Raw genomic sequence first — 288358 nt, 5'->3', positions numbered from 1 at the left:
TATACATGCTCTATATAATTCAGTTTGGGAGATAATATCCATATCTGTTATTAATTCTTTGACCTTTAGTGATTTGCAATTTTCAAGGTGACTATATCTTTTCATAATATAGAGTAATAGCAAATTTAGTGAATATCATTTTTAAAATTAATGTTTACTTTTTAGAGCAGTTTATGTTCACAGCAAAATTGAGAGGAAGGTAGAGATTTTCCAAATACTCCATGGACCCCCACATGTGCACAGCCTCCCCCATTATCAATATCCTCCACCAAAGTTCATTAGAGTTATTGATCAGCCTACATGAACACATCACCCAAAGTCCATAGTTTACATTAGGTTTTGCTCTTGGTGTTGTATGTACATTCTCTGGACTTGGAGAAATGTATAATGACATGTTTCTACCTTTGTAAGTATCCTAGACACAACCGTTTTATGGCCCTAAAAATCCTCTGTACTGTGCCTTTTCATCTCTCTCTCCCCACTAACCCCTGGCAACCACTGATCTTTTTGCTGTCTCCATAGTTTGCTTTTTCCAGACTAGTCTGGAATTCCACTGTATTGGAATAGTACAGTGGATAACTATTTGAATACAAAAAAATTAAAATTCCATGGTAATTGCAGTAGTCATTTAAGATGTTCTTTGTCGTTTTGTTTTCTTTTCTTTTTATTGTTTTACTTTATGTTCTAGGATACATGTGCACAATGTGCAGGTTTGTTACATATGTATACATGTGCCATGTTGGTGTGCTGCACCCATGAACTCGTCATTTACATTAGGTATAGCTCTTAATGCTATCCCTCCCCCCTACCCCCTCCCCACAACAGGCCCCAGTGTGTGATGTTCCCCTTCCTGTGTCCAGGTGTTCTCATTGTTCAATTTCCACCGATGAGTGAGAATATGCGGTGTTTGGTTTTCTGTTCTTGCGATAGTTTGCTGAGAATGATGGTTTCCAGCTGCATCCATGTTCCTACAAATGTCCTTTTGTTTCCTTTTCATTTTGTTCAGCATCGTAGAATATGATGATATATGCTTTCCATACTGAGAAAGCATGATTTCTATAGACACTTGCCACATAATAGGGTTGACAAAAATGACATCGTGCAGCACTACAGACCATCCTGCTCTATGAGGTGGGTCCAGATAGACTTTCTATGATTGAAAAGGGACAATCTTAAGAGTTTGTACTTTATAAAACTTTCGTGCCTTGCAATTGAAGATAAGATGAGGCAGTGAATACTACAGGTAGATAAATATGTTCCTCACTGATTATCTTCCTTTGAGATATGAGTTTGAAAAGAGTCTATATTATTACGACATGGCTTGCCTATAACTAGATTCTCTGTCATGAGAAATGCCCAGAGAGTCACAGTGTTTGCTTTACATGAAGTGTGAAAGAAGTTTTTTCTTCCACTGGAGAGAGTGACAACTGTTGGCACATTCTAATAGCTTGAGTGAGTTGATAGTTCTGTTCATATATATTTTTCACATCAGATAGTACTCCCTGGCAACTTGCCACCACCTCTTCAGTGTTTCTTCTTAAGCTTCTCTCTGAATAAGTGGTATGCTTCTGAGTGAGTGGATAAGCTCATAAGGGAATGATCTTTCCAGTGGTTCTTTTCCATAGGAGTGAAACGGCAGGCAAATTTGAGCCTTGTCTGTGGCATACATAGGGCAGAGAAAATAGCCAGAACTAAGTAAACTTAACCAGCATTTTCCCCAGAAGAGTATTAGCAATAGTGAGTACAGTGATCTCCCTTGAGATCTTCTCCACTGGCAACTGAAAAGTCTTTGCAAGAATCTTTGTCCCTGGTCTGTTTCCTATGTTTTGCCATAAAATATAGTACAGTGCTCATGGACCTAGCTTCCTTGTGATAGGATGTTTTATTCTAAACTGAACAGTTTTAAGTGAAGAACTGGAGAAGCTTTGTTGTGTCACAACAAAATAAGTCCACTTATCTTCCCTTTTCCACAGGGGATACATTTCAAAACCCCCAGCAAATGCCTGAAACTGTGGATAGTACCAAGCCCTATATACACAATGTCTTTTCCTATACATACATGTCTATACAAAGCTTGATTTATAAATTAGGCACAGTATGAACTTAACAATAGATAATAAAATAGAACAATCATAACAATGTACTATAAAAAGTTTTGTGAATATGGTTCCTTAAAATATTTTCTTGCACTGTACTCACCCTTATTCTGTTGATGATATGTGGTGATACAGTGCTTCTGTAATGAGATGGCATAGGCATCATGATGTAGTGTTAGGCTACTATTGACCTTCAGGAGAAGGATTATCTGCTTTGGGTGATCCTGGATTATTGAGTCTTGATGATACCGGTGGTTGGTTGTCAGGAGAAGACCATGCCAATGACTAATGGGTAGATAGCATATACAATGTAGATACACTAGACAAAATGATGATTCATACCCTGGCTGGGATGAATTGAGATGGCTGAAGATTTTACGCCACTTAGAACAGCATGCAACTTAAAACTTACTATTTCCAAACTTTTCATTTAATATTTATGGATCATGAATGACTGTGGGTAACTAAAACCACAGAAAGCAAAACCACAGATGTGATACCATGAAATACATATTTGGTCTTCAACTCTGTTAAAATAAAAACTTTGGCTGAATTAAATTTAAAGGAATTTAATTGAGCAATGAACAATTAGTGAACTGGGCAGCCCCCAGAATCATGGCAGATTCACAGAGACTCCAGCACAGTCACATGGTAGAAGATTTATAGGCAAAAAAAGAGGAAATGATGTCCAGAAATCGGAAGTGAGGTACAGAACAGCTGGATTGGTTACAGGTTGGTGTTTGCCTTGTTTGAACACAGTTTGAACACTCAGCAGTGTATGAATGGTTGAGGTATGGCTGCTGGGATTGGCCAAGACTCAGTTATTTTTACAGGTGCATACTCCTATTAGGTTTTTAATATTGTCTACTTATTAAGCTAGGTTCCAGTTCATCCACATGGACACAAATACAGAAGTAAGGAGTCCTTCTCAGGTCATATTTAGTTGGCTTTAACAATTCCATTTCATGGCATACAACTCCTAAAATCTAGAATCTCCAAAGTGATGTCTTTGTATGCTAATGATTGATCGATGGCTAAGCAGCTTCAGGATGGGGGCTGGTCACCTGAAAGATTTTTGTTGTTGTTGTTGTTGAATCTTTTACTGATCTGGATTTTCCATTCTTGCTATGGCTGCCTCTTGTAACACAATTAGGAGAAGGAAAGTGGGGGAAAATAAAGTAGGGAAAGAAACATACAGTGGTTTGGGTGGAACACATTTTTACAAGAATTGAGTCAGATATACTCCAGAAATGACGAAGAGAAAGTCGGTCTGAATCATAGAAAAAGGGCAGAACTTCAAAGAACCAGTCCCTCAACCCTACTCACTTTTTTATCCTGAGCATGTACAACTAACAACTACAAAATCAGAAGTAGAATTGCTGAGCAGAGTGTGTATATGTGTGTTTGGAGAAGATGGGGAAGAAAAGGTAGGGAAAACCAAAATAGAAGATACTATGCTTGTGTAAGACTTTCTGTATAAGCCCAAGTACAAATATAGTTTGAAAATTGAAGATATTAAAGTGATTGGAAGACAGAGAAGAAAAACAAAGACAGTAAGTAGAAATTTAAGGCAGAATAACAAACATGATGCTCCGTCACACCCCCTATCCACCCACTACCATGCTTCAATCACCCAAATGGTAAGGAACCACCAAAAACTTCAACTGCCCTACCCATTTTCCAGCCTCTAACATCTGTTTATCATTGACCCCGTTTTACATTTTCCTGGCACTGGCTGTTAAATTTAATGCCCTTGCCAAACCTTTCCCCGTCCCAGTGACAAAGTGTTCTCTCATGATCACTTGTCCCTCACTCCAAGGACAAAGTAGAGAATAGCTGGTTTAAAATGGAGGAAAGGTACAAGGACTTCCCAGGGCCCCTCTAGTGAAAAGGGAAAAGCAATCATTACTTAACGCCAAATACTATTTGGGACCCTGAATGAAGACTGTTAAAACAGCAGGTCCCCACCTTAACTAAGGTCTTCCTATCCAATTGACACCAGCCAGTTACCATTTCCCCTCTTCGACCCATAGCTTTAACTGGCTGGCCAGCAACTCAAAGTGACAGACCAGATAGGTCTCTTATTCCAGAGTTCCCAAAAACTATCAAAACAGCAGGCCTGCTAAAGCCTGGCCTATATGGATTTTAAAAGCAGCAAGTTTTCTCATTAAATTATACATTTTTGCCAGGTTTTCAACAATCTCTCTCTCTTTTTAATCTCTATTCTTCATTCATCCCAAGCCTATAACTTCAGATCATCATCCCTTAGCTGTCACCAACACTGCTCTTCTGTGGCCCTCACTGAATCATAATTTGCTGAACTGTACCATGAAGCTTATAATCAGTCCTTAATGGGATTTTGGTGCCTATAACCCAAAAGCACTCTACATGCATCACTTCTTTTCTTTTTCTCCTTCCTTCTCTGAGGCGTCTCTGTGATATTTAAATCTCTGGCTAAGTTCTATCTGATTCCCTGAAAACTTTTCCAATGATGAGATGTAGGAAAACTGTTTCCCTCCTGGGAAAGGTCAGATTGCCGGGAGAGGGAGGATGTAAATGCCTGAGACCTGAGGGAAAAGGAGGAAATTGGTTCCTTTCCAACATCCGTTTTCTTGGTTTCTCTAGATTTCAAGGAGAGTCAAAGATAAAATGAGTATTTTAATTAAGTTTCAGAAAAAAAGGGTACATGACTTTGATGAGAAAGCATAAAATTAAGAGGCTTTTCTGGAAATCCAAGAAAAACAAATAACCATTAATATGTTCAATGATAATTTTCTGGATCTTCTTCTTGTGTCAAAAGTTATATATTTTCTCCTCAAAAGCAGCTGCTCCAAGAACTAACTAGCCCTCTTTATCTCCCTCTAGCTGGGACAGACTGATTCCCCTCCACCCCGACCTCTCTTCTTTCAGTAACACTGCGTAGGTGTTAATGGCCTGGGCTCTCACCAGTGAACAGAATTGTCCTTTAAGCCAGCAACCCACAGGCAGTGGCACCCAAAGCCTCGCCCCCAGTCCGCAGGGCACAAGCCACAGAGCTGGCATTGTTTCCAGTGTCTCCAGAAGAAGGAGCCAAAAGCTGATCCTCAGCACAATCAAAGCCCAATATGGAGACAGAATAACTGCTTCTAGGCAGAGAGTAGGCAAGCTGAGGGCAAAAAAAGGGGAGTTTTGCAGCCACCCCATCTTTAGAAACAAGGGGAAAACTAGACCCTTTTCCACTATTATGGTCTACAAGGTACTCTACTGCTCCAAGGGGATCTGAAAGTACAAAAGGATCTAAACAAATAAGGAGAACTTTTCCCAGGCTGGAGATAAGAATGACAAACAGAAAGATGGGTGAATGTAATAATGTGTAGGAAGATGATGCTGGGAACCTCCGTTCTTCACGTGGCTGCCAGCCCCATAGAGGACAACACAGTAAGAACAAGGACAACCACTCCAGACTGGTATAGCTGGGGAATCTTCAGGCCTTTTCCTAGTCCCATGTCAAATGTCAGATCCCATTCCAGGTATGATACATGAGAGGGAAGACGAGTGCAAACTTAGCTGTGTGGATCAGTGCTGGCCCCAGACACAGGGACTTCACGAGTTCCAAATAAGACTCAAAGTTCCCAGGGAGTAACAGGGCCGACATGCCAAAAAGAGAGACCCCTGCACTCAAAGCAATACCAGTGCCGCTGTGGCAGATGGACATCGCCATGGGAAGAGACCAACTGTAGATAGTGATGTGGGGAGATACAGGACGGTTTGAACCCGTAATGTTCTTATTCCAGAACCACTCCATCCCTTCTTTGGCTGTGGTTCCCAAAGGAATAGCATTTCTGATGCAGAGCTGAGGGCTAAAGTGGGCTGGGAGGCAATGACGACCAACATGTCTCAGCAAGAGTGCACCCATCTTGGGTTTCGGTCTGGACGGAAGTCTGGTCGCCGGAAAGATGAAGGCATGATTAGAGGATTGGAACTTCTAGCCGCCTAGGAGGCGAGGGGAGCTGAAGATTAAGCTCATCACCAACGGCCAGTGATTCAGTCAGCCATTCCTGTGTAATGAAGCCTCCATAAAAACCCAAGAGGATAGGGTTCAGGGAGCTTCCAGATACCTGAATACATGGAGGCTTCTGGAGGGTGGTGCTCCCTTGGAGGGTATGAGACTCTCCACCCCTTCCCAAAACCCGGCCCTGTGCAACTCTTTATCTGTATTTTTGGTAATGTTCTTTGTAATAGCCAGGAAACACAAGGTTTGTTGTTTTTTTTGTTTTTTTGTTTTTTTTGGTTTTTTTTTGCTTCCCTAAGCTCTGTGAGCTGCTCAAGCAAATTAATGAAACCCAAGGAGGAGTCATGGAAACCATAACTTGAAGTTAGGCATTCTGGAGGCCCAGAATTGTGACTGGTGAGGGGAGGGGGCAGCCTTGGGGACTGCACCCTCAACTTGTGAGGAATTGATTTAGAGGACCCCCAGCTGGTGTCTGCTACAGGATTGATTGATTGCTTGTTGGTGCAGAAAAGTCTTCCCCTCATTTGGTCACAGAAGTCTTCTGTGTTTGTTATTGTTGTTGTACTTTGAGAGCAGAGAAAAATACATTGTGGTCATTTTTTTTTTCACACATAAGATGGGTAAGGGGGTTACAGTGCACATTGTTCTAACTGCTCTTAGTCCGTTAGTCCAGAAATCATGCTACGTTTGACACTGTTAGCTTATGATACATATTTTGTTAATGATGCCAGTGAGACTGACAGGGTTCATTTAGGATTATAATTGTACACAGCAGATCCTTTTAAGGACCACATTTGGATAATTCCCATTCTTCCTTGCATTTTATAGATGCAAAGGAGGGGCAGTAAGAGTTCTTAATGCATTAATTTCCTACCAATAGTATAATTAACATTCTAGGATAATATCTAGGTATGGCCCCAAGGGAATACTTTGTAATAAAGCATCAGTCTTATGCCTTTTTAAAACACAAAGTCTAAAGCATGCAGAAAAGCATGCATGGTTTTTAAAAATAAAGGTAGAGTTTTGCTCTGTTGCCCAGCCTGTTCTTGAACTTCAGGGCTCCTCAAGCGATCCTTCAGCCTTAGCCTACCAGGTCATTTTATGCCTTCAGTATTCTATGTGTTTCTATTGTTGATTTAAAAGGTATTTTACTTTTTTCTTTAACAGTGGATGGGAGTTTTGAAGACTCTGTAATCAGGTAGGATTTACAGATTTTAAATATTTATCTGTTAACCAAGGGATTACAGGGAAAAGAAACGAATATCTGCTGATTGTTGCACCCTGCTGTGCACTCAAAATAGCACATCATATTATGTGCCTAACTCATCCCATATAGTCATCACAACAGCTTTGCAAAGTGTCTGTGCAATTACAACCTACTTTTTACTAATCAGGCAACTGTGGTTTAGAGAGGTTGATTCATTGGCTCCGATCCTATAATTAACAATTAGCTGACTCATAGAACAAGAGTAGAGACCTGATAGAGACCTGTGCAGCACTGGGATCAAGGTACAGGTCCAAATCAGATTAATTCAAAAAGTCACATTTAGTTATATATTAACTCTGATTTATACTTTTCCTTAGAAGTCAGATTAGTCCAATAATTTGTCCTATATATTTTTGGCAGTTTCAGTGCTAACCAGCAACTTGTTTTTACCATCAAAGATTTTAGGGCAGATCTCATTTAGCTAGGCCACAGAACCATAGGTTTTACATAAGCAAGACCAGGCAAGTTTTAGAAACTTATTGTAAGAATTATTTTATTTTAAGTGAAAGATATGTACATATCCATGTTATGTTACATATCCATAGTTACATATCTGTGTCATGTTAATTATATTTATTGTTTATTTAGAATCTATGTCTAGGTGATTTCTCTACTTAGACTTCCAAGTTTAGTTTTCCCATTAGTTTACTCTGCCTAGTTCCATGAAACTTTTTTCCCTGGAGACTTTTTTCTTCTTCCACTAGTTTCTATAATCTTCTCTTGAGGTTTTTTTTTTTTTTTTTTTTTTTTTTTTGAGACGGAGTCTCTCTCTGTCCCTCAGGTTGGAGTGCAGTGGCGTGATCTTGGCTCACTGCAAACTCCGCCTCCTGGGTTCACGCCATTCTCCTGCCTCAGCCTCCTGAGGTAGCTGGGACTACAGGCGCCCGCCACCGCGCCCGACTACTTTTTTGTATTTTTAGTAGAGACGGGGTTTCACCGTGGTCTCGATCTCCTGACCTTGTGATCCGCCCACCTCGGCCTCCCGAAGTGCTGGGATTACAGGCGTGAGCCACTGCACCCGGCCTTCTCTTGAGTTTTTAACTTCTTCACTTTTCTAGGGGTGTCTTTCGTTCTATTATTTTTTCCATTTCTGCCAGCTAACTGTTCCTTTTTTTTTCTGCTGACAGAATCAAAAGCACATAGAATTTCAGAATTTTAAGGAATCTTAGTGGCTAATCAAAATACCCTCTAGTACTTAAAACTATGTTTAACATTCTAGTCAAGTGGTTATTCAGATGGAGAACCTGAAACTTAAGGAGGTTAAAGTGACTTATTTGGATATAGGAAGTGGCAGAAATGAGATTTGAACTCCTTTGAAAGCCCAGTCCTCTCCCTTCTTCATCATCCTGTCAGTGTGCATTTTAATAATAGAACGGGAAGGTGGGAATAGTGAACACAGTGGACGAGGAAAAGAATGGAATCAACTGATGAACCAATGGAAGAGGATAGGAATGAAAGGAGTAGGGGAAGGCCTAGTTTGAGGAGAACACTGAGTTAGGCAGGAATGAGGATTTTAGAAAAGAGGTCAGAATATTGGGGTTTATGACAAGTTTGATAGATTTTAGAAAGAAAAGGCACAGGATGTTGGGAGTTATCTAGAAAGGCGTATTAAAATAAAAGGTTCAAGGGAATCGCAAATGAGTGGCTGCTTTTTTGGTTGTTTAATTGGAGCAGCTGACAAACTTCAGAGTTTCTATTGAATGATGGTAAAAGAATTTGAGTCACTGGGAGGAGTCGGTATAGCAGATAGGCTTGTGGTATCATCTACCTTCATTGCAACTTACACAGGAGTGGCTCAGAGCCCCTCAAGTACTAGGGGACTAGAGTTTACAGAACTTGACAGATCTATGGCCCAGGGCAAGGTGTCCCCTCACCTCTATTTCTTTTTCCAATCTACTGACTTTTTCCCATGTCCATGCAGACTAGGGCAGAGGTAGGATTGGCTGTCAAATCAGTCATGGAGCTTTAGTTGGGTAACTGAATCTGTCATCTGCTGGGGACAGATGACAGACTCCATTTAGCTTGTTTTCCAGGAGCAAGGAAATAGCTCCTACTCTTGGTTATTCGACCCTATCGTTTTAGGAATTTGTATTTCCGTTGGCTGAAGATTTAAAGGTTGGAGACTGCCATAGAACCTTGCCTAAGAGGAATCTAAAAGGAAGGAAGATATTTAGATAGTACTTAATAATATTTGGGGACACAGAGCTGTACAACTACCAGGACTGTATTTTTTCAGCAGTCTCTCTCCTTAGGTATCTGAGTGCCTATAAAGGTTGTTAAGGGCTTGCTAGTTTATGTGAACCTGAATAGGACGGACCTATTCAGGGACAGGACCTATACTAGGATTTTATAATTTTTAGTGTTTCAATATTTCTGGGAAGAATATTTTTAATAACAACATAGACATTTTCCTCTGACTTTCATATATTTAACTTTCAAGTATTTCAAATGTTTCAAGGGAATCCTTGTAGTGTTTTAGGGTAAAGGTAAGCACTGAGGTCTTTTTTTTTTTTTTTTTTTTGAGACGGAGTCTCGCTCTGTTGCCCACGCTGGAGTGCAGTGGCGCGATCTCGGCTCACTGCAAGCTCCGCCTCCCGGGTTCACGCCATTCTCCTGCCTCAGCCTCTGGAGTAGCTGGGACTACAGTCCCCGGCCACTACGCCCGGCCTTTTTTTTTTTTTTTTTTTTTTTTTTTGTAATTTTAGATCCCCTGACCTCGTGATTCACCAGTCTCGGCCTCCTAAAGTGCTGGGATTACAGGCATGAGCCACCATACCCGGCCTGCACTGAGGCCTTCTTAAGTGATTTCCATGCTGAAGAACCCAGGCTGCCATTTTTGAGTGATGCAGATTACTCTTTGAACCAGGCGTAAATGAAGGAGAGGAGACACTATTTTTCTACCTTGTTTTAAGTTATCAGGTTTGTTCCAGTTTAGGTATTAAAAATTATGTCAACAATTAATTGGATTTTCAGCTCAGCCTCTAGGACATACAATTTGTGAAGACAAATTATTCTCCGACTATGCCAGTGTATTGGCTGCCATGATTTGTTACGGAACTGCGCGTGGGTCTTTATTGACTATTTCATAGATTGGGAATTGTGGAGATAGAAATAAGTAACTAAAATCTACAACAGAGGCCAAATTTTAATTTTCTTAAGCAATATTAATATAGAGATAGCTGGCCTCTCACCAGATTTGTTTCCCTTTCTGTTTTTTTGGAGGTCACATGCAGGTATGGACCTGTAAATTACTTTTTTAAAGAAATGAACACCCTCATTTTTGTTGTATATATTTGCTCTAAAGGCTTTCCGGCAAACAGGCGACCGATGATTTACAGCCTACATCAGATAAGGAAGACCGTGATTGTGTTATCAAGGTAAAGTGCTCACATGTGAAATTAATTTTCTCAGTATGAATCTAGTTTTTTATATAATTTACTCTTAAAATTTAGCAGTGGTCAACCTGTCATTGTTTTATGTTTGTAATGGAAAGTTGGTCAGAGAAAAGTATTTTAAAGAAATATGAATAATTGAATTTGTAAAAACTGCACTTTGGTAAATAATACATTGTTAAATACTAAGAGGGTGTGTGGGTGAGAAAAGGAATGTGCTGGAAAATGATTACATTGTGACAGAAAAATTATATTTGGCTAAGCTTTCTCACAATACAGGAAATTTGAAATGCTGTCAGGGTTTGTTTGGATAAGTATTCTTTCTGTGACTTTTAAATTCATACTAACATGACTTTTATAATACTTATGCCTAAATAAATTCTTATAGTAATCATGGACTCTCCCTGGTTCCTTTTAGTTCCAAAAGTGTATAGCAGATAGCATATAGTTTCTTTTTTTTTTTTTTTTTTTGGACAGTTAATATTTTGGTATCATATACTTCTTAGGATAGCACTCTTTCCCTATTTCTAGCCTTGGTTCTGTAATTAGACTAATATTAGAAACTGTGAAAATTTAGTTGAGTATTGTGGTACGTGCCTGCAATCCCAGCTACTTGGGAGGTTTAGGTGGGAGGATTTTTTGACCAAGGAATTCAAGACCAGACTGGCCAACATGGCAACACTGTTTCTCGCATATAAAAAAAAATTGTGGAAATTTAGAAATGTAAATTTTCTTTCTCAAAATGTATATTATAAAGGGATTCCATTGTATTTTTAAGTCGTTTAGGGTTAAGAACATACTTAAAACTCCTCAAATTGAAGAATTTGGACTAATGGACTAGATCACGCTTTGACCAAAATAACAACCAGTTCTAGAAGCAGAGACTCAATAACCATAGGGTAAGTCTTTAATTTCAGAATTTTTTTGCATCATACTTGTTACAGATTTACACTCAAAATATTTGTATCACATTTTAAAACTCCAAATTTAAGAAGTCTCTGTATTTAGTTATTTAAATAATCATTTTAAAGCCCCTGCATTAGTATAAGCTACTGGAGGTTAGGAAGCACACCTGTTTATATCCTGGAGTAGCTAGAGTAAAGTCTTGCCTGTAAGAAGCATTTTAGTATTTTGGAATGTGAAGACATGAACAGACAAAAGGATTTCTATATAATGGAATGTTACAATTAACCTGAGATACATACCTAATGAAATCTATGGCATTTCTAAAGTATGGCTTAAATGTATAGTCCCTTTTAATGTTTAGGGTATATAAATTCAGATGAGTTATATTGGGAATATATGTCATAAATAAGAAAGAAATATGCCATCAAATAGGAAAGAGGGTTACAGTGTATTTTGCAGTATCTCCCGACTATAAACTTAGGTTAGGATTTTAGATTTAAAAGTTTTTAACTTTTTTAACCCCAACGCATGTTCTACTAAATATATCTTTTCAAGTCATAGATTACACTTTAGAATTATGATTACTAATTATTTCTCCAAGTGGAAAGTTTATGGAACATTTCTTTTTCCCTTTCTCTTTCCCTGTCTATAGTAATAATGGTCCATCTTTCAGGTAGTTGTAGATGACCATGTTTAAATAATTGAATGTATTGTTTTATGGTATAAAATTAAGGTCTTAGAGAAATATTTACAGCAAACTGATTGTAGAGTATTATTAGGGATATATTATGAACAAAAGTCTCTGTTACATATCTGTATTTCCCCATGTACCTTAGCATACTTGATGATTTTCCTTTGGGTCCTGCTTGACAATGATTGATGTATAGAAAAACTTTTAAATCATCAACCGGGATAATCATAGCTTCTTTTTTTTTATACTAGATCCTCTCTTCAACTTTTATTTATTTATTTACAGCCAGAGTTTTGCTCTGTCACCCAGGGCTGGAGTGCGGTGGCGCAATCTTGGCTCACTGCAAGCTCCACCTCCCGGGTTCACACCATTCTCCTGCCTCAGCCTCCCAAGTAGCTGGGACTATAGGCGCCCACCACTGCGCCCAGCTAATTTTTTGTATTTTTAGTAGAGACAGTTGTAGAACTAGTGAATTACACTGTTTTGATTTTGTTTGTTTTCATATATCTCTTCCCCTACTCAAATATTAAGGAGAGTCTGTCTTCTGTATATGTTTTCAGCTTCTCCCAGGATATTGCCTATGATTCAGTAGACACAGTGAATGTGTGTTGTCTTACTGGTTGACTGAGTGAGTGAGTGGGTGAATAAATACAATGTTTTCCGAAGCTTTTTGGTTTGTTTTTCATAGGAGGAAACAACTAAACCAGCAAGTGCAAGAGGACAAAATGATATTGATGTTATTGAAAGTGTTCCACAAGAGCAAACCAGTAACGTCAAATACACATTTTGTTCACAAAGATGATAGAAGTGGTAAGTTAGTGAATATCTCTGAGAATTTTCCTGTGCTTAAATGCTGTTATTAAAAACCATTAAAGGGGCCGGGCGCGGTGGCTCAAGCCTGTAATCCCAGCACTTTGGGAGGCCGAGACGGGCGGATCACGAGGTCAGGAGATCGAGACCATCCTGGCTAACCCGGTGAAACCCCGTCTCTACTAAAAAATACAAAAAACTAGCCGGGCGAGGTGGCGGGCGCCTGTAATCCCAGCTACTCGGGAGGCTGAGGCAGGAGAATGGTGTAAACCCGGGAGGCGGAGCTTGCAGTGAGCTGAGATCCGGCCACTGCATTCCAGCCTGGGCGACAGAGCGAGACTCCGTCTCAAAAAAAAAAAATAAATAAATAAATAAATAAAAATAAATTAAAAAAATAAAAAAATAAAAAAAATAAAAACCATTAAAGTAGGTAGACCCAAATATCATATTTATTTCTTTTAAATAATTTTCCTTTCTTCATTCTAACACCTTCTTCTTTCTGAAACTACTATACTTCAACCCTCTGAAAGTCTTTTTGTTATTACTTTTATTTTATTGAAATTTTCATTAGGGAGACAGACTTGTATATGTATTTATTATGAAATGCACATAAATCTTTTCATGAATGTATCTGTGAATAACATTTTATAGATACAACACCACATTGAGATCAGAAGAGGGAGACATAGAATCACTGTTGTATTCTGAGGTATCGTCTGTCGTCATTCTTGTTATTTTAAAATACAAGCATTCAGTGATGTTAAAACATAAAAGATGATGCCTTGGCTTTACTTTCTCACCTCTATATATGCCTAAAGGAATTGTTTTCTTACGTTTTCAGCCCATAATTTAGAAAGTAATAACCACCCTTAATATCAAACTTCCACTTAAAGTTGAAGGAGAAGTGAAGAAGCATGGAAGTAACAACATGGGATTATCAGAAAACTTGACTGATGCTGCTGGCAATGGTAGTGATGGACTAATTCCACAAAGAAAGAGTGAAAAACCTGAAAATCAGCCATTTCCTAGGACAGAGAATGAGACGTATCAAAGGTAAGCCTATGGCAACATTTAACAGGAGATTACTTATGTGCTATAAAACTAATCTTAATTTGGGCTAATATTCATGATGAGCAAATTTCATACTTTTACTGGGATATTCAGTCTTGCCTGGTAATCAGAAAAATGCAAATCAGCAAACAATGAGTTATCACTTTTTCTAATCATTGATAATTTATTTGAAAAATAATAACCAGTATTGGCAAATGTGACAGAAAAGGCATTTTCTTTTCTTTTTTTGTGAACTTTTATTTTCTTTTGCCATGTCATTTCATGCCTCATCTGACTTCAGGGTTACATGTGCAGTGTTGTTAGATACGTAAACTGTATCGTGGGGATTTGGGGTACAGATGATTTCATCAGCCAGATAATAGGCATAATACCTGATAGGTAGTTTTTTGGTACTCTCCCTCTCCCACCCTCCACCCTCAAATATGCCCCAGTGTTTGCTGTTCTCCACTTTGTGTCCATGTGTTCTCATTATTTAGCCCCCACTAATGAGTGAGAATATGCAGTATTTGAATTTCTGTTCCTGTGATAGTTTCCTTAAAATAAGGGCCTCCAGCTCCATCCATGTTGCTTCAAAGGATATGTTCTCATTGAAAAAGACATTTTCATAGACTGTTGGTACATATATTTTGAACGTTAATTTAGTAGCATGTATCACAATTTCAGATGTGTCATTCCTTTAACCTAACAACTTCACTTCTAGGGCTAGACCCTACAGGAACATGACTTGTGTACACGCACAAACATGTTACTACCTATACTACATAACACTCAAGGCTAATACACAGAAACACACACATATATATAACATATTAAGGATATATAGTATATGTATGTTAAGAATATTTGTATAGATATGTTACATATATACTTATGTATAAGGACATTTATTATAGCATTATTACATCAAAAATTTGGCAAGTCTAAATCCTTATCAATAGCAAATAGCCCAGTTTTCATACCCAGAAAATAATGTAGTATGCAACCATCTTTTAAAAACGAGGTTAGATCTAGAGTGTACTGATTATTTCACAATTTACATGTATTTAAAGCATTTAGTTTGATGACAAATCTGAAGACAACTTTGTTAGAATTCTCGTAATATCTGCTGTGTTGCAAATGGAAGCTACATGCCGCATAGACGCTGAACCTTGTTAACAACAGGGTTGTTAGTTATTAAAGTTTGGTTTTTTGTTCTCAGTGCCTGAGTCCTGAAATATTGGACCCTGAATCTGAATATTCCCAAGGGATTACACATGAGGATCTATATTCCATAGAAACATTTTAGTGTATTGGGTAAAACTTGTTAAAATACATCATAAGATTTTTGATCTACTAAACCAGGAGTTGACCAGCTTTTTCCTTAAAGAGCCAGTTAGTAAATATTTTAGGCTCTTTGGACTATATTTATTTTTTTGAGGCAGGGTCTCACTCTGTTGGCCAGGCTGGAGTCCAGTGGCATGATCATGGCTCACTGCGGCCTCAACTTTCTGGGCTCCAGGGATCTTCCCACCTCGGCCTCTCTACTATCTGGGACCACAAGTGTGCACCATCACAGCCAGCTAATTGACTTTATGGACTACAAAGTGAATAAGCGTGACGGTGTTCCAAGAAACTGTACTTATAAAAACAGGAAGCAGGCTGGATTTGGCCAAAATTGCTAAATTGCTGACCCTTGTGCTGAAAGGAAGATTGCTGCTAATGCAGTGAATCCTCTCTGTAAAAGTACCCTGCATGCATGCCAATAGTCTTCCTTTGAAAAGAGAATATATTTCAGTATGCACCTCACCATATTTTTCAATAGTGACTTCATATGATTTAAAAAAATTTTTTTGGTAAAATAAGATTATTTTCTGGATTTGTCCCCTTTTATTCCTGTTAATAAAACTCAGTATTTTACTGTGACCAATTACTTTGTACATTTGATGAGTATCAACTGTCCTAGAACTGGCTATTTATCAAGCAAGAAATACTCCCCTTGAAACTTTTAGTATTCCTTGGTTTTTATGTATAGGCATGAGCAAAATGATAATCAATTTATGTAATCTAGAACTGTTTTAGTGCTATAATTTTATGAATTTATTATTTAATGGATTTCAGTCTGGCATTTCTAAATGCCATATATGTATAGTTTTAAAAACCTTGAAAATATGTAATTGTTTAAAATTATTATATATTTTTTAAACCTTAAAAATATTTAATAAAATATTTAATTGTTATATAAAACTTGAAAACCACAGCTAAACAAGAAGAAAATTAGATAACCCACACTCGTGATGTCCTTGAAAGAACTGTCTACACTCACGGACTCAATTTTTTTTCCATTCATTTTTGATCTCATACCAGTAGTCTTCAACACCAACACTCCTCCAAAGTTGTTTTTCTCAAGGTTATCACTAACCTTCTCTCTAATAAATCTAGGCATTTTTTTCTTACACCTTATTTTATTTAACCTGTCAGCAATATTTATTTTATTTAACCTGTCAGCAACCTAATGGAGGACACTCTCCTCCATGACAGCGTCTTTACTCGGCCCTCATCTGGCTTTTCCACCTGCCTTTCTAGTCCATCCATTATGGTCTGTTTTGCTTGCTCCTCCTCATCTTTCAGTTTTTGCACATTGTCGTTTCCCAGGGCTCTGTCTTTGATCTTCTTTCTCATGACTTTTTCTACTGTGTATATGCTAGTGATTTCCAAATGTATGTCTCCGGCTCAGATTTTTCTCCTTAATTCCAGACCTCCTGTCAACCTGCCTTCTTGACATCTCTCTTTGGTTAGCTGTTGGGTATCACACACCTGTCAGGTCCAAAACTGGACTACTGACGTCTGTCCTCATATCTACTCCTCTTGTAGTCTTTCCTACTTGGGTGAATGGCAACTCTTCCAGTTGCTCTCCCAAAAACCTCAGCATCATTCTTGACTCATCTCTCTTTCTCTCTCTGACACCTCACATCTAATCTAGTTGCAAATCTTGTCAGGTCTACCTGAACAGGTCTAGCTTTATAATAAGCTACATTCTTTATGTTAATCAGTTTTCAGTTAGGGAGAAAAGTCCAAAGTTGTGATTACTAACTCTTCTTTTACTGGTAATCATGACAGTTGTAATTACAGTAAAATGAATCAAAGTAATTGGAAACTTTACTGGTATTTTATTAAAAAAATAAAAATTAGGGTGGTAAATTTAATAGACTTAAAATTTTTTTCCAGGGGATTATGAACCTTCAGTATTTGAAATGAAAAGACAGAGTTGGAATTTTTTGCTTCCTGTAGTAAGAGCTATGCTGGTCAGGCAGGCACTATCTATTCTGATGGAGCAGCTGCTGAACTTACATAGGGTTTCGAGAGGACTGGACTTGAAGGATTGGCTGATTCCCAGAGCCAAGTGGGTTGGCATCATCTGGAGCAACATGGTTATCTGAGTGAGATCGCTGGGGATTGGTTAGCACTTCCTGGCCTGTGGATTGATTTTGTGTCTGATTGGTGTCTTTCAGAAGCAAACTGCACACACTGATGCTGGTTGGTGAGCGAGGCCAGTGGTGATTGATTGATTGACTAGATTTAGAACTAGCTCTGGGTGGCTGCTTGTTACTATGACTACAGGACAGTTCTTTCCTAAGTTTCCTAAGTTTCTTCTTTCCTAAGTTTCAGGAAACTTGGACCAGAAATTTTCTGGTCACATTTCTCATGGGTTTCTAAAAGTTGCCCTTTGGCCCAGTGCAGTGGCTCACTTCTGTAATCCCAGCACTTTGGGAGGCTAAGGCGGGCCGATCACTTGAGGTTGAAAGTTCGAGACAGTCTGACTAACATGGAGAAACCCTGTCTCTACTAAAAAAATACAAAATTAGCTGGGTGTGGTGGCTCATACCTGTAATTCCAGCTACTTGGGAGGCTGAGGCAGGATAATAGCTTGAACCCAGGAGGCAGAGGTTGCAGCAGGCTGAGATCGTGCCATTGCACTCCAGCCCGGGCAACAAGAGTGAAACTCCATCTAAAAAAAAAAAAAAAAAGTTGCCTTTCATCAGCTATATTCAAAATGAAAACAGTTTCATATTCCAGAACTGTAGACTTAATTTTAAAGTTTTAGTCAAGATGAATTGTTTAATTCATCTTTAGAGATCTCTCAGGAAGATTTATTTTATACTTAGTCTCAACCAGAGTAGTTCTCTACATAAATTATTTTTTAAAAATAATTGTAAGTTTTGTTTCTTTTTTTGGTATTCTTAGAGGCTTCTGCTCCAGTACTAACATAATCTTCAGTGGAAGACTTTAGTCTCTTTGTCGATTTTTGTATGTATATGGTAGTAGTATTCTGTCTGTTTTCTTTCCTTTTTTTGTTCACTTTCTGTTCCCTGCAATAATAGTGATATTCTTATGTGTGCTTACAATTACAATTTTCTGCTGGCAAATCCAGCTTTTTATATTAGGACTAAATATTAGGCTGAAAGTAAAGAAAAATTACCAGAACATTTTATTTTCAAACAAAATCATAACTAATAAAAAAATTGCTGTTTTGTACTGCATCTATCTATCTATCTATCTATCTATCTATCTATCTATCTATCTATCTATCATGACATTTAGATATTTTAAATTAAGGATTCCTCTCAATATGGTTTGCCTTTGTGTCTCCACCTAAATCTGATCTTGAATTTTAATCCCTGGGTGTTGAGGGAGGAACCTGATGAGAGGTGATTGTGTCACGGGGGCAGTTTCCCTGATGTGTTCTCATGATAGTGAGTTCTCATGAGATCTGATGGTTTTATGAGGGACTGATACCCCTTCACTTCTCTCTCTCCTCCTACCTCATGAAGAAGATGCCTCCTTCCCCTTCACTTTCTGCCATGATTGTAAGTATTCTGAGGCTTCTCTAGCCAGGCTGAACTGTGAGTCAATGAAACCTCTTTCCTTTATAAATTACCCAGTCTCCAGTATTTACTTCTAGCAGTGTGAAAACAGATTAATACAGTGAATTGGTTCCGGTATAGCGGAGTACTGCTATAAAGATAACCTGAAAACATGGAAGCAACTTTGGAACTGGGTAATGGGCAGAGGTTGGAATAGTCTGGAGGGCTCAGAAGAAAACAGGAAGATGTAGGAAAGTTTGGAATTTCCTACAGACTTGTTGAATGGTTTTGACCAAAATGCTAATATTGATACGGACAATGAAGTCCAGGCTGAGGTGGTCTTAGATGGGGATGAGGAACTTGTTGGAAACTGGAATAAAGGTTATTCTTGCTATGCTTTAGTAAAGAGACTAGCGGCATTTTGCTGCTGCCCTAGAGATGTGTGGAACTTTGAACTTGAGAGAGATTTAGGGTATCTGGTTGAAAAAGTTTCTAAACAGCAAAGCATTCAAGGTGCGACCCATTGATTCTGAAAGTATTCAGTTTTATGTGTTCACAAAGAGATGGTTTGAAATTGGAACTTTTGTTTAAAAGGGCAGCAGATTGGGAGGCCTAGGCGGGCGGATCACGAGATCAGGAGATCAAGACCATCCTGGCTAACACGATGAAATCCCATCTCTACTAAAAATACAAAAAATCAGCCGGGCGTGGTGGCGGGCGCCTGTAGTCCCAGCTACTCAGGAGGCTGAGGCAGGGGAATGGGGTGAACCTGGGAGGTGGAGTTTGCAGTGAGCTGAGATCGTGCCACTGCACTCCAGCCTGGGCGACAGAGCGAGACTCCTTCTCAAAAAAAAAAAAAAAAAAAAGGTAGCAGAGCATAAATTTGGAAAATTTGCAGCCTGACCATAGGGTAGAAAAGAAAGTCCCATTTTCTGGGGAGGAATGCAAGCTGGATTCAGAAATTTACATAAGTAATGAGTAGCCAAATGTTAATTGCCAAGACAATGGGGAAAATATCTCCAGGGCATGTCAGAGATCTTCATGGCAGCCTGTTCCATCACAGGTCCAGAGGCCTAGGAAGAAAAAGTGGTTTCATGGGCTGGGTCCAGGGCCCTACTGCTGCATGCAGTGTCGGGACTTGGTGTCTGCATCCCAGCCACTCCAGCTCCAGCTATGGCTCAAAGGGGCCAAGGTACAGCTCAGGCTGTTGCTTCAGAGGGTGCAAGCCCCAGGCCTTGGTAGTTTCCACATGGTGTTGGGCTTGTGGGTGCACAGAAGTCAAGAATTGAGGTTTGTGAACCTCCACCTAGCTTTCAGAGGATGTATGGAAATGCCTGGATGTCTAGACAGAAGTCTGCTGCAAAGGCAGAGCCCTCATGGAGAACCTCTGCTGGGGCAGTGCAGAAGGGAAATGTGGGGTTGGAGCTCCCACACAGAGTCCCCACTGGGGCACTGTCTAGTGGAGCTGTGAGAAGAGGGCCACTGTCCTCTGGGCCCCAGAATGATAGATCCACCAACAGCTTGCAGTGTACACCTGGAAAACCCACAGACACTCGACACCAGGTCACGAGGGAGCTGCCCAAGGCCATGGGAACCCACCCCTTGCATCAGCATGCCCTGGGTGAGAGACATGGAGTCAAAGAATATTTTGAAGCTTTGACATTTAATTACTTTGCTGTATTTCAGACTTGCATGAGGCCTATAGCCCCCTTGCTTTGGCCAATTTCTTGCATTTGGTAATGGGAGCATTTATTCAATGCCTGTACCCCCATTATATCTTGGAAGTAACTAACTTGTTTTTGATTTTACAGGCTCATAGATGAAAGGGACTTGCCTTGTCTCAGATGAGACTTTGGACTTGGACTTTTGGGTTAATACTGGAATGAGTTAGCACTTTGGGAAGTCATGGTTGGTTTTGAAATGTGGGGACTTGAGATTTGGGAGGGTCCATGGGTGGAATGATATGGTTAGGCTTTGACTTTGTGTCTCCACCAAACCTCATCTCAAATTGTAAGGTGTTGAGGGAGCAACCTGGTTGGAGGTGATTGGATCGTAGGGTTGGTTCCCCCATTCTGTTCTCATGATAGTGAGTTCTTACATGAGATTTGATGGTTTTATAAGGGGCTCTTCCCCCTTCACTTCTCTCTCTCCTGCCACCTTGTGAAGAAGGTCCCTGCTTCCCCTTCAGCTTCTGCCATGATTGTAAGTTTCCTGAGTCCTCCCCAGTCATGCAGAACTGTTAGTCAATTAAACCTCTTTTCTTTATAAATTACCCAGTCTTGGATATTTCTTTATAGCCATGTGAAAACAGACTAATACACTCCCCCTCAAGACATTTTCCTGATTTCATCTTTCATGTTATATGTGCCTCATGCCATTTTCAGAACTCCATTTGAAGGCCGGGCGCGGTGGCTCAAGCCTGTAATCCCAGCACTTTGGGAGGCCGAGGCGGGCAGATCACAAGGTCAGGAGATCGAGACCACAGTGAAACCCCGTCTCTACTAAAAATACAAAAAATTAGCCGGGCACGGTGGCGGGCGCCTGTAGTCCCAGCTACTCAGGAGGCTGAGGCAGGAGAATGGCGGGAACCCGGGAGGCGGAGCTTGCAGTGAGCTGAGATCGTGCCACTGCACTCCAGCCTGGGCAACAGCATGAGACTCCGTCTCAAAAAAAAAAAACAAACAAACAAACAAAAAGAACTCCATTTGAAGACAAGCATTATTATATTTAACAACAGAATCAGAAATATAGCAGAAATCTAAATATGACTTTCATGTAATACAGCCATTGCTTGCATGCAGTGGACTCCAGTTTTTTAGTGTAGCATTCAAGTGTAGTGTGGCGTTCATCTCTTATTCTTAGCTTCCAAGTATTTTACACTTTTCCTTTCAAGTTTCTAGGAAACACCTAGACTTCATGTGCCTAATCTTTGTGCTCACATTCTATTCTTTAACTGTAATGGTTTTCTCTCACTGGATTTCCCTTGGAGCTCCTCTTATATTTTGCCTCTTCTCTAAAGCATTCCTTGTGCTAAAATATAACTTTTTATATGTCAACTCTGTCATAACACATTGTATCATAATTGTATATTACCTTGGTTTTGAAGCACCGAATGCACATTTCCTTTTATGCTGCTTGTGCTTCATACCTGTTTTTTAAATTAATAAATTGAGATGGGGAAGAGTTATAGTTTTACAAAAATTTGGATTTTTGTTAATTGTCATTACAGTTATTAAAAAACATTGGCTTTTTATAGAGTTTTAAAAGTAGTGGTTTTGCCTTGCATATGAAGAAAGTAAAGAAACATAAAAATAAAAAATGGACCTCAAAATAATCTGTGATTACACCCATGTTAGAGACGGCAGGCCAATTTACTAGCTAATGGTCTGCTACAAGTAAATGATGATAGCAATTTAAGTGAAATAGGTGAGGATGAAGAAAGGTAAAATATATAAGTCCTTTCTAAGAAATCTCTGAGAAAGAATGTTAACAATGATTACTTTTTCTGGAAATAGAATAGTGTAGTCTGCCAAAACTGGAGAAGACTCAACTGTGTCGATGCTGTTGAAAGATTGATTATGATAAAGATTAGTGACTTTGACTAGGAGCGGTTTCAATAAATAGTAGCCATAGAATGCTGACTGTAGTGGATGAACTTAGACTAACTCTTGAGAAAAACTTTGCTGGGAAAGGCAATAAAGAAATGAGTAATAACTGAAGAAAAATGTGAGATACTAGGAAGTTTTCTCTCTTTTTATATTTTAAAATGGAAGTTTATAGAGTATGTTTGTTTGCTTTGGAGAATGATTCATAAGAGAAAAACATGTTTATGAAATGTAATTTTGTTTGCATGTCTAAACATTGGCTTGAATTATTATCTTTTAAACATTTTTAGCTAACTAATTGTCCTTAGAACTTCTATTCATGTATAGTTTTATGTTTAGAGTTTTTTCCTTCAGAACTTGTTCAGAAATGTAACATATTAGTGTGACTGAACATGCAGATGATTACTTAAAATTAAACTATCATACACAGATTTTTAAAAATAATTTAATAATAAACATGCACACACTTAGGCCACACTGAATAGAATTAAAATATTTCTTCATAATTGTACATATTGCACTACCTTTGACGGTAGCATCATGAATAACCATGATTTGCTAAGGTACTTACTCTAAAATGTCAGGTGTATCAACTTTATAGTTGTTTATATTTTGGGGAGAAGGAAACAATTTTGTTCATGTACTTTAGAAAAGCAAACCATGGACAATTTCTCACAGATTATTACTTCAGAATTATAAAGTTCTAAAGTGTCAAAACCATGTTTCCCTGGGCCAACAGTGTCATCAGCATGCATTGTGCGCTCAGTGAGTATTTGTTGAATCCATGAATAAACAGTTGAATAGATGAATGAATGAATGCCTGTTGGTGGATTTCTTTTAAAAACTAATTTTTTAGTTTTTTGAAAGTAGGTTTTCAAACTTGTCTCTGCAAAAACTATTTTTATTTCAAAAATGCAAGATTCAGAAATTATTAGTTTAATTACAGCCAGAAATAAAATGATAATGTGGATTCATCTGCTATCATATCTCTTAAAAACACTTGAAAATAAATACTACCTTCACGGCATATTGCGAAACACATATTTTGGAGGCAGAATTCTTGGGTTTGAATTCTGTGTATACTATTGACCAGCTGCACGGAATGGGGAAAGTTGTATGGCCTTTCTGTGCCTAGTTTCTCTCTTTATAGAATCCCTAATATGTTACCTACTTCACAGAATTGTTATGATGATTAAAATGAACTGGACACATGCACAGTGCTTAGAACAATGCATAGTGCCTGCATAGGAAGTCCTGAAAAAGCTAATGCCATCATTAAGAAAGGGTTACCCTCATATGAGAACATAAATAACATTTTCCAAATAAATTTTAGTGTCAGTTTTTATTGAAAAGGGCAATAATGAGATATATTTAAGGGTATATTTCTTTCTATCACATAATGCAATTAACATGTTTTTCCTTTTGCCTTGATGTCAGAAAGCTTGATCTAAATTCAGTTGTTTGTAATGATATTATTATTACTATATTTTCTTTCTCCCTTAGTGTTACTCTTTGTTTATATGTGAAATTATTTTGTATGTTTATATGTGAAATTATTATGTTTTACATTGCCTGTAAAAAAAAAAAAGAGCTGAACACTGAGTGAATAGAAGAAATAACCTATAAATGCAGAGATTGTATATAACTAAATTATATACAGAGATTGTATATAATTTTAGATATTATTTGTATTTTATGTATTTACTGTTTGTCTGAAAGGAAATTTTTTAGGCCTCCAATGACAACATCTGATAAAAAGAACAAGGTATTGTAAAAAGTAAATTATCTGAAGCATTATTGTTAAAAAAAAAAAACCCTACATTATAAAAGGTAATGTGAAAAAACAGAATCTTTTGTTATAAAGACATTTACTTAGAAAAAGGTGATTAAGAAACAGTAGCCATTGATAACAGTACCTTTTTTAAAAACCTGTTTTAAGAAGTTCCTGTGGTTTTGCTCATATAAAAGATGAATAAACACCACTTCTGTACATCTAATACATGCTGTAAATATTTTGAGGACCTTTTGAAGTAGAATTATTTATCTTACAGGTTAAAAGCCAAATATATTCTGTGAATGACCTCGACAACTTAATTTGGCTATCTGAAACATCCTCCGAGGATTGTGAGTTGCTTTACTCTAATTATGAGACTTTTATGTTGCTCATGAGCACTTGGAATGTATTGTAACGGGAGGACCATTGCATAAATATAAGGCCTTTTCGTGTATCCTACAGCAATGTGTGCACAGATTGCTTAGCATTGCACCACAGAGCACTGATGTGTGACAGTGTTGGTCATCTCAGAAATATGCTCATTGTTAAAAGAGACTGAGAAATAATGTATATTGTACACCAAGGAACTATGATAACTCCACTGTACTTTTCTCAGTGTGAAGGGCAGTCCTAAGCCCTCTTACTAACTCTGCTTCTCTGCTATGCCTTCTTTTTTTTTTTTTTTTTTTTTTGAGCCAGAGTCTCGCTCTGTCGCCCAGGCTGGAGTGCAGTGGCCGGATCTCAGCTCACTGCAAGCTCCGCCTCCCGGGTTTACGCCATTCTCCTGCCTCAGCCTCCCGAGTAGCTGGGACTACAGGCGCCCACCACCTCGCCCGGCTAGTTTTTTTTGTATTTTTTAGTAGAGACGGGGTTTCACCGTGTTAGCCAGGATGGTCTCGATCTCCTGACCTCGTGATTCGCCCGTCTCGGCCTCCCAAAGTGCTGGGATTACAGGCTTGAGCCACCGCGCCCGGCCTCTGCTATGCCTTCTTCCCAGATCAGGTAACCATTCTCTCCCACCCGGAATACTGCAATAATGTTAGAACTGTTTTTCCTGCTACCCCACTTCCTGAGACCATGGTCTACTAGGAAACTACAGTTATGTATTTTTAAAAATTCAGATCTGATCATATCGCTCCCTTGCTTGTAACTCAGCTTACCACTTGCCGTTGCTATAAGGTTAAAGATCTGAATTCTCTAGCTTTATCTTGCGTCATTCCAATCATTCCAACCTTTTTTTCCTGTGTCCTAGTCACTGTCTTAGATGTTTATTCATGCAGTCAATAGCTTTTGTGAGGTATAACTGATATGTGATAGACTGCATGTATAGAAAATGTACAATTTGGTAAGTCTTGGCATATGTATGCATATGTGAAACCATCACCATAATCAAGAGAGGTAACATATCCATCATCCATAGAATCTCTTCCTGTTCCTTTGTGTTCCCTTATTAAGAAACTGTCGGCTGGCGGGGGCAGTGGCTTATGCCTGTAATCCCAGCACTTTGGGAGGCCGAGACAGGCAGATCACAAGGTCAGGAGCTCGAGAAAAGCCTGGCCAACATAGTGAAACTTAGTCTCTATTAAAAATACAAAAAATTAGCCGGGCGTGGTGGCGGGCACCTGTAATCCTAGCTACTCGGGAGGCTAAGGCAGGAGAATGGCTTGAACCTGGGAGGTGGAGGTTGCAGAGAGCTGAGATTGCACCACTGCACACCAGCCAGGGCAACAGTGTGAGACTCCATCTCAAAAAAAAAAAAAAAAAAAAAAAGAAAAGAAAAGAAAAAGAAACTGCTGGCCGGGCAGAGTGGCTCACGCCTGTAATCCCAGCACTTTGGGAGGCTGAGGTGGGTGGATCACGAGGTCAAGAGATCGAGACCATCCAGGCCAACATGGTGAAACCCGGTCTCTACTAAAAATACAAAAATTAGCTGGATGTGGTGGCGTGCACCTGTAGTCCCAGCTACTCGGGAGGCTGAGGCAGGAGAATCACTTGAACCTGGGAGGTAGAGTTTGCAGTGAGCCAAGATTGCACCACTGCGCTCCAGCATGGCAATAACAGTGAGAGTCTGTCTCAAAAAAAAAGAAAAAAGAAAAAAGAAACTGCCAAATGTTTTCCAAAATATTTGTACTATTTTCCATTCCCATTAGCAGTAAGACAGGTCTCATTGTTCTATATCATCACAAGCTCTTAGTATTGCTGTTTTTTAGTTTTTATTTTTAGCCATCTTGATGGGTATGTACTGTGCGTGTCATTATGGTGTTGACATGCATTACCCTAAGGACTAACAAAGTTGAGCATTGTCCCGTGTGCTTATTTGTTTATTTGCCACCTGTATTACATCTTCTTTAGTGAACTGTCTTTTCTAATCTTGGTAGCTTACAAACATTTAAAAGTTAGATAGTTTATGTTATTTGTTGAGTTTTAAGAGTTTTTTGACCGGGCCTGGTGGCTCACGCCTGTAATCCCAGCACTTTAGGAGGCTGAGGCAGAAGGATCATCTGAGGTCAGGAGTTCAAGACTAGCCTGGCCAACATGGTGAAACCCCGTCTACATAAACACAAAAATTAGCTGGGCATGATGATGGGCGCCTGTAATCCCAGCTGCTTGAGAGACTGCGGCAGAAGAATCGCTTGAACCCAGGAGACGGAGGTTGCAGTGAGCCGAGATCATGCCATTGCACTCCAGCCTGGGTGACAGAGCGAGACTCCGTCTAAAAACAAAGAGTTCTTTATAGATTCTGGATATTATTCCTTTATTAACCATGCCTTTTGCAGGGATTTTTCCCCAGTCTTTGGGTTGACTTTTTTGTTTTTTTAATAGCATATTTTAAACACAGAAGATTTTAATTTTGGTGAAGTCCGGTTTACCTGTTTATTTATGGATTTTGGTTTTTGTCTCGTATCTAAAATATCTTTGCCCAGCACAAGATCTCAAAAATTTTCTCCTCTGCTTTCTTGTATAATATTTATTTATTATTTATTTATTTATTTATTTATTTATTTTGAGAAGGGGTCTTGCAGAATTTTTTTTTGAGAAGGGGTCTTGTAGAAGCGGCCTGTAGGATTTTTATAGTTTTAAAATGATCCACATTGCATTCATTTTTACATATGGAGTGAAGTGTGGATGCAAGTTCGTTTTATGGATGTGGATATCTACTTGTTCCAGCAGCATATGTTGAAAAAGTTGTCCTTTCATTGTCCTACATTGCCATTGTGCCTTTGTGAAAAATAAGTTGACTCTGTGTGTGTGTGGGTCTATTTCTGGACTGTTTGCTGTGTTCCATCGTTCTACAGATTCTCCTTGAGTTACCCTGATAAACTGATCTTAAGTTGAAAATCTACTTAGTACCCAAATAAACCCATCATACAGTTGAAAAATTGTAAGTAGAACCATCTTAATATGGGGTCTTTCTGTAACTGGCTTTCTTTATGTAGGTCTAGCATTCCTAATCCAAAAACCCAAAATCAGAAATGCTCCAAAATCCAAAACTTTGTGGGTACCTACATGATGTCACAAGTGGAAAATTTCACACTAGACCTCATATACACAAACTGTCATTTGCAAATTTACTAAAAGTACTCCATAAAATTGCCTTCAAGCTCTGTATATAAGGTGTGTGTAACATGTATGTATTTTGTGTTTAGACTTGGGTTCCATCCCCAAGACATCTCATTATATATATGCAAATACTCAAAAACTCAAAACACTTGGGTCCCAAGCACTTTGAGAGATACTCCACCTACAACAGTATCACGCTGTTTTGATTTCTGTAAATCTATACTAAATCTTGAAATCAGCCCTTCAGTTTTCTTCTTTTTTAAGGTTTGCTTTGACAATTCTGGATCTTTTGAAATTTCCACATGAATTTTAGAATTAGATTGTTAATGTTTTTAAAAGCCTGCTGTGGGCCAGGCGCGGTGGCTCTCGCCTGTAATCCCAGCACTTTGGGAGACCGAGGCGGGTGGATCACGAGGTCAGGAGATGGAGACCATCCTGGCTAACACAGTGAAACCCCGTCTCTACCAAAAATACAAAAAATTAGCCGGGTGTGGTGGCGGGTGCCTGTAGTCCCGGTTACTGGGGAGGCTGAGGCAGGAGAATGGCATGAACCTGGGAGGCGGAGCTTGCAGTGAGCCGAGACCGCGCCACTGCACTCCTGCCTGGGCGACGGAGCAAGACTCCATGTCAAAAAAAAAAAAAAAGCCTGCTGTGTTGGGAATTACACCAAGATTGTGTTCAATCTGTAGATTAATTGGGGGAGGATTGACACTTTAACAATAATGTGTCTTTCCACTCCTGTAAAGTAGTTTCTCTCCATGTATATAGGTCAAATTTAATTTTCTTAGCAATATTTTGTAGGTTTTTTGTATGTGTTTACATATATACATACATACATACATACATATATATATATATATTTTTTTTCTTTTTCTTTTTTTTTTTTGAGACAGAGACTCACTTTGTTACCCAGGCTGGGGTGCAGTGGTGTGATCGTGGCTCACTGCAGCCTCCACCTCCCAGGTTCAGATGATTCTCTGGCCCCAGCTATCCAAGTAGCTGGTATCACAGGCATGAGCCACCATGCCTGACCAATTTTTGTATTTTTAGTGGAGATGGGGTTTTCACCATGTCAGCCAGGCTGGTCTTGAACTTCTGACCTCAAGTGATCCACCTGCCTCAGCCACCCAAAGTGCTGGGATTACATGTGTGAGCCACTGCATCCCCCTCTTGGTTTTTCCATATTTTTTCAGATTCATCTGTATCTCAATTTTTTTGGTGAAGTTGTACATGATATTTCTAAAATTCCAGTTGTTGCTTATTGCTAGTATATAGGAATATAATTGGCTTTTGTATATTGATTTTTGTATCCTCCAATCTTGCTAAACTCACTTATTAGTTCTAGTGGCTTTTTTGGTAGATTTGATCAGATTTTCTGTGTACATCAAAGGTTATCCAAACTTTTCATTCTCAAACTATTGTCTTACTAAAGACAGGAAATCTTTTTTAGACTTGTCACAAAATAGTCTCCGTTGCAGCTAATCAACTTGCCATTGTAGTATGAGAGCAGCCAGGGAGGATACATACATTAATGAACACAGCTGTCTTCCAATAAAACTTTATTTACAAAAACAAGAAGCTGGCCCACCGGTTGGTGTTTACCCACCCCTATTATGTGATCATGGTTGTGAATAAAGACAGTTTTACTTCTTCCTTCCTACCTGGATGCCTTTTCTTTTTCTTGTCTGACTTCACTAGCTGAAATCTTCAGCACAAGGTTTATTTACTAAAGTTGTGAAAACAGACATTCCTGTGTTGCTCCTGATATGGGGAAAGCATTCAGTTTTTCATCATGACACATTTTTCATCATGACACATTACTTGTATATTAATCGTAGATGCTTTATATCATGCTGATGAAGTTCATTTGTATTCTTAGGTTGCTGAGGGTGTTTGTTTGTTTGTTTGTTTGTTTTTTAGACGGAGTCTCACTCTGTCGCCCAGGCTGGAGTGCAGTGGTGAGATTTTGACTCACTGCAAGCTCTGCCTCCCGGGTTCATGCCATTCTCCTGCCTCAGCCTCCCGAGTAGCTGGGACTACAGGTGCCCACCACCACGCCCAGCTAATTTTTTTTTTGTATTTTTAGTAGAGTCGGGGTTTTACCGTGTTAGCCAAGATGGTCTTGATCTCCTGACCTTGTGATCCACCTCCCTTGGCCTCCCACAGTGCTGGGATTACAGGCGTGAACCACCGCGCCCAGCCGAGGTTTTTTTTAAATCAAGAATTAATGTTAAATTTTATCAAATGCCTTTATCTACTCAAATTATCATATAGTTCTTCTCTGATATTTTAATGTTAAACCTTGCATTTTAGGAGAAACCCCATTTATGATGTAATCGCCTTTTAAAATGTCATTGGAGCCAGATACAGTGGCTCACGCCTGTAGTCCCAGCACTTTCAGAGGTCAAAGCAGGAGGATTGCTTGAAGCAGGTGTTTGAGACCAGCCTGGGCAACAAAGCAAGATCCTATTTCTATTTACAACAATAATTATATATATGATTTATATATACATATAAATTGAGTTATATGTATATATAAAATTTGTATATATATAAATTAAATACAACTAGAAATATTTAAAAGTATTTTTAGTGTAGTTTTAAGTTCACAGCAAAATTGAGAGTCAGGTACAGAGATTGACCATGACTCTCTGCCCCCAGACATGTATAGCCTCCCTCGTTATCAGTGTGCCTCACCATAGTGGTACACTTGATACTACTGATGAATCAAAAATGACATGTCATAATCACCGAAAGTTCATAGTTTATATTAGTGTTCATTCTTGGTGTTGTACATTCCATGGGTTTGGACAAAAACCTGTATTCATCATCATAGTATTTTACAAAATATTTTCACTGCTTTGAAATTCCTTTTGTTTCCTATCTGTCCTTTTCTGCCCTCCCGTACCCCAGGCAACCACTGATCTTTTTACTATAGTCATAGTTTTGCCTTTTCTAGAGTGTCATATAGTTGGAATCATACAGTATGTACGCTTCAGATTGGCACCTTCCACTTGGTAGTATGCATTTATGGTTCCTTCATATCTTCTTATGACTTGATAGCTCATTTCTTTTTAACATCGAATACTAGTTTATTATATGACTGTACCAGAGGTTGTTCATTTGCCTATTGCAGCATATCTTAGTTGCCTCAGAAATTGGTTAAATTTTTATGTCAACATTCATGATGGAGTTTTCTTTTTTGTAATATCATTATTTGGTTCAGGGTAATGCTAGCTTGATAGAATGAGTTGTGTTGTATTTCTCCTCTTTATTTTGCAGGCGAGAGGTCGTGTAAAATTATGTTACATCTTCCTAAAATGTTTGGTAACATTCACCAGCATAGCTAGGGCTGGGAGTTTTCTTTGTGGGAAGGTTTTACCTACAACTTTTTTATTCTGTAGATATAAGGTGATTGGATTATCAATTTCCTGATTGAGCTTTGGTTAATTTTGTGTTTCAAGGGCTGTGTCCGTTTAAATTGTCATGTTTAGTTACGTAAGCTAACACTATTATCTTGCTATTCTTTTAGTATCTGTGAATCCAGAAAAATGTCACATTACTTATTTCTGAAGTTAGTAATTTGTATCTTCTCTCTTTTGTGATTAGCCTGGCTGGATGGAGGTTTATCACTTTCATTCCCTTCCTCAGAGTGTTTGACTTTATTGATTTTCCTATTGCTTTTCTGTTTTATTGGTTTCATCTTTGAGGTCATGGTTTGTTTGGTCTGCTGTCACAAAATACCATAGACTGTGTAGCTTATAAACAACAGAAGCTAACTTCTCACACCTGGAGGCTGAAAAGTCCAAGATCAAGGTGCTGAAAGATTTGATGTCTACTGAGGGACCAATTCCTGGTTTTTAGGTTCCGTGTTTTCCCCTGTGTGCTTCATGTGGCAGAATAGGTGAATGAGCTCTCTGGTGTCTCAAATGTAAGGGCACTAATCCCATTCATGAGGGCTTAGATTCCATGAGCTAATTGCCCCCACAAAGCCTCAGTTTCTAGTAATATCACCTCTGTGATAAAGTTTCAGCATATGAGTTTTGAGAGGACACATGTTCACACCATAGCAGATGTTTATTATATCATTTCCTTTGCTTCCTTTGGGTTTAATTTGCTCTTTTCTTCTTAGTTTCTTCTTTTTTACTTTCTTAAGATAGAAGCCAAGGTCATTGATTTGAGAGTCTTCCAATATAGACATTCAGTACTGAAACTTTTTATTTAACTACTGTTGTAGCTACAGCCCACAAATTCTGACATGTTGTATTTTTATTTTATTTCAGTTCAAAATAGTTACTAATATTTCTTTGCATCAGCTCTTTGGCCTAGCGTTATTTAGATGTGAGTTACTTTGTTTCCAAATTTATGAGAATTTTGATGAGATATTTGGTTACTGATTTCTAATTTGATGCTCTGTGGTCGGGCACCACACTTTGTATTAACTTAAATCCTTTTGACTTAATTCTTTTATGAAGATTTATTGTGTGGCCTAGAATATGATCTGTTTTGCTCAGTGTTCCATAGGCCCTTGAGAAGCATAGTGTTCTTCAAGTCTACTCTAGTCTTACTGATTTTCTGCCTCCTTGTTCTGTCACATATTGAGTAAGTGATATTGAAATCTCAGACTACACCTGTGAATTTGTCAATTTCTTCTATCAGTTTTTGCCTCATGGATTTTGAAACTGTTATGTTACTAGGTACATAAACATTTAGGATTATGTGTTCTTGATTAATTGAACCATTTATCATTATGAAATAATTTTGTTGATAACTAGTAATATTTTTGCTCTGAAATCTACTTTGGTATTAATATAACCATTTCTGCTAGGCTTTATTTGTTAACTGTTAGCATGGTATATATTTTTCCATTCTTTTAACTAATTTACATCTTTACATTTAAAGTATTTCTGGGTTTTGTTGTTGTTGTTGTTGTTGTTGTTGTTTTCTTTGTTTTCTGAGACGGAGTCTTGCTTTGTCACCCAGGCTAGAGTGCAGTGGCGGGATCTCAGCCCACTGCAAGCTCTGCCTCCTGAGTTCACGCCATTCTCCTGCCTCAGCCTCCCAAGTAGCTGGGACTACAGGCACCTGGAACCATGACCAGCTAATTTTTTGTATTTTCAGTAGAGACAGCGTTTCACGTGTTAGCCAGGATGGTCTCAATCTCATGACCTCATGATCCGGCCCGCCTCAGCCTCCCAAAGTGCTTGGATTACAGGCATGAGCCACCAAGCCTGGCCTACATTTAAAGTATTTCTTATAGGTATCAGGGAGTAGGATCTTGCTTTTTTATACAGTTTGACAATCTGCCTTTTAATTTAGGTTATTAGGCTGGTTTCATTTATAATGTGATTACTGGTATAGTTAAGTTTATCGGTTATCATGCTATTTGGTTTCCATTAGTCCCAGCTGTTCTTTGTTTTCTTTTCTTCTTTTTCTGCTTTCTTTTCAATTAGCAATGTAATTTTTTTTTTGAGATGGAGTCTCATTCTGCCACCCAGGCTGCAGTGCAATATCACAATCTCTGCTCACTGTAACCTCTGCCTCCTGGGTTCAAGCGATTCTCCTGCCTCAGCCTCCCAAGTAGCTGGGACTACAGGCGCCTGTCATCACACCTGGCTAATTTTTTGTATTTTTATTACAGGCAGGTTTTTGCCACATTGGCCAGGCTGGTCTTGAACTCCTGACCTCAGGTGATCTGCCCTCTTCGGCCTCTGAAAGTGCTGGGATTACAAGCGTGAGCCACTGCACCTGGCCAGTCATGTAATTTTTATGATTGTTTTCTCTCTCTCTTTTTGCTTATTAGCTATAAGTCTGTTTTTACTATCTTTGTGATTTCATTATAATTTATACTATATGATTTTATCTTATCACAGTCTACTTTCAGGCAGTATTATACCATCTCATATATGGCATAAGAAAATTAGAATAGTATAATTTCATTTCCTCTTTCCCAGCCAGATCCTTCCTGGATTTGTGGGATTATAGTTTTCATTAAGTTTAGAAAGTTTCTGGCTATTTGCTCTTTACGTTTTGTCTGTCTCTCTCCCTTTCTCTTTGGGGACCTGTATGTTACTGCTTAAAGTTTTCTCGTAGTTCTCCGATGTCTCAAATTTATGAATCTTCTCTTTTGTGATGTCTACTCTGTATTTATTTCCATCCAGTATAGTTTTCATTTCTGACATTTTAATTTGAATCTCTACACATACAGTTTGCTTTCAAAAAGTATCTTCCATGCCTCTGCTTGAGATTTATTTTGGGACACAGTTGAGTTACTTACACATAGCTTGATATTTCTGGTCTTGCTTTATGGTTTGGTCTAATTTTCCACTTCTGAGGCAGGGTGTTTCTAATAACTCTACTCATTGCCCCATAAAGCCCGAGTTTTTCCAGTTTTGCTCATAGGAATGGACACTCTTCCTTACACATTGTGAGCAACAGGCACTATTTTTCACTGTTTCTAATTTTTAAAAGATTTTTTCCCCTGGTCTCAGGTAGTTTCCTAGCACACATGTACTGTTCATTACTCTGTTATTGGTTTTTTGAGACTCTCAGCTTCATCATTCCAACTCAGGGAATCTGGTGGACTCTACCTCAGTTTTTTTCTCCCTGTGTCATGGCCTTGGGATCAGTGATCCTTCTGTCTCAGCCTCCCGAGCAGCTGGGACCATGGGTGTGCACCACCGCACCCAGCTAATTTTTGTATTTTTAGTAGATACGGGGTTTCCCCATGTTGGCCAGGGTAGTCTCGAACTCTTGACCTCAGGTGATCTGCCTGCCTCGGCCTCCCAAAGTGTACCTGAACTCCACTTTCTTGAAAATCATTGTAAAATGTATTTTGTTTTTTTTTGTTTTTGATTGTTTCAGACAAGAAGGGAAATCAGTACCTGTTTCTCTATCGTGACCAGAAGCAGATTGCAGCAGAGCTTCAGCACTTACCACAGACTGACTAGAATGCTTTTCTACCCCCTTTACTTAACTGCTTCCTTCTCATCCGTTATTTCTCAGTGTAGCCATCCCTTCATCAAAGAAATCTTCCCTGAGCCCAGTATACATCACATTGTATGTGACCATAGAACTGTTTTCTTCCAGTATCTGTCTGAATTTGTAAGTTTCACTTTCATTGTCTTTGTTCTTCACTACACTGAAAGCTGAGCAAGAGCAGAGCTATTGTCTGTTGTATCTGCAAAGCTCAGTAGACCACATGTTAGGAACTTAGTCCATATTTGTTAGGTGTATGGATGGGTGACTGTTAAAATGTGCAGTCCTTTATATGCAAAAAGTACTCATATTTTATTTCCACCTTGTTTTCTCCCTCATGTAGATTCTGTTAGCCTATCGAAAATGTAAGATGCAGTTCTTTTATGAGAACACTTATTAGAACTTAGGAATAATCACTGTGAACAACTTATGGTAAACATTAAACAAATGGAAAATATGGTTGTGTACTATAAAAGGAGCTACCTGAAGCAAAAGAAACACGATTACAGTTAGAGCGTGAAAAAGGTCAATGGGAACAAGAACGCTACAGTTTGAGGTATGACATTTGAGTTTTCAATAAATATTTTAACTGTCTACTTTATACTAAAGATGTATGTAAGAATTTTTGCAATTGCAGACTTTCCGGGCTTAATAGGGAAGAAAATGTCTTGGACTTGTGAAATATGAAATTCTTGGAAATAATGTAACAAATTTTTAACTGTGAATTCTTATAATAATTGCATATTTTGAATCATGATTTTAATGGCTATATGGAAGTCTACTATATAGGAACCTCAATATTTAACAAATTGAATTTGGGTTTTAAATTAGTTTGTATTAGAATTAATGCTGTGAGGAACATCTTTTATTATTGTTATTTTTAGACACAGGGTTTTGCTCTGTCACTGAGGCTGGAGTGCAGTAGCGTGATCATAGCTCACTGCAACTTTGAACTTTTGGGCTCAAGGGATTCTCCGGCCTCAACCTCCTAAGTAGCTGGCACTACAGGCACATGCCCCCATGCCCTACTAACTTTTTAAGTTTTTCATTGAGACAAGGTCTCACTATCTTGTCTGGGATGATCTCCAAGTCATGGCTTCAAACAATCCTCCTGCTTTGGCCTATCAAAACATTGGTATTACAGGCGTGAGCCATGACATACAGCCCAGAACATCTTTTATCTAAGTCATTTTCTACATTTCTAATTATATATTTTGAAAAAAGTCTTTAATACAGAATATTTTGGTTAAAATATCAGAACTTTTTTACAAAAGGCCTTTGATTAATATTTCTAAATTGTCCTCAAGAATATATTATTTTACAGTTCAACCAAAGCATGAAATGGCCATGTGTCTCAACCCAGAATACTTTTTAAAAACGTTATACAGTTTTATTCTTCTTTTTACTCTCTAATTTTTTTATTTCAGTAACCTTTAGGAGTACAGGTGGTTTTTGGTTACATGGATGAATTGTATGGTGAAGTCTGGGATTTTAGTGTACCCATCACCCAAGTAGTTTACATTGTAGCTGTGGGGAAAAGAAAGAGAGATCAGCCTGTTACTGTGTCTATATAGAAAGAAGTAGACATAAGAGACTCCATTTTGTTCTGTATTTGAGATGCTGTTAATCTGTGACCCTACCCCCAACCTTGTCCTTGCAAGAGACATGTGCTGTGGTGACTCAAGGTTTAATGGATTTTAGGCTGTGCAGGATGTGTCTTTGTTAAACAAGTGCCTGAAGGCAGCTTGCTGGTTAAAAATCCTGCCCATCCCTGGGCAATGGAACATCTCGGTGTAAGACCCGATCGTATGCCTTGTTTACTGAGCAAGGAGAAAACCCCAATTAGGAATAAGGTGGGACTTGCTGGAGCAATGCTGCTAAAAGGTTTATGGAGATGTTTGCATATGCATCTCAAGGCACAGCATTTTCCTTTAAACTTATTCATGTCACAGAGATCTTTGTCCATATGTCTTACTGCTAATTTTCTCCCTTCGATGATCCTATTGTCCTGCCACTCCCTTATCTTTAAGATGGTAAAGATAATTATCAATAAATACTAAGGGAACTCAGAGACCGGTGCCGGCGTGGGTCCTCTGTAAGCTGAGCGCCGGTCCCCTGGGCCCACTTTTTCTTTCTCTATACTTTGTCTCTATGTCTCATTTCTTTTCTCAAGTCTCTCGTGCCACCTAACGAGAAACACCCACAGGTGTGGAGGGGCAGGCCACCCCTTCAGTAGCCCAATAGGTAGCTTTTGTCTCTCACTCCCTTATGCTTTTCTCCCTTCTGAGTCTCCAATGTCATTATACCACTGTCTGCTTTCACATATGCATAGCATAGCTCCCACTTGTGAGAACATGCGGTATTTGCTGTTCTATTCCTGAGTTACTTCACTTAGAAGAATGGCCTCCAGCTCCATCAGGTTGCTGCAAAAGACATTATTTCATTTTTTTTAGTGGCTAATATTCTGTGATATACGCATATATATATATTCCTCTCATCGGCTGATGGACACAGGTTGATTCCACATCTTTGCATATTGTGAATTGTCCCACAATAAACATATGCATGCAGGTGTCTTTTGGATATAATGATTTCTTTTCCTTTGAGTAGATACCCAGAAGTGGGAATGCTGAATTGAAGAGTAGGATCTACTTTTAGTTCTTTGAAAAACCTCCATACTGTTTTCCCTAGAGGTTGTACTAATTTGCATTCTCACCACCACTGTGTAAGTGTTTCCTTTTTACCACATCCACATCAACATCTATTGCTTGTGATTTTTAATAATGGCCATTCTGGCTGCAGTGCGGTGATATCTCATTGTTGTTTTCTTTTGCATTTTCCTGATGATTAGTGATATTGAGCATATTTTTATGTACTTGCTGACCATTTGTACATCTTCTTTTGAGAATTGTCTATTCACGTCATTTGCCCACTTTTTAATGAATTATTTGTATTTTCTCTCTTATTTGTTTGAGTTTTTTTTTTTTTTTTTTTTTTTTGAGACGGAGTCTCGCTCTGTCACCCAGGCTGGAGTGCAGTGGCCGGATCTCAGCTCACTGCAAGCTCCGCCTCCCGGGTTTAGACCATTCTCCTGCCTCAGCCTCCCGAGTAGCTGGGACTACAGGCGCCCGCCACCTCGCCCGGCTAGCTTTTTGTATTTTTTTAGTAGAGACGGTGTTTCACCGTGTTAGCCAGGATGGTCTTGATCTCCTGACCTCGTGATCCGCCCGTCTCGGCCTCCCAAAGTGCTGGGATTACAGGCTTGAGCCACCGCGCCCAGCCAATTTGTTTGAGTTTTTTGTAGATTCTAGATATTAGTCCTTTGTCTAATTTGTGATTTGCAAATATTTCCCCATATAGGTTGTTAGTGTACTCAGATGATTATTTCTTTTGCTGTGCAGAAGCTTTGCAGTTTAATTAAAAGTTTAATAGTTAATTAGTTAAGTTATTTGTCACATTTGCTTTTGGGTTCTTCATCATAAATTTTTTCCATAGGCCAACGTTTTCAGGTCTGAGACTTAGGCCTTTAGTCCGTCTTGAATTAATTTTTATTTTATATATGGTGAGAGATAGGGATCTAGTTTCATTCTTCTACATTTGGCTATCCTGTTTTCCCAGCACCATTTATTGAATAAGGTGTCGTTTCTCCAGTTTATGTTTTTCTATACTTTGCCAAAGAATATTTGGTTGTAAATGCCTTTATTTGTGGGTTGTCTATTCTGTTCCATTGATGTATTTATCTACTCTTATACCACTACCATGCTGTTTTTGTTACTGTGGCCTTATAGTATAATTTGACATCAGGTAATTTGATGCCTCCAGACTTTTTGTTGTTGTTGTTTTTTGTGTTTTTTTGTTTGTTTTGTTATTTTTTGTTTTTGCTTAGTATGTCTTTTGCTATTCAGACTCTTTTGTGGTTTTACATGAATTTCAGCATTTTTTTTTTCTAATTCTGTAAAGAATGTCATTGGTATTATGACAGGAAATGCATTGAGTCTGTAGGCTGCTTTGGGCATGAGGCTCATTTTCACAATATCAATTCTTATAGTCCATGATCATAGGATGTATTTCCCTTTGTGTCATCTATGATTTCCTTCAGCAGTGTTTTCTAGTTATCCTTATATAGATCATTCGCCTCCTCCATTAAGTACATTTCTAAGTATTTTACACTTTTGCAGCCATTGTAAAAGGGATTGGGTTCTTGATTTGACTCTCAGCTTGGTCATAGTTGGTGTATATGGGTGCTACTGATTTGGATTCATTGATTTTGCAACCTCAGACTTCATTGCATTCATTTATCAAATCTAGGAGTGTTTTGTAGGCATCTTTACGGCTTTCTAGGTATAAGATCATATCATTGGCAGAGATAGTTTGACTTTCTCTTTTCCAATTTGGAAGTCCTTTTCTTCTTTCTCTTGCCCAATTGCTCTGCCTAGGATTTCCAAGTTTTATTTTTTATTTTATTTTATTATTATTATTTTTTTGATATGGAGCCTAGCTCTGTCACCCAGGCTAGAGTGCAGTGGTGTGATCGTGGCTCACTGCACCTCCGCCTTCTGGGTTCAAGCAATTCTCCTGCCTCAGCCTCCCTAGCAGCTGGGAGCACAGCTGCGTGCCACCATGCCTGGCTAATTTTTTGTATTTTTTTTAGTAGAGATGGGGTTTCACCATGTTAGCCAGGATGGTCTCGATCTCTTGACCTTGTGATCCACCCGCCTCGGCCTCCCGAAGTGCTGGGATTACAGGCATGAGCCACCGCACCCAGCCGGGACTTCCCAGCTTTATTAATACCCATGAAATAAAAAATAAAATGGAAAGTAATGATTAGTTTATTTCACATATCTCTCTTATACAGATAAAATTAATTCAGAGTTCTATGTTGAAAATACGTGTTATTCTTTATTGTTTAAATATGAGATCCTGTCTTGTTCCAAAAGGAATTTTTAAATTGTTTATAAAATACATAGGAATCAAGAAGATAAGTGGAAAGTGTTACCAAAAAATAAACATAAAAAGTATTTGTTGTAATCCCAGCACTTTGGGAGGCCGAGACGGGCGGATCACGAGGTCAGGAGATCGAAACCATCCTGGCTAACACGGTGAAACCCCGTCTCTATTAAGAAATACAAAAAAAAAAACTAGCCGGGCGAGGTGGCGGGCGCCTGTAGTCCCAGCTACTCGGGAGGCTGAGGCCGGAGAATGGCGTGAACCCGGGAGCCGGAGCTTGCAGTGAGCTGAGATCCGGCCACTGCACTCCAGCCTGGGCGACAGAGCGAGACTCCGTCTCAAAAAAAAAAAAAAAAAAAAAAAAAAAAGTATTTGTTAACATAGGGGTCCCTAACCCCCAGGCCACGGACCATTACCAGTCCATGGCCTGTTAGGAACCAGGCCATACAGCAGGAGGTGAGTGGCAAATGAGCAAGCAAAGCTTCATCTGTATTTACAGCCGCTCCCCATCACTCACATTACCACCTGACCTCTGCCTCCTGTTAGGTCAGCAGCACCATTAGATTCTCATAGGAGCATGAACCAAATCCTGCTGTCAGCTGCGCACACTGGGGATCTAGGCTGTGCTCTCCTTATGAGAATCTAATGCCTAATGATATGTCACTGTCTCCCATCACCCCCAGATGGGAATGTTTAGTTGAAGGAAAACAAGCTCAGGACTTTCACTGATTCTGCATCATGAGAGCTATGTAATTAATTATTTCATTATATATTGCAGTGTAATAACAATATAAGTAAAGTGCACAATACACGTAATGTGCTTGAATCATCCCTAAACCATCCCCCTCTCCCCCAGGTCCATGGAAAAACTGTTTCCCACAAAATCAGTCCCTGGTGCCAAAAAGATTGGGGACAGCTGGATTAACAGATATTAGACCCCATTGCCTTGTATTGGACTATAGTAATCTGCAGATATATATTGTGTGAATGACATCCAATGGTGCCATTTTTTTTCTTTTTTTTTTTTGAGATGGAGTCTTGTTCTGTCACCCAGGCTGCTGGAGTGTGGTGGCATGATCTCGGCCCACTGCAACCTCCACCTCCCAGGCAATTCACCTGTCTCAGCCTCCCGAGTAACTGGGACTACAGATGCCTGCCACCAGGCCCGGCTATTTTTGTATTTTTGGTAAAGATGGGGTTTCACCTTGTTGGTCAGACTGGTCTCAAACTCCTGACCTGGGGTGATCTACCTGCCTTGGCTTCCCAAAGTGCTGGGATTACAGGTGTGAACCACCGCGCCTGGCCCGATGGTACCATCTTGCACTGTAAATCATTTTAGGGATACCTGCAGTATTTCATGAAAATTAAAATTTATTTCTAGTGAATTTACAAAGTTGTTTATAAGTAGTATGTTCTTTTTAATTAGTTAATTTGAAATGATCTGTCCTAATTGAGTTCTTATGACTGTGTGAAAAAGGTAATTTTCTTTTTTTTTTTTGAGACAGAGTCTCTGTCACCCAGGCTGGATCTCTGCTCACTGCAAGCTCTGCCTGCTGGGTTGACGCCATTCTCTTGCCTCAGCCTCCCGAGTAGCTGGGACCACAGGTGCCCACCACCACACCCAGCTAATTTTTTTGTATTTTTAATAGAGACGGGGTTTCACCGTGTTAGCCAGGATGGTCTCGATCTCCTGACCTTGTGATCCGCCTGCCTCGGCCTCCCAAAGTGCTGAGATTACAGGCATGAGCCACCACGCCCTGCCAAAAAGAGGTAATTTTCAACGTGTAACTATTCTAAATACTTTCTAATATTCTTTTTTTTTTTTTTTTTTTTTTTTTTTGAGGTGGAGTCTCGCTCTGTCGCCCAGGCTGGAGTGCAGTGGCCGGATCTCGGCTCACTGCAAGCTCCGCCTCCCGGGTTTACGCCATTCTCCTGCCTCAGCCTCCTGAGTAGCTGGGACTACAGGCGCCCGCCACCTCGCCCGGCTAGTTTTTTGTATTTTTTAGTAGATACGGGGTTTCACTGTGTTAGCCAGGATGGTCTCGATCTCCTGACCTCGTGATCCGCCCGTCTCGGCCTCCCAAAGTGCTGGGATTACAGGCTTGAGCCACCGCGCCCGGCCTCTAATATTCTTTTCCATAATATTTATCAGAATTGCTAGTAACAGAAACTCACAAATTAGCAGGATGTTTTTTCTTCACTGCCTTTCAAGTATATCTATCCCTTGGAAGAGACTGAAGTGAGAAATTAAAAACATGAGAACTAGGAAGGAAAAATAGTCAAGAACATAGAAATTTTATTTGAATAATTAACACTATGTAGGAAGAGCCAGATAACAAAATAAACTTTTTATTTTCTAACAAAATAAATTTTAATATGTTTTACTGTAGCATGACCTTAAAGGAAGGAGAAAAGGGAAGAAATGCTGATACGTTGCCTAGAAAAGATAGTGAACAGTTAAAAAGAAAAGAAAAGGAATGTGGGAAAGAAGTTGAAACGAAACAACAACTCAAACAGACTCTGACATCACTGGTCACAGAATTGAGGGCATTAAGAAAGAATTTGGATTACGTAAATTAATTTTTGGTGAAAACTTTATATTTCTAACTTTATATTTCATCAATATTACTTATAATATTCCTTTGATGTGTATAATTTAGTTTCAAAACATACCAAGACTTTAATCTTAAAAAGGAAGTATGACATTTATTGTAAACCTTGGCATCTCTGCCTGTGATGTTCAGTCTTAGATGCTCAAACTGTCTCTGTGTTTTCTGAATGAAGGAATGGAGGATAAATTGAGTTTAATCACTGACATAAATATTTATGCATTTTTATGTTAAAATACGGGCTGTATAGCTTTGAGACTATAACAAAGCTAGTTAAATGTTTTGAAAGAAATTTTATTACACAATACTGTATTTTTCTGTAGGTAAGAACTGTTTTTCCTCTTTGAGAAATTTAGCTGTCATGTATGCAATTAAAATTTGAGTGATTCTTGAGGGATAAAAGTCCTTGTGTTTTAATAGGCTACCTTTTTAAAAAAACAGTTTTACAGAAGAGGTTCTGCTCTTTTAGACTTTCTTTTCCAATGCTATTAGACCAAAAATGTAGTGTATGTCTAGGTTGTGCAGGAGCGAAGCGATACCCACAAGCAACTTTCTGAAGAGCAGAACGCCAGAATATTACAAGATGAGATTCTGACCAGTAAGCAAAAGAAGGTCAAAGGGGCTCAAAGAAAATGAATTCTGAGGTATTTTCTTTAGTCATTTTCAAATTTATTTTTGCATGTGTATATTTGAAAAACCAACTCTATGTACGTTGGGAAGTATAAAGAATTTTTAAATTATATATATATACACACACATTATATATATATACACACATATATTGTGTGTGTGTGTAGAGATATATATAGAATATACACGTGTGTGTTTGTGTGCATGTTTGTGTGTCTGTAGGATAAAGCCATATTCTTAATTCAGCTCCATTAGTCTGCAGTAGTTGAGTAGTGACATTCACAATAGCGTCAAAGAAAAAACATTTGATATCTGATATTTTTTATAAGAATTGATGATCTTTCCATAATCTCAAAACTTTTGCTACTAACAACAGATGTTCTAGTTTTCGGACATTGTTTTATCTTCTCAAAATATTAATGGAGAAGTCAGTTTATTATTTTCACTGATAGGTAAGGAGGAAATGTATAGCCAGTTTAGAGGCCATATTGTGGATGTCATTCTTCTTTCTTTTGAAGAGGTTAAAAGTTTTCTCCAAGTAGTATCTAATTTCAATGCAAAGGGCTTTGAAAACAATGATATAGCATAATATACATTTAATGATAATTTATTGATAAATGTTTTGTTCCTGGAAAAATAGTTCAGTGTATTTCCCCCTATTTCACACTTACTACTGTTTAAACATTATAAAGAGGAAATAAAAGTTATTGCAATAGGAAATAATCTCATGATTTTTAAAGAAGATCTCTATAAATTTTACCATTGGTATTTTTAAATAAGAGGCTTCTTTTGTATTTATATGTTTACACCACAGATATAACCGCAATTTGATGGAGAAGCACTAGAAGTAGAATCAGAAGACCAAGGGAAAATGCTGCATGTTGCATATATTTTGACCTCTCCTTTTCAGAATTGTGACCTTAAGTGAATTCAGTGATGTATGTAAAAGTGCAATGCTTAGATGTAAAAGTGTAAAATGTAGAAATGCATACAATGCTTAGATTTAACATTTATGAATAAATGTAATCTTTATAACTTACAATAAAATTGTTAGAAAAGTAGAATATTTATAAAACATTCTCAGGAAAAAGGAACTTAAAGAACTTTGAGACATTTCTTCTGTCTAAATAAATGCAGAGCTAAGCATCTTACAATGGAGTGGTGTATAGGTTAGATATCAGATTTTAAAATTTAAAAATTTTAAAAATGTAGTCAAGTCTATTAATCTCATATTTTATGCCACTGGGTTTTTTGTAATTCAGAGAAAGGCTTTGTCAATTCTGAGATCCTTAAAAATCCTCTAGTGGTTTATTTTTTACTTTTATTGATTCATTGTCTTCAAATAGATATTTTTAACGTTTGGGAATTTATACTCAGGTTTGAAATTTTGATTTAACATTTTTTCCAGTTAAATATCCACTTATGGGAATCCTTTCATTGTACAATACAGGTTATTCTTTAATTTCAGAAGAAACTGTGATATGTCATTCTATTGAGTGCTAAGTTTCCTTTGTTTACTTAGATTTCTCAAGGCCATAAGAAAGAAAAAGACCTGTTGCATAAAAATAGTATGTTGCAGGAAGAAATTGCCATGCTAAGACTGGAACTAGACCAATACAACATCAGAAGCAGCTGAAAGAAAAAAATGTTTGAAGGATGTTGAAAGTGTGAAATAAAAGAATGATAACCTTCAAAATATGATAAAACTGAATGAGGAAACATTAACAAAAATAGTATTTCAGTACAGTGGACAACTTAGCATTTTGACAGCTGAGAATAAAATTCTCAGTTCTCGACTTGAGAATATAAAACACAACGAGGAAAGACTGGAAATGGAAATTCAGTCATATGGATGCTGCCGTACATGATTGTGATCAAAGTCAGACAGCATAAGCAAACCTAGAACTTGCTTTCCAGAGAACAGGACGTGATTGGGTTCATTTACAGGAGAAAATGAATTCTGATATGTCTAACCTGAAAAATAACAGTGAGATTCTTTCTGAAAAACTCTGTAATGCTGACAGTAAAATTAACAGCCTAAAAATTAAGTTTCATCATGCAAGAGAAACACTCAGAGAAAAGACGTTGGTTTTAGAATGTTTCCAAAGAGACCTAGGCCAAGCACAGTGTCAAAAGAAAGAAACTGAACAAATGTATAAAAATGAACAAAGCAAAGTAAATAAATACGCCAAAGAAGCAGAAATCTATAGAGGACAGATGTGCTCAACTACAAAGTGAAAATAGGTTGCTCGGACAGCAACTGGATGATCCCACAAGAAAGCTGACAGTCAAGAAAAGACAATCAGTACTATCCAAGACCAAATTCATGCTGTTGTAAAAAAAATCCAGCTGGGAGTGAAAAGCAGAGTCTTCTGCTAGAAGAGAAAAACAAGGAATTAATCAATGCATGTAATAATTTGAAAGAAAGAATATATCAATGTGAAAAAGAGAAAGAAAAAAGGTAAGTATCAAGAAAGGTATTTTTCAAACTGAAAGAAAATGTAAAGTAATATTTGGTTATGCTAGATGTTATATATAGTTGAATATAAAAGTATGTAGAATAGCCCGGGCTCAGTGGCTCATGCCTGTAATCCCAGCACTCTGGGAGGTGGAGGCAGGCAGATCACCTGAGGTCGGGAGTTCAAGACCAGCCTGACCAACATGGAGAAACCCCGTCTCAACTGAAAATAAAAAATTAGCTGGGTGCGGTGGCAGGCACCTCTAATCCCACCTACTGGGGGGGCTGAGGCAGGAGAATCACTTGAACCTTGGAGGCGGAGGTTGCATTGAGCTGGGATCGCACCATTACACTCCAGTTTGGGCAGCAAAACTCCGTCTCAAAAGAAAAAAAGAAAAGTGTGTACAAATACACTTAGAATATAAGTGTATTTGCTGTGTTAGCCTAGAAACATATCAGCAAAAAGAAAGAACTGAAATATGCTTTACTTTGAGTAAAGAAATTATATCACTTTGGAAATGTTAAGAGGTTAAGTTACAAGTTTTTAGTAGATATAGACTAATATTTATGATGTAGACACACTGCTAAAATAATTTTAATATTTGTATGTGGCCACATTTTAAGACCATGATGATGCAGATAAACAGAAATGCCTTGTATCTGAAATGAGTCTTTTGAAATTAAGATTCAATTAGGTGGGTTACTTTGTTAATTCAAGATTTCCCAGGTGAACTGAAGTATATACTGTTGTACCTCATAATACTTTTCATTCAGGGGTTTTTATGTATTTAAGTTGGTATAATTTTATTTTTATTCATATAAATTTGACTTTAATCTGAGACTGTTGCAATATCCCAGTATTATTATGACATCTCAATTGTTTAGAAGCATTTACTTTTTATTAAATCATAATTTGGGACAAATGTGAATTTCCAGCAAAACCCTATTTGATTTAATCTTACCACTGGTATTTATAATTTGAATGTTCTTAAAAATAATTTGCCCATAATTTTTATTTCAAGGTTCAATGGCTATCATTTGGATATAACTTTGTCCCACACAAAGATAATTGTGGCTATCTGCGATTGCTTTGTTTGACATTGGGTCCCCATTTTCAATCTAAGGGGAGGTGGCAGGATTCACATACAGTGAGAATGCAGCGAGTAGGGAAGAGATTTATAGGAGCTGAGGTCAGGGAGGGAGGTGGAGGCCAGGTGACTACCTAGAGCCTGGAAGGCCAGTGGAATTTTACTTGTATTCTGAGATTGAAATCTATTGGAATGATCTGAGCAGGCCATTGAGGATGTCAGTAGTGAGGTTTCTTTGAGCTTCTAATAAGGAGGAGGAAAAACGTTTTACAATGTTGCATTTTCTACTTCCAGCCCCACTCTCATACTGATTTCTTTTTGAGACTTAAGTAGGAAGTTAAGCATTGCAAATGTATCAGGAATGAGTGAATAGTGAACTGAATCTAAGCAGAACACTTAACTTGGCAGGAAATAACACCTTCTGTGTCCTTAACTGAATAGTAATAAAGAAGCATGCATACACATAGGAAAAGAAGGTAAATTCATGTATGTGGTGCTATTTTTCAGAGTACAAGTTAAATCTTATTACCATGATTTACTAATAAGGTAACGTAAAATCAGTAACAAAAATATCTGAACAGGTAGTTACCAGACAACTTCAACAAGAACTGACTGATACTCTAAAAATACAACCTATGTCAGAGCCTTCTCTAGAGGCTACACCACATTGCCATATTAATTTAGAAGAGACACAGGATTCATAGAAGGAATTAGGTAAAATCAGAAGTCAGGTATGTATGAAATATAACATGTCAATTGTTAATCTATAGGTGGGGGAATAATATCTAATGTTTTAGGATACTAATTGTATTGGATAGTTTTCTTTTTTATTTTTATTGTAATTAATTTTACTATCTTTATCGTGCACTTATTTCTTTTTTTTTTTTTTTTTTTTTTGAGACGGAGTCTCACGCTGTTGTCCAGGCTGGAGTGCAGTGGCGCGATCTCGGCTCACTGCAAGCTCCGCCTCCCGGGTTCCCGCCATTCTCCTGCCTCAGCCTCCTGAGTAGCTGGGACTACAGGCGCCCGCCACCGCGCCCGGCTAATTTTTTGTATTTTTAGTAGAGACGGGGTTTCACTGTGGTCTCGATCTCCTGACCTTGTGATCTGCCTGCCTCGGCCTCCCAAAGTGCTGGGATTACAGGCTTGAGCCACCGCGCCCGGCCGCGTGCACTTATTTCTTAACCTCTGATTTTCGTTCTGTCATGTTTTTCTCATAAGTATATACATTTTAAAAATAATATTTACCCTTAGGAAAGTTGGGAATTATACGTCATTCCTCACAGAAGTTGAGAGAGTTTTTTTCTTGAAACCATTATTTTTTAGCTGTTTCTCTACTGTCATAGTAAGGCAAGCCAGATTAAAATCAGAGAATGTTTAATATAATGTTCCAAAGAAGTGTCTTACTGCTTGTCGTTACTTTCATGAATGGGTACAGAATCTGTGTCTGTTTATTGCATGAATTTCAGGATAACTTGTACAGAGAGGCCATTAAACTCTTCTTCAAAATGCAAATGTTTTAGATTAATTTACAAAGTACTTGAAATGTTAGGCATTTCCTTCATTTTCGTTTCATTTTAAGTATATTGTAAAAGCACAGAAATACTCAGATCATGTAGAGTATATACATCCAAAGTAGAGAATTAAGAAATGTATCTAGTAGATCCTGCCATTGGATTTTTAAAAACAACTGTGTTGACATATAATTTGCATACCATACAGTTCACCCATTGAAAATATACAAGTCTCTTAGTATATTCATGGAGTTGTGTAGTCATCAGCAACATCAATTTGAGAACATCTTGACAACCCTGAAAGGAAACCCTGCATCATTTAGCCATCATCCACCAGTTTGCCCTTCCTCAGCTCTAGGGAACCACCAGTCTACTTTGTTTCTATAGGGTTGCCCATTCTGGACATTTCATATCAATTGAATCACAAAACATGTGGTGGTCTTTTGTGACTGGCTTCTTTCATTTAGCATAACTTTTTTTTTTTTTGAGACAGGAGTCTTGCTCTGTTGCCCAGGCTGGAGGGCAGTGGCGTGATCTCGGCTCACTGCAAGCTCTGCCTTCCGGGTTCATGCCATTCTCCTGCCTCAGCCTCCCAAGTAGCTGGGATTACAGGCGCCCACCACCACGCCCGGCTAATTTTTTTGCATTTTTAGTAGAGACGGGGTTTCACCGTGTTAGCCAGGATGGTCTTGATTTCCTGACTTCATGATCCGCCTGCCTCGGCCTCCGAAAGTGCTGGCATTACCGGCATGAGCCACCATGCCTGGCCTCACTTAGCATAACATTTTTAAGGTTCATCCGCATTGTAACATGTATCAGTACTCAACTTCCTCTAATTGCTGAGTAACATTCCACTCTGTGGATATACCAGTCATTTTATTTACCCATTCATCAGTTATGGACCTTTTGGTTGTTTCCGTGTTTTGGCTATTAATCATACTGCTATGAACTTTTATGTACAAGTTTTTATGTTTGCATATGTTTTCCTTTCTCATGGGTGTCTACTTACAAGTGGAATTGCTGGTGTATACTTACAAGTGGAATTTGAGGAGCTGCCAGTCTGTTTTCCAAAGTGGCTGCACCATTTTACATTTCCATCAGAATTGTATGGGGATTCTAGTTTCTCTATATCTTTACCAACATTTTTCACATTTTTGATTGAAGGTTCCATGCTAGTGGTGTGAAGTGATACCTCATTCCTTTTTTTTTTTTTTTTTGAGATGGAGTCTCGCTCTGGCACCCAGGCTGGAGTGCAGTGGCACGCTCTCGGCTCACTGCAGCCTCCCCCACACCAGGTTCAAGCCATTCTCCTGCCTCAGCCTCCTGAGTGGCTGGAATTACAGGTTCCAGCCACCACACCCGACTAATTTTTTGTATCTTTATAGAGACGGGGTTTCACCGTGTTAGCCAGGGTGGTCTTGATCTCCTGACTTTGTGATCTGCCCGCCTCGGCCTCCCAAAGTGCTGGAATTGCAGGCATGAGCCACCGCACCCGGCAAAGCAATACCTCATTCTTGTTTTGATTTGCATTTCCCTAATTACTAATGATGTTAAGAATCTTTTTATGTGTTTATGAGCCACTTGCGTATCTTTGGAAAAATGTCTATTTAAATGCTATGCCCATTTTTAAATTGCCTTCCCTTTTTTCCTGAATTTTAAGAGTTTTTCATATATCGTAGCTGTAAGACCCTTAACAGATACGATTTTCAAATATTTTCTTTCACTCAATGGCTTTTATTTTTACTTTCTTGATGATGTCTGTTCAAGTGCAGACATTTTAAATTTTGATAAAGACTTTTTAGTTTAGCTCATATTTAGCAGGTCTATTTTGAGTTAAGTTTAGATATGGCATATGTTAGGAGTCCATCTTTATTCTTTTGCATGTGGATAGCCAGTCGTCCCATTACCATTTGTTGAAAAGGCTATTATTTTTAACAAATTAATAATTTCATTTAATTGTTTTTTTACCCTTGTTGAAAATCAACTGACCATAAATATGTGGGTTTATTTTGGGATTCTCAATTTTAATATGTCGATCTATGTCTGTCATTATGCCAGTACCGAATCTAATTTTAGGAGAATTGTTTTTCAGTCATGTTGCTTATTATTCCAATTGTCCTAAGTAAGAATAGAAATTCGAGTAGTAGGATGCCTTTCATTTCACTGTTTGCTTCCTGAAGGAACATGGGGCTGGCTTATATTAATACCTTGCTGACTTCTGTGACACAATGGGAAGTCAGGCTTACAAAGAGCATATTCATTTCTTTTTCTCTATTCAAACCGTTTTTCTCTCAGTCCCTACCTCTTCACTCCCATTTTCATCAAATCTTGATTACAGGATCTGCTGACTCAGTCTACTATTTACTGAATTATATTTACTAATTCATAATAAGTCATAGAATCGTGTAGATTTTTGCCGTGTAGAAAGGAGAAGATTAAGTCTGGGCTGTTGCCATCCTCATTGAAAATTGAGCTAATTCATCATCTTACAGCTTACAAATAGATCCTCTTTTGACCTGGTGCTTGGTTCTTTGTATAACACTGCAGCTGATCCTGTTCTTGGCACAGATCCTACATTCTCAGAAATTACAGTGTTCTCTATTTACCTGCTTTTACTTAACAGAAGTGTCTAGCTGTGCTTTATAGCTCAATACATAATCAAATTAGTAGTTCAACCCATTCAAATAAAAATTTTCAGGAATGCAGCACCTAAAAATCAGGGGACGTGCAGGCATTTATCAGAGACAAATAGTCAAATTAGTTATATGAATTTCAAAATTTCAGAGCCAATTTGTATGATATGGAGCAGCATTTTGGTGCAATGTAAGGATGAGATGGTCTTACCTTCTCCATACAAATAAGCTTGAAGGGAAATTGTATTTAATTTTTTAACATGTAAAGGACACTACATTTGTTTTACTACTGAGAAGATTAAAACTGATTCCCTAGTATTCTTTTTATTTTCTCATTGAGGAAATTAAAATGAAGATCAAATACTAGATTGATTAGTAATTACTCAGTGCTGCTTATCACTTTTAGAATTTTAGTTAATTGAAATCAGGTAAAATGTCTGATTTAGGTTATTATATCAAATACTTACGTTTTTTTTTTCAACTTTTATACTTCAAATTATATATCCTTCCTTCCTCATCTTCCTTATCCCATCACTTGAGGGGCAAATGCTAAAGAGCCTCATTTGCTTAGTTGTGAGAATTTGTAACTGAGGGGAACTTTTTCTAAACATCCTCCTCAGTAGTTCATACGTCTGTCTCCTAGTTGTCTGTTTTTCTCGTTAGCATTGTTTCTCATTAGCGTTGTTTCTCATTAATAAATTAACCTCAACATTTAGTAGATCCTACTTTAAAAGAGACTAATTACTACTGTGTAAGCTATTATATTTCTTATTGTCTTTTTATTTAAGTCCATTTTCCTGTTTATTTTGCCCTTACAAACTACCCAAAGGTGAGTGGCTTAAAACAGCAGCATGTATTTAGTTCACCAACCTGTGGTTTGGAAAATCTTTGTCCAGGACAACCTTCTCTGCTCCTCTCAGTTTCACTTGGAGTAAATCAAATGTTGGGGGACTGGAATCATCCGAAGGTCTGGTCACTGACATGTCTGGTTGTTGACAGTGGCTGTTGATTGTAACTTTAGTTGGGGCAGGCAGCCCAAATACTTGCACTGGAACTTCTGTGTGCTTTTTGTGACCTGAGCTTCCTCACAACGTGGGGCCTGGGTTCTAAGGGCAAGCAGTCTGAGGTTGAGAGCCTCTTCTAACCTAATGTTGGAGGCCACAAGGTATAAGTTGTACCACATTCTTTTCATTAGAAGCAAGTCACTAAGTGTGGCCCATAGTCTATTTATAAGATGAATTGTTTATTTATTTATTTATTTATTTTATTTTATTTTTTTTTGAGGCGGAGTCTTGCTCTGTCGCCCGGGCTGGAGTGCAGTGGCGCGATCTCGGCTCACTGCAAGCTCCGCCTCCCGGGTTCCCGCCATTCTCCTGCCTCAGCCTCCCGAGTAGCTGGGACTACAGGCGCCGCCACCACGCCCGGCTAATTTTTTTGTATTTTTAGTGGAGACGGGGTTTCATTGTGTTAGCCAGGATGGTCTCGATCTCCTGACCTCGTGATCCGCCCGTCTCGGCCTCCCAAAGTGCTGGGATTACAGGCTTGAGCCACCGCGCCCGGCCTATTTGTTTATTTTTTATTGTTTGATAGTGTCTCACTGTGTTGCCCACGCTGGCCTTGTACTCCTGGGCTCAAGGGGTCCTCCTGCCTCAGCCTCGTCAATAGCTGGGACTACAGGTGTATTACATCATACCCAATTTCCTTTTTACTTTTTGTGGACGTGTATAATTGTACATATTTACGGGATTCACAGTGATATTTTGATAAGTGTAGCCAGTGTATAATGGTCAAATCAGGCTAATTAGCAAAGCCATCACCTCAAGTATTTACTATTTCATTGTGCTTTGAACATTGAAAATCCTCTCCTCTAGCTTTTTAAAAATACACTATAAAATCATAATCATAGTGACCCTATAATGCCACAGAACACTAGAGTTCATTCTTACTATATAACTATAATTTTGTATCCATTAACCAACCTCTCCCCATCCTCCACTCACCCTATCTTTCCCACCCTCTAATACCCACAGTTCTACTGTCTACATCCATGACCTCAAATTTTTTATTTTAGTTCCCACGAGTGAGAACATGCAGTACTTACGGTTTCGGGCCTTATTTCACTTAACATAACGTCCTGCAGGCTCATTAATGTTGTTGTAAATGACATGATTTTATTTTTTGACTAAATAGTATTCCATTGTGTATGTATATCCTATTTTCTTTATTCATCAACCACAATCATCTGTTGATAAACATTAAGGTTAATTCCACATCTTAGTTATTGTAAATAGTGCTGCAATAAACATGGGGGCACTGGTGTCCTTTGATATATTGATTTTCTTTCTTTTGGATAAGTACTCAATAATAGGATTGCTGGATCATACCACAGTTCTATTTTTAGTTTTTACAGAAGCCTCCGCACTGTTTTTCATAACTAGTTTACTATTTCCTACACCAGTGCATAAGAGTTCCCTTTTTCTCCCCAACCTCACCAGCATTTTTTACTTTTTGTCTTCCTGATAGCAGCCATTCTAACTGTGGTGAGATGATATTGAGTGCTTTTTCATATATTGGCCATTTGTATGTCTTCCTTTGAGAAATATCTACTCAGAGCCTTTACCTACTTATTAGTTGGACTACTAACTTTTTCACTGTTAAGGTGTTTGCTTTCCCATATATTCTAGATTTAGACCTTTGTCAGGTGAATAGCTTACAAATATTTTCTCTCATTCTATGGATTTTCTTCACGCCATTGGTTGTTTTTCTTGCTGTAATGAAACTTTTAATATAGTCTCACTTATTTATTTTTGATCTTTGTTTTTATTTTTTACCTTTTTTTTTTTTTTAATGTCTTAGCCATAAAATAATTGCCTAGACCAATGTCTTAAAGTATTTTCCCTATATTTTCTTCTAGTAGTTTCATAATTTGGGGTCTTATTTATTTTTTTGGTTATACTTTCAGTTCTAGGGTACATGTGCACAACGTGCAGGTTTGTTACATATGTATACATGTGCCATGTTGGTGTGCTGCACCGATTAACTTGTCATTTACATTAGGTATATGTCCTAATGCTATCTCTCCCCCCAACCCCCTCCCCACAATAGAACCCGGTGTGTGATGCTCCCCTTCCTGTGGGGGAGGTCTTATGTTTAAGTCTTTAATGCATTTCGAGTTGAATTTATGGTGAAAGATAAGGATCTGCTTTCATTCTTCGTCCTACTGATATCCAACTTCCCCAGCCCAATTTGTTGAAGAGAATGTTCTTTCCCAATGTTTTGTTGTTGACACCTTTGACACCTTTGTCAACAATCATGTGCCTGTAAATACGTAGATTTATTTCTGGGTTCTCTATTCTGTTCCATTGGTCTATCTGTTTTTATACCAATCCATGTTTTGGTCACTGTACTTTGTAATTTTTGTTGTTGTTGTTGAGAGGGAGTCTGGCTCTGTCACCCAGGCTGGAGGGCAGTGGCGCGATCTCGGCTCACAGCAAGCTCCGCCTCCTGGGTTCACGCCATTCTCCTGCCTCAGCCTCCCCAGTAGCTGGGACTCAGGTGCCCACCACCACGCCCTGCTAATTTTTTGTATTTTGATAGAGACAGGGTTTCACCGTGTTAGCCAGGATGGCCTCGATCTCCTGACCTCATGATCTGTGCGCCTCAGCCTCCCAAAGGGCTGGGATTACAGGCCTGAGCCACTGCCCCTGGCCCCTTGTAATGCATTTTGAAGTCAGGTAGAAGTGATGTCTCCAGCTTTACTCTTTTTCCTCATGATTAGGTGGACTAGTCTGGCTTTCTTTTTTTTTTTTTTTTTTGCTTCCATGTGAATTTTAGGATTGTTTTTCTATTTTTTTGGCAAGTTTTTTTGTTTGTTTTGTTTTGTTTTGGAGACAGAGTCTCTGTCGCCCAGGCTGAGTGCAGTGGCGCCATCTCGGCTCCCTGCAAACTCTGCCTCCCAGGTTCACGCCATTCTCCTGCCTCAGCCTCCCGAGTAGCTGGGACTACAGGCGCCCGCCACCACGCCCGGCTAATTTATTTTTGTATTTTTAATAGAGACGGGGTTTTACCGTGTTAGCCAGGATGGCCTCAATGTCCTGACCTCATGATCCGCCAGCCCCGGCCTCCCAAAGTGCTGACATTACAGGCGTGAGCCACTGCGCCCACCTTTTTTGGCGAGTTTTAAAAAGCATTTTATTTATTCGTTTTCTTTCTTTTATTTTAGATTGAGGGGATACATGTGCAGATGTTTTTACAAAGGTATATTGCATAATGCTGAGGTTTGGGTTATGATTGACCCTGTCACCCAGGTAGTGAGTATTTACTACTCAATAGGTCATTTTTGATGCTTGTTCGCCTCCCATCCTTCCCCTTCTTGTAGTCTTCAGTGTCTGCTGTTGTCATCTTTCTGTCCATGTGTACCCAGTGGTTAGCTCCCAGTTCTAAGTGAGAGAGAACATGTAGTATTTGGTTTTCTGTTCTTGCATTAGTTTGCTTAGCATAATGGCTCCCAGCTGCATCCATGTTGCTGCAAAGTACATGATTTTGTTCTTTTTATGGCTATATAGTGTTACATGGTGTGAATGTACCATGTTTCCTTTATCCAGTCCACCTTTAATGGGCTCCTGGTTGATTCCATGTCTTTGCTATTGTGAATTGTGTGGCGATAAACATACAAGTGCATGTGTCTTTTTGGTAGAATGATTTATATTCCTTTGGGTATATACCCAATATTGGGATTTCTGGGTAGAATAGTAGTTCTGTTTCCAGTTGTATGGGAAATCACCAAACTTCTTTTCACAATGGCTGAACTAATTTACATTCCCACCAGCAGTGTGTAAGTGTTCCCGTTTCTGTACAACCTCACCAGCATCTGTTATTAAGTATTTTTGACTAATAGCCATTCCAACTGGTGTGGGTTAGTCTCTCTTTGTGGTTTTGATTTGCATTTCTCTAATGATCAGTGATAAGGATCTTTCTTAAAAATGTGCTTACTGGATGCATGTATGTCTTCTTTGGGGAATATCTGTTCATGTCCTTGGCCCACTGTTTTATGGGGTTGTTTTTTCTTGTAAATTTGTTTGTTCCTCATAGATGCTGGATATTAGTCCTTTGTCAGATGCTTAGTTTGCAAAAATCTCCCATTCTGTAGGTTGTCTTTTTACTCTGTTGATAGTTTCTTTTGATGTACAGAAGCTCTTTAAAGTCCCATTTGTCAATTTTAGCTTTGTGTTTTGTTTTTTGAGACAGGGTCTTACTTTGTCGCTCAGGCTAGACTGCAGTGGTGCAAACACAGCTCACTGCAGCCTCAACCTCTTGGGCTCAAGCGATCCTCCTGCCTCAGCCCTCCATGTAGCTGGGACAGCATGTGTGTGCCAGCATGCCTAGCTAATTTTTGTATTTTTTGTAGAGACAGGGTTTTGCCATGTTGTCCAGGTGTTCTCAAACTCCTGGATTAGGGAGGGATCCCTCTGCATCAATATTTTGGAATAGTTTCAGCAGGATTGAGAACAGCTTTGGTTCTGATTCAGCTGTGAATCCATCTGGTCCAGGCCTTATTTTGGTTAGTAGGTTTTTTTATTATTGCTTCAATTTCAGAACTTGTTACTGGTCTGTTCATGATTTCACTGTTTTCCTGGTTCAGTCTTGAACATTTTTGTGTTTCCAGGAATTTATCTGTTTCCTGTAGAAGTTCTAATTTGTGTGCATGGAGGTGCATGGAGGTGTTCATAATAGTCTCTGAGGATGTGTTTTATTTCTGTTGGATGGGTTGTAATGTCATCTGTGGCGTTTCTGATTGTGCTTATTTAAATATTCTCACTTTTTGGTTAATCCGATTAGAAGTCTATCAATCTTTTTTAATCTTTCAAGGAATCAATTTTTGTTTATCCTTTGTGTGGGTTTTGGGGTTTCAGTGTCATTCAGTTCTGCTATGATTTTAGTTAATTCTTTTCTTCTGCTAGCTTTGGGATTATTGTCTTATTTTTTGGTTCCTCCAAATGTAATGTCAGATTGTTAATTTCAGATCATTCTAACTTATTGGCATTTGCATTTAACACTGTAAACTTTCCTGTTGGCACTTCTTTTGCAGTATCCCAGAGGTTTTGATATGTTGTGCATCTGTTTTTGTTTATTTTGAAGATTTTTTGTTTCTTATTTAATTTCATTGTTTACCCAAAAGTCATTCAGGAACAAGTTTTTTAACTTCCATGTAATTCTGTGGTTTTGAGATATCTTGGTATTGATATGTTTTTATTGCAGTGTGATACAAGAATGTGTTTGGTATGATTTTATTTTTTAATTTATGGAGACTTGCTTAATGGCCAAGCATGTGGTTGACCTTAGAGTATGTTCCATGTGCACATGAGAAGAAAGTATGTTCTGTGATTTGGGGATAGAGTGTTCTATAGATGTCTGTTAGGCCTAATTGATCAGGAGTCAAACTTAAATCCAGAATTTCTTTGTAGGTTTTGTCTCAGTGGTTTGTCTAATGCTGTCAGTGAGGTGTGGAAGTCCCCTATTATTATGTGGCTCTCTAAATTTTTTCATAGGTCTGGAAGTACTTGTTTTATGAATCTGGGCGCTCCAATGTTGGGTGTGTTTATATTCAGGATAATGAAGTCTTCCTGTTGAATTGAGCCTTTTATCATTATGTAATGCTTGTCTTTGTGTTTTTTTACTGTTGTTGATTGAAGTCTGTTTTATCTGATACAAGAATAGTGGCTTGGCGCAGTGGCTCAGGTCTGTAATCCCAGCACTTTGGGATGCCAAGGCGGGTGGATCATGAGGTCAGGAGTTTGAGACCATCCTGGATAATATGGTGAAACCCCATCTCTACTAAAAATACAAAAATTAGCTACTTGGGAGGCTGAGGCAGGAGAATCACTTGAACCTGGTGGCGGAGCTCGCAGTGAGCTGAGATCACACCACTGCGCTCCAGCCTGGGTGACAGAGCAAGACTGCATCCCAAAAAAAAAAAAAAAAAAAAAAAGAATGGCAACCTTTACTCTTTTTTGCATTTTATTTGCATGATAGATCCTTCTTCATTCCTTTACACTGAGCCTTTGCATGGTATTATATGTGAGATGGGTTTTGAAGACAGCCGATGGTTGGTTTTCGTTTTTGTGTTCAACTTACCACCCTGACTTTTGAGTGGAGCATGTAGACCATTTAATTTGAGGTTAGTACTGGTATATGAGATTTTGATCCTGTCATGATATTGTTAGCTGGTTGCTCTGTGTTCTCCATTGTGTAATTGCTCTGTAGGATCTGTGGGCTATGTACTTAAATCTGTTTTTGTGATAGCAGCTATTGCTTCCTCCTTTATGTGTTTGTAACTCCCTTAAGAATTTTGTTTGTTTGTTTGTTTGTTTTTGTGACAGAGTCTCGCTCTGTCGCCCAGGCTGGAGTGCAGTGTTGCGATCTGGGCTCACTGCAAGCTCCACCTCCCGGGTTCATGCCATTCTCCTGCCTCAGCCTCCCAAGTAGCTGGGACTACAGGCACCTGCCACCATGCCCGGCTAATTTTTTTGTATTTTTAGTAGAGACAGGGTTTCACTGTGTTAGCCAGGATGGTCTTGATCTCCTGACCTCGTGATCCACCCGCCTTGGCCTCCCAAAGTGCTGGGATTACAGGTGTGAGCCACTGTGCCCAGCCTCCCTTAAGAATTTTTTGTAACACTTCTAGCAGTAATGAATTATCTTAGAATCTGCTTTTCTGAAAAAGTTTCGTTTTTCTACTTTACTGATGAAACTTGGATTGGCAGCATATGAAATTCTTGGTTGAAGTGACTTTTTTTATTTTAGGATGCTGAAAATAGGTTCTCACTTTGTTCTGATGTGTAAGAACATCAGATTTTTTGTTGAAAAATCCACTGTTAACCTGATGAAGTTCCCATTGTATGTCATCTGACCCTTTCTCTAGCTGCCTTTAAGACTTTTCTTTCTGCTGGGCGTGGTGGCAGACGCCTGTAATTCAAGCACTTTAGGAGGCCAAGGTGGGCAGATGACCTGAGGTCAAGAGTTCATGACCAGCCTGGCCAGCGTGGCAAAATCCCGTCTCTACTAAAAATACAAAAATTAGCTGAGTGTGGTAGCAGGTACCTGTAATCCCAGCTACTCGGGAGGCTGAGGTGGGGGAATTGCTTGAACCTGGGAGGCGGAGGTTGCAGTGAGCCGAGTTGCGCCACTGTCCTCCAGCCTGGGTGATAGAGCAAGACTCTGTCTCAAAAAGCTAAAAAATAAAAATAAGAACTTTTTCTTTCACTGTACTCTTGGAAAGTCTGATTGTCTTATACATGTGATCATCATGTATAGTGTTTTGTCTCCAAAGCTTTATTTAAAGAGTGATTATTTACTTGATATTTTGGTTTCTCTCTGAGGTTGAGGCATTTTTTACTGCATCTACTTCGCCATCTTGTCCCCACTAAAAACATCATAGATATTTTAACAGAGATCGCATTGAATCTATAGATCGCTTTGGGTAGTATGGTCACTTAACAGTATTTATTCTCCCAATCCATGAGCATGGCGTATTTTTCCATTTGTGTGTCCTTTTCACTTTCTTTCATCGTGTTTTGTAGTTTTTCTTGTAGAAGTTTTTCTCTTTCGATTAATTTGTTCCTAGATATTTTATTATTTTTTTAGCTGTCATAAACAGGATTTCTTTCTTGATATCTTTTTCAGCTAGTTCGTTATGGGTATATAGAAATATTTCAAATGCTCTTGGCTTTATTTTTATATGTTGATTTTGTATTCTGCAACTTTGCTGAATTCATCAGTTCTAAGAGGTTTTTTTTTGGTGGAGTGGTTAGGTTTTTCAGTATATAAGATGGCGTCATGTGAAAAGAGGGATAATTTGACTCCCTCTCTTTTAATTTGGATGCCCTTTCTTTCTTTTTCTCACCAGTTGCTCTGGCTAGGAGTTCTAATGCTGTGTTGAATAAGAGTGGTCAAAGTGGGTAACTTTGTCTTGTGCTGGTTCTTAGAGGAAAGACTTTCAGCTTTCCTCATTCAGTGTAATGTTAGCTGTGAATTTGCCATATATTGCCTTTATTGTGTGTGCTGAGGGATGTTTCTACTATGCCTAGTTTGTTGAGAGTTGTTATAATGAAGAATGTTGAATTGTATCAAATGATTTTTCTGTTGTCTATTGAGAAAATTGTATGGTTTTTAATCTTCCTTCTGTTGATGTGACACATCCCATTTATTTACTTGTATATGCTGAAACATCTTTGCATCACTGGGATAAATCCCATTTGATCATGGTGTATTATCTTTTTGTGGTGGTGTTGGATTGCTTTTGCTAGTATCTTGAGGTTGTTTGCATCTCTGTTCTTCAGGGATATTGGTCTGTAGTTTTACTTTTGTGTTGTTGTGTACTTTTGGTTTGGGGGTCGTGCTTACCTTGTAGAATAACCTAGGAAGAAATTGGAATAATTTGAGAAAATTGGTGTTAGCTTTTCTTTAAAAGTTTGATATAATTCAGCATTAATGTTATAAAGTTTTGGACCTTTATTGGGAAAGCTTTTGTTGCTGATTTAATATTATTACTTGTTATTTGTCTGCTCAAGTTTTCATTTATCTTCGTTCATTCTTAGTAAGTTATACAGTTCCCGGGATTTATCCATTTTCTCCAGGTGTTCCAATTTGTTGGCATATAGTTATTCATAATCGTCTTTCATGACCCCTTGTATTTCCCTGTTATCAATTTTAATATCTCCTTTCTTGTTTCTGATTTTGTTTCCTTGGTTTTTTTCTCTTTTTTTCTTGTGTAATATTAGCAGTTTATCAACTTTGTTTATCTTTTCTAAAACCAACTTGTTACCAAAATCCTTTGTATTTTTATTTTAGGCTCTACTTCATTGAGTTCTCTTCCTTTATCATTTTTTTTCCTTCTACTAAGTTTGCATTTGATTTGTTCTGGCTTTTTTTTTATTCCTTTGGGTGCATTTTTAGGGTGTTTATTTGAAGTCTAATTTTAGATGTGTTAGTTACTGTAAACTTCCGTTAACAGCTTTTGCATTTTTTCACAGGTTTTGATGTGTTGTTGTTTCCATTTGCATTTGTTTCAAAAAATTGATTTTTTTCTTAATTTATTCATTGACTCTGGTCATTCAGGAGTATGTTAGTCTGATATGGATTCCCTTGTATCTGACTTGGTGTTTTCCTCTTGCTTTTTTTAGAATTCTTTCTTTGTCTTTGACTTTTGACATTTGACTGTGATGTGACTAGAAGACCCTTTTAAATTGAATTTATTTGGGCTCTTTTGAATATCTTTATCTAGATGTTTATATTTCTCACAAGACATGGAAATTTTTCGGCTATTATTTCATTAAATGGATTTTCTATGCTTTTCCCCATCTTTTGTCCTTCTGAACCCCAGCATTCAAAAAAAATTTTGCCTCATCGTGTCCCTTACGTCATGTAAGCTTTCTTCATCCCTTTTTTTTTTTTGAGACAGAGTCTTGCTCTGTTGTGCAATCTTGGCTCACTGCAACCTCCGCCTCCCGGATTCAAGGGATTCTCTTGCCTCAGCCTCCCGAGTTGCTGGGAATACAGGCACGTGCCACCACACCTGGCTATTTTTTGTATTTTTACTAGAGACAGGGTTTCACCATATTGGTCATGATGGTCTTGATCTCTTGACCTAGTGATCCACCTGCCTCAGCCTCCCAAAGTGCTGGGATTACAGGTGTGAGCCACTGCACCCAGCCTCTTCATTCTTTTTCGATTTTTGTTTTTCTGGCTTGGTATAAAGATCTGTCTTCAGGTTCAGAAATTCTGTCTTCTGATTGATCTACTCTACTGCTGAGCTTCTCAGGCATTTATTTTATTTATTGAATTCTCAGTTCCTGGATTTCTGTTTGCTTCTTTTTAATGCTATCTATGTCTCTGTTCAATTTCTTATTTAGATCATGAATTGTTTTCCTGATTCCTTTGTATTATCTATGTGTGTTATTTTGTGTCTCACTATGTTTCCTTAAGATCATTACTTTGAATTCATTTGTAGGCATTTTGTAGACTTCCTTTTCTTTGGGATCTGTTACTGAAGAATTACTGTGTTCCTTTGGAGTTGTCATATTTCAGTGCTTCTCTTCCTGTTTTTCATGTTTCTTGTGTTTTTAAGTTTGTATCTGTGCAGCCGTGGAAATAGTCACTTTTTCCATGTTCGGGGCTGGCTTTCATAGGGAAAGACACTTTTTTTGTAGCTGAATCTATATTGTTGGTTGAGTATGGTGTTTTGGTATTGAGTATGGTAGTGGTGACTGTATGGTGGGCACATTGGTGTAGTCTCTGTTTGCTTATGCTTTGAAAAAAGCTGTAATCAATGTCAGCAGTTTCCGTAAGTTCCTCAGTGGCTCAGGCTGCTACTTGGGGGAGGCTGTGGTGAGGCCTCGATGGGCATGGGGAGTTCAGCAGTCTGGTCCTCAGGCATTTTGGTGGCATGCATGGGTACTAGTACTGGCAGTACCAGGCCAGGCATGCCAGTCCTTGGTAGCAGTGGGTTGCCTTGGTGGGTTGGTCCTGGGGCCTCCAGGTAGTGGGTGCTGGGATAGGAGGTGGCAGTGGCATGACAGTCCTAAGGACCCTGGGTGGAACTTGTGTTACCTACAATGACAATAGCAGTGAGGGGCCAGATCCTGGGTAGCATGAACGAGCACTGGTAATGGTGACAGCAGTGTGGCTGGGCGTTTTCCTGGGCCCCTGTGTGGCACATTGGGGTGGGTTTCTACAGCCATGGGTGGGGCAAGTTTGTTTATGGGTTCACGGAGTGCACATGCAGGAGCCTTTGTCAGTGGCTGGTGGGGGAGCCCTGTCCTCAGGCTCTGGAGGCATGTGTGGGTGCCAGTGGGGCAATGGAATTGTTCTCAGGCCCATGGACAGTGTGTATGGACACTTACAGAAATAGGGATGCCAATCCTCAGGCCCCCAGAATACAGGCACTTGTGGTGATAGTGGCCGATGGAGCAGGCCTGTCTTCAGGCCCCAGAATGCACGTAGGCCTGGGGGGGATGGGCTCATCCTTCAGGCCCTGGACGGCATATGTAGGCAGTGGCAGCAATAGTGGCAGTGGCAAGCAAGGTGACCTTGTCTTCAGGCTCCCATATGGCTCACACAGGCACTGCCCCTGGTGGGTTGGGCAGGCTGGCTTTCAGGATTTAGGATGGTGCACATGTGACAGTCAGTCCTCAGGCCTCCTGAAGGTATGCACGGGTGTGCAGCAGTGCTGCCCCTGGAGGGGACAGGGTTACTGTTGGTGGCAGTGGCCTCAGTCAGGTGGCTCTCAGGCTCTGGGAGCACACACTTACGATTCCTTTGTCCTAGAGTAGCTTTTCTGGTGTAGGGTGCTGCAAGGTTAGGGTTTTGGGGACCCAGCCACATCAGCTGTTGTGGGTCCAGCTGGTGCATGATGCCACAAGTCCTCTCTGTGAATACTGTGAAATGTCACCGGGGCTCCACTGAATGTGGAGATGCAGCAGCTGTTGGGTCTCTGGGCAGGATGTAGTCTGGTTGGCGGGGGGTGGGTTGGGCTCTTAAACAGATGCTGATTTAGGTGCTGCAGCTTGAGTCTCAGGGTGAGTGGGACAGGCTTCCAGTAACAGTCTCTTTGAAGCCCTTTCAGCGTTCATTCTTACTCTTCTCTAGGTCCTTTCAGCTTCTATCTAGCTCCTGGCCCAACGGTATCCTGCCGTGTTTTAGTAGTATCTTTTAATGGCAGTAACCCATAGTTAGTGTCAGTATCTGTATGTTACCTATTGCCGTGTAATACATCACCTCAAAATTCAGTGTCTCCAGACAGCATCTATTTTGTTCACTATTTGCAGTTTTAGGAAAGGCTCAGTGGGGCCAGCTCACTTTCTCTGGTATCAGATGAGGTGACTTCAAACTCTCCAGTTTGAAGAATCATTGAAAATATTAAAGTCCTGTTGATTTGCCTGTGTGGCAGTTGAAGCTGGCTTTTGGCTGGGAAGTGAAGCTGGGGCAGTCAGCTGGAACACCTACATGAGGATTCATCATGTGGCTCAGTCTTCCTCACAATATGGTGGCTGGATTCTAAGAACAAGCTTCCCTGGAGAGAAAGTCAGGTGAAAGCTTTATTATAATACATTTTCTTATCCAGCGTTAGAAGTCACACCCAGTTCTGCCATATGATGTTCACTAGAAACCAGTTACCAATGCCAGCTTGTATTCAGGAGAGGGAATTTCATGGGAGACATGTCCAACAATTAGTAGTGGTGCGACTCCACTTACCTTTTTTAAATAAAATATTCATTCCATCTAAAGGAAAAATTATTCTTTCCAACTCAGTAGCATTGAAATTTTAGCAAGATCTTTTGTTATCATTGTTTAGTATGGCGCCCTTACTTTGTGTAAAGTAACAGAGGATTATTATAAGATCGTGCTATTGAATTCAGACATTTTTGTTCAGAAAAATTGTATGGATCATCATGCTGCTGAACTTTTATACTAGGAGATATAATTGCTGCTTAACCCCAAGAATCATTACTTCTTGAAATGTAATTCAAATTAGCATAAAACATTTATAGTTCAGAAAAAGGCGTATAACATTGGAATCCACATTTACAGGATTTACAAATTAGAGTCTTATTTTCAAAGTTTTATTTTGGGAGCCATGTATTGACTGAGACCTAAATCATTCAATATGATTTCCCTGAAACCTCTTTGGAAATTATGGAGAATGACAATGTAGGGGAAAGAGTAAAAGTCTTTGTAGTAAGGGGTGACATAGAGGCATTATAATAGAAAAAGAAGTGTAAATGTTGTATGGCACAAATGATGACAGTAAAGAATATATTTTTGTGACTCCTAGTGGTTTTAACTTTCTTTTTGATTTTGTGAATAACTCGGGTCCAAATATGATGAATCTACTACAGTATATATAACATTTTATTGCAGCTGAATTTCTTTCAAAAGTGGTTATTGGTTTTGTGTTAGACCATTCTCGGCCTTCCTCCTTCATTACCAAACTATTTTATTTCACTCACGCAGGATGATCTTCCAGAAGCATGGAAAACCACATCTTCAAAATGTCTACATCTGGATACAGAGAATGAAGTTCTTCAACAGACGTTAAACAATATAGAAGAAATAATGAAGACAATACAGAATATGAAAACAATGCAGAAGAAATATGAAAACAATAAAGGAGAATTGTGAAACACTACAGAAGAACAATAGGCAGTTAGCACAGGTAGTATTAAACCTCAAAAGTTATATGGAAAGAAATATGTTAGAACAGGGTAAAGCTGAACAATATAAATGAGAGACAAAAGAAAGAGCAAGACAGGAGATTGTAGAAAAGTTAAGTTAATCTCTTCTTGCAGGTTGTTGTGTTTACCTGTAATATGCTTTCATTCATTTCACTGCAGATTATATTTTGGATATACACATTGTATGTGTTTTCCCTACTTACCTTTATAGCAATTTGTTTGGTAGATTTTAAGAAGGATGGTAGTAGCTGTTTCTTCCTTTAAATAATTTTAGTTCCCATCATTATTATAACTAAGTTGATCTGCCATAATAATGATTCTTACTAGAGGATCCTTTGATTACTAAGACCAATTGGCATAAAACAAGATGAAGAGAGAAATAAAACATTTGTGATTTAGAAATTAAACCATATTCTTGGATTGTTCTTAAGTTATATTGTTCAAATTTTTAAATTTAAAATTCATTATATTATGCTTTGGAATATCACATTATATAAGTACTACCATAAGAATGACTCAGTTTTTTTTTACAATTCAGATTAAGTTGTGAATTCAGTTGTTGATACTCATGATAAATGTACTAAACTTTAGCTTCTTTTTTTTTTTTTTTTTTTTTTTGAGACGGAGTCTCGCTCTGTCGCCCAGACTGGAATGCAGTGGCGCGATCTCGGCTCACTGCAAGCTCCACCTCCCGGGTTCACGCCATTCTCCTGCCTCAGCCTCCGGAGTAGCTGGGACTACAGGCGCCCGCCACCACGCCCGGCTAATTTCTTTTTGTATTTTTAGTAGAGACGGGGTTTCACCGTGTTAGCCAGGATGGTCTCGATCTCCTGACCTCGTGATCCGCCTGTCTCGGCCTCCCAAAGTGCTGGGATTACAGGCTTGAGCCACCGCGCCTGGCCACTTTAGCTTCTTTTTAAAAAATACCTAAAATCACTCTCTGAACCACTGACTGAAAACTAAATGAAGCAAATACACAATAATTATTCAAGTGATAATTACTATTAAAATGTCTCTTTTAAATGCTCATTTTAGACAAAAGCAGCATCTCAAGAAGAGTTAGAGCAGTTAAGAGAAGACAGTGTTACTTCACTAAAAAGTCAGATGAAACTCAGAGTTAAAGATCTGGAAGCCAAACTCTCCAAAATGAAAACTTCACAAGCAGACTTTAATAACAGTGAATTGGTAAACTATAAGCAGCTGTATCTGGAAGAATTAAAAATTAGTGGATCCGTTCAGGCGCAGTGGCTCACATCTGTAGTCCTAGCACTTTGGGAGGCCGAGGCAGGCAGATTATGAGGTCAGGCATTTGAGACCAGTCTGGCCAACGTAGTGAAACCCCATCTGTACTAAAAATACAAAAAAATTAGCTAGGCGTGGTGGCGGGCACCTGTAATCCTAGCTACCTGGGAGGTTGAGGCCAGAGAATTGCCTGAAGCCAGGAGGCAGAGGTTGCTGTGAGCCAAGATCGCTGCAGTCCAATCCAGGCAACAGTGCGAGACTCCGTCTCAAAAAAAAAAAAAAAAGTTAGAGGATCCTTGTCAGGTGAACTAAATAAGTCAAGACACAGAATCACTGAAAATAAATGAAGCTCATTAATTTGCCTTCAAAACATAACTTTTTGTGAGACAGGTTTCTGAGATTCGTGGGAAGTCAAAGCTAACTAGATTCGACAATTTTCAAAAGTGATGTTAGTAGATGAACTTACCTTTAAAATGTTAGTCCGGGACAGTTCATGTGCCTCCCCTGTTTTGAGGTTTTATCTGGCATTTTTTCCTTAATATTTCTCATGTAGTTAACCTGATCTATTAGGTTTTCAGCTAAGTATTTTTTATCTTTATAATTTAGACAGTGATAGTATCATAAAATTGTTAGTCATCATTCCCCTAAATAGAAATATCAACAAATGTAATTATTTTCTGAAAGATGACAAAGCAAGAGTCAAGTAGTACTACTATTCTGGGCACATTCTGGCACTCAGTAAATTTCCTTTCCTTGGTTGTGATCTATCTTGGGTATTATCATTAGAGGGTGCCTTGAGACAACAAATACTGTATAGTTTTTCCACTCCACATAAAGGCATACTTCTGAAATAGGGAATGATTAACATTAGGCAGAAGGGAAGTATAATCCACAAAGTGGTGAAAAATAACACCTTGGTCAGCCTGAGGGGGTGTGTGGAAGACAGAAAGGGCAGGCCCCACCTCTGATGTCTGGGCCACAGTGTTAGGAGCTAATTGCCTTTGGAGCTGCTTTAGTTGTCTTTGATCTCAGCTATCTCATTCTCCCCCAGGAGTTGTTGCTCTGTGATATGGTTTGGCTGTGTCCCCACCAAAATCTCTACAGTTCCTGTAATCCCCATGTGTCGTGGGAGGGACCCAGTGGGAGGTAACTGAATCATGGGAGCGGTTCCCCTGCCCCAGCTGTTCTCCTGATAGTGAGTGAATTCCCCTGAGATCTGATGGTTTTGTAAGGGGCTTTTCCCACTTTTCTCGGCACTTCTCTCTCCTGCTGCCCTGTGAATCAGTGACTTCCACCATGATTGTAAGTTTCCTGAGGCCTCCCGAGCCATGCAGAACTGTGAGTCAATTAAACTTCTTTTCTTTATAAATTACCCAGTCTTGGGTATTTCTTTTTTCTCCGTATTGAAAACGGAGTAATACACTCTGAATAATTCCTCAGTGGCAAACCCTTAATTTTTCCCAGACAATGGGTTAAATGTAAAAGGCTGGTGAAAATGATTGCTCAGCAATGTCTTTGAGGGATAGTTTTCTAAAATCTCACTGGTTTACTAAATACAAGTATTTCTAGCTTTTTTGAACTTTTTTTATCGTATAATTTAAGAAGTACAACGTGATGTTTTGATATGTTTATATGCACAGTGACATGGTTATTATAGTCAAGAAAATGAACATATTCATCACTTCACATAGTTGCCCTTTAAATGCAAGCATTTTTAATGGCATCCCTAAGAAGCTCATAGGTAGAGCCATTCCAGAAAGCAGGAAGTGTTATCTGTTAAGCCATACATTATTGAAAGCCTTTTCCCTCCTCTCCCTATTTTGAATTACTTGTTTGCTATAAATCCCCCTAGAAATATTCGTACTTCTTCAGAACAATTTAAAAACTATAATTGCATACAGTAGGCATGCTCTAACACATTTTTGGAGTTAAAACATGACTTATGGTATATTCCACTTACTCTTATGGCAACTTTTAAAATGCTGCAAGTCATTTAGGAAAAAAATGAAATACTAAGCATTTGTCTTTTGCAATCTTCACAGAACTAATGACATGCTAGCAAACGTCAGCACCCTACTTCCTGTGGAGAAAGAGCAGACCAGATCTTTAGTCACTGTTCATATTAGGAGGCCAGTCTTAGAGTCACTGTGTGCCGGAAATCTTAATGATAGTTTGGGTCTCAACAAAAACCATATTCCAAGAGAAAACTTAAGGATCTCTGCCTCAAGCTCACAACACAGAGAACTGTTTGTTGAAGGTCAGTTATATTATCTTTTATCCTTTGGCTTTCAGATTTCTGATATAATTCTTGCATTTTATTTGGAGAGCTGTTTGTCTTATGCATGAAAGTAGAGGTCATAATTATCTGTGTTAATAGAAAGAGGAAACAAATTTTTTTTTCTTTTTTTTTTTTTGAGATGAAGCCGTGCTCTGTCGCCCAGGCTGGAGTGCAGTGGCGCAATCTCGGCTCAGTGCAACCTCCACCTCTAGGGTTCAAACGATTCTCATGCCTCAGCCTCCTTAGTAGCTGGGGTTACAGGCACCCACCACCACACCCGGCTAATTTTTTTGTATTTTTAGAAAAGGCAGGGTTTCACCGTGTTAGCCAGGATGGTTTCAAACTCCTGACCTCATGATCCGCCCACCTTGGCCTCCCAAAGTGCTGGGATTACAAGCATGAGCCACAGCACACGGCCAAAACCAGAGATTTTACAGTTATATTTAAGTCCCTGGAACTCTCATTTGCCAGAGATACCCATTTAACTTTATTCAGTAATTGTAACTGAACTGACACATTTTAATTTGTGTTGAAAACTCCATTTAAGTTACATTTTAGAAATGGAATGTTATTGCCTAACAGCTAAAGGTATACTTTGGGATGCTTACTTTGTAGTTGATTTTAGTTTGGGGTTAATAACACCTTTAAAGTTTTCCTGCACCATCTCAACTTTTCTACCTCAAAAATGTGAATGAATGGTATCCAAAATTTAACCACATGCAATGTTCATTATTTAAAGGAATCCAAGATAATATTTTTATGAATTACATGAACCTGTATTACTAAAAAAGATTAATTTCTATTTTTTTAAGTTAAGCTTTGTGTCTTTTTTACAAGTGTATCCTTAATTGCTATTGTATTTACATTTTACTTCCAATTATGTGGTCAATGTTAGAATAAGTGTGATGTGGTGCTGAGAAGAATATATTCTGTTGATTTGGGGTGGAGAGTTCTGTAGGTGTCTATTAGGTACACTTGGTCCAGAGCTAGTTCAAGTCCTGAATATCCTTGCTAATTTTCTGTCTCACTGATCTGTTAATAGTGACATTGGGGTGTTAAAGTCTCCCACTATTATTGTGTGGGAATCTAAGTCTCTTTGTAGGTCTCTAAGAACTTGCTTTATGAATCTGGGTGCTCCTGTATTGGGTGCATATATATTTAGCTCTTCCTGTTGCATTGATCCCTTTACCATTATGTAACGCCTTTCTTTGTCTTTTTTGATCTTTGCTGGTTTAAAGTCTGTTTTATCAGAGACTAAGATTGCAACCCCTGCTTTTTTTTTGCTTTCCATTTGCTTGGTAAATATTCCTCCATCCCTTTATTTTGAACCTATGTGCGTCTTTGCACGTGAGATGGGTCTCCTGAATATGGCACACCAATGGGTCTTGACTCTTTATCCAATTTGCCAGTCTGTGTCTTTTAATTGGGGCATTTAGCCCATTTACATTTAAGTTAATATTGTTATGTGTGAATTTGATCCTGTCATTATGATGCCAGCTGGTTATTTTGCCTGTTAATTGATGCAGTTTCTTCATAGCATTGATGGTCTTTACAATTTGGCATGTTTTTGCAGTGGCTTGTACCAGTTGTTCCTATCCATGTTTAGTGCTTCCTTCAGGAGCTCTTGTAAGGCAGGCCTGGTGGTGACAAAATCTCTCAGCATTTGCTTGTCTGCAAAGGATTTTATTTCTCCTTCGTTTATGAAGCTTAGTCTGGCTGGATATAAAATCCGGGTTGAAAATTCTTTTCTTTAAGAATGTTGAATATTGGCCCCCACTCTTCTCTGGCTTAGAGGATTTCTGCAGAGAGATCCTCAGTTAGTCTGATGGGCTTCCCTTTGTGGGTAACCCAGCCTTTCTCTCTGGCTGCCCTTAACATTTTTTCCTTCATTTCAACCTTGGTGAATCCGACGGTTATGTGTCTTGGGGTTGCTCTTCTCGAGGAGTACCTTTGTGGTCTCTGTATTACCTGAATTTGAATGTTGGCCTGTCCTGTTAGATTGGGGAAGTTCTCCTGGATAATATCCTAAAGAGTGATTTCCAACTTGGTTCCATTCTCCCTGTCACTTTCAGGTACACCAGCCAAACTTAGGTTTGATCTTTTCACATAGTCCCATATTTCTTGGAGGCTTTTTTTCATTCCTTTTCATTCTTTTTTCTCTAATCTTGTCTTCACACTTTATTTCATTAAGTTGATCTTCAATCTCTGATATCCTTTCTTCTGCTTGATTGATTTGGCTATTGATACTTGTGTATGCTTCACGAAGTTCTTGTGCTGTGTTATTCAGCTCCATCAGGTCATTTATGTTCTTCTCTAAACTGGTTATTCTAGTTAGCAATTTCTCTAACCTTTTTCCAAGGTTCTTAGCTTCCTTGCATTAGGTTAGAACATGCTCCTTCAGCTCAAAGGAGTGTGTTATTACCCACCTTGTGAAGCCTACTTCTGTCAATTCATCAAACTCGTTCTCCGTCTGGTTTTGTTCCCTTGCTGGTCAGGAGTTCTGATCCTTTGGAGGAGAAGAGGTGTTCCAGTTTTTGGAATTTTCAGCCTTTTTGCACTGGTTTTTCTCATCTTCATGGATTTATCTACCTTTGGTCTTTGATGCTGGTGACCTTTGAATGGGGTTTTTGTGTAGATGTTCTTTTTGTTGATGTTGATGCTATTTCTTTCTGTTTGTTGGTTTTCCTTCTAACAGTCAGGCCCCTCTGCTGCAGGTCTGCTGGAGTTTGCTGGAGGTCCACTCCAGACCCTGTTTGCCTGGGTATCACCAGTGGAGGCTGCAGAACAGCAAAGGTTGCTACCTGTTGCTTCCTCTGGAAGCTTCATCCCAGAGGAGCACCCACCAGATGCCAGCTAGAGCTTTCCTGTATGAGGTGTCTGTCGACCCCTGTTGTGAGATGTCTTCCTATTTGGCCATCTTCAGAAGCATTTTTTACAGTACAACTTTATGGCATTAAGCACATTCACAATGTTGTCACATTCACTGTCATATTCTGATTTTTTCCTGTCTTTTTAAAAATTTCATTTTATTTTAAATTTCAGGATATGTGTGCAGGACATGCAGGTTTGTTATGTAGGTAAACGTGTGCCATGGTTGGTTTGCTACACTTATCAGCTTATCACCTAGGTATTAAGCTCCACATGAATTAGCTATTAATTTTTATGCTCTCCCTCCCCCTGCTCCCCTGATAGGTCCCAGTGTATAGTGTTCTCCTCCCTGTGTCCATGTATTCTTATTGTTCAGCTCCCACTTATAAGTGAGAACATGTGGTATTTGGTTATCTGTTCCTGTGTTAGTTTGCTGAGAATAATGACTTCCAGCTCTATCCATGTCCCTGCAGAGGACATGATCTCACTCCTTATAATGGCTGCATAGTATTCCATGGTGTATATGTACATTTTCTTAACCAGTTAATCATTGGTGGGCACTTAGGTTGATTCTGTGTCGTTGCAATTGTGAATAGTGCTGCAGTGAACATACACGTGCATGTATCTTTATAATAGAATGATTTATATTCCTTTGGGTATATACCCAGTAATGGGATTGTTGGGTCAAATGATATTTCTGGTTCTGGGTCTTTGAGGAATTGCCACACTGTCTTTCATAATGGTTGAACTAATTTACATTCCCACCAACAGTGTAAAAGTGTTCCTATTTCTCCACAGCCTCACCAGCATCTGTTGTTTATTGACTTTTTAATACTCACCATTCTGACTGGCTTGAGATGGTATCTCATTGTGGTTTTGATCTGCGTTTTTCTAATGATCAGTGATATTGAGCTTTTTTCATATGGTTGTTGGCTGTATGAATATCTTCTTTTGAAAAATGTCCATTCATTTCCTTTGCCCACTTTTTAACAAGGTTGTTTGTCAATTTGTTTACATTTCCTTGTGGATGCTGGATATTAGACCTTTGTCTCAGATGGATAGATTGCAAAAGTTTTCTCCCATTCGGTAGATTGTCTCTTCACATTGATGATAGTTTCTTTTCCTGTTCAGAAGTATTTTAGTTTAATTAGATCCCATTTGTCAATTTTTGTTTTTGTTGCAATTGCTTTTGATGTTTTCATCATGAAATCTTTGTCCATGTCTATGTCCTGAATGGTCTTGCCTAGATTTCTTCTAGGGTTTTTATAGTTTGGGGTTTTACATTTAAGTCTTTAATCCATCTTGAGTTAATTTTTCTATAAGGTGTAAGGAATGGGGTCCAGTTTTTCTGCATCGGGCTAGCCAGTTTTCCCAGAACAATTTATGAAATAGGGAATCCTTTTCCTATTGCTGGTTTTTGGAAGATTTGTGGAAGATCAGAGGGTTGCAAATGTGCAGTCTTATTTCTGAGTTCTCCATTCTGTTTCATTGGTCTATGTGTCCTTTTTTGTACTAGTACCATGTTGTTTTGATTACTGTAGCTTGGTAGTATAGTTTGAAGTCAGGTAGCATGACGCCTACAGCTTGTTTTTTTTGTTTTGTTTTGTTTTGTTTTTGTTTTTTGTTTTATTAGGATCGTGTTGGCTATATTGGCTTTTTTTGGTTCCATATGAATTTTAAAGTGGTTTTTTCCAATTCTGTGAAGAATGTCAATGGTAGTTTAATGGGAATAGCATTGAATCTATAAATTACTTTGCTCAGTATGGCCATGTTCAGGATATTGATGCTTCCTATCCATAAGCATGAAATATTTTTCCATTTGTTTGTGTCCTCTTTGATTTCCTTGAGTAGCGGTTCGTAGTTCTCCTTGAAGAAGTCCTTTACTTCCTTGTTAGTTGTATTCCTAGGTATTTTATTCTCTTTGTAGAAATTGTGAATGGGAGTTCATTCATGATCTGACTCTCTGCTTCTCTATTGTTGGTGAATGCATATGCTTGTGATATTTGCACATTGATTTTGTATCCTGAGACTTTGCTGAAGTTGCTTTTCAGCTTACGAAGTTTTTGGACTGAGACAATGGCATTTTCTAGATATAGGATTATGTCATCTGCAGACAGAGACAATTTGACTTCCTGTCTTTCTATTCAAATACTATTTCTTTCTTTCTTTTGCATTTATTGCTTTGTACTGCCCTGACCAGAATTTCCAATACTATGTTGAATAGGAATGGTGAGAGAGGGCATCCTTTCCTTGTGCTGGTGTTCAAGGGGAATGCTTTCAGCTTTTGCCCATTCAGTGTGCTATTGGTTGTGGGTTTATAATAAATGGCTTTTATTATTTTGAAGTATGCTCCATCAATACCTAGTTTATTGAGAGTTTTTAACGTAAATGTTGAATTTTATTGAAGGTCTTTTCTGTATCTATTGAGATAATAATATGGGTTTTGTCTTTAGTTCTGTTTATGTGATGAATTATGTTTATGTGTATTCATTTGCATATGTTGAACCAGCCTTGCATCCCAGGGATGAAGCTGACTTGATTGTGGTGGATAAGCTTTTTGATGTGCTGCTGGATTCGGTTTGCCAGTATTTTATTGAGAATTTTGGCATTGCTGTTTATCAGGGGTATTTGCCTGAAGTTTTCTTTTTTTGTTGTATCTCTGCCAAGTTTTGGTATCAGGATGATACTGCCTCATAGAATGAGTTAAGGAGGAGTCTCTCCTTTTCAATTTTTTAGAATAGTTTCAATAGAAATGGTACCAGCTCTTTTTTGTGCCTGTAGTAGAATTCAGCTGTTAATCCGTTTGGTTCTGAGCTTCTTTTTGTTGGTAGGCTACTTATTTCCACCTCAGTTTCAGAACTTGCTATTGGTCTATTCAGGAGTTTTATTTCATTCTGGTTTAGTTTTGGGACAGTGTTATGTCTCTAGGAATTTATCCATTTCTTCTAAATTTTCTAGTTGATTTGCATAGATGTGTTTATAGTATTCTCTGACCTTTGCTTGTTTTCTTCTCGGCTCAGTGGTGACATCCCCTTTATCTTTTTTATTGTACTTATTTGATTCTTCTCTCTTTTCTTCTTTATTAATCTGGCTAGTGGTCTGTTTTATTAATTTTTTCAAAACACCAGCTCCTGGATTCAATACATTTTTTAAGGATTTTTTGTTTCCCTGTCTCTTCCAGTTCTGCTCTGATCTTGGTTATTTCTTGTCTTCTACTAGCTTTGGGGTATGTTTGCTCTTAGTTCTCTAGTTCTTTTAATTGTGATGCTGGGGTGTCGATTTGAGAACTTTCTGCCTTTCTGATGTGGGCATTTAGTTCTATAAATTTCCCTCTTAACACTGTTTTAGCTGTGTCCCAAAGATTCTGATATGCTGTCTCTTTGTTCTCATTGATTTCAAAGAACTTCTTGATTTCTGCCTTCATTTCATTATTTCCCCTGGAGTCATTCAGGAGCAGGTTGTTTGATTTACATGTAGTTGTGTAGTTTTGAGTGAGTTTCTTATGTGAGTTCTAATTTGATTGTGCTACAGTCTCAGAGACGTTATAATTTCAGCTCTTTTGAATTTGCTAAGGAGTGTTCTAGTTTCAATTATATTATCAATTTCACAATAAGTGCCAAGTGGTGCCGAGAAGAATGTATATTCTGTTGCCCTTGGGTGGAGAGTTCTGTAGATATCCATCAGGTTCACTTGCTCCAGAGCTAAGTTAAAGTCTTGAATATTCTTGTTAATTTTCTGTCTTGATGATCTAATATTGACATTGAGGTATTAAAGTCTCCCACTATTATTGTGTGAGAGTCTAAGTCTCCTTGTAGGCCTCTCATATGAATCTGGATTCTCCTGTATTGGGTACATATATATTTAAGATAGTTAGCTCTTCTTGTTGAATTGATCCCTTAACCATTATGTAATGCCCTTCTTTGTCTTTTTTGATCTTGTTGGTTTAAAGTCTGTTACGTGAGAAACTAGGATTGCAACCTCTGCTTTTCTATTTTTTTTATTTGCTTTGTAAATTTTTCTCCATTTCGTTGTTTTGAGCCTATGTGTGTCTTTGCATGAGATATATCTCTTGTGTACAGCACACTGATGTGTCTTAACACTTCATCTAGGTTGCCATTCTGTGTCTTTTAACTGGGGCATTTAGCCCATTTGCACTTAAAGTTAATATTGTTATGTGTGAATTTGATTCTGTCATCATGATGCTAGCTGGTAATTTTGCAGACTTGTTAATGTTATTGCTTCATAGTGTCATTGGTCCCTGTGCTTCAGTGTGTTTTTACAGTGGCTGCTACTGGTTTTTCCTTTCCATATTTAGTGCTTCCTTCAGGAGCTCTTGCAAGGCAGACCTGGTGGTGACAAATTCCCTCAGCATTTGCTTGTATGAAAAATATTTTTTTTATCCTTCACTTATGAAGCTTAGTTTGGTCAGATATGAAATTCTGGGTTGGAGATTTTTTTCTTTAAGAATGTTAAATATATTGGTCTCCAATCTTTTTTTTTTTTTTTTGAGACGGAGTCTTGCTCTGTAGCCCGGGCTGGAGTGCAGTGGCCGGATCTCAGCTCACTGCAAGCTCCGCCTCCCGGGTTTGCGCCATTCTCCTGCCTCAGCCTCCTGAGTAGCTGGGACTACAGGCGCCCGCCACCTCGCCCGGCTAGTTTTTTGTATTTTTAGTAGAGACGGGGTTTCACCGTGTTAGCCAGGATGGTCTCGATCTCCTGACCTCGTGATCCGCCCGTCTCGGCCTCCCAAAGTGCTGGGATTACAGGCTTGAGCCACCGCGCCCGGCCGGTCTCCAATCTTTTTTTTTTTTTTTTTGAGATGGAGTCTTGCTCTGTTGCCAGTCTGGAGTACAGTGGCGTGATCTCAGCTCACTGCAACCTCTGCCTTCTGGGTTCAAGCGATTCTCCTGCCTCAGCCTCCCGAGTAGCTGGGACTACAGGTGTTCACCACCATGCCCAGCTAACTTTTTGTATCTTAGTAGAGACAGGGTTTCACCATGTTGGCCAGGATGGTCTCAATCTCCTGACCTCATGATCCACCCACCTCGGCCTCCCAAAGTGCTGGGATTACAGGCTTGAGCAATTGTGCCTCGCCGGCCTCTAATCCCTTCTGGCTTGTAGGTTTCTGCTGAGAGATCTGCTGTTAGTCTGATGGGCTCCCCTTTGTAGTTGACCTGGCCTTTCTCTCTGGCTGCTCTTAACATTTTTTTCTTTATTTCAACCTGGAAGAATCTGATGATTATGTGTTTTGGGATTGATCTTCTCATGGAGTATCTTACTGGGGTTCTCTGGATTTCCTAAATTTAAATGTTGGCCTCGCTTGCTTGGGGAAATTCTCCTGGATGGTATCCTGAAGTATGTTTTCCAACTTGGTTCCGTTCTCCCTGTCTCTTTCAGGTATCCCAATCAGTTGTAGGTTTGGTCTTTTTACATAATCCCATAGTCCTCAGAGGTCTTGTTTGTTCCTTATCATTCTTTTTTCTCTAATCTTCTCTGCCTGTCCTATTTCAGCAAAATGGTCTTCAGGCTCTCAAATTCTTTCCTCTGCTTGGTCTATTCTATTCTATTATTGATACTTGTGTTGCATTGTGAAGTTCTCACGTTGTGTTTTTCAGCTCCATCAGGTTGTTTACGTTCCTCTCCAAACTGGTTATTCTGGTTAGCAGCTCCTGTAATGTTTTATCGTGGTTCTTAGCGTTTTTGCATTAGGTTAGAATATGCTCTTTTAGCTCAGTGAAGTTCATTATTAACCACTTTCGGAAGCCTACTTCTGTCAATTCATCCATCTCAACCTCTACCCAGTTCTGTGCCCTTGTTGGAGTGGTGGTGTAATCATTTGGAGGAAAAGAGGCATTCTGGCTTTTTGAGTTTTTAACTTTTTTTTTTTTTTTTTTTTTTTTTGAGACGGAGTCTCGCTCTGTCACCCAGGCTGGAGTGCAGTGGCCGGATCTCAGCTCACTGCAAGCTCCGCCTCCCGGGTTCACGCCATTCTCCTGCCTCAGCCTCCCGAGTAGCTGGGACTATAGGCGCCTGCCACCTCACCCGGCTAAGTTTTTGTATTTTTAGTAGAGACGGGGTTTCACTGTGTTACCCAGGATGGTCTCGATCTCCTGACCTCGTGATCCGCCCGTCTCGGCCTCCCAAAGTGCTGGGATTACAGGCTTGAGCCACCGCGCCCGGCCGAGTTTTTAACATTTTTTTGTTGATTCTTTTTCATCTTCATGAGTTTATCTAGCTTTGATCTTTGTGGCTGCTGACCTTCAGTTGGAGTTTTTTGGGGGACTTTTGTGTTGATGCTGTTGTTGTTGTTGTTTTTGTTTTTCTTTTAATAGTCAGGCCCCTCTTCCAAAGGGCTGCTGTGATTTGCTGGGGGTCCACTCCAGACGCTGTTCACCTGGGTCCCTCCCACACCTGGAGGTGTCACTAGTGGAGGCTGCAGAACAGCAAAGATAACTACCTGCCCCTTCCTCTGGGATCTCTGTCCCAGCGGTGCACCTACCTGATGCCAGTGGGAATGCTGTTGTGTAAGGTGTCTGACAACCCCTGCTGGGGGTCTCACCTAGTCAAGAGGCATGGGACCAGGGACCTGCTTAAGGAAGCACTCTGGCTGCCCCTTGTTGGAAGAGCTGCACTACACTGGGGAGAATCCCACTCATCTGTACTGCCCAGATTCCTCAGAGCCAGCAGGCGGAAATACGAAATCTGCTGATCCATGGAGACCATGGCTGCCCCTCCCCGCAAGGCTCAGTACCAGGGAGGTCAGAGTTCTGTCCCTAAACCCCTGGCTGGAGCTGCTAAAATTCTGTAGGGAGGCCCCACTGTGTAAGGAGGGATGGATCAGAATCTGGCCTAAAGAGGTAGTCTGGCCACAATCTGCCACAGCTGCTGTGCTGCATTGTGGGAATTCCTCCTGGGTCCAAACTACCCCATCTCCCAGCACCAGCAGGGGAAAATGGCAGACTGGAGCTGCAGTGATGGCTGTCACCCCTCCTCTGAGGGAGCTCAGTCATCTTCAGTAGCAGGCAGCTGCCGTGATAATGGCCACCCCTTCACCAGGACACTTGGTCGTTTCTAGCAGTCTCCAGCTGAGTGGCCTCTGAGAATCTGCACAGCTCTGTGTTTGGAACCCAAGGCCCCAGTGATGTGGGCTCACAGGAGGTATCTCCTGGTCCACAGGTTATACAGATCTGTGGAAAAAGCGTAGTTTCCCTGGCAGGGTATCATGATCACTAACCGTCTCCCTTGGCTGTGGGTGGAAGATCCCATTGCCCCATGTGGCTCCCAGGTGAGCCGTTGCACCACCTTGCTTTTTCTCACTCTCCATGGGCCATGCCAACTACCTAGTCAGTCCGAGTGAGAGAGCCTGGATACCTCAGTTGCTGGTGCAGGATTCACTTGCTGTTTTCATTCTTCCTGGGAGCCTCCAACTGCAGCTGTTTCTAGTCAGCCATCTTGGCCCCTCCCACTATATTCTGATTCTTAAGAATTAAGCCTGGATCACAACCTAGAGTCACAATTTGCCATAATTTGTCACAATTTGACAGCCTCTCTATCCTTTCACCACTTATTTTGCCAAAGCAACTTGTCATTCCAGGGTGCCTTCTACTGGGTTTGTTCATGTTCATCCATCTGCCTATTTTTGGTGGTGAAGAGGCATATGAAATCACTCCAGCAGGCGACTGCCATGCATGAGTGAAATGCAGCTGAGGATTACCCATGGACGTGCATGAGAGAATGAGAATACATCATGAATCCTCAAGATGAATGGTAAAAACATGCACCTAGAACAGAGTGTTGCAGCAGGGAGTATGTTAAACCCAAAACCAAGGGTGTATGGTTCAAAACTAAACCCTGCTAGGTCTGGGTCTCTATCACTCCACTCCTGTGTTTGACACCGCAAAAGTCAATTTAGTATCCCCCTGTCACTGAGCCACCTCAGGAGGACACAGAGTAAGATGTTAACCTCCACCGTAATGGTTCTCAAAGGGCGTAGTGGCGTTTCCTGAGTTAGGAAAAGTAGGGGAGTGATATTTTGCCCCAGACAAATGGAGTTTCTTACACACACACTCCTCTCCTGTTCTCTGCAGTGTGAAAGCCTCAGCCTATGGGAGGGATTGTGAAATGAAGTTTTTAAGCCCTAGACCATAGATGTCATCAGCTCTGACAAGATGAGAGTTTTCTGCATTTGAATGAAGCAATAGAATGGGATGCGTTTGAACAGATTTGCTGAAGCAAATCAATTTGGGAGCCTAGGCTAGGAGTTTTCTCTTACTTGGTGAGCTAGGCCCCATTCTACAGAAAATCTTTCAGAAGAGAAGCATAATTTGGTATTTTGGGCAAATGGTCACAGTGGCAAGGTTATGTGAGGAAGAGATGAGACTTGTTCTGGAAGTACCTTCTCACATACCTCTGGGTCTTTCCCTCATGACTTTGGCCTGAGAGGGGGACAGGGAAGGGGTGATGGTGGGAGAACCTCTGCTTTGGTCATTTGGGGATATACACCCTTCCTCCATGAGAAAGCTTAATTTATTCTTTTTTTTTTTGAGACGGAGTCTCGCTCTGCCACCCAGGCTGGAGTGCAGTGGCCGGATCTCAGCTCACTGCAAGCTCCGCCTCCCAGGTTCACGCCATTCTCCTGCCTCAGCCTCCCGAGTAGCTGGGATTACAGGTGCCCGCCACCTCACCCAGCTACTTTTTTTTTTGTATTTTTAGTAGAGACAGGGTTTCACCGTGTTAGCCAGGATGGTCTCGATCTCCTGACCTCGTGATCTGCCCGTCTCGGCCTCCCAAAGTTCTGGGATTACAGGCCTGAGCCACTGCACGTGACCAAGAAAGCTTAATTTATTCTAAGAAAATTATGTGACTTCTAAGGCACCAGTACTTTTGTTCTACTTTAGCATAGATGCACCATGCATTTCACTCACGCATGGCAGCAGCCTGCTGGAGTGATTTCATCTGCCTCTTCACCACCAAAAATTGGCAGATAGGCAAACATGAACAAACCCAATAGAAGGCACCCTGGAATGACAAGTTGTTTTGGCAAAATAAGTGGTGAAGGGATAGAGAGGCTGTCAAATTGTGTATATTCAATTATTATTCTGTTTTTAAACATTTTTAGGGTTGCCAATTATTTTGTCTTACACTTATTGCTGCAAGAAGTATCTTGGTTTATGTATTTTTGTGTGGTAATGTTTTTAATTATTTATTTTTGATTTTATAAAATTGTGGTGAAATACACATAAAATGCACTGTCTTCAATTACAATGTTATGCCACCATCACCACCATCTGCATTCCTCTTTTCACCTTGTAAAGCCAAAAAATTGTAAGCATTGAATAATAACGCCCCATTCTTCCAACTCTTTCCTCCTTGCCCCCACCCACTCCCTGGCAACCACTATTTTTCTTTCTGTCTCTATCATTTTGACGTCTCTAAAAATTTCACAGCATTTTTCCTGTGGTTTAAAAAAATAAAAAAGACCAAAAAATCCCATAAATTTTACCATGTGTTAAAAAATGATTCTATGACCCTTTTAAAACGTGGCAAGGAAGACTTTATTCAGAGCCATTCTGATAGGTACAGGGATCACTGTATGTGAGTCTTACAATGGGGAAGAGAGATGGGGCTCTCTCCAAATTCAGCATGGGCAGTTGGAAATTGATAGCTGCCATTAAGGAATGGGGGGTGGGTACAGTGGATGGAGAATGACAAAGAGTAAACATCGGTAGTGAAGGGGAGGCAAACTGTTGGACCCTGTTACACCAGATAAATGAATCATGCTTGTCCCCAAAATAGGGCCCAGTTGGTGAAGTAAAGTAGGTCCATCATGGTGATATGAATTGTGCTTGTGTGTAATTCAGGAACCTAAGGAAAGCTCTGAGGCCCTAGACCATGCATGTGGTCTTGGGCCAAAAGCAATGTTAGCTTTCTATCTAGCTGTGGGGTCACTAAGAATAGGCTAAGAACTGTATGGCCACATAAGCCAAAAAATACCCCATCTCTCTTGTTCTTAGAAGCTCAGAGAGGTAGTGACCAAATAGGACTTGAAATAAAAGAACTACCACGTCCCATAGGCTTTTGGCTTTCTTATTTGACGTGAAACAGCCAGTCAATTCTCTTTGCTCTCCTAGGGCAGGAGGAGGATTTCTCTCAAATGGCAAAGGATGAAATGGCCTTCACATCTGAAGTCAAATAAACAGCTACATCTTTTACACGACTGAGAAAACAACACTCAGTGAGATCTCAGTGTTTTGAAGTCACTGATCTCAAGAAACGGTATAGCATAATTGGTTAGTCTAAAGTGCTTCACCCATACATGACACACAAGCAAAGATAAAATGGCAAATAAATATATATATACATACATAAATGCATATATTTTTGTGTATGAAGAAATAGGTACCATATATGAATATACACAACACATAAATGAATAAAATTAAAATAGAATTATTTATATATATAGTGTTATAGAGTGGTCTGCCAGTTGGTGGTGGTATTTCTCCATACAAGAGAAATAAAAACATATTTTTTCATAAATATATATTTAAAAATAAACATAGATATTACCTATAATGACAGATATATACATAATAAATGTATATGTGTATATAAAATATATGTATAAGATACATATAGTGCAGAGAAATACACAGACACACTGAAACGCACACAGATGCACTTACATCTAAACTAGATGCCATAAGGTTGTCTCATCACCTATTGGCAATAAAAGAAGCCACAAAGACACAGGAGTCTTTCCATGCAGGTTTCATGTGACCCTACACTAATGGCACACACCAGGCCAGAGACTTAAACCAGATCCAGCCCAAGCAGCATCACTCAACAGTGGGAAAACTGTCCGCTTCTAGACAACCTCTTGATCAGGATAGGTGCCCTTCTTTGGGACATCTGAGGTGGGTGCATCCAGTGGTGTCCCAGTATGACACTTCACTCTGTGAAGGAAAAGCTTTTCACAGAGAGTTGGAAAGGCTAGATCGAGACCCGAGGATGTGCTGGGATGAGATGATATCAGGCCAGAGCAACCCCAGGCCAGGGTTGAACTGAAATGCGAGACACTGGGAGCTTTTCAGAGCCAGGAAAATGGCCGCAGAAGCCAAAGGCTTGAGTAATTCTATTCTGGCTGTTCCCAGCTGATTCTAGAGAACCCTACAGGGCAGTACTAAAGAATCTCTGAATCAGAGACACCTGAAAAGCCAGGTGTCTGAGGCCTCCTCCACAAGTTTCAGAAGCAAGAAATACAGATGTCTGGCTTGACAAACACTTCTGGATGCTAAAGTAGCTGTTAGAAAAAGAAAACTAGGTTAGAGGCAGACTGTTGGACCCTGCCACCCCAGGTGAATGAATGATGCCTGTGCTCAAACTAGAGTAGGTGAGATGAGTCCATCACGGCACGTAAGAACTGCGCATGCACAAGCCAGAAAGCTACAGAGGGCCTGGAGTTTCTGAGCCAGGCATGCAGCCCTGGTTCAGAAGCGCTGGTCAGTGTCCGACCAACCTTTAGGTCCTCAAGGGTATTCTGAGAAGTGTATGGCCATATAAGCCAAAAAACTTCTGCATCTTTTCTGTTCTTTTTTTTTTCAACAAACCAGTGTTTATTGAGCACCTACTATGTGCCAGGCACCATTCTAGACCCCCCAGAAGAGAAAAAGACAAAACACAAGATAGAAACAGCAAACATAAATTCTGAGGGAGAGGAAAGGAGCAGTTGAGTAAGACAACTAAGGGGAACTGAGAAGCCTGGGGTGATGGGGGGCCTTTGCCTTAGGCCTCTTCTTCAGCCTCCTTACTGAAATCCTCCTTCTCTTCTGTGGTAGCGTCCTGGTACTGCTGATACTCAGTGATGAGGTCGTTCATGTTGCTGTCAGCCTCAGTGAACTCCATCTCGTCCATGCCCTCGCCTGTGTACCAGTGGAGGAAGGCCTTCTGGTGGAACATGGCAGTGAACTGCTCCAAGATGCGCTTGAAGAGCTCCTGGATGCCAGTGCTGTTACTGATGAAGGTGACAGCCATCTTGAGGCCATGAGGTGGCTGTCACAGACAGCTGTCTTGATGTTGTTGGGGATCCATTCCACAAAGTAGCTGCTGTTCTTGTTCTGCATGTTGAGCATCTGCTCATCGACCTCCTTCATGGACATCCGACCACGGGAGACAGCAGCCATGGTGAGGTATCGGCCGTGGCGGGAGTCACAGGCAGCCATCATGTTTTTGGCATCGAAGACCTGCTGGGTGAGTTTGGGCACTGTGAGAGCTTGCTACTACTGGCTTCCATGGCTGGTGAAAGGGGCAAAGGCAGGCATAAAGAAATCGAGACATGGGAAGGGAACCATATTGACTGCCAACTTGTGGAGGTCAGCACTGAGCTGGCCAGGGAAGTGGAGGCAGGCAGTGACACCTCTCATGGTGGCTGAGACGAGGTAGTTCAGATCCCAGTCGGTTGGCGTGGTCAGCTTCAGAGTGTGGAAGCAGATATCCTAGAGGGCCTCGTTGTCAATGCAATAGGTCTCATCGGTGTTCTCTACCAACTGATGAATGGAGAATTGTAGGGCTCGACCGCAGTGTCATATACCTTGTAGGAAGGTACCACACTGAAGGTGTTCATGAAGCAGTCAGGATACTCTCCTTGGATCTTGCTGATAAGGAGAGTGCCGATTCCAGAGCCTGTGTCCCAGCCAAGTGAGTGGGTCAGCTGGAAGCCCTGCAGGCAGTCACAGCTCTCCGCCTCCTTCCATACCACATCCAGGAACGAATAAACCAGCTTGGTTCCCTGTGTGTAGTGGCCTTTGGCCCAGTTGTTGCCTGCCCCAGACAGATCAAAAAGAAAGTTGTCTGGTCTAAAGATCTGGCCAAAATGACCTGAGTAAACAGGTTCTAGATCCCAGGTTCTAGATCCACCAGGATGGCACGAGGAACATATTTGCCACCTGTGGCTTCATTGTAGTACACGGAGATGCGGTCCAGCTGCAGGTCGCTGTCCCTGTGGTAGGTGCTGGTGGGTCGATGCCATGTTCATCACTGATCACCTCCCAGAACTTGGCACCGATCTGGTTGCCACAGTGACTGGCTTGGATGTGCACAATTTCCCTCATGGTTAAAATTTAATTTTTTTGCTCGCCACAAGGTGTGTATGGAGCAAGAAAATATGTAATTTTTTTCTCTGCTAGTCGCAGGCTGAAAGGATGGAATGCGCCCCAGAGGCTGGAGCAGTGAGGTGCGAGCACCGTGGCAGGAAGGCTCTGAGAGCTTTTCTGTTCTTAAAATCTCAGAGAGACGGTGTCCAAATAGGACTTGAATGGAAGACTGCCTAATATTGCCAGGTTCCATAGACATTTGGTTCCTTCGTTTGCCCTGAAACAGTCAGCCAACTTTCTCTGCTCCCTCCTATAGGAGAAGTGAACTTTTTCTAAATGCCAAGGGAAGAGATGGCCCTGACATGTGAAGTCCAATGTGTAGCCGCATCTTCCCACTTAGACCAGAAAAAGCCTCAGTAGGATCTCGGGGTTTTGGAATCAGTAGTCTCAGGAAACAATGTAACACAATCGATCAATCTGGAATATTTAAGCATACAGGGCACAGGTAAAACCATAACTGGAAATTAATATATACATACACATAAATGCATACATTTTAAATGAAATAGGAAACATTTACAAATATATCATCAACATATAAATAAATAGAAATCAAAATACAAATATTTATACATACAACATTGTAGCACTGTCTGCCAGTTTGTGGTGGTGCCTTTGCATGCAAGCAAGAAAAAATTCATATAGATTATAAATAATAAAATATAGATCTTATATGTAATAACACAAAAATATACATTTATGCATACATACATAAATACATATTTGTATAAATATGCATGTAATAAACATAATGCAAACACACACACAGACACACACACACACACACAGTTGCGCTTATAGTTATACTAAAGGCCATAGGGCTAGCTTTTCACCTACTGGCAGGGAAGGGAACCAAAAAGGCAACAGTAATCTTTCCCTGCAATTTCTATGTGACCCTACACCTACAGCAAGCACTAAGCCAGAGAATTTTAATCAGAGCAGCCCAAATTCTGTCACCTTCCACTGGGAGAGTTGTTTACTTTCACAGATGTGTCGATCAGGGTAGGTGCTTTTCCTTAGAACACCTAAGGTAAGTGTATAAAATGATGTCCCTGTATATCTGGGTAGAGAAAGGTCTTTCTGCAAAGAGGAAGAAAGGCTAGATCTGAGCCTTCAGGATACCCTGGGGTCAGTGTGAGTATTGGTGAGATAAGATGGTACTGGGCTGGAAAAACAGGTAGGCTAGGGTAGGACCAGCTCCTCTAATACCCTCCAATATGTCCCATGAGGTGAGACAAGATAGTATCTCCTGTGAATGGTCCCAGAATAATGGGATAGCTAAATATCCACCTCCAATTTTTTTCTCCCTTTGAAAAAATAACATGGTTACTGGAAAACACTGTGTGTATCACTGTGCAGTTTGGGGAAAGGAGCAACTTGGTCAAAGTGAAATCATTCCTCGTACACTTATGTGTGGCTATTGGTCTGTAGTTCGAGAAGACATCTCAGATTCACTCCCAAGTTCTGGGATATTTACAAAGGTATCCTAGTCTGTGGAAAATTGTTAGTTGAATTTTTATGGAAGCAAGGAGAGTGAGATAGTTTCTATTCTAACAACTTGCTGACATCACCGTCTCTGGTAACAAATATCTTTAAAGCAGCATATTGAAACACGTTATTACATACTGTACAGCTTGGTAAACACTTAAATTTACTGAATACAGTTAACAACACATCTTTTAAGTAGCATTCTTAGATTTATCTTTCAACATATAAACACCTCACTACGTATATTACATACGTTAGATCCACTCATTAAAATAAAAGCTTTTTGCCATAGAATGTTTCTTACCCAAAATGCAATGTTAAGAAACATCTTTAAAAAAATATGCTTGGCTGGCCATGGTAGGGTGGCTCCCACCCGTAATCCTAACACTTTGGGAGACTGAGGTGGGGCAGATCACCTCAGGTCAGAAATTTCAGACCAGCCTGGCCAACATGGTGAAACCCCATCTCTATTAAAAATACAAAAATTAGCGGGGTGTAGTGGCAGTCACCTATAGTCCCATCTATAGGAGGCTGAGGCAGGAGAATTGCTTGAATCCAGGAGGCAGAGGCTTCAGCTAGCCATGATCGCACACTGCACTCCCACCTGGGTGACAGAGTGAGACTCTGTCTCAAAAAAAAAAAAAAAAAAAAAAAATGCTTAAACGCTTTACACATATATGATAGCTTATTAAACACTTAAATTCCCTGAATTAATCCAGTTAACAACATATATTTTAAGTGACATTATCAGTTTTATCTTCTGAACACGTGCCTGCAAACCTAGTGAGTAGGTGTATGTAGTGAAATATTCGATGTACTCTCTAATATAACACTCTTCACAAGAAAGATTTTTAAATGTATAATTTTAAAAATCTATAAATAAGCATGTTTAAGGACTTCGTTACATACTTTACAATTTGGTAAACACTTGCATTTAATTAATACTTACATTCATTGAATTAACACTATTATCAACTAATCAGTAACATTTTTAGAATCATCTTTTAAGCATATGCTTATAAACATTTTACAGTGAGCCACATTCACTCACTGATGTAACAATTTTCAGAACAAAGCTTTTAAAATGCGTGGAAAGAGGCCGGGCACCGTGGCTCACACCTGTAATCCCAGCACTTCGGGAGGCTGAGGCAGGAAGATCACCTGAGGTCAGGAGTTCGAGACTAGCCTGGCCAATATGGTGAAACCCCGTCTCTACTAAAAGTACAAAGAAGATTAGCTGGGCCTGATGGCACCTACCTGTAGTCCCAGCTACTCAGGAGGCTGAGGCAGGAGAATCGCTTGAACCTGGAGGGCAGAGGAACTTGCAGTGAGCCAAGATTGCACCATTGCACTCCTGCCTGGGTGGCGGAGCGAGACTCCATCTCTCTCTCTCTCTCTCTCTCTCTCTATATATATATATATATATATATATAAATGTGTGGTAAGAAAAATCTTTAAAGAACCATGTTTAAACACTTTATTACATACATTCCAGTTTTGTAATACTTGCTTGCATTCACTGAATTAACATAGTCACCAACTCATTTTATCAATAACATACTTAGGTCATCTTTTAGGCGTGTGTCTACTAACTATTCCCTGCATAGTATTACATCCACTCACTGAAATAACACTCTTCATTATAAAGCTCTTAAAATGAATAACAAAAGCATCTTTTAAAACATGTTTAAACATATTATTGCATGCTTTATCATGTGGTAAGCACTTACATTCAATGAGTTAACATAGTTACCAACTCATCTAATAAATAGCATTATTAGAATTATCTTTAATGTAAGTGTCTACAACCTCACACTACATATCCACTTACTAAAAGAACACTCTTCACAACAAAGATTTTAAGATGTATAGTAAGGAACTTCTTTAAAGAAACATATTTAAACATTTTATTATATATTTGCAATTGGGTAAACACTTGAAATCACTAAATTAATACATTTACAAATTCATTTTATCAACAACATCTTAGAAATATCTTTTAAGGGCCGGGTGCGGTGGCTCACACCTGTAATCCCAGCACTTTGGGAGGCCAAGGCAGGTGGATCATGAGGTCGGGAGATCGAGACCAACCTGGCTAACACGGTGAAACCCCGTCTCTATTAAAAAATACGAAAAAATTAGCCAGGCGTGGTGGCGGGCGCCTGTAGTCCCAGCTACTCGGGAGGCTGAGGCAGGAGAATGGCATGAACCCGGGAGGCGGAGCTTGCAGTGAGCCGAGATCACGCCACTGCACTCCAGCCTGGGTGACAGAGCAAGACTCCATCTCAATTAAAAAAAAAAAAAAGAAATATATTTTAAGTGTGTGTCTTACAAGTACCTTACTACATGTTACTTATATAACACCCTTCACAGTAAAGCTTTCAAAATTCATAAGGACAGTGACATCACCAAAAAGGCTGAGTAGAAGCAAGCTGGTTTCTACTTCCTGACTGACAGAAAACCTTAAACAAATTCAAAGATTATCATCAGCAATATCACAGAACTCAAATATGCAAATAAGATAGTTACTGAAGTAATGGAGAAGTGAAAAAATCCATGCAGATATAAAAGAGTAAGACTTTTATATTCCTGACATCCTAGCACACATCTGCCGGACACCAAGTGTGCAGAAAATTTTTCGCCTATTAAAGCTTACTAGACCAAAAAAAAAAAAAAAAAAAAAAGGTGAAGAAAAAGAAGATTCAGGAAGACAACAGCTTTCCCGCCATCTTGGGATTCCAGACAGAAGACACCCACAAGAAGTATAGCCAGTGCCTTAAGGGAGGAAAAACTCCTGAGGACACCCAGAAACAAACAGATAGGTAACAGGTATCCCCAGCCTGGGAAATGTAGCTATTTAGCCAAAGGAGATGCCAAATCACAGTGGCTGTTCGGTAACACCATGCTGTAGGAGCTATGTTTCATAGGTTCTCAGATCACAAATCCCTAGCTAGCCTTGCCAAGCTTCCCTGGTATTCCCTTTAGGACCTCCCTCATCTGGCACAAGAGGTGCTCTGAATGGTTGCCAGAGCTGAGGCAAACCTGGGATTAAGGTGCCATCTAGTGCCAAAAAGGAGGTAGTGACACAGCAAAAAGGATATTCAAGGTAAATTGCAAACTCTCTCTAACAAACACACCCAATACAAAATAAAACAAGCCAGATAGAGAAGATTTGAATGAATAATCCTTTAATGCAGACACATAGATGTACATTCATAAGAGAAAACAGCAGACAAAAAAACCATAATCTTCCCAAGTGGACAAAGCAAGAAGCCACTGGCCAACACTAACTAAACAGTGATAGTTAGTCTCTCTGATCAAGAATCCAAAATAGTAATTTTTTTTTTGAGATGAAGTCTTGCTCTTGTCACCCAGGTTAGAGTGCAATGGCATGATCTCGGCTCACTGCAACCTCTGCCTCCTGGGTTCAAGTGATTCTCCTCCCTCAGCCTCCCAAGTACCTGGGTTTACAGGCACCTGCCACCACACCCAGCTAACTTTTGTATTTTTTTAGTAGGGACGGGGTTTCACCATGTTAGCAAGGCTGGTCTCGAACTCCTGACCTCATGATATGCCCACCTCAGCCTCCCAAAGTGCTGGGATTATGGCGTGAGCCACTGCGCCCAGCTCCAAAAATAATATTTTTAAGGAAACTCAGTGATACACAAAATAATACAGAAAAGCAATTCAGAAATGTATCAGAGAAATTTGAGGAAAAGATTGAAATTATTTTTTAAAAACATCAAAGGGAAATCCTAAGACTAAGAAGTATATCGGCTGAACAAAAATTCATGAGAGGCTCTCAATGGCAGATAAATCAAGCAGAGAAAGAAATCAGTGAGCTTAAAGACAAGCTGATGGAAAATACACAGTCAGATGAGATAAAAGAAAAGAATGAAAAGTAGTAAAGAATGCCTATAAGATATAGATAATCACATCGAAATAGTAAATCTAAGAATTACTGATATTCAAGAGGAAGCTGAGCAAAAGCAAGGAATAGAAAGTTTATTCAAAGAGGCAGGGTGCAGTGGCTCATGCCTGTAATCCCAGCATTTTGGGAGGCTGAGACAGGTGGATCACTGAAGGTCAGGAGTTCAAGACCAGCCTGACTAACGTGGTGAAACCTTGTCTCTACTAAAATTACAAAAATTAACCAGGTGTAGTGGTGTGCAGCTGTAATCCCAGCCACTTAGGAGGCTGAGGCAAAATAATTGCTTGAACTTGGGAGTCAGAGGTTGCAGTGAGCTGAGATCATTCCTCTGCACTCCAACCTGGGTGACAGAGTGAGACTCCTTCTCAAAAAAGAAAAAGAGGAAAAAAATGAAAGTCTGTTCAAAGAAATAATAACAGAAAACTTTCCAAAATTTGGGAAAGATATAAATCTCCAAGTATAAGAAGGTCAGAGATCACCAGACAGAGTAAAGCCAAATAAGATTACACTAGGACATAGGATAATAAAACCCTCAAAGGCCTAAGACAAATAAAATACTAAAAGCAGCAAGGGAAAATAAGTGAATAATATAAAAGAGCTCCAAATGACTGGCAACAGACTTCTAAATGGCAACTGTCCAACCCAGGAGAGAGTGGGAGTATATGTAAAGTACTGAAAGACTAAAATTGTCAACTGCGAATACTGTACCCAGCAAAGCTATCCTTCAAACACGAAGGGGAGATAGTCTTTCTCAGACAAACAAAAGTTAAGAGAATGCATCCCATCAGACCCCTCTGACAAGAAATGCCAAAGAAACTTCTTCAGTCTGAAAGAGAAAAACACAAATGTGCAAAAAAGAAAACATCTAAAGTTACAAAAACCAGTGGTAATAATAAGCCCACAGACAAACTCAAAATTTTGTAATTGTAACTGTAGTATGCAGTCCACTTATCATTTTAGTATGATGACTAAAAGACAAATCTATCAAAAACAAAAGTATCTACAGAACCTGTTAAGAGAGAAGAAATACAAAGATACGTAAAGTGACATAACAAAATTCAAAATGTGGGGAAGTGTAGAGCTTTCTTAGTTTTTTTGTTTATATTATTTTGTGATTAAAGTCATCACTTTAAGATATTTTTGTAATCTTCATAATCACAAAACAAAATGTTCTAATAAATACACTGAAAATAAAAAGCAACAAATTAAAACACAGTACCATAGAAAGTTAACCACAAAGAAGAGACAGTGAGAAAGAGAGGAGTTACAAAACAACAAAGATACAAGTCACAAAATGACAATAGTACTTATTTATCAGTACTTATTTATCAAAAGAATGAACTCATTTCTTCAATTGAAAGACACTGAGTGGATGAATGAATAAAGAAACAAGATTCATATACACACTGCCTACAATGAACCCATTTCATCAGTAAAGACACGTAGAAACTGAAAATGACAGGATGAGAAAAAATTCCATGCGAATGGAAACCAAAAAAGAGCAGGAGTGGCAATACTTATATCATATAAAATAGACCACAAGTAAATGTAAAAAGATAAAGAAGGTCACTATGTAATGATAAAGGGGTCAATTTCGAACACCCCAGTGGAGAAGCTGAGGTCAACATCATATTTTAAGTATTTAAGGTGGATACAAAACTATTTCAGCAATACAGACAATTAAGTGTGTTGTTGTGGACGATGATGCTGTTGGTAAAACAAGTCTCCTGATATCCTACACAACAAACAAATTTCCATCGGAACATGTGCTGACTGTTTTTGACAATTATGCAGTCAGTTATGATTGGTGGAGACCCATATACTCTTGGGCTTTTTGATACTGCAGAGCAAGAGCATTATGACAGATTACTACTACTGAGTTATCCACAGACAGATGTATATCTAGTCTGTTTTTCAGTGGTCTCTCCACCTTCATTTGAAAATGCGAAAGAAAAGTGGGTGCCTGAGATAACTCGCCACTGTCCAAAGACTCCTTTTTTGCTTGTTGGGATCCAAATTGGCCTCAGAGATGACCCCCCTACTATTGAGAAACTTTCCAAGAACAAACAGAAGCCTATCACTCCAGAGACTGCTGAAAAGTTGGTCCGTGACCTGAAGGCTGTAAGGTATGTGGAGTGTTCCGCACTCACACAGAAAGGCCTAAAGAATGTGTTTGACGAAGCAATATTGGCTGCCCTGGAGCCTCCAGAACCAAAGAAGAGCCGCAGGTGTGTGCTGCTATGAACATCTCTCCAGAGCCCTTTCTGCCCAGCTGGTGCTGGCATCATACTAAAAGCAGTGTTTAAATCAAACTAAAGATTAAAAATTAAAGTTCATTTTTGCAATAATGGCAAATGCCCTGCACCTACCCACATACACTCACGTGAGATAAGGCCATAGGTATGGCCCCTTCCCCCTCCCAGGACTAGGTGACTTTGAGTAATTGTGTATTGTCAGAAAAGTGATTAGTACTAGTTTTTGTTTTGTAGCTTGAAAAAATAATTTTTTGTTTGTTTAAAAGCAAGGTATACAGACTAACGAATTGTTGAAGCTGCTCCCTGGTTCCACTCTGGAGAGTAATCTGGGACATCTTAGTGTTTTGAGTTTTTTTTTTTTTCTCCTCTTTTTTTCGAGGATTGTGTGTGGGGTTTGTTTTTAGTCTTGTTTTTTTAAATTCATTAACCAGTGGATAGCCCTTAAGGGGAGGAGGATGGATTGATTCCACCTTCCACTTCCTAGATCTAGTTTAGAAAACATGTTCCTCATCTGGTGCTCTTAGGAAGGAGTAGAGTAAATGCCTCATTTAGTAACATGTGGCTTTTTGAAAGCTGCCTTTTCTCCCCACCCTGGAGTAGATCCAGTATTGGATGAAACTCATGAAAGTGGGTGGAGCTTGTCTTGCCCCTTCTCTTTTCTAGGACACACTATATGTGATTGTGACTTTCAAGGACATTTGTTTGCCATTTGCTGATTTTTTGGGGAAGTTAATTTCTAACTTCTCTCACTGATAAATGAAGAAAAGTATTGCACCTTTGAAATACACCAAATGAATTGAGTTTGTAATTTAAGAAAATTTTTTCCCTGTCTAAAAAATGGAGTCAATCTAGCAAGAAAATATAACAATTATAAATATATACTCAAAACAAGAGCACCCGAGTACATAAAGCAAACATTAATAGATCTAAACAGAGAGAAAACTGCAATATATTAATAGTAGGGTACTTCAACACTCTGAGGAAAGAACAGCTCATTCTGACAGTAAATCAACAACCACCACAAAATTGGAGTTAAGCTACACACTTGACCAAATGAGCCTGACATTTATAGAACATGTCAGTCAGTAGCTTCAGAGTACATATAATTCTCATCAACATGTGAAACATTCTCCAGGCCTATATGTTAGGCTACAAAATAATCCTCAACAAATGCAAAAAAAGTCAAAATTATATCTTTTTTTTTAACCACAAAAGAAAAAATCTTGACAACAATAACGAGGAACCTTGGAAACTACACAAACACATGGAAATTAAAGAACATGCTTCTGAATATTCAGTGGTTCAGTAAAGAAGAAGAAAATTTTAAAATGTTTGGAAACAAAAATAGAAATGCAATATACAAAAAAACTGAAGAATACAACAAAAGCAGTGATGAGAGGGAAGTTTATTGCAGTAAGTGCTTACATTTAAAAAAAACAGAAAAGTTTTATATAAACAACATAACAATATACTAAAGTAACTAGAAAAGCAAAAACAAACTAAATCCAAATTTGGTAGAAGCAAAGAAATAATAAAGATGAGAGGAAAAATCAGTAAAATTGAGACTAAGAAGGTATACAAATGACCAAACAAACAAAACGTTGAGGATTTGAACAGATACAAGAGACAAATCTTTAGCTAGACTAAAAAAGGATAGAAGACCCAAAGAAATAAAATCAGAAATGAAAAAGGAGACATAACAACTGATATCACAAAAATGCAAATAATTATTAAAAACTATTCTGAACAACTGTATAGCCACAAACTGGAAGACCTGGAAGAAGTGCGTAAATTCCTGCACACAAACAACCTACCAAGACTGATCCATGAAGAAATAGAAAATATGAAAAAAACCAGTCAGAGTAATGAGATTTAAGGCATTATAACAAGTCCCCCATCAGCAAAAAGCCAAGGATCTGGCTTCAATGATGAATTCTACCAAACGCTTAAAAAGGAACTGATACCGGCCGGGCGCGGTGGCTCAAGCCTGTAATCCCAGCACTTTGGGAGGCCGAGACGGGCGGATCACGAGGTCAGGAGATTGAGACCATCCTGGCTAACCCGGTGAAACCCCGTCTCTAGTAAAAAACACAAAAAAATAGCCGGGCGAGGTGGCGGGTGCCTGTAGTCCCAGCTACTCGGGAGGCTGAGGCAGGAGAATGGCGTAAACCCGGGAGGCGGAGCTTGCAGTGAGCCGAGATCCGGCCACTGCACTCCAGTCTCGGCGACAGAGCAAGACTCCGTCTCCAAAAAAAAAAAAAAAAAAAAAGGAACTGATACCAATTCTATTCAAATTCTTTAAAAAAAAAAAAATTAAAAAGAGGCCGGGCACGGTGGCTTACGCCTGTAATCCTGGCACTTTGGGAGGCCGAGGCAGGTGGATCATGAGGTCAGGAGATCAAGACCATCCTGGCTAACACAGTGAAATCCTGTCTCTACTAAAAAAAAAAAAAAAAATACAAAAAATTAGCCAGGAGTGGTGGCCTGTAGTCCCAGCTACTTGGGAGTCTGAGGCAGGAGAATGGCATGAACCCAGGGGCTGGAGCTTGCAGTGAGCTGAGATCACACCACTGCACTCCAGCCTGAGCAACAGAGCAAGACTCTGTCTCAAAAAAAAAAAAAAAAAAAAAAAAAAAAATTAAAAAGGAGGGAATACTTCCAAACACATTCTGTGAGATAGCATTTGCCTGATACTAAACCCAGATAAGGATATAACAATAGCAAACTACAGGCAGGACAATATCTTCAACGAACATAGACAAAAATGTGCTCAACAAAATACTAGAAAATCCTCACTCAATCCATATTGAAAAGATCATTCACCATGATTAAATAGGATTCATCCCAGGATGCAAGCATGATTCAACATACATGAATCAATAAAATCTCATATATCACATTAACAGAACCAAAACCAAAACCATATTATTATTTCAATTGATGTTTAAAAAGCATTCGACTTCATAGTAAAATAAATAGAGTGTACAGTAAATACAGTATAATTAAAATCCAACTTTATAGTAAAACATTCAACAAACTGTGTAGAGAAGAAATGTACTTCAATGAAATAAAAGACTAAATATGACAAACCCACATCTAACTGCAAACTGGAAAGAATTGGAACTGTTTTCTCTAAGTTTTGGAACAAAACAAGGATACCCACTTTCACCACTTTTATTCAATATAATATTAGAAGTCCTATCAGACCAATCAAGCAAAAGAAAGAGAAATAAAGGGCATGTAAATTGGAAAGCAAGAAGTCAAATTATCCTCGTTCTCAAACAACATGATCTTGTATTTAGAAAACCCTAAATATTCTACAAAAAAATTGGTTAGAACTGACAAATGAATCAGTAAAGTTAGGGATACAAAATCAACATATAAAAATCGGTAGCATTTATGTATGCAACAATGAATACTCTTAAAAAGAAATAGGCTGGAGGTGGTGGCTCACGCCTATCATCCCAGCACTTTGGGAAGTCGAGGCGGGCAGATGGTTTTTAAAAATATTTTAAAGGAGTATCTTTAAACACTTTATTACATATATTATGGTCTGCTTGCCACTTACACTCACTGAATTCACATTGTTAGCATCAGTTTTAAGAAAATTATTAGAATCATTTTAAATGTATCTACAAACACTTCATACATAATATGCATAACTGACATAACCCTCTTCACAACAAAGAAGTAACATATATAAGAAAAAGTTTTTATTAAGGAAGTATGTTTAAACACATACATACTTTAGACATTGGTAAACACTTTTATTGATTGAATTAATACTATTTATTAATGCAACTCATAAGTAACATTCTTAAAATTATCTTTTAAACATAGGTGTAGTCACACTTCATATATTACATTGATTCATTGAAGTAACACTTTTTTTTTTTTTTTTTTTTTTTTTGAGACGGAGTCTCGCTGTGTCTCCCAGGCTGGAGTGCAGTGGCGTGATCTCGGCTCACTGCAAGCTCCGCCTCCCGGGTTCACGCCATTCTCCCGCCTCAGCCTCCCAAGTAGCTGAGACTACAGGCGCCCGCCACCACGCCCGGCTAGTTTTTTGTATTTTTAGTAGAGACGGGGTTTCACCATGTTAGCCAGGATAGTCTCGATCTCCTGACCTCGTGATCCACCCGCCTCGGCCTCCCAAAGTGCTGGGATTACAGGCTTGAGCCACCGCGCCCGGCCTCGAAGTAACACTTTTTTATTATTATTATACTTTAAGTTCTGGGATACATGTGCAGAACGTGCAGGTTTGTTACATAGATATACACGTGCCATGGTGGTTTGCTGCACCCATCAACCTGTCATCTACATTAGGTGTTTCTCCTAATGCTATCCCTCGCCTTGGCCCCCACCCATCGACAGCCCTGGTGTGTGGTGTTCCCCTCCCTGGGTCTATGTGTTCTCATTGTTCAACTCCCACTTATGAGTGAGAGCATGCAGTGTTTGGTTTTCTGTTCTTGTGTTAGTTTGCTGAAAATGGTGGTTACAAAGCCTGTAAGCCTCATGCTACAAAATATCTTTGAAGTAAGTATGTTTTGGATATCACTACAGATATTATAACTTGGTAACCATTTACAATGAGTGAATTAACACTGTTAACAATACAGCTAATAAGTAATATTGTTAGATTTATTAAATGTGTCTATAAAATCTTTACTTTACACATACATGTATTCACTAATATACTGCTACTTGCAGGGAAGCCTTACATAGTAAGATACGTCTTTCAAACAAATAACTTCAAACCCTTTATTACATACATCAGAGTATAGGGTCAAACTGAAATAATCAAAAAGTTCAGAGTCTAGTTAAAAGAGAACTTATTCAAGTATAAAGATTAAGGATCAGCCAAGCATGGTACCTCATGCGTATAATCCCAGCACTTTGAAAGGCCACGGTGAGTGGATTTCCTGAGCTCAGGAGTTCAAGACCAGTCTGGGCAACATAGCAAGACCCTGTCTCAACAGAGAATACAATAATTATCCTGGCATAGTGGCTCAGGCCTGTGGCCAGAGACATTTGGAAGACTGAGGTGGGAGGATCACTTAAGCCTGGGAGGCAGGTCATACCACTGCACTCCAGCCTGTGTGACAGAGTAAGACGTTGTCTCAAAAAAAGGATTAAAGATGGTCACCCAGGAGCATAGATTCAAGTTGCCCTTAATTTACATTCTGATTAGTAGTCCTTACAACTGGATTTTTTTTAAAGAAGTGGCAGGTGGCCAGGCGCGGTGAATCACACATGTAATCCCAGCACTTTGGGAGGCTAGGTGGGCAGATCATAAAGTCAAGAGATTGAGACCATTCTAGCCAACATGGTGAAACCCCATCTTTACTAAAAATACAAAAATTAGCTGGGCGTGATGGCGCATGCCTATAGTCCCAGCTACTTGTGAGGCTGAGGCAGGAGAATAGCTTGAACCCAGGAGACTGAGGTTGCAGTGAGCAGAGATTGTACCACTGCACTCCAGCCTGGCGACACAGTGAGACTCCGTCTCCGAAAGAAAGAAAGAAAGAAAGAGAGACAGAGAGACAGAAAGAAAGAGAGAGAGAGAGAGAGAGAGAGAGAGACAGAAAGAAAGAAAGAAAGAAAGAAAGAAAGAAAGAAAGAAAGAAAGAAAGAAAGAAAGAAAGAAAGAAAGAAAGAAAGAAAGAAAGAGAAAGAGAAAGGAAGGAAGGAAGGAAGGAAGGAAGAAAGAAAGAAAGGAAAAGAAGTGGCAGGCTTGGTGTGGTGGTTCATGCCTATAACCCCACTATATTGAGAGGCCAAGGTGAAAGGACTGCTTGAGACCAGGAGTTCATAACCAGTCTTAGCAACATAGTGAGACCCCATCTCTACAAAAATAATGATTAGGGCTAGAATCTCAAAACAGGTGTTCTACAATTTGCTTCTGAAACATAATTTTGCTCTCCCAAGTTCTCCGTTTCTACCAAAGATAAATTTTAGTAGTACCAAGTTATTTGTAAAATAAGTTTTATAGTCTTACTATACTTGCCTTATTATTTGCATAAAGTACAGCAAGAATAGTGATCCGCCATAAAGGTTCTCGTAAGTTGGCTTTGCTGGTACTTTTTCATAAGGAATATCAGATTAGACTTTTAAAAGCCTCTTGGGGCTAGAAGGCCAAGCCAAGGATTCACCATCGGACTGTGCCTGCAATGCCTGTATGAATTGGGTAAACTCTTCTCAATGTCCCGAAGTATTCTGAGGTTCATGGACCTGTCAGAAGGTGGCATTTTTACTTACCATAAGGTCACAAACTTTGTAAGGAAACTGTACAGACAAAGTATTGGGCCAGTCTTTCCAAGGGCCCTTTTATCAGTTTGGTAAAACCAACCTCCACTCCTTAAAGCAATCTAGTCATATCTGAAAATATGCCTTTCCAGTCCAAGCTTTGGTAAAATTATCAGTGTCTCCAATGTGTCCTCTTATAAAAGAAAACATTATTGATGAACTTAGGCAAATAACTATGTCGTTATAAATTAAAAATACTTAGATAGTTTCCAAATTCTGGAAAAACCAGATAAATATAAATGTTTCAATTTTGCTCACAAAAATATGCTTTATTCAATTTTCATAAGCTATAAATAGCCCCCAAAAAATTGACTGTAGAAAACAAAACATCTTATTTACCAAAAACATACTCAAGTCATGTATACTAAGAGGCATTTGAGTTACTTTCTATTTTTCTGATAAGATGTTTAGTTTAAGCACCTACTTTTTCTTTAAGCCAATTAATTAGAGTTCTTTCATATATTTTGGTGGTAAAATATAACATACACATGACACATATAGACATACAGACTCACAGACAGGAGATTTTATAGCTTTATTAGGTTTCTCATTTTCCCGTTTTCAAATGATTTCTCTCCCCAATTTAAACTGCCAAGCCCTAAACAATTGTTAGCTAGGCAATCCTAAATTTGCACTTCTAATAGGATGGTTCCTTAAGTGAAAATTTACATCCCAAAGGCACACAATAAATCTAAGCAGTGTTATTCGTGAGACAAGAAGAACACAGGTAAAGGCTCTGTCAAAACAAGATTGACAGGGAAAGTATCTTAAACATAGGTAAGGCTTGCTGTGTAAATATTAAGCAAATGTCTTTTCTATCTTAAAAGTTTCTAGTGGTTTGAATGCAGGAGAAAGATGCCTTTACAAATAGAAATTTTCTTTATAGATGTAAATTTATTTTACAAAGAGTTTCAAAATAACTAGGTAAACTCCAGCAGTCATGTTTTGGAGACCAATATGGTTAGAGAGATGGTCTTTTCAACTTAACCTGTTTCTTGATTAGATTGTTGACTTCAGGGTGGATCCCCTTAATGAATAAGGCAACAAAAGCGTGCCCTATGCCTTGACTCAGGATATATGACTCTGAAAAAGCAGCTAGCCTACTTTACTTGTGAAATTATCTTTTATAAACACTGTAACCAGCTTTTTTTTTTTAAAGGTGACTTTTCTAGTAACTCATCAAAACCAATAAACCTTACCTAATGTTGTGACTTAACCAAGGAAGGTTGAACTAGAAATCTCCAAAGAGGTGAAAAGCAATCCTCTCAAGATCCACAATCAAACCAGAGGCAGCTAGAAGAAAGAAAAGTCTCACTAGCTACAAATGCAATGACCTGTATTTCTGTCCAGCTGTGTTTTCTAGGATCTCAGTTTCCCAGCTGAGTGTTTACACCTGAAGACCAAAAAGACTGGCGTGTCCCATAGATGGAAAGAGAGGAAATCACAAGATGTCCACAGAAGAAAGGAGAATCAACAAATGGGTACCCCCTGTGAAAGGAAAATATCTTGGGCCCCTTCAAACTGGGAACTCTTCAGGACAAATCGGCCTCCCATTCTATTCAAAGTCATCCTTCTGCTCACAGAGGTAGATGCATATTCTGATTAGCTCCTTTGGAAAGACTTATCAGAAACTCAAAAGAATGCAACCATTTGTCTGTCACCTACCTGTGACCTGGAAGCCCCCAGCATTGGGGGTTCCTTGCTTTGAACCCTCCCTACCTTTGGGAGGGAACTAATATACTTCTTACATACATTGATGTCCCATGTCTCCCTAAAATGTATAAAACCAAGCTTTGCCCTGACCACCTTGGGCACATGTTGTTAAGACTTCGAGACTATGTCATGGGCTCATCCTCAACCTTAGCAAAATAAACTTTCTAAAATAACTGAGACATGTCTCAGATTTTCAGGGTTCACATTTTGGTAGCCACGGGGGGATTGTGAATGGAGATGCCCCTGACTTTTGACAAATCTCCTATTGGTGCTTGGTACCAGCATGAGCTAACATTATGGCTCAAACCAAAAAGACAGTTTGCTGAAGTCTGAGAGCACCCCCTCCAGAGAAGCCCTGATCTCCCAAAATTTGGTCAGGATCTGAAGTGTATTTTGCTGTACAACTCCTCTTTTCCTTGGAGGTTTACTTGCTTCCAACACAAGTAAGGCAAGTTTTTCCTGCTTCCATAATGATGAAAGGCAGGTAACTCCTTTGTGGAGTTTGAGCTCACTTCCAACAGGGAAGATGAGTTTGTTTTTTCTGCTTCTAGGATGGTAGAGAGTAGTCTTCAGCCTGAGACCCATCCCTAGGTAAGTAACTGAATTGGGGTTTGTCTTGGCCAAAGTTAAGATAACAACCAGCTAGTCTTAATTTCTCCTTACGATTAGAGCACTCAGTGATCAATTGTTGGGTTTCTTTGTTGTTTGTTCCCTTCTGAAGTTGTTTAAGGATCCTAATTCTAGTTCAGAGATGCGTTCTAAAGGGTCATCTATTGCTTTTTCTCCCAAATTTAATCTTAATTTGGTTTTTCTGTGTGACTTTGCATGAGGAACTGAATTGTTGTTGCCATATGTTAATGAAACTGAGTTTTCTCAGCTGTGAAAAGGAAGGGCATTTTTGCCCCTCCCAGCCAAAAGGCACCCCTGGGCCTCATGGGAGTGTCTGAGGGGTTGATCCCCCATGACATGCAGTGGCCCTGCAGGGAAATCCCTCCAAAAACTTAATTTTAAAAATGACTCATCCAGGAAACACATATGAGGGCTGACCACTTGGCATTTTGAGCCCTCTCTGAGGTCACAGACCTTTGGAGAGAGAAACTGAGGCACATAAAAGGGTGGAAACAACTCAGTGGTGACACAGTGTAGAGTCCTGCCCACAAGCAGCACATGTCAATCCACCACACAGAAACCTTGACCACAGCTCAGTTCCTCCTTTTAAGAAAAAAAGCAGGCCGGGCGCGGTGGCTCAAGCCTGTAATCCCAGCACTTTGGGAGGCCGAGATGGGCGGATCACGAGGTCAGGAGATCGAGACCATCCTGGCTAACACGGTGAAACCCCGTCTCTACTAAAAAATACAAAAAACTAGCCGGGCAAGGTGGCGGGCGCCTGTAGTCCCAGCTACTCGGGAGGCTGAGGCAGGAGAATGGTCTAAACCCGGGAGGTGGAGCTTGCAGTGAGCTGAGATCCGGCCACTGCACCCCAGCCTGGGCGACAGAGCAAGACTCTGTCTCAAAAAAAAAAAAAAAAAGCAAGAAACAAGTGAGGAAAAAACAAGGAGAAGGACCTCCTTTTGAGCACTCTGTAGATTTAATGGCACCTCTGCTTGCCAAAGTTTATGGAAATAATATGGTCTTTGTGCACATTTACATTAAGGAAAAATAGCCCTAAAGTAGACCTGCAAACTAGAGCGTTCGTAAGTTCCCCTTTTCTCTATTTCTTCTTTTCTGCCGCTCTAAATCTGCTGTTATTTTTCTATTAAGATAAAAACCACTGTTTAGATCCAACAAGTTTTTTATTTTTTTGCAAGCCGGTAAATTTGTATTTATCTCATGGCTAAAAGTTCTGAAGTAAAAGCTATAGGATTTTTGTGTGTGTGTTTGTATATATTTTAAAGGACTTTATAATTCCTATAATCCAACCTTTTTCTCTTTGTATTTTATAAAGTAAATGTTGCTATTTGACTTTCACCTGAGTTGCTTCCTTTAATATGCATATTTAAGGCTATTTAGCTGACAATTGCCCAGGGTTGTAAAACAGGTTATCAAGAATCTAAAAGTCTAATATAGGAAAAAAAGGTTTTTATGAATCTATAAAAACATTAACATACCTAACCTATGTATTTATGTGTTGTGTACACAATGTTTCACTACTAAAAATATATAAAAGAGTTCTAATTGGCTTACAAAAAATAAAAGCACTTAAATCAGATACTAAGAAAGAAAACGTTATACAAGTTCATATAACTTAATTAAAATATTTAATAAATAAGCTAGCTGTAAAATTATTGGTAAAGTAATATTAGAAATGTCTTGGCCGGGCACGGTGGCTCAAGCCTGTAATCCCAGCACTTTGGGAGGCTGAGACCGGCGGATCACTAGGTCAGGAGATCGAGACTATCCTGGCTAACATGGTGAAACCCCGTCTCTACTAAAAAATACAAAAAACTAGCCGGGCGAGGTGGCGGGCACCTGTGGTCCCAGCTACTCTGGAGGCTGAGGCAGAAGAATGGTGTAAACCCGAGAGGCGGAGCTTGCAGTGAGCTGAGATCCAGCCACTGCACTCCAGCCTTGGCGACAGAGCCAGACTCCGTCTCAAAAAAAAAAAAAAAAAAGAAATGTCTTAAGAATTGCCAGCATACATTTTTGTTTGCATTTATTAATCAAGCAGTTTCATACTTATCCCAGCGAAATACTGTAAGGTGTCAAAAATGTGGCATAGGGGTTACAAAACTATAAACCTGGCCCAAAAGAGAATGATCTTTGCTTGTGTAATGTCTTTTTCTTTTTTTTTTTTGAGATGGAGTCTCACTCTGTTGCCCAGGCTGGAGTGCAGTGGTGTGATCTTGGCTCACTGCAACTTCTGCCTCCTGGGTTCAAGCAATTCTGCCTCAGCCTCCCAAGTAGCTGGGACTACAGGTGCCCACCACCACACCTGGCTAATTTTTTGTATTTTTAGTAGAGATGGGTTTTCACTGTGTTAACCAGGATGATCTTGATTGGTTGTGTAATTTTTAATAAATAAGACATCAGTATAGGTTTAATGAATATAGCTGCATCTTAAATTTAGTAAGATTACCATAACTTCCAATCTTGTGGCTTTAGGCAATCTAGTCCACAGGCAACAAGGAGGTTTGTTTTGGGAAAGGACTGTTACCATCTTTGTTTCAAAGCTATAAACTAAGTTCCTCCCAAAGTTAGTTCAGCCGATGCCCAAGAATGAACAAGGAAAGCTTGAAGGTTAAGAGCAAGATAGAGTCAGTTAGGTCAAATCTTTTTTCACTGTCTCAGTTATAATTTTGCAATGGTGGTTTCATAACTTTGAATCATGACCATCACAGTTTTCATAAATAATCTACATAAACAATTAAAATTAAGTAATTATGTAAATGTAATGGGATAAATACTTGTAGCCAAACCAGTCATAATTTGGAATATAAAGCTATACTGAATTAAATAACAGATATTTCATTATTTGGGTATTTCTCAATAAATATATACTGTAGGAAAACATTGTTGCAAAAAAAAAAAAAGTGTGTCTTTTAAAAAAAATGTGAACAAGTTTTGTCTCATTCAAAGCTTATTTAAAGGTTATGTATAAAACAAAAGGAACCAAAAAAAAAAAAAGAAATATAAAGAAAGTTATAAAAATAAAGAACTATTTTGTGGTAAGAAAGCTTTAAGAGAAATAATTTTATATGAAAAACAATCTTGTATGGTAAATTTAGTCCTAAAATAAAATGACTGGTTGTTTAAGAAGGAGGAATGTTCAGACAAACCAGAAAGTCCAAGCATGTCATGAACAGTTGGTGCAAGTCACAGTAAGAGGATTTATGTTTAAAAAAAAAAACTTTGGCGCCAGGCGTGGTGGCTCACTCCTGTAATCCCAGCACTTTGGGAGGCCGAGGCAGGTGGATCACAAGGTCAGGAGACCAAGACCATCCTGGCTAACACACTGAAACCCCGTCTCTACTAAAAATACAAAAACAAAATTAGCCAGGTGTGGTGGTGGGCACCTGTAGTCCCAGCTACTCGGGAGGCTGAGGCAGGAGAATGGCATGAACCCAGGAGGCAGAGCTTGCAGTGAGCCGAGATCGAGTCACTGCACTCCAGCTTGGGTGACAGAGTGAGACTCCGTCTCAAAAAAAAATAAAAAAAGAACTTTGATATGATCGAATTGTCATATTTAAGTTTTGGTTTCCTTAGAAAAAGAATTGAGAGAAAAATATTTTTTAATAAAGGTTATTACATCTATGTATCTTCCTGTATGTGCTTTTAAAGTCCTTGTGACATTAAGTTACAGGGCTTTGATTCCTAGGTCTAAAAGGGACATCAAGTCCTGCTAAATCTTAAACATTGACACCAATCAAAGCCTCATTTCAGGCCGCATAGAAGATGCCAATAAAAAGAAACTGCATTCCTGAGACACAGGGCAATAAATTAAAGCTATTGAACTCCTTGAGGCCCAGGGACTATTACAGAAGAGGTGGGCATATAAGACTGTAAGGGTCAATTTTAAAAGATAAAAAAGTTCAGTTTCTCTATAAATTAATTATTAATTTCAAAGACACACTGATACAAGACCAGCATATGGGCCCCTGTGTGGGATTAACAAGGTTTTTTTGAAGCACTAACCAACTCCTTAATAAACATTACAAAAGGCTTATGGGGCCGGGCATGGTGGCTCATGCCTGTAATCCCAGCACTTTGGGAGGACAAGGAGAGTGGATCATGAGGTCAGGAGTTTGAGACCAGCCTGACCAACATGGTAAAAACCTGTCTCCACTAGAAATAAAAAAATAAGCCAGGCATAGTGGCATGCTTCTATAATCCCAGCTACTCAGGAGGCTGAGGCAGGAGAATCGCTTGAACGTGGGAAGTGGAGGTTGCAGTGAGCCATGATCACGCCACTGCACTACAGCCTGGGCAACAGAGCGAGACTCTGTCTCAAAATAATAATAATAATAATAATAATAATAGTAATTTTAAAAGGCTTATGGAAGCTATATCTTATGGTCAAGAATAAATTTTTTTTTGAGATGGAGTCTCACTCTGTTGCCCAGGCTGGAGTGCAGTGGTGTGATCTTGGCTCACTGCAAGCTCTGCCTCCTGGGTTCACACCATTCTCCTGCCTCAGCCTCCCAAGCAGCTGGGACTACAGGTGCCCGTGACCATGCCCAGGTAATTTTTTGCATTCTTAGTAGAGATGAGGTTTCACTGTGTTAGCCAGGATGGTCTCGATCTCCTGACCTTGTGATCCACCTGCCTCACCCTCCCAAAGTGCTGGGATTACAGACGTAACCCATTGTGCTCGGTCAAGATTAAAATTTTATAGATTGTTTACAAAATTTTGAAAAACAAATTTAACTGGCTTGTAGCTATTATTATTAAGGCTTATTTGGAAAATTAAGTCTCCTCTCTCAAAGAATAAAGGTTTTCACCTTTAAAAAAAAAACTTTGAGTTATCACTTTGGTTAAATAAATGACTTATTTTACAAAGACCTGTGGTCCTGTCTTGTGATATCAAGTGTTTAAAACCTTTGATATTTGACAAAATTTCCAACATCAACTTATAAATTATGTCTTTTTCTGACCTAATTAGTCCTTTAACATATTGGGTTCCCTAAAGTCCAAAAAATAGCATAGTTTGATTTATTTGGTACAAAAATTATACAGGAAGCATTGTCAAATATGAAATGGTGTTGGGTTTTCTTTGGGCTTTATTTGTATAAATATGTTATTGGTATCTGTCCCAAAATTATGGGAAACTCCTATAATTCTGATATAACTTAGAGTACATTATCAGTAATTATAATAATTGTTATGTTAAAATTATTGGGTGCCACAGGGGTAACAAATTTCCTCATCAATTGTGTCTTTGACTATGGCTGCCCTAATACTTTTGTCATCTGTAGACAATTGTTGTCTTGTTTTGGTCCTCTTTAGAAGATGGTTTTATAATCAAATATAAAACTCTTAACAGGTGCTCTTCAATGCAAGTTTCTGATAACTTTGGAGACTGTAACATCAGAATAGAGGAAAAACTTTCAGGACTCATGGAGTGCTAAAATGTTCATGAATATCAAGCAGAACAGGAATTAACTGCATGGACTGAACTAATCTTCTTGACTTCTTGCTTAAGATATTTGCTGACCCTTTGTTTTGTTTTTCAGTGTCTTGAAACTTTTCAGCTATTGACATCTTTTAACAATTCAGTATACTCCTATGAACAAAATTTGGAGCATATTTCTTTCTCTCTACCTGATTTCTCTAGAATTTGGAAATGATTTGTGAGTATTTTTAACTTATGGCAATATAGTTATTTGCATAAGTATAGTAAGAATCTGTTTCATTTTAACAGGACACAATTGGAGAAACTGGTTATTTTACCAAGGCTTTTACTGGAATGGTGTGCTTTCCTTTAAGGAATCAAACTTGACTTATGGAGCCAATAAAGCCCCTGGAAAAACTGGCCTCATATTGAGAGGTGACAATGTGCTAGCAGCCCTCACTCTCAGTGCCTCCTCGGCCTCGGAGTCCACTCTGGCGGTGCTTGAGGAGCCCTTCAGCCTGCCACGGCACTGTGGGAGCCCCTCTCTGGGCTGGCTGAGGCCAGAGCCGCCTCCCTCTGCTTGCCGGGAGGTGTGGAAGGAGAGGCGTGGGTGGGAACAGGGACTGCACTCATGGGCCGGTGTGAGTTCCAGCGGGCACGGGCGTGGGCGCGGGCTCAGCGGGCCCTGCACACAGAGTGGCTGGCCAGCACCGCTGACCCAGGGCAGTGAGGGGCTTAGCACCCAAGCCAGCAGCTGCGGAGGTTGGGCCGGGTCCCCCAGCAGTGCCAGCCTACCAGCACCGCACTCAAATTCTTCCTGGGCCTTAGCTGCTTCCCCGTGGGGCAGAGCTTGGGACCTGCAGCCCGCCATGTCTGAGCTCCTCCCCCTGCAGTGGGCTCCTGCGCATCCTGAACCTCCCCCACGGGCGCTGCCCCATGCTCCATGGCACCCGGTCCCATCGACAGCCAAAGGGCTGAGGAGTGCAGGCGTGGCTTGGGACTCGCGGGCAGCTCCGCCTGCAGCCCTGTTGCAGGATCCACTGGGTGAAGCCAGCTGGGCTCCTGAACTGGATGGGGACTTGGAAAACTTTTATGTCTAGCCAGGAGATCATATGTGCACCAATCAGCACTCTGTGTCTAGCTCAGGGTTTGTAGATACACCAGTCAGTACTCTGTATCTAGCTAACCTAGTGGAGACTTGGAGGACTAGCACTCTGTGACTCTGTGTCTAGCTCAAGGACTGTAAACGCACCAATCAGCACTCTGTGTCCAGCTCAGGGTTTGTAAATACACCGATCAGTACTCTGTGTCTAGCTCAAGGTTTGTAAATACACCAATTGGTACTCTGTATCTAGCTAACTCTGTATCTAACTAACTAGCACTGTGTGACTCTGTGTCTAGCTCAAGGATTGTAAGCCCACCAATCAGCACTCTGTCAAAACGGACCAATCAGCTCTCTGTAAAGTGGACCAATCAACTCTCTGTAAAATGGACCAATCAGCAGGATGTGGGTGGGACCAGATAAGGGGAAAAAAGCAGGCTCCTGGAGCCAGCAGTGGCAACCTGCTTGGGTCCCTTTCCACACTGTGGAAGCTTTGTTCTTTTGCTGTTTGTAATAAATCTTGCTGCTGCTCACTCTTTGGGTCCACGCTGTGTTATGAGCTGTAACACTCACTGCGAAGGTCTGCAGCTTCACTCCTGACAGCGAGACCATGAACCCACCATAAGGAAGAAGCTCCAGACACATCTGAACATCTGAAGGAACAAACTCTGGATGCACCATCTTTAAGAAATGTAACACTCACTGCGAGGGTCCGCAGCTTCATTTTTGAAGTCAGTGAGACCAAGAACCCACCGATTCTCGACACAATATTTTGTGTACACAGTCCCTGTACAGGATTTTTTTTTGTTTGTTTGTTTTTTGAGACGGAGTCTCGCTCTGTTGCCCAGGCTGGAGTGCAGTGGCAAGATCTCGGCTCACTGCAAGCTCTGCCTCCCGGGTTCAGGCCATTCTCCTGCCTCAGCCTCCCAAGTAGCTGGGACTACAGGCACCCACCACAACACCCGGCTAATTTTTTTTTGTATTTTTAGTAGAGACGGGGTTTCACCATGTTAGCCAGGAAGGTCTCGATCTCCTCACCTCGTGATCCACCCACCTCGGCCTCCCAAAGTGCTGGGATTACAGGCATGAGCCACCGCACCCGGCCAAGGATTTCTAACCTGTGTTAGTAAAGAATATCACTTTCTGACAGGCCCGGAAGCCCCAGGATTATCTTAGGACCTCAAGAGGAGAGAAAATTCACCCAACTCGTACATATTTGATGACACAAATCTGTGGCTGGCTCAGCTTTAAAAAGTCTTATCTGAGATTCCTCCTGTGGAAGAAGTTCCATCAAAGCCAATTTAAAAGCCTATATAAAAAAATATTATTCTTGATGTACTGTATACAAATAATTAGGCCTAGTAAAGCAAACCAGTCCTGCCACGATTTATCTTTAGTACAAATAGGAAATTGGAGAGAGAAAAATTGTGTTTCAAAACTGTAGGATACCTGTTCTTAGATTCTAGTTTTGCCTAATGTTTTTTCAATTTTTTTTATTTTCTACATAACTGAATTTTTTATTTTCTAGAACTGAATTCTAATTTTTCTTTCTTTCTTTCTTTTTTCTGAGATGGAGTCTCACTCTATTGCCCAGGCTGGAGTGCAGTGGCACAATCTCAGCTCACTGCAAGCTCTGCCTCCTGGGTTCACGCCATTCTCCTGTCTCAGCCTCCCGAGTAGCTGGGACTACAGGCCCACGCCACCACACCTGGCTAATTTTTTGTATTTTTAGTAGAGACGAGGTTTCACTGTGTTAGCGAGGATGGTCTCAATCTCCTGACCTCATGATCCGCCCACCTCGGCCTCCTGAAGTGCTGTGATTACAGGCGTGAGCCACTGCACCCAGCTGAATTCTAATTTTTCTTGGCTACAAGTCTTCAAAATAATGTTATCAATTTTTTTGCTTCTTTTTTTTTCCCAGGTTTTCTTAATTTGGACTAAAACTAAGCTATGCTTTCTTAAAGCCCTGCGAACTGAAACCAGACGACTTAAACTTCAGAAGAAAATAACAGCAATTCATTTACATACATAAGCCACTTTCATACCTGCGTACTAATGTATAGACTTTCAGAGTAATGTGGCCTATATTATTTTTCCAGAATTGTTCTTTTGTTTGATGTTGCTTTTCTCACTTCCTCTCCCATTTTCTCTTCATAGGATAGGAGACTTCAACATGCTAAAAATGAGCTTTTAAGACCTACCCCTCTAGTAATAAACCACCCTACCCATGAGTGACCAGATGAAACCTGAGACCAGAGACTCATTTGCTTGTAAAATACTTTCTCCAAAAGATGTTAAAAAAAGAAAAGGGGAGAAATGTGAAAGGAAAATATCTTGGTCCTCTTCAAGCTGGAAACCACTCAGGGCAAATCTGCCTCCCATTCTATTCAAAGTCATCCCTCTGCTTGCAGAGATAGATGCATATTCTGATGGGCTCCTTTGGGAGACGTATCAGAAACTCAAAAGAATGAAACCATTTGTCTCTCACCTACCTGTGACCTGGAAGCCTCTGGTGTGGGGGACTGGCTTTGAGTTGTCCCCAACTTTCTGGACACAAATAATGTACTTCTTACATATATTAACACCTCATGTCTCTTTAAAATGTATAAAAAAGCAAGCTGTGGCTGGGCATGGTGGCTTACACCTGTAATCCCAACACTTTGGGAGGTTGAGGCAGTCAGATCATTTGAGGTCAGGAGTTTAAGACCAGCCTGGCCAACATGGTGAAACCCTGTTTCTACTAAAAATACAAAAATTAGCTGGGCATGGTGGCACAAGCCTGTAATCTCAGCTACTTGGGAGGCTGAGGCAGGAGAATTGCTTGAACCCAGGAGGCAGAGGTTGCAGTGAGCCCAAACCACACCACTGCACTCCAGCCTGGGTGACAGAGTAAGACTCCATCTCAACAAAAGGAAAAAAAAAAAAGCCACAAGCTGTGCCCCGATCACCTTGGGCACATGTTGTCAGGACTTCCTCAGACTGTGTCACGGGCACATCTTCAACCTTGGCAAAATAAACTTTCTGAATTAACTGAGACCTGTCACAGATTTCCTGAGTTCATCCCCCAAAGGGTAAAGAGTCATACAAATAATGTAAGACAAGTGGCACTGATCCCCTGACCAGGAATCAAACCTGGGCTGAAGTCGTAAAAACACAACATCTTTGCCACTGTGCCACAGGGTGGTGTGTAAACTCAACAGGGGTCCAAAGTAGGCAGCTTGAACTTTTAAAGGACTTTATAACTTTTTTAGATTAGATTTTTGCTCTTTAATTTTTGTCAAGAGAATTTCTGAGGCTAGCCATGACACTATTATGTCTTTCTTTTAATTTGATCTTCCCTAAATACAAATAAGGGGATTGTTTAGAATGAAATGTCTAAAATCTTGTCTTAATTTAGGAGTCATTCTAATGTAAAGGATCCATTTCTTGGTCACTGATATTAGAATTTCTAGTGGTGTATTTAGTCCAATAGCAACTCAATATCTCATTCTCACCAAGAAAGTACACCAGAGTCACTACATCCAAGATGAGTCATACAAGTCCTTTTTTCATATTAATAGGAAATTTTGCAAGGAAAAAGAAATGAACAGTGATTTTTCCTTTGATTAGATTCCACAGAGAGACTGGGAACCTGACTACTGAGAAATTCTTACCCTTTCTGCTGGCTTCTCCGGTTCTGGGTTTTATTCACTATGAATTCAAGCAGAGCAGCTTTGGCATCTTGCTCACAGTGCCAAGCTGTAGCAGCCAAGAGATGCATTCTCTTACCCTCTGAAGTTTATGCTGAAAAAACCAACTGACAAAATATTAATAATCTTTTGTTATCCTCTTGCAAAAAAATTACTTATTTAGAACCTTCTTGTTAGAAGCTTCTAAGTACATTGAAAATAGCTCTCTTGGTTATTCTGTTTTATTTTAGCCAGCTTTTTCTTCCTGAACATACCAACAAATCAGTTTAGGCATTTCAAAGGTACCCTATTTTGGCCATTGTAACTTGGGTTCTCCATGAGTTATGCAGGAGAGTTTTTTCTAAATATATACATGAAGAGCCACTGCTGTCTGTGAATCCAGCTGCAGTTTTTAAAGGTGAATCACTCCTTTAGAAATACATTTCCCCATAATTTTGATTTTCTTTTTGAATGACCAAAAAAGCCTAGTGGGAGGAATTTTGGTCACTCAAGAAGAAAGTTTTGATCTGTCAATTGAACTTGTTACAGGTAGTTAGATAGGCATGAGCGGGGCAGAAGGCTCTTTTCCCCCTACCTACTAGAAATGTCATGTGATGGTTCAACAGTCATCACACTGCCTCTCTAAAAATGATAACTCAGCAGATAGTGCCACGGAGAGTCAATCTCTTGATGATCCCCAGTTGTTAACTTTAAAGTATTAATTGAATGCAGATGCCAGGGAGAAGCAACTTCCTAGGCATGTGCATTAAGAGACAAAATGATAAAGTATGACCTTCCTGGGAAGCCCCACCAGAAAAGGGATGAACATGCGTACAACTTCCTAAACACACTGCACACGCTCAATTCCCAAGGGTAAGGAGAGCACTGCATGCGGCAGCCTACCTTAAGAGAAGAATCATAGGAAAGAGGTGAGCCTATAAAGTCATAGAATCAAGGATAAAAAGCACTTCTTCAAGTCACCCGCTTGGGTCTCTTTCAAAGTGTTCCTTCTTTACTGTTCTAAAAGCCTTTTTAAATAAACTCCCACTCCTCTGAAACGCACCTCAGTCTCTTCTGCCTTATGCCCCTCAGTTGAATTCTTTCTTTTGAGGAGGCAAGAATTGAGTTGCTGCAGACCTGTATGGATTCACTGCCAATAACTTGGACACCTTCCACTAGTAACAAACTGAGTTTCAGAATCTGGCCAGTTTTACAGATTACTTCTTGGTTTTTGTTTTGTTTGTTTGCTTTTGTTCTTGTTTGCATGTTTGTTTTTGGTTAAGCTACAAAGATTTCAGTTTCTCCTTTGGAAAAAATTTGTTTTCTCCTTGACCAAATTTTAAACAAAAGATTGCAAGCTCTAACAAGTAAGGCAAACAAAACCTTAACCTCAGAGAAAAGTGAAAATCACAAATCTTCAGTCCACAGAATCTCTAGAGAATAATAAGAAAACTTCTACCTTAAAGTCTTAAAATAGATCTTCAGTTTCAGCCCCATCAAGTGTGGAATTGGATTTGAATAAAGTCTGGATCTCAATCCAAAAATCAGAGAGGCTCACACTCCAAGAAGAGACTCCTTAAAAGAGACCAGGGAGGCTCAGCAAGGTAGGATAAATAAAAATGTGTTTGTGCTGGTACCAAGTTCTTGATTGTTGGTGAAACGGAGGAATCTCTGGAAGTTCACTTTGGACCCTTTTGTGGTTACCAAAATGTTAACCTAAAATAATCTAGAACGTTTATTTTATTCAAGTTGTTTTTTCAAGAGAGTTTATTCAAGCACAAAGCTTCAGGATAGCTACTGTGGGGTATAGATTCAAGTTGATTGAATGATTTAAAATTCAAATCATAATTTGTATGATACAAATTACACACTCCAATTAGCAATAGTTACAAGGGAATTTTTGAGGGAAAGAAAGGCAGCTCCCAAATTTTTAAATGTGTGTTTATTTTTTTTTTATTTTTTTTGAAATGACCTCTGTTGCCCAGGCTGGAGTGCAGTGGTGTGATCTTGGCTCACTGTAACCTCTGCTTCACAGGTTCAGGCAATTCTTCTGCTTCAGCCTCCCAAGTAGCTGGGACTGCAGGCTCACGCCACCATACCTGGCTAATTTTTGTATTATTAGTAGAGACAGGGTTTCACCATATTGGCAAGGCTGGTCTCAAAATCCTGACCTCATGATCTGCCCATCTCGGCCTCCCAAAGTGCTGGGATTACAGGTGTGAGCCACCATGCCGGACCAGCCTCCAAATTGTTTACCAAAAATAACATAATTTTTTGATTGGCTGTACATTGTTCTTTGTATCAAAATTTTCGGGAATATGAGTATAGTGGGTGGGTCAGCTAGTAAGGAGCAAAAATGCCTTTAAACAGTTGTCCCTGGGCATGGGTGTTAGGGATACAACTGAAGCCCCATACTCATGTCTCTCTGGGCCTAGTAAATTTTGCATAGCTCAGACTGTTCTGAGATATTAGTTTTCTTTTCTCAATAGTAACAACTTCAAATCACAGAATTAACACTACTAACAAATAATCTTAAGAGTAACAGTCTTAGAATCAGGTTTCAAACGTGTCTACAACCACTTCTTGCAAATTTTATTTTATTTTATAATTTCATCTCATTTTAGAGTTGGAGGTACATGTGCAAGTTTGTTACATGGGTAACATGTTTGTTACATGATGTGGTGCTGAGGTTTGGAACATGAATGACCCCATTACCCAGGTAGTGAGCATAGTATCCAGTAGGTAGATTTTTAGCCTTTGCCCCCAACCAAGTAACCCCCAGTGTCTATTATTCCCATCTTTATGTCCCTGTGTACCCAATGTTTAGCTTCCATGTGTAAGAGAGGATATGTGGTATTTGATTTTCTGTTCCTGGATTAGTTCAGATCATGGCTCCAGCTGTATTCATGCTGCTGTACAAGACATGTGTATTGTCCATTTTCACACTGCTATGAAGAAATACCTGAGACTGGGTAATTTATAAAGAAAAGAGATTTAATTGATTTGCAGTTCCAAATTGCTGGGAGGCCTCAGGAAACGTACAATTATGGCAAAGACACCTCTTCACAGGAGAGAGAATGAGTGCCAAGCTAAGAGGGAAGCACCTTATAAAACCATCAGATCTCATGAGAACTTACTCAGTGTCACAAGAACAGCATGGCGGGAAACTGTCCGCATGATTTAATTACTTCCCACTGGGTCCCTCCCATGACATGTGGGGATTATGGGATTGCAACTCTAGATGAGATTTGGGTGGGGACACAAAGTCAAACCGTATAATTCTTCCTATGGCCCCTCCCAAATCTCATGCCCTCACATTTCAAAACACAATCATGCCGTTTCCAACAGCACCCCAAAGTCTTAGCTCATTCCAGCGTTAACCCAAAAGTGCAAGTCCAAAGTTTCATCTGAGACAAGGCAAGCCCCTTCCACCTATGAGCCTGTAAATTTAAAAGCAAGTTAGTTACATCCTAGATACAATGGAGGTACAGACATTGGGTACATACACCTGTTCCAAATAAGAGAAAGTGGCCAAAATAAAGGGGCTACAGGCCCCATGCAAGTCCAAAATCCAATAGGGCAGTCAAAACTTAAAATTCCAAAATAATCCCCTTTGACTCCACATCTCACATCCATGTCATGCTGATGCAAGAGGTGGGCTCCCACAGCCTTGGCAGCTCCACTCCCAGGGCTTTGCAATTTACAGCCTCTCTCCTGGCTGCTTTCATGGGCTGATATTGATTGCCTGTGGCTTGTCCAGGCACGTGGTGCAAGCTGACAATGTATCTACTATTCTGGGGTCTGGAGGATGGGGTCCCTCTTCTCACAGCTTCACTAGGCAGTGCCCCAGTGGGGACTCTGGTAGGGCTACAAGCCCCACACTTACCTTCTTCACTGCCCTAGCAGAGGTTCTCCATGAAGGCTCTGCCCCTGCAGCAGCTTCTGCCTGAACATCCAGGCATTTCCATACATCCTCTGAAATCTAGGTGGAGGTTCCCAAACCTCAATTCTTGTCTTCTTTGCACCCACAAGACCAACACCACATGGAAGCTGTCAAGACTTTGGGGCTTGCACGCTCTGAAGCAATGGCCTGAGCTGACTTTGGCCCCTTTTAGCCATGGTTACAGCTGAAGCAGCTGGGACACAGAGCCCCATGTCCCGAGGCTGCATGGAGCAGGGGGGCCCTAGGTCCCTACAAAACCATTTTTCCTTCCTAGGCCTCCAGGCCTGTGATGGGAGGGGCTGCTGTGAAGGTCTCTGACATGCCCTGGAGACATTTTCCTCATCGTCTTGGTGATTAGCATTTGGATCGTCATTACTATGCAAATTTCTGCAGCTGGCTTGAATTTCTCCCCAGAAAATGGGGCTTTCTTTTCTATGGCTTTGTCGGGCTGCAAATTTTCCAAACTTTTATGCTGTGCTTCCTCTTGAATGCTTTGCACCTTAGAAATTTCTTCCACCAGACACCCTACATTATCTCTGTCAATTCAAAGTTCCACAGATCTCTAGGGCAAGGACCCACCAGTCACAGAGTCACCTTTACTCCCATTCCCAATAAGTTCCTCATCTCCATCTGAGACCACCTCAGCCTGGACTTCATTGTCCATATCACTATCCACACTTTTGTCAATGCCATTCAACAAGTCTCTAGGAAGTTCCAAACTTTCCCATATCTTCCCATCTTCTGAACCCCTTCAATTCTCTAGGAAGTTCCAAACTTTCCCACATTTTCTTGTCTTTTTCTGAGCCCTCCAAACTATTCCAACTTCTGCCTGTTACCCAGTTCCAAAGTCCCTTCCACATTTCCAGGTATCTTTACTGCAGCACTGCACTCTCTGTGGTATCAATTTACTGTATGAGACCATTCTCATACTGCTATGAAGAAATACCTGAGATTGAGTAATTTGTAAAGAAAAGAGGTTTAATTGACTCATAGTTTCTCATGGCTGGTGTGGCCTCAGGAAACTTACAATGATGGCAGAAGGCACCTCTTCATGGGGTGGCTGGAGAGAGAATGAGTGCCAAGTGAAGGGGAAAGCCCCTTATAAAACCATCAGATTTCATGAGAACTCACTCACTGTCATGAGAACAGCATGGAGAAAAACTGCCCCTGTGTTTCAGTTACCTCCCGCCGGGTCCCTCCTGTGACACATGGGGATTATGGGATTACAGTTCAAGATGAAATTTGGGTGGGGACACAAAGCCAAACCATATCAACATGATTTTGTTCTTTTTTTCTGGCTGCATAGTATTCCAGAGTATATTTATATCACATTTTCTTTATCCAGTTCACCATTGTTGAGCACCTAGATTGATTCCATGTCTTCACTATTGTGAATACTGCTGCAATAAACACACAAGTACAGGCTTCTTTTTGGTAGAATAATTTATTTCCTTAGAGTGTAGACCCAGTTATGGGATTGCTGGGTCAGATGGTAGTTCTGTTTTATGTTCTTCCTGTGAAAAAATTATCAACATTACTAATCATCAGAGAAATGTGAATTAAAATCCCAATGAGGTATCATCTTATCCCTGTCAGAATGGCTACTATTAAAAGAGAAAAAATAACAGGTGCTAGTGAGAATGCAGAGAAAAGGGAATTCTTATATACTTTTGATGGAAATGTAAATTAGTACAACTTCTATGAAAAAAAGTATGGCGATTTCTCAAAGAAATGAAAATAAAACTACCATTTACTATAGCAATCCTACTACTATTAATCCACCTCTTAATTTAAAAAACTCAATAAGATTTTTGATTTGTACAGGTATTTTTTACAGGTATTTTTAAGACCTGTACTTGTATCAAAAAATACAAGTACAGGTATCTTTTCAATAGAAGTTAGGTTGATTCCTTATCTTTGCTATCGTGAATAGTGTTGCGATAAATTTATGGCAAGATATGCAACCAACCTAAGTGTACAAGTACAGGTGTCAAAAACCTGCACTTGTATGTTTATCACGCTATTCACAATAGCAAATATATGGAATCAACCTAAGTGTTCATAAGCAAGATAAATCAATAAAGAAAATGCGGTGTATTTGTACAATGGTGTACTATTCAGTCATAAGAAAGAATGAAATCATGTCTTTTGCAGCAACATAGCTGGAACAGGAGGCCATTATCTTAAGATAAGATCATTAAGAAACGATCCAGGCACAAAAAGACAAACACCATATGATCACACTTATATGAGGAATAGAAATAAGTTGATTTCATAAAAGTATAGAGTAGAATAGTGGTTACTAGATCCTGGGAAGGATGGAGGAAGGACTAGAACAGGTTAGTCAGCTGGCAAAAGGTCAGACAGGAATAATAAGTTCCGGTGTTCTATTTCACAGTAGGATGACTGAAAACAATTTAGTGTAAATTTCAAGAAAGAATTATTTTGAATGTTATCACCAAAAAGAAGTGATAATTGTTGAAAGTGATAGATATGGTAAGTTAAGTACACTGATTTGATCATTATACAATGTATACATGCATTGAAACGTCACATTATACTCCATAAATATGTATTTTTATGTGAATTATAAATTATTTAATTAAAAATGGAACTACCATGTGATTCAGCCATCCCACTACTAGGTCTATATCAAAAGGAAATTAAATCGACATGTCAGAGAGACACCTGTACTCCCATATTTATTGCAGCACTGTTCACAAGGGCAAAGATATGGAATCAAACCAAGTGTCAATAAATGGAGGAACAAATGTTCAGAATGTAGTCTATGTGCATAATGTAATACCATTTGGTTACAAAAAATAATGAAACCCTTTCATTTTGACAACATGGATAAACCTAGAGAACATTATGTTAAATGGTATAAGCCAGGCACAGAAAAACGAATACCACATTATATCACTTACATGTGGAATCTAAAAGAGTTGATCTCATAAAAGTAGAGAGTAGAATGGTAGTTACTAGAAGCTGGAGTGTTTAGCGGGGAAGAGAGAATGGGGGATGCTGGTAAAAAGATACACGATTACAATTAGATAAAAGGAATAAATTTCAAGAGATCTACTGTACAGCAAAGTGACTATGGTTTAGTTGATGATATATTTTATTCTTTCATTTGTTTTTTTGAGACATGTTCTCACTCTGTCACCCAGGCTGGAGTGCAGTGGCTCAATCACAGCTCACTGAAGCCTCAACCTCCTGGGCTCAAGTGATCCTCATGCCTCAGCCTCACGAGTTGCTGGGATTACAGGTATGTGCCACCATGCCCAAATAATTTTTAAAAATTATTTTGTAGAGATAGAGTCTATGTTGCCCTTGAACTCCTGTCCTCAAGGGATCTCCTGCCTTGGACTCCCAAAGTGCAAGGATTACAGGCATGAGTCGTCCTGCCCAATCAATTATTATATTCTTGAAAAAATGTAAACAGAACTAGTGTTATATGCTCTTACCACAAAAATAATAACTATGTCAGATGATGCATTTAATTAGCTAGATTTGGATGGGTGCACTCCTGTAATACCAGCACTTTGGGAGGCTGAGGTGGGCAAATCACCTGAGGTCAGGAGTTTGAGTCCAGCCTGGACAACATGATGAAACCTGTCTCCATAAAAATACCAAAATCAGCTGGGCATGGTGGTGCATGTCTGTAAACCCAGCTACTCAGGAGGCTGAGGCACAAGAATTGCTTGAATCCAGGAGGCGGAGGTTGCAGTGAGCCAAGATCAGGCCACTGCACTCCAGCCTGGGCAACAGAACTACACTTTCTCAAAATTAATAATAATAATAATCATAATAATCTAGATATACCCATTTCACAATATATATGTACTCCAAAACAATATTGCACATGATAAAAACATACAATGTCATCTGTCAATTAAAAATTGTCAGTTAAAGATATTTTTATCTGTCAGTTAAAAATACATATTTTTATCTCCCAATTAAAAATAAATAAATATATGTTAATTAAAATAAGCATTTATCTGGCCAGGCACGGTGGCTCACGCCTGTAATCCCAGCACTTCAGGAGGCCAAGGCACATGGATCACGAGGTCAGGAGATCGAGACCATCCTGGCTAACACAGTGAAACCCTGTCTGTACTAAAAATACAAAAAACATTTAGCTGGGCGTGGTGGCGGGCACCTGTCCTCCCAGCTACTCGGGAGGCTGAGGCAGGAGAATGGTGTGAACCTGGGAGGCAGAGCTTGCAGTGAGCTGAGATCCAGCCACTACACTCCAGCCTGGGCGAGTGAGACTCCACCAAAAAAACACACAGAAAAAAGCATAAAGCATTTATCTGTCAATTAAAATAAAAAATTTCACCAACCTGATGCTAAAAAGAAAAAAATAAGTCAATAAATAAATAAAACTTTTCTAGATAAGCTGCACTCTAGCCCTCTTAGAAACATCTTTTAAACCTGTGTCCTAACAGAATGTATTACAATAGTTAAGAGTAGTTAACATATCCCTTCCCTGAATTCACACCATTCTGAATTACTTGCACAACTTACCAAATTAGACACGTGTTTAATATATGTGTTTTAAGTCTACTAGATGGAGTTTGAGTGATGAACACTTCTATTTACTGAAATAAAACTGTTGTAAATCAAGCATATAACTCATACCCTCAGAAACATTTCTGGTAAGTGTCTTAAGAGAATGTATTAAATGAACTTAAGAATGGTGAACACTTCTAATCAATTAAAAAAAATTGTTTTGAGTCATGCAGGCAAGGACCTGTGTTAGAAACTTATTTTGTACATGTGTCATACCACAATAGTATTAAGTGCCTCAAACACATCTTTAAGCTGAAATTACACGGTTCTTAATCACGTGCACAACCAGCACTCCTAGAAGAAAGTTTACACATGTGTCATAATGGAATGTAGGGAATGTGGTAGATTGCGTTTTGAGTGTTGAGAGCTTCTTTTCAGTGACCGTGTTGTTCTGAATCACTACGCAGCTAGAAACTTAGAAACATCTTTTGTGTACTTACCTTAAAAGAGTATTAGATAGACGGCTAGGCACGGTGGCTCACGCCTGTAATCCCAGCACTTTGGGAGGCGAGGCGGGCAGATAACGAGGTCAGGAGATGGAGACCATCCTGGCTAACACGGTGAAATCCCGTCTCTACTGAAAATACAAAAAATTAACCGGGCGCGGTGGCCGGCGCCTGTAGTCCCAGCTACTCGGGAGGTTGAGGCAGGAGAATGGCGTGAACCTGGGAAGCGGAGCTTGCAGTGAGCCGAGATCGCGCCACTGCACTACAGCCTGGGTGACAGAGCGAGACTCCGTCTCAAAAAAAAAAAAAAAAAAAAAAAAAAAGGAATATTAGATAGACATAAAAGAGTATTAGATAGACATAAAAGAGTATTAGATAGACATGAAAGTGAACACTTCCATAAAATAAAAATATTCTGAATTGTGTACAACTAACACTCTTAGAGATATATTTTATACATTTGTCATAAGAGCGTATTAGGATATAAAAATGGTAAACATTTCCATTCACTGAAGCAACACTGTTCGCAATCACACATGCAGCACTCCTAGTAAAGTCCTTTACATATGAGTGTTACTAAGTATTTTACATGGAGTTAAGAGTAGTTAACATTTTCATTGAAATAACACTTTCAGAATCACATGTGCAACTAGAACTCATGAGAGTACTTTTCATATATGTGATTTAACATATATAATAAATTTTAAGATTTAAGAGTGGTGAATACATTGAAATCAAAGTGTGCTCAATCACTCACGCAACTTGCATTCTTGGAAACATAGTTTACGGATATGCCTTAACAGAGCACATTTATACAGAATTGATGGACATTTCATTCCCTAAAATAACACTGTTCTGAATCAGTCATGCAACTAGCAGTCTTAGAAATGTATTTTGCACATGTGCCTAGCAGAGTATATTAGATGACATAAAAGTGGAGAGACCTTCCATTCACACAAAATAACACTGTCCTGAATAATACATAAAATAGAATTCGTAGAAATAGCTCATGTCTTCACAGAGTGTATTAAATACAGTTGAGTGATGAAAACATCTATCCATTGAATTAGCATTGTTCTTAATCATTTACACAAGTAGTACCCTTACAAATAGCTTTCATACATGATTCTTAATAGAGTGTGTTAGATGGAGTCAACAGAGCTGAATACGTTCATTCATTGGATTGATACTGTTCTGAACCAAGCACACAATGAGTACTCTGAGAAATGCCTTTATACATGTGTCTGCCAGGATGTATTAGAATGAGATGAGCAGCAAACTAAACCATTCACTGAAATGACACTTTTATCTATCATGCATAAATTAGCAATCTTAGAAACATCTTTCATACATGTGTCTTTTTTTTTTTTTTTTTTTTTGAGACGGGGTCTCGCTCTGTCACCCAGGCTGGAGTGCAGTGGCCAGATCTCAGCTCACTGCAAGCTCCGCCTCCCGGGTTCACGCCATTCTCCTGCCTCAGCCTCCCGAGTAGCTGGGACTACAGGCGCCCGCCACCTCGCCCAGCTAGTTTTTTGTATTTTTTAGTAGAGACGGGGTTTCACCGGGTTAGCCAGGATGGTCTCGATCTCCTGACCTTGTGATCCACCCGTCTCGGCCTCCCAAAGTGCTGGGATTACAGGCTTGAGCCACCGCGCCCGGCCTGTTCATACATGTGTCTTAATGGGGAATTTCAGATGGAGTTAGGAGTGGTGAACACTTCCATTCACTCAAAATTGTTCTGATTCATGCATCCAATTAACAATTATAGAAACATCTTGTATACATGTGTTTTGGCAAGGTATAAAAAATGAAGTTGGCTGAGAGTGGTGGCTCACGCCTGTAATCCCAGCACTTTGGGAGGCCTAGGCAGGCGGATCACGAGGTGAGGAGATCGAGACCATCCTGGCCAACACGGTGAAACTCTGTCTCTACTAAAAATAAAAAAAAAATAAAAAATAAAAAAATTAGCTGGGCATGGCAGTGCACACCTGTAGTCCCAGCTACTCGGGAGACTGAGGCAGGAGAATGGTGTGAACCTGGGAGGCAGAGCTTGCAGTGAGCCGAGATGGCGCCACTGTACTCCAGCCTGGGCGACAGAGGGAGACTCCAACTCAAAAAAAAAAAAAAAAATTAAGAGTGGTAATAACACTGTTCTGAAACACCACACAAATAGCTCCTTTACAAACATATTTTGTACATGTGTCTCACTACAGTGTATTAAATGGAGTTGAGCAGTGAACACTTTCATTGAAATAATACTGGAGCACACATGAAGCTAGCACTCTTATAAAGATCTTCTCTATGAAAGTGTGTTACATGGGCATGAAAGTGGTGAGCGCTTCCATTAACTGAAATACTTATTTGGGTAGCAAGCACACTGTCAATTGTACAAACATTTTTACACACTTGTCTTAAAGGAGTATACACATACTAGGTGAAGTTAAGAATGAAGAACACTTCCATTAACTGAAATAATACTTTTTTGAGTTACATACCTGAACTCTTGGAAACATCTTTTATACATGTGACCTAAGAGATTTTATAAATGGTGTTTCGAGTGGTGAACTGCTTCATTCACTGAAATTACACTATTCTGAATCAACTGTGCAACTTGCATTCTGAGAATATCATTTATATTTATGTTTGAACAAAGTATACAAATGGAGTTAAAAATGATGAAATGATAGGGAAAAAAATCCTGCCCGAATCATGGAAATAACCAGCACTCCTAGAAACACCTTTTATATATGTGCATTAACAGAGTGTTGGACACTGAAGGGCTAAACTCTGCTCACTGAAATAATGATGTTCTGAATCACATGTTCAACTTCCATCCTAAAAAACATCTTTCGTAGGTATCTTCTCAGAGCGCATTAAGTGAAGTTAAGAGGACTGAAAACTTTCATTCACTGAAGTAAGATTGTTTTGAATCACATGCACAACTACCATTCCTAGAAGCTTTCTTCAGCCAGGCATGGTGGCTCACTCCTGTAATTCCAACACTTTGGTAGGCTGATGTGGGATGATCACTTGAGCCCAGGAGTTCGAGACCAGCTGGGCAATATAGTGAGACCCGGTCTCTTGTGGAAAATAAATAAATAATATAAAGAAACTTTTTAATACATGTAGATGAATTAAATGTAACAAATATTGAATTAAAAATATTGAACACTTCCATTTGCTGAAATACCGTTGTGAATTAAGCTTGCAAAAATCACTCTTACAAACATATTTCATACATGGATCTTAACAGAGTATATTAGAATTGTGGGTAAACACTCCATTTACTGAAATAATACTGTTCTGAAAGATACACTCAACTAGCACTTTTTAGAAACTTCTTTTATTATATGATGTTAAGAGTGTTGAACACACCCAGTGAGTGAAATAACACTGTTCTCAATCACCTGTGCAACTTACATTCTTAGAAATAGCTTCTATACATTGTTTTAAGAGTTTTTAGATGAAGTTAAGAGTAGTGCACCCTTCCATTTACTAAAATAATACTGTTTTCAGTTATAGTTGCAACTGGTACTATTAGAACAGTTTTTACATGTGTCTTAACACAGTGTATTAGATGGAGTGATGAGTGGTGAACATTTCCATTCAGTGTTGTGAATCACGTAAACAAGTACCCGTCTGAGAAACAACTGTCATAGAAGTGTCTTAGACAAAGGCACCAAGAAGACACAATAGGGAAAGTTAGTCTCTTTCATATCTAGTGTTGGGAAAACTGGATATCCACCTGCAAAAGGATGAAATTGAACCTTTACCTTACACCAAAAGCAAAAGTCAACTCAAAACAGATTAAAGACCTAAACGTAAGACTTGAAACTGTAAAACACCTAAGAGAAAACATAGGAAAGAAACTGATACATATTGGCCTTGGCAATGATTTTTCTGATAGGACAGGCAATGAAAGCAAGAACAAACAAGTAGGACTACATCACACTGAAAAGCTCTACAAAGCAAAGGAAACAATCGATAAAATGAAAAGGCAATCTATAGAATCTATTACAGAAGCAGAGTGTAGTACTGTGATTATCAGAGGCAGGAAAGGGGAAAGGGGAATGGGGAGATTAAGTTAAAAGATATAAAGTAACAGTTATGAGGATGAATAAACCTACAGATGTAAAATACAGCATGAGGACAACAAGGCAATCTACAGATTAGGAGAAAATATTTGTGAACCACATATCTGATAACAGGTTACTATCCAAAATATTTAAGAAAATCAATAGCAAAAAGAAAAAAACACAAAAACCCAATTAAAAAATAGGCAAAGTACCTGAATAAACATTTCCCAAAAGAAGGCATAAAAAGCAGCCAACAGGTATATGAAAAGGTGTTCAACATCACTAATCAAGCAAATGCAAAGCCTATTATCAAAGAGACAATAGATAACAAATTGGCAAGGGTATAGAGAAACAAAAACCCCTTTGCGCTGTTAATGAGAATGTAAATTGGTGCAGCCATTATGGAAAACAATACAAAGATTGCTGAAAAAAATTAAACTACCATATGACCCAGAAATCTCTCTTCTGGGTATATACCCAAAGGAAATGAAATCAACACCTTGTAGAGATACCTGCACTCCAATGTTCATTTCAGAATTATTCATAATAGCTCAGATAGGTAAATAATCTAATTGTCAAGAAATAAATGGATGAAAAACTGCGGAGGTTGTGTGTATATCTATATACAAAATTGAATATTATTCAGCCTTAGAAAAGGAGAACCTGCCATTTTTGACAACATGGATAAACCTAGAGGACATTATACTAAGTTAAATAAGCTAGGCACAGAAAGAAGAACACTACATAATCTCTCATATGTGGAATCTAAAAAAAAAAAACAATAAAATTCTGTGAATACACAGAAGCAGAGTGTAGTACTGTGATTATCAGAGGCAGGAAAGAGGAAAGGGGAATGGGGAGATTAAGTTAAAAGATACAAAGTAACAGTTATGTAGGATGAATAAATCTACAGATGTAAAATACAGCATGAGGACTGCAGTTCATAATATTGTTTACTGGAAATTTGTTAAGAGAGTAGAATATGTGTGCTCTTAACCACAAAAAATGGTAACCATGTGAAATCATGGGCATGTTAATAGACTTAACCTCATTAATCATTTCACTGTGCATATGTATATCAAAACATATTGTCCACTTTAAATATATACAATAAAAATATGTTTCAAAAATAAAATATAAGTGCTATACATGTGTCTTAGAATGTATTAGATGGATAGTGGTGCACACTTCCATTCACTGAAATAACTGTTGAATCATGTATGCAACTAACACTGTTAGACGTATCTTTTATACATGTGTCATAACTGTGTTTACAAGATTGAGTGAGGAACAGTGAACATCATTGTTCTGAATCACTGGACAACTTATATTCTTACAAATGAGGTAGATCAACAGGACTTGTTTTTTGAGCACTGGTAATGACCCTACTGATTAAAACAGGATGCAGTAAAAAAAAAAAAAAAAGAAAAGAAAAGAAAAGAGAGAGAAAACCGGTACATGGTGACAAAAGTGACCTCTCATTACCCTCACCCCTCATTAGCATGGGCAACAACCCAGAACTCACTCTATATGGTTCTGTGTACTCCCCCGTCCCTTTTCTAAAACATTCTGAATAACCCGCCTCTTAATTAGCATCTAATTAAGATTAGACGCTATGATTAGAAACCATGATTTCACATAGTTACCAATTTTTTGTGGTTAAGAGGACACATAATCTACTCTCTTCACAAATGTCCAGTAAGCAATATAGCTAGCCAGCAGTCCATGGGGGCTGTGGCTGTGGCTGCTGCTCTAGGCGGCTCTGCCTACGAGAGGTCACTTTGCTGTACACTCTTGCTCTAATACATTTGCTTTTTTTCATTGTTAGTGTGCTCTTGAATGCTTTCCTGAGCAAAGCCAAGAACCTTCCCAGGCTAAGCCCTAATTCTGGGGTGCACCTGCTTCAGAAACCTCTTTTATACACATGTCAAGAGAATACATTGCATGGAATGCTGAAAATTTCCATTCACTAAAATAACACTGTTCTGAATCACCTGAATGAACGACTTGCATTCTCTTAAACATCTTTTATATATGTGTTTATTAGAAGAATAAACTTTATGAGAGATGCCAAATCAGAACCACCCACATAAGCTATTTCCTAATTCTTCATCCACAGAGTCTTGGAGGAAACTGAGGATGAGAGAAGTTCTAATGCTTGCAAAGTGGATTCATCTAAGGAGAATCAAGTTTCTTACAGGAAGACAGCGGCAAGGAAATATTTACTAGCAAAGTGAAACAGACTCTTCTGTCCTGGCATAGAGAAAGGACTTTCCATTAGGAGTGGAGAGAAAGTTCAATCTAGCTGTGAATCTCCTCTTTGCATGTTCACGGGAAATAAAATCTGTTTTGCCCTGGGACAGCCCTCCCCCAACCCTGGAGTGAATTCCCAAAATTAGGGCAGGACATTTTCCTTATGATAGCTATTGAAAAATTACCCAGGAATGGGGTGCCTCTGCTCCCTCCCAGCCAACGGTACAAATATATTTTCTCAGACTGAAGGCCCTAGAGCCTATTGCTCAACATCTCATGTCAGTATTAGATGCTGCAGAAGAATGAGCTTAAGTCCTAGCCCACTCCACTTTTCTTCCAGATTCCTCCAATTGCTCTCCCCAAATTCATTTCCTGTCTCCCTCACCACTGAGAGCTTACATTCCTAAAGAAAAATGTGTGCAAGGTTGGGGGAAGGGAATCTACCAGTTCTTGGAAACATGTTTTGTTCTACATAAACATAAAGGTCAACTATAACTCCCAGAGTAAAGGGGCTCAGACTCAGAAAATAAACACTTTGTTCCCTTTCTAGTATGTTAACAGCTTTGGATTGTTGACTACCCCCAAAGATCACCAGAACTAAGTTTATTAAACTTAATGCTGTAAGAGAGAACACCATCTTAACTGATTATGAGGCGTGGACAGCCAGGAGAAGACATTTATTCATAGTGTTTTAGGGTCTGAGTTGTGTGATTTTATGATGGGTATTTTAAGACTAAAATTTATTGGCACAGCAAAGCCACGGTCATGAAATTAGTCTTATAACTAAGCTGTTTGGGGTGGTAGGTAAGCTGTTTTAGTCGGTTTACAATATTATTTCTGAAAGCAGTAATTCCTAGAGCAAATAGCTAAGTTATTTTTACTTGTTTTCAGTATCGTTTAAGCCAGGAAAGTATGCCTAGTCTCAGAACTGTTTAACATAAAGACACAGAATTACGTTGGTCTCAATCCTCATGACGTCGAGGAAAAAAAAACCCAAATTAATATCTCAGAAAATTGGCCGGGCGCGGTGGCTCAAGCCTGTAATCCCAGCACTTTGGGAGGCCGAGACGGGCGGATCACTAGGTCAGGAGATGGAGACCATCCTGGCTAACACGGTGAAACCCCGTCTCTACTAAAAAATACAAAAAACTAGCCGGGCGAGGTGGCGGGCGCCTGTAGTCCCAGCTACTCAGGAGGCTGAGACAGGAGAATGGCCCGAACCCGGGAGGCGGAGCTTGCAGTGAGCTGAGATCCCGCCACTGCACTCCAGCCTGGGCAACAGAGCGAGACTCCGTCTCAAAAAAAAAAAAAAAAAAAAATCTCAGAAAATTATCCTGCCACTAAAGTATGAGGAAAAGTCCTTCCCATTTCATCTAACCTTTCCATAAATGAAACCGCTACCACTTTCAGCTTCAAATTTCTACAAATACATTTCTACAAAATGAACATGCTAAGGCCTTTTAGTCAATATACTGAAGTCAATAAAAACTGTTTCAACGATTCTCTAAAATATTATACTAGAGAGAAAATAGTATGTTTGAAGCAGAAGCCAGATAGATAGTTAACTTCTTCTAGCTGTGGTTTCCTTAGTTAGTCAAACTAATATTATCATTATTGTGGCCATTAAAGACATAATGCATATGTATTCAGAATAATTCTGGGTGTTTTTAAAGTAATATTTTTTACTTCAGAAAGTATTAGTTCCAAATTGTTCCCACAACTCACAGATATTAAGTGATATCAGAAAGAGTCAGAGTTTCTTCTATAATGAAACAAAAATCACTCATCCATTGTGACATCTCTCCAAGGAGACTTGCTGCCCCATTGTAAAAGAACTTATGACATGGAAGAAGAAAATGAATCCCATATTTTGTAGAATAAGGGATCATAAAGAGGCCAGAATGACAGCAAAGAAGTTAGGCACCAGTGTTCTCATTTATCCTCTTCTATTGCGGTTGTTAAAGATTTTAGAAACATCCTGATGAGAACGGGAGAGTTCAAGAACTCCAGGGCTAATGACTGTCTTTCTTGGGTGCATGAGTGACAAAGATTTCCTCCTTGACCAAACTTTAGTTAGGCTCCTCTGAGCCTTCTTGACCAAGCCCCTACTTTGGCCTGTCTTTAATAAGAATCCTGCTAATTCAGTTTAGTGAGAATCCCTCACCCTTGATATCTGATCAAGTTCCTCACTTCTCACCCCTGATGTCTAAATCCTTAGCCTGCCTTTAGCAAGAATCCCTCTGCCCCCTCCTCTTAGTAATTTGGCATCCACTGATGCCTTCACTGTGCTTGTTGGCTATAATTTCCACCTCCTGTCTTTGTTGTATTTGGAGTTGAGCTCAATTTCTCTTCTTTATTGCTAAGTCGTGACCCCCTTATAAAAGTTTTGAATAAATCTCCCTTACCATTTTTAACAGTGTCTGAATATTTTTTCCTGAACATGAAGGGCACAAAAAGCTAAGAAAATCCTAGATGCAGCCATTTCTGCAATAGTGTGGAATAATGATGCATCAGCAGCAGTAGAAAGTGTTCAACCTTGTGAGCCTAAAGAGAGTTTCCCATTCCTGTGGCTTGTGTGTGGTGTACTGGGGTTCCAGAAGCTCTCACTTGTCCTTTTAAGGACACAGGAAGAACCATACATACCCCATATAACCGGTCCAGGGCCACCGTGGACCAGTCACTCTATAGCAGAGATGGTAATGGTTCAGAAATCTTGGCTCAGATTTAAGAGACCAACATACCCCATTCCCACTGAAATGAAAGGACAGGAATTGCTTTGTAAAACTACATATATTTTGTTCATGTCTGTATCTCCAACTTATTTTTTTGTTTTTAATACAATTTATTTAATTGTGGGGTTATATGATTATATAATAGCCAGATTTAACAATTGGCTTGCACAATTCCTGAAATTTTAAGTCACTTCTCATGAACCTGAATAGACCAGCTCCAGCACAGTAATAGTAGTGAGTTGAATCAGGGGATGTGAACTATAAGTGCCCTAAGAAGTAGGATATCACTCCTATATTCTGAATAATTAATAGGGCTTGGTATTCTTTTGACATCTCAGATAGCACTGCAGTAAGTACCATGGTCTATAGCTCTGGTTGTATATAAAAATCTCAGCCAGCCCAGGTTACAAACAATTGTTTAGATAAAATAGTAGTATCTTTCATTGTGAAGTATCTTCTTAACCTCAAGATTTAGTATTAGGTGCATAAGTATTTAAGAAAATCTGAATCATGGAATTAATAGTTTTTGTTAAAAAATACATATATTTTGGCCGGGCGCGGTGGCTCAAGCCTGTAATCCCAGCACTCTGGGAGGCCGAGACGGGCGGAACACGAGGTCAGGAGATCGAGACCATCCTGGCTAACACGGTGAAGCCCCGTCTCTACTAAAAAATACAAAAAACTAGCCGGGCGAGGTGGCGGGCACCTGTAGTCCCAGCTACTGAGGAGGCTGAGGCAGGAGAATGGCATAGACCCGGGAGGCGGAGCTTGCAGTGAGCTGAGATCCAGCCACTGCACCCCAGCCTGGGCAACAGAGCAAGACTCCATCTCAAAAAAAAAAAAAAAAACCCAAAAAACATATATTTTGACCTAACATTGTAACTATTTATCAGTACTTCATATATATTAATGTATTAATACTATAATCCAAATTAAAAACTGAAATTTTAGCAGCTAATATAGATTTAGAATTTTAAGCTGAAATATTATGACATCTATATTTAATATTATAATATATAAGAACTTAAATTTCTCATATTTATAAGCTTAATTTACTCAATTTATAAAAATGCTTATCTGCTTGGGAATATTTATTATATTAGACAATTGCAAAACAGTATTTTTAAAGGAAGTCAAATATATTATAAATCCAATATAAAATATTAGAATTTAATTAAGCTTTAAACTGAGATCATATAGTAAAGTCCCCTTAAAATCTTTTATTGAAATGTGAAAATAGAATATGAATTTTTAAAACTAAACTTAGAAGTACAAAGACGACCAGGCAGGGTGACTCATGCCTATAATTCTAGTACTTTGGGAGGCCAAGGTGGGAGAATTACTTGAGCCCAGGAGTTCATAACCAGCTTGTGCAACGTAACAAGACCCTGTCTCTACAAACATACCCCATCTCCCCTTGAATTGAAAGGGCAGGAATTTGAAAATTTAGTTTGGCATGGTGGTGCATACCTATAGTCCCAGCCATTTGGGAGTCTGAGGTGGGAGGATCACTTGAACCAGGGAGGTCAAGGCTGTAGTGAAACATGGTTGAGCCACTGCACTCAGCCTGGGTGACAAAGCAAGGCCTTGTCTCACCAAAAAAAAAAAAAAAAGTACAAAAAACTCTAGATATTTAAGTATACTGAATGTCAAGTTTTTAAAACCAAATGCAGTTCTGAGCATAAAAGTCCATCTCGGCCGGGCACAGTGACTCATACCTGTAATCCCAGGACTTTGGGAAGCCGAGGCGGGCGGATCATGAAGTCAGGAGTTCAAGGCCAGCCTGGCCAATATGGTGAAATCCCATCTCTACTAAAAATATAAAAATTAGCCAGTCATGGTGGCACGTGCCTGTAGTCCTAGCTACTCAGGAGGCTGAGGCAGAAGAATCACTTGAACCCAGGAGGCAGAGGTTGCAGTGAGCCAAGATCGCACCACTACACTCCAGCCTGGGAGACAGAGGAAGACTCCGTCTCGGGGGGGAAAAGAAGTCAATCTCAAAAAACACCTCATTGGCAAACTGTTTTCCTGGGAATTTGTGTTTGGAGATGAATGTCAATATAACATTCTGATACAAACATGTAATTTTATTCCAGTAATATGCTTTTGAGGACATAATGTGAGTAGAAATGAAAGGCAAAGGTGGAATCCATAAAGTATAAGGCAAACCTTTAGAGCTGAGATTGGATACAGCAAGGTAACAGACATCTGGATGAAATACAGCAAGTTTTACAGAGGGTTTTGAAACATTTTCAAGTAATTGTCATCACTTAGTCATTGGAAGCTTTCAGATAAAAATTAAAATTTCCAACATTTGATGAAAAATTTCATGATCAGACAATATTGAATTTTCATTTCTATATATTGACAATCGGCTGGAGATGAGAAACGCTGGCCTCCAGAAAAGAGGCAGCCCTCTCTATGCACTTCACCTTGCTACTTCACTTAGTTGGTGTCTCAGACATTTGAAAGTGAACTCAGCTCATAGAGTCAGATGAAACTTTCAGGAGACATGTCTAATTTCAAATTCTCTTTACAAAAGCTGGTTTTCTTTCTTTTATTTTTAGTTTTTTGCTTTTTTATTTCAGGTGTTAAGTCCTTTTTTAATTTTAACTTTTATTGCAGATTAAAGGGTACATGTGCAGGTTTGTTGCATGGGTAGATGATGTGACACTGAGGTTTGGGGACCCCAGTGATCCCATCTCCCAGGCCATAAGCACAACAGGTGGTTCTTCAGCACATGCTTCCCTCCCTCCTCTCATCTAGTGATCCCTAGTGTCTATTGTTACCACCTTTACAATCATGTGACTTCAGTGTTTAGCTCCCACCTGTAAGTGAGAACATGTGTTATTTGGTTTTCTGTTCTTGTGTTAGGTCACTCAGGATAATGGCCACCAGCTCCATCTATGTTGCTGCAAAGGGCATGATTCCATTCCTTTTTATGGCTGTGTAGTATTCCATGGTGTATATGTACCACATATTCTTTATCCAGTCCACTGTTGATGGGCACTTAGGTTGTTTCTATGTCCTTGCTATTGTGAATAGTGCTGCAGTGAACATACAGGTGCATTTGTCCTTATGATAGAGTGAATTACTTTCCTTTGGGTATGCCAGTAGTGGGATTGCAGCATTGAATGGTAGCTCTGTTTTAAGGTCTTTGGGAAATCTCCAAACTGCTTTGCACAGTGGCTGAACTAGCTTGCATTTCCACCGAAAGTAGATAAGCATTCTCTTTTCTCTGCAGCCTCGCTGACAGCTGTTATTTTTTGACTTTTTAAATAATTGCCTTTCTAACTGGCATGAGATGGTACCTCATCTTTGTTTTGATTTGTATTTCTCTGAAGATTAGTAATGTCGAGCATTTTTGTTTGTTTGACCATGTGTATGTCTCCTTTTGAAAAGTATTCGTGTCCTTTGCCCATTCCTTAATTTTTTTTTCTCTTTGATTTAAGTTCCTTGTAAATTCTGGATATTAGACCTTAGATGCATAGTTTGCAAATATTTTCTCCTATTTTCTAGGCTGTCTGTTTACTCTGTTGGTAATTTCTTTTGCTGTGCAAAAGCTCTTTAGTTTAATTAGGTCGCAATTATCAATTTTTGGTTTTGTTGCAATTGCTCTGGAGGACTTAGTATAAATTATTTGCCAAAGCCTATGTCTAGAAGGGTATTTCCTAGGTTTTCTTCTAGGATTTTTATAGTTTGTAATCATAGATTTAAATCTTTAATCCATCTTGAGTTCATTTTTGTGTATGGTGAGAGGTAGACGTCCAGTTTTATTTTTCTGCATATGGCTAGGCAGATATTCCACCATCATTCTTTAAATAGAGACTCCTTTCCCTACTGCTTACTTGTGTTGATTTTGTCAGATGGTTATAAGTGTGCAGGTTGATTTCTGGGTTCTCCATTCTGTTCCACTGGTCTATGTGTCTGCTTTTGTACCAGTATCATGCTGTTTTGATTATTGTAGCTGTATACTGTAGGGTAGTTTGAAGTCAAGCAACAGGATGCCTATGGCTTTTTTTTTCTTTTTTCTTACAATTGCTTTGGCTATTAGGGCTCTGTTTTTGGTTCCCAATGAATTTTAGAATAGGTTTTTCTGATTCTGTGAAAAATGATGTTGGTATTTTAATAAGAATTGCATTGAACCTATAAATTGCTTTGGGCAGTATGGCCATTTTAACTATATTGATCATTCTAATCCATGAGCATGGAACATTTTTTCATTTATTTATTTGTATTGTCTCTGATTTCTTTCAGCAGTGCTTTGTAGTTCTCCTTGTAGAGATCTTTCACTTCCTTGGTTAGATGAATTCACAGGTATTTCATTTCCTTTGTGGCTATTGTAAATGGGATTGTGTTCTTGATTTGGTTCTCAGGTAGAACGTTATTGGGGTATAAAAATGCTATTGATTTTTGTACATTGATTTTGTACCCTGAGACTTTACTGAATTTGTTTATCAGTTCCAGGAGCCTTTTGGCAGAGTCTTTAGGGTTTTCTTGGTGTAGAATAATATTGGCAAAGAGAGAATTTGATCTCCTTCTGTTTCTATTCATATGCATTTTCTTTCTTTCTCTTGCCTGATTTATCTGGTCAGGACTTGCCAATACTATGTTGAATAGGAGTGGTAAGAGTGGGAATCCTTGTCTTGTTCCAGTTCTCAAAGGGAATGGTTCCAGCTTTTGCCCATTCAGTATGATGTTGGCTGTGGGTTTGTCATAGATGGCTCTTATAATTTTGAGGTATAGTCCTTCAATATTATATGTTGAACTCTCAGGATAATATGTTGAGAGTTTTTATCATGAAGGGATGTTGGATTTCACCAAAGGCCTTTTTCTGCATCTATTGAGATGATCTTATGGTTTTTGTCTTTAGTTCTGCTTAGTGATGCATCACATTTGTTGATTTGCATATTTTGAACCAACCTTGTATCCTAGAAATAAAGTATGCTTGATCATTGTGGTTTAACTTTTTGATGTGCTGCTGGATTTGGTTTGCTAGTATTTTGTTGAGGATTTTTGCATCTATGTTTATCAAGGATATTGGCCTGAAGTTTTTCATTTTCATTGTGTCTCTGCCAGATTTTTGTATCAGGATGATGCTGGCTTCTTACAATGAGTTAAGGAGAAGCCCCTCCTCCTCGATTTTCTGGAAAAGTTTCAATAGAATTGGTATCAGTTCTTCTTTGTACATCTGATAGAATTTGGATATGCAGGGCCGTGTGCAGTGGCTGACTCCTGTGAGCACTTTGGGAGGCCGAGACAGGTGGATCACTTGAGGTCAGGAGTTGAAGACCAGCCTGACCAATATAGTGAAAACCCATCTCTACTGAAAATACAAAAATAATTAGCCGGGCGTAGTGGCACATGTCTGTAATCCCAGCTACTTGGGAGACTGATGCAGGAGAATCACTTGAACCCAGGAGGTGGAAGTTGCAATGAATCAAGGTCACGCCATTGCACTCCAGCCTAGGCGACAAGAGTGAAAATCCGTCGAGAGAGAGAGAGAGAGAGAGAGAGAGAGAGAGAGAGAGAGAGAGAGAAAGAAAGAAAGAAGGAAGGAAGGAAGGAAGGAAGGAAGGAAGGAAGGAAGGAAGGAAGGAAGGAAGGAAAGAAAGAAAAAGAAAGAAAGAAAGAAGGAAAGAAAAAGAAAGAAAGAAAGAAAGAAAGAAAGAAAGAAAGAAAGAAAGAAAGAAAGAAAGAAAGAAAGAAAGAAAGAAAGAAAGAAAGAAAGAAAAATTCAGATGTGAATCCACCTGGTCCAGAGCTCTTTTGATTGGTAGGATTTTTATTGCTGATTCAATTTCCAAACTTGTTATTGGTCTATTCAAGTTTTCACTTTCTTCCTGAATGAATCTCGGTAGTTTGTGTGTTTCTAGGAACTTACCAGTTTCCTCTAGATTTCCTAATTTGTGTGCATAAAGGTGTTCATAATAGTCTCTGAGAATCTTTTGTATTTCTGTGGGATCGGTAATAACGTCGTCTTTGTCATTTCTTATTGTGCTTGTTTGGATTATCTCATTTCTTCCTTTGTTAGTCTTGCTAACAACCATCGATCTTATTTATTCTTTTGAAGAACCGACTCTTTGTTTCCTTTATCTTTTGTATGGACTTTTGGGTCAAAATTTCATTCCGTTCTTCTCTGATTATAGTTGTTTCTTTTATTCTACAAGCTCTGGGTTGGATTTTTCATTTTATCTAGTTCCTCCAGTTGCACCATTAGGTCATTCATTTCAGATCTTTATAACCTCTTGTTAAAGGCATTTAGCACTATAATTTTTTAAAGACAGATTCTCACTCTGTCACTCAGGCTGGTGTGCAGTAGAGTGATCTTGGATCACTGCAACCTCCACCTCCCAGGTTCAAGTGATTCTCCTGCCTCAGCTTCCTGAGTAGCTGGGACTACAGGTACGTGCCACCACACCTGGCTAATTTTTTTGTATTTTTAGTAGAGGTGGGATTTCACCATGTTAGCCAGGATGGCATGTAGTCAATCTTAGAATAGTATGAATGAAACATATGTATATTCTATGGTTGTTAGGTGGAATACTCTGTAGACATCTATTAGGTTCAACTGGTCACATGTCGAGTTTAAGCCCAGATTTTCTTTGTTAGTTTTCAGCCTTGATGATCTGTCTAACACTGTCAGTGGGGTGTTAAGGTCCCCCACTACTATTGTGTGACTGTCTAAGTCTTTTTGTAAGTCAAGAAAAGTTTGTTTTATGAATCTGGGTGCTCCTATATTGGGTACGTATATGTTTAGAACAGTCAGGTCTTCTTGTTGCATTAAACCTTTTTTTATGTACTGCTCTTCTTTATCCTTCCTGATTGTTGTTGGTTTAAAATCTGTTTTATCTGATATAAAAATAATGACTCCTGCTCTTTTTTGTTTTCTGTTTGTTTGGTAGATCTACTCTATCCTTTTACTTTGAAACTGTGAGTATCTTTATATGAGAGATGGGTGTCTTGAAGACAGCAGACTATTGGGGCTTGTCTTTTTGTCCAGCTTGACATGCTATCCATTTTAAGTCAGGCATTTAGACCATTTACATTCTGGGTTAGTATTGATATATGAGATTTTGATCCTGTCATCATGTTGTTGGCTGTTTATTTTGTAGACTTAGTTATGTGGTTGTTTTACATTCTCTGTAGGCTATGTCCTTGCATGTGTTTCTGAAGAAGCATGTTTCAGTTCTTTGTTTTCATGTTTAGCACTCCTTTAAGTACTTGCTTATCTGAGAAGTATTTGATTTCTCCTTCACTTATGAAGCTTAGTTTGGTGGGACACAATATTCTTGCTTGGAAATTATTTTCTTTAAGAATGCTGAAAATAAACCTTGATTCTCCTCTGTCTTGTAAAGTTTCTGTTGCAACGTCTACTGCTAGCCTGATGGGGTTCCCTTTATAGATGACCTGACCTTTCTCTCTAGCTGCCTTTAACATTTATTTCTTTTGCTTTGACTTTGGTGAATCTGATGACTATGTGCCTTGGGGATGGTCATCTTGTGTAGTATCTTGTAGGGTTGTCTGCATTTTTTGAATTTGTATGTTCTCCTCTCTAGAAAGTTTGGGAAACTTTTCATGGACTGTATCTTCAAATATATTCTCCAAGTTACTTCTTTTTTGGAAATGCCAATGAAATGTAGGTTTGGTCTTTTTACATAATCCCATATTTCTCAAATATTTTATTCACTTTTAATTCTTTAAAAAAATTTTTTTTCGGGCCGGGCACGGTGGCTCATGCCTGTAATCCCAGTACTTTGGGAGGCTGAGGCGGGTGGATCACCTGAGGTCAGGAGATCGAGACCAGCCAAACCAAGATGGTGAAACCTCATCTCTACTAAAAATACAACAATTAGCTGGGCGTGGTGGCGGGCGCCTGTAATCTCAGCCACTCAGGAGGCTGAGGCAGGAGAATTGCTTGAATCTTGGAGGCGGAGGTTGCAGTGAGCCAAGATTGTGCCACTGTACTCCAGCCTGGACAACAGAGAGAGACTTTGTCTCAAAAAAAAAAAAAAAAAAAGGCTGGGGGTGGTGGCTTACGCCTGTGATCCCAGCACTTTGGGAGGCTGAGACAGGCGGATCACGAAGTCAGGAGACTGAGACCATCCTGGCTAACATGGTGAAACCCTGTCTCTACTAAAAATACAAAAAATTAGCCGGGCATGGTGGCAGGCACCTGTAGTCCCAGCTACTCGGGAGGCTGAGGCAGGAGAATGGCGGGAACCCAGGAGGTGGAGCTTGCAGTAAGCCAAGATCATGCCACAGGACTCCAGCCTGGGCAACAGAGCGAGACTCCGTCTCAAAAAAAAAAAAAATTTTTTTCTGTCTGACTAAGTGATTTGAAGAGCTAGGCCTCAAGCTCTGAAATTCTTTCTTTAGCTTAATCTATTCTGCTACTGATGCTTCTAATGTTATTGTAGAATTCTTGAAGTGAATCTTTCCGTTTCAGAAGTTCAGTTTGGTTTTCTTTCTTCTTTTTTTTTTTTGTTTGAGACAAGAGTCTTGCTTTGTTGCCCAGGCTGGAGTGCAGTGGTACGATATCAGCTCACTGCAACCTCCACACCCCGGGTTCAAGTGATTCTCCTGCCTCAGCCTCCCGAGTAGCTGGGATTACCGATGTGTGCCACCATGCCTGGCTAGTTTTTGTATTTTAGCCTAGACAGGGTTTCATCACGTTGGCCAGGCAGATCTCAAACTCCTGACTTCAAGTAATCCGCCTGCCTCGGCCTTCCAAAGTGCTGGGATTACAGGTATGAGCTATCCCACCCGGCCGGTTCTTTCTTAAAATGGCTATTTAATCTTTCAGCTCTTGGATTGTTTTACTGGATTCCTTGGATTCAACTTTCTCTTTGATCCCATTGAGCTTCCTTGCCATCCAGATCTTGAATTTTATTTCCATCGTTTCAGTCATCTCAACCTGGCGAGGAACCATTTCTGGGGGACTAGTGTGTTTGTTTGTAGGTAAGGGGACACACTGGCTTTTTGAGTTGCCAGAGTTTTTGCATTGATTCTTTTTCATGTGTAAGGGTTAGTGTTCCTTTAACTTGATGTAAGTTGAGTATAGTCAGTTGGCTTCATTTTAGGGTGTTTTCAGAGGGTCAGGAGTATGTACAGAATGCGTATTTGTTGCTTAATCTTTGCCTTAGTTTTCACAGGTGCTGTGTACTGGCAAAATACTTTTGTGTTGTATTTTCAGCTGTGATCCAGTAGGTGGCACTTAAAAGTGTTAGCCAGTGGATAGGCAGATAGGCTGTTTCTCAGCTGCACAGCTCTTTTGTGTTTTCCTCAGGTTAGCAGGAGTGCTCTGTAGTGGGTGGGGGAGAGATGACCCCCTCACCTTGTCCACTCCTGAGCCTTGAAAGAGCCCCCTCTGATCACTGGCTCCATGCCTGTATTTCTTTTATTAGGTGTTCTCGTCCATGGGGCTTCCTCATGCAGGGGCCACAGTTGGCAAACAGGTCATATCCTTTCTGGAATGGCTGTACAGAGGGAGGCACAACCCACTCCTCCACCGGCCTGTGAACTTGGGCATCTCACCTCTTTTAGTGATGCAAGAGTGAGGACTCCCCCACGGCTTGGGTACCACCCAAGCCAGCAATAACTGCTTGGCTAGGAGTTGCAGGGATGAATGGAGTCACCTATTCTGTCTAGGTGCTTCCCAGGGGAACATGGAGTTGCCCCCACCTGCAGAGTTCATATAAAAGCAGGACTGCTGGGCTGGAAGCTCTAGCAGGTGTGGGCTGCTGGCCGTGAGCAGTGGGAGTCGGTGGAGTCACTCGCCCTGCCATTAGGGTGTTTCCTAGGGGAACAAGAGGCTGTGCTTGTCAGCAGAGTTCAGACAGAAGTGGTACCACTGGGCTGGAAGCTCTAGCAAGTCTGGCCTGCATGGCTACAAGTGGCGGGGATTGGGTGATGTTGCCTGTCTTGTTGTTTGGGTGTTTCCTGGAGGAACAGGAGGCTGCACCTGTTGGTAAAGTGAAAACAGAAGCAGGACCATTGGGTCAGAGGCTGGTGCTGAGCTTTGTCTAAGTGATTTGGGGTGGAGCAATCTTACTGCTCCCAGGTACTATGACTGCAGCCTCTGTGGGAGCTATGGCACTGGTGCTGGACTGTTCCAGGGTCCAAGGCTTCCAGCAGTCCCTGGGGACCTGAGAGTTGCCTCCACAAAACTCTGGGTGTCTCTCTGCATTGGCTTAGAGGTGCAGGGGGTGGGTCAAAGGGATTATCCTGTTCCAAGGCTTGCACAAGTCCCTGTGAAGACTGAATCCTCCAGGGGCTCTCAATCACTTACCCTTTCCCTATGTTCGAGAGCTTCTCCTAGCTCCATGCTGATCCCAGATGGGCCGCCCAGCTTCACTCCACTCTCCTGTCTGTGTCCCCTCGCTGCCTTGATGGATGCTGATGTGGCTTCTTGGAGGATCAAATTGCAAGATCAGTGTTCACTAGTCATTTTGTTTCCTCTCCATGAGAGTAGTGCACATGATCTGCTTCTAGTCTGCCATTTTGACTTAACCCTGTATCCCAAATTTTAAAATTGATCCTGGCACTTAGTCTGCTCTCAGCAAATGTTTACTGAATAAATAAGTTAACCAGTGCCATAGCTTCATGTAGCCACTTCTATTACTGCATAACAAATTACTTAAAATCATAGAGGCTGAAAATAACAATAAATATTTATTATCTCATCCAACTTCTAAGGGTCAAAAATTTGACTTATATACGGAATCTAAAAGAGTCAAATTTATAGAACTGGAAAGTAGAAGGGTAGTTACCAGGGGCTGGAGGGAGAAGAAAATGGAGAGACATTGGTCAAGGGTACAGCATCTCAGTTACACAAGGTGAACAACTTCTGGAGACATAGTATATAATAATATGACCGTAGTTAACAACAGTATATTGTACACTTGAAATTTGTTAGGAGGATAGATCTTAAGTGTTCTCACCACACACACACACACACACACAAATGGTAATTACGTGAAGTAATGAATATGTTAACCTAATTGTCACGATTATTTCACAATGTATGTGTATATCAAATCATCAAGTTGTTTTCCTTAAATATATACAATTGTAACTGTCAATTATAACTCAGTAAAGTTGGTGGCAAAAAGAACTTGGTAAAAAAAAAGTTCTTGGCAAAAAGAACTCGGTGGCTTAACTGAGTGATTGTGGCTCAGGGTCTCTCTCGAGGATGTAATCAAGATGTCAGCCAGGGCTACAGTTATCTGAAGACTTCCATTTGGACTGAAGAATCCAATTCTAAGATGACCCACTCATACGGCCTGTAAGTTAATGCCAGCTATTGCCAGGAGATAGCAGTTCCTTGCTAGATGGATTGTTCCATGGGACTGTTTGAATGGTTTCATGACATTGCATCTAGCTTCCCCTAGGGATATTGATCCAACAGAGAACAAGACAGAAGTCAAAATTCTTCTGACCTAAACTTGGAAGTCAGACTCTGTCATTTCAACAAAATCATACTAATTAAACAGATCAACCCTTTTTTCTTGTGGGAAGGGACTATACAAAAGTATTAATAACAGTTGATGAGAATCACTGGGGGCCATCTTGGAGACCGGCAGACATACCCCTTTGTGGTTTCAAAACATGTCCACAAGTGCTTTGACTAGCCTCTCTTCCAAAGGTGGAGGTTAATTCTCATTCTTTTGAGTGTGGGCTAGACTTAGTGACTAACTTCCAAACAATACAGTATGGCAAAAGTGACAGTCTGTGACAAAATTATAAAGAGCATTACGTGTTCCTTCATACTCTCTTCTTGGATCTTTTGCACTGGAGAAAGCCAGATGACACATTGGAGGACATTCAGTCAGCCTATGGAGAGGTCTATGTGGCAAGTAAAAAGGCCTATTTCCAAGAGCCATTCTGAAACTGAGGCTTCCATCCAATGGCCATGAGTAAGCCATCTTTGATATAAATTCTTCAACTCCAGCCAACTCTTCAAGTAACTACAATTCTCACCAACAGATTAACTGCAACCTTTTGAGACTCTTGGCAAGAATCACCCAACTACATTCTCCTAAACTACTTATTCACAGAAGCTGTGAGATAATAAGAGTGTATTTTTTTTAAGCCACTAAGCTTTAGTGCCATATTTAATACAGGCCTAGAAAACATATTTCCCCACATATATCCAGATACCATTCTGGAGAGGAACTTGGGGTATCATCTTGATACCATCTTGGGACAGGAATTTGCTTGGGTCATCATTATAGAGAATAATTTGCTTAAGCAAATGGGTGGAATTAATAAGTCAGACTAAAATTACAGGATAAGTTTAAATGTAATCATTCACAACTTCACTAACTCCCAATGGGCATGAACTTACAAAGACGACCACTTATAAAGAAGATTGGATGAGAGCAACTCTTAGGATAACCAATCAGGATCTGAAGATAAAGTCCAATCAGAGTAGGCCTAGAGGTTTTCCCCCATCCAATCAGAACACAAAGTCCAGGACCTCATTTCTGTAACCTCTATATATAATGCACGCTGAGGGTGTGTTCTGCCATTCCAGCCTCTTCTGCCACTGCTTCACTGCTGCTCCATGCCTGACTTAGAGGAGGAGGTGGAGGATGCAACTTGCGGTGCCCGGCCAGGCTCCCTGTGGTTAGTGGTGGCCACCAAGACTGCAGCGTGGTGGGAGTGGTAGGAGGCGGCCATGAGCAGAGCTTCTCTGCGTCCCCCTACAGGAGGAGTCAGAAAGGGGAGGCACCTGTTGCACACTGGAGGCTAGAGCCTACAGCCCAGTGGCTCACCTCACTGCAGTTTGTGTTGGTGACAGAGACTGCAGCACGACCAGATTGGTAGGACAGGGGCCTCAGCCTCCTGGGCTCCCCGGCTCCTCCTGCCTCGGCCAGAGCTGCTGGAACCCCAGGAGCAGCCACCGCAACGGCCTCTGCACCCATTTCCTGCACAGTCCCTAGACGTGAGGGGTGCTAGGAGAAGGCAGCTGGGCCTCCTGGTCCCAGGTAGCACAGGAGTGTCCTCCGGGGCCTTGCCACAGGCAACCTCCCATGCTCTTGGACAATGAGCAAGAGCCACCGGCCTGGTCATACTCTGAGGACAAAAAGGGGACCCTGAGCCTGGGTGCCGTCCCCCATCAGGTCATGTGAGAATTGTTCCAAATTCCTCTTCGGAGATGAGGAATGGTCTCTACACACATGTGCGGTCAGGGAGGACACCCCAGGGCCAGGAAATGCAAGCACAGGGCTACCAGGATGAGGCTGGGTGTCCCATGAGGCACCCATGCGCCATCCCAGGGCTGGGTGCAGATCCCTCTCAGGGAACTTGGGCCCAGCTCTCCGGGTCTCCGGCGCCACCTGGTGGTCACTTGCTTTTCCTGGTTGTGTCACCCAATCTGGCCTCCAACTCACACTTGGAGAGATCCTCTTGCCTTGGTCTCCTGAAGCAGGAAGCGGGAGGATTGCGGGCTTCAGCCACTGCACCTGGGCTGGACCTATGTATTCTAATTTGTGGATGAGTTTAGGACTGGGGAGAGTTTCCTCATTCGGTATCTTCCTGTGTCCTAAATGACACTTGATTAGAGTCATGACTATCCCTAGCTGACCCTGCAGATGGGGCAGGAAGGGAGAAGATATGAGGTCCTGGACAGTGAGTCTCCACTCTTCCCCTTCATGTGTTACACACACACATGCACACACACTGCACACATACTGCACACACACATGTGTACACCCTGCACGTGCACACTGCATGCACACATATGTACACACACTGTGTGCACACACTGCACACACAGGCACAGAAGCAGAGTGTGAGTTCAGAACAGATGGAGCTGTGTCTGCTGTGAAAATACTGAGAAGCATGGATGCTTGGGGAAGAACCCCTTGCCCACACCCCACCTGGTGGCCCAGGTTAACCCCTGGCCCAGCAGAAAAGTCGGCCAACCCCTCCTCCAGTGTCCATTCTGATTGGCCAGTACATGTAACCAGCCCTGGTGAGAACATGCACACCAAAACCCAAGAGCAACATACCCAAGACACAACACACTCATAAACCCAGGTGCTCATGCAACACACCACATCCAGGGACAGCACAGACACCAGGCATCTCCCTGTCAGTGCTACCTGTCGCCACCCAGCCTCTACCCACATTTCCCAGGGACTGCTTCCCAAGGTCCCAGGGTCTTCTACTTTCCATGTGGTCCAGGTAGTCCATTCTCCCCAGTGGAACCAGAGGATCCACAGAACGAGAGGAATTGGGGTGGGTGAGTGTTGGCCTCCAGCCAAGGGACCCCTCAGGAGTGGGGCACAGAAGAGAGGGGTAATGGACTGAAGGCTGGAGCTCAATGGAGGTGGCAGGGTCATTGGTCATTCACAGGCTGTCTTGGCTCACCATCCTTGCCGTAGTCACCCTTAACACTGTCCTCATCCTGCAGGGATGAAGCAAGGCCAGACTTGGCTGGCATCACCCCTAAAACAGCTAAACCTTGCATCCCCCTGCTTGCCCTGCCATATCTCCAGCTTCCCAACATCCAAGCCCATTAGTTGCACAGAGGCCCCCCATGGAAGCCCCAACCTCTTCATCCCTTCCCCTCCATGGGTAAGACTCACATGAGCTACCTTCTTCCAGGAGGCCAGGGTCTCCAGGAAAACCAAGACCCTAATCCAGAGGGAGAACAAGAGTCAGGGTCACAGCCCCGTGAGCCCACCCAACACAGACTCCCACAGGCACAAGAGACCCTCTTCCTCTATACAGGTTCGTATGTTGGCACCTCCTTAGGAAGAGGGTCTCTGCATCCCCATCCCCACCTCAAGCACTGCATGCTGTCTAATGCCTTACAGTAGTAGCCACAGGGTATCTCTCACTTTCTCTCTGGACTCCAGATCTCATGCATCCTCCCAGGACACCCCATTCCCAGAGCCTCCCTCCCAGGCATCCCCCCACTCCCAGGCTCCCCACACTCCAAGATCCTCACTCACAGACACCCATATTCTCAGAAACTTGGCTGCCCTGACTCTCCTTTCCCCCCACACTCCCCGTGTGTACCCTGCAGAACAAGTGGAGAGCACAGAGGGTCTTGAAGAACAGGGATGCAGCCCCTGCTTCCAAGACACCTTTAGCCACTCCCTACTGCCCTCGGGGACAATGGGACACACAAAGAAAGTCTAGCCTATAAGGGGAGTCCCCTGGTCCCCTTCCCTTCAAGGACAGGGTGGAAAGGCTCGTTCAGAAGATGGTTGGGAGTGGAGACTCGTGGCCGCAGAGGAGCTCCAACTTAAGGAAGTCACAGGAAAAGAGAGGGGTGCAGCTTGGGGAGGGGGTGAAGGGAATTCTGAAGCTGAAGCAGGGCCCTGGAGCTGTCACTCACCTGACACCTGGCTCACCCTGGATTCCTGGAGATCCTGTCTCTCCTGGCTCCAGCAGCCAAGAGATTGGGGTCAAAAACTTCATTTCCCCCTCACAAAATCCTGGTATTCTCCACATTTTATTCTCTTTTGTCTCCTCAACAAAAATTGGCAGAAATCCAACTCTCATTCCTCATCCACAAGACTGGTCCCTTCATCCCCTTCAGCCCTTTCCCAATTACCTTCTCTCCAGGAGGACCCAGGTCCCCAACACCTCTCAGGGGACCTTGTGGATCCTTTGGGAGGTGGGGTTATTGCAGGGGCAGAGGCCCCGATGAGTGCCCCAAGGTCCTGGCAGTGGGACAGTAGAGGCCTCCCAGGGGAAGGGGCTTCTCAGGGGTGAAGAGTTTATGATCTGGGGAAAGGGGGGCAGAGGATCAGACACATTGATCTGAAGGGGCAGGAGCTGGGATGACTCACATCAGTGTCACTGGGTCCAGGTAGTCTTTGGGGGGGAACAGATACACCAGAGCTGGGGAAGGGACGTGAAATGGCACGATGAAGGAGTGTGGATGGAGGAAGAGCAGTCAGGCCAGGGAGGTAGCAGTAGGGTGGGGGCTGGCCAGGCGGGGGTGACCATTTGGGGTCTGGAGTCAGTAGGGGTCACATTCACCATAGGACCCACATCTCCTGTTTCTCCTTTCTCCCCAGAGGGGCATGGCACACGCTACGCAGGTGCAGAAAGCATGGACCCAGGTGACCGCCCACCCAAAGCACAGCCCTAGACTGATGAGTCCCACAGCCCCTCCACTCAGACCCCACACGGCCCTCAGACTTCTGCTCCCACTGACCCAGTCCTCAAAGCATATTGCTAGCAGGGTCTGGGACACACAGCACCTCATCCTGACCCTGCCTCTCAGCCCGTCGCTAGCCGCAACTCACCTGTAGGTCCGTGAATCCTCTTGTTCCTTTATTGCCTTTGGCTCCGCACACTCTGGCTCCAAAGTGTCCCTGGGGTCCCTGAGCTCCGGGCTCCCAATCTGCTCCCTGGGGAAGGTGGGAAGCAGGGACAAGGACACAGATAGACATGGGTCATGGGTCAGGCGTTCTCTATTCACAAACCCCTACAGAGCTGGGTACCAGGTCCAGAGCCCCCACTCCCAAACCCAGCCTCAGGGGCAGAGGGGAACTGAAGGCAGAGCAGAGGCTGCCAGGGCCTCGGGTGGGGCCCAAGGGTTCACTTACCACTGCTCCAGGCTGTTCCATAGACCGATGAGCCCAGGGGGTCCAGGAGAGCCCTGGGGGAGAGAGGAGAGTCAGAAACACCAAGGCAGGAAGGGACCAGGAGGGAATGAGGTTAAAGGCCAGGGCGTCAAGGTCATGGACACTTGTTCCCTTTGGTGCCCTTCTTTCTGGGGTTCCCGCACCTCACCGTGGAGGAGAAGGCAAAGGAGATATTAGAGGGAGGAAATGATAGAGCTCAGGGGTCAAGCCCACCTCAGCCCTCTCATGTGGAGAGAAGATTGGCTGGGTTCTCTGGGGTTCTTCTCTTGGTCTCCATCTTCTCCAGCCACACCTGGAGGCCCAGCAGGACCAGGAAGTCACACATGACTCTGCACCCTATCACGGCCAGGCAGACAAATGGGGTCCTTTTCACCCCGTGGGGCAGGAAGGAGGAGTCATGGCCTGGAGGTGACCCTCACCCTCAAACACCCGCAGGAAACCCTTCATAGCCCATCACCCCTCAGCCTACAGACCCCTCCCCAAGAACCCCTCCCCGGGATCCCCGCTCTCACTGGAACACCTGTCTCTTCTGCTGATCCAAGGGGTTCCTGAGGGCCGGGGCACCCTGGTGGGGAGGAATGGGTCCCTTGATCCTGCTGCACCTTAGTCCCTAGGGGGAAACCCCGAGAGCTGAGATGAGTCAGACCCCCAGGAAGGGAGACCCAAGCCCACTCATACAGGGACCCTCAGAGCACAATTCCCAGGAGAAGAGCCTCAAATCAGCTGCATTCTGGCTGAGTCTAGATTCCCTCTGCCCAGTCCCACAGCACCTGCCTAGATCCGGATGCCACCTCCACCCTGCCTCAACACCCCCTTTCCTGGTTCCCTCCTCCCACTCCCCAGGAACCCCAGGCTCCCTGCAGGGTAAGGGGGCCAGCTGGACCTCATTCCCCTTCAAGCTGGGTCCACGCTCTGAAGCAGAGATTTGGGGAAGGTGGAGCTTTACAGAAAAGAGAAGGGTGAGGGCTGGTGAGAGGAGATAGGAGAGATGGGAGTGGGGAGTGGGGAGTGGCAAGGAGCAGGGTCAAGGTCAGGGAGGGGATCAGTCGCTTGGTACTTGGTCCAAGCAGGGCTCTAGGAGTCACACTCACAGCAGTGCCTAGGAGGCCTTTGTCTCCTGGGAAGCCCTCAGACCAGGAACATCCTTCCCTTGAATCCCATGATCACCCTAAAAGAAAAGGAGAGGTGAGGAGCCACAGCTATCCGTGCTGCCAAATTAAACAGAGAGATTCCTGGGCCTCCTTACGTCCCTAGCTACCTGTTCCAGACATGCAAGCCGGGGCAGGGGTGTGTGACTGAGAGAAGAGAGCCAGAGAGACTTAACTCCAGGGTCTGGGAGCCGTTCCCTCCTGGGGAGAGACCTAGCTGAGGTCCTACCACTTATGGGGGGCCATGAGGGCTGCTCTCCCCTTGGAAACCCTGAGAGGAAAAGGGGAGCATGCAGTGGGTGCTGTGGGGTAGATGCCTGGGCTCCAGGGGAGGAACAGGGTCACATTGAGCCCCAGCCCATGGGTGTGGGCAGCATTAGGACAGGCTGTGTTCTGCCCAGAGAATGTCTCCGTGGTCCTTCCAGACAGCTTTGGAATTTGACGGGCCCCCTGAGAATTGGTGGCCAGGGGTATCCCTCACCACCTCTCCTCTCTGGCCCGGGTGTCCCGCAGCTTGTCATTCCCAGGGTGCCCTGGAAGAAGTCCAGATGTCAGGTGAATTCTGGGCTGGAAGGAGGGCAGGGAAGGACTCAGGGGTGGGTCAGAGCTCAGGTGACAACTCACCAGGGGCCCTTTGGGGTCAGAAAATCCATTGAGACCCTGAGATTCAGGGAGACCCTAGAGACAGAGGTGGATAGAGTCAGGAGAATGGGGCAGGGGAACTCAGCTTCCTCCCTGGGGTGAGGAAGGAGCCAGCACACCCAGGCTCCCTCTTCCTAAGAGTGAATTTTCTCCAACTCTAGTGCTGGGATCTGACGTCCCTATGCCTGCAACTCTGACAAGTCCTTCAGGGTCACTGTGATCCAGTTGCTGCCCACCTGCTACCCTCAGCTCCATCTGCCCCAGCACCCACTCTTGCTTCACCACGACCAGTTTCCCCACAGGTCTCCGGCCCTTTGCCCACGCAGTGCAGCACCCAACTCCCCTGCATACCCCTTCCTCCTGCTGCTCCAGGGCTCATCCTGCCCAGGCAGCTGTGGGGCAGGAGGTTGGGAGCAGTGATTCTGCAGCCCAACCAATGTGGCTCAGCCCCTGCCCTGTCATTTGATGACCCTCTGATGACTTGGCCTGCTTGTGCACCTGCAAAGCCTCACCTGCAAAATAAGACCAGCTACACCCACCTCACAGGATGGAGAGGAGGTCCCGCACAGTGCCTGCATGTGGCAAGTGCAGGAGAAGTCAGCTCTGGAGACCACAGGTCTCGCTGCTGTTGGTGTCTCCCTTCTAGGGGCTGCCGCTGCTCAGTTTGGACGCATGTTCACTCTGCTTGGACCTGTAGCCACTCTGTGCCAAGTCTTCATGACAGTGGCTTTTCCTTGACTTCTATACCCGCCTCAATCCATCGGCAGCCAGGAGGTGCCGTATACAGAGAAAGGAGCATAATGAATACATAGTCATCTTTAACTGACTGGCTGCAGGCACCCCCATGCCCACCCTGACCCCATGTGCCTTCATACCTAGAGTGCCCAGGCACAGATCCCTCTCCTGTCATCTCCTCGCCTGTGAGTCCAGGAGGCCCAGGGTCTCCAGTCGGTCCAGTGTGTCCCTTTGGCACCCTGGGAGCACTCTGATGCTGCTGCTCCCTGGGGAGCACAGAGGAAGACATCCAAGCCACACCCTTTCTCTGGGGGATCATGGAGGCCATCAAAACCTGATGTTCCCTGTGGAGGAAGCGCAGCCAGGGAGGGAGAGGGTGGGAGAGGTGAGCGTTAGGGTCTGGGGATGAAGTCTGAACCCAGAGGAGAAGCAGTTACCAGAGAGGCTGAGTGGGGCTGGTAGATCCCAGGAGCTATTGTGGGACAGGGAACGCCGAAGTGTATGAATAGTGTTGTCATCCATGGCCAGCGTGATGCAGACTGTGGGATTACAGTCCTGCAGGGATCAGGCCCCCAAGGATGCACAGCACTGGGGAGCCCAGGGCCTCCAGAGAATGAACTGGTGCTTGGGGGCTCCAGAGTGAATCATTAGGACATGAAGTTGGGGCCAGTGTGAAGTCTCCACTCATCCTGATATCCTTCACACCTATGTCACCTATGAATCCCAGACAGTCGTTCTCCCCTGATGGAGGTAAGAGGACCCCCACATATGGGAGAGGGCTGGGGGTTCTAATGTAGGATTCTGAGAACATGGCTGGAAGGGTGGGCTCAAGAGCTGGAGGGTAGCGTGGGGCAGGCGGGAGTGAGGTGCTGGGAAGCTGGGGACATGGTGCTCACCTCTGCAACCTCATGGCCCTTCAGACTCCAAATTCTATCTCTACCCTGGACTTAGAGGTGAACAGAAGTTGAGTGGTCAGGGGATGGAAGTGGGTTAAAAAGACCAAAATCTTGAGACCCCATCTTGCTTCCCTGAACACAGTCCCTTATCCCCAGCCAGGAGGTCGGTTACCTTGACCCTCGAGGTCCTGGGTATCCTAGAGGACCCTGAGGTTCAGATGGACCCTGGAAGAAAGAGGCATTTATAAAGGGGTCTTAGAGCACTCACTGTGGGGGCTCTGGGGTGGGAGAAATGGAAGTAAAAACGCTAGGGTCTGGGTAGGGCTACAGGGCAGCACGGGAGTGTAGAATGTTGTCACAGCCACGTGAATGATGAGACAAGAAAATCTCAACTTTCAGGCTCCAGGGTCTGGGTGGAGACTTTCTCTGGGGGTGAAGGGGTGAAGGGCATGGCAGATTTTGATTGTCCTTTCCAGTGAATTGAATGGAAGATACGTAAAACTACCCAAACGATGAAGCAAAGGGAAGCATTAACAAATCTAGATGCTTGTTTTTTCCTGATTGAAAAACCGTCAGTATTACAGTAAATTTATAGGGAACTTAGTAAGAGCGGAAAGCTTTCCCAGCTTACTGCTCTCAAGGGAACTTTTCTATCTGTGTAAGAAGGATGGATGGGCTTTGGAGCTTCATTTCCTGCTAGTTGACAGGTTTGGGAAGGTTACTTCTTGCTCTGAATAGTAGTGACAAATGTGTGAAAAAGTCATAATAGTGCTGAATGATTCTATTATATTCAAAGGGTTCTTATAGTATGTGACCTAGTACTGAAAATTCCCTCCCTTGCCACTAGTATTTAATAAATTATGTTTTTTAAATAAAAAATAACATTAAAAGCATTAAGTAGACCTGTGATTTGTTTAAATTTAGTGGAAGAAAAAATTTAAGACTCTTGTTTTTTAATTGGCTTGGCTAGACTTGCAATGCCCATCTATGGAGTGTTAAAGCTACCACCACTGTTTCGATTATTCATATCTTAGAAGCATCACTAACTAAATCATTATCTCAAAACCTCCCCATGCCTCACTCAATCTTTCTAGTTTTTCATTCATCAATTCTTACACCTGATTGATCAGGAAAGAAAATCTTTTTCTCTATCCTTTTAGGTTCATTCTGTGGGGGACTGTAGATTAAAATGACAAAAGACAAATTAATGTAAGAATTCAGCTCTCTAATTGTTTAAAGTTTGAGGCTTATACAGTATACCTAACTTAGTAGAGGAAAGGGAGGGGGAAGAAATTTGTCCTAAGAGAGGAGCAAATAGGTTTCTTTTTTTTTTTTTGATACGGAGTCTTGCTCTGTCACCCAGGCTGAAGTGCAGTGGCGTGATCTTGGCCCACTGTAACCTTCACCTCCTGGGTTCAAGCGATTCTCCTGCCTCAGCCTCCAAAGTACCTGGGATTACAGGCACGTGCCACCACGCCCGGCTAATTTTTGTATTTTTTAGTGGAGAAGGGATTTCACCATGTTGCCCAGGCTAGCCTTGAACTTCTGACCTCAAATGATCTGCCTGTGTCAGCCTCCCAAATTGCTGGGATTATAGGTGTGAGCCACCGGACCTGACTGCAAATAGATTTCTTTAGGGAAGAAGAATAAGTGGATTTTTAGGAGAATAAAAAGAAGATACAAAATTTCATAATAATATATGTCGATGCAAGTGCAGTGTTCTTTCCCTCTTCTTCATGGCCATGAAACTATACCAGAGAGGGGATTTATAACAGGTGTATTCTTACTTTTCTTTCTGGGAGTAGACCTGCCAAAAGAGAATTTATGGCAGCCTCATTTCTCAGCAGTTGCTGCTTTTAATCACATAAGGGAAGCTCTGAGGCTTCTTTCTGCATCTCTTGAAATTGGAAATAATGCTTGGCTGGTTCCCTCCACTGCCCCATCCTGCTGCCCCAGCCTCCATACACACACACAAACATACACACACACACACACTTTAAAAATGTTATTTCAGATGATCCTCACAAATCCTGTCCAGACAGGCATTACTTATTAAACAATTTTTTTTAGGCCAGGCGCTGTGGCTCACGCCTTTAATCCCAGCAGTTTGGGAGGCTGAGGCAGGCGGATTGCCCCAGGTCAAGAGTTTGACACCAGCCTGGCCAACATGGTGAAACCCATCTCTAGTAAAAATACAAAAAAATTAGCCGGGCGTGGCGGTGGGCACCTGTAATCCCAGCTACTCAGGAGGCTGAGGCAGGAGAATTGCTTGAACCCAAGAGGCAGAGGTTACAGTGAGCAGAAATTGTGCTGCTGCACTCTAGCCTGGGTGACTGAGTGAAACTCTGTTTCAGAAAAATACATACATATATATATATATTTAAAGTAGAGATGGGCCAAGCCCAGTCTCTCTCTTATTTGTTTCATTTGGCAACACACATGCCCCAGGCTCTGGGTCCTTACTCCTCAGGGGCAGCTGAGCAGACCAGGACATGTCCAGTCCTGCCCCAAACAACTCATCAAGAACCTTCTTCTAACCCTAAGTCACACTCTAACAGTTGTTCTAGTGAATGTAGCTTTATCTTGTAACTTTTTCAGTGATATCTGATGCCCCTTTTTTTTTTGAGACAGAGTCTGGCTCTGTCCCCCAGGCTGGAGTGCAGTGGCCGGATCTCAGCTCACTGCAAGCTCCGCCTCCCGGGTTTTTGCCATTCTCCTGCCTCAGCCTCCCAAGTAGCTGGGACTACAGGCGTCCGCCAGCTCACCCGGCTAGTTTTTTGTATTTTTTAGTAGAGATGGGGTTTCACCGTGTTAGCCAGGATGGTCTCGATCTCCTGACTTCGTGATCCGCCCGTCTCGGCCTCCCAAAGTGCTGGGATTACAGGCTTGAGCCACTGCGCCCGGCCCTAATGCCCTTATAATTTGTGCTTAAGGAAACAGCCTGGCTGGTTAGCCTACGCCCCATCCTCCAACCACGCCAAGCAACCACCACATCATTCAGGACCAGAGAGCACACAGGAGAGGTATCAGACTGAGGGGAAAGCAGAGTCACAGTTCTAATTTTATACTTGGAAAAAAATTTGCACAAATTACAGGAAGTCGAGCTCAGCAAAACAATCTTCTAGGCAGAGATAGAGATGCAGGAGGGAGGTTATGTCAGACACTAGTAGGTTGCTCACAATGCAACAGAACCACAATTTTCACACGAATACATCGTGGACACATGTCAAAGTTCCATTTTAACCCATTAATGAGGGAAAACAGTGGGATGACAAAGGTGCTTCAAAGGAGAATGCAGGCAACTGACCTACACACGCAGTCAAAAGCGGGGAGAAAAGAGAAAGGAAACGCTGGGAATGAAGTGGCTAAATCAGATAGGAAGCTGGTTATGATTCTTACCCCAAGCCGGGGTGATTTGCCTTACACACACACACACACCACACGCATTTTAATGGAGATAGGGTCTTGCTACGTTGCCCAGGCTGATGTTGGCGGACTCCCGAGCAATTCTCACACCTCAGCTTCCCAGACTGCTGGGATGATAGGCAAGAGCTACTCTGCCCGGTCCATTTGCATTTTTACAGGACAAAATCACTTCTATCGCCACTGGAAAAACATTTGTCTTGCTAACACACAAGCTTTCAGCTTAGTTTTCTACAAGTTAACTTTTCCATTAAAAAGAGTTGTAAAATGTTCTCATTGTAAACAGTAAATCAAAACTACTAGAGTTCAATGGCCTTTGGCAGGCTTGTCAGACAGGTGCCTTAGCATGACTGAAGGCCATCATAGGCATCGTTTCTGGCTCTGACAGGTATAGTCAGGTGGTGCATGCTCTATATTAATCAAATGAGGCTTTGAAAGCTGGGAAAGAGTTGGGGACTTGCCTCGGGTGACATCTGTTTGTGTGACCCCCTCCTTCCACCTCCTGTGCTGCGCAGTTCATATCCTTTATGCCCCTCTGTGATGCACCCACCTCCTGGTCTCCGCACTCAGCATTCTGCATCAGGTGGTTTAAGCGACTCTCCCTCCCTCTAAGCTACGGGAGCAGTTTTCTTGTTCTCCTGTCAAACTGCAGCTCAGGATCTGGTACATCTCACAAGTTCAATAGTGTTCCTTGAATAACCTCATGAATGAGGTGGGATCTGAGCTGTGTTGTGAAAATAGTGTCTGCGAGGACATGGAGGTGGGGTCAGCAGAGGCGAGGACAGCGCGAGCTCGGCACAGTTCTCTGCTGCGGGAGGGTGGCCTGAAAGGCGGGGCCGGTTGCGGTCAAGTTCATGTAGGGTCAGCACAGGACACTGGCATAAAAAATAGCCACATCCAAGGGAGCAGTGAGGTGTGGGGACCATCTATTTAGGTGGGCCTTCCCACCCCCAGGCCGGCCTTCCCATCACGCGTGGGTGTGGGGGCACTGCCCCCGCGGCGCGCAGGAACAGCGGGAGAGCCAGGAGCGCAGCGGCTTCGGGATGCCAGACTGAGCAGTGGGTTCGTCTGCGGCCACCTTTCAGGGAACAAGCTTCCACTCGCGGAGACTCTGCTTCTTTTAAAAGCCTTCCTGGGTGTAGTCAAGGGCGACAGGACGACCTCCCTCGAGGAGGGAGAGCCTGGCAGTCCCCCTCCCATTCGCCGGGCGGTGCAGCGCCTCCTCCCTCCCCGGGCGCGCGCACTTCAGCGTCGCGGGCCTCGCGTCCCGCAGCCGCGCCCCAGGCCCGGCCTCGGGTTCCGGGAGCCCGCGGGCGCGCGCCCGGTCGGGCGTGTCGGGAGCGCGCGGCGGCCGGGGGCGGAGCGCGGCGAGGGCTGCGCGGCGTTCCCCGGCTCCCGCCTGCTCCCCGCCGGGCCCCCCAGCGCTCGCCGGCTCCCGGCTCGAGTCCGCCCGCCCGCGCGCCCCGCGCGGGGGCCAAGTCGCGAACCGCGCCTGCGACCCGGCGTCCGGGCGCGCCGGAGAGGACGCGAGGAGCCATGAGGCGCCAGCCTGCGAAGGTGGCGGCGCTGCTGCTCGGGCTGCTCTTGGAGGTAGGGGCTGGGGACCGGGCGCTGCCGGAGGCGCGGCTCCCACCATGCTGGCGGCTGGGGGCGCGCAGTTCCGAGGCGCCCGGGAGGACCTTGCCGGAGAGCGCAGACGGTGGAGCCACGGGGAGCCGCAGCCCTGCGCGCCTCCCGGAGCTGGGAGGTGCGGGACCCTGGTGGCAGGGAGGCTCCCGGCTCCGGTCCGCGCCTTCGTCGTTCCTAAGGTTTTCGCACCCCGCCCCCACCCTGCGGGTGAGCGCGTTTCCCGCGCCGGCGGTATCCGTTAGCTCGGGGTGACCTTTGTGCACCGTCCGCCCCCTTTCCCAGCCTCGAAGGGCCGAGGGTCGGATGGACCCCGGGTAGCGGGGTGGGGGTGGTCCTCGGGCGCGGCGCAGGCGCCGAGAGTCCGGGGCCCGGGCAGTTCGGGGTTAGGAAAGGATGGGTGCCGAGCCGGGGTAAGGGGAGCGGGCGGAGGGGACTGTGGGGAAGTGTCGCTGGAGCTGTGGAGGTGAGCAGCGGGAGGAGGCGTTCCCGCGTGTGAAAAGGAAGCGCAGCCTTCAGGTGCGAGGAGGAAATTCCGCGGAGAGACTGGCTGGGTGGGGGTGCGGAGCCGAAGCCGGCGGGGAACTTGTTGAGCGGCTCCCGCTTGCGAGCGTCCGTGACCGCAGCCTTGGCTGGGACTGCGGCTGCTCCTGGCTGTGAAATTGCATTCTCGGATGGGGCCACCCACTTGTCACTAAAGCAGGTTCCTTAAAATGCGAACTAGAGGAATTCTGGGGTGTCCAGTCTGACACCCCAGACTGGGGTGTTCAACTTTCACCTCAGCTTTGCTATTGTGAAGGAAATTTGCATTAAATTAATGAAGTCAAAGTAAATAGGTAATGAGTCCGAGTCCCATGCCTCTGTTTTCGGAAGTTGTGAAGCTGTCTTCCTTAATCGTTGGAGATTGGTGCTGGAAATTGCTAGTTTGTCTTCGCTCTTTATTTAAAAGTAATTATTACAAAATGTTGGAGGAAAAGTGTTTTCCTGAAAGGAAGGCTGGTGGACAAATTTCTCCTTGCTCCAGGCTCCGCCATAGCCGAGACTTCCTGTTTCTGTTCGGAAATATTTCCCTAGCTTGGTATTTAATGTTTTCGCGGAGTGCTCTGCTTGCATTCTTTCCATTTGTTCAGAATTTTACAACCTTAGGAATCACATTCTCTGAGTGACTCACCATAGAGAACAAAGAAGTGCATCAGAGACCACTAATCACATGACAGCAGATGTGTATGTACCTTAATGTGTGTACCTACACTTGCAATCTTTATTTTTTATTTTATTTTTATTTATTTATTTATTTAAATATTTATTTTTGGGACGGAGTCTCCTCCTGTGGCCCAGGCTGGCCTGCTATTGCGTGATCTTGGCTCACTGCAGCCTCCGCCTCCTGGGTTCAAGCTATTCTCCTGCTTCAGCGTCCCCGGTCGCGGGGACTACAGGCGCCCACCACCATACCGGGCTAATTTTTGTATTTTTAGTAGAGATGGGATTTCGTCATGTTGGTCAGGCTGGTCTCAAACTCCTGACCTCAGGTGATCCACCCGCCTCGGCCTCCCAAAGTGCTGGGATTACAGGGTGAGCCACTGCGCCCGGCCCTGCAATCTTTTTTAATCAGCACTTGATTAAATTATTTAGCATTTCTTTCATTCTAGTTTGTGCCACCCATGTCTCCCAAACCTTCTGTCTCAGTGGTTCTGTGCCCTATGTGTAGCCTAGACTGCCTCAGTGACTCCATTCTTTCTAAAATAGCTGTTTCGTTGCATAGGAATGTATCATCTTAATAGGAGTTCAGATCATGTCTGCAAAGTTGAAACGACCTTAAAGGCAGAAGTGTAATGTAAAACTGAAACCTAAATGCTTAAGATGATACTTTCACAGTCAAATATTATTTGATTGGCCAGTTTTGTTTCAGAGGGGACAGTGTGATGTCACCCACTTTGACATGATTATCCTAAGTACCACCACTTTGTGCTGGAGAGGCGTCTCTCTGAGGAGTTAAGGAGATTTCTTCATCATTCATCACATGAAGTTTCATGTATGAGATTTATATTTGAGATTTTTTCATCTCCGATGGGGTGCTCTGATGAGTACCTGTGATGCTTCTGAAGTTCTGAATCACATACGTGGATGTGCAGTCGCAGGTGTGGAGCATGTGCCATGGCAAATGGCTGTCTTCAGGTTGAGTGCATAAAAGCAACCCAGGGAGCTCTTTGGTGGCTTCTGGCTTCTGACTGCTGGCTGCAACCTGGGACATTTGTCTTTGTTTCTTTGTTCTGCCTGAGCTGGTTTCAGTGTATAAATTTGCCATGTGGTTGATCATAAACTACTTGAAATTAAGGGGTGGACTTGTGGCAGTGGTGACTCTGTTCCCACCCCCAGCACCCTGTCCCTAGCTAGCACCATCCAGAATCTCACATGCACCGGGGTTTGTGTTAGTGAGGGGTGCTTGAGTAGGAAGGGCAATCCAAAGACTGTTTTGAGAAGGGCTTTTCCTTGCCTGCCTCACCATCCCTTTATAGAAATTTACTTACCTGTTAGGCATAGAACTGCATATTTATTTTGCTTAGCAAACATTCATAGAGTGCTCCAGGGTAACTGCCAGGCACTGTTCTGAAGTTGTTCTATAAATGTTACACATGTTATCTCATTAATTCTCCTAGCAATTACTTTTATCTTCATTTTTGTTTCAAATGGGAAGTGAACACTTAACACTGCTGTTAAGTGTGAGAGCTTAAGATGCTAACCCGGGCAGTGTGGTTCCAGTGTGTACCCTGCTGCGATGCTCTGCTTCCTCTGCCATCTGCGCATACAGGAACATGTTAGGAATTTGCATGCTCTACATCCCGAGGGCAGTGGTGGCCCTGGAAAGTGTATTCCCCTTAGAAACTCAGTCACCCTTCCTTAGAAAGACAATGTGATTCAGCCTACAAACGGTGACACTTTGAAGAGTGAAATCGGATGTTGTTAAGAACTGTGCCTGGACAGTGGCCATCACCAGGACTCTCCTGAGAAACTCTGGTTGTGTTCCCCTCCTGAAGCCCAGGCAGGGCTTCAGGGAGGAACCGGCAGCAGCTGACAGCACCATTCCTCCCCTAGGGAGGCTTCTTGGAAGCTCATTACTGGACTGACCTTTCTTTTCTATTAACTCAGAGTTGCCTATGAATTATATGTACAGCCAGTAAGGGCCCTGATTTTATCTCCCTTCTCCCCTGTTGCTCTGTGCCAGCTGGTTATAATCCAGGGACCCAGGCCACGAATGTGGCAGATTGTCAAGGGTGACTAAGATTAGGGAACCTCAGAGGCCTTTTTGGTTCATAAAATGCTAAGGTTCTATGCTTCTGTTCTGCCAGCTGGCTGAAGTGAGGTCCTGCAAATGGTTCTTATAAGAAGAGTGAAAGTACTAAGCTGTCTCCTAGTAGCCCTGCTGAAGTAATTCCTAGTGGCCTTCAGGCAGTAACTCCTTAGAAACTAAAAGGAAAAAAAAAGGTTTTAAAACTGACTATACTTCAGTTGAATCCTGGGAGTAATGAGGCCCTGAGCATGTGCACCTCCCCAGGGCTTTTTGTTATGTGCTTTGTTTTCTAGATATTGTCACTGCATTCTCTTTCTAGAGGTTTGGTTGTTGACACTTTTGAAATCTACTTAGTATTTGTTTGAAGGGCTCTGTTCTTACTGAAGTAAGCCCAGAAATGTGTAGTATACTACTTAGTGTAAAGTTCACCAATACTAGTGCCCCAGTGCCTCTGCTTCCAAGGAGATAGACTCATTTTAGTGAAGGGACTGATCTCATTATCTTTCTGATCTTTCCCAGGAACCAAGAACTGGAAACGCTTAAGCCAGGTTGCCTTGTGCTTCAATACTGTTAGGCAAAAGAACAGTTCTTGGACTAGAAAAAGGAACAGTTGTCAGGCCGGGCACGGTGGCTCAGGCCTGTAATCCCAGCACTTTGGGAGGCTGAGGTGGGCAGATCATGAGGTCAGGAGATCGAGACCATCCTGGCTAACATGGTGAAACCCCGTCTCTACTAAAAATACAAAAAATTAGCCAGGCATGGTGGTGGGCACCAGTAGTCCCAGCTGCTCAGGAGGCTGAGGCAGGAGAATGGCGAGAACCTGGGAGGCGGAGCTTGCAGTGAGCTGAGATGGCGCCACTGCACTCCAGCCTGAGTGACAGAGCGAGACTCTGTCTCAAAAAAAAAAAAAAAGGAACATTTGTTTCTTAGAAAGGGTTGCAAAGTGGACATTATCTTTGAACTAGGGAAAAATAATAAGATTACTGAGTATTTTTCTGAAGTTCTGTGTATTTTGATGCCTGGGAGTCTGGAAATTAGAACCGAGTTATGTTTAAGAGTATTTTTTGTCTCTTGCCAAATGTCTTTTGTGCCCTGGAATTCCAACAAATGTGGCAGTCCCTGGCTGCCAATTTCCTGAAATAAACCTTTCAGCCCACCCACTCTTAGAGTTTTTAGAAACCGAGCAACATGCAATTTGAATGAAAAAGAATCCTGCAGGGAGTTTACTGTCTCTGGAAGCTCCACTGGAGGCCAGGTGGTCATGGGTGAGAAGTGGCAGCAATAAATGAACTGGCTGGCAAGAGCTCTGCTCGGAAGTGGGGAAAGCGTGGGTCCAGGTGTCTGAGGAGGGCTGTGGGCATGGGGCCCAGACCTGGGCTTTCCTTGGTCTTTGCTTTCTTTTACTTTGGGCACAGCTATAAAGGCTAACTGGGGGGTAAATGACTTAGAAATATATGGCAAGGATAGGATTAGGCTAGTGCTCACTTGATTAGCTCCGCAGGGCAAGGACATTTCCTAGAACTCACTCTATCATGTCCTCTTGATGAAGCTTCTCAGATGTCAGCTTCTCAGTGAGGTCTGTCTTGACCACCCTATTGAATATTTCTTCTCAGTTCTCTTCCTAGTCTACCTTACTCTGACCAGTATCCTGCTTTTCCCACAACTATCTTTAAAATATGACAGAATTTACTTTCTACCATGTAAGCAACTTAGGGGCAAAGGTTTTGCTCTGAATTATTGTTTGACGATATATCCTTAGCTCCTGGAACCATTCCTGGCACAGAGCAGGGACTCGATGGAGACTTGAATGAGTAAAGCGGTCAGTGGTCAGGGCGCTGTGGGCAGGAGGGAGTAGATGGGCAGTGGGAAAAGAGGAGGCAGTTGATTAGGGGCTGGAGGGCAGCAGAGCACCTCTAGTGATGGAAACTCACTGTGTCTTAAGACAAAGTATCAACTTTTGGGGGCAACTTAAGTTGTTCAAGTTTTCTGTAATATTGAGGGGAAATGACAGTATTTTCAGCCTGGTCCTAGGTCTGCACTCATGGGCTTTTCAGAAATATCACAATGACAGGCCCTTAGTCTTCTAACATAGCTGTGTGGTCCCCTTTTGTGTGTGTGTTCTTCTCCAGGCCTCACCTTCTGTTGTTTCAAAACGTGTTTTTTAATAATCTCATCATCCTCATAGCTGCAGTTTGAAAATTTTGGACTAGATGGTTATGAGGATGTCCTCAATATCTGAAAATGATTGGTCCTAGAAAAAGGCCACTTAGCCATTAATCCATGTGAATCAGGGATCAACATTTCCTAGTCAAAGTGGAAAAAAAGTTTGGTTGGGATTTTATTTTGAAAAAAAAAAAGATCAAATTATAAACATAAAAGTTAATTTCATCCTGAGTCTTTATTTTATTTTATTTCAAATCTATTTATTTATTTAGAGACATGGTCTCCCTCTGTCGCCCAGGCTGGCGTGCAGTGGCGCAATCTCGGCTCACTGCAACCTCTGCCTTCTGGGTTCAAGCGATTCTCCTGCCTCAACCTCCTGAGTAGCTGGAATTACAGGTGCACAGTACCACAGCCCAGCTAATTTTTGTATTTTTTTTTTCTCTTTGGTAGAGATGGGGTTTCACTGTATTGGTCAGGTGCTGAGTACTCATTTTAGAATGATGAGTCCATTTTGGGGGGATGGTGTAATTTTCCTGACAAAATTCTTTGATGCACGTAGGACAGTCTTCACTTGATGTTGGACTTCAGTGGCATAATCATAGCGAAAAATTTTTTCCCCAGAATTAGTTGCGCTAGTCTGGAAACTCCCACCACCCCCATCTCCAGCTTCTCTTTGTCCTTTTTATTCATATCATTCTCCTTTGGGCACCTTTTGGTTCATATTAAATGGCTTGACTGCCAGATCTTTTGTCACTTTCACTGGCTTCATGAGCTGCTGCACCTTTGTGAGGTCTACAGGGCCTGTTTGCTGTCTGTGTCTGCTATTTGGGTTGCACTCTCCTGTGATCTTGGGATCGGAGATTGGTTATGCTGCCACTGTTAAGTGGGCTGGGGTGAATCCAGTGTTGCTTGTGGTTTGTCCTGAAACCTTTGGTTTCCCTCCAGTTCCTCCCTGTTGGCACTTACTTGAACAATAGGAAGTTCTGTTCTGTGGGTGTGGTCTGACTGGCAGCATCAGAACCTTTGGCCCTTGACATTAAGCAGATAAAATGATACTAGTGCGTCCTCCCACCTCCACCCCTGCAGCCAAGAGATTCACCCTGAGTTTGCAGTGAGACCAAAATCTTTTTAACATGTGCTGCTTGCTAACCCACCACATCTCATAATGGTTGTAGAGCTGTTTATTATTTTTTTAAAACCTAAATTGAGGACTTTACGTTGGTTCCAATTTCACATTACTTCATTCATCTCATCTACTTAAGTTTGTCAACATCTGTCTGAACACTATTTTTTAAAATCCAGTGTTCTGTATTGTTTTGTGCCATGGACTGATTTGATTATTGTACTCCTGTTGGTTTTATCCAACTGATACAAACATGTTGAACAAAGCAGAGTCAAGTACAGAAATCTTTTCTGAGTGGAGAAGGATGACTGAGATTTTGACTTGGAGAGGAATGATATCCTTACTTTTAAAAAGTCAGAGTTTAAATTTTAAATGCTGATTTTGAAGTGCTTGATGATCTGTCCTTGGTGAAAAGAGATCCAACAAATGAGAGTCTAGAATGTGGGAGCAGGGTGTCTAAATGCAAAGGTGATCTGCACTCAGATACTGTGGAGCAGTAGAGAAGAGACCTTGCAGAAGGCCATCAGATTAGATAATTGGCAAACAGTGACTTTCCCTTGTCAGGGTTCAAGAATCAAATGGTCAGTGAAGACAGGGAGGCAGTGACTAATACATATATATATACAATTTCAGGAAGTGTAGCCATATCCTTCAAAACTGTCAACAAGAGAACCATGTCCTCAGACCAGAACAAAGAGATATTATCCTGTAAATCAGGTTTGAAATCGATCAGTTGCTTGCCTCAAGTATAGGGCATATCTGGTGGTTATTAGGAGTCACGGTTGGATAGTGCCATGACTGTGTATTACAGAATCTCAACTCCTTCTGAGTTGCCTGGGAGTCTTTGAAAAACTAACCTCCCACTGATGTTCACCTGTAAAGAGAAATCCCTCAGTGTTGCTGGAGGCCTTTTGGACGATTCCCTACTTGGTCTGGAACTCGTGGCCCAGAGTGGATTAACAGAATACTTAGGTTGTCAGTCATTCCCACGCAAGTTTCCTGTGCCCAGGTGGCTGCACACCTGCGGACAGGAGGGAGGGTTTCCTTATCCTGTCGATTAAAAAGTGTGTTTGCTTGTTAGTATCTGTGACTAGATTAAGAAGAAACTTTGTCATAAGCGTCTACAACAAGGGAAAGCGAGATTGTGATTATGATCATAGTTGGCTCTTAATTTCTGCCCTAAGTAAGATTAAAAAAAAAAAAAGGGGGTCCATAACCATCTCTTCTCCTAGGATGGTTGAGCAGCTACTCAGGTGACAGCTTGACTTTTTTTTTTTTTTTTTTGGGACGGAGTCTCGCTAGCTTGACTTTTAATACTGGGAGGAAAGATGAGTGAAACTCTTTAGCTCTTTAGTTGGCCTCATTCTCTTGTTTTGTGAGCTGAATGTCATCAAGGGCCAAAACCTGGTATTCTGGAGCGGGTGGGGACAGATCCTAAACCCTTATGGGGAGCAGGGAGAAGAGGAGAGCGAGAGTGAGAGAGAGAGAGAGAGGAAGAGAGAGAGAGAGAGAGAGTTGATGAGATTATTATTGAAGAATGTACTAGTTCCTAGTTCCTCCTGCTTCCCTTTAGTTGGAGAGAAAAGAAGCCAGGCCTGCGGAAGCTGTGAAGCCAGGTCCCTATGGCCTAAGGGCAGCTGTGTAAAACAACATTGGGTTCCCTTAGATTAAATCTCTGCAATCTCTGTTCTCTGCTGCTCTCAGAATAACTTCCAAACACTGTTTTTCCACCTTAGAATTTCTTCAGGAATTCTCCTTTCTTTCCTCTCAAATTGAGCAGCTTTTTCTAGCTCAAAAGTTGTCAAAATTTTGGCTCTTATACTCTCTTATGCAATTTTCAAAAACTATATACCTTCTCATATAATTTTTTTTTTTTTTTTTTTTTTTTTTTTTTTTTTTTTTGAGACGGAGTCTCGCTCTGTCGCCCAGGCTGGAGTGCAGTGGCCGGATCTCAGCTCACTGCAAGCTCCGCCTCCCGGGTTCACGCCATTCTCCTGCCTCAGCCTCCCAAGTAGCTGGGACTACAGGCGCCAGCCACCTCGCCCGGCTAGTTTTTTGTATTTTTTAGTAGAGACGGGGTTTCACCGTGTTAGCCAGGATGGTCTCGATCTCCTGACCTCGTGATCCGCCCGTCTCGGCCTCCCCAAGTGCTGGGATTACAGGCTTGAGCCACCTTCTCATATAATTTTAAGTGGAACATACAGGTTAAGCAACCCTAATCTGAAGTTCCAAAATCCTAAGTGTTGCAAAATCTGAAACTCTTTGAGCACCAATGTGACGCTACAGGTGGGAAATTTCGAAAACACCTGACCTTATGTGACAGATCACACCCAAAACATTGTTTCATGCACACAGTTATTAAAAATATTGTATAGAATTATCTTCAGGCTATATGTGTAAGGTATATATGAACATAAATGAATTTCATCTTTAGACTTGGGTCCCATCCCCAAGATATTTCTCTGTGTATTTGCAAATGTTCCAAAATCCAAAGAAATGCAAAATCCAAAACACTTCTGGTCCCAGACATCTCAGGTAAGGGATACTCAACCTGTGTGATCTTGTTTATCGTAGATTTTAAATGGTTACAATAGATTTGATTTCTCATGTATTGTAAACATTGTTAAAAATTAAACTATAACATCACTTTTTTAATGTGTTCAGTGGAATCTAAATACCATTAGCAATTTGATGCTGATTATCATTCTTTTAAAAATATGCAAATAATCTTCTCTAATGGTTGCAAATATAGCATTCCTTTTTTGATTTTCTATTTTCCCTATAGAATTTTCTTCTAATGAAATATATTTATGCTTGAAAGTCTATTTTTGTAACAAAATGTGTATCCAAATTAATTTTCAAAATATTTCCTCAGATATACCTCCAAAAAATTTAAAAATGACTAATTGATTTATCATTTTTGTTGCACATTTGATTGACACTGTTCATGTATTACCAATTGAATATTATTAAACATAAACAGTAAAATTTACTGGAAATAAATTTCCGAGTGAGATGGACGAGGATATTTCAAGTTAGGGCATGTATAACTGATGGAAATGGAAAAAGTTTCATGTTGAACTTCCGAGTGATGTGCCCAAAGCGCATAGTAATCTACAATTAGGTCATCTTTCAATTTAATTGAAAGCAAAGAATTTGAAACCAGTTGAGATGCAAGGCATGCGTTGACAAAAATTCTCCCCTTGACCAGGCTTTGGTTAGGATCCTGTGAGCCCTCTTCTCACTAGGTCTCCACCTTGCCCTCTGTGTCTGTCCTCAGTGGAGCTCAGTTTCAGCAAGAGTCCTGCCAAGTCATCCCGTCACCCTTAATATGTCATCACCTTAGGCTGTCTTCAGCAAGAATTCCTCCTTACTTCTACCCATCATGCCTCTCCTCTCGGCAATTTTGTATCCATTGACCCCTCACTCTGCTCCTTGGCTGTGAATTCACACTCATTTTGGTTGTATTTGGAGTTGAGCTCAGTTTCGCTTCTGTGTTGTGATAGGTTAACCCCTATTGCAATAATCTTGAATAAAGCCTTACCATTTTGATAAGTGTCAGAACAATTTCTCTTTAATAATGTCACTGCCGGTATTTTCAGTGGCCTTAGATTGGTACCTTAGAGAGTTTTTAGTTCTGGACCAGCACATCCCAGTAAGACGAGAAATGGGAGGGAGGTGTGCCTTTCTTTGTAAAAGGGGAGAAGGGTGACTGTAAATGGGGAATTAGCGCTGTCACTTGACCAGCATCTGGACCAGGGCCTGTGTCTCAGGCAGTCAGCTTTAGGAAAGCAGACCCGTGGAGGTTGAAGGTTTGGAATTCGAATCCTTTAGCAGTATGGAGGAGTGCCCTTGGAAAGCTTTCAGTGTCTACAGAGACTTCCTTGCCATTCCCAGCTTTGGCTGTACATTAGAATGAGGTAGGGAGTTTTGAACAATTACCTGCACCTGGAGCCTAGGCATCTTTATTTTTTAACAGATGAACATTGCTTCTGATGCATAGATGAGGATCAGAAATCTTCATCCAGCCCAGCAGACTGAACTGACGGCTGTGGGTCCTGAAGGCACCATACTTTCACTTCCTGTTTTCCCATCCTTTTGGCCTTGCTGTTTCAACCCCCACCATAATTGAAGACCCTCAGGTGGTATCATGGAAGGCTATTCTGATTGTGCACTCAGGTATGAGTTAAGTGCCTGACTTGGGCAAGCTGTTCCCTGGGCAAGCACTCCCACGTGCTCTGAGCTCAGATACTGTAATTGCCTGTCTTTTTTTTTTTTTTGGGCGGTGGGGTGGGGGCCGGTCTGTGAATTCTTTTTTTTTTTTTTTGAGACAGAGTTTTGCTCTGTCACCCAGGCTGGAGTGCAGTGGCGCGATCTTGGCTCACTGCAACCTCCGCCTCCCGGGTTCAAGTGATTCTCCTGCCTCAGCCTCCCGAGTAGCTGGAACTACAGGTGCCCACCACCACACCCGGTTAATTTTTGTATTTTTAGTAGAGACGGGGTTTCACTATATTGGCCAGACTGGTCTTGAACTCCTGACCTTGTGATCCGCTTGCCTCGGCCTCCCAAAGTGCTGGGATTACAGACGTGAGCCACCATGCCCGTCCTGGTCTGTGAATTCTTTAGACCTTAAGCTCCTAGAGGACCTGTCTGTTCCAGAAGGGTTTGACACAGTGAGGGGGATGGGATTGGGAGCTTGGGTGTAGAGGTTAGCCTTAGGAAGGAGAGTGGGGGTGTGAGGAAGGAGGTAAGGAGGTCATCAAGAGGGAAGGTGCATATAGACTTGAAGTTCAGTGGGGAAAGGTTGGTGACCCAGGTGCGATGTCAGGAACTTTGCATTGAAGTAAGCCACAGAGGTAAGCTGGGAAGGACCTGGGCCTCCAGGTCATAGTGAAGGTCGCACAGCGATTGTGGTGAGGGCCCTGGGAAGCAGCGATTCTGCATCTTCTAATTTCTCTCATGCTTCTGTCTCTCTCTGTCACTGTAAAGACTCTTGAGATTACATTGGGCCCACCTGAATTACCCAGCATAATCTCCTCATTGTAAGATCCTTAACTTAATCACGTCTGCAAAGCCCCTTTTGCCACCTAAGGTGACGTTCCCAGGTTTGGTGGATTAGGATGATGACATCTTTGTGGGCAGGAGGGGGCATTAGTTTGCTTGCCACGAGGTTGGAAAAAATATTACTTAAAATGGATATTATAGTGAAATCACTTGTAAAGGTTTTTTTGTTTTCGTTTGAGACAGAGTCTCACTCTTTTGCCCAGGCCGGAGTGCAGTGGCATGATCTCGGCTCACTACAACCTCTGCCTCCCAGGTTCAAGCGATTCTCCCACCTCAGCCTCCCAAGTAGCGGGGACTACAGGCATGTGCCATTATCCCCAACTAATTTTTGTATTTTTAGTGGAGACAGGGTTTCACCGTGTTGGTCAGGCTGGTCTGGAACTCCTGACCTCAGGTGATCCGCCCGCTGTGGCCTCGTGCAATGTTGGGATTACAGGCGTAAACCACTGTGCCTGGCCAGTAAAGGTTTTTATACTCCATTGCCACATTCTGAGGTTCTTCTGTGGGGCTGATATGGGTGTTGGAATGAGTGAGAACTTGCCGGTTCCACTGCATGTGCCCTGGGTTGGGATGGAGTCATTAACATAGGTTGCAGGTCTGTTTTATGCTTTGAGTTCTTGATAGAATGACACAGGAAAAATATGTGTTGGTTTTATTAATAGCTGGGCACCCCAGTGGAAGCTGAGATTCACCTCTGACTTTCTGAATTGCACGAGAAGATAAATTGCAGATAGGGAGAAGGCTTTCTCTCATAATGAGAGCCTTGGACAGATTGAGATCACAGGTTACTTGATACAATTGATGCTTTTATCACTTCCTGGCAGAAAAGGAGCAGGACTTCAAAATCACGACATCTGGGCCCTGGTGAGCTGAGCCAGGCATTAGACGGTCAGTGGTGGTGGCCTGTTGGTCAGCCCAATGGCAAACGGTCAGCTCTGGGGCAGCGGCTGCTCTCAGGGGCTTGCTAATGGGCAGTGCTCACGTTCCTCCATAAGATGGGAAGGGTAGGCATCCTAATTAGGAGTCTCTGGTCCCTTTCTGAGTGTCAGCATGACCGAGTGATGTATTCAGAGAAGCTGCCAAGAGTGGAAGTAGATTTATTTAGTGATGATTGTCACCACTAGAATCAGTACCGTTTTTAACTCCCACCCTGTTTATCAGAATTTAGTTGTGTGTATGGTTGTTCTTTTGATGGATGGCTCAGGATCCCATTGAAGCCATCAGTCCAGAGGATGAGGGACCAGACTAAAACGCCCTGGACACTTAGTGACTTACATATAGCTAAGTTCTTTGCAAAGCTTTGGGCACAAATAAAATTAGTACAATTATGTCTTCAGAAGGAAATGCAGGATGGTATTAAACTTCTCAGTGAGGCTATCTTGTCACTAACCTTGAACACTGACCTTTCCTTTGCTTTCTTCTTTGGTTTTTAGCAACTATGCATTATTATTGCTGAAAAGGTCTCAGAACACTAAACGAGCTCTTTGTCAGTCAGCTTTACTAATGATGCCAGGGTTTGGTGTTCACTCTGTAGCCATGCTGTGTTTGAGGCTGTATGTGGTCTGAAGTTTTTACTATGTCTTTTGGGTCTTTGTCTGCAAGGAGCCTGGGGTGGGACATGGATGGATGGGTGGGTGGATCTGGGAGGTGAAGAGACTTCACAGTACCTGACACAGCACGGTAGCCTCTGGACAGGGATGCCTGGGCTCTCTGGAGGCTGAGCAGAGATGGTTGGAATGCATTAGCAGGGTGTTTCTGGGGTGGCAGGTCCTCTCCCTGATTAAATCATCATCTGTCACCCTTGCAGGTGTGCACACCCGAACAAGTAAGCAGGTGAGAAACACATTATTTGTATGAGTTTTCATTTAGTTGTCTGAGGGAAGTTTAAAGAACATATTAAAAATATGAAGGATATTCTTTTTCTTAAAATTCAGCACTTTTGTATTTAATTTTTTTGACAAACAACAAGCTGCACATAATTAATGTATACAACTTGATGAGTTTGGAGATAAGTATGTACCCATGAAACCACCTCCACAAGTTATGCATAAGCCTCTAAAAGTTTCTGCCTGCCCTCTGGTTATTATTATTATTATTATTGTGTGTGATAAGGTCTACCCCTTAGCAGATTTCTAAGTACACAGTAGAGTAGTGTTAACTGCAGGACCTTTGTGGCACAGCAGCCCTCTAGGACTCACTGATTTGCATAACTGAAACTTTGTACTTTTTGACAAACACCTCATTTCCCCTCCTCCCAACCCCACGCAACACCATTCCACTCTCTATTGAAGGATTTTCTTGTCTGTCTCTACTTACAGCGCCCCACAGAGTACTTATTAAACTGCATATTGATTAGAACGTCTTTGACCCTCAGTGATAGGAAACCTGATTCAAATAGTGCACACTTGGAGGAAGTTTATTATTTGGCATGGTTAGGAGTCCTCCTGTTGGAGTCCCCGGACCTGGGTTGTTCAGAGGCTCTGCACACCCTCGCATTTGCACCTTCCTTTCTGCCATTCTCTGGGGTTGGTCCTGCCCTTGTGGTCACATGTGGGTTGCAGCAGCTCCTCATAAAATGCAAATCAGTCAGCATTCAGCATGTCTTTCTTATGTATGTGTTTTGTTCTCTCGTGGCTGGTCAGTGCTACTTGGCCCCTTCCTTTTCCCATCCCCACAATATTCCAATATTTTCTAATGGGGCACTCATTTTGGGTGGGGTTGGTGTTAGATGGGTCCTGAAGAATCGGTATTTTCAGGTTATGAAGCCAGTGATTGAAATATGAACAGACATAGGAGCCTTCTTGCTAGCATATGGGTTTTTTTAAGTCCTTTTTTTTTTAAACATCTTATGTTTGACTATTTTTTTAAACTTTCCAACCTTATTTTATTTCTCTAGATGATGGTGGCAGTGTGATAAGCAGCACTTAGCAGGTGCTTGCCGTATGACAGCATTGTTTTAAGCACATGGCGTTTAATCTGTGAAGCCGTCCCACCCCTGCCCCAGGCTCCGTGCTGCCCTCCTGTCCATTTTGCAGATGAGTGGACTATGGCTCAGGAGACTGGGGCTTTCTCAAGATTTTCTGTAGTGGGACCTAGCATTCAAACCTCAGCAGATTGACTTGCCAACCTACAATAATGAAAGGGGTCAGAATCTGATTTGAAGAGCATTTAAATAAGTGCAAAGTGTGAGGTAGGCCACTCAGAAACACCAACTCCAAAGAAATGGAGTCAGTTTTCTGAAGTAGGAAGTGAAGGCTTCATTTATGTGGGCGGAGACGGGAGTTTTTAGCAGGATTACATTATTCATACAAGGTTGGTATGTAGGTTATAGCAATTTAATTGACTATAGGTGGTGTTTCTTTTTGGGGAGGGGATGTTTAACATTTTCTTAACAGAAGGTGTAATAGTCCTGGGTTTTTTTTCATCTGGTCTAAGCGAAGCAGGGCAATGGAGGGGGAGTTAATCTATAGCAGGGGTCATTAATTCAGAGGGCAGGAGGCTTTTGACCCTGACATGGTTTAATTCTCTTTAGCCAATGTACAGAACAAGAAAAAGAAGAAAATGAGTTAATCTATAATCTGAGAAACATAAATTGTAACCGTATGGGACTCAGATCACAGTCGCATTTCTCTCAAAGCTTGAAGTGTTTTGGGGGGGTTCCAACAGCTTTTAGGTTTGTTTGTTTTCACAGACTTCAGAGTGTGTTCTTAAGGGCCCCAATGTGTAAAGTTTATGTAATCATAGCATTTTCCTCTTTGAGGTTGCATCATGGCCTGTGCCGGAGGGAGTTCCTGTTGCTGTTCACGTTATGCATTTTGGTTATTAAGAGACTGAGAAACTCAATCATGTTATCCTAAGTAATGTGTCTTTATTACAAATAGGATGTGGAAATTTGGAAGATGAGAATTTTGGCTCATGGAATCCAGAAGCGGATGAACAGGTCTATGAACTGGAGGGTGGCTTAGGAAGGAACTGGCAAGGCTCACTTTGTGGCCTTGAGACCTGGTGGAGTGAGTCAGGGTCATTATCCTGCTGGGCTGAGCTCCTGCCTCTCCCACCTCCTCCTCCCTTGCTAGGTAGCCTGCACTCGCCCAGCCCTTTGTGGCAGGCTGGACTCAGGAGGTCTCAGAGGAAGCTCAGCAGGTGGCTGGGAGAGAGCAGAGGCTGCCATTAGGGGCAGTAGGTGAGTGCAGCAGCTTTCTGCTTCATACACTGAGTGCTTGGGGCCCCACATAGGTAAGCAGCAGAGGGGCTTCCAGCACACACCCATGTTCTTATTATCATATACAGGTTATTAGAGAGGGGAAATCTACGGGGAAACAACACATGGAAAAGAAAACAAGTGAGTTTTGCTGATGGCTGTTGGGGTTATTCATTAGTTTATATTTATTTGCTCTGTGCTGCGTTCAGCAGAGCTCACTGAAGGGAGTCCAGCATAAGCAGTCTCTGTGATACTGCAGTCCCCGAAAGGCTTTTGTAAGCAGGAACTATGTAAGCAAAATTTAGTTTATTGTTTCAAAATTCTCGTAAAGAATTATGTTCCCAGCAGAGCCTCCTGCTGTGTGGTAATTGATGACTACTACCATATTTAATAATAATGAGGTGTACACTAGTGAAATGAAGAGAAGCCTATGCCTGAGGAGCTCTGATACTTAGGAAAAGGAGAAGAGCTGCTTAGAACAATACCGTGGACCCAAATGGCACGACTACTAAGAGCTGGATCTTACCTGGCACCTAAAATGTGCCGTGCAGTGTCCTAGGGGTTACCCCCACTGTGTCCCTCACGGTAGCCCTGGAAGCTACGTGTTGCCGCTCATTTTACAGATGCACAAAGTGAGGTTGAGAAGTTAAGGGATTTAGCAAAGGTCATCTGTGCAGTGAAAACAGGCAGTAGTTGTTCTTTCCAGCTTTCACATGTGAGGAAACAGTAGTGCTAAAAGTGAGCATTTGTCATGCAGTCTGCTTCCCTGGGGCCAACGATTGAGCTGGGGGTGGTCGGGAGGCACAGGAGGGCAAGCTGTCCATGCAGAGCACCCTCCCTCCCCTGTCCCTTCCCCCTTCACGCTTGGGTCCCGGTCCTGTGCTTTGCTTCCGTCTCTCCTTTTCCCTCCACTACTTCTCCAAGTTCTACAGGCGGATTGGAAATTTATTTTAAGACTGGTTCCTTTTTAAAAGTATATTTCTGTATGTAACTTAAGTTTCTGATGGATTTTTCTTTTGGCCTAGAGGCATGATTCAGTGTAGTGGTTTAATTTGTAAACAGCATCTTTCACCTGATTTTCTCCTTCTTGAGATGCAGCAAAAAGCAGCCACCTCGGTAGCTTTCCTTCTCTGTTCCCAGACCCTCATCTCAGCCTCAGATGCTGATGTCTCCTGGGCTTGGGTGAGGTCTTCCTTCTCTCCTTATTCTGTGAAAAATCCTGGGGAATCTCATCTACATCTAGATCTTCAGTGACAGTTGTTTATATGAATGTCTCCAAAATCTATGTTTCAGGCCCAAGAATTCCCTGCTGAGCTCCAGCCCCTATCGACCCAGTTGTCTAACAGAGACCTCCTCCAGGGTGGCCTGGAGGCCTCAGACACTGAAGCAGAGCTCACCTTTTCCCCAAAGCTCTGCCCGTTGGTTCTATGTCAGTCTGTGGCACCACCACCCATCCAGGACAGTGCTCCAGAAACCCCACCATGCCTGCATCCTCTGCAACCCAAGTTCTGTGATTTTATTTTACTCCTTAAAGTTCCTAGAATGTGCCTCTCCCAGGCCCCGTTTTCTGTATTCCTGACTCAGTTCAGGCCATTTTCCTCATGGATAGTCCTTGAGATGTTTCTCCTCCATTCTGCCCATGTGAGCTTTCGAAACCTTTGTCTGATCTGTTACTTTTCTTCTTGAAATCCACTAATGGTGCCCTATTGGCCTATGGGAAAAATTATAGTCACCGTCAAGTTAGTTCCCAGTGCTCTTTAGTGCCTTGTGAGATCCTGAAGGGAACGAGATAGAGCTGCCCTCTCCCGACCTTGGCAACTCCACAGCCCTTGCCCTGAACCAGGTGCTATATTAGAAAAGGAGGCAGCAGGCATCACACATGTGTAACCTTGTTTCATTTTAGGATTGACCAGCCACTTGAAAAGTTTTAGAGCCTATCTCTCAACAAGAGATAAAACTCTTATTGGCATACCTCTCTGTCTCTCTTCTTTACCAGTAATCACAATTTTGGATAAGCTTTTGCATTTTTGCAACCATGAAGGATGGTAAGGAAAGAGGTCTAATATGGTGAGTCTTGAGCAGGGCAGGTAACAGCTACAGTTGCCAAGATGGATCCCTCCAGGACATGCCTTCCTCAGCGTGGTCTTTGTCAGTGTGTCCCCTGAGTTGTGCAGTGCAAGCCTGTGCGGCTGAACAGGAGATACTTGGGAGCAGCCCTGCTGTGCGGCTGCAGTCTGAAAGGAAATGATGCCTGGTTGCTAAGCCTAGGAAGAGGGTGAGTGTCTGTGTGTGTGTGTGTGTGTGTGTGTGTGTACAGAGTGGAGGGGAAGGGAGCACAGAGATATCAGGGGAACTAGGGCTTGAAGATGGAGCTCTTTTTCTGAGATGTGATGGAAGGAAGCAGTCGTGGTGTGTGTGTGGTGGGGGTGGGGTGGGGTTGCAGGGATTGAGGCCAGGGAGTGGCGGCTTCTGGAAGGGTTGAGAAAAGTATTTACTTTTGACCCCCAATTTGTATCATTGGTTTCGTTAAGGGATATAGTTAAACCAAAACCAGAACTGTTAGGCCTAGATCTATAATCTAAATACTATTTATTTTATGGTAAATGGGTTGGAGTTTACAGTCAAGCCTAGTGACCTTTGGGTCTTATAGGAAAACAGCCCGTTGCTCCCCAGACTAGTCTTTTTATTTTCCTCACTGTGGGAAGCAGGCCCCTTAAAGAGGTTTTTACTGGTGACTCCTCCCAAGTGCTGCAAAAGTGGAAATGAAACTGTATCCCCAATAAAATCCTGTTAGGTGTTGAAACTGTTAGGAGCTACATTAAAAACTGTCTCCCACAAATTCCCTTTTTGAAAAACCAAATTCATGAATCTAAATATAAAAATAGCCCGTATAACAGATGAACTGCAGCTCCTTTCCAACAATGCCTCCTGCTAGGGCAACACATATATTAGAAATGAGATTATGAGATATAATTAACTCATCTGCCTATGCTGTTGCTCTTTGAATGTTTCCAAGTTTATTTTAGGAAGATTGACAGTCATAATTATATTGTCAAGCATTTGTCATTTTTGCTGTAGCAACAACACTGAAACCCAGACAAAAAGCTCCCACCTGACTTTGATTGGAATGGTGCAGCAGACAGATTTCAGTTGCATGTCTTTTCCTAAAGTGCCTTAGCATTTGTCAGCAATTTGCAGCTAGCAGCGTGTATAATTTTTTCTTTGGGTTCAAGAGTTTAGTCTAGGAGGAAATCCTGTCATGTTGCCATAGTGCTTCGTCACCTTTCTGGGTTGAGCACAGCTGAGTGACTCAGCCCCTGGGAGGTCTCCTAGGAGAACAGGCTCCACTTGCTGCCTCCTCACTAGCTTCTGTGTGAACTCTGTGCTGGCAACCTGGCGAAGAGACTCCTGCCTTGGAGGGGCTGGGGCTTCAGGACCTGAGTGCCCCCCATTGTTGGAAGGCGGTGTCATGTGGTAGGAAAAGGGCAACTTTGGAGCCACACAGACCTGGTTCCAGCACTTTCTTTTGAGGCATCAGTCACTTGGCATTTTCCTAGACTTCATTTGTCATCCTGGGAAAATCATGCTTGTGTTGCTGGGCATGTGTAAGCATGGAGATCCTGTGTGAGTATATAGGTCTGAAAAATAATGAGTGTCTAATAAGGGGTAGCTGGCATCCTTAGTATGTGTCATCTGCTTTCTGATAGAGGCAGCCATTTGATTTAAGACAAAAATGGGAAACTATTTCCCACCCCATTCCTATGAAGAGAACCGCATTTTATGATAGTCTGAGCTTCTTGAGAGATGAGGCATTTTGTACAGAGGTTTTAAAATCAGCTAAATTACCTTCTTTTTGTCATTGCTGTTTCTGAATCCAAAAGGTGCTTATATTTGTCCGTCTTACCCAGTCCCTCAGTGGACTGTCTTGCCCTGCAGTGCATGTTAATAACTAGCAGAGGCACAGACCTCGACCCTTGTAGGTCCACTGCTTCCTTTTCCACGGGGTCACTGGTCCCTGACCTGGCTAACCTGTCTCCGAGGGCTTTCCCTGCACCTCTACACCTTGTCAACACCTTTTTTTTTTTTTTTTGACACAGTCTCACTCTTGTTGCCCAGACTGGAGGCTCACTGCAACCTATGCCTCCCGAGTTCAAGCGATTCTCATGCCCCAGCACCCCAGGTAACTGCGACTGTAGGCGTGCGCCACCATGCCTGGCTAATTCCTGGATAATTTTTGTATTTTTAGTAGAGACGGGGATTCACCGTGTTGGCCAGGCTGGTCTCGAACTCCTGACCTCAAGTGATTGTTCCGCCTGGGCCTCCCAAAGTGCTGGGATTACAGGCGTGAGCCACCCCACCCAGCCTTCAGCATGTATTTTGTATTTGATAATTTCCTCCTTCAGAGTTTTTCTGCTTTTCCTCCCATGGCATGTGAGATGAAAGAGAGGCCCTCTTCCTCCACCTCAGCCCTGACGGGTCACCGTGTTGAACCCTTCCCCACTTGGAGTTTCTTTTCCTTTTTCCTAAGGAAAGGGGGAAAAACAAGGTGACCTATTCCATTTCTAGAAATGGAATAACTAGACCAGAGCTTATTGACAGAGTTCCTGAGGGAAAGAAACACCAAGTGTTTGTGCATTTAATCCTTTGCATCTGATGGGAGAATTGACTTTCAAGGCATGCTTTGGGGAGCTCTCAGAACCCGATTTTGAAGGGAAAGCATTTTGTGCTGTTTCAGCCCCGTGGGACGTATTTGCCAGCACAGGTGTGTGGTGTGCACATGGAGTTCTGGTGCTCCATGTTCTAACATTCCAGGACATTACTTTGATGTCAGTGAAAACTTCCATTGACTCTAGGAGCGATGAAACAGCAGCAAGCATGGCAAATAGGTTTATTTCACGTGAAGCCTTGCTCATCTTATTGGTAGCGACAGCCCGGAGTGCCTTGCTGTAGAGAAGTCTGGAAAAATGCAGTGGCTGATGAGGGAAGTTATGTCTGGGTGGATGGTAGGGCTCATGGTTCATTGTTTTCTCTGCATAACAGGAAGATAATTTGCCAACCCAACTGGAGTACTCAGCATCTTCATGCTGTCATGTGTCCCTTTGCCTGTCACCATGCCCTTCCGTCTTCTAGGGCTGTCCTCACTGCCTGTCTCTCAGTTCTCATTTTAGATACAGCCTTCTCCAGGAAGCCTGCCCTGATTCATTCAAGCCAATGTAGTCTCTGACTCTAAAATTTCATTATTTTATTATGAAAATAAGCCGAATGCATTCTAATTGTGGAATAATTGAAAAGTAGAAAAATATATAGACACGAAAACAGATCATGTTTTCTTTCCTTCCAGCCATTTTCTGTGCAGTTTTCATACACTGGTTGTTAACATATACCCAATCATGCATCCTGCTGTCATGAGCACTTCCATTCCATTAAAAATTACCCATCAGCCCGTTAGCGGCTGAAACTTCACGATAGGGCTGATGATGGACTCGCGAGTGCTCCTGACATTGAATATTTAACTTGTTCCCATTTTTGTATGTTGTAAGAATGCTGAAATGAACATCTTTGTACATTTTGGACTTTTTTAAAGGATGGATTTCTAGAAATGGAATGACTAGACCAGAGCTTACTGACAGATTTAAAGACACCTGATATATCTTTCCAGACAGTAAACTTTCAGAAAGCTTTTTTTCAAACCAAATTTATATTCCCTCCAGTAGTGTACGAGACCATGGGGTTAAACATTCTATCATTGCTTCTTAGGGCAAAAATAAGTGTTCCCTGTGTTACCAGGTTTGGATCTTCGCCCTTATTTATGTGCACTTAGGTACATTTGTTTACAATCTGTGTTGGCAGATTTTCTCTCCAGAGGGTGGCACCTGCCAGACTGCAGCATCTAGTGGCTGCTGTTGGGCTGGTGTCGCACCCTTGGCTTTTACGGCAGCCTTATTGCTATGCCAGGAAGTGGATTCTGCCAGGAGTCCTTGGACTGATGCAGTGAAGAAAATGCTGTTCCCTCTCCCAGGCGCTGGCATTGCCAGGGCCCTCTCTTGTTCTGGGGAGTAGCACCTGTGCACAGCTCTGCAGTTCCCTTGGCCTGGCCCGTGGTGGCACTCAGGCTATCATGCTGAGGAGAGGCCTGGCTCATGATGTGGATGACCAGGGACTGTTGGTTTTCCTGGTCACTGTAGGCAGTCTCTGCAGTGACCATGATGGGGGTGGGGGTGGGAAAAAGTCTTTTTCCAAGCAAGATCTGAGAGCACCGCTCATGGAGGAGGGGAGCAATGGCATTTTAATATGTGGGATTTTTGTAAAGGGGGATATCTTGCAGAATGTGTGCATACTTTCTTGTCTGGAAAGAAGGAGGTGTTCTTTGTGTAAGTGGATGTGCGCCTGGAGTGTACTGTTTGGGGAAAGGAAGTAGATGAGCTTCTGCTCATTGCAGGTGCTTCTTCCGCTTGTTTCTATTCCCAGGGTAACTGCCCAGGTCCCAAGGTACACGACTGGTCGCACTGCAGAGTGTCTGCCAGTGTGTCCCGCCCCTGCCGACCACCTGCAGCAGACGGCTGGATGTGGAGCAGAGCCTTTTTTTGAGAGTGGAGAAAGGGAAAAGGTCTCTGTAGAAGACTGAGGTCTGGTTTAGTCCCATTTGCAGAAGCAATGTTTTAGGGTCACTTGGTTCTTCAGCTTTTGTCCAGACTCCAGACTGGCTACGGATTTGGGGATCTTAAGAGAAATTAAGCCATGGGCCTGTGCATGTGCCATCAGTCTGCCTGGTCCAAGGGAGTCTGTATGCCTGATTGTGAGGGCCACTTGCCCTGAGTGAAGGGCAGATTATTGGGAGGCTTAGACCCCTTGTTCATCTTTTTGCCCATGACTGTCTATGTAAATGGCCCTTGGATTTGGGAGCTTCGATGCTTTCAGTGTTTTGAAGTGGTTTGTGATAAACTGGTCCTATCTCCCCTGTCAAACCTTTAGGTAATTTAGGGTGCATTTGGAGTACCTGGTCTCTAGCTGCCTGGACTGCCCATTGTCTGTTGGCAAACCTCTTGGAAGTGGTGTTTTCACTTCTAGGCACGCTCCTACCCCTGTGTTTAAATCTCCCAACTTCCATGCCTCATAGGTAGGTCTGCCCTCAGGCCCCATGCCTCCAGATGACCAGTCTCACTGTGGTCACCCTGGGCTCTTCCTAGATACAAATGATGATAAAACAACATCTCCCCAGGGTTGTGGATTTTGTTGGGTTTGGGAAATGCTGGGATCTCACGATCCTGCAGTGCCTATTATAGAACCCAGTTGCTTGCCAGTTTTCTTTCATCTTTCATCTACTTATAATCTACAGAGCAAGAATGCTGGTGATTATGGACTATATTTGCCAGATTTCTGAATGTAGTCTTAGGCCAAAAGGAATGTGGTAAACCCAAGCGCAAGGCTAATAAAAGTAAAGATGGTTAGAGTCCGTTAGAAAGTGTGCATGAAAGAGAGCTTTGTACTCCCCAGTAGCAGACCTGTTCACCCACACCCATGCATCTTGCTGGGGATGGCCTGCACAGAGCAGACAGCATGTTTGGGAGTGTGGGACTCATCTGAATGCTAAGTAAGTAGTAGGTTTGGAACGAATGCAGGTCCCTGTAAGTGAGGACAGATACACGTCCCAGCTGTAATGTGAGAAGATAAACAGGGAGGCAAGCCAAGGATCCCCCAAGGTGTCCCCAAGTCCTGAAGGGCAGAGGGCGGAGCCTCTGAGGACCAGGCAGTCGGCCGCTGCTCTTCTCAAATTAGTCATTGCAGTGTGCTGGGAGGAGGGGAAGACACAGGCAGCATAAACCTGGCAGATCTTCCTGGAGCCTCCATTTTACTTGAAATGTTTTGGGGTGGGGGGTTAAAGGCAACCTTTTGATTGATTAATAATTGAAAACATTATGTATGAAATTTAATGCAAATATATAATGGTGTAGAATACAACATGTGTAAATGAAATAGAATGCAAGGACGTGAACTTCTAAGGTAAAGCTTTGGGTGCCAAAGAAATTTTTCATCCCACTGAATGTCATTTAAGACCACATCTCCATTGACCTGGCTCGCATTCCCAGAATCTGCAGTCATGCTCTTAGGTGACTGTCAGGGGTATTTTGGAGGACATTTTTAGAAAGCCGTTGGAGGGGAATCAGACAGGTAACTGAGACTGCTGGTGTGCTTTTAAGAGAAGTTGGAAGAAGAGACATCGTTTGTGCAGAGGGTGGTAAATGCATATGCCTGCAGGCTCAGGGCACAGCCTACCCAGCCACATCTAGTAGGGAGTGATGGGAAGTGTGGTAAGATGGAAAAGATCTTGCCATGTGAAAGGTATGATGGGGAAGAAGGAACCAGGCACCACTCAGGTCTAGCTGATTGTTAATGAGTGTTTGGATTTTTCAGGAAAAATTGAATATCTAGATTTTGTGTAAAGTTTCTTTATCTTAAAGCTATCATGGGCCAAGCGAAACACGTCTATTGGTAGCTAGTAGGAGACGATCATTCCCAACTCGACTGATTTGTCAGTCAAGTAAAGGGTTGCATGATGAGCAGGCTTAGTTCTGTGCTCCAGAGCTCTCTGTAAATGTGTATTCCTGTTGTTAAGTTTACATGAGATTCTGTAACTCCCAAAAAGTTGGCAAGGTTTATTGGTACGCAGAGGCTTATGTTTAAAGATTCCTGTACTTACATGTCAGAGAAGACTAGGGTTTCACTGTACATTAGCCCAGATTTCACTCCCAGCCTCGGTGTGTGTGTGGCATCAACCTTAGAAAGCCTTGGAGTTCACCTTGCCTGCCACTGCTTCTATTCATTTTGCCCCAGGGGGAAGGTAGCCTCAGTCCTGTTGGGGTCCTGTTATCTGTGGGACCCCTGGAGCCTCTTTGTCCCCCATCCCCAGCCTTAGAGGGAGGACAGGGTTGGATCTGGGTGTTAGCTGACATTAGGCGAGAACTGTGGAATCAATACCCAACCCACCACTCCCTCCTACAGCTCTGTCGGCTTCTCCCAAGTCTTAACAGCTGACTTGGGGCTGCTAAAATCCAGGTCAGAGGGATTACAATTTGCATGGCCTTCTGCCAGTCTGGGCGGTTGGCAGAATGTGGGTCGAGAGAGCTGCGTTGCTGAGTCATCTCTGCTCTAGCTTGCTCATGAGTGAAATGAAGGCTGTCCTTCTCCATGTTCAGGGGCACTGGGGACAAGGCCTGCAGCTCCCATTTGTGGAGGTGCTTCCCGTTGGTTTTAGGATGCAGGCCTGATCCCATGGCTTAGCCTCCCAGGGTCTGCGTGGCCTGAGTTCTCAGCCTGCTGGCCTCCGCTCCATCACCCCTCCCTTTGGGCTCTGTGCTTCAAAACTGGGGCCTTATTTCAGGGGTGGTGGTGCTGGTGCTGGTATCACTTATTTCTTAGCAGGGGAGCACAATATATTTGTATATTTTTAAAATCAACTTTTAATTTTGGAATAATTTTAGATTTACAGAAAATTTGCAAAGGACATTTGCAAAGCAAATACAGAGTTGCTGTATAACTCAGTTTCCACTAATTTAACAACTTACATTGCCATGCTGCATTTGCCTAAAAAGGAAACCAACATTGGTATATTGCTATTAATTAAAATTGCTTTATTTGGATCTCTCCAATTTTTCCATTAATGTCCCTTTTTCTGTTGCAGGATTCAGTCCAGCATGGCATATTGATTTAGGCTTTTTTCGGTTTTGCCAAAACTTCTTGCATCCTACCACCTCATGGTCCATAGAGCATATAATTCTGCCTTTCCCTTAAGTGTTAAGTGTTCTCTTTTTACAACTCTTCTCAACTTAGTGAACTACCTGGGAATTATACCTTCATTCATGGGCCAGATCCTGTCTACATTTCCCTGGACTGTCTTGTAACTCAGGAGATGGCATCACCTCTGCCCTGCTCATGATTGAGTCCTTGGCTTCTAGCACAGGCCAGAGCTGTGGAGTCTGAGTGAGTATCTGTGAGCTGATTGAACAGCTGGGCTCAATAAATCCTTCCTTTTTTTCACTTTTTCTTTTCTTTATTATTATTATTTTTAATTGAGACAGGGTCTCATTCTGTCACCTAGACTGGAGGGCAGTGGTGCAATCACAGCTCACTGCAGCCTTAACCTCTCAGGCTCAGGTGATCCTCCTACCTCAGCCTCCTGAATAGCTGGTATTACAGGCATGTGCCACCACGCCTGGCTCATTTTTGTGTTTTATTTATTTATTTTTTTGTAGAGTTGGGGTTTGCTGTGTTGCCCAGGCTGGTCTCAAACTCCTGGGCTCAAGGGATCCGCCCACCTCAGCCTCCCAAAGTGCTGGTGTGAGCCACTGCACCCAGCCAAATCATTCGTTTTTAAACACAAGAGCTGCAACTCTCCACAAATGATAGATCTGTGAGCTTCCGTGGGGCTTGCCAGACAGGGAGCCTTAGGCACAGAGCACGAGCAGGTGGTGTTCAGCTCAGTGGATCCCTCTTGAGTCCCGGTGGATGTGTAACCAGTGTGGCCCACAAGCTGTGATTCCAACTGCAGTCACGCCTGTGTTATTTTTCTAGTCACACTGGAGTGTAGTCATACCTGTTTTTATCCTAAGGTAAATTCAGCCATACATACTGGGCCAGAAAGAGGGAGGGGGAGAGCAAGCTTCTTCCCTCCTGACTCTGCCTCTGAGTGCCTGCCTCCTGCCACGGGTCAGGTGTGTGCTGCTTTGTCTGGGGTTGGTGGGATCCTGACATCAAGACAGGCCTCCGAGGGGAGAGCACCACGTTCTTGGACTTCACAGAACTGGGGGCTTCAGTGACCCAGTGGGATGCCCCTCCTGTTGAAAGAGTTTTCTTCTCCTAGTGTGGTCTTACCTGTGCCCCTTTGAAGAAATAGTGATCACAGGCAACATTGACCGTAAGTGACTTTTCCTGTATTCAAAAAGTTTATTTCATTTTTAAATAAACTAATATATGCATATAAATGGAAAGTTTAATAATGTCAGAGCTTAACACAGTCTTCCCCATGCCCCACCGTTGTGGTCTGCTTCTCAGAAGAACTACTTTCAACTCTTACTTAGCTGGTTCTTTTACTATTTGCCTCCGAATTTTAAAATAATACGCATACCTTCTAGCTCTTGATTTAACAGTGCTAGACATTATTTAATCTCTCTTCCTCTATCGTCTCAGTATATCTGTTAATATCAGTACCAGAAAAATGTATATAAAATATCTGGTTAAATTCACATTTAGTGTTGTCATTATTGTGACTCCGTTTTGCTGACTGTTGAGCTGTGTAGAACACTAAAATTGCGCTTTTATTGGACAACTTTTTTATTTTCCTTGAGTTCAAAATGGCCTCATGGTTTCATTAGCTTAGTTTATTTCAAATGTTCGCTTGAGTTCTGTGGTCTCCACCAACTCTGCGGAAGCCTTCCACAACGCTTTCCAGAGTTAAATGTCAGATTACATTCGTCAGTTTCAGTTTCCCCTCTGGTGAGGTCTTCCCTGAAACCCCCACTCTTCCACGCCAGTTGGAGCTGCGTTCTTTTTGGGAAGACCCAGAAAGAAGTTTTCAGCACATTCCAGTATCAGAAAGACTGTTTTCTTCTTAAGAAAGACTATCTCTTCTCACAAGTTTTTTCATCTGGTGCACACTGTGATGTTGTGACTAACAGCGTTCCCCATTCTGCCTTGGCCCAGAGCCTGGAGCTTAGTGTGGGGCCATCTCCTTCCCCCACCAGCCCTACTGCCCCAGACCATGAAAACCATGCCATTGTGTGCATTTATTTTGTTCCAATTTCATCATATTTTCTTCTTCTTGTGTCGCTTTTGGTCAGCTAAAATCTTTGAAAGAATATGTTTTACAAATTAACACAGAAGAATGCTGGGCCACACATTTACAGCCAGTTGATTTTTGACAAAGGGGCTGAGAACATCCACTAGGGAAAGGACATTGTCTCTTCAATAAATGGTGCTGGGGAAACTGTATATCCATATGCAGAAGAATGAAAATAGACTTCTATTTCTCGCCATATACAAAAATCAACTGAAAATCAAACAAAGACTTAAATGTAAGACCTGCAGCTATGAAAGTAGTATACTAAAATAAAACTTTGGGGAGATGCTTCAGGACATTGTTTTGGGCAAAGATTTCTTGGGTAAGGCCTCAAAAGCACAGGCAACCAAAACAAAAATTGACAAATACGATTACATCAAGCTGAAAAGTTTCTGCACAGCAACGAAAACAATCAGCAGTGAAAAGACAACTCACAGAATGAGAGAAAATATTTGTAGGCTATTCATCTGACATGGGATTAATAACCAGAATATATAAAGAGCTCAAACAACTCAATAGCAAAAAACCAAGTAATCTGATTTAAAAATGGACAAATTATTTGAATAGACATTTCTCAAAAAAAAAAAAAAAAAAAACCTTACAAATGGCCAACAGGTATATGAAAAAATACTCAACACTACTAATCATTAGGGAAATGCAAGTCAAAACCGTGCAATATCATCTCATCTCAGTTAAAATGGCGATTATCAAAAAGACTGAAAATAAATGTTGGTGAGGATATGGAGAAACGGGACCTCTTGAACACTGGTGGTGGGAATGTAAGTTAGTACTATGGAGGCTCTTCAGAAAACTAAGAATATGGAACTACCTTATGATCTAGCAATGCCATTGCCAGGTATTTTAAATGGGCAAAGGATTTGGACACACATTTGTCCAAGGAAGGACATGAGCATATTGAAGCGATATTTGTACTCCCATGTTTGTTACAGCACTGTTAATAGCCAAGAAAAGGAATCCACCTAAATGCCTTCAATAGATGAATTGATAAGGAAAACGTGGTTTTATATACACAATGAAATACTATAAAGCCGTAATAAAGAATGAAATCCTGATAGTTGCAGTAATGTGGATCAACATGGAGAACATTAAGTGATTTGCCAGGCACAGAAAAACAAATATTGCCTGTTCCTTTTTTTTTTTTTTTTTGAGATGGAGTCTTGCTCTGTCTCCCAGGCTGGAGTGCAATGGCATGATCTCAGCTCACTGCAACCTCTGCCTTTGGGGTTCAAGTGATTCTCCTGCCTCAGCTTCCCAAGTAGCTGGGATTGTAGGCATGCACCACCACAACTGGCTAACTTTGTATTTTTAGTAGAGATGGGCTTTCACCATGTTGGCCAGGCTGGTCGTGGACTCCTGACCTCAAGTAATCTGCCCGCCTCGGCCCCCCAAAGTGCTGGGGTCACAGGCATGAGCCACCATGCCAGCCTGTCTGTTCTTAATCATATGTGGGAGCTAAAATATTAGATCTCATGAAGGTAATGAAAAGAATAGTGGTTACCAGAGGCTGGGAAGGGTAGTGGGGAGAGGGGGATGGAGAGGCGTTACTTGATGGGCATGAAAATACAGTTAGAAGGAATAAGATGTGGTGTTCGGTAGCACACTAGAGCAACTATAGTTAACAAAAATTATATATTTCAAAATAGCTGGAAGAGAAAATTTGGAATGTTCCCAACACAGGAAGTGATAAATATTTGAGGTGGTAGATATTTCTGTTACTCTGATTCGGTCATTACACATTGTATGCTTGGATCAAAATATCATGTGTAATCTATGAATATGTACCGCTATTAGGAATCCATACAAATTTGTTAAAAAAATACATGCTGGATTTTTCTTATTTTTTTAAACAGCTTTATTGAGATGTCGTTCCCATGCCATTGTCTCACCCATCTACATTGTATGATTCAGTTTTTGATACAGTTGCAGGGTTTTTCATCCATCATCACAATCCAATTTTGGAATATTTTGCTCCTAGAAGAAAACTTGTACCATTAGCAGTCACTCCTCATTCTGCCCCACCCTACCCCAGCCCTGAGGAACCGTTAATCTACTCTCTGTCTCTGTAAATTTACTCTTTCTGGGCATGTCATATAAATGGAATCATATAACATGTGGTCCCTTAGGATGGGCTTCTCTTTGTGTTATAGCATGAATCAGTACTTCATTTTCATTGCTAAATAACCAGATACACCACATTTGTTTATCCATTCAGCAGTTGATGGACATTTGGATTGTCTCCACTTTTTGGCTATTGTGAATAATGCTGCTGTGAACATTTGTGTACAGGTCTTTGTGGACATATGTTTTCATTTCTCTTGGATAAATATCTACAAGTGGAATTGCTAGGTTATGTGATGACTGTTTAGCCTTTTGAGGAACTGCTAGACTGATTTTCAAAGCTGCTGCACCATTCTGTTCCCAACGGCAATGTATGAGGGGTCAAATTGTTCCACATTTCGCCAATACTTGTTATTGTCTGTCTTTTTTTTTTCTTTTATCTTTTATTTTATTTTATTTATTATTATTATACTTTAAGTTCTAGGGTACATGTGCATAACATGCAGGTTTGTTACATATGTATACTTGTGCCATGTTGGTGTGCTGCACCCATCAACTCATCAGCACCCATCAACTCGTCATTTACATCAGGTATAACTCCCAATGCCATCCCTCCCCGCTCCCCCTTCCCCATGATAGGCCCCGGTGTGTGATGTTCCCCAGTGGGTGTGAAGTGGTATTTCACAGTGATTTTTTACTTGTAATTCCCTAATGACTAACGTTATTGAGCTTCTTTTCATTTATTTATTGGCTATTTGCATTATCTTCCTTGGAGAAATGTGTGTCCAAATCCTTTGCCCTTTTAAAAAATGTTTATTAAGATAGAATTTAAATATCATATAATTTATCTACTTTAAGTGTACAATTCTGAGATTTTTCATATATTTACAAAGTTATGCAAGTATTACCACAATCAAGAATATTTTCATCACCAACAAAGAAACCCTGTACCCACTAGCAGTCACTCCTTTGCCCATGTTTAATGGCTTCTGTTTTTTATATTGAGCGGTAAGACTTTAAACACATTCCTTATCAGCTAGATAATGGGCAAGTTTTTTTTCCCCCCATTTCTGTGGGTTGTCTTTTTACTTTCTTTATGGTATTGTTTGCAGCCCAAGAGTTTTAAATTTCATTGTAGTCCACTTTATGTACTTTTTTCTCATTACTTTTACTTTTGGTATTGCCTTTTTTCTTGTATTTTAAAATGGTATTTATTTCTGTAAGCCTTCTCAGACCCTTTTTGAGATCTAAGCCAAACATAAAAATAAACAATGCTGTAAAATGGTGGCATCGACTCTGTCTCAGTGTCGTCTTGGCAGCGAATTCAGTAGTAAATTCCCTAAATTGAGGCCGCAGTGGAGGTGAAGACCTGACACTTAGGAGAAGCAGCCTGCAGGTGAATGGCTCTGTGAGGGCAGTGCCCGTGGTGTCTGGAGAAGCCCTGAGTTCATATACATGGAACTTCTGCTCCTTGTGTGTACTGGGCTGGGCACCAGGTGGAGGTCATCCCTTGAAGCTGCTGAGCATAGAAGCACAGCAGTGTTGGTGAAGTTCAGGGGTCTAACCAGGAGGCCTCCCTGAGGGCACGCGGGGTCTCCTCGGCAGACAGTCTGGGCCAATCAAACACAAGGACGGAATGGGAGTTCATTTATTTTTATTTATTTATTTATTTTTGAGACGGAGTCTTGCTCTGTTGCCAGGCTAGAGTGCAGTGGCGAGATCTCGACTCATTGCAACCTCCGCCTCCAGGGTTAAAGTGATTCTTCTGCCTCAGTCTCCCAAGTAGCTGGGATTACAGGCACACACCGCCACACCCAGCTAATTTTTGTATTTTTAGTAGAGTCGGGGTTTCACCATGTTGGCCAGGATGGTCTCGATCTCTTGACCTCGTGATCCGCCCTCCTCGGCCTCCCAAAGTGCTGGGATTATAGGCACGAGCCACCGCGCTTGACTGGGAGTTCATTTATTTTATGAGCTAAACAGACATAAGTTAGCTAGCCAGGAAAGTTCGCCAACATTTATACCATCATTTCTGCGAGAAAATGAGCCCTAAATTTTAAACCATCCCTAAGTTGGGGATTGTCTGTCTTAATTCATGAGTGTTCTTCTTGCTGTTTCCTTATTTGGGAGGCTGTGTGTGTGTGTGCACTTTTATGTTGTGTGCAAATATGCGTGTATGTGTGTATACATAACATGTTTATCCATTGAGCCCTGGTTCCTGTCCATATAGTTGGTTCAGCAACCACTTACTGAGCCTGCCTGTGGCCACCTCTGTCCCAGGTCCACACAGGAAGGCAGTCTCCCTTCAGCACACCACCTCCAGAGGGACTCAGCTCCATCGTGTCAGGGGCTGTTGAGCTCACAGCGGGGCTGATGATCCCGTTGTGAATTATTCACATCATTTATTTCCTTCCCTTTCAGTCTCACATGTGTCCCTTTAACAGCTCATTAGTTTTGTTTTAAGGACAGGCAGGGAGAGAGGAATGGGGAGAAGCTGAATTCAGTTTGGTTGAATCTTTGTGATAAAGGGGTGAATACCAACTGGAATGGAATTCTTAAATCATCTGGGGATTTCATGTGTTGATCTTGTTCCTGATTCTCATAGATAATTGATTTGGTGGTTTTAAGTTTTTAAATACAATGAGTGCACGTACATTTTTTTGGAGGGGGATGGAGTTTCGCTCTTGTTGCCCAGGCTGGAGTGCAGTGGCGCGATCTTGGCTTACTGCAACCTCCGCCTCCCGGGTTCAAGCGATTCTCCTGCCTCAGCCTCCTGTGTAGCTGGGATTACAGGGGTGTGCCACCATGCCCGGCTAATTTTTATATTTTTAGTAGAGGCGGGGGTTTCACCATGTTGGCCAGGCTGGTCTTGAACTCCTGACCTCAGGTATCCGCCTGCCTCGGCCTCACAACGTGCTGGGATTACAGGTGTGAGCCACCGTGCCCACCCCTCCCCCCTTTTTAAAGGAATGAAACAAAAAGGAATGAAACCTTTCCCTCCGCAATACCTTCTCAACCCTAGACCCTCAGCAGAGAAAGAGGCTTACCTCTCTGATAAGTTTCTTGTGTAACTCTTACTTTATTTTTTGTTTGTATACCCAAATAGTGGGTTAAAAATACACAGATGGGATCATATTATACACAGTGTTCTGCATCTTGTTTCTCCTTTTTTCTTGAGAAATGTTGCTTGGAGATGTTTCCTCAGCGGCAGCTCAAACCCACAGCATTCCCCTTGGAGTTACAAAGTGTTCCTTTATAGGAATGGCCATGACTCATTTTAATCCACCCTCTCTTGATGAACAGCTAAGTAGTTTGTAGCTGTTTCTGCCGTTACACACAATGCTCGGTAAAACTCTTGGGTGTCTGTCTTCTGTGCTCTTGCAAGTTTGTATAGATGGACTATTATGTTTGTCATTAAACCATGTAAAGCAGTTTACAGTGATCCTCAGCTGGACTGTGGAATCCTCAGTCTTCGGACCATAGGGTTGTTCTTTTGTGTGGTTTGTGTAGCCTGGCAGGAAGGGCTTGTGTTTAGATTTTGAGAGGACATTTGAGCATCAAGTTAGCAAAGAATGTAAACATTGTTCATTTCAGGAATAAGTCTGAGTAAGATGTTGGATTTATTCTTTGCAGCTTCATAATGCTTTGCATACTGGAAGGACTATGGCTGCATCTTCACCTGGGCCTAGAGAAGGACCAGAGAGTGTAGCTCAGTTGCAGAAGAGAGTTCCCAAGTGCGGACTGATAAGGGATAGCGTTTGCAAATTGCTTCTCAGGGTGGTTTGTAGCAAAATAGACTGACTTTCAACACTTCATATTCCAGAAACACTTCTGCAATGAGAGCAGTCTCTAGAGGGGATCAGCAGGAGAAGTTCTCCACTACTTCAGCTGGTGAAAGAGGTGTCTTGAAGCCATAAGGTGGGAGAGGCAGAGGGCAGCTTAGTGTGGTCGGGCCAGGCTGGACAGGCAGTGTTTGGGTCTGGGCCTGTGAGCCTAGTGGGGGCTCCCGGGGCCTCCTCGCCAGCTGGTGGAGAGGAATGGCAGGTGGGCAGGAAAAGGCCCAGATTCACACTGGCCTCTGTCTCTGCCTGGCAGGGCCACTTGGCACTTAGTAAGTGGTTTGGGGGAGAATGAACTTCTGTGGGCAGTTCCCCCTTTCATGGGTTTGGAGTAGTGGAAGTTGGAGGGGAAGTGGGGCCTGTGGGAAGTGCGTGCTCCTTGGTGGCCTGGGCCTGGAGGCCAGACCCGCTTTTCACACTGTCACAAATGCTGGCTTCTTGAATCCTTGTAGCGTCCTCCATGGTAGATGTTCTCACCACTCAACAGAGGAGGATACTGTGGGCTCTGCGGGCACCAGAGTTTATTTATGTGTGCTCCGTATTGGAGGGCTGCGTGTGACCCAGCAGTGACAGGACTGTGGGCTACTGGCTGGAGAGGAGGTGCGCTGCCTGCATCCTTCTGCCTAGCGGAGCACGAAGGACAGGCTCACACGCTCAGGTGCTTGCTTGGTTGGTGGTTCAGTTTGCTGTGAAGCCTGGCCCAGAGTTTGGGCTTCAGTTCTGGGAAAGAAGAGCATGGGGGGCAGTCATGTGTTACCTCCAGAAGGCTGGAGCACAAAGTTAGTTGTCTGACTTGTCGGCCTCTGCTTGCTCCAGAGCCAGAGGTTGGGGCAGAGTGCCAGCTGAGGTGTGTGAGAGATGCCAGTGAGATGCCTGCTTGGCTTCCCAGATGTTGCTGCACGCCCTGGGTGTTTGGGGTACAAAATAGGTGTGTTCAGCTGAAGGAAGTGGACACAGGCCTGGCTGGGACAGGACAGGGTCAGTGCTGGCGGGACGAAGGGCAGAGCCTTCCACTCAGGCACAGCCCAGGGTCAGGGAATTAGATGAGTCAGGTCGAGAGATCCTGGAGTCGCCATCTGCATTGCGTTTCTCGTCAGAAAATGTCTGGCCCCTTCCCAAAGCCCCTTCCTTAATCCTCTCAACCTCTCAGACATGACATGAAGTCTCAGGTTTTGTGGTGAGGCAGGCCCCACCTTCCCCTGGTGGTGCCTCAAGAGCTCTGCATTTCATGCTGTCTGGCTGCCGTTCTGTTCACTGTCTCTTGCGTTCCTGGGCACTTACATTGAATGCCCTACTGAGTGAGGCTGGGTGCCTGCCTCAACCAGACTGGGTACAGTACGCCCTTCCGTGCGGCAGATGCGCTGTCTGAGCCAATATCAGCATGCTGCCCCTGTGGTCACACTCCATGCCTGGGCCGTGCTCCTTGGTGTGAACACGAGTTGTTTTTATATCAGCGTCATTTTTCATTCCCGCCGCGTGCCATGTGCTCTGCCCTCATTCTATCCCGTCTTCCTCTGGGAAAATGTTTTGAGAGACACAATGAAGTTCTCTTTGTCTCCCTCAGCATGTTGTGCTCCTAAGTTCTCTATCCTCCAGGTGGTAAATCTGAGGTTTTTTGTTTTGTTTTGTTTTGTTTTGAGATGGAGTCTCACTCTCACCCAGGCTGCAGTGCAGTGGCGCAATCTTGGCTCACTGCAACCTCTGCCTCCAGGGTTTAAGCAATTCCCCTGCCTCAGCCTCCTGCGTAGCTGGGATTACAGGGTGCATGCCACCACGCCCGGCTCCTTTTTGTATTTTTAGTAGAGACGGAGTTTCACGATGTTGGCCAGGTTGGTCTGGAACTCCTGACCTCAGGTGATGTGCCCGCCTTGGCCTCACAAAGTGCTGGGATTACAGGCATGAGCCATCACGCCCAGCCTTGCCTGAGTTTTAATCAGCCTATGTAAGGCAGTCAGGGCCAGTCTCCACACTTCAGGGTGTGTAGTCAAATTCAAGTACAACTCTTTTTTTTTTTTTTTTTTTTTCTGAGACGGAGTCTCGCTCTGTCGCCCAGGCTGGAGTGCAGTGGCCGGATCTCAGCTCACTGCAAACTCCGCCTCCCAGGTTTACGCCATTCTCCTGCCTCAGCCTCCCGAGCCTCTGGGACTACAGGTGCCCGCCACCTCACCCGGCTAGTTTTTTGTATTTTTTAGTAGAGACGAGGTTTCACCGTGTTAGCCAGAATGGTCTCAATCTCCTGACCTCGTGATCCGCCCGTCTCAGCCTCCCAAAGTGCTGGGATTACAGGCTTGAGCCTCAAGTACAACTCTTGAACAGGCAGAGGAGGAAATGGATATATGAGCATTTCCACCAGAGGTTTCCTGAACACTTGGCCTGGGTTAGACACTGGGGCCAACAGGGTGGCCGAGGCAGGGCCCTTACTCCTCAGGAGCTCCTGAAGACCCAGCCCTGCAGGAGGAGGCAGGGCCCTGAGTGCATGATCCTAGCTTGGCACAGAGTGTGGGGCAGGTGTAGGAAAGAGTCGGTCGTCATCAGGGAAAGAACATGGCCTTTGGAAATAGCCTCAGACCTGCCGTGGGTTGGTGTCTGCCTGCCCATTCTCTGCACAGAGGGACAGTGCCCCTGACCACATGCTGGGATGGCAGACACAGGGCTAACTAAGCATGTCTGCTGGCTGAGGGCAGCCCGCTCCCTCCCATGGTCTCATTAGAACCAAATAAGTTCATGGAAGGGAAGATTCCTTGTAAGCTGAAGTGCTGAGAGTTAAATTTAATCAGAGCCCCAAGGGGAAAACTAACAACTCACCTTCTGGAAGTCTCAAAAATTTTCATCCAAGGGACACTGAGGCTGAGGCTTCGTTAGTGGAAACTGTGAAGAAGTGTATTCCAGATGGAAGCGAATAGACTAGGCTTTTCTGGAGGCGCACGGATGGAAATGGCTGTGGGGTGAGGGACTGGGAGGAGTGGCAGAGACAGGAAGAGCTGATGGCATGGGGGGCGGCCAAGCCAGAAGGACACTCCCTGGGGTCTGTAGTTCACCCTCGGTGAGGCGGCAGGGTTTCCAGGGGGAGCCTGCCCCAGTGCCCTCGAGCTCTCTGAGCTTTGCCCTGCTCAATCAGCCCCACTCTTTTCCTTGTTTGTGTAATGAAGCCCACTGAAGATAAAATTGCATTCAGAAGAAAGGAACTTGTGACGTCAAGGGGAAGCAAACAGAAACCCACAGTGAATGGGGAGCCCCTGGAGATTTTCTAGCAGGAATTGGTGTGCTGTGTGCCCTCCTTTCCTATTCTCTTTGACAGGGCACTGCATAGCCCCCTGAGCTTTGTCAGGTCTGCTGAGAAGTTTAGGGGCAGGTACAGTGTCAGGAGCCCCCCAGCCAGGCCCTGGCACTAGAGGCCATGCGGCCAGGCTTGGATGTGGCAGTGGTCTTGGGAGAGGTGCTGCAGGCTCTACCACTCTTCAACTGTGTCTTCCTGTTCTCCTCTTCTCCCATCAGCAAGCTCACCCCCTGGCTTTTGATGCCAGCAAAGCTGGCCTTCTTGATGGCGTGGCAGGAATGTCCTGGGGAGAGACAAGGCTTGATGACCAGGTGGAGGGAGTGGGAAGACAGGAGGCACTGGGGACAGCATGTGGCTGGGGTGAGCTAATGGGTGGTGGTACTTTCCCCAAAGTCCAGAGCACTGGGTGGGAGCAGCGCTCAGCTCTAGAGATGTCTGGTGTGAGGTTCTTCTGGGCATCTGGCAGAGATCCCAGGTGGCAGCTGGCAGAGGGCCCCCAGCTCAGGGTGGACCCTGCATGGCGTTGTATGCTGGTGGTCTTTTGTGGGCAGGACACCTGCAAGAGGGCTACAGCTGGAGAAATGGGTGAGGAAGAGTGGCTGTTGACAGCTCCCTGGGCCCAGACAGAATTGAGTCAGAATTAGGCAAATTGCAGAGCGAGCTCAAAAGCAGAAACCCAGTTGGGGGAAAGTACTGAGCCTAGGGCTTTAAATGACTAATGCAGAAATGATGTTAAGTTTACCTCCAATCAGAGTGAAACTTTGGGCGGCCCCGCTCCCTCCACTCAGCTGCCCTCCAGGGGAAGTGAGAATTGGCCCGAGCCACAGGTGACCATGACAGGACCTTGCACTAGCTGAGAGACCCCAGGGTTTAGGAAATACGAGAATTGAAGCAAGAGATGGATTATCTTTTGACAGCCAGTTCCCCCAATGAAATTTAGATATTTTAACTAAGCCTAAGGAATGTCTGTCTATTAAGTGTTTGTAGAAATTTCTGTCATCTGCTTGCACTTGCTGTTTTACTCTGCTACATTCTTTTGTCTCTCCATCTCCTTAAAAAAAAAAAAAGCTACATGAAATGATTTCTTTCACGGATTTTAACAAGCCAGGACACAGTGACAGCTATTAGAAATTATAGCTGACAGGGCTGGGAGACAGCTATACAGTTTGCTGGTAACCTTGCACAAATGAGTTGTTTTGGGTGGAAAAACTGTTGCTTATTTACAACACTGAGGCAGAGTTGTTACTTTTGGACCTGAGTTTTGTCATCCTCCTTCCTGTGGGTGTTTTCACTCATCTACCTCCCTAACCACCCACCACACCCTGGGTACGAGAAAAGGTAAGAAGAAAAGACTGGGAGCATCAGAGGATATGAAAGGACTGAAGATTTTCTAATACACAGATGCTGCTGTGGGGCATCACGTGGAACTGACTCTCTTTCTCCTCAGATTTGCTGTAACAGCTTAGTCCCTTAACATTTATAATAAATCAGTTCATGACAAGAAATAGAAAGTCAGCCCCCCTTGCTGGTCTCCCTGATGGGGACTTTCCTTTGGTGGGTAGCATGGGGGGTTATTTGAGTTAGCAGAGGCCCTCCCATCTGAAGAAACTGAGACTCAGGGGAGTTTCCAGGCAGTGAGACCCTAGGTCCGGAAGGTACCCTGATGTGGTATCCCACATAGCTGCTTCCTCTTTCGTGGTTAAAAGCAGATGGCAGACAGCACAGTCAACCACGGTCATCTCTGAGGCTGACTCACAGCAGGCAGATTTTTTTTTGTTTGTTTGTTTTCTTGGCACCAGGAAATCTAAATGAGAGAAGAAATACATTATGAGTGATGGCTCTGGAAGCTGCTTGTGGGTGGACAGTGGTGCCCTTCCTGAGTGGGGAAGGCAGGGGCATCTCTGCTGCTGTCCTTGGGCACTGCCTTTCAAGAGCAGCACACTGCCCCTTGGATGCACCCACAGACAACACTGAGTGACCGACCTCCATCCTCACTGGTCTGACCTGGAGGCAGCTGACTGAACCAGCTTTTAGGAGGCACTCATGTGAGTTTGTGTTAAACAGAAATGATTGAGTTGATTGGGTTCAGGAGAGAGACAGAACTGGCATCGAAATCACCTTCCTGGCACATATGTTCTCAGTCCTCCTGGTTTTAGCTTAGGCCTCCACACCACCAGAGACTCCCTGAAGATTTTCTAATACACAGATGCTGCTGTGGGGCATCACGTGGAACTGACTCTCTTTCTCCCTAAATTTGCTGTAACAGCTTAGTTCCTTAACATTTATAATAAATCAATTCATGACAAGAAATAGAAAGTCTTCTAAGCACAAGAAATTGCTTTTTGACTCCAGGTTAGATATTACCAGATTTAATGAAAATGCGCATTACGAGAATTGAGGGGGTGTGAAATTTGGTAGTAGTGAAAAGGAATGACAGAAGTACGCGTGGCAGTGCTTCCTAGTACCTTCCTGGGAAGAGAATGCTGACAGGGTGTGCCATAAGCCATGAAAAGTTCCATGGAAAGGGGAGGAAGCTCCCTCAGATTGCTTTGAGCTGTATTTTTCCACACCAGAGTATCATTTCCAAGCTGGTGGTTGTAACTAGTGTAGTTTCTAAACTTCTGGGGTATTTTTTTTTTTTCCTGATTCATTTTGGATCACAGGTTCCATATTCTCACTCTTCATAGAGACATAAAAGTGGGTTGTAGAGAATGTTAACTGCATCTTTAGGTTGAGCTTTACTTGACCATGATTCTCAAGAATAAACCCACACAGCACACAATGTAACGACTTAGCAGGGGCCTCCTAGAATAGTGGGCATGTGCCAGGTGGTTCGCATGTGCTGTTTCATGTAAACCTCAAGGCAAGACAGAAATACCCCTCTGCATTCTGTAGACAAAGAACCAAAGCTTAGAGACCTTTGGTGACCTGACCATGGTTAGATCACTGTTCAGGCCCGGAAGCAGGCATGCAGCAGGTGCTGTGTGTGTTTATTTTAGTAAGTCACATTGTCTTTAAATGTGGGTAATACCATCATTTATTCAGCCTTTAGTCAGATTTTAGTCACATCTCAGCTTTTCAATTTCTTGTGCTCTTTACAGTTAGAATCTAGACTTACAGAAATATATGTCATCAGAGAATCCAACACATTTTTGTTCTAAAAAAGAAGTCAAATAGGTAGGGTAGTACACAACCTGAGTGCGAAAATCCTTATGCATTTTTTGGCATTTTGCTTTTGAAGCTGCTCCACTTATTAATCTTTCTGGGCATTTCTGTCAGCAAAAGGTAAGAAGTTGATATTTTCTCTTAAGTGTGGTGGTTGAGTTTTGGATCTGCTGGCCAAGATTTAGGCCCAACTGGAGGAGAGTAGTCTTTTGGTACTTATCTCAGTTATTTCATTTTGGGGGCACAGTAGTTGGAAACAACAAGCCTGTTACTCTTCTCAGTCATGTATGAGATTGTCAAAGCCGGGTGCCCAAATCATAGATTAGGAGGTAGCAGAGCTGATCTGTTGACTTTTTTTTCATAATGTTATTCTTGCACTCTGCAATTACATCAAAAAAAGACAGCTTTTTCTGGGTGCAGTGACTCATGCCTGTAATCATAGCACTTTGGGAAGCTGAGGCGGGCGGATCCCCTGAGGTCAGGAGTTCAAGACCAGCCTGGCCAACAGGGCACAACCCCGTCTCTACTAAAAATACAAAAAAATTAGTCAGGTGTGGTGGCGCGTGCCTGTAATCCCAGCTACTCAGGAGACTGGGGCAAGAGAATCACTTGAACCCAGGAGGCAGAGGTTGCTGTGAGCCAAGATTGCACCACTGCCCTCTAGCGTGGGTGACAGAGCGAGACTCCCTCTCAAGATAAGATAAGATAAAATAAAATAAATAAAATACCTTTCTGGATTAGGCCTTTAAGGAGAGCATTCAAAGGTTTGGTCCTGTTCATAGATTTTGTTGGAATTGAGCCCATAACAAAGGATGATCATATTCATTTATTGCCAGCAGATAACAGTAGCACTGATACTTCCATCTGTTATCGCTGCTTTCAAGCCATTCTAATGAAGTCTCCCAGTCATCAGTTTTTTGAATGAATGATGTTTTTTGGCATTTGGAAAATTTGTCACGTGAACCCTTTTGGCTGCAGGCCTTACATTCATTTTATATAGTTCTGTGCCTAAAATGGCACCTGTAAGTATTTTTGGCAGCTAAAAAGTCATTTCTGAGAGTGAAAGGATGCTTCATGGTTTGCACCCTGGTGGGCTTTGGGCTCCTTGATTTTGCTCCTTTCCTTTCTCTTGTGGTTTGTTCGTGGTGGGCTGGCCATGCTGATTGCAGAGACAGTCTCCTTAGCAAAGCTGCTGGGCACACTTGTGTTTGATTTCTGCTCCTGGAGATGTCGTAATTGACAGTGTTGAGAGTTGAGGAACGCTGAAAGGTAGAATTCCTAACAACTCATAAAAGGTTATTTTGGGGGCATGGAGATAGGGTCTTTCATGTGGATTCAGTCATTTTAGTTTTCTTCTATACAGCAAAATAATGCCTACAATAAATCTCATTCCAGTTCCATGCGCATGATGTGACAGACATTCCAAAGGGTGGATCGTGGATTATGATGACACAGAAAACTGCAGCTTCTAGACATTACCACAGAAAGCACACAGACTTTGGAAACCAACAGACCTGAAGTCAAATACCGACTTTCAGCTTGCTCCTGTGTCACCTTTGCAAGTCAGTTCACCTCTCTGAGACCTTAGTTTCCTCATTTGTAAACCACCTAATTCTCAGGGTTGTTACGATGTTACGTGAGATTTCACATGAAAAACACCTGTTGGATCACAGGCATTCCATGTATGGCAGCTACTGGTTTTTGCCTTCTCATTGAGCTGGAATAAAAAGAGTCTCTACATCATTGGTCATTAGGGAAATACCAATTAAAATCACGATGAGATACCAGTACAGTACCAGATGGCTAATACCAAAAAACAGATAATAAGTGTTAGTGACGATGTGGAGAGACTGGAGCCCTCTTAGATTGTTGATGGGAATGTAAAGTAGTGCAGCTGCTTTCAAAATAGTTTGACGATCTCTCAACAAGTTATGTAAGGAGTTACCGTGTGACCTGACAGTTCCACTCCAGGTCTTGGAGTGGAATGTATGTACCCATTCCACTTTTCTTGGTGTGTACCCAAGAAATTAAGACATCTGTCCATGCAAGGACCTGTATACAAATGGATATAGCAGCATTATTGATAGCAGCCAAAATGCAGTATCAACCCAGATATCCATGAGCTGGTGAATGGATAAACAAAATGTGGTGCCTTCATAGATTGGAATATTGTTCAACACTAGAAAGGAATGAATTGCTGGTATATGCAGCAACATGCAATCCAGACATAAGAGACTGTAAGTTGTATGATTTTCTTTAATTGAACCATATAGCAAAGGCAAGACTATGGATAAAGATAGAAAGCAGATCAGTATTGCCTGGGGGCTGGGGTAGGAGTTGGAATTGACTACAGAACAACATGAGGGAACTCTCTGAAGTGAAGGAAAGGTTCTGAAGCTGGATTGGGGTGGTGGAGGCACAGCTGTATACCTTTCCTAAAACTCATCAAACTGTATCTTGAAAATGAGTGATTTTATAGTGTATAAACTAAAGCTAAGTAAATTGAGCTAGAACTTGGATCACCTGATCCAAGCATCATAAAATGTGATTTATATTGATAATTATGTTTTAAAAGATAGCATAGTTTTCAGAATGCTTGTGTTCAGTGGACATGAGTGGGAGCTCCTGGGTGCACATGTGTGTTGGGTCTTGCAGTGAATCCAGTCCTTTGCACTCATTGAGGACTTTTTTTTTTTTTTTTTTTTTTTTTTGAGATGGAATGTCTCTCTGTCACCCAGGCCAGAGTACAGTGGCCCCATCTCAGCTCACTGCAACCTCTGCCTCCCAGGTTCAAGCGATTCTCCTGCCTCAGCCTCCCAAGTAGCTGAGACTACAGGCAAGCACCACCACGCCCGGCTAATTTTTTGTATTTCTAGTAGAGAATGGGGTTTCACTGTGTTAGCCAAGATGGTCTCGATCTCCTGACCTTGTGATCTGCCAGCCTTGGCCTCCCAAAGTGTTGGGATTATAGGCATAAGCCACTGCGTCCGGCCCATTGAGGACTCTTACGTGTCCCTTGTCTCTTGCCACAACAGCCTCTATCATCAGAATTGAAAGCTTCTTTAAAAGAAATCGCACCATCCAAATATAACACTGTGAATTTAGGCTTATGCTGTTACATTCTTTCTTCTATGAATATGTTTATTTTTACATTGTTGAAATTAAATATATATAATGTGTTTAAATTAACTATATGAAATGAACATTTTCCATGATAAACTTTCTATGAATACAGCTTTAATTGCTGACTCTGTATTTGTTTGAGTACACCCTTTCTAGCCTTGTATATTATTTCACAAACTTTATCTGTTAATTTTTATTTCATTCCTAGCTGGAGAATGTTCTTTCTTGTTAACAGTTATATTTTCTTATTTTAAATATTTTTCTTTTTTTTTTTTTTTTTTTGAGACAGAGCTTGCTCTGTTGCCTGGGCCGGAGTGCAGTGGTGCGATCTCAGCTCACTGCAACCTCCGCTTCCCGGGTTCAAGTGATTTTTCCTGCCTCAGCCTCCCGAGCAGCTGGGATTACAGGCATGCGCCACCATGCCCAGCTAATTTTTGTATTTTTAGTACAGATGGGGTTTTACCATGTTGGCCAGGCTGGTTTAAATGTCTTTTCATATCCAGTTTTCACTTCTTTTTTGGGTACTAAGTAGTCTGCATTTTAAAGTAAAATTTAATAGAGATTTAAAAATAAAATGTACAAGTTCTGTACAGAAAACTTGGAGACTGACTAACAGAATGTATAGTGGAAAACAATCATCTCTAGTACCAAGTAAAACATAATTAGTTGTCAGTATTTCGGTACATGGCTTTCCATATTATTTTCTGTTTCCCAAAAAATCATCTCTAGTACCAAAGTAAAACATAATTAGTTGTCAGTATTTTGGTACATGGCTTTCCATATTATTTTCTGTTTCCTATAATGTATAACAAAAAATAGAATTCTAGATGTACTACTTTATTGATCTTTTTATCTTAGCAAAATATTCCTAATTATGTTTGTCTACATTCTGATAGTAAATACCTACAAATACATCTTTTGGATGTCTTATAATTTTGTTAGGAAAACCCATTTTGAAAATGTTGGTTATTTCTAGTTTTTTAAATAACATTTGTTCTCAGTTGTTTAAACTTGCTGAAATTACGTACATTTTAAAGATTTTTTATATATATTGAAAAACTGTCTTCTTGAGACATTTTATTTTCCCAACAGAATTATGTGATTTTTTTTTTTCCCCTCATGCCCTTGTCTACAAAGGGTACTATGGGATTTTTTTTATTACCAATTTGATGGGTTAAAAACCATACTATGGTGATTTATATTTGGTTATTAATGAATATTGTCTGTTAAAATAGGTTTATTGGCCTTTTGTGTTTCTTTGAAAAATTCCCATATCACTTTTATTTTTTTTCCTGTTGGAATTTTTCTTTTTCTCATTGAATCATGTGAAGTCTTTATTGTTTAAAGATATCAGCCCTATTATATTTAGATAGTTTCCTTTGCCTCTACCTTTTAAGTTTGATTACTGATTAATTTTCACCTGCTGAGGATGAGGCTTTTTACCTACAGGAATGAGGGGCCGTGAGGAGGTCTCCTCCCCTGTCCTTCTGTTGAACACAAAAGCAGGTAAAGCAGACCAGCTGTTCAGAGTCTAGGATAGTTGACAGAATTTCCCCCGGGATCTGTGGTTGGGATTCATTTAAGGTTTACAGCCTGCATCCCCGGAATCTCCACGATAATGCCTCATCTCTGATTGTTATTTGCTGGCCGTGTATGAATTTCAGGTGTGGTTTCTTCTATAGAACAGGGGATCTTTTATTTCTGTTATTTTCTTAAGAGTTTATCTGCTTTCTTCCCTCTAAGAAATGGTGCTTGTGAGAAACCTCATACTCTCATCTCTAAAAAATCAAGTTTTCTTGGAGATAAGACATTCCTGAGAAACAGAATGTCCATAAACCTGGGGATTAAGTAATTAGCATTAAGGGAACTGATTGAAATTCCAGTACAGGAATTTAAAGCATGGTCGGTCCTATTTATTAATTGAAATTCAGAGACCTTGAGATAATTGCCTGTCATTGCCTGCATAGATTTTTCTCTGTGCATTGAGCAGGCTACCCCCTGCCCTCTGCTTCTGTCCCTGGTCCTGAGCATCAAGCCTGCCAGCACCCGCGAGGCTCCCTTTGTTCTCAGCCTGTGCGGAGTGTAACGAGCCCGCTCTAATTGGGCTTGAGCTGAAAGCAGCTGGGATCTCCTTGCCTGTGTGTCAAGTTCAGCTTTTGATGAATGCAAAAGCAGTGCGAGGCACAGCAGGGGGCCCCTCCCTTTTGAAAAAGACGGAATCCTTGGGCTGATCTTCCTTGGGGCCATCCCACCATCCTGAAGCAAACCCTGGACTTCTGGCCCGGGACAGACTGTTGACCAAAGCTGTTGCCGCGATAAGTAACGTAAGGATCCTTACTTTCCAGAGGTCAGTGAGACGAGTCCTGTCAGTGAGCTGCTGGTTTGCAAGTTTGTCTGCTATTTATCTAAGGATCTCACCTTATCCCCTGAACTTAACAAAAGCAGAACAGGTGGAATTTAGGTAAAATCCATGTTGTTTTGGATCCTTGACCCTGCTCTCCACTCCCTCATGTCCCAGAGTCATAAGCTTCAGTTCCTACCAAGTCAGCTGTACCTGCCTACGGTGTGGCTCTGTTTTAGCCTGGGATAGAAAAGGGAGAAGCACTCATCATCAGTGGTGTCCTGCGTCCTTCCTCACTCAGTGCACAGGGAGGAGTAATTTATGTTACTATGAGGATTACTAGTGGAGATCAGCAAGGGTTTATTCTCTGGGGCTTATTTAGATCCTGCCTAAATAGGGATAACTATATTTGGGATGGCTGAACTACATCTATAGATACCCTAGTCCTTGAACCACAGGCGTCCAGAGTCCATCCTGAGCAGAGACGTCTTTTAGGCCTCTCCAGTGTGAAACGTAGATGCCGTCAAGGGAGTTGCTGCTGAAGGTTTCCTCGTGAGCCCACACCTTCTGCTGTGTTCATAGTTTGTAAGTTGTATGTTACTGTTTTCATGAACTCTTCAAGAAGCATGCGGCTCTATGTATTGTCTCTGCTGTGCATATGGAGGGAGTATCCCACAGGCACTCAGGCAGGGCTGCTGTTTTCCCAGAGCCCAGGACAGCTTCCTGAACACTGAGGATGCCTGCTAGGTAACAGAAAGCAGTCGACCTCTCCTCACACACACAATTTCTGTTTCCAGAGATGGTTGATCCTTAAGAAATCATGGTGAAGTATCTTCGCAAAATGGGTAGACTGACTTTTCCAGAGTGGGCATAAAACCTGGAAATTCACTTTTTCCCCCGTTAGTTTCCATACATTTTTAAGGTTTTTTTTTTTTTTTTTTTTTTTTTAGAGAGGTTTGTTCCTTTTAGGGAGATTTTGGAAAACTAAATACTGTACACATGTAAGGCATTACATATTTAGAATCTTTGTTCTCAAGAGGTTTGGAAGCATTGCTTCTGCTTAGATGATAGAAGACCACATAAGATGAGCCTTGGAAGTTGTTTGTTCCAGAGAAGACACAGTTAGGGACAGAGGTGCTAGCTGGTGTGGGATGAGGAAACGATGCCCTAGTCTGGCCAGGCATTTCAATGCATTCAATCTCAGTTTCTTCATAAAGCAGAGAAGAGAGTCCATACTCTTACAAATGAGGAGACTGAGACCCAGACTGGCTGGTGGCGTGACTGGCAGGTTGCAGTCAGGTTCAGAACCCAGAGCTCTGGTTCTTTAGCTTCTCCTTTCCCTGTGGCTTCCCCTTTGCCCGATGACTCTGGTGCTTCCGTGTGACCCAACACGGGGCCTTCTTTCTGCCTCCTCCCACTTGCTTGTGAGGCCACATCTGCGTGCCTGCTGGTGGTTCGGAGTACTCTGAAGATACCTCTTACTTGTCCCTGGCAAACTCCCCTTTGACCACAGTTCCAGCTGTCTGGCTTTGTCCTGAGTCCTGGTGCTGATGCTGGATTTGGAGTTTGGACTTGGTAGGCGGAGACTGCCTTTCTCATCAGACTTCGACTTGGCAGCACCCGTCTCAACCGTGGGCTCCTCGGGCAGGCGTGTGCCTCTCCACCTCCTGGTCTCCATTCCCATCACAAGGCTGCGTCCTCCTGGATTGGACAGGCTGACTCTGACACCTGGTGTTCAGTTAGCAAGCATTTGTTGAAGGAAAGGCTCAACTACAACTTATCAGGACTTCTGAGTCCTCATTTTGGCATTTTTCAGTTGAATAATGAGACCAGTGACTTTGCGTTCTTCATATTATCTGACCATCAAATGGAATCATGCCCTGCATTAACTGTAGTGAGATAGTGTATGTCTGTATTTTTACAATGTTGGTATTCCTCAGGAGAAAGCTACTACAAAAGTCCAGCTACCAAAAACAGTGAAGCAGTTTCCAGGATATTAGCAAATTTCAAACACAATAATTTCAACAGCAACAAAATGGAACTACAGCTTAATGCAAGGTAACTCTGTTTAAAGGTACTTTATGTTTCAAGATTTGTAGCCTTAATATTTTCTTAAGAACAGTTTTTGTAAAGGAACAAACTGGGGTTAAATTTTTCAAAATTTTTTTTTGTGTAGCTTAATGAGAGACGATAAAAGGTTATTAGCAAGTAAATGAGCAAGAGTAACCAACAAGTAGGCAGCTGTGAAGTTAGGGAATATCCCAGAAAAACGTGGGAAGAAGAGTAGGATGGAAATGGTGCCCTTCACCCAGAAGGGCCCCCAGAAGAGTGCGTGTCTGTGCGAGTCTCCTGTGAACACTGACCTCACAGGCATCTACCCTGCTTAGTTGTCCCTGTTGTCCCTGCCCTAAAGGGAACATGTGTGATCATGTCACGATAGTCTTTTATAAATCTTTTCAGCTGAGAAGTGATTTTAAAAAATACTTTCTACTTTATTATGTGAATATGAAAAAACAATTTCAAAAGTCAAACTATGTAAAAAGATATACTCAGATGAATTTGGCTCTTGTCCCTGTTTTTTCCACTCCACTCCCCCCACCCCCCACAGGTAAGCATTTTCATTAGTTTTTACAGAGACAGATCTCTAAATTTAAAACATTTTGTTTAAGAAGTGAGCATTGCAGTCTGGGCCATATATTGCGTGGTCTTCAGTATGTCTGAAGAACAAAGAGAAGTTTTTAGAAGTTTTATAAAAAGGAGAAATGTAAGGGATTTTTTGAAAGAGAGTTGTTCATTGGCACTAAGTAAAGTTTTGGGGAGCTGGCAAGCCCTCTCTGGTGTGTGATGGGGCTGGGTAAGCTAGTCTGAGAGTCAGGGCAGGCAGTTTCAGCAGCCAAGCTTGCCGAGAATGACTTTTTGGAGCAGTGCTATGTGCCCTGAGTGCTTTGCCCCTCTGGCCTTGACTCTGTTAGTTGGGTATGACAAGAATGACCCAGTTGTTGTGATCAATTTTGACACTATCCTTCCTGTGATTTTTTTGAAAAAAAATTTATTGGTATATAATAATTGTACATATTTATGGGATACATGTGATGTTTTGATGTGTGCAAACTATGATTCTTTTTGTATAAAGCAGGCCAAATGTACACGTTTCCTTTTGCATCAAGGATGGCATACTGGACGTATGTTTTTGTTTTTGCGTATGCTTTTTCACTAACACCATATCTTGGGGATCATCTCACACCAGTTCTCAGAGGCCTTTGTTCTTGCTGGAGGTGGGCAGAGTGGGTTCCTCAGGGGAGCTCTCTTGAGTGCAGAAGACACTGTGCTGGGGGCTGTTTTGCTACCACAAAGAAGCTGTGTGACCCAGAAGAAGACACCCACCAAGGGCTCTGGTGCCTTAATTTGTAAAGTGGTATTCCTCATATTGCTGTATCCCAGAGACAGTGTGCATTCAGATGTGTGGCATTATTTTGTCTGGTTGGAAGAAAAAGTCCTTTCTGAAATGCAATGCATTAGTGATGGAGGTGTGCTGCCAGAGTATCAAGTGACTGCTTCGGATCTGGAAACGCTGTAGACCAAGAGGAATTGCAGAAAAGGCCACTGCAGAGGCCAGAGCCTGTCCTTGTTTCCAGTGCCAGCTGTGTGCCCGGCTCTCGCTGCGTGGCTGTGGCCTGTCTCTGAGGAGAAGCCGTGGAGCAGCCAGGCCCCAGGCAGGGAGGGCTCTTCAGGCTTGCGTTCTGATGTTCCCTGGCCTCACTTCTTGGTTGCGTGAAACTTAAGTGTCAGGTTCCAGAAATGTTTGACTGTCGGTGGCGGTGATGGAGAATAAGGGAGACCCGTTTAAAGTGACACATGGAAGGCAGGCCTGGTTTCTCCGTTTATCACAGAAGACTCTAGTGAAATGAATTGTCATTTGGGGCAGAGACCTGAAATTGCTCTTCCTTGCCAAAATAAATTGATTTCGTCAGCTGTCTGAGCTTCATTTCTTAAACTGGACAGGACCTAACCTAGTCTAAATAAAACTCATTTTCCGTTAATAAAACTAGGTCACTCCAGGCTGCCAGAGTATGCTTCTGAGTGTTTTAAAGCACATACTCCAAAATTCAGGGGTTCACGTCATTTTCATAACCCATCAAATGTCGCCAGCGTGACAATGGCACTCACCTCTCCCATGGCATGCCACTGTAGGTGTGGGGCCTGTCTCTAACTCCATTCCAGCTGCAGGGCAATTGTGGCAGGAGGGGATTGCTGTCCACCTGCTGGGGCTGCGGATGGGCTAAGAGGGAGCTGATCCAGCCACCCTCCTATCGGAAGAGGGGCTTTGGGCAGGACGGCCCAGCCTTGCCCAAAGAAAGCTTTGTTTGCCGTGCCTTTGCCAGTGTTCCTGCTGCTGGGAGCTTTGCACCATAATGTTTTGAAGGTTTTATTTACACATGGGGGCCCATAAACTAGATCATGGAGGTAGGAAGTTGTGAATTTAAAACAAAAATGACAGCACGAATGGAATAATTTTAGAAAAGCCTTGTTCAGATAGGAAGAGCATCTCTGCATAGAGAGCTCCCTGAGCAGTGGGGATGCTGGCCTGCCTCACTTGCTGGAGGTTTGTGAGAGCCTCCAGGTGGCATCTGGCCCCTGCTCCGATGCCTGTGCACACTCACCTGCCCTGCCCTGCCCTGCCCTGTGGGGCTGAGCCCTGCCTCTGGGATGTTAGGAGCTGGACTTAACCTGGAAGGCCCAGGAGAGGCTCCCATTGTCTTTCCTTGTTCCTCCCTTCTCTTCCTGTACTCTCGTGAGAGGGCCAGGAGTGAACCGTAACTGATAGCATCTGGCAGACATAGGTCGGAGTGCGGCTTTAGCATATTCTGAAATATACAGCTCTGGAAATGCTAAATCTATTGGAGATGTCTTTCTAAAACAGAAATTGGGGGGCAGTGGCAATCTTTGCACTGCTTTATATCTAGCATTCTTGTGTAATCTGAAGTATCATACCAAGTACATTTTAAACAGTGGATTGTCTTTAATTTACCTTTTTAATAAAATGCTGACACTCAGTGTATATAGAGATATGAAAGCCTATGAAAAAATAGAAAAACAGATGTTTTAAAGAAATAGAAAGTCATGAGAAAGGGGGCGGCTCTCCCTGTAATGCATTGTCTGCCCCGATATCCCAGCTTTTCATGGGTTAAGCTGTATCCTCTCATCCTTCTTTGCTGCCTTTGTGAGAGCTACTCAGCAACATGCAGATTCCTGAGTGCTGATAAACTTTTTCTTGCTTCTATTTGCAGTGCACGGAAGCCAAAAAGCATTGCTGGTATTTTGAAGGACTCTATCCAACCTATTATATGTAAGTATTTGCACCTTTCTGTGGTTTCATTCTATGGCCGTACCTTTCTCTGGGAATTGTCTTGCTAAAGGTCTGGGTGTGGGATGGGGAAAGCCTGACGTGGCCCAGCCTCTGCTGCGGTGCCAGGCCTGCCTCGCTGGGGGATCAGCAGGTGACCTCACCGTGGTGTACGGCCCACTCAGACCAGTTGCACTGAGGACAGCCTGAAATCCTGTGCCCTGTTCTGTGATGCAGGTGAGCTCACTTGTGAGTGTTTAAAGGGGGTGAGATGTCTGTGGAAGGCAAATATTATATTGGTGTGTACACATTTTCTTAGGCAAAGAGAGCAAGAATCATAGGAGCAGACTTACGACCTTGAGCAGGACAGGAAACAGTCCTCAGCGGAGCCACTGTGACAGTGTGTGTGTGTGTCTGTGCATGTGTGTAGGAAATCACAATAATCGCCTGTCTCTGAGGCCTCCTCCGCAGAGAGCTGTCATCACAGCCTCTTGTGGCTCTTGGCTCAGAGGGGGTTATAATCCTTCTGGTGCCCCCTCGGTGTCTGCCAGTCTTTCTGTAATGAGGACATTGCTGCATTTTCTTCGTGCGGTTTTTGTATGTTTGTAATATCTGCTGTGGTAACCACCAGCCCTGTGGAGCCACCTGCCTTGGTGACCATATTAACTCTCCAGGTTATCAGTCACTGTTTTTGATTCTGTTTTGAAGTTCCTTAGGTATTGAGTGGAATGCCCTAACCAAAATTTCCTAAAAGCTCTATTATTTTTAGTATTGAATTTTGTAAAACCTGAGATTCTTCAGGCATATATATTGTAGTCTAGCAGAAGTACTATATATTCTAGCATATAGGGTAATTGGATAGGAGATATATAATAGGAAAAAGGGTTATTTTTTAATCTGCCAAAACATACATTTTTCTTACCTATCATTATTATTATTATTTGAGTTGGAGTCCTACTCTGTCACCAGGCTGGAGTGCAGTGGCACAATCTCAGCTCACTGCAGCCCCTGCCTCTTTGAGTTCAAGCGATTCTCGTGCCTCAACCTCCCTAGTAGCTTAGATTACAGGCGTGTGCCATCACGCCCAGCTAATTTTTCTTTTTTTAGTAGAGACGGGGTTTCACCCTGTTGGCCAGGATGGTCTCGAACTCCTGTCCTCAAGCAGTCTGCCCGCCTTGGCCTCCCAAAGTGCTGGGATTAGAGGCGTGAGCCACCTCGCTCAGGCTCTTACCTGTCATTCTTGAGGAGCCCAGTGTATGAGGGAAGGGCTGTGTATCTGTGAGTGGGGGGTGAAGCACAAGGAAGCTGGCCATGTTCCTCATCTTGGTTTCATACTGACAGGCAGGAGTCAATGTGCCCTATGGTGTGGGGGCCCTGGAAGGAAGCCTCTGCAGCTGCAGAAAGACAGACCCCACTTGGAAAATAAAGCAGCAGCGTAAGGACTTGGGCTCTAATTACAGAGTTGTCAGGTTGAAGAGAAGTGGTTGTGGGATAACAGGAAGAGAAAATATTTTGGTTCTTCTCAGCATAATGAATTTTCATCAGTATGGTTTATTTCCTCGTTCAGCTTCTTGCGCAAATGTGGACCTTTCGCCTCCTCCTGTGTGCTCTTCCTTAAAAACCTGTTTCTCCAATTGTTTTATAGGTCAGCTTTGTCAGAGCTTGGGCATGAGAGGTCATTGCTGTTCTTGTATTGACTTGTTCATTTGTTCTTTATTCATTCACTTGTTCCCTGCATATTTTGAAAGTGTTTTGCATTGCATTGAACTGGAGACAGGGAATACAAAGACAAGCCCTGCTTTTGTCACTCAGGCCTGTGGCCCAGTTTCCTTTCGTGCTTTTCTCTTCCAATGGTGGGGAGAAGGATCCAGAGCTCCCTAGGTGCACTGTCCAGAAAAATGGAAAAGTGAAGTCACCATGAGAACATGAAGCTCAGTGTGAGAATAACAGCAGGTAACAGTTATTAAGTACTTACTCCAGGCCCCGGCATTGTCCTGTGCCCTGTACATGAATTAAGGTCTTCTGATCTCATGATGCCAGGAAACCCCAGCCCCACCCACTAGTCTTCTCTGTTCTGCCTCTAGTCTTTCTGTTTCTCCCCTTTCTTCCCAGTGTCCTCACCCAAATCCAGATCTGCGAATGTCCCTCAACCATTGCTGAAACTTTCTAACTAGTCTCCTTTCAACCTCTTCTCCCATCCAGTTCTCACGTGTTTCTAAATTTCCATGTCACTTTTTTGCTTAAACCATCAGGAACAATGTCCTTTTAACAGTAGACTTTCAAGAGAGTGTCTGGCTTTATCTTCCTTCTTTCTTGTGAGTCTCATGAGGGCAACAAGTTATAAATACTTGGCTTCCCAACAAGGCGTAGGATAGTGCCCGGCACACAGTGGCCATCCTCGATGTTGAGCGGATACATTTCCTTGCAGTTCCCACCATGCAGTCAGCAGCGCTGACCCACGTAGGGGACCTTTGATCATTCCCCAGTTCTCTGAGCCTCTTCTGACTCAGTTCCCTGTCCCCATAAGAGTTTGTTCCTCCCCTGCTGTTTTGGCTGTGAGAGAGTGCTGATAACACCAGCAAACTGCACCACGCGGTGAGTGCTTCAGGATGGGGCCATGGCCTGTGCTTTCTGTAACCCTGCTGCCTGGCCCAGTGCGTGGCACCTGATGTTTGTCATCATGTTCGTGCATATTTGCTCTGTTACTTTTTTATTTAATTGAGGTGAAATTCAAAGAACAGAATTAACCATTTTAAGGTGACACGTGCAGTAGCATGGAGCACTTTCCCCACGTGATGCGGTCCCCACCTCTGTCTAGTACCAGCCTTCCCATCCCGCCACTCTGTTCTTTGCCAGTTCTGTGACCTTATCAGCTGCTTCCTCTATGAGATGTGACTGCAAATTCTGACCTGCCAGGTTTGAGGCACAGGGCTTGCACATGACCAGTGCAGAAGTCCTATAAGAACATAACCTACCCAAGGCCAGCTCACCTCTGTGTTACATATGCTCATGAGATGAGTGCTACAGACTCAGTGTGCCATTTCCCTGCACATGCGAGGGACCACAGTGTCTTGACACAGAGGTGAACCCAGTGTGGTGTCAAGGAGAAAGTTGTTTTTTTGGGGCCAGCCAGCACACATGGGGTGGCTTGTCCAATATCCTAACCAGTCCGGATATTTAATACTCAAAAACTGTCTTCTCCAAAGCTGTCTTCTCTGCTGTCCATCAAGTTGGGGTCATGAAGCATTTTTCTTAAAGGGGAATGAATAGAAATTGCTTAGCTGTATTCTACTCATTCCAAGCTTGTCTCGCTCAAGGAGAGATCTGCTGCAGGCAAGAGACGGTAGCTACACCCCCACTGGAAGTGCTTGACCTGCAGGAGGCACAGCTGCCCTAGAGTTAACCTTGAGGGCTACGTTATTGTTGATCTCTGAAGCCCACTGTGGTCTCTGCTGCCTTGGTGCAGAAGGCAGTACAGGTACAGGAGACTCACATCTAGCCCAGGCTCGCCCTGCTGCCGGGTGCCTCGGCCAAGGGGGATGCAGGGAGGGAGGCGGGCTGCCATTGCACACTGCTGCCAGCCTGGCCTCTGAACACCTGGCCGGCGTGCAGGGTGCTGTCCTGGGGATGGTGACGGCTTCCCTTTCATCCACAGGTGTCTGTGGAGGGCCCACGACGTGTCAGTTGTGTTGCGTTGTGGTGTGCAGGACAGGGAAGGTACCTGTGCCTCAGGCAGCAGTGGTATAGTCACGTGAGAGTGACTAGTCATTTCTGAAGCATCTTCAACAGTACATTAAAAAAAACTTAAATTAGGCCAGGCACGGTGTCTCATGCCTGTAATCCCAGCACTCTGGGAGGCCGAGTGGGGCTGATCTCCTGAGCTCAGGAGTTCAAGACCACCCTGGGCAACATGGTGAAACCCTGTCTCTACTAAAATCCCCCCCCAAAAAAATATTAACTGGGCATGGTAGCACAAGCCTGTAGTCCCAGCTACTTGGGAGGCTGAGGCGTGAGAATCGCTTGAGCCCCAGAGGCAGAGGTTGCAGTGAGCCACACCACTGTACTCCAGCTTGGGCTACAGAGTGAGACTCCATCTCAAAACAAAACGAAACAAACTAACAAACAAAACCTTAAATTATAACAGATCTCATCTAAAAAGTACATTTCCAGTATATTCTATGTTTCATTTCATCTGGGTAAAGTGCTAAGATTCTCCGAAATAGATATTCCTTACAAATATGTTTACTCAAAGTGACATCCTGTTTTGTTAGAGGTTGTTTTTTTTCCTTCCCCTGCAGAAAATATATATTTCAAACAACACCTCTGTTTTGTGAGTGTAACTCACCATGCAGAATGCATTGAGGAGGGAACATCTAGGTTGCAAACTTGTTTTAGGGATTTTATTCCTATATTTGATAATCTGATTTCATTTTGTCTCACCGGAAATGCCAGGTGGCAGCCGCCTTCTCCCTACTCTGCCTGTCCCTGCATTTCATTCCAGTGTGCTAGTTAGTAAGCTAACAGAGACTGATCTCTTTTAATGAAATGTAGGTTTGCTACTGTAGCTACCTAGACATAAAAAATTACTCTCACCTGTTCTGATTTCTTTGTGCTAAATGATCTCTCTCTTTCTACCCTATCCCTGCATCAAGGTTTGTTTCATTTCCTTAATTTGATATTTTTCCATTGTTGGTCTGGGAGACTGTGTATTACATGTATAAACAAGATATACTTATTGTTGAAGAAAAAGACCCTTCGGGATCTGAACAGAAAAGCAACACATTCCTGTTCCCTCCAATAATGTTTCCCCCTTTACTTCCCTTCACTACCTGCCTTTCCTGTTGCAAGCTGCCCTTCCAAGAGCTCTGAATTAAAATGTGCCTTTCTGTGCTTTGGTTCAGGGCTTACTAGGTGTCTCCTCTTAGTAACGTGGTTTAAAAACAGCAAGTGGCTGTGTGGCCTCAGCAGCTTCCACCCCTTGGCTTGCATTCTATCCTCGAGTCAAGCTTCTGCTCGGGCCTCGCTCCCTCAGCTCCTTTGCCAGCACGGCCTGAAACAGGGGCCACTGTGTGAGCTTCCTGGAGCCCAGAGATGAGAAGATAAAGGTGGGAACTGACAGAGGAGCATGTCCTGCAGGATCCAAAGCAGCAAACAGCACACTTCCCTCTCAGTCCAGAAAAGTGCTGCCGACTAAGGTGGCATTTGTCAGAGAAGAGCCTAGACGCAAGTCCACGTCCGGGAGCTCAGTCTGATGTCCAGGTGTCTGCGGGCAGCACTGAATCCTCCTCATCAGGTGACAGGGAGCTCCTGCCTGTCACAGAGTCTGTGCCTGCTGCTTCTGTGGCGCAGAGGGGAAGTGGAGTGGTTTGGGAGGAGGTAGCTCCAGGTGCTATTCAGCCTATGGCTTCAGTTCTCTTTAAAAAGGCGGGGTTGTGGTGCCTGCTGCACTGGGTTGCTGTGCAGTATGAATACTGTTGTGCATGTGAGATACAGAGTAAGGACTCAGTCACTATTTGGGATGCCTGTATTCTCTGTGATATTTGCAGTTTCATTTGGCAGATTTTAACACTGAGCTTGGAGAAAATTGGGAGTTCTGTGTCCAGAGGTGGCTGATGGGTCCCCTGATTTTACCTGGGGACCTCTGCCCCAGGGCACAAACTCACCTCGTTGCCGGGCATGCTGTTCCTGACGCTCTGGGAGGCAGCCTGTCCCAGCCCGTCTTCGATATCTGCCAGTGGTTACCTGGGCCTTCCTCGGTGCCTGAGTTGACACCACCACCCCTTTGTGGGTAGTGGGAGGCCTCTTGGGTCAGGAGCAGTGACTATAAGAAACGTCACCCTCTCCACTAAGATTTCCAGCCCAGGTGCTCCTCAGCCCCCCAGAGGCCACCTGGCTCACAGCCGCCACCCCTAAGAGGACTTGGTGCACAGAAGAGCAGAGAGAGGGCGGTGGCTTGGGAGGCAGCAGCAGGCTGGAGGTGACAGGGCGTGCCTGTATACCAGGGTGTGGACAGGGACCTCGGGAGGCTCTTCCACAGCTGACAGGTGCAAGTATGTCACATAGGGTCCAGGGCTTATCCCACAGGAGGCAGAGCCCATTCCAGTAGCACTGCACAGCCGCAGCTCACCACAAGGACAGCTGAGACCTGCCCACTTCTTTGCATGTGCCTTTGCAGCAGGACAGAGCAGAGGACGGCCCCGAGTTGTCCCAGACTAGCTGAGACACAGAGTCTGCCAGATACACAGCCTGGGAATGCAATGGCTGACATTTGTGGAGTGCTTGCCTAAGCACGCTACGGTGTCATCTCCAGAGAGCTGGGGATGAGGGTCCCTCTCTGCAGCCCATACCCCTCTTTGGTGCATGGGTACCATGCTCCTTCACGGCACTGCTGTTGCTGAAATAAAACATCTGTGTGTCTCCTCCCTAGACTGGGAGCCTGTCTTGCTGATTTTTATACCTTCTGTGCTAACACAGGTCCTGGCCCATAGAAGGCCCTCAGTATACCTTTAGTAACAGAGACAAATGGTGGCCTAAGGAGGGTTGGAGACAGAAGGAGTGATTCTGAAAGCTGTCTTTGGGGATGGAAAATATTTAAGGGACTGGAATTCAAGAGATCATCTGTAGACCAGCTGTGCCATCAGGTTGCTGTGGGATCTTGGGCAAATGTCCAACCTCTCTGGGCCCCAGTTTCCTGTGCTAGATCACCTTCAAGGTCTCATCCCGCTTATTCCACAGCACTCTGGCTGGCTGCTCGGAATAATTTATAGCTTAGAGAATAAAAGATGAATGGCTGAGCAGGCATGTGTGTTGTAGCAGAGACAAGTGACAAATGGGAGATGGATTTTAGCTCATGAAGGGCCCAGCCTGCCTGCCAAGTACAAAGCGACCACCTCATGTCTCCTTCCAAGCCAGTGAGTCTTCTTTCTCCTGCAGGTCTTGGTACTGACATGATGGTGTGAGAAAGGGCGCTGCTTCCAGTCAGGCACTGGGGTGGATCTGGGAGCCTGGCCTCACTGGACCAGATCTTGTGGCTCCTTAGACATATCAGGTGCTTTCTGACAGTTACCCGGACTTCAGACGATGACTTTTTCATGTGACTTTAATAAGCCAGAGAGAGCTGACGATTTAGATGTGCAAATTTCTTGTTACTGTATATTGAAATGAATCTCTGTCCCCCAGAAAATTGAGGATGGGTTCGAAATGGTTGAGTATTCTTGACTGGACACCAATGATTTAAAAGTGAAAATAGCCCTGTGGCCCTTTGAAGAGCTGGGAGGAGGAAAAGATTTGGCTCCAAAGTTTTACTTTATTTACCTCCGTTCTTGTAGAATGCCAGGAAACCCTAAGACCATCCTCTTCTAGTTTTACCGACATGGCAGCTGACACCAGGAGATGCGGTCTCCCTGGGCCTGCAGCATCTTTAGAGGTCTTTTGCATGACTGGGTCACATCTCTGGCTGCCACATGAATGGGGCAGAGCTTCAGGGTATTTGGGTTCGGGGTGTTCTGTCTGCTCACTTATTTTAGTTTTTCGTTCAGATCTAAGTACCATTGAAGGAAAGAATGTGGGGAAGCTTCTCAGAAGTCAACTCCACTAAGACGATAGGGAATTCACACACTGCCAAGCTCAAAGGAGAGCATGGAAGGGAAAAAATGGACGGTTGCATGTTGTCAAACCGCTGGATAAAGGGAAGATAGGATCCATGAAACAGAATTAAGGAATATTATCGTCAGTGTCATGCCTTACTGAGTACCTGTAATTTCCAGAGCGCTACTAAAGTGGGAGGGAGCTGGTGTGTAGGGATGATGGGAAGTTAGGGATGAGGGAGGCAGGGCCTGTGCTGGAGGAGCCCAGGGTCCAGGGCTTGTCCAGCAGGAGGCAGAGCCCATTCCTGCCAACACTATCGATTTTGACCAGGCTGCTTTCAGGCCCTATTCCCAAGTCTCCTATTGGAGTGTGAAGCTTCTTTTAAAGTGCTTACATTACCCTGTGTTGTTGGCTGCCTCTGGGTTCATTTCTCTGCTGTGAATAATTAATGCTGTGAGTGGATGAAGTGCTGTTCACAGGTGTCAAATCGAGATCCAGAGACAAGGTTGGCAGAGCCAGCACCGCTGGGCTGCTTTACCTTCCTGCTAGGAGCGCAGGTGCCAGAGTCAGTCCCAGGCTCCCTGGACACAGGGTCACCTCTGGCCAGCAGGCACCCTTTATGGCTCTGCAAGCAGACTCTGAGCCTGATGGGGAGATCCGTCTGTGCAGAAGTCAGCTGGACTCCTTTGCTGAGCTCTCCTCCCACAGCACTGGGGCCTTCCAGGATGCATGGAAGACGGCAGTGGGGGTGGGGGCGCTTCCCTGGCTGAGTGCTCCATATGCCTGCTGCAGACCCTCACTGTTCTGCCATCAGGAGATGGAGCACAGTTTTCGGGTTGCAACCTGGAGGGGGCAGATATTCAAGAGCAGAATTTCTTTTCTCTCAGTTCTTAGATTTATCAATGAAGATTCCTGGTGTAAGTTGAAGACACCTTCTCTATAACAGGGAGAAATTTTCACTGATGATCTTCTGCTTAAGCGCTTTAGACCCCTAAAATGTGACCTTGATTTCTCTTTTTTTTTTTTTTTTTGGAAATGGAGTCTCACTCTTGCCCAGGCTGGAGTACAGTGGCACGATCTCGGCTCACTTCAACCTCCGCCTTCCAGGTTCAAGTGATTCTCCTGCCTCAGCCTCCTGGGTAGCTGGGATTACAGGCACGTGCCACGACGCCTGGCTAATTTTTGTATTTTTAGTAGAGACAGGGCTTCACCGTGTTGGCCAGGCTGGTCTCGAACTCCTGACCTCAAGTGATCCGCCTGCCTTGGCCTCCCAAAGTGCTGCGATTACAGGTGTGAGCCACTGCGCCCAGCTGAACTTGATTCCTTTTAACTATACATTGTGAGTATGCTTCTAAATCAGTATACAAAGCCCCTCATTCTTTTTGATAGTAGCAGAATATTTCCTGGGGATGCCTCATCATTCATTTATACAGGTAGTGCCTATATTTTGGAGTTTTTGTTTTGTTTAACTGTTGAAGGTTCTCAGTTCCTTGTCTGTAATTCTTGTAAACCCAGAAAATCTGAGACAGGTCTCAGTTAATTTAGAAAGTTTATTTTACTAAGGTTGAAGACGTGCACCCATGTCACAGCCCCAGGAAGTCCTGACAACACGTGCCCAAGGCAGTCAGGGCACAGCCTGGTTTTATATATTTTAGGGAGACATGAAGTATCATCAATATATGTAAGCAGTACATTGGTTTATCCAGAAAGGCAGGGACAAAGATATTTTTCTTTCACATTCTAAAATTTTAAGCTGTGCTCATAAACAAATTTTTAATAATTCACTTGGTAGCAAGAACATATTTGAACAGACAGGCTATTTATAGTCTTTAAAAATTCCATTTGGTACAATGTTTCATATATTTTAATGCTGGCCATATTATATGGGGTAAATTTGCAGAAATTGAATTGCTGAATCAAAGCTTATGCTTATTTTATATTCTACTAAATACTGTCCAGCTGCTCTCCCTGAGGGTCATCGTGATAATAGGCTGTCATTGCCTGGGAGCATCTGTTTCAAACTGTCCCCACCGGCACTATGTTAACATTTTAATCAGTATCCTTTGTATGCTTTGAGTTCCTACTAATTAATGTATTGTTCCCAGCTTTGCTGAGTTGCCTTTCTGCTGCAACATCTCTTCTGTTTAAGTCAAAACCTTTACAAGGTTCCGAAACCTAGGTGGATACCTGGGCTCTGCATAGAGGAATGAGATGGGGTTGCTCTCAAGCTCGTGTCTGGTGTAGAAGATAGAGGCCTCTAACAGTTAACCACAATATTGCACATGGTGAGAACTGTAGAAATGGGGGTCCTGCCAAGGGAGGAGCAGGACAGATCGGGGAGAGCAGGGGATGGTGTTGGGAGAGACCTCACAGGGCTGATCTTTGAAGCAGCATGGAGCAGTCAGAGAATTTGGGAAGAGTGCAGGCATGGGAGCATGAAGGTGCAGGGTACAGTGGGGACCACGGGGCTGGAGTCCAGGGTGCCTGGTAGATGGCAGGAGATGAGATGGGAAAAGGAGGGAGAAGCCTAGCGAGAAGAGTCTCAAATGCCGTCTGAGGGGCTGAGACTCCCTCCTGCGTGCAGCATTGTGGCAGGCCAGGTCTCACCAACGCAGGCCTCCATAACAAGTGTTTCAGTACGGACTGAGTGGTTAAGTTAAATATTAAAAGCTAAAAAAAGCCAGTGCCCTTATATAAAGGCTGGGATGTAACAAAAGCCCACCGGGAGTTTTGCCTAGGCCTTTCCTGGGCCTTAAAGCATGACAAAATAACGAAGGAATTCTTAACATGACCCATTTAGGATTAAATAATTTTTTTTTTTTGGTGTCTGAAGAAAGTCTCCAGGCCTCCACAAATAAGTTTTTTGGGGGTCTGAAGGAACTCCCCAAACCTCTGTGATTTAGCAGGAGACAAGATAAGGATAATCACCCCAGCACCTGGACCCATTTAGATTATGTGAATTTACTGAGGCTCCAGTTATAGTTGTAGTTTAAAAGAAGTTAACCACTTATGTCTCTAGATGAATGCACACTTACAGGTAGACATATAGCTTAGAAAGTATGTAAGCTCTGGAAAACTTTGTAATTTTGAGTTGGTCTGGCCATAATTTCCAGGCCTTCTACCAGTAATTGGTTGCAGAAATAAAAATTCTCTTCCTCCCCAGTTCATCTGCATCTCATTATTGGGCCACAAGAAATAGCAGCCTGACCCTCAGTTTGGTCTAGGAACAGTATGACGACACAGTCCTCTGGTCTAAAGGGGAGGAGCTTGTGGTTGTAGTAAAGGCAAGACAGTCTGACTCCTGTAGAAACAGGGCTGAGGAACAGGCGGTGGTCATGAAAAGCGTCTCACAGGAGAGTCGATATAGAGGTAAATAAAGGGAGTCAAATAAATCACAGGTTTCTGGTTGGGAAGACAGTGAGAGGGAGACCATGGAAAGAATAGGTTCCGGGAAAGATTCAGTAGAAGACTGAGTAGAGAATGTCACGTATACATGTGGAGTTTGGAGTTCTTGGAGAATACCCAGGAAATTGAGCCAGTGAGGAATTCACTTTTGCAGCAGAGGTGGAAGAGGGCAGGATGTAGTCCAGAGCTGGAATGCAGACTTAAGAGTTCTGAGCATTTGCATATAACAGCTAACCAGCTGCTACAGTCTGAATATGTGTGTCCTTACAAAATTCATCTGTTGGAACCTAACACCCAGTGTATGAGTAGTAAGAGGTGGGGCCTTTGGGGGAAGTGACCAAGTCATGAGGGCTCTGTCCTCATGAATGGGATTACAACAGAGGTTGCAGGGAGCTCCCCTGCTCTCTTTTGCCCTGTGAGAACACAGCAGCAAGACATCATTTATGAAGCAAGGAGCCCTGACTGGATATCGAATCTGCTGGGCCTTGATCCTGGGCGTCCCAGCCTCCAGAACTATGAGCAATCAATTTCTGTTGTTTATAAATTACCCAAGCTCTGGTATTTTGTTATAACAGCCGGAATGGACTAAGACCAACTCAAGTAAAAATAGAGCTGAGAAAGTAAGCCAGGTGTGAACCTCAGTGTAAGTTTCCAGAGTTTTTAGGTACTAGAATCTATCTCCCTTCCTGATCTCATTGCCAAACTCAGCTAATTCCGTTAGTATTTATCATGCCTGTGTGATTTCAATGATAGGAAATTTATTATGAAATTAAAATGGATAATAAATTTGGGGCAGGGTCTTGCTCTGTCACCCAGGCTGGAACACAGTGGTGCAGTACTAGCTCACTGCAGCCTCAAACCCCTTGGCTCAAGTGATCCTCTCACCTCAGGCTCTGAGTCACTAGGACTGTAGGTATGTGCTACTACGTCTGGCTAATTTTAAAGATTTTTTATAGCGACAAGATCTCACTGTGAGCTCTTAGGCAGACTTCTGTTTTTCACTTTTGTATGGAAAATGAAAAACACCTTCCAGAGAAGGTGGTTTCTGGTAATAACTGTGTCTCTGAAAGAGACATATGGCCAGGATTTATTTTTTTAACCTTATATTTAGTCAGCAGGAAACTAGGAGGATTGTTTTTCTGGATAGGATTGAATAGAACTAATTTTAAATGATCAGCAGTTTACTGGAAGGAGAAAGAGGGAAAACTTCTACCGCAGAAACACAGGGTGGAGTTTCAAAAACTCTGGGCCAGGTGCAGTGGTTCACATCTGTAATCCCAACACTTTTGGGCCAAGGCAAGTAGATCACTGTGGCCAGGAGTTGGAGACCAGCCTGGGCAACATAGTGAAACCTCATCTCTACAAAAAATTTTTTAAATTAGCCGGGCATGGTGGTGTGCACCTGTAGTTTTAGCTACTTGGGAGGCTGGTGTGAAGGGATCACTTAAGCCAAGGAATTTGAGGCTGCAGTGAGCTATGATTGCGCCACTGCACTCCAGCCTGGGTGACACAGTGAGACCTTGGGTCAAAACAAACAAACAAAACAACTCCATAGTTACCAAAGTTCAGCAGTAATTTAAGAGCTTCTTGGCCCATCTTACCTCCTCACTTTAACTCTGGGTGCATCTGGGCTCCAAGGCAGCAGCTACTGAAGGGTTAAAATGACCAGGAAATGAGCACTCTCTGCCCCATTTTGTCTGCTAATATTAGTGATTTTGGTAAGCATTTGTAATGCTTTCTCCCGTGGTAGAAATACAAGTAAAATTGCCCTAGGTAAATCCTGAATGCAAGTAGTTTGGGTTTATACAAGTCAGAGAAGGTGTTTTCTGGTGATAACTCTTGTCTCTGAAGGAATGATTGACAGGGCAGCCGTCTTCCCACCCTCAACGTCTCGGGCTCAGGCCTCATCAAAGCAGCGATGGCCCCCTCCTTACAACCCAGAGATGTTTGACTTTGCCGTGGGATGTGTTGGCCAAATCAAAGTTGAAACATCATCAAAATGGGACCATATGTCTCAACACACAGGCACCTCCCTGCCTGTCAGGGAAACTGTGTCAGGCCGGGAGGACGATACTGACATCACATGGATTACCAACTGAGGTTGACAGGAAAGAAAGAACCATGAGTTCATAGTCAGGTCTGTGAAGTTTTTGACTTGAAAGCAAGACAGATAAAGTGGTCTAAAATCTTGTGTTTGGAAAGATGAAAGTTCTATTAAAAATGCTGGTTTCTTACAGACGTACAATATTACAAGTAATCAGATTATGCCTAGACTTTCGTTGTGGTGATATCTTGGGTGTTTGCATAGGACCAAACTCATCAGATTGTACACAGCTCTTTGTATATCAAGGATACATCAAGAAAGCTGTTAAAACAAAAAATACCTGCCCAGAAAAGCCAGAACAACACCCCTCCCGCCCCCCCCCCCCCCCCCCGCCCCCTGCCTGGCTCACCCACCACGTGCTCCTTCCCAGCGCTAAGAAAAGAGTCACAGGCAAGAGGGCTCCAGATTTAGGTCCTTGGTTCTCAGCCCTGCCGTGTACGGAAATCTCCAGAGGAGTGCATCCCAGCCAGCAGGCACAGGTGTTTTTAAAGCTGCTGGACAGTTTTGACGTGAGCCGGTGCTGAGAGCCATTGCTTTCCACAGCACTCCTCACAGGTGTGTCTTGAGGCTGCTGGAATTCTGCCTGAACCACCTCCTCCTGGTTTGAGTTTTGTCCACATGTATGGGCCAGGACTTCTGCTGCCTCATTCAAATGAGAGAGCTTTCCTGGTGGAGGATGGACTCCTAAAGGCAAAGCCAGGATATGACCCAGAAGGTTATGCCATATTAAGGCTGGAAATGCACAAGTGTATTAAGTAATGTTATAAAGAAGCTTTATAAAGAACATTGGGGCTGGGCGCAGTGGCTCAAAGTGCCCATAATCCCAGCACTTTGAGAGGCTGAGGCGGGCGGATCACCTGAGTTTGGGAGTTTGAGACCAGCCTGACCAACATGGGTAAAACCCCGTCTCTACTGAAAATATAAAAATTAGCCAGGCATGGTGGCGCATACCTGTAATCCCAGCTACTTGGGAGGCCAAGGCAGGAGAATTGCTCGAACCTGGGAGGGGGAGGTTGCTGTGAACCGAGATCGCACCATTGAACTTCAGCCTGGGCAACAAGAGTGAAGCTCCATCTCAAAAAAAAAAAAAAAAAAAAAAAAGCTTGTGGCTGGGTGCAGTGGCTCATGCCTGTAATCCCAGCACTTTGGGAGGCTGAGACAGGCAGATCACCTGAGGTCAGGAGTTTGAGACCAGCCTGGCCAACATGGCGAAACCCCATCTCTACCAAAAATATAAAAAATTAGCCGGGCGTGGGAATGCACACCTGTAATCCCAGCTACTCGGGAGGCTGAGGCAGGAGAATCACTTGAACCTAGGAGGTGGAGGTTGCAGTGAGGTGAGATCGTGCCACTGCACTCCAGTCTGGGCCACAAGAGCAAAACTCCGTCTCAAAAAATGGTGATGAGTAATACATTTTCTCGTAATAGACTTATAGTTGGGAGAGATGAGTGTGAGGCAGTGATGTCATCTGAAAGGGAAGCGAGCTTGCAAGAGTTAGTGGACAGTGTCCTGATGATCACAGATGACTTGTCTAGGAGGGAAGAGGCAGGAATGCCCAGGGCACCAGTGTACCCAAAGACAGCCCACCAGGCTGAGATTTTAGAAGGACATGGGCGAGAGATGGGAGGTGGGCTCATCAGGGCAGTCGCCAGAGCAGTGGGGACCTCTTGAAGGCGTCAGGAAATTATTAAAAGGGTGTTTTGTGCTCGATTAAAATTAATTTGGGTTTGCCTCTGTAAGGTCATATTGGGTTGGTCTTTTATGGGACCGTGAGACCAGGACATCAGTGATCTGACACTGCTGAGGAGATCAGTAATAAATAGACCAGTTAGGTGGATTTGTAACTGGTATAATAGCTGTATTTATAAAATTATGATTAGTAAAATCTCAACATAGAAGGAACGTCTGTAATGGAATTCACCATTGACTTCAATATTTTAGCATTGACTTGAATGAAAATAGGGAAGGCATGCCATGTTGATCATATGTACAAGTTGTAGGTAGAGGAGGCCTTCCTTCCTTCCTTCCTTCCTTCCTTCCTTCCCTCCCTCCCTCCCTCCCTCCCTCCCTCCCCCCTCTCTCTTTCTAAATTAAGGTATAATTCACATACTATAAAATTCACGTGCCCATTTTTTTAATCCTGATGCTGAAACTGATCTCCATCTGAGTAGAGAGCATCTGGCTGTGAGTTGGGCTGAGCTCATGGGCTGTCACCTTTCCATATTCCCACCTCACCCTCCCTTTCTGCACACTCCTGGACTCCTTGCAGCTAAGCCAGGACTCACTTCGTGGTACAGCCTTCTTTCTCTCCCTTTGGTTTTCTTTCTGCAGGCAGCCTGCTGGACTTTGGTAAGATCTCAGGTTTTGAATTTCAGTTTCAGGGCATGGAAAGATTCCTCTTCATTTTCAGGCCCCAGTCTCATCTCTTCCTGACCCAACTGTGGATTTTTGGATGTGGGCATTCTAAGTCATGTTTGTGATCATTGCAGAGAGGAGGAGCAGAGTTGGTCGGGTGGCCTGAAATTCAGCAGTCCTGGGTCCCAGGAAAAGTTGACTCATATCCTTCATGTCAGTGACAGAAAACTGGAAGAAATAGTGAATGCCTTGGGTGACAGAATGAGGATCCAAAGGCTCTTGACAGGATAAAAGTAAAGGACCAGATTGCATAAGTTTACCCTTTTTATGGATAAGCATGAAGTCCTATATTTGGGTCCCAGACTGTACTGCACCTGTACAGCATGGAAAGACAGAACCTACTGAGAAGAACTTGGAAGTTTAGATGGAAGGTTTATTAGGATTTGACTGTGTCACAGTTGTTAAAAAGGTTAATCCTGCCTGAAGCTCCAGTAAGTGTGGAAATGAGAGTAAACTGGGATTCTTCCCAATAAAGAGAAACCATAGTTTTGCCCAAGATAGATACTGTTTCCTGGAGAAGACAAGGCTTGGGAGAATATGTGAGTCCCTTTGGACACTGGAAAGAAAGACTGTGTGAATCATGAATCAACCTAGCGGGGCCTGCCTTGGATTCTGCACAAGGAACAGTGCCCATGGTCATGGAAGGCACGTGCCCTGGGGCCTTGCTGCAGGGAGTGGCAGCCTCTGCCTGGGCAGGTTGGAGGGGAAGGTCAGTCACTAAACGGTCAGGTGGATTCCTTGATCCAGGTGAGGCACAGAGCTCTGCAGTCCTTACAAGGAGATTTGCCGGGGTACTGGGTGGCTAAGGACAGAGCTCTCCTCTGCTCCCCTAGAGGCTCACATGTCCTTTGGAGTTTTCTACTGAAACTTGTATAGGCCTCTGTGTTTAGATTACTGGAGAGCCCAGTTTCTCATAGGTAGCTAATCAAAGGCCACTGATAAGCCTGGATGTACTTCCTGCTTCTAACTCGGGAAGCCTCCTTCAAGTATGTGCTGCGGGCTCGGCTGTGTGGAGAATGCAGATGATAATGAGTAGTGTGAAAAGCAGGGTTAGCTTTTAGGGGCAGTGTGATTGAGGAGAACAGACCAGCTGTCAAACTGAGAGACTGGGACTGGATGGGAGAAAGGAGGTGTTGTGCCAGCAAGTGCTTAGTGAAGAGAAATGTTTGCTGAGGGTTAATCCTGCAGGCAGGAGAAAGGATTGGATTCTCGAACTCCCCCAAAAAAGTTACAGTCCCCACCAACTCTGTCTCCAGACCAGCACCCTGAATATTTTACTCAGACTTTAGCTGCTCCACCAGATGCAGAGACGATTTTCTGTAAATCCTTTTAACTGTGATTACCGCTAAAGTGGTGCTTAAGTTCAGGCTGACGTAACAGCAATACCAGAGGCTGTGGGGCTTAAACAGTGTGTGTTTATTTCTCACAGCGCTGGAGGCTGGAAGTCCCAGACCAAGGTGCCGTCAGCTCTGGTGTCTGATGAGGCTCTGTCCGTGGTTCGTAGGCGCCATCTTGTTCTATCCTCACATGGTGAGGAGCGGAGCAAGCAGCAAGCTCTCTTCATGACTCTTCTTACAGAGACCCCAACCCTGTCACAAGGGCTTCAGCTTGGTGACCAGATCACCTTCCAAAAGCCCCACCTTTTAACACCATCCCATTGCAGGGTAGCCTTTCAGCAACCATCTGGGGGAGACACTTTCCATCCATAGCAACAACACATGGAAAAGTTTACAAACTGACATTTGGCTTTTTTCTTTTTTACGTAGAAAGATTCTGTGACTTCACTAACACTGAACATTCCTTGACCTAGTATGTTATCCTTTCCTACTTTTGAGATTTATGTAACCCAAAGGCTAAGAATTAAATGTGTCCAGTGGCCATACCCTCTTTCTTCCTGTACAGGACTAAGCATAACACATGCTTCCGTCTTAGGCTCCAAAAACTCCCACAGTGGCCACCTGTTGTTTGCATTTGTTTGTTGCTCTGACACATGTCTCAGTCGTGGCCCATAGACTCTCAGACATACATTTCCTTTTACATGAGGAATCCCAGGGACTGCAGGTCCTATCATTGACTAGGGGAGAAAAGCCAGACACCCTGATTTTATCTGTATAATATACCTAGTTACCTGTCAGCAGCTGCTCAGAGTGGACTACCCATTCTCTGACCTCAGCAGAAATCTACCTTTGTATCCAGGGGTACAGTAAGGAATACTTGGCTAACAGCAGTAAGTCAAGTCCAGGGGCCCATGTCTGCTGCTATACGTGATCTTTTCATTCTTTTGAAGTATCGTGTATTTCAGAGTCTCAGGACTATAATTAGATATGCTGTGGAGCGAATGTAGTTAAGAGTAATGTTTCTTCTTTTCCATGGCAAGTCTGAGAATGTATACATCTGGCACACAGAGAAGAATGAGATGAAAAAGCCCTTGCTATTTTCTCCATTCTGATCTGTTCAGCAAAGGTGTAGTCTTGTGACGTCCTTGGGAGCAGCGTTGCCATTCTGAGGCTGAGGGCACTAGGAGTATTTGACTTGATGCATCCATGATGGTTGTCTGCAGTGTGCTCGACTGCCTGGTAATGTTTACTACTTTAATTAAGCTCAGTGTTGCAGTGAATACCTCTTTGTAATTGCAGCTTTTTGGAACATCAGCAGGTGTGTGTGCTTAGGGCCCCAATTTACCAGCAGCTTCAAAAGGAAGAAAGCAGCAGAGAGAAAAGGGGTAACAGTGTCAGCACCTAGGTAATTGTGTGCTCCTTTGAGTAGCTGGGGCCTGCCAGCATCCACACTGGGAGCCGGGCCAGGGCCGCAGATGAGCCGCAAGAATGTGGAGAGTGAATGGGTCTTCAGCTCATGGAAGGAGCATAAAGCGTCCCTGTGTTTTGAGAGAAGAAAGTGATAATCAGTTGACAGCGTGTATTTGCTGCTGGTGTTCCAAATTTGGATTCTGAAAAGTGAGCTAGAGCACATAGATGTTGTATCTTGCCAACAAAGAGGAACTTGTAATCCGTTATACTCCAGATATTCTAGGACGGATATGTTCTCAGGCTGAGGGGTGTATGTGTGTTAATTGTGGACGAGGGCTCTACATATGTCTGAAAGCTGGTAGTCTGCTCTCTCCAGCATGGGAGATAGAATGCCATAGGGCTTAGGTTTCCAGGCAGCAAATGCTTCCTTGTAAGTGTAAAGCTGAAAGGGAAGAATTTTAGCAAATTTAGCTCACGAAAAACAATTCAGTCACTAAATTTATTAGTATGTACCTGTTTTCCTCTTTCATATCAAGTGCATGGCTGTCAGTATTGGAGGGACCCAGGTATTAATACCTCTTAAGCTTTGGCTGTGCTTGGAGCTGGAGCAGCTGCCGTTATAGTTGGGGTAAAACCTGGGAGGGAGAGACACAGGAGCATCATGGTGGCAGAGGGTGGTGGATCTATGGGAGGCAACTAGCAGGAGCTCAGAGGATCACGGCCAGTTCCCCCTAAGCTGCGGGTGTCTGTCGTCTCTGTTCTGCATCTCCCTCTCCCCGCTCCCTCACCGTCAGCACCTGCAGAGGATGCTGTTCATGGCTAGGCAGTGAGCTGGGGTGTCTGATTTGAGAGGGTCTTCATGAGACTTGTATCTCCTAGAATTTGATCACTTGAGGACAAAATATAGTAGAATTAGGAGTAAAAATGGCAATAGCCATTTGACTAAAGCCGGTTTCACCTAGACAGAAGACAAGGACCGAAAGACCTTAGCCCAGCACTGTTAACGGCAGAAAGTGACCTCACAGGGCGACCTGAGCCTGAAGGCCACCCAGAATCTCCCAAGAGGTTGAATGGGGCCAGTCCTGGACACACCAGAAACTTGAGCCTGTCCACTTTTAACTTGGGGCTTCCCTGGCAGCAGCTGTGAAGAGATGTGCCTTATGTCACAGCCTGGCACACATAGATTTTTGTGCATGTGTGTGGATGTCTGCTGAAAACAGCTAATGTTGCAGGAGCATCCACCATTCACTACAAATCGACACCATCCTTTCACCTAATATCGCATCTTTATTATTTGTCTCTATGATTAATTGTATATGCTAATTGTAGAGCATTACTGACATCAAATGATACAGGCTTTTCTGGGAATCTTTCTGGTCAATATGCAGTTCCAAACTGAACAAAGAACCGTGCAAGCACTATTTTTTTTTTTAATTATACTTTAAGTTCTAGGGTACATGTGCATAACGTGCAGGTTTGTTACATATGTATACTTGTGCCATGTTGCTGTGCTGCACCCATCAACTCGTCAGCACCCATCAACTCGTCATTTACATCAGGTATAACTCCCAATGCCATCCCTCCCCCCTCCCCCCTCCCCATGATAGGCCCCGGTGTGTGATGTTCCCCTTCCCGAGTCCAAGTGATCTCATTGTTCAGTTTCCACCTATGAGTGAGAACATGCAGTGTTTGGTTTTCTGTTCTTGCGATAGTTTGCTGAGAATGATGGTTTCCAGCTGCATCCATGTCCCTACAAAGGACACAAACTCATCCTTTTTTATGGCTGCATAGTATTCCATGGTGTATATGTGCCACATTTTCTTAATCCAGTCTGTCACTGATGGACATTTGGGTTGATTCCAAGTCTTTGCTATTGTGAATAGTGCCACAATAAACATACGTGTGCATGTGTCTTTATAGCAGCACGATTTATAATCCTTTGGGTATATACCCAGTAATGGGATGGCTGGGTCATATGGTACTTCTAGTTCTAGATCCTTGAGGAATCGCCATACTGTTTTCCATAATGGTTGAACTAGTTTACAATCCCACCAACAGTGTAAAAGTGTTCTTATTTCTCCACATCCTCTCCAGCACCTGTTGTTTCCTGACTTTTTAATGATTGCCATTCTTACTGGTGTGAGATGGTATCTCATTGTGGTTTTGATTTGCATTTCTCTGATGGCCAGTGATGATGAGCATTTTTTCATGTGTCTGTTGGCTGTATGAATGTCCTCTTTTGAGAAATGTCCATTCATATCCTTTGCCCACTTTTTGATGGGGTTGTTTGTTTTTTCTTATAAATTTGTTTGAGTTCTTTGTAGGTTCTGGATATTAGCCCTTTGTCTGATGAGTAGATTGCAAAAATTTTCTCCCATTCTGTAGGTTGCCTGTTCACTCTGATGGTAGTTTCTTTTGCTGTGCAGAAGCTCTTTAGTTTAATTAGGTCCCATTTGTCTATTTTGGCTTTTGTTGCCATTGCTTGTGGTGTTTTAGACATGAAGTCCTTGCCCATGTCTATGTCCTGAATGATATTACCTAGGTTTTCTTCTAGGGTTTTTGTGGTATTAGGTCTAACATTTAAGTCTCTAATCCATCTTGAATTAATTTTCGTATAAGGAATAAGGAAAGGATCCAGTTTCAGCTTTCTACTTATGGCTAGCCAATTATCCCAGCACCATTTATTAAATAGGGAATCCTTTCCCCATTTCTTGTTTCTCAGGTTTATCAAAGGTCAGATGGCTGTAGATGTGTGGTATTATTTCGGAGGACTCTGTTCTATTCCATTGGTCTATATCTCTGTTTTGGTACCAGTACCATGCTGTTTTGGTTACTGTAGCCTTGTAGTATAGTTTGAAGTCAGGTAGCGTGATGCCTCCAGCTTTGTTCTTTTGACTTAGGATTGTCTTGGAGATGCGGGCTCTTTTTTGGTTCCATATGAACTTTAAGCAGTTTTTTCCAATTCAGTGAAGAAACTCATTGGTAGCTTGATGGGGATGGCATTGAATCTATAAATTACCTTGGGCAGTATGGCCATTTTCACCATATTGATTCTTCCTATCCATGAGCATGGTGTGTTCTTCCATTTGTTTATGTCCTCTTTTATTTCACTGAGCAGTGGTTTGTAGTTCTCCTTGAAGAGGTCCTTTACATCCCTTGTAAGTTGGATTCCTAGGTATTTCATTCTCTTTGAAGCAATTGTGAATGGAAGTTCATTCATGATTTGGCTCTCTGTCTGTTACTGGTGTATAAGAATGCTTGTGATTTTTGCACATTAATTTTGTATCCTGAGACTTTGCTGAAGTTGCTTATCAGCTTAAGGAGATTTTGGACTGAGACAATGGGGTTTTCTAAATATACGGTCATGTCATCTGCAAACAGGGACAATTTGACTTCTTCTTTTCCTAACTGAATATGCTTTATTTCTTTCTCTTGCCTGATTGCCCTAGCCAGAACTTCCAACACTATGTTGAATAGGAGTGGTGAGAGAGGGCATCCCTGTCTTGTGCCAGTTTTCAAAGGGAATTTTTCCAGTTTTTGCCCATTCAGTATGATATTGGCTGTGGGTATGTCATAAATAGCTCTTAATATTTTGAGATACGTTCCATCAATACCGAATTTATTGAGACTTTTTAGCATGAAGGGCTGTTGGATTTTGTCAAAGGCCTTTTCTGCATCTATTGAGATACTCATGTGGTTCTTGTCTTTGGTTCTGTTTATAGGCTGGATTATGTTTATTGATTTGTGTATGTTGAACCAGCCTTGCATCCCAGGGATGAAGCCAACTTGATCATGGTGGATAAGCTTTTTGATGTGCTGCTGGATCCAGTTTGCCAGTATTTTATTGAGGATTTTTGCATTGATGTTCATCAGGGATATTGGTCTAAAATTCTCTTTTTTTGTTGTGTCTCTGCCAGGCTTTGGTATCAGGATGATGTTGGCGTCATAAAATGAGTTAGGGAGGATTCCCTCTTTTTCTATTGACTGGAATAGTTTCAGAAGGAATGGTACCAGCTCCTCCTTGTACCTCTGGTAGAATTCAGCTGTGAATCCTATCTGGTCCTGGACTTTTTTTGGTTGGTAGGCTATTAATTATTGCCTCAATTTCAGAGCCTGCTATTGGTCTATTCAGGGATTCAGCTTCTTCCTGGTTCAGTCTTGGGAGAGTGTAAGTGTCCAGGAAATTATCCATTTCTTCTAGATTTTCTAGTTTATTTGCATAGAGGTATTTATAGTATTCTCTGTTGGTAGTTTGTATTTCTGTGGGGTCGGTGGTGATATCACCTGTGTCATTTTTTATTGTGTCTATTTGATTCTTCTCTCTTTTCCTCTTTATTAGTCTTGCTAGCGGTCTATCAATTTTGTTGATCTTTTCAAAAAACCAACTCCTGGATTCATTGATTTTTTGGAGGGTTTTTTGTGTCTCTATCTCCTTCAGTTCTGCTCTGATCTTAGTTATTTCTTGCCTTCTGCTAGCTTTTGAATGTGTTTGCTCTTGCTTCTCTAGTTCTTTTAATTGTGATGTTAGAGTGTCAATATTAGATCTTTCCAGCTTTCTCTTGTGGGCATTTAGTGCTATAAATTTCCCTCTACACACTGCTTTAAATGTGTCCTAGAGATTCTGGTATGTTGTATCTTTGTTCTCATTGGTTTCAAAGAACATCTTTATTTCTGCCTTCATTTCGTTGTGTACCCAGTAGTCATTCAGGAGCAGGTTATTCAGTTTCCATGTAGTTGAGCGGTTTTGATTGAGTTTCTTAGTCCTGAGTTCTAGTTTGATTGCACTGTGGTCTGAGAGACAGTTTGTTATAATTTCTGTTCTTTTACAATTGCTGAGGAGTGCTTTACTTCCAAGTATGTGGTCAATTTTGGAGTAAGTGTGATGTGGTGCTGAGAAGAATGTATATTCTGTTGATTTGGGGTGGAGAGTTCTGTAGATGTCTATTAGGTCTGCTTGCTGCAGAGATGAGTTCAATTCCTGGATATCCTTGTTAACTTTCTGTCTCGTTGATCTGTCTAATGTTGACAGTGGAGTGTTGAAGTCTCCCATTATTATTGTATGGGAGTCTAAGTCTCTTTGTAAGTCTCTAAGGACTTGCTTTATGAATCTTGGTGCTCCTGTATTGGGTGCATATATATTTAGGATAGTTAGCTCTTCCTGTTGAATTGATCCCTTTACCGTTATGTAATGGCCTTCTTTGTCTCTTTTGATCTTTGTTGGTTTAAAGTCTGTTTTATCAGAGACTAGTATCGCAACCCCTGCTTTTTTTTGTTCTCCATTTGCTTGGTAGATCTTCCTCCATCCCTTTATTTTGAGCCTATGTATGTCTCTGCATGTGAGATGGGTCTCCTGAATACAGCAGACTGATGGTTCTTGACTCTTTATCCATTTTGCCAGTCCATGTCTTTTAATGGGAGCATTTAGTCCGTTTACATTTAAGGTTAATATTGTTATGTGTGAACTTGATCCTGCTATTATGATATTAACTGGTTATTTTGCTCGTTAGTTGATGCAGTTTCTTCCTAGCCTCGATGGTCTTTACATTTTGGCATGTTTTTGCAATGGCTGGTACCGGTTGTTCCTTTCCATGTTTAATGCTTCTTTCAGGGTCTCTTGTAAGGCAGGCCTGGTGGTGACAGAATCTCTAAGCATTTGCTTATCTGTAAAGGATTTTATTTCTCCTTCACTTATGAAACTTAGTTTGGCTGGATATGAAATTCTGGGTTTAAAATTCTTTAAGAATGTTGAATATTGGCCCCCACTCTCTTCTGGCTTGTAGAGTTTCTGCCGAGAGATCTGCTGTTAGTCTGTTGGGCTTCCCTTTGTGGGTAACCCGACCTTTCTCTCTGGCTGCCCTTAAGATTTTTTCCTTCATTTCAGCTTTGGTGAATCTGGCAATTATGTGTCTTGGAGTTGCTCTTCTCGAGGAGTATCTTTGTGGCGTTCTCTGTATTTCCTGGATTTGAATGTTGGCCTGCCCTACTAGGTTGGGGAAGTTCTCCTGGATGATATCCTGAAGAGTGTTTTCCAACTTGGTTCCATTTTCCCCCTCACTTTCAGGCACCCCAGTCAGACGTAGATTTGGTCTTTTTACATAATCCCATACTTCTTGCAGGCTTTGTTCATTTCTTTTTCTTCTTTTTTCTTTAGATTTCTCTTCTCCCTTCATTTCATTCATTTGATCCTCAATCGCTGATACTCTTTCTTCCAGTTGATCAAGTCAGTTACTGAAGCTTGTGCATTTGTCACGTATTTCTCGTGTCATGGTTTTCATCTCTGTCCGTTCGTTTATGGCCTTCTCTGGCTTGGGACCTTCCCGGCCAGGTGTGGGATATAATCTCCTGCTGTGCCCGTTTGCTTAAAGCGCAGTATTGGGGTGGGAGTTACCCAATTTTTCAGGTGTTGTGTGTCTCAGTTCCCCTGGCTAGGAAAAGGGATTCCCTTCCCCCTTGCGCTTCCCAGGTGAGGCGATGCCTCGCCCTGCTTCAGCTCTCGCTGGTCGGGCTGCAACAGCTGACCAGCACTGATTGTCCGCCACTCCCCAGTGAGATGAACCCAGTACCTCAGTTGATAATGCAGAAATCACCTGTCTTCTGTGTCGCTCGCGCTGGGAGCTGGAGACTGGAGCTGTTCCTATTCGGCCATCTTGCTCTGCCTGTGCAAGCACTATTAAAGAGTGGTTGCTGAGTTCCTGTCTCTGGGTCCTGTCTCAGGGACCTCCTGACATTTGCCCAAGGGTCTGTTTTTTTCACATTGTCTCTGTTACCATGGTCTTTGAAATTTCTTTGGCAGGGCCAAAGAAGAATAGGAAAATCAAGTGGGGATAGAGAAGGTGACCCTTTGGTCATGAAAGGCTCCATGTTACCAGAGAGGCAGCATCTGTGCAAAATGCTTTCCTGAAGTGCTAGCCAAGTCCACTCTTGGCTTCTGCAGACAGTGGCCTGGGCTGGAGGTGCAACATCCCTAATGTCTTGCTTCTAAGCTAATTTCAAACATGGCACTAGTAATACTTTACCTCGTACGTGGATGTTTTGAAAATTAACGAAACGTTTGTGAAGCACTTAACCTGGTGTAAGGTAAGAAGTGCTCGTAACCTGTAAGCTGTGTTCTCCTTGACTCTGTGGCTGTGTAGTAAATCACTATAAACGTAGCAGACTGAAACAGCATACCCTTATTACTGCACAGCTCTGTAGATCTCAAGTCTGGGAAAGCTCATTTGGGTTCTAGGATCAGGGTCACTTCATGAGGCTGAGATTAAGCAGTGGGCTGGACTGCGTTCTCACCTGGAGCTTGGAGTCCTCCTCCAAATTGATTTGGGTTGTTGGCAGAATTCGGTTTCTTGTGGTTGTAGGACTGAGGTCCTGCTGGGATTGCTTTTTGTGCCTGCAGACCACGCTCAGTGCTGGTCACATGGTCCTCTCATGTGGCTGCTATTAATACTATTTCAAAGCCAGCAGGAGAATCTCCAGTCTGCAAGGGCAGAGCCTTAGATAACACACCATCTTGATGAATGTTCTGTGATCGTGGGAGGGGTCATCCGATATTCACAGGGTCCTGCCCACTGGAGAGGAGGGGATTATGCAGGGTGTGTTTTCTGAGGGGTGCAATTCTCAGGGCCATGGTTGCGTTCTGCCTTCCACACTCCCAAACTCACCACGAACCTCACCAGAGTGCTGAGGACGCCTGTCTTTGCACACTCATGAGAGGAAACAGTCCCACCTCTTCTAGTTTACTGTTAATTGTCTGAACTCCATCCACCCTAAAAGCAAGAAGTCCTTCATCTCCCTCGACTGCTCCCTTCTCTTCCACACACATAGGCACACACACATTGATCAACCGAGACCAGTGAGATTGTAGGGGAAGGCCTGGGGGAACTGCAGAACGTACTGTCTGTGCAGGGCTCTGGCTTGCAGAGCTCCCATACTCATCTCCAGCATGCAGCTGTGGACCAGGGGCACTAGGATGGAGTGGCCAGCATTCCCCCGTCCCGAGTGCTGAGACCCTGTGCCAGCTTCCTTCATTGGCAGACTGGATTCCTGCGTGCTCTCTGTTCAGACATCATGTCCTCCCTGAGCATCCTGCTGCCTTGTGCTCTCAACCTGCCAGTGCCGGCTCCATTTTTCACCACAGAAGAACTTATTACCATCTAACACAGTTTATGTTTTCTTGTTTACTATTTTCTCTCCCTTCTAGAGAGAAAGCTCCTCCCCAGAAGGATTTTCCTCTGGGTTTTCTCTGCTCCACCCTCAGGAAAGCACAGAACAGGCTCCTAGTAGCCCTTGGTGGCTGCTTGTTGGATGCATGAAGTGTCAGGAGTGCAAGTGGCATGATCTTGGCTCACTGCAACCTCTGCCTCCCAGGTTCAAGCAGTTCTCCTGCCTCAGCTCCCCGAGCAGCTGGGACTACAGGTGCACACACTATGTCCAGCTAATTTTTGTATTTTTAGTCGAGGCAGGGTTTCACCATGTTGGCCAGGCTGGTCTCAAACTCCTGACCTCAGGTGATCCACCCGCCTTGGCCTCCCAAAGTGCTGAGATGACAGGTGTGAGCCACTGCACCCGGCCAGGACCAGCAGCATTCTTGAGCACTCATTTAGGTAACTCTCAGTGGGAGCCACTGGGAGCATCTTGTGGAAATCACAACACTTTGGGTACCGGGTAGGAATTCACGTTCATGGGCCAGGGGAAGACTGGACATGAATGCTGCCATATTGTCTGTGGAATGGCGTGGGGGTGGAGTGGGGAGGGAGTGTCTCTCAGACCAGTTTGTCCTTGAAACGATAGAGGATTTAGCGCCGTTGGGTGCAGGGTGTTTACAGAGAGGCAGCACTACATCCAGGAGCCTTGGGCCTACTGCGTGCACAACCAGGGAAGAGCAGCTTAGGAGCTTGGTTCTGCTGAGTTCCAGGCTGTCGTTATCTCACTTCGCATCTTAACTAGTTTTCTACACATACTTCTCCACATAAAACAAACCTATTTGTACTGCAGTAATCTACACATTCAGTGCTCAAGACCTTGGACTGAATTGTGTATTTCTCCCAGCTACTTTTTGTTTAAAGGAAAAAAAAACTGGCAGGAACCTAGATCACAATTAGGTAAAGGTTTAATATTATAGGGAAGTGGTCCTCACCACATCCCTGCCAATCCATTGCCGCTGGGCTCGAAACGCTCCAGTGAAAACGTCTCTGTAAAACAGAAGGGTTTGCACTTTCATGGCATCTTCTCTCTTCAAGGAGGACTTGGGGTTGGGGAAGGGCAGGGAAGTCGAGGGCACGGAGTGCCTCACCCAAGACCTGTGCAAGGGTCCATGCTCAGGCAGCAATCTGGGAACAGCTTCTGAGAACAGCCCCGAGAGCTATGCCCTGCCAGGGGCCCGGAAACCTCAGACACATTGGGGGATGAGGGGAGGGAGGCAGCATGAGCAGTAATAGAACCATCAGCACTTTATGTGGTGATAAAGGCCTTAAAACTTAAATCAGTGCTGTGCAGGGCCCCTACGGTTCCATCTGCTTTGCTGATGGAGAAACTGAGGCTTGCCAGAAGTCCCACAGCTAGTAAGTGGCAGGACCAGGACCACACCTGCAATTTATCTAACTCCACAACCTCTGCTTTTAGCCTCAGTGGGTGTGGTGGGATATTTCCATCTTTTCCCCATAGTCAGGGACTGAAGACAGCAGAGATGAGCACCACATGGGTGCTGGGCTCCTGCGGAGCCTCCACTCCCAGCAGCATTCCTGGTAGGCTTAATGCCCGTCTTTGGTTGTGCCACCACCCAGAAGGAATCCATTGGGATTTGGCACACAGGATGCTTGGTAAATGCAGGGCTTTACATCACACTGACTGTGCCCACCTCAGCACCTTGCTTTGGGCCACGGGCTGATGTCAGTCTGTTCTGCTGGTTGTGTGAAATGCAGTGGAGGCAGTTCTGTCCTTTTTGCTCTTAATGATTTGTTCCTTCAAGAATGATTACATTGAAGCCCAGCCTGGGCCACACGGCTGGTCCGGTGGCTGCTTCCAACTCAGTGCTGACTAGCCTGTGCCTCTCTCCACAGATGCCGCTCCTACGAGGACTGCTGTGGCTCCAGGTGCTGTGTGCGGGCCCTCTCCATACAGAGGCTATGGTACTTCTGGTAGGTCACAACTCCTCCTTGCTCCCTCTTTGCTCCCCACCCCGAGGGCTCTGCCTGCCTGTCAGTATTGTCACAGCCTTGGGTGCGACACCTTCGCTTGGGTGGTGGCCTCAAGGACAGCCTTGGTCAGGAAAATGGGTATGTTTGGGTTGGCTTCATAACCGGCAATTGCACACACGGAGTTTGTGGGAAGTCTGTTTTCGTTTCCAAGAATTTGGGGGTGGGAAGAAGAGCTCTGCTCCTGGGAAGGTGGCTGGACAACAGCCTCATCCTTCAGCAGTTCCTTGGCCAGTTTCTGAAATGGAGCCAAGGCTGGTTGTCTTGAAGGATCAGAGAATCGCCCAACTGAGACTGGCGGGCAATCAAGTTTTCGTTGCCCTGACGCTTCCCCATCCATCTTGTGTTGGCTGACTCTTCACTTTCAAGATAGGCAGCGTGCATCCGTGTGCCTCCCCCAGCTCCTCTGGGGCGCATAGGGAGCAGTCCAAAGTCTGCTCCTTCAGCAGGAACTGAAGCGATGCCTGCAGCATCCTGGAAGGGTGGGAACGCACTCCATCGGGGGAGCCTCCTGTGGGCGGGAGCCGCGGGATGCCTGCTGGAGTGCCCTAAGCATCTGTTGGACTCGAGATGACAGGTATTGCTTCAGATGCCAGGGTGGCAGAGCACATGTGGGAAAGGATTTATTAACCAAAGCAGCATTTCTTGCACCCACCTGTTCCTCTTCTCCCATGCAGTGGTGATGCCCTTCAGTAAACTTCGAAAAGGGTTAGAGTTTGTTCGCTGCATGACGCCAGCCTTTTTATGATGTTAAGATTTTGACTGTACTGACCTTTTGAGGCTTTAAGACCCTTACTGAGCGTGTGACAGCAGCCATCTGAATTTTTGTGCGGTTTTGTCTTTCTCCCTTAACACCTGTGCCCATGGTTTGATTAGGGAAGCCTGTAGGGAGTGGGGACTCCACCTGTTATGTGACCAGGATGTTCTTTAATAGTGATGCCTTCTTTCATGATCACCTCACCACCTCCTTGGCCTCACCTGACCTTACAGCCGCTGGCCAGGCCTCCCTTAGGACCAGCCCGGTAAGCCCCACCTAGGTGTACCCCCACTAACAAGGGAGCTGGTATCAGGTCCCCACACTGCAGAGGTGCAAATACCTAAAACTCTGTAACAGAAGAAGAATTGTTGTAGCCTAAGACTGTCCAAAGGTTGATGGCTCTGTGTGGATCTCCAGATGGAGGGGGCCGGTACCAGAGATGGGGAGGGCCCAGTGTCGGGGGCTAAGGCCCAGCTTCAGGGCAGGCCTTCCCTCCAGATCCTCCTCCCGGGAGCTTGGGGTGGAAGAAAGCGAACCGTCTGGAGCGTGAAACCCTGAACTGTGAACGGGCTTATGAGGATGTTGGCTTGGTCTAAAGCACCAGATGCATGATGATGAGGGCATGAGAATGCTTGTGAAGCTTGTCAGTGTTCAGGCATTGTATGATCAAAAAGAAGATAAATTTGAGAAAGTCCAGCTGAATTGTTAGGGCCTGGCAGCTTCTGTCGGGCTGCCTAGAAGCTGTACCTGCACTGGCAGCCAGGTGCTTCCTAGCTGCTGGCCAGGGTCACCTGTCAGAGGCAGGGCACCTTGGCGAGGCAGCACACGACGACTTAGTGGGCCCCATTTGGAGAAACTCCCACAAGTCGCATCGCACATGGTCAGGCTGTTGCAAGGTCTGAGTGCCAGATGCCAGAAGATGGGGCTGAGTCATTAACGTTGAGATTGACACAGGGTTCCAAGCTGGCGATGTAGCCAGGGAGCACCTGGGGGTGTGAGCGTGCAGTGCCTCACCCGAAATACAAAGGGCACCTGGGTTCCACCCCATGAATTTTCTGTCTCAATTAACGTCGGGCCTGATAAGCACCAGGCATTGTGCTGGGGTTTTATGGAGAGGGCCTTAGGCAGGCAGACTCCTGAAGAAGATGATATCTAAGCAGATAATGAGGTGTGGATACTTTAAAGCCAGAACGCAGAACTTCTGAAGCTAGAAAAGTTGGAGAAAGCTACAAAGCTTTTGACTGGGTCTTCGGAGAGGGCATTTGGGGCAGAGGGACAGCACCTTGCAGGGCCAGAGCGTAAGGAGAGTGAATGTGTGAAAGGTGATGGGAAGCTTCTGTGGTGAGGATGGGCATTTGGTGGAGAGGAGGAAGGGGCAGGATGGGAGGGAGGGGCTGTTCTGCCGCCTGGGCCCCACGACATTTGAAGGTGTCTCCTGACCATAAAAAAAAGGTTTTGAAGGAGAATGCCTTCAGGGTTCCTGCCACCTCTGAGATCTTGAGGATCTTTTCACCAAGGAGGTCTGGATGGAATCATCAAGAATAGAGAAGGTGGACTGATGGCACCGTTGAGTGGACTCAGGAAGCACAGTGGACCTGAGTGAGAACTGGCCTAGGTGGCACTGTGGGTGAGTCCACAGCAGGGTCCTGTGCGGAGTCCTGAGTGGGTCTGGGCAGGAATTGCACAGTAGCTGCACCAGTCCTTGGGACTGCAGAATTGAGAACTGCTACACTTGGGTCTGGGGGGTCGGGGGAAGGAATCAAAAAACAAATTGAATTAAAGTAACCAGGTAACTTCTAATGTTTAAAAAAAAGGCACAAACTTCCTCTCTTAATCCCTTTGAAAGCTTCCAAAACCTGTTGAGCAACCAAAGAGGACATCTAGGGAACAGCCAGCCTGCACCCCCAGCACTGCAAGAACTGCCTTTCTTACTCCTGCTCCTCTCCCCCAGCCAACACCCTGCCGCGTCTTTTTCCTTGTTTTTAGAAACACTTTCTCCTGCCCCTTTGTTAGTTTCTCTCTTTTAAAATAAGTTCTTGGCCTTGTGCAATGGTGCACTTTGGGTGTACCCCCAGCACTTTGGGAGACCAAGGTGGGGGGATCACTGAAGCCAGGAATTTGAGATCACTGGGCAACATAGTGAGACCTCATCTCTACCAGAAATTATTTTAAATAAATTTTTAACATAAACATAAATGAACAGAAAAAGTTATCAGACTATGATTTCAGTAAGGGGTGAGGTGGATCCCGTGTGACTCTGTCCCGGCCTTGCCTTATGCCTGCTCTCCAGCAGACTGTGATTTCTGTAAGGGGTGAGGTGGATCCCGTGTAACTCCATTCCAGCCTCGCCTCGTGCTTGTTCTCCATCAGTCTAAGGTGGGAGCTGCAATGTCATTTTCTTTTGTCTAGAAAAACAAAATGTTCCTACTACTGTTGGCAGTGGAACCGACATTTTAGCTTATCTTTTAGACAAGACCAAGATCTCAGGTGCCTTCTGCATTTTTCAATCCAGGGAGCCCGGTCTCTTGGAAGTGGCCAGTGGCGCTGAGAAAGTAAACTTGTACACGTCCAGCCTCTCTGTGCTTTGTATATTTCTACTCAGATACTAACAGCAGGACTCAGTGCTGAGTGTAAGATTGTCACTGAGTCCACCTGAGGGAAATCAGTTTTAGGAGAGGAAGCGGTTCCCTTTGGGAACTTAGTGAGTTTTCTTGATGCCAAGCACATTAAGCCTTACGCTGCCACACTCCTGAATGGTTTGGATCTCCTGGCTCCCCATGGCTGCTCTCTCCACCCATGATGGGGATTGAGCCTCCAGGCCCTCCTGCTCCAGGCTTCTTCGGCCCCAGCACCTGCACTGTGTTCTTTCCACCCAGAATGCCCCTTCCTCCCCTTCAGCTTATCTCTTCTCATTCTTCAGAGCCCAGCCCAGCTGTCACTAAAAGAAATGCGTGTTCCCAGTCTTGCTCACCACCACAGATACCCTTGTTCAAACCTCTCAGTGCACTGAATTATACACTTAAAAATGATTAAAACAGTAAATTATATTTATGTGTATTTTACCCATACACACACAAAATTCTTCTTGCATCTCTCGTTTTTCCTTTTTAGCACTTACCAGGTTATAGATAAATAATTGTATAGGTTGGTATCTGTCTCCTTCCTCTGTAAGCTCAGTGTCGGCAGGGGGCGTGGGGGGCCCTCACCTGCCTACTCTCTGCCATGATCAATGTGGTGATAGGGCATAGCAGGCATCTGAAGATGACTTGCTGAATGAATAATGAATTAGACAGCAGATGACAAGGCCACAGTTTCAGTCTTTCCTGAGTCATTCCTGTCTCGTGCCTATGGCGTTTCTCCCTGCTCAGCCTTCCAAGGTTATCCGGTAAATACTTTTGGACTGGCTGAAGACCTTCCACTTAATATCACGTTAATATTCTCAAAGGCTTTATTGTACACTCTTAAGGTTCTTTTATATGTGGACTGGTGCCACTGACCGCAACCCACTCTGCTGCGTGCCCATCCTCACAGGGCAGCAGGTGCCCTCATCGTGTGGGTGTCTGCATGGTTTCTGGATGGTTCCAGGGGTCCCCTCATAATTTCAGTTCAGAGATGGGCAAGAGTTTGCCAGTTTGCCAGTTTTGTCTATTACTAGTTCTTCTCAAAGTGACTCTTCTCTTTTTCTAGAAACAAAAAGTATAGTGCAAATGAGGAATGGAAGGAAGCCATTCATTGGTTCATTCTGCCGTCATTTACTGAATGCTGATGAAGTGATAGTCAATGAGAATTCACAGATGGGTTGGACAGAGGTGCTACCCTTAAAGCGCTCAGCTCTGCTTCTGTTATTGATTGTATTTTATTTCTATTGATTGTATTTCTCTTGATTCTATTTTTATTGATTGTATTTCTGTTCCCATAGTTTCTCTATAATTAAGGTGTGCTCCAGGAAGGGTACTTCTGTTTCCTTGTGGGTGTTCATGTGATCATGGAGACATGGTTTGGAAGGGTAAATGTGCTCTGCCTTGCTGTTTTGACAGTGAAGAATGGAAAACAGGGAGACAGACAGCGAGGCCACGGCTGGATCGGCCATGGCGTTCAGACAGGATTTAGATGGCATCTCCTGTTCTAACTAAAATGTTGAGCTGAGGTCAGAGCCGTGGACAGGAAAGTGACTGCATGAGCTTTTTGAAACTGGCTGGCCATTTGAGCTGAGACAGAGCTCACTTACGGTGCTTCTGTGTGGGTGGCCTCACGGGGGGCTGTCCCAGAGGCCGCAGGTCAAGCGTCTACTTGGTGCCTTCCACTAGAGGAATGTCCCTGGGTAAAATGGGCCCAAGAGGACCAAGTCTGAGGTGCCAGCCTTGTGGCTATGCCTCTGCCCTCTGATCTGTGCACTTGGGAGTCATCGGTCCTAGACCCCCGAGAAGTGCGTGAGGCCTTTGAGCTGCAGGGCCGAGTCCTCAGGGCCCCCACCTGCCAGCACCACCCTCACGTCTGTCCTCTCCTCAGGTTCCTCCTGATGATGGGCGTGCTCTTCTGCTGCGGAGCCGGCTTCTTCATCCGGAGGCGCATGTACCCCCCGCCGCTGATTGAGGAGCCAGCCTTCAATGTGTCCTACACCAGGCAGCCCCCAAATCTCGGCCCAGGTCAGCCAGCCCTGTCCTTGTCTCTCCTCCCCGCAGTGTGTGTCCTCTGCCAACATTTATAAAGTGTACTGCTGCAGAATATGCCAGAAGAGAGAGCTCAGGTGTGTTATTCATTTTTTTAGTTCTGATGACCAGCTCCATTGTGCATTTGTGCAGATAACAAACGTAAGGTATATCGCACACCCGTCGCCTCATATTCTTACAGTTATCAGTGTGCCACATATGCACGTGATATGATGCAGTTTGTATAAGCATATTATTTGCTCTCTGCCTTTTTCCTTAAACATTATTTCACATATAAATTTCTGTGTAGGAGCGGTAATACCCCTGCCATTCTTAATGCTTGTGGACTAGACATTATGTTATAAACGGTAATTTGCTTATTTTATTATTGCTGATAATTTGTTTTGTTTTCTCATGTTTTGCCTTTTATTCATGCATTCAACAAGTATTCATTGTGCGGTTACTAGTATTCCAGATACTTACAAAGACTGTAGCAATAGATGTTTTTGTATAGGTCACATTTTAGTCTGTTTAGTGCATATCACCCAAAGTGACATCCCAGGGTCAAAATGAATTAGCTGTTTCTTAATTCTTGTAAAACATTGCCTTAGCCATCTAAAACTCCTACATACTGTGGTGGGTGGTGTGGACTCCCTCAGGACACAGGCCAGGGAGCTCTCTGATGACAGCGGGGAGCCAAAGGTCCTGGAGGGCTGGGCTGGCTCCACTCATCAGAGCACTGGTCTTCTGGCCAGGTGTAGATTGAGGCTGGGCAGAGGGGCGTTGCTGGTGTCTGTGCCACCCTGCTCCCAGCCACAGTTTCCACCTGGGAGCCTGGGGATGGGACTCTCTATTGATTGCACACTGTGGATAGGTGGTCAGTTCTAGGAGCAGTGGTTGCCTTCGCTTTTACAAAGTTTCAATTAAGAAAAATAAGTCCTAGAGATCTGTTGTACAGTGTAGGACCTACAATTAATACAACTATAATGTATAATTAAAATTTTGCTAAGAGGGTAGGTCTTATGCTAAATGTTCTTATCACACAAAAATAACAAGAAGAGGAGCAGAGAAAGCTTTTGTAGGTGATAGAGATGTTTATGGAATAGAGTGGGGCGATGGTTTTCTGGATGTGCCCCTGTCTTTAAACTCATCAGGTTGTAGTCTTAAACATGCACAACTTTTTGTCTGTCAATCAGACATCAATAAAGTGGTTTTTAAATGGGAGAGAAGTAGAGGGATTGAATATAAAAGGAGAAAATTATCTTCTCTCTTGTTTTCCTGAGAGAACAGGCTGTTATCAAGATGCAAAGTCATTTGCGTATTTGTTCTTTTACAGCTTTCTTCCACCAGACACTCCACGGGGTTTTCCTTTCAGAAAGAATTTTCTTTATTTTAAAAAAATGTTGCTCAGAAAAATAGAAAATGTATTTTCCACAGCAGTTCACTGGGAGCTGTGCCTTAAACTTTCAGCCAGGTTCGTACCATTTTGAATCCATAAGTGGATTTTAGTCTTTGATATTTGGAAATATTTGAATCGTTTCAGATTTGTGCTGTATCAGAGGGCAAAGTGCAAATTTCTGTTAAAATGAGAGACGTAAGCCGTCACTCACTGGGTCTCATCTGGATCAGTCAGAGAGGTTTTAGTGCAGGGAGGAGCAGCCCCTGCCCCACTTGGCATGGGAGGCCCCATAGCCCCCAGTGCAGAAGGCTACATGTCCCTGGTCTGTGGTCCTCAGAGTCTACCGCTCATGTGAACTGGGGCTCTTGTGAGTAGGTGAGGTGCTGAGACTGTGCCTGCAGCTGCATAATTCTTTTGAACCCTGGCATGCCAGGGTTTCGAGAGGAGAATGCATCCCTATGTGCACTCCTTTCTGGCCCCATCCCTCTGTTCTGCAGAACTCTGCACCCCGTCTACCCCCACCCCATCTGTCTGGGAGAATCTCCAACAACCAGGCCATTAGATCTGCCACATCCCTTATCTCACACTGGTGCAGTGCCTGCTGGCCACTGGTCTCCACCAGCTCCTCTGTCTTCCACTTGGCTATCAGAAGGGTCTTAAAAAACAAAAAACAGAAGCACATCGGCCGTGCTGTTTTTCTGCGGCAGGGTCTCTGCCAGCTCACCTGGCTCACAGTGTTAAGTCCAGAGTCCCTAGCTGAGGACCGAGGACGCGTTCACAGCTTCCTCAGACCCATCCCCGCTACTCTGTGTCCAGTTTGAGTGACCTCCTCTCTCTAGTCCTGCATCGCACTGAGGCCTGCACACACCCTCTATCTGCCTGGAAAATGCCTTCCTCCAAGGTGCACCTTCCTCCAAGGTGCCGCTGTGTGTTGCGCCCATAGTGAAGTTGTCTCTGGCTGCTTCACATCCTCCACTTTCTCCCTGGGTGCCCTGCCAGGGGCTTTACCAGCTTTAATCCTCCACGTTTACACTGGGCTCCCCACAGGGCTGTGTACAGGACTCATGGTCTCAGGCACCAAGTAGATGCCTGTCCGGCCCTCGTCCTCAGGCCGGGTGAACTGCAGGAGCTCCCAGGTTTGCAACCTGGTAAACCAGGGTCGCGATGCATCACAACCACAGTCACAGCCTGGAGCACAGACCTGCCTGAATTGCTGTCTTGGTCCATATTTACTGCACACCTGCTGAGGCGCCTGCAGGAGCTCAGAACACCGCACAGCCTGGACGCCCACCCTCAGTCACCGCTGCACGCATAGCTCCAGCACCCGTGTGAGCTTTGGCACGAACAGCTCTATAGTGAGTGACCATCATGAGTGCAAGGGAGAGAAAGTCGAGAATGCTAGGAAACCGTGTAGGTAGGAAACCGTGTAGGTAGGAGACTCCATCTGGTGCACAACTCCAGGAAGGCTTCCCACAGAAGAGCCATTTGGATTAAGAATAATTAAGCCCCCAGCTCCCTAGAGTGAGCGGCTGCTGGTCCCAGCGCATCTTCTCTGACCAAAATGTAGACTTGGTTTGCCATCGCTTTTTCATTTTATACTTCTTGCAGGCCTGCAGTGGTGTGGCTGATCCCAGGATATCCAGACTGTCATATGAAAGTAGGCTCCCAGGGCTCCCGGGAGTGTACAGTTTCCATCATTTCCCTGCCAGGTCCAGGGCCGGATCATTTGTTAACAGTGCTGAGCTTGGGAAGAATTCAGCTGCTTCCTAGACAGAGTAATAGTGAACACAAGAATGGGGTCAGCAGGGTCCTGCCTGCTGTTGGTCTGGACACCCACCTCCCCTGAGGGTGGCTTCACCCTGCTGCAGCTGTCTGCTCAGATCCCATACTATCTGTGGCGTGGGCCCTGGGAGCGTGGGGACTGAGGAGGGCCACACAGAGGTTGGCAGTCCAGGGAGAGAGAGGAGCCAAGGGATCCCAATGTCCCATGTGGTCCACAGGGTAAATGTCATGCCCGAGGCTGCCCGGGCAGTGCCAAGGTGTGCAGGCATCTGCACAAAGCAGGGTGGGTGTTAGTGAATTTTCGGCAGAGCCTCATTTCTCCTCTGCTGGTCTGAGAGGGGAAGTGGGTTTAGGCGTGGGATGCCTGTTAACGAAGATGAAAAAGCAGAGGAATTTAGAGGACCCAGACTCATCCACTGTGTTAGGGGAGGGCAGTGGCTTACACTCTGGGGTGCAGGGGGCCTCGCGTGGCACTCCTGCTGGGACAGGCATCACTGATGAGCATGGGAAAGCAGAGAATCTGTGCATTGCAGAGGCTCCTGGTCGGGGAGGGGAGGAAATTGGCAGCATCGTGGTCCTGGGGGTTGGTGTGGGTTGGGGCAGGACTCTGAATGTGGTGGAAAGGGGCTGGCAAAGTCAGCATGAGGCTGAGGTTCAGAGGTGGGGCTCCGAGGCCAGCCCAGGAACCAGGACCCAAAGGCTGCAGCTGCTGGCCGCAGGGCTCAGGGCCTGGCCGGATTGTGCAGAGGCTGATAAGTGGGAGGAGTGTGGAGTAGCTGTGTTTTGAGGAAGAGGCCCTGGTCAGGGAGTTAAGAGTCCTGAGGTCTGTGAGACCCAGTGTAGGCCACGGTCCCTTCTAAACCTCAGCACCTTAACCAAAATGAAATGGATTGCAGAAAAGCACTTCTCATTCTATGTAATCTATGCATATAGTATCAGCCAAGATGCAGCAGCAGCAGAAAGTCAGAGGTCCTTAAATGCCCAACCCCAAATCCTTCCCCATCAGGATGCTGGCAGGGTCCCACCTACATGTTCTCCTAGGTAGAGAGGAAAAATTGTCTTCATTCGTTTATTCACTTCATTCGTTCATTCACTCTGAAAACGTGAGCTAATTAGCTCCAGCCACTGTGTTCACACAAGTGGAGGGTGTGGGTGAGAATCCTCCCTGCTCTTTAGGAACTGTAGGGTGGAGAAAATGGAAAAGCCTAGGCTGAGGCAGCACTGTAGGCCTGGGGGAAGGAGGGGCTGGCTGGCAGGAGGTGGCCTCAGCTGAGTGTGGTGCCCCTGTGATTGAATGTGGCAAGTGGATAGTTAAGGGAGCTCCAAAGGAAACAATGATTGAATTATGGTCCATCTTCTTTGTGGAATATTATGTGGCCACTAAAGATCATAGTCAAGATGACAGTTTGCTGGTATGGCAAGACCATCAAGGTGCAGTTAGGGAAGAGAGCATTGGATAATGTTTTTTGTGAAATAGTCATGAGGCTAGCCAGGCCCAGTGACAAACACCTGTAGTCCCAGCCACTCAGGTGAGGTGAGAGGATGGGCTGAGGCCAAGAGCTCAAGACTGTAGTGATTATGCCTGTGAGTAGCCACTGTCCTCCAGCCTGGGCAACATAGCTTGACCCTGCCTCTAAAAAATGGTCCTGAGTTCCACTAGAGAATCCCACAGATGCATAGAGATTGCAGAGGACAGTCAACAATGAAATCTGTGGTGTTAATGTGATTTAAGTTTTCTTTTAAAATGATTTCCTTAATGTGACTGAAGTAGATGCAGTTTTCCCATCGACAGATAGTTTTCTTCCTTTCCAGCAGCCATTTGTGGTGAGTTCATTTATGGGTTTCTGACTATTCGTTTTCATGTCTCAATCCTGTAATAAGTCTGTCAGCCTGCAGTGACTAAATGACACCAACTGAGAGAAAATGGAAATAGTAGGGAGGGTGTTTTGACAGTTTAATTACCCTCAAGTCATAGCCTAAGCACAAATAGGGCTGCTTCGGTTGTGAGGACATCTGGCTTCAGAACTAGTGGAATGCGTGTCATTCTTTTCCAGTGCGACGGTGCTTCTGAGGGTGCTTCTGAGGTGCGGGGATGATGATGGGACAGCCCTGCAGGCCACCTCTCCCTGTTCTTCAGCCCCTGGGGCTCCGACATTTTCGTTCTGGGTTTTTTCCTGAAGAAACAGGAGGGCAGAGAGAGGGATCCAGGGTGTGTGGCCGTGGGGGTTTTTTAAGGGTCTGTTGCGTTGTGGGGTCTCACACTCATTGCCTGCCTTGTGCTGCCCTGGGCAGCAGCCTTCAGGATAGAGATTTTTGAGTTTATGGTTTTGCTGAAAGAAATAACTGGGAATACTTTTCTGTTTACAAATCACAAATGCCAGTCTGTTCATACATTCTCATAGCTACCAGAATATTCCTTACCCGTTCATCCCTGATCGCAGAAGGAAACTGGCTGATCAGGGTCAGGATGAGGGGGTGTGGGTGTGGGAACTGTCTTCCTTGGTGAGGGCCTCCCAATATGGCGGGCCTCCTCACCAGCGGGAATGTGTTTCCACAAAGTCCTCCAGCTCTGTCCATCTGACATTCCATCTCTGTCTCCGTTATTCTTACTCAGCACTTCTCTTTCCAGCCCCCGTGCTGCCCCTCCCCTCCCTGTGACCTCTGCCTTGCTGTTACGGTTTGCACAGCCCAGTTTGTGTAAAGTGGATACATCTAGAATGTTCTGCCATACAAAAGTGGCAGCTGTTTTTTTTTTTCCATGTGAAAGCATTTAATGTCCTTAGCCACTATAAATAATGATAGATAACGCACTTTGCACAGACTGTATTTCAAAAAGAATTTTTTACAGCCTGCCCTGTTGGTAGGCAATTTCTGTTGTTACATTACTCAAAACAAAGCTTGCACATCTGTGATCTTTGATCAGTGGGAGCAGAAACTTAGAGCAAATTTAAGTCCCTTGCCTGCTGTCCTCTGCTTCGCCAGTGGTGGGGCTGAGGTGGAGCCCGAGCTCCTGGCCCATCCTCGTCCACTTATGGGTGCCTGCATCTGGAGGGGCACGCTGCACGCACCAGGGGTCTCCCTCATGTTTGCTCACATGGGCCTCTGCGTCCGACAGGCCCCCCCAGCCTTGCTGGCTTCGTTCCTCTGGGAAGCAGAGCCTCCTTCAGAGCCTCCTTCAGATCCCTCAGCTCCCAAGTCTACCATTGCACTTTTCTCCCTAAATGTATTAATATTTGAAATGGCTGCTTCCGGCCCTTCCGAGGGGCAGATGAGGGAAAATGTGGGCCAAACAAGACCAGAGGCTCCTTGTTGCGACGAGGCCTGCAGCCCCACGTGAAGTCCCTGTGCCTACACATCCAGCCTGCCGTCTGTCACTAAGTGCTCTGTGAGCATACTGTGTGCATGTCCCGTGTGTGGGCGCCCTGTGTGGGGGCACGGTGCAGCCACAGGACAGCCGGGGTGATGAGGCAGCTGTCCCTGGGATGAGGACAGGATGACAGTGACTTCTGACCTCCTCTCATAGAAAAACGTGGATGCCGCACCACCCAAAGTGAAAGGCTAAAGTTGGAAGTCCCTTTTATCATACACGTTCAAATTGCCTGTGGAAATTCAGCAAAAATATGACATGCATTTCCATTCTATCTGCCTTTTACCCTCTCAACCTTAAATCTACTTTTAGTTCTCTGAAGACTTCTAATGACTTGGGAAAATACTTTTAAAGGATGTGAAGTGGTGTTTTTCTGTCTGCTGTTTGTTGAGTATCAGTATTTTAAGCCTTGGTTCCCTGTGGAGGAGAAGTTGGCGGGTGGGGAGGTGGGCTGGCTGCTTAGATGAGGCCTGCACACGTGATGATGATTACTGAAAACAAAGCGCGGCGCTTAACTGGGCATGTGGCCACGGGGATTTGTTATTAATTACCTTTGATCTAACTTAGGCGAAAGGGAGAACAAAATTATAGGGTCACAGAATCCCAGGTCTAGTCGTAAACAAACAAACAAAAATAAGCCCTGCACAGTTTTAAAATGTTTCCACTAATTATGCTTCTGGGAGCAGTGCTGGTTTTCTTGTGCCGAGACTGCCTCGCGTGCTATGGGCTGACGTGGGCTTGTGCTGTTGACAGCGGGAGAAGGTGCATACTGGATTCATGTCCCGGGGCTGCCCTCACAAAGTGCTACACAGACTGATGGCTTAAAGCAGCAGGAATGTGTCTTCCCCCAGTTCTAGAGGCCAGAAGTCGGCGTGTCAGTGGGGGTAGGTTGCTTCCGGAGACTCTGAGGGAGAATGAACGCATACTTGTTTACAGTAACCGTTGTCTTTGTAGTTATTTCCTTGTCTTCATTCTGTTTCTGGGGTGCCTCTTCTCCTTTTTCTTAATTAGTTTTGCTACATGTTCATTGTATTATTTCAGGGAAAAAATGTCAAAAGAATCTCAAGGCTGGATGGAATTTTCAAGGGCACCCATCCTAAGCTCACTCCATGCCAATAATCTCCTTACTCCACACCCGGCTGGCCGGCACAGAGACCATCCCACTGAGGTCGTGGTGCTATCCTCAGCAGCTCTAGCCTGCACTTCTACCCACCCCCAGCGCCTGTGCTTCTCCAGGTTCAGTGAAGAAAGACTGGTGAGGGGTTGGAAGGAGGCTCACGAGGCTGAATCTCCACAAAGTCATGTCTGATGTGTTTGACAGCCCCTGGGATGTCTCTACAGTAGCTCCTCTTGAAATCTAAAGCAACGTGTCCACATTCTAAACCACTGTCAAAGATAGTAACGAAAGTTAAAAAGTGGGGAGAGGGCAGGGAAACAGACTAGATAAGAAACAGCAAGGAAACAAAAAACGTGACAGAGGAAGATCATCCACAGTCTATGGCAGTGAAGAGGAATGTGTTAACGCTCCTCTGTAAGAAGAAAAAGACGGCCGGGCGTGGTGGCTCACGCCTGTAATCCCAGCACTTTGGGGAGGCTGAGGCAGGGGAATCACCTGAGGTCAGGAGTTTGAGACCAGCCTGACCAATATGATGAAACCCCATCTCTACTAAAAATACAAAAATTAGCCGAGCATGGTGGCAGGCACCTCTAATCCCAGCTACTCAGGAGGCTGAGACAGGAGAATTGCTTGAACCCAGGAGGCGGAGGTTGCAATGATCTGATTGCGCCATTGCACTCCAACCTAGGCAACAAGAGCGAAATTCCATCTCAAAAAAAAGAAAAAAGAAAAGAAAAAAGGACATGTTGTGTTAAAATCAAAATTCAAGTATGTTCTGCTTTAACGAGAGAGGCTAAAGAGCATGCATGACATGGGGAGCTAGCAGGAATTCACCAGGAAGGATTAGCAAAGAAGGGGCGAGATCAAAGGTGACTTGAGAGCCACACAGGAGAACTTTCGGAGAGAATCATAAACCTAAGCAAAGGAACCTGAGAGAGAGCTGTAAGAGGCACTGTCCTACTTGACCAGGGTGGGGCATTGGGGAGGTGAGGACAGAGCACGTATGGGGTCCTTCCTGGGCCCAGAGCTCATGGAACTTACTGAAGGGTTGAGTGAAGGGAGGGACCTATCCTTCATGACTCAGATTCCCCCTCTGTAAGGAAGGATGGTAATCATAACATGTTACGAGGATCCATAGACACTTATCAAGTGCCTTGCACATGCTACTCAAATTACAGCCTGAAGACATGCGTGCTCCCTGGAGCCTGTTAGAAATGCAGGCTCTCCCTCACCCCAGCCCCACTCAGAGCCACTGAGTCAAGGTCTGTATTTCAGCAAGGTCCCCAGGTGATGCAGGATGCCCCCTGCACTGAGAAGTGCTACAGGTTTGATGAAGACACGAACATTGAAGGATGGACTGTGCTGGCCACAGTCCTGTAAGTTCAGCATTAAGAATAGTGTGAGCACCTGTGAACTCTGCAAGGCCGGAGTGAAAGTTAGTGTTCATCTCTTGGAATAACATGACTGCTTTTGCTCTAATTTTTGGCAGATGCTCGAGGATCTGCTCTGTGGGATGCACTGGAATTCTCTTTATTAACACAGTTATTTTTGCTTTTGTTTAAAAAAAAGCAGCAGCAAGCAAAACTATTGTCTTCACTCAACTTCTGGTTTATACAGCTAGGAAAGAAAAAGTGAAAACTTTTAGTGTGGGGGTTTCATTTTCTACTTAATCTTGCTCACCAAATTTGTGCCTTTTCTTGTGGGACATCAGGGCCCCGATGCCCTAAAGCAATGTTAACATGCATCTCAGCTGTGTTTCAAGTGTGTGGTCTCTGTAAACCCTAACAGGTCGGCCTGAAGGCTGGGTACCTAATACCCACGTCTTTTAACTCCCTTCCTCCTCTCTTCCCCAGAAGGCAGTAGCAGGAGGTTCTTTTTTGTAATGGATAATGTATGTACCTCAAGAGGAAATGTACAGTGTATACAGTGGAAGAAGAAATATGCAGTCTGCAGTCCAGTTCCCTTCTTCCCACTTACCAGTTTTTTGTGTGTATTTGAGAAATACTCCATAGATTTAGTAATATATGCATATGAAAAGGAAGTCCTTTTAATATGGATAAAAATCACCTTTTATAAAAGGTGAAGATTTAATAGTCATGTCTTAAATTAATTTTCAAAGTATATAAAACAAAAATGTAAAAATAAGAGGACACAGTGATGGAAGCTGTAGGAGTGTCAGTGCATTGCTATTAAAGTGATCAAAATATAAAAATAAATGGAACATTTGAAAGAAGCTCTTAGATTTCGCACTGCAAAGGTGTCTGAATACGTTTATAGAAGTAGAAGCTGCATACCTCCGGATACTAGGGGCTTTGTTTTAAACTTCGTGCCTCTCTGGCGATTTTGGGAAAGTTGCTCAGTTCTCTGAGCCTCACGCCCCTGGAGCTGGGACCCTAAGAGTACTTCCTGCATGTCCCCTGCTGAGCACAGGCCGGAGAGTCAGCACTCAGTGAGGGGCAGCAGTTACCACTCCCAATAGGATACCTGAAGTTTGTAGATGTCTGTAAATGAACAGATGCGTGCTCTGCACCCACTTGGAAATGAAAGACTACTCCCATAAATTATGTATTGAGTCAAAAAAGTGGGAGTGGAGGACCCTGCAGGGCTGATTCTTTCCTCCACCCTCTTTCCAGGCTCCACCTCTGTTCTTCCAGGGCTCCGGCCAGGAGCCTTGGGGCCAGTTGGCGTTTTCTCTCGACACCACCCTGGCTGCCACCACCCTTTGTTGAGAGCCTCCCTGCTGGTTCTCTTGCTGCCCCTTATTTCCAGCAAGGCAGCCAGTGTCACAACAGAAGCCAGGGCTTGTGCTCCCAGCACTCCCATGGACCCACTGTGCCCACAGAAGCACTTTGAGAGGCCAAGGAGGCCCTCTCTTCTCTCAGCACCCCTCCTGGCTGCCCAGTGGGCTCTGACCTCTTCTGCGGCCACTCCTGGCTCACTCCCCTCCTGCCACTCACTGGCCTGTGGCTTGTCCTTTGACCCTCCAGACAGCCATTCAACCATCAGGAAGGAGAAGCAAAACTCTTACTATTTGTAAACAGTTTATCAGTACTTACCTAAAAATCCTGGAGAATGAGCTCAGAAATATTTTTAAGGGTTGAGACAGTTTAGCAAAATGAACAGATACAACCTCAAACCAAACCAAACTAGAAAGTTCAGAGGACACAGAAATGCCAGTACTGAGCTGGCAACATGTCTGTTGTTTGTGAAAATGTTCTCTGGAAGAGGTAGTTCAAGGCTTTTGGCTACAAGTAACCACATACCCCAATTCAGCCAGCTTCAAAAATAAGAAAGAATTATCTCTTAGGATAGAAAGTCACATAGAGGAAGGGCCGTGGTTTAACTGCATGGCTCAGCAACATCCTGGGGCCCGGGCTCCTTCCATGGGCCCCTGCTGCGCCCCTCAGCTCCTCGCCCTCCAGCTCCTCCCCCTCCACCTTCTCCCCCTCCACCTCCTCCCCCTCCAGCTCTCCTTCCTGGCAGAGAGGTCTGCCTGGGTCCTCACAGATGCAACAGTGTACACTGGAAGGAGAGTCCCTTGGGCACATTGTATAATTTATTTGGGTTTCTGCTTTTGAATCTATAAAATGGAAATTGTGTGTATCTCATAGCATTCCTGTGTGGCTAGAATGACAGGCTGTATGTGAGATACTTGGATCTGTGGGGAAAATGCACTTAGCATGTCACAGGACCCTGAGGTCCTAGTTCTCTTCCATGCTTCCTGCACTGAGAGGTACTTGGTCAGAGGCAGGCAATCTGAATGCTCTCCCCAACATCCAGTCAGTTCTCATTTATCTTGGTCTTTCATTTTCCCTCACCCATTTTTTTTTTCTTTCCCTTTCAGTTTGTAAACCATTCTCCTTGGGAGAGAATACCATTTAAGGTAGTTTATTTTGCTAGTTGTTTTATTTCTTAATCTTCTTTATTCTCTGTCCACATGCAAAGCCCCTTTTTTTGGCTAGAGTCATTGCTTCAAGCTGCAGCTCCCTTGGCCTTTGTTTTCCTGACTTCATTCTGTATTTGTTCCTGGTATTAACCTCATTTTGTAATTTTGCTTGTTAGTCACAGGGCTTCATTTGGAACACTCACATTTTTGTTCTCACCATGCCTATTTGTGATTGTGGAGTTGAGGTTTTGACTTTAAGGTGCTTTCGATTCCAGAGCCATGTGCCATAGAATCATCTGTGCGTTTGTGGGAACGTCTTTGCCGTGATCGCTCTGAAGTCTGTGGGCACATTCCAGGCCCTGCTGGCCTTCTGTCCGCGGGCTTCATGCAGGGAATGAAGTGTCCTTGCTTTCTCTTTCCTGAATAAGTCTCTGCCTCTGTGGGAACTGGGTCTACCTTCTCTCGGTTGCTTTTCTCTGTGAGAGCCTGAATGGTAAGCATGGCCAGCGTCCTGCGAGGACGCTGTGCCCCATGTGCCCTGGGTTGGGAGGGGCTGACTAAAATGATGCCAAATGAGCAGAAGCTGAGCAGCTGTCTGGGTCAGCGCGGCCTCCACCTGGCCAGGGTCCCTCAGCTGCTCACATGAGGCTTCGGCCTCCGGCCCTGCTGCCCTTTAACCTCAACTGCAGCCTCTCCAATGTGGTCACCAGTTTTTTCACCTGAGGGTTCATGTTCTTGACAAGTACACAGTTTATTCACCTCCTATCCATTCTCTTTTATATTCCAAATACTTCTCCATCTCCATGTTCAAATATTTCAATCCCATCCCACCAATTGCTGGCAGGATCCATCACTGCAGCTATGAACATGAATATACCCACTGGATTGGATGCAGGTGCTGGCGTTTCTGGTTCTGCAGCGTAAGTGGCCACATTGCAAACATAGCCTGGCCGCCTCTCTGCTACAAAGACCACACTCCCGCCCCTCCCTCACCTGCAGCAGGGGGTTGGGCTCCTCCCCTCAACAGGAGCCACGGGCTTGGCACAGGCTTGCTGAGTGGGGCAGCCAGTCACTCCTGTCATGTCAGAAACAGGTGTGTCTCAGGAAACCCATGCACACCCAGCACAATCTGGCAGCGCCAAAACCCAGATCCAAGTCGTCACTCGTCCCATCAGTCACTCCTCCCATGTATTTATGGAATGTCTGCCACATGCAAGGTACCATTCTGGGCTCTCAGGGCACCAGGATGAGTGATACTCTGTCCTCATGTTGAGAAGGCTCAGGAAATCATACCATACTGGGCAATTGCTTCATGCTCACAGGCGTGCCTTGTTCTGGGTGCCAGAGGACAGGGGTGCCTGCTCAGCTGGGAAGGCAGTGACAGGCAGCAAGAGGGGGCTGCCTGGTGATTCTGAGCTGAGACTAACAGATACAAGGGAATTAGCCAGACCAGAGGCTGGGAGGAGCCTGGCATGAGGTGGTCACAGGCATTCCAGGAGACATGGTCTGCATGGTGAAAGCCCGGGATATGTTATCTAGTGAGGGCCCAGGGAGGGCAGACTGGATCCAGGCGGTGTGATTACTGCTGGAGAAGGAGAATAGGGCAGGAGCCCCTCATAGCAGGCCCTGTCCCTCTGGAGAGCTCACCCTCCCATGAGTGATGGGTGGCGAGGAGTGTAGGGCCAAGCCTGCCACAGCTTGGGTGGCAGGAACAAGCTCTGCCCCTGCTGCCCTGTGTTGAGGCCCCTGCCCATGGCTGGAGGGGCAGCTGGGCCAGAGGGGACAGAGCAGGGAAGCCAGGGCGTGGCTGGAGAGGAGGAGAGGTGAGACCAGAGACCCGTGTGCCCTGGGTTGGGAGGGGCTGACTAAAATGATGCGGGGATCCTGACGGAACTGGAGCGCTGTCAGGAGTCAGGCCCCTGGGCCCCTGGGCCCGTGGCCTCTGTCCCTCCTGGGCCACACGCTGTGTCAGCCGCCTCTCCCTCTCCCTATGTTTCTACCCTTCCCTCTGCGGCCTGCTGGACTTTCCTGCATCCGCAGGGAAGATTGGCCCAGCCCCCCCGACACGCTACTGGCCCGTCAGCTGGGCTGGAGAGGTGGCAGGTCCTGCTAAGAATACAGGCTGCCTGGCCAGCCCCCTGGCACCCGCGGGGCTGGGCCAGCTCACTGAGAAGGGATGGTTGTCAGTTAACATCAGAGCATATCCTCCCAGTCTTTGCTGAGCCTAGAGCTCCCTTTCAAACCATGCCAAGACTCCCAGTGAGGAAGAGATGATGGCGTTCAGAGTAAAACGACTCCAGCATTGTCTGGAGACAGATGACATGCCGAGGGTACTAGTGCAGCCCGGCTGGGAGGCTGGCTGTGGCGGCCCTTAATTCTTAGACAGTGCTCCACACAGGGGCCCGTGATGCCCCCAGTCTTCTGTGGCTCTCCCATCCCACCCTTGCCTGAACTTCTTTCTCCACTTCACCATCCTGTTTTGAGAGACGCCTGTCATCGTAGGAAGAGTCTGACTGTCTAGCTCACTACTGGGTTCAAGTCCTGGTGCTGCTGTAGCAGTAGTGTGGCCTTGGTGAGGCACTCACTCTTGCGGAGCCTCTGTTCTCCCACCCAATCCCCATCCTGTGCCATTCCCCACCGTGCGCACACGGCACAGGCTGGCCTGATGGACACTGGCGACGTGAGGGGCAGCCATGGTTTTACTCACCCCTTCTTACCCTTTCTACCCCATCTTCTGGAGAAAGTCTTCCTGCAACCCCAGCCTCTTCCTAGAATGTTTTGTGTATTTTCTTTAACCAAACCATCAACCACAAACCAGAACTGAAGGGCTCCTCCCAGGGCACACCCCGTGTAGGGAAGGGAGGTGTGGTGGAGTCTCCTTGCTCCTGGCTGACACCTCTGTGCAGATTGTCCCCACCACATCAAATCCTGCACCAGTGGGCCTGTCGCTCCTTGTCACTATTTTGGCTCCCATCTGTGACCATCACACATTGCTCCCTTTGTCCTTGAGGCTTTTGGAATCTCCCTGGTTAGTTCTCCTGTTGCCCTTTCCCACATCCCTGTCAGCAAATGAATCACCTGGACCTGCTTTCCCTGGTAGTGGAGGCTGCCGGCCATGTTCACCCACCCCTCTGCCAAACCCGTGGTGGCCAAGTCCCTTGCTGTGCTTTTCAGGGTAGCACCGCACATGGCTCTGTCCACTCAGCCCACTGTCTCGGGTGCCTTCCTTTGTACCAGCTCCCAGCTAGTGGGCTCCAGGTGCTTCACCAGAGGCCCCTGCCCTCGCCGAGCTGTGTTCTCCCCAAAAGTCCTCTCCTGTGTGTCTCTCCCCACCCCTGCCCATATATGTAAGCGTTTCCATCCTTACAAAGGCACCTTCCCTTGCCCTGTGTGACTTCCAACTGCTACCTGTCCCCTCCTACAGTCCTCACCCCCACCCTGGACTGTTTTCTCCCTACTGCGGCAGGGACCTGTGTCTACCATGGTGTGAAACTGCAGAGAAAGAGCACGGTAACCCCAGGGCCACAGCCACTGGAAATGTGCCATGCTTATTTTGATCTCTCTTCAGCTGGGGAGAGGACATCACTTTTTCCTGAAAATTCTCCCACCCCTTGCTGCCCTGGCTCCTGGCCAGCCACCTCCTGCCACGTCTTCCCATTGCCTACGTGTCCTTCTCATCAGCCTTAGATGCTTCATGCTCCTCTCCTGGCCTCAGTGCTGCTCCTTCCTGCAGCCTTCTCCTGGGCACGCCCACGTTTCCATCACCACCTTCCCACAGGAGGCTCCAGAGCTGCTTCTGCCCTCTCCAGCCCAGCACGGACTTTTTCATCTGCCCGCCCTTGTCCTGGTGCTGCTGTAGCAGTAGTGTGACCTTGGTAAGGCACTCACTCTTGCAGAGCCCCTGTACTCTGGTATTGCCCTGCCTGTTGGGGGCCTTTATTGAGACCAGAACCTAGGGCCTTTTGTTCTCAGCCCTTGTCTCCCTCCCCATGTGCTCCCCATCGAGTCAATCCCAGGCCAGTCATTGCTGACAGCCTCAGCGCCTCATTCTCTCCTCTCCATTTTTTCTCTAATATTCAGAAGCCTTCATCATATCTTGCCTAGACTATTGCAATGCCCTCTTTTTAAAAATCCTCGGCTTTTTAATTGTATAACATATAGCAGGATCCAATCTAAATAAAACATAATCTCTGCCCTTGGGAAACTCATGGTAATGGCAGTAGATCGACTTGTAAATAGAACCACCCAAGGCGGTGGGCGAGATGCATCAGAGCAGCGCAGGTGGCATCTGTGGGACCACACGGCATCTCACTCAGGTGGTGTCTGTGGGACGGCACAGGTGCAGGGCGAGGCGGCGGCTCACACAGGTGGTGTCTGTGCCGAGCGCCCTCCTGGCAGGAGAGAGTGCTCGGTGAGTGACAGCGCAGGCCTGGCCTGTGCTTCTGTTCTACATGCTCTCCTTCCGCACATGCGCAGATTCCCATGGTCTGACTTATGTGGGCTTTGGAGGTTTGGGACATCTTGTGTACCTTGATGGGCATGTTTCTAGAGTCAGAACTGTATCACACTGTGTCAGGGGGAGAACTGCAAAAAAAAAAAAAACAACCCTACACAATATTCACACGGGGGCAGCTTCTTTGACATTTGAGTGTCTCCCTGAGCTAAATGAAGCCTCACTTCAAATATACCTGAGTCCCGTCACAAAATCAGCTTTACCCAGGGAACACCCAGCACTTCCACGGTTTCTCCTGATACTTTATTTACATATGCAGAATTCTATAGTGTTAATCTGCATGCTCACAGTAACTAGACTGAAAACAGCACCTCAGAGTGAGGGCTAGATTTGGGGTCGGGTGTCCAGCCTGTGCCCTCCTGTCACCTTCCATGGTGCCCCCATGCCCTGCTCCTCAGCTTGTCACTAGGGAGTCAGCCTGCGGCTCCACTCCTGACCCGTGGAGCGTCCATCAGCTGCAGCCCGGCTATGTGTGCCCAGGTGCACGGCCTCCCTGCCTATGAGTAACTCCCGCCCTGAGGACACACTAGCCCAGCAGGGGAGAATGGAGATCTTACTTTAGAAATGGTCACCAGGCAACGGCGTGCCCAGAGGCATTGTGGAGCTGCTGTGATCATGCCAGGCTGAGTTGCGAAGCCTCGGTGGTCTTTGCAGCTCTTCCCATAGTTCACCACAGACGGCCTTACCTTACTGTGGCCCAGTTCCCTCCACCCTAATGTGTGAACTGGTAGCGTGGAGTGTAGTCCACTAGAATCAAAGCCGTGAGAGGGCTTATCACCACACCTCAGGTGCCCCCTTACCAGGCATGTTGGGTCCTTCATACACTGTCACTGAGTGAACGACGGGGCGTGGTCTGCTGGCCCTGCAGCCTGCACATATTCGGGGTGTGATGGCGCTTTCCCTTCTGTGCTCACCTATGTTCGTCTGTCTTTCAGGAGCCCAGCAGCCGGGGCCGCCCTATTACACTGACCCAGGAGGACCCGGGATGAACCCTGTCGGCAATTCCATGGCAATGGCTTTCCAGGTCCCACCCAACTCACCCCAGGGGAGTGTGGCCTGCCCACCCCCTCCAGCCTACTGCAACACGCCTCCACCCCCGTACGAACAGGTAGTGAAGGCCAAGTAGCGGGGCGCCCACGTGCAAGAGGAGAGGCAGGAGAGGGCCTTTCCCTGGCCTTTCTGTCCCCATCGATGTTCACTTCCAGGAATGGTCTCATGGGCTGCTAAGGGCAGTTCCTCTGATATCCTCACGGCAAGCACAGCTCTCTTTCAGGTTTTCCATGGAGGACAATATATGAACTCACACCGTGTCTCCTCTGTTGCTTCTGTTTCTGACGCAGTCTGTGCTCTCAGGTGGTAGTGTGGTGATAGTCCCTGAGGGCTGATGTCCTTATGATGGCGTGACCAGATCTTCAGGAGAGAGACTGAGAGGAAGAAGGCAGTGCTGGAGGTGCAGGTGGCATGTGGAGGGGCCAGACCAAGCATCCCAGGCAAGCATCCTTCTGCCGGGTATTAATAGGAAGCCCCACGCTGGGCAGCTCAGCTAATGAAGCAGCAGCCGGCTGAGCTGAACCCAGCAGGTCGTCTGCTCCCGCCTGTCCTCTCGTCAGCCTTCCTCTTCCAGAAGCTGTTGGAGAGACATTCAGGAGAGAGCAAGCCCCTTGTCATGTTTCTGTCTCTGTTCATATCCTAAAGATAGACTTCTCCTGCACCGCCAGGGAAGGGTAGCGCGTGCGGCTCTCACCGCACGATGGGGCCTAGAATCAGGCTCGCCTTGGAGGCCTGACAGTGATCTGACGTCCACTAAGCAAAGTTATTTAAATTCATGGGAAATCACTTCCTGCCCTAAACGAAGACATTGCATTTTGTGAGCTCTTGGTCTGATTTGAAGAAAGGACTGTTACCCTTTCTTTCAGTGTGTTTATGGAAGTGTATGTAGAGCGTCCTGCCCTTTGAGATCAGACTGGGTGTGTGTTTTCCAGTCTGATCTGATTCCAGTGGACATCACCGCCTCTCCAGGGCATTCTCAGGCCCGGGAGTCTCCTTCCCTCAGGCAGCTCCAGTGGTGGGTTCTGAAGGGCGCTTTCAAAGCAGGGGGCACATCTGGCTGGGAAGTCACTTGGACCCTTCCAGGGAGAGAGACCTGCTGAGGCGTCTCTCTGTGAGGTTGTATTGGGTCTAAGCGGGTATGTGCTGGGCTCCAAGGAGGAGGAGCTTGCTGGGAAAAGACATGACTGCTCTGACCATGTTGTTATAATTAGAATGAAGAAGATGTGGTTGGAAATGCACATTCCTGGATAGGAATCATAGCTCACCCCAGGATCTCACAGATAGTCTCCTGAGTAGTTGATGGCTAGCAGGGAGCTAGCTCTGTTCTGCCGCGTATAGTGTTGATGTGTGAACCCTGACCTGTCCTGTGTGCTAAGAGCTATGCAGCTTAGCCAAGGCGCCTAGATTACTAGATGTGCTGTATCACGGGGAATGAGGTGGGGGTGCTTATTTTTTAATGAACTAATCAGAGCCTCTTGAGAAATTGTTACTCATTGAACTGGAGCATCAAGACATCTCACGGAAGTGGATACGGAGTGGTTTGGTGTCCGTGCTTTTCACTCTGAAGACATTGAATTGGAGAACCTCCTGGGGAATTTTGTGGGAAACACTTGGGAACAAAACAGACACCCTGGGAATGCAGTTGTAAGCACAGATGCTGCCACCAGTGTCTCTGACCACCCTGGTGTGACTGCTGACTGCCAGGGTGGTACCTCCCATGCTGCAGGCCTGCATCTAAATGAGACAACAAAGCACAATGTTCACTGTTTACAATCAAGACAACTACGTGGGTCCAAACACTCCTCTTTCTCCAGGTCATTTGTTTTGCATTTTTAATGTCGGTTTCTCCCTTTATTTTTTGTAATGAAAAAGCACACTAAGAGCTGCCCCTGGAATTGGGCACAGCCGAATAGGCACCCAAAGGTCCGTGACTAAATTTCATTTATCTTTTTGATAGCAAATGATGTTAAGAGACAGTGATGGTTAGGGCTCAACAATTTTGTATTCCCATGTTTGTGTGAGACAGATTTTGTTTTCCCTTGAACTTGATTAGAATTGTGCTACTGTGAACACCGATCCTGCATATGGAAGTCCCACTTCGGTGACATTTCCTGGCCATTCTTGTTTCCATTGTGTAGATGGTGGGTTGTGCCCACCTCCTAGAGTGAGACAGCTCCTGGTGTGTGGGATTCCTGGAGCGTCCGCGGTTCAGAGTAAACTTGAAGCAGATCTGTGCATGCTTTTTCTCTGCGACATTTGGCTCATTTCTCTTTTTTGTTCTCTTTTGATAGGATCCTGTTTCCTATGTGTGCAAAATAAAAATAAATTTGGGCATGTGCTTTGATTGTTTTGTAGGGGAGTGAAAGGAAGGTGGAGATGAAGTTTCTAATGAGGAAGGGTGTACAGCAGATCCTTGGTTCGGTGGGGTGGGGTGGGGTGGGTGGAGGATGTACCTGGTCTCAGGGGAGCCAGAAACTAGATGTTATTTGAGAATGTAAGATACAAGCTATGGAGACAGTTGTCCCCGGTGGGTAGGAAGACAGAAGCATCGCTAAAGTAATGTTCTGTTGATATTGTTAGTTAACCTTGAGCTAGGACTGTTTTTCACAGGTTGGAGGAGCCTTCATTTTAAAACACAGCTCTGCTTGGTCAGAAATAACACTTCTCTCACAGATGCTACTGAAGGGTGCAGCTGCTACAGTTAAACTGCATTTTAATAATTTATTTTTTATTTTTTGTTTTAGAGATGGGGTCTCACTATGTTGCCCAGGCTGGCCTCAAACTACTGGTCTCAAGTGATTCTCCTACCCCAGCCTCTCAAGCTGTATTTTAGATATATCACTAATTGACATAATGTTCGCAAAGAAGCATTTTCCATTTGCTTCCTTTTTTTGTTTGTTTTTTAGAGACGGTCTTGTTCTGTCACCCAGCCTGGCATGCAGTGGTTCAGTCATAGCTCACTGCAGCCTCAAACCTCTAGGCTCAAGCAATCCTCCCTCTTCCCAAAGCTGTGGGATTACAGGCATGAGCCACAGTGCTTGGTTGACTTTTGCCTTCTTAAAGCATGAGTCCTAGAGTGTGGTCCCTCCCCTAAAAGTCTTCTGTAGAACTTTTGGGGACCACAATTGTGTCCATCCCTGGGAGACTGGCAGTGCACACCAGTGTATTGAACAGTCTGAGAAGCATCTTCATGCTGTTTAATCGAGCACTCCCCCGCATTAGTAGGCCATACAGTTCTTTTCCTTGTAGCAGGCAGTGCTGGCAGTAAGCACACCACTTCTGCCCACCCCATATTTGAGGACGGCTGCCCTGAAAGGCAGAACAAAGAAAGGGCAGCAATGCTTCCAGCTCTGGTATTCTGCACCCTTGCAGCCGGGCCTTTATTAAAGTGCTGTTCTCAGGCAGGGTGCCGACAAATCCACTGACTACTTGGCACTGTGTGTGGTTTTTGAAAGTCTGTTTGATTTTTTTTAGAATATATTTTGCACCTGTTTTCACCTTTAAAAGGCAACTGCAAATGACCCATTTTTATGATAAAACTAACTCAGAGTACAGGTGCAGCCCCACTGATGGAAACCGCTTTTGAGGCTTTGAGGTTTGAGATGACAGTCATCTAAAAACACCAGCTTCTCAAACACGTCATCTCCAGGCCTGGGCTGAGCCTGAGGAGCCCCTAGGAAGTTAGAGATTTTCCAGCTCAGAGGGCTCAGAAGAGGGCCAGTGGTTTTCATGCTGCATTAACCCGAAGGCTTCCCAACAATCGTCCAGGGGTTCCTCAAATGCTCGACTACAAAATAAAATGTTATTTGACCACTTCTAGGTATTTTGTCCTGAAAAATTTAAAGCATACAAAAAAGCTGAAAAAAATTACCGTGAACACTCATAAACCCACTACCTAGATTCCACAACTATTTATATACTATAAAAGCTAGTATACTTTAAAAGAAAAAACTAATGTACCTTTTCTAACACTTTATATACTGTATTTGAAAGCATTGATAGTCACTTTGATCCTAGAAGAAGGTAAAAATTAGTTTATCCTCAAATACTGTGACCTTCCCCTCCCTTTTCGTTGATCCTAAGCACAATTCTAGTCAAATCCTTCAGACACGGAGGTCTGACCCGCCCATCTTAGCAGGAAAACCTTATCTTCCCTCCTGTCCCATGACACCCTGGGGGTTCACTCCGCCCTTAGGCCACAGACCTGTCTCCACATTGATGTCATTGACAGCCACTCCTCTGGGGTCCCCTGCATGCTTACCTGCAGCTGCAGCTGACCCGGCCCCACCCAGGCACTTCCAGAGGGGTTCCATCCTGGGTCACCTGCTGGGCCTATCCTCCAGCCCATCCCATAGTTGCAATACAGTTGCTCATCCAAACACTTTCACGTCCCTCCGAGCTGTGTCTGCCACCAGAAACATGACCGTTGATCCATCTGATGAGTTTCCAGACCATTGCACCTCCGCTGGAAAGGGCCAGGCCTCAGCCTTTCCTTGGAAGCTCCTTGGTGCCTCTGCAATTTGCCCACTTCCTCTTGGGGCAGCCAGCACTGCCACCATGGGCCACTTAGAAGGGAAGAGGGGAGCTGTGAGCTCCAAAGACCCCATCACATTCTCTCCTCTCCTCAGGACCACCTTTTTTTTTTTTTTGAGACGGAGTCTTGCTGTTGCCAGGCTGGAGTACAGTGATGCAATCTCGGCTCACTGCAACCTCCACCTCCCGGGTTCAAGGGATTCTCCTGCCTCAGCCTCCTGAGTAGTTGGGACTGCAGGCACACGCCACCACACTCAGCTAATTTTTGTATTTTTAGTAGAGATGGGGTTTCACCATGTTGGTCAGGATGGTCTTGGTCTCTTGACCTCGTGATCCGCCCATCTCGGCCTCCCAAAGTGCTGGGATTACAGGCGTGAGCCACTGCCCCTGGCCAGGGCCTTTTTCTCTGATTAAAAAATGTTTTAGTTACTCTTCAGCACTTAAGTATGTATTCTGAAAAAGAAAATACCAGTTTAGCTTGTTTTATATACTGGAATCCTGCTGTCAGTTTTACCTGATAGAAGGGGTATATTACAGGAACAAGTTTGATGGATACTAATCTCATCCAGGACCTCATCATGTGGACAGGAATTAAGTCAGAAGAGACTGAGCAGCTCACCTGATGTCACAGCCACCTATAGGGAAGAAGACTCCACCTGGCCAGCTTCCTCCAGTGAAATGGAAGCAGAGGTCGTTTACAAGGCAAATGTCATGACTTGAAATGCAAACTGAATGCTCACTTTTATCTGTCCTTCCCAGATATCACTGAACTTCAAAAAATCTATAACAGGCCAAAAACAAAAAGTGTTGAATAATTTTTGAAATAGGAGAGGTGGCTTGACTGTTGGGGAAACAGATCTAAGGAGATAGAAGTTGAACTGTACACAGAAGGTGGCTGGGGAGGGAGGAGCTGTTTCTCAGAGAGGCTCCACATTGAGGCCAGCAGGTGCAGAGAGCAGAGGGGCCGTGGCAGGGACCGGGGAGATCGACCAGTGGCCATTGTGAGAATAGCTGTACCGGGGACCAGAGGTCTCCTTCCTGACTCCCTCCTGCCCCTCACCCCATGTGCACAGAGCAGCCGGCTGCAGGAATTAATGGCCCAGAGCTTGTCTTCTCACAAAGGGATGCCTTACATCCGGGGTTCCCAACCCTCAGGCTGCAGACTGGTACTGATCTGTGGCCTGGTAGGAACTGGGTCGTACAGCAGGAGGTGAGTGGCAAGCGAGCATTACCACCTGAGCTCTGCCTCCTGTCTGATCAGCAGTGGTATTAGATTCCCATAGGAATGTGAGCCCTGTTGTGAACTGTGCAGGAGAGAGGTCTAGGTTGCATGGTCCTTATGAGAATCTAATGCCTGATGATCTGAGGTGGAAGTTTCATTCTGAAATCATCCCCACCACCCCCTGGTCCATGGAAAAATAGCCTTCTACAAAACCAGTCCCTGATGCCAAAAAAGCTTGGGACCATGCTTTACATGGTAAGGCTCCTGGCATGGGTGAGGCAGGCTGTTGGCATCACTACCTAATTTTAAGTGTTTTGAACATTTTCTAATTAATTAAAATGTTCATAGTTGGGCCAGGCACAGTGGCTCACACTTGTAATCCCAGCACTTTGGGAGGCTAAGACAAGAGGATAACTTGAATCCAAGAGTTTGAGACCAGCCTGGGCAACATAGTGACATCTCATCTCTTTTTTAAAAAATAAAAGAGTAAAATGTCTCTGATAAAACAGACTTTAAACCATCAGAGATCAAAAGAGACAAGGTCATTACATAATGGTAAAGGGATCAATTCATCAGGAAGAGCTAACTATCCTAAATATATATGCACCCAATACAGTAGCACCCAGATTCATAAAGCAAGTCCTTAGAGACTTACAAAGAGACTTAGACTCCCATACAATAATAATAGGATACTTTAACACCCCACTGTCAACATTAGACAGATCAACGAGACAAAGTTAATAAGGATATCCAGGAATTGAACTCAACTCTGCAACAAGCGGACCTATTAGACATCTACAGAACTCTCCACCCCAAATCAACAGAATATACGTTCTTCTCAGCACCACATCACACTTATTCCAAAATTGACCACATAGTTGGAAGTAAAGCATTCTTCAGCAAATGTAAAAGAACAGAAATTATAACGAACCGTCTCTGAGACCACAGTGCAATTATACTAGAACTCAGGACTAAGAAACTCAATCAAAACCGCTCAACTACATGGAAACTGAACAACCTGCTCCTGAATGACTAATGGGTACATAATGAAATGAAGGCAGAAATAAAGATGTTCTTTGAAACCAATGAGAACAAATATACAACATACCAGAATCTCTGGGACACGTTTAAAGCAGTGTGTAGTGGGAAACTTATAGCACTAAATGCCCACAAGCAAAAGCAAGAAAGATCTAAAATTGACATCCTAACATCACAATTAAAAGAACTAGAGAAGCAAGAGCAAACACATTCAAGAGCTAGCAGAAGGCGAGAAATAACTAAGAGCAGAACTGAAGGAGATAGACACACAGAAAACCCTCCAAAAAATCAATGAATCCAGGAGCTGGTGTTTTGAAAAGATCAACGGCTGGGCGTGGTGGCTCAAGCCCAGCACTTTGGGAGGCCGAGACAGGCGGATCATGAGGTCAGGAGATTGAGACCATCCTGGCTAACATGGTGAAACCCTGTCTCTACTAAAAAATACAAAAAACTAGCCAGGCGAGGTGGCAGGCCCCTGTAGTCCCAGCTACTTGGGAGGTTGAGGCAGGAGAATGGCGTAAACCTGGGAGGCGGAGCTTGCAGTGAGCTGAGATCTGGCCACTGCACTCAGGGCTGGGCAACAGAGCAAGACTCCATCTCAAAAAAAAAAAAAAAAATCAACAAAATTAGTAGACTGCTAGCAACACTAATAAGAGAGAAGAATCAAATAGATGCAATAAAAAATGATAAAGGGGAAATCACCACTGACCCCAAAGAAATACAAACTACCATCAGAGAATACTATAAACACCTCTATGCAAATAAACTAGAAAACCTAGAAGAAATGGATAAACTCCTGGACACATACACTCTCCCAAGACTGAACGAGGGAAAGTTGAATCCCTGAATAGACCAATAGCAGGCTCTGAAATCAAGGCAATAATTAATAGCCTACCAACCAAAAAAAGTCCAGGACCAGACAGATTCACAGCCAAAGTCTACCAGAGGTACAAGGAGGAGCTGGTACCATTCCTTCTGAAACTATTCCAATCAATAGAAAAAGAGGGAATCCTCCCTAACTCATTTTACAAGGCCAACATCATCCTGATACCAAAGCCTGACAGAGGTACACAACAAAAAGAATTTTAGACCAATATCCCTGACGAACATCGATGCAAAAATCCTCAATAAAATACTGGCAAACCGAATCCAGTAGCACATCAAAAAGCTTATCCACCCATAATCAAGTGGGCTTCATCCCTGGGATGCAAGGCTGGTTCAACATACGCAAATCAGTAAATGTAATCCAGCATATAAACAGAACCAAAGACAAAAACCACATGATTATCTCAATAGATGCAGAAAAGACCTTTGACAAAATTCAACAGCCCTTCTTGCTAAAAACTCTCAATAAATTCGGTATTGATGGAACATATCTCAAAATAATAAGAGCTATTTATGACACACCCACAGCCAATATCATACTGAATGGGCAAAACCTGGAAGCATTCCCTTTGAAAGCTGACACAAGACAGGGATGCCCTCTCTCACCACTCCTATTCAACATAGTGTTGGAAGTTCTGGCTAGGGCAATCAGGCAAGAGAAAGAAATCAAGGGTATTCAGTTAGGAAAAGAAGAAGTTAAATTGTCCCTGTTTGCAGATGACATGATTGTATACTTAGAAAACCCCATTGTCTCAGCCCAAAATTTCCTTAAGCTGATAAGAAACTTCAGCAAAGTCTCAGGATACAAAATCAATGTGCAAGAATCACAAGCATTTTTATATACCAGTAACAGACAGCCAAATCATGAATGAACTCCCATTCACAATAGCTTTTATCCAAAACGAATAAAATACTTAGGAATCCAACTTACTAGGGGTGTAAAGGACCTCTTCAAGGAGAACTACAAACCACTGCTTAGTGAAATAAAAGAGGACAGAAACAAATGGAAGAACATACCATGCTCATAGATAGGAAGAATCAATATTGTGAAAATGGCCATACTGCCCAAGGTAATTTATAGATTCAATGCCATCCCCATTAAGCTACCAATGACTTTCTTCACAGAATTGGAAAAAAACTGCTTAAAGTTCACATGGAACCAAAAAAGAGCCCGCATTGCCAAGACAATCCTAAGCCAAAAGGACAAAGCTGGAGGTATCACGCTACCTGACTTCAAACTATACTACAAGGCTACAGTAACCAAAACAGCATGGTACTGGTACCAAAACAGAGATATGGACCAATGGAACAGAACAGAGCCCTCAGAAATAATGCCACACATCTACAGCCATCTGATCTTTGACAAACCTGACAAAAACAAGAAATGGGGGAAGGATTCCCTATTTAATAAATGGTGCTGGGAAAATTGGCTAGCCATAAGTAGAAAGCTGAAACTGGATCCTTTCCTTACTGCTTATACGAAAATTAATTCAAGATGGATTAGAGACTTAAATCTTAGACCTAAAACCATTAAAATCCTAAAAAGAAAACCTAGGTAATACCATTCAGGACATAGGCATGGGCAAGGACTTCATGTCTAAAACACCACAAGCAATGGCAACAAAAGCCAAAATTGACAAATGGGATCTAATTAAAGAACTTCTGCACAGCAAAAGAAACTACCATCAGAGTGAACAGGCAACCTACAGAATGGGAGAAAATTTTTGCAATCTACTTATCTGACAAAGGGCTAATATCCAGAACCTATAAAGAACTCAATCAAATTTAGAAGAAAAAAACAACCCCATCAAAAAGTGGGCAAAGGATATGAACAGACACTTCTCAAAAGAAGACATTCATACAGCCAACAGACACATGAAAAAATGCTCATCATCACTCGCCATCAGAGAAATGCAAATCAAAACCACAATGAGATACCATCTCACACCAGTTAGAATGGCAATCATTAAAAAATCAGGAAACAACAGGTGCTGGAGAGGATGTGGAGAAATAGGAACACTTTTACACTGTTGGTGGCACTGTAAACTAGTTCAACCATTGCGGAAAACAGTGTGACAATTCCTCAAGGATCTAGAACTAGAAATACTATTTGACCCAGCCATCCCATTACTGGGGATATACCCAAGGATTGTAAGTCATGCTGCTATAAAGACACATGCACACATAGGTTTATTGTGGCACTGTTCACAATAGCAAAGCCTTGGAATCAACCCAGATGTCCATCAGTGACAGACTGGATTAAGAAAATGTGGCACATGGAATACTATGCAGCCATAAAAAAGGATGAGTTTGTGTCCTTTGTAGGGACATGGATGCAGCTGGAAACCATCATTCTCAGCAAACTATCGCAAGAACAGAAAACCAAATACTGCTTGTTCTCACTCATAGGTGGGAATTGAACAATGAGATCACTTGGACACGGGGAGGGGAACATCACACACTGGGTCCTATTTTTGGGAGGGGGAGGAGGGATAGCATTAGGAGATATGCCTCATGTAAATGATGAGTTAATGGCTGCAGCACACCAACATGGCACATGTATACATACGTAACAAACCTGCACGTTGTGCATATGTACCCTAGAACTTAAAGTAGAATAAAAAATAAATAAATAAAAATAAAATGTTCATTGTCTGGAGTTTCTGTGGCTTTCCCACAGCCCCTGGATCTTGATCCAAGGTCATTCACCACAATCCCAATCCCACCTTGGAGAATTTCTCTGGCACTAGAGGAAAGAAACTCAGCTTCTGGTTTCCCCCTCAGTCCCCGAGCCTCTGCCCACATTTGGCTCTGTGTCCTTTTCCAGAGGATCTGCGTGCTGTTTAAAATGCTTTGTCCTAAAGCAGAACTCTCCTTTCTGTTCACTCTGTAGGAGGGGAGAGGAGTGCCTCCATTTTAACTAAGTTTTCTTCTGACTTGCACTACACCAGCCTTTCTACCCAATCTACGCCCAAGCATTTCTCAGCTAAAGTGATCCTTAGTAGTTTGAATTCTTGTCGCAATCTGTTCAGGCTGCTATAACGAAATGCCATAGGCTGGGTGGTTTATAAACAAAGGAAATTTATTTCTTAGAGTTCTGGAGGCCCAAGGTCAGGAAGGCAGTAGGTGCGGTGTCTGGTGAGTGTCGGCTTCGTGGTTCGTAGATGACTGTCTTCTTGCTGCACAGTCACTTGGCAGAAGGGGTGAGGGAGTCTCTCTGGGGCAACTAATCCCATTCATGAGGGCTCCCTCCCCCTCATGACTTCATTTCCGAAAGGGCCCACCTTCAAACACCATCGGATTGGGGATTCAGTTTCAACATATGACATTTGGGGGGACACAGACATTCAGTCCACAGCGGTTCTCAGTGCCTAACATTCTTTGAATGCCAAGAAAGAGAGCACAGAGTAGATGTGAGAGAGTCCCTGTGGACCTAAGTGTCCACTGCTGGTGTCATGGAAAGACCATGGGCTCTGAAGATGGACAGTCTTGCTCGAGTCCTGAGTCTACTAATTACTGGCTTTGTGTCTTACAGCAAGTGATTTAACCTCCAGTCTCAGTTTCCTCAACTCTAAAATGGAGATTATACTACCTATTTTTTATACCAAGCTTGCACGTAGTGGATAATCAGCAAATATTAAAAATCCTCTGCTCTCTCTCATTCCACAATTCCTTGAGAAGTTGAAACACAGTGGGAGAAGAAATGAGCTCCCACCCAAGCTTTTGCTCAACTGTGAAGAGTCTAGGTCTGTGGTATAGTCAGAGGAGTGTGAAAGGAGGGATTTTCTTGAGACATTCTCCATGTAGTCTCTATCTTTCAGACTGATCATGTGAAGGAAGCCAAGGGTTTTCACATACACCATCACCACTTCATACATCCCCTACCATTCTCCTTGTCTTGAAAGGTTGATGTGTGTTGCCCAGTGGATGTTGAGCCAATCAGAGCTAGAAGGAGAAACCTTGGGCAGCCACCTCTTTTTTCCCCTCACTACTTATATGGGATGAGATCTGTGAGCCTCCCAGAACAAGCCACGAAGTGTAAACAATATTTTGTCCATCCAGAGAGAAGGGCTTCAAGATAGCTGACTAGAGACACCTGGCACTTCTGCACAAAGAAGGACCAAAACTGAACAATCACATATCAAATGGAGCTTCTAAGAGAACAATGGAATTCACTAGAGAAGTGATGGGGAACATCTGAGGCTTGGAAGGAGAGGGAAGCAAAGCAGCTGGCCCAGCTGCGATCAGCTCTGAGCCAGGAGAAACCCCCCAATGCGGAGAGAAGAAAAGCAAGAGATCTTCAGCAGTCTAGATTGCCACTGCTGACTCCTACAATCCTAGCCACAGGAGAGCCCCTCAGCCCTTGTGGGCCCTGAGACTAGTCTAAGGAGCATCCTCAAGTCCTCCAATGCCATTAGTTCAGAGAAGAACTTCACTCTGGGTCCCCCACACACCCCTAGACCAAGGCAGCTGCAGCATGGCACTATTTTGAGAGTCCAGCCTCCACCAGACTACATACTTCCCTGGGACTCAACAGCCCCTGTATCTCCACATCCCTCTGACATCCATCCAGAAGGCAGCGTCACAACACTGGCTGGACCCAGCAGTATAGCTAGATCCCAGGACTCTAACTCATACAGCATTCTATGCCGCAGGGAATCAGTGATAGTGTGCAGTGGGAAGGCAGTCACCAGAACAAAGGGAACTGGAATTCATGCTCCCCAAAGTCTGAGAGCTGCCTGGGTTGGGCCACTGCCATTGACAGCAACCCCATCCTCCAACCTCCAGCAGTAGAGCCACTGTGCACCTGCACTATACCTTCAAGGGACCTGGGGACTGGTTTGCCAGGCACCATCCTGGAAACTGAAAACAGGTCTGCTGCACCTATCACCACCACTGGCACCGAAGTATGCCATAAAGGGGACCTGAGGATCAACCCACGCTGCCCACCACAGTTGGCAAGTGCATGCACCATCAGGTAGGCCACCTGCCCACCATCTCTGCCCACACTAATGCATGTTGTCAAGGTGACCGTGGGATCAGCCCATCCCACCTGCCACTTCTAGTGCCTGCATGCACCATTGTGGGTTCTCATGACAGGCCTGCCCCCTACTCTGCCACCACTGCTGGTACCCAAACATACCATCCGAGGGCCTGGGGATCAACCTGTTCAACCCACCAGAGCCTGTGCCTGTGTGTACCCTTGAGAGAGCTGAGGATAGCTCTATACTGCCCAGTGTCATCCCTGCCAGTTGCCATGTACATTGTCTGGGGACTGGTGATCAATCCGCTCCACCTGCTGCCATTAGCATCTGCACATGCCTCTGCTGGTCTGAGAAAAGACCTGCCCAGTCTGCCAGAGTCTGCACATGTTGTCCAGGCATCTGGGGATTGACCAGCCCTGCCTGCTGGAGCCTGCATCTATGTGCACTATTGTGGGGCCTAAGGGCAGGTCTTCCCTGACTGACACAGCCCCTATCAGTGACCACATGCAATGTCCAGGGTCCTGGGGATCAATTTGCCCCACCCACTGAGCAGGTCATGCACACTGCTGGGGGGCGGGAGTAGGGGAGGAAGATCAGCAGGCTTGATCCACAACTGCCACCACTGGGGCCCAAAGACTGCCCCACCTGGCATCCCCGTCCCCAGCAAAGACTTGCCACAGCCTCCACAAACAACCACAGCCTAGTCCACTGAGGAACTCACAGATAACACTGACACTGATTATAGCTGAAGAAATTATATGGAAAGTAAACTACTGCACCCACCCAAAATGGCAAAGCATCCTACCCAACCAATACTATAGATACATCTATCAGGAAAAGTCTTTTCCTTTGAAAGCCAGTCCATCAAATTGAAAGAAGAGACAGACCAGACGCACAAGTATGAGTGTAAGGATACAAGAAACATGAAAAAGCAAGGAAACAGAATGCCGCTGTAGGAACACAGTAATTCTCTAGGAACAGGTTTGAATGAAAAAGAAATACATGAAATGCCCAAAAAAGAATTTTAAATAATATTATTAAACAAGTTCAGTGAGACACAAGAGAACACAGAACAAAAACTGCAGAATACGTTCTTCTCATCAGCACATGGAATTCTCTAGGATAGGCCATATGTTTGGCCACAAAATAAATCTTAACAAATTTTAAAATTAAGATAATATCAAGTACCTTTTCAGACTACAGTGGAATAAAACTAGAAATAAATAATACAGATAAATTAGAAAAACAATTTATCATCTGATTAAGAAATTCAGCAGAGATAGATATCGTAAAAAAGAACCAAACAGAAATCCTGGGACTGAAGGGTTCAATGAATGAAGTTAAAAATATAATCAAGAGTTTCAACAATAGACTAGACCAAGCAGAAGAAAGAATTTCTGAATTTGAAGACAGGTCTTTTGAAATAACCCAAAAAATGAAGAAGAAAAGAACAACAAAGAACAAAAGAGAAAGAGAACCTATGAGACACCATAAATGAAATTTGAATATTGGGTATTCCAGAAGAAAAAGAGATGGGCAAAGGCATAGAGAACCTATTTAATGAAATAATAGCTGAAAACTTCCTACATCTTGGAAGAGATCTAAGCATCCAGATACAGGAAACTTAAAGATAACCAAATAGATTGAACCCGAAAAAGTCTTCCCCAAGGTATATTATCGCTTGATGAACATTACAGCTTATAACTGTCAAAAGCCAGACCAAAAAAAATTCTAAAAACAGCAAGAGAAAAGTCAAATCACATGTAAGGGAACTCCCATCAGAGTGATAGATTCCTCAGCAGAAACCTTACAGGCAAGGAGAGAATGTGATAATACATTAAAAGTGCTAAAGGCATAGCATTAGGAGATATACCTAATGTAAATGACGAGTTAATGGGTGCAGCACACCAACAAGGCACATGTATACATATGTAACAAACATGCACGTTGTGCACATGTACCCTAGAACTTAAAGTATAATAAAAAAAAAAAAACCAGACACAGAAGAGTACATACTATGTGAGTCCATTCATCTGAAGTTGAAAAAGGGCAATATTAATCTGTAATGGTAGAACTCAGAATTGTGGTTGCCTTTGGCAGAGGAGATTAACTACAAGGAGACTTGGGAGGGCCTTTCGAAGAACTGGAAATGTCCTATACTGTGAGCTGGTATTTTTTGCATGAGTATATAAATATGTAAGCATTCATCGATCTGTACTTTCAAGATTTGTATATTTTACAGTATTCTGATATACTGCAATAAAAATATTGTAAGAGTTGTAACCAAAAAAAAAAAAAAAAAGTGCTAAAGGAAAAAGAAAAGTGTCACCCAAGAACACTATACTTGGGAAAGTTGTCCTTCAAAAATGAAAGAGTAATAAAGTCTTTCCCAGTCAAGCAAAAACTGAGGGAATTCATCACCACTATACCAACCCTACAAGAAATGCTTAACATGTTCTACATCTGAAAGCAAAGGAATGATACTTCCATCATGAAAACATGAAACTCAATGGTGGAGCAGATACAAATGAGAAAAAGAAAGGAATCAAATGTTACCACTAGAGAAAACCACCAAAGCACAATGAAAACCAGTAAGAGAGGAAGAAATGAATAAAGGATGCACAAAACAACTAGAAAACAATTAACAAAATGGCAAGAGTAAGTCCTCACCTATCAGTAATAACCTTGAATGGGAACTGATTACATTTCCCACTTAAAAGATATAGACTAGCTGGGCCGGGGGCAGTGGCTCATGTGGTAATCCCAGCACTTTGAGAGGCTGAGGTGGGTGGATCACAATGTCAGGAGTTCAAGACCAGCCTGGCTAACATGGTGAAACCTTTGCTAAAAATACAAAAATTAGCTGGGCATGGTGGCGCATGCCTGTAATCCCAGCTACTTGGGAGGCTAAGGCAGGAGAATTACTTGAACCAGGACCCAGGAGGCGGAGGTGGCAGTGAGCCAAGATCATGCCACTGCACTCCAGCCTGGGCTACGGAGTGAGACTCCCTCTGTCTCAAAAAAAAAAAAAAAAAAAAAAAATACAGACTAGCTGAATCCATTTTTTTTTTTTTTAAATTTCCATAGGTTATTGGTGAACAGATGATGTTTGGTTACATTACTAAGTTCTTTACTGGTGATTTGTGAGATTTTGATGCACCCATAACCCAAGCAGAATACACTGCACCCTATTTGTAGTCTTTTATCCCTCACCCACTTCCCACCCTTTCCCCCTAAGTCCCCAAAGTCCATTGTGTCATTCTTATGCCTTTGCATCCTCATAGCTTAGCTCCCACTTATGAGTGAGAACATATGATGTTTGGTTTTCCATTCCTGAGTTACTTCACTTAGAATAATAGTCTCTAGTCTCATCCAGGTCACTGCAAATGCCATTAATTCATGGCTTTTTATGGCTGAGTAGTATTCCATCATAAAACACACATATATTATATATATATATATATAGAGAGAGAGAGAGAGAGAACACAGTTTCTTTATCCACTCGTTGATTGATGGGAATTGGGTTGGTGCCACTGAATGCATTTTTAAAAATAACCCAACTATATGCTGCCAACAAGAAACTCACTTCACTTGTAAAGACACATACAGACCGAAAGTGAAGGATGGAAAGAGATATTCCATACATTCCACACAAATGGAAAACAAAAGTGATCCGGAATAGCTACAGTTATACCTGATAAAACAGACTTTAAGTCAAAAACTATAAAAAGATAAAAAGGTCATTATACATGATAAATGGATCAATTCAGCAAGGGGATATATTAGATTGGTGCCAAAGTAATTGTAGTTTTTGACATTAAAAGCAAGAACTGCAATAACTTTCACACCAACCTATAACAATGCTCAGTATACATGTACCCCACACTGAAGCACCCAGATATATAAGGTAAATATTACATCTATAGGGAGAGATAGACTCCAATACAGTAATAGTTGGGGACTTCAACAGTCTACTCTCAGCATTTAACAGATACCTAGACAGAAGAATCAATGAAGAAACATTGGATTTTTACTGGATTTTAGTAAGAACAGAAAATAAATAAACTGGACTTTAGATCAAATTTGACTTAACACTTACAAAACATTTTATTTTATCCAAAAGCTGCAGAATACACATTCTTCTCATCAGCACATGGAACATTCTCCAGGATAGACCATATGTTAGACCACAGAATAAATCTCAGCACATTTTAAAATTAAGATCATATCAAGCATCTTTTTAAACTACAATGGAATAAAACTAGAAATAAATAACAAGAGGAGCTTTGGAAACTGTACAAATACATGGAAATTAAACAGTATGCTCCTGAATGACCACTGGGTTGATGAAGAAATTGAGAGGAAATTTTTAAAAATATATTTAAGCAAATGAAAATGGGAATGCAACATACCCAAACCTATGGGATACAGAAAAGCAGTGCTAAAAGGAAAGTCTATAGCGCTAAATGCCTACATCACAAAAGCAGAAATATTTTAAATAAACAGCCTAGTGATACACCTCAAGGAACTAGAAAAGCAATGACAAACCAAACCCAAAATTAGTAGAAGGAAAAGTATAGTAAATATCAGAACAAAACAAAATAGAGACTAAAAAACAATACAAAGGATCAATGAGACAAAAAATGCATTTTTTAAAAAAAGATACACAAAATTGATAAACCTCCTAGCTAGACTAACCATGAAAAAAGAAGATTCAAATAAAATTAGAAATGAAAAAGAAGACATTATAACTAATACCACAGAAACACAAGGGATCATCAGAGATTACTATGAACAACTATATGCCAACAAAATGGAAAACCTAGAGGAAATGGCTCAATTCCTGGACACATACAACCTTCCAAGATTGAACCTGGAAGAAATAGAAAACCTGAAGAGACCAATAACTGGTAATGAGAGTGAATCAGTAATAAGTCTCCCAACAAAGAAAAGCCCAGTAGTGCATGACTTTATTGCTGAACCCTACCAAACTTACAGAGAAAAACGAACACCAATTCTTCACAAACTGTTTCAAAAACAATTGAAGAGGAGGGAATTTTGCCTGACTCATTCTACAAGGCCAGTATAACCCTGACATCAAAACCAGAGAAGGATGCAACAAAAAAGAAAGCTACAGGCCAATATCCCTGATGAACACAGGCATAAAAATCATCAACAAAATGCTAGCAAGCTGAATTCAACAATACAACAAAAAGATAATATGCTATGATCAAGTGTGATTTACCCAAAGATTCAAGGATGGTTCAACACATGCAAATCAATAAATGTGATAGATCACATCAATAGAATGAAGGAAAAAACTATGTGATTATCTCAATAGATGCAGAAAATTGTCTGATAAATTCAGTATCCCTTCATGTTAAACTCAACAAATTAGACATACAAGGAACATACCTCAACATAATAAAGACTATATGTGACAAATTCACAGCTGACATCATACGAAATGGAGAAAAGCTGAAAGACCTTCTTCTAAAAACTGGAACCAGAACAGGATGCCCACTTTCACCACTCTTATTGAACATAGAACTGGAAGTTCTAGCCAGAGCAATCAGGCAAGAGAAATAAATAAAAGGCATCTAAATTGGAAAAGAAAATTGGAAAAGGCAACTAAATTTGTCGCTTTCTGTAGATGGCATGATCTTATATATAGAACAACCTAAAGACTCTACCAAGGAAAACCCTTACAACTGATAACTTCAGCAAATTTTCAAAATATAATATTAGTAGTGTTTTGATGCACCAATGATGAAAAAGCTGAAAAATAAATCAAGAAGACAATCCCATTTACAATAATTAAAAGATAAAACACCTAGGATCTAACCAAAAAGGTGAAAGGTCTCTACAAGGGAAACTATAAAACACTAATGAAAGAAATAAACAAATGGAAAGACACTCCATGTGCATGAATCAGAAGAATTAATATCATTAAAATGACCATACTACCCAAAGTAAACTATTGATTCAAAGCAATGTCTATCAAAATACTATTGTCATTTGTCACAAAAATTGAAAAAAAAAATACCAAAGTTCATATGAAATCACAAAAGGATCAGAATAGCCAAAGCAACCCTGAGCAAAAAAGAAAAAGCTGGAAGCATCACACTACTTGACTTCAAAACATTACAGGGCTATGGTAACCCAATTGGTATAAACAGACGCACAGACCAATGGAACAGAATAGAAAACCCAGAAATAAATCCATATGTTTACCACCAACTGATTTTCACCAACGGTGCCAAGAATATACATCAGGGAAAGGATACCCTCTTAAATAAATGGTACTGAGAAAACTGAATATTCATCTGCAGAGTAATGAAACTAGACCCCTAATGTCTCACCATATACAAAAATTAAAATGATTAAAGACATAAATATAAGACCTGAAATTATGAAACTACTGGAAGAAACCACAGGGGAAATGTTTCAGGACATTGGTCAAGGCAAAAATTTTGTGGCTAAGATCTCAAAAACAAAAGTAGACAAATGGGACTATATTAAGCTAAAAAGGTACTGCAAAACAAAAGAAACAGTCCACAGAGTGAAGAGACAATCTGTAGAGCGGAGGAAAATATGTGCAAACTATTCATCCATCAAGGGACTAATATTCAGGGACTAATATTCAGAATATACAAGGAACTCAACACCAAAAAAAAAAAAAATCCCTTTTAAAAAGTACGCAAAGACATGAAGAGACATTTCTCAAAAGAGGACATACAAATGGCCGAGTATATGAAAAAATGTTTAACATCACTAGCCATCAGGGAAATGCAAATCAAAACCACAATGAGATATCATCTGACCCCAGTTAGAAGTTAGAATGACTAGAGACCGAAAAAAAAATGCTGGCAAGAATATGGAGAAAAGAGAACTCTTACACACTGTTGGTGGGTATACAAATCACTACAGTCATTATGAAAAACAGTATAGAGGTTTCTCAAAAAACTGAAAGTAGAACTACCATATGATCCAGCCATCCCCACTACTGGGCATTTACCCAAAAGACAGGAAATTGGTATATCACAGGGACACTTGACCTCCATGTTTACTGAAGCACTATTCACAATAGCCAACATATGGAATCACCTAAGTGTCTATCAATGAATGAATGAAAAAAGAAAATGAGACATAACTTATACAATGGAATACTGTTTCACCATTTAAAAAAATGAAATTCCATCATTTGCAGCAACATTTAAAAAAATGAAGGTCCGTCATTTGCAGCAACATGGATTGGAACTCAAGGTCATTATATTAAGTGAAATAAGCCAGGAAAGCCAGTATCACATGTTCTCAGCAATATATGGGAGCCAAAAAAGGTGATCTCATGCAAGTAGAAGGAAGATTGATAACTACCAGAGGCTGGAAGTTGCAGGGGGTGGGGAGACAGGGTGTCATGAAGAGAGGTTGGTTAATGGGTACAAAGTTACAGCTCGAAAGAAGGAATAATTTATATTGTTCAACAGCACAGTAGGTTAATAATATATTTTATAATAGCTAGAAGAGAAAATTTATTATTTTTTATTATACTTTAAGTTCGGGGTACATGTGCAGAACATGCAGGTTTGTTACATAGGTATACAAGTGCCATGGTGGTTTGCTGCACCCATCAACCCATCATCTACATTAGGTATTTCTCCTAATGCCATCCCTCCCCTAGCCCCCCACCCCATAACAGGCCCCGGTGTGTGATGTTCCCCTCCATGTGTCCATGTGTTCTCATTGTTCAACTCTCACTTATGAGTGAGAACATGCAGTGTTTGGTTTTCTGTTCTTGTGTTAGTTTGCTGAGAATGATGGTTTCCAGCTTCATCCAAGTGCCTGCAAAGGACATGAAGTCATCCTTTTTTATGGTTGCATAGTATTCCATGGTGTATATTTGCCACTTTTTCTTTATCCAGTCTATCATTGATGGACATTTGGGTTGATTCCAAGACTTTGCCATTGTGAACGGTGCTGCAATAAACATAGGTGTGCGTGAGTCTTTACAGTAGAATGATTTATAATCCTTTGGGTATATACCCAGTAATGGGATTGCTGGGTCAAATGGTATTTCTACTTCTAGATCCTTGAGGAATCACCACTGTCTTCCACAATGGTTGAACTAATTTACACTTCCACCAACAATGTAAAAGCATTCCTGTTTCTCCACATCCTCTCCAGCATCTGTTGTTTCCTGACACTTTAATGATCACCATTCTAACTGGCATGAGATGGTTTCTCAATGTGGTTTTGATTTGCATTTCTCTAATGACCAGTGATGATGAGCTTTTTTTCATATGTTTGTTGGCTGCATAAATGTCTTCTTTTGAGAAGTGTCTGTTCATATCCTTTGCCCACTTTTCGATGGGGCTGTTTTTTTCTTGTTTAAGTTCTTTGTAGATTCTGGATATTAGCCCTTTGTCAGATGGATAGATTGTAAAAATTTTCTCCCATTCTGTAGGTTGCCTGTTCACTTTGTTGATAGTTTCTTTTGCTGTGCAGAAGCTCTTTAGTTTAATTAGATCCCATTTGTCAATTTTGAGTTTTGTTGCCATTGCTTTTGGAATTTGAGTCATGAAGTCTTTGCCCATGTGTATGTCCTGAATGGTATTACCTAGGCTTTCTTCTAGGGTTTTTATGGTTTTAGGTCTTACGTTTAAGTCTTTAATCCATCTTGAGTTAACTTTTGTATAAGGTGTAAGGAAAGGACCCAGTTTCAGCTTTCTGCATTGAATGTATAAATTACTTTGGGCAGTATGGCCATTTTCACAATATTTATTCTTTCCATCCATGAGTGTGGAATGTTTTTCCATTTGTTTGTGTCCTCTCTTATTTCCTTGAGCGATTGATGGTTTGTAGTTCTCCTTGAAGAGGTCCTTCACTTCCCTTGTAAGTTGTATTCCTAGGTATTTTATTCTCTTTGTAGCAATTGTGAATGGGAGTTCACTCATGATATGGCTCTCTGTTTGCCTGTTATTGGTGTGTAGGAATGCTTATAATTTTCGCATGTCGATTTTGTGTCCTGAGACTTTGCTGAAGTTGCTTATCAGCTTAAGGAGATTTAGGGCTGAGACAATGGGGTTTTCTAAATATACAGTTATGTCATCTGCAAACAGAGACAATTTGACTTCCTCTTTTCCTAATTGAATACCCTTTATTTGTTTCTCTTGTCTGATTGCCCTGGCCAGAACTTCCAAAACTATGTTGAATAGGAGTGGTGAGAGAGGGCATCCTTGTCTTGTGCCGGTTTTCAAGGGGAATGCTTCCAGCTTTTGCCCATGCAGTATGATATTGGCTGTGGGTTTGTCATAAATAGCTCTTATCATTTTGAGATGTGTTCCATCAATACCTAGTTTATTGAGAGTTTTTAGCCTGAAGAGCTATTGAATTTTGTCAAAGACCTTTTCTGTATCTATTGAGATAATCATGTGGTTTTTGTCATTGGTTCTCTTTATGTGATGGATTACGTTTATTGATTTGTGTATGTTGAACCAACCTTGCATCCTAGGGAGGAAGCCGACTTGATCATGGTGGATAAGCATTTTGATGTGCTGCTGGATTCAGTTTGCCAGTATTTTATTGAGGATTTTCACATTGATGTTCGTCAGGGATATTGGCCTGAAATTTTCTTTTTTTGTTGTGTCTCTGTCAGCCTTTGGTATCAGGATAATGCTGGCTTCATAAAATGAGTTAGGGAGGATTCCCTCTTTCTCTATTGATTGGAATAGTTTCAGAGGGAATGTTACCAGCTCTTCTTTGTACCTCTGGTAGAATTCGGCTGTGAATCTGTCTGGTCCTGGACTTTTTTTGGTTGATGGGCTGCCTCAATTTTAGAACTTGTTATAGGTCTATTCAGGGATTGGTCTTGTATAGGTCTATTCTTTCTGGTTTAGTCTTGGGAGGGTGTATGTGTCCAGAAATTTATCCATTTAGAAGAGAAAATTTTAAATGTTCCTAGCATAAGAGAAAGATAAATGACTGAGGTGAGAGATATCCTAAATACCCTGGTTTGATCATTACACCTTGCATGCTTGTCTCAAAATATGACATATGCCCCATACATGCATACAATTGTTATGTGTCTATTAACAAAATTTTAAAAGTAAGGACTGGATGTGGGTGATGAATAAATGAGGATTTGGTATACTATTTTCTCTACTTTTTATGTTCAAAATATTTTATAATAAAAAGTTAAAATGAATAATAACCAAAAAAGATCTCAAAACCCACTATATTTTGCACATTCATATTATAGGCACACTTTATTTTCTTGTACTTCACTTTATTGCTCTTTTTCGGTATTGAGTTTTTTACAGATTGAAGGTTTGTTACAACCCTGTATCAAGGAAGTCTATCAGTGCCATTTTTTTTCCAATAGCATGTGCTCACTTTTTATCTCTATGTCACATTTGGTAATTCACACAATATTTCAAACTTTTTCATTAATAAATAACTGTTGGCCAGGCACGGTGGCTCACGCCTATAATTCCAGCACTTTGGGAGGCTGAGGCAGGTGGATCACGAGGTCAGGAGATCGAGACCATCCTGGCTAACATAGTGAAACCCCGTCTCTACTAAAAATACAAAAAAAGTTAGCTGGGCATGGTGGTGGGCGCCTGTAGTCCCAGCTACTCGGGAGGCTGAGGCAGACTGGCGTGAACCCAGGAGGCAGAGCTTGTAGTGAGCCGAGATCATGCCACTGCACTCCAGCCTGGGCGACAGAGCGAGACTACATCTCAAAAATAAATAAAATAAAATAAAAAACTGTTACAGTGATCTATGATCAGTGATCTTTGATGTTACTGTTGTACTATAGGGTGCCAATAACCATGCCTATACAAGATGGTGTACTTAATCAATAAATGTGTGTTCTGACTGCCTTACCCTGCATTCTCTCATCTCTTTCCCACTCTATTCCCTGACACACCACAAACAATAATAATGAAATTAGGCCAGTTAGTAACCCTACAATGGCCTATAAGTGTTCAAGTTAAAGGAAGAGTTATATATCACTCATTTTAACTCAAAAGCTAAGTTTAGTGAGGAAGGTATGTCAAGAGCTGAAACAGGCTGAAAGCTAGGCCTCTTGCACCAGGTAGCCAACTTGTGAATGCAAAGGAAAAGTTCCTGAAGGAAATTAGAAGTTCTATTCCAGTGGACACACAATGCTGATATAGTCTTCAATTCTATGAAGGCTGAAAGAGGTGAGGAAACTGCAGAAAAAATGTTTGAAGCTAGCAGAGGTTGGTTTATGTGATTTAAGAAAAGAAGTCATCTCCGTAGCTTGGAAGCACAGGGTGCGGCAGAAAGTGCTGATGTAGAAGCTGCAGCAAGTAATCCAGAAGATCTAGCTAAGACCACTGAGGAGGGTGGCTACACTCGACAACAAAGTTTGCATGTAGACAAAATAGACTTCTACTGGAAGAAGATGCTATCTAGGACTTTATAGCTTGAGAGGAAAAGTCAGTGGTTGGCTTTAAAGCTTCAAAGGACAGACTAACCGTCTAGTTAGGGGCTAATATAGTTGGTGAGCTAAGTTGAAGCCAGTGCTCATTTATCATTCTAAAAATCCTAGGGCTCTTCAGAATTATGCTAAATCTACTCTGCCTTTGTCCTTTAAATGGAACAACAAAGCTTGGATGACAACACATCTTTTTACAGCATGGTTGACTGAGTATTTTAAGCACACTGCTTCTCAGCAAAAAAGATTCCTTTCAAAATATTATTGCTTATTGACAAAAGACTGAATCACCCAAGAGCTCTGATGGAGACATAGAAGAAGATTATTGTTTTCATTCCTGCTAACACACATTCATTCTGCAGCCCATGAATCAAGGAGTCATTTTGACTTTCAAGTCTTATTGTTTATGACATATATTTTGTAAGGCTATAGCTGTCATAGATAGTGATTCCTCTCATGGATCTGGGCAAAGTAAATTAAAAACCTTCTGGAAAGGATTTACCATTCTAGATGCCATTAAGAACATTTGTGATTCATGGGAGGCAGTCAAAACACCAACATTAACAGGAGCTTGGAAGAAGTTGATTCCAACCTTTATGGATGACTTGAACCCCTTCATGGAGGGGTTCAAGACATCAGTGGAGGAAATAACTGTGGATGTGGTGGAAATAGCAAGAGAAATATAATTTGAAGTGGAGCTTGAAGTTGTGACTGAATTGCTACAATCTCATGGTAAAACTTTAATGGATGAGGAATTGCTTCCTATGGATGAGTGAAGAAAGCGGTTTCTTGAGATGGAATCTACTCCTACTAAAGATGCTGTGAATATTGTTGAAATTACAACACAGAATTTAGAATATATCATAAACTTAGTTGGTAAAGTAATGGCAGAGTTTGAGAGGTTTAACTCCAAATTTGAAAGAAGTCCTACTATTGGTAAAATTCTATCAAACAGTATCACATGCTACAGAGAAATCTTTCCTGAAAGAAAGTCAATCAATGCAGCAGACTTCATTGTTGTCTTATTTTAAGAAATTGCCACAGCCAGTCCAACCTTTAGCAACTACCACCCTGATCAGTTAGCAGCAGTCAACACTGGGACAACACCCTCTACCAGCAAAAAGATTATGACCCACTGAAAGCCCAGATAACCATTAGCATTTTTAGCAATTAAGTTTTTTTGTTTGTTTGTTTGTTTGTTTTTAGACGGAGTCTCGATCTGTCGCCCAGGCTGGAGTGCAGTGGCGCGATCTCGGCTCACTGCAACCTCTGCCTCCTGGGTTCAAGCGATTCTCCCTCCTCAGTCTCCTGAATAGCTGGGACTACAGGTGCCTGCTACCACGCTCTGCTATTTTTGTATTTTTAGTAGAGATGGAGTTTCACCATATTGGCCAAGCTGATCTCAAACTCCTGACCTTGTGATCCACCCGCCTCAGCCTCCCAAAGTGCTGGGATTACAGTCGTGAGCCACCATGCCCAGCCACAATAAAGCATTTTTTAATGAAGCTATGTACATTGTGGTTTTCAGACATAATGCTGTTGTGCACTTCATAGACTACAGTATAATGTAAACAACTTCTATATGTAGTGGGTGACCAAAAATTTATATGACTCACTTTATTGCAATATTCACTTAATTGTGGTGGTTTGGAACTGAACCTGCAACATTTCCCAGGTATGCCTGTACTTCAGGCGTTTCTTTTGCCCCCACCCCATAACTTTTTTATTGTAATGCTCCTGTCTCAGATGGGCTGTGCTGAAGTGTCCAGAAAGGATCCCATTCCACTCCCGTGCCTGTGTGGAAGGGGCCCAGTGCCCTCCTGCAAATGGTGTGGTGGGTGTAAGGATGATTATCAAGACACCTCCCACCCCCAAGAAGAAGGTGAAGGGAATTAAATTTGGGTCCTGTTGAATCTCCTCACTAGGAGATCTCCCTCTGATGCCAGCCCTGAAGATCCGGTCTTCACTTTTACAAAAAAAAGACGTATGTTCTTGTAAGGGTCTCAAGAGTATAATGAAGGAGGAGCAACGTGACTTGGTCTGTTTTCAACAGTGACAGGAATGCTGGAGAGCGCTGTCTTTTTCTTTCTCCCTGGACTCCAGAAATCACAAACGGTGCTGATATCATTTGCCACAGACCTAGAATTCAGTGCACATGGAACAGAAGATTGATAACAAGCGTGTACCTGTGAAAATTGCCTGGGTGCAACCCTTACGACAATCTTTCATGTTTTTGTAGAAGAAAGGAATTTTGCATCTTACTTTAAAGGTTACATGGAGAAAAGCTTTTAGATGTATATTCTTTACCAGCGCTGTCCACTAGAGGTATAATGTGAACCAGTGCATTGTTTTAATTTTCATTACGAACATTACTAAATCAAAAAATTTTTATTTTAGTGATATTCAGTCTAATATATCAAAGTATTATCATTTCAACATGTAATTATAAAAATATATGAATGAGAAATGTTACTTTGTCTCCATATTGTCTTCAAAATCCAGTTTGTATAACACATACTCAATGCACACTTCCACTTGGAGCGGCCACATTTCAAGGGCTAAAGAGCTGGTAGTACTGGTGAGTGATTTACTGGACAGTGCAGAACCAGAGTGCATAGGGAAATACTCAGCTCCTGGGTTCTGGGTGGTTACACAACAAGATCCAGTGCTGGGTGGTCCTCCCTGAAATGGCATCCAGGTGCTGCTGGGGACACCCAAGGGAAGAGGCGGAGGATTGGTGGGACCTCAAGAGCACCTCCAGGTCGGGGAGATAACACTAGAAGCAACCTGAGGTCTCCGGCCCCAAATGTGCCCCCACCACAAGTCTGTCACACCACCTTCTCCAAGGGGAAGCTCAGGGGTCCCTGGAAGCAGTGAGATGCTCTCAGCAAATGGAAGTAGGTGATAATGCAGTCCTTCCTCCTCTTTTTCTTTATTACCATTCTCGTCAGTGTGGGTGCACAGAAATGTAAGATGCGGACAGAGGGCAGAAATCCTGGCTTCTCATCGAACTGCATTTCCAAAAGTCTGCTGACCACCGGGGTGTTACGCCAAGTTTCTCCCCTCAAGGATGGCAGGTTTGTACTCAAAGGTCTCTGGGACCTCTGGCACCCCTGACATCCCTCATACCCAGAAGTAGGCGTGTTGAGGGGGCTGCAGGGGCCGCAGGAGGGTGGCAGAACCTACCAAGGCAGGGGCGATAGAGGGCACAGTCTGTTGGGGTAGAGGGCTCCCCGTCTCCTCAGGAAGCCAGGCTGCTCGCTGCTCTCCTCTGCCGGGATAGGTTCCGTGGCCAGAACCCCTCTGCAGGAACCTGGTGGGAGCTCAGCTGGCTCCTTTCAGGTGACCCCAGCCAGTCACCAGGAGGGGCGGCTTTTCATCCAATCTTCAGCTGTCTTTAGGATGCCCCTGCGCCTGGGGAGGGAAGGCCTGGGGCGTCGTCTCCCCCTCCTCTGTCCTGCGTCCGCTCGCCACGCTCTCCTCCGAGACCGGCCCCCCAGCCGGCGTACTGCAGGCCTGGGCCTGGTGCTGCAGCTGAGCGAGGATGGGGCACCGGCAGGCCCCGAGGCGATGGCAGACGCAAGTGGACGGGTGTCCCTGACCTGCGCGTCCCTAGGGAGGAGGGGTTCAGACGAGGCGGGGCCGCAGTGGCGTGGCGGGAGGCTGGGATGGGAGACCTCCCGGGCCGGGAAGGCCAGCGTCCCTGTCCACCCGGGAGGAGCGCGGGCCCTCCCCGGCCGTCCCTTGTGCCTCGGCATCGGGACCGCCTGAGGCAGGGGCACCGACAGCAGCAGGGGACCCAAGGCGGCTCCGGGAGCGGACATCTGCCAAGCACTTCAAGGTCTTTATTTAATACCGATAGGTGACAAAGTGCTAGCAGCCCTCACTCTCGGTGCCTCCTCAGGCTCAGCATCCACTCTGGCGGCGCTTGAGGGGCCCTTCAGCCTGCCCCGGCACCGTGGGAGCCCCTCTCTGGGCTGGCCGAGGCTGGGGCCCCCTCCCTCTGCTTGCCGAGAGGTGTGGAGGGAGAGGCGCCGGCGGGAATCGGGGCTGCGCGCTGAGCTCGCAGGCCAGTGTGAGCTCCGGCGGGCGCAAATCCGCGGGCTGGCACACCGAGCGGCCGGCCGGCACCGCCGGCCCAGGGCAGTGAGGGGCTTAACACCCGGGCCAGCAGCCGCGGCAGTTGTGCTGGGTCCTCCAGTGGGGCAGGGCTCGGGACCTGCAGCCCGCGGCGTCTGAACTCCTCCCCCTGCGGTGGGCTCCCGCGAGGCCTGAGCCTCCCCGACAGGTGCCGCCCCCTGCTCCGTGGCTCCTGGTCCCATGGACAGCCCAAGGGCTGAAGAGCACAGGCTCGGGACTGGCCGGCAGCTCCACCTGCAGCCCTGGTGCAGGATCCACTGGGTAAAACCAGCTGGGCTCCTGAACTGGATGGGGACTTGGAGGACTTTTATATCTAGCCGGAGGATCCTATATACACCAATCAGCACTCTGTGTCTAGCTCAGGGTTTGTGAATACACCAATTGGTATTCTGTATCTAGCTAACCTAGTGGAGACTTGGAGGACTAGCACTCTGTGACTCTGTGTCTAGCTCAAGGATTGTAAAGACACCAGTCAGCACTTTGTGTCTAGCTCAAGGTTTGTAAATACACCAATCAGTACTCTGTCTAGCTCAAGGTTTGTAAACGCACCAACTGGTACTCTGTATCTAGCTAACTCTCTGTCTAGCTAACTAGCACTCTGTGACTCTGTGTCTAGCTCAAGGATTGTAAACGTACCAATCAGCACTCTGTCAAATCGGACCAATCAGCTCTCTGTAAAATGGACCAATCAGCTCTCAGTAAAATGGACCAATCAGCAGGATGTGGGTCGGGCCAGAAAAGGGAATAAAAGCAGGCTACTGGAACCAGAAGTGGCAATCGGCTCTGATCCTCTTCCGCACTGTGGAAGCTTTGTTTTTTAACTCTTTGCAGTAAGTGTTGCTGCTGCTCACTCTAGGGGTTCAGGCTGCCTTTATGGGCTGTAACACTTCCTGTAAGGTCTGTAGCTTCACTCCTGAAGCCCGCCAGACCACGGGGAAGAAAGAACAACTCCAGAGGCGCTGCCTTTAAGAGCTGTAACACTGACCACGAAGGTCTGCAGCTTCACTCCTGACAGTGAGACCACGAACCCACCAGAGGGAAGAAGTTCCAGACACATATGAACATCTGAAGGAACAAACTGAACACCCCATCTTTAAGAACTGTAACACTCACTGTGAGGGTCCGTGACTTCATTCTTGAAGTCAGTGAGACCAAGAACCCACCAATTCCGGACACAATACCAAACCCATGCCTTTATTTTTTATCTAACTATGAAAATAATTCGTACTCATAGCAGAGACAGGTGCAGAAAGAGGAAATGCACACGGCCTGCCCTCCTGGTGAACAGCCCGGGACCCCACACGGGAGTCTGTTTTTCTCCAACATGGTATTTCAACGGTCCCCTCTTCACTGCTAAGGATTACATTGTATACCAGTCCGATTAAACTGCTGCAGTTTATTTAACCCCCTCTTTCCATTTTGTTTTTTACTTTTAAATAAAATATACCATTGAAAAGGATGGGGGTGTCCTGCGCGTGACGGCGGAGGCAATGCTGCTCCTCGCCGGGGGCTCACCCGCCGCCTCCTCTGGGCCCACCATTCCCAGCGCCCTGGCCGCGAGCTGGGGCCGCGCTGGGCGCTGGAACAGGATGCGGGAGACCTGAGTCCCTCCAGGCCTGGCCCTGCGGTGCTGCCAGGCCCCAAGGGCTCTCCCTTCCCTTTCTAGATTCCAGGCTGTGCAAGATGACGGAGCCTGGGTGGGTCCCTGGCTGGCTGCGTGGAGCTGAGATCTCCTGCCAACTTCCAGGACCGGGGCTCGACCGAAAAATCAACCTTTATTGTGGTGCCCCACAGTTTGTTGGCATAATTGTGAATGATGCAGACCAAATACAGTAACATGAACACACTGTACGCCCATCCCACTTCAGAAATAGAAATGAGGTCCCTATGAATCTTTCTCATTGCAGAAAACACAGTTTTTGTGTTTATAATTTCTTTGCTTTTATAATTTTACCACAGGTGTTTTGTTTCATTTTGAATTTTGTGATATCGATACATTTCTCCAATTTGTTTTCTTGCTTGCTTTGTTGCTAATTTTTCTCTATTATAAATAATACTTTGCTGAGCGTACTCGTCACTATGTTTTATGTGCGTCTACATTTATTTCCTCAGAATAAAATATTGGATTTAAGTTGCTGGGTCCAAGTATATGTACATATTTTAGGGCTTTTGACACATATTACCTCCAGAAGAACTATTATGAATCCTGGAGCCTTTGCCAACACTGTGTGTTATTGGGAATTATATGTATATATATAATGATTATAATGATTTTGAGTGAATGATAATGAATAATGGTTTTTGAATGAATGACAATGATTTGCCATAATTACCATGAGTTGTAATTATAATGATTTAGTTCATATATAATTGCCAATTTGAAGGGAGAAAAAGCAGCCCCATTTTCTGTTCTTTTACTACATGAGTTCTTCACCACTTACACGAACCACCTTCTTGAAACGGTCCATGGTTGGCAAAACCAGGGCTGGCGGGATTAAGCTCTCACAGAGAAGAGAGGGTTAGGGAGAAAATATGAAACACAGCATCAAATCTGTATTTACAAAATTTATATGAAATATTGCACTAGAGATACATATGTATATGCACACATATATTTATAGCATACATACTGCATTAAATGCATATGTATAAGAAACATGGCATTAAACATATATTGAATGGAGAAAATAGTAGTTCTCTTAGGTGTTCATTCCCAACACACCATTCAGACAGCCCTCCTCTTGAATTGCCTTCAGTTCATTATTTAGGTGGCAGCATCACTCTGGGGTCAGTCTCTCCCCTGTCCTTTGAGGACATACAGACCTCACCTATTCTTTAAGTGTTTGAACCAGCCCCAAACCCAAACAACACCAGAGTCCTCCTTACAGTTCTTCAGTGAGCAAATCTTACCATGAACTTGGGAGTCAAACCAGCTGTGCCCCTCACTAGCTGGGTAAACACAGGGAGGTATTCTGCCACGGTGAGCAGTTCCCCAATCCAAATCAGGATAAAACAATTCCACTGTTGCTTGGTTTACCGAACTGCTGTTCCTAATCTGATGCCTTGCCTGATTCTTCTACAGTACCTGGAAAAGCCATCTATCATTTTCATTTGTCCAGTCTCCCTTGCAGCATGGGCATCACGTGACACAGTTTTGGCTGACGAATTGCACACAGAACTCTACACTGGGGGCCCTGGGAAAGATTTCACTTTTCTCCTAAATGGGACTAGAGTTGCTGGCATTGCCACAAACCTGTTCACCCTGCTTTGATCACTGATGTGATATCTGGAGCTGCACTAACTATCCTGTGACCAAGAGGGAAAGGCCAACATAATCACAGAGACGTCAGCTTTTGTTGTTGAACTTCTGAAGCAGTGAGCCAATTCTAGGTTTATTATCTGAAAGAATAAATTCCTGTTCATCAGACGTTCTGTTACCTCCTTATGAGATGGCTGTGAGAATCTTGTGAAGTCATGTTTGTAATGGCTAGATACAGTGCCTAGCATTGTTAAATACTCATAATTTTATGATTGTTAGTAGTACCAACTGATGTCAGTTGCCACAAGTTCCTTCAACTCTGATGTATGAATCTGGCCAGGGATAAGAAGGTGTTTGTTGAAGATCATCCTTGGCTGCCAATTAGCTATCAGTGACCTTGGCCAAGTCTTGAACGTCTATGGACATGGTTTCCTCTGCTGTTTATAAAATAATACCAAAGTTCCCTTGCAGTTCTAAAATTATTTTTATTTTCCCTAGAAATTTTTTTCCATCACAGGATGTAGCATCCAGGCTGACAGGACCAGAGAAGAATGTCTACAGCAGGGAAGAGTGTGGTATCTCTAAGTTACATGCGCATAGTTTACAGTAGTCCCTCAGGGCACACAGGACTTCCCAGCCAGCACTTCTCATGCGATGTAATATGAAGTGCCAATATCACTTAAGTAGTACTCATATCAAAAATGTTTCACCTGGATACCTCCACAGCAGTGTTAGCCAATAGAACTTTCTATGAGTATGGAAATGTTCTACAA

The 288358-nt window shown here is 43.1% G+C and overlaps 2 protein-coding genes and 2 pseudogenes across 2 annotated transcripts; 2 read left to right on the top strand and 2 right to left on the bottom strand.

Annotated features, from left to right (window-relative positions):
• Window positions 1-5241: 5241 nt before the first annotated feature.
• Window positions 5242-5991, bottom strand: LOC105493055 (succinate dehydrogenase cytochrome b560 subunit, mitochondrial-like). The gene is made up of 2 exons (XM_024796374.2): window positions 5739-5991; window positions 5242-5575 (listed from the first exon to the last, which is right to left on the bottom strand). The coding sequence occupies exons 1-2, from the start codon at window positions 5989-5991 to the stop codon at window positions 5373-5375; spliced, it is 456 nt and encodes a 151-aa protein (XP_024652142.1). The 3' UTR covers window positions 5242-5372.
• A 77274-nt stretch (window positions 5992-83265) lies between these two features.
• Window positions 83266-84610, bottom strand: LOC105493056 (tubulin beta chain pseudogene; annotated as a pseudogene).
• Window positions 84611-90855: 6245 nt separating this feature from the next.
• Window positions 90856-92420, top strand: LOC105493076 (cell division control protein 42 homolog pseudogene; annotated as a pseudogene).
• Window positions 92421-153985: 61565 nt separating this feature from the next.
• LOC105493058 (VOPP1 WW domain binding protein) lies at window positions 153986-258396 on the top strand. The gene is made up of 5 exons (XM_011760490.3): window positions 153986-154216; window positions 205038-205096; window positions 233405-233482; window positions 238806-238942; window positions 255945-258396. The coding sequence occupies exons 1-5, from the start codon at window positions 154163-154165 to the stop codon at window positions 256133-256135; spliced, it is 519 nt and encodes a 172-aa protein (XP_011758792.1). The 5' UTR covers window positions 153986-154162; the 3' UTR covers window positions 256136-258396.
• Window positions 258397-288358: the final 29962 nt, after the last annotated feature.

Source organism: Macaca nemestrina, chromosome 4 (assembly GCF_043159975.1).
Source record: "Macaca nemestrina isolate mMacNem1 chromosome 4, mMacNem.hap1, whole genome shotgun sequence".
Lineage (NCBI taxonomy): Eukaryota > Metazoa > Chordata > Mammalia > Primates > Cercopithecidae > Macaca > Macaca nemestrina.
This window is presented reverse-complemented; position numbering and strand designations above follow the sequence as displayed.

What these genes read in the sequence shown, in the direction of transcription:
- LOC105493055 (XM_024796374.2), bottom strand. Translation starts at nt 5,991, where the DNA reads ATGGGTGCACTCTTGCTGAGACATGTTGGTCGTCATTGCCTCCCAGCC. An exon ending in TTTGAGTGCAGGGGTCTCTC is followed by an intron (nt 5,576 to 5,738) that starts TTTTTGGCATGT and finishes TTTGACATGGGA; the next exon opens with CTAGGAAAAGGCCTGAAGAT.
- LOC105493058 (XM_011760490.3), top strand. Translation starts at nt 154,163, where the DNA reads ATGAGGCGCCAGCCTGCGAAGGTGGCGGCGCTGCTGCTCGGGCTGCTC. An exon ending in CTCTATCCAACCTATTATAT is followed by an intron (nt 205,097 to 233,404) that starts GTAAGTATTTGC and finishes CTCTCTCCACAG; the next exon opens with ATGCCGCTCCTACGAGGACT. An exon ending in GCCCCCAAATCTCGGCCCAG is followed by an intron (nt 238,943 to 255,944) that starts GTCAGCCAGCCC and finishes TCTGTCTTTCAG; the next exon opens with GAGCCCAGCAGCCGGGGCCG.